The sequence below is a fragment of the Nycticebus coucang genome, chromosome 2, assembly GCF_027406575.1.
Source record: "Nycticebus coucang isolate mNycCou1 chromosome 2, mNycCou1.pri, whole genome shotgun sequence".
NCBI lineage: Eukaryota > Metazoa > Chordata > Mammalia > Primates > Lorisidae > Nycticebus > Nycticebus coucang.
The window spans coordinates 8274369-8553759 of record NC_069781.1 but is presented as its reverse complement, the minus strand read 5'-3'; the positions used below and the strand labels follow the sequence as shown (position 1 = coordinate 8553759).

The 279391-nt window shown below is 48.6% G+C and overlaps 9 protein-coding genes and 2 pseudogenes across 40 annotated transcripts; 5 read left to right on the top strand and 6 right to left on the bottom strand.

The window, feature by feature from the left end:
• The first annotated feature begins 14915 nt into the window (after positions 1-14915).
• On the top strand, positions 14916-35743 carry TBC1D13 (TBC1 domain family member 13). 2 transcript variants are annotated; one of them, XM_053560446.1, is made up of 12 exons: positions 14916-15044; positions 15980-16053; positions 18413-18453; positions 19051-19112; positions 19264-19363; positions 20874-20956; positions 24240-24399; positions 27524-27734; positions 28244-28407; positions 30620-30780; positions 30998-31055; positions 32772-35742. In XM_053560446.1, exons 1-12 carry the CDS (start codon positions 15022-15024, stop codon positions 32835-32837), a joined length of 1203 nt encoding a protein of 400 aa, XP_053416421.1. In that variant the 5' UTR covers positions 14916-15021; the 3' UTR covers positions 32838-35742. The 2 variants fall into 2 exon arrangements, with proteins under 2 accessions (XP_053416421.1, XP_053416431.1); XM_053560456.1 differs by lacking the exon at positions 18413-18453 and having other exon boundaries at positions 14971-15044; positions 32772-35743.
• An 8207-nt stretch (positions 35744-43950) lies between these two features.
• ENDOG (endonuclease G) lies at positions 43951-47577 on the top strand. Its single transcript, XM_053560519.1, has 3 exons — positions 43951-44653; positions 45674-45783; positions 47229-47577. The coding sequence occupies exons 1-3, from the start codon at positions 44147-44149 to the stop codon at positions 47509-47511; spliced, it is 900 nt and encodes a 299-aa protein (XP_053416494.1). The 5' UTR covers positions 43951-44146; the 3' UTR covers positions 47512-47577.
• SPOUT1 (SPOUT domain containing methyltransferase 1) lies at positions 46979-58541 on the bottom strand. 8 transcript variants are annotated; one of them, XM_053560248.1, is made up of 15 exons: positions 58152-58541; positions 57503-57548; positions 57135-57257; positions 53985-54033; positions 53819-53901; positions 53186-53345; positions 52576-52665; positions 52416-52465; positions 52064-52194; positions 49933-50005; positions 49718-49816; positions 48749-48851; positions 48448-48595; positions 47949-48022; positions 46979-47735 (listed from the first exon to the last, which is right to left on the bottom strand). In XM_053560248.1, exons 1-15 carry the CDS (start codon positions 58185-58187, stop codon positions 47567-47569), a joined length of 1434 nt encoding a protein of 477 aa, XP_053416223.1. In that variant the 5' UTR covers positions 58188-58541; the 3' UTR covers positions 46979-47566. The 8 variants fall into 8 exon arrangements, with proteins under 8 accessions (XP_053416223.1, XP_053416202.1, XP_053416232.1 ...); XM_053560227.1 differs by lacking the exon at positions 58152-58541 and adding an exon at positions 57972-58144 and having other exon boundaries at positions 57503-57637; XM_053560257.1 differs by lacking the exons at positions 47949-48022; positions 58152-58541 and adding an exon at positions 57972-58144 and having other exon boundaries at positions 57503-57637.
• Positions 58542-58938: 397 nt separating this feature from the next.
• On the bottom strand, positions 58939-59039 carry LOC128580091 (uncharacterized; annotated as a pseudogene).
• Positions 59040-66453: 7414 nt separating this feature from the next.
• Positions 66454-116054, bottom strand: KYAT1 (kynurenine aminotransferase 1). 8 transcript variants are annotated; one of them, XM_053560334.1, is made up of 15 exons: positions 115934-116008; positions 113678-113839; positions 88902-89034; positions 82954-83012; positions 76664-76811; positions 70153-70302; positions 69989-70075; positions 69618-69746; positions 69067-69187; positions 68691-68767; positions 68478-68567; positions 68180-68366; positions 68020-68099; positions 67029-67115; positions 66454-66935 (listed from the first exon to the last, which is right to left on the bottom strand). In XM_053560334.1, the coding sequence occupies exons 3-15, from the start codon at positions 89010-89012 to the stop codon at positions 66870-66872; spliced, it is 1392 nt and encodes a 463-aa protein (XP_053416309.1). In that variant the 5' UTR covers positions 89013-89034; positions 113678-113839; positions 115934-116008; the 3' UTR covers positions 66454-66869. The 8 variants fall into 8 exon arrangements, with proteins under 8 accessions (XP_053416309.1, XP_053416319.1, XP_053416287.1 ...); XM_053560344.1 differs by having other exon boundaries at positions 66454-66813; XM_053560312.1 differs by having other exon boundaries at positions 66454-67115.
• Positions 116055-116154: 100 nt separating this feature from the next.
• Positions 116155-156884, top strand: LRRC8A (leucine rich repeat containing 8 VRAC subunit A). 6 transcript variants are annotated; one of them, XM_053560135.1, is made up of 5 exons: positions 116155-116290; positions 119778-119883; positions 139914-139968; positions 145469-147633; positions 154975-156884. In XM_053560135.1, exons 4-5 carry the CDS (start codon positions 145477-145479, stop codon positions 155248-155250), a joined length of 2433 nt encoding a protein of 810 aa, XP_053416110.1. In that variant the 5' UTR covers positions 116155-116290; positions 119778-119883; positions 139914-139968; positions 145469-145476; the 3' UTR covers positions 155251-156884. The 6 variants fall into 6 exon arrangements, with proteins under 6 accessions (XP_053416110.1, XP_053416100.1, XP_053416128.1 ...); XM_053560125.1 differs by lacking the exon at positions 139914-139968; XM_053560162.1 differs by lacking the exon at positions 119778-119883 and having other exon boundaries at positions 116184-116290.
• A 1915-nt stretch (positions 156885-158799) lies between these two features.
• On the top strand, positions 158800-175287 carry PHYHD1 (phytanoyl-CoA dioxygenase domain containing 1). Of its 5 annotated transcripts, none has more exons than XR_008374152.1 (13): positions 158800-159089; positions 159381-159488; positions 163611-163683; positions 164393-164551; positions 169103-169178; positions 169340-169407; positions 171575-171630; positions 171715-171777; positions 172641-172662; positions 173604-173732; positions 173840-173956; positions 174651-174777; positions 174887-174908. XR_008374152.1 is itself a non-coding variant. In XM_053560484.1 (13 exons), the coding sequence occupies exons 2-13, from the start codon at positions 159421-159423 to the stop codon at positions 174930-174932; spliced, it is 978 nt and encodes a 325-aa protein (XP_053416459.1). In that variant the 5' UTR covers positions 158854-159089; positions 159381-159420; the 3' UTR covers positions 174933-175287. The 5 variants fall into 5 exon arrangements, 4 of the variants coding, with proteins under 4 accessions (XP_053416480.1, XP_053416459.1, XP_053416453.1 ...); XM_053560484.1 differs by having other exon boundaries at positions 158854-159089; positions 169340-169387; positions 171575-171624; positions 174887-175287; XM_053560478.1 differs by having other exon boundaries at positions 158864-159089; positions 169340-169387; positions 174887-175287.
• LOC128564725 (serine-threonine kinase receptor-associated protein-like) lies at positions 161138-162843 on the bottom strand (annotated as a pseudogene).
• Positions 175288-180070: 4783 nt separating the features above from the next.
• DOLK (dolichol kinase) lies at positions 180071-182150 on the bottom strand. Its single transcript, XM_053560215.1, has one exon. It carries the CDS (start codon positions 181848-181850, stop codon positions 180234-180236), a length of 1617 nt encoding a protein of 538 aa, XP_053416190.1. The 5' UTR covers positions 181851-182150; the 3' UTR covers positions 180071-180233.
• Positions 182151-182230: 80 nt separating this feature from the next.
• On the top strand, positions 182231-256135 carry NUP188 (nucleoporin 188). 4 transcript variants are annotated; one of them, XM_053560107.1, is made up of 44 exons: positions 182231-182292; positions 194779-194833; positions 197865-197938; positions 201063-201147; positions 202491-202571; positions 203175-203219; positions 203954-204046; positions 204620-204739; positions 212986-213197; positions 214292-214406; positions 215942-216142; positions 221647-221736; positions 225293-225358; positions 226373-226492; positions 228165-228291; positions 231266-231418; positions 232421-232547; positions 233689-233776; positions 233873-233949; positions 234674-234788; positions 237413-237533; positions 237645-237711; positions 238542-238670; positions 238980-239113; positions 240783-240889; positions 242804-243010; positions 243132-243301; positions 245100-245169; positions 245556-245623; positions 246057-246252; positions 248521-248598; positions 248831-248916; positions 249105-249250; positions 249518-249699; positions 250388-250588; positions 250744-250836; positions 251658-251816; positions 252156-252293; positions 254215-254289; positions 254365-254607; positions 254749-254880; positions 255077-255150; positions 255278-255407; positions 255528-256135. In XM_053560107.1, the coding sequence occupies exons 1-44, from the start codon at positions 182261-182263 to the stop codon at positions 255702-255704; spliced, it is 5259 nt and encodes a 1752-aa protein (XP_053416082.1). In that variant the 5' UTR covers positions 182231-182260; the 3' UTR covers positions 255705-256135. The 4 variants fall into 4 exon arrangements, 3 of the variants coding, with proteins under 3 accessions (XP_053416082.1, XP_053416077.1, XP_053416069.1); XM_053560102.1 differs by having other exon boundaries at positions 250385-250588; XM_053560094.1 differs by having other exon boundaries at positions 250385-250588; positions 254215-254607.
• A 1134-nt stretch (positions 256136-257269) lies between these two features.
• On the bottom strand, positions 257270-276206 carry SH3GLB2 (SH3 domain containing GRB2 like, endophilin B2). Of its 5 annotated transcripts, XM_053560398.1 has the most exons (12): positions 275953-276206; positions 271682-271823; positions 269819-269947; positions 263988-264121; positions 263628-263720; positions 261346-261408; positions 259799-259822; positions 259318-259407; positions 258928-259028; positions 258639-258653; positions 258275-258515; positions 257270-257961 (listed from the first exon to the last, which is right to left on the bottom strand). In XM_053560398.1, the coding sequence occupies exons 1-12, from the start codon at positions 276013-276015 to the stop codon at positions 257854-257856; spliced, it is 1203 nt and encodes a 400-aa protein (XP_053416373.1). In that variant the 5' UTR covers positions 276016-276206; the 3' UTR covers positions 257270-257853. The 5 variants fall into 5 exon arrangements, with proteins under 5 accessions (XP_053416373.1, XP_053416384.1, XP_053416395.1 ...); XM_053560409.1 differs by lacking the exon at positions 258639-258653; XM_053560420.1 differs by lacking the exon at positions 259799-259822.
• Between the last annotated feature and the right edge of the window lie 3185 nt (positions 276207-279391).

Sequence of the window (279391 nt, the reverse complement as noted above, 5' to 3'; positions counted from 1 at the left end):
TATATAGGATAAATAGAAAACAGAAAATAGTGACTCAGGCTGGTAATCTTATGTGTTTGGGAGACAGAGGCAGGAGGCTCGCTTGAGGCCAGGAGATCATGACTAGCCTAAACAAGAGTAACATGCTGTTTCTACATAAAATTTAAAAAGTAGGCTTGGCGCAGTGGCTCAGTCCTATAATCCTAGCACTCTAGGAGGTTAAGGTGGAAAGATTACTTGAGCTCAGAAGATGGAGACCAGATTAAGCAACAGTGAGACTCTGTCTCTAGCAAAAATAGAAAAATTAGGGCGGCGCCCATGGCTCAGTGAGTAGGGCACCAGCCCCATATACCCAAGGTGGCAGGTTCGAACCTGACCCCAGCCAGACTGCAACAACAACAACAACAAAAATAGCCAGGTGTTGTGGCAGGCACCTGTAGTCCCAGCTACTCAGGAAGCTGAGGCAAGAGAATCGCCTAAGCCCAAGAGCTGGAGGTTGCTGTGAACTATGATGCCATAGCACTCTACCTAGGGTGACAAAGTGAGACTCTGTCTCAAAAAAAAGAATGAAAAATTAGGGCAGCGCCTCTGGCTCAGTCGGTAAGGCGCTGGCCCCATATACCGAGGGTGGCGCATTCAAACCCGGCCCCGGCTGAACTGCAACCAAAAAATAGCCGGGCGTTGTGGCGGGTGCCTGTAGTCCCAGCTACTCGGGAGGCTGAGGCAAGAGAATCGCTTAAGCCCAGGAGTTGGAGGTTGCTGTGAGCTGTATGATGCCATGACACTCTACCAAGGGCCATAAAGTGAAACTCTGTCTCTACAAAAAAAAAAAAGAAAGAAAGAAAGAAAATTTAGTTGGGTGTGTTGGTGCATACCTGTAGTCCTAGCTACTAAGGAGGCTGAGGCAAAAGAATTGCTTGAGCCCAGGACTTTGTGGTTGCTGTGAGCTAAGCGGAGGCAATGGCACTCTAGCCTAAGCAATGGAGTGAGTCTCTGTCTCAACAAAAAGAAAAAAAAGGGCTGGACATGGTGGTTCATACCTGTAATCCTGGCACTTGGGAGGCCAAGGCAGGTGGATTGCCTAAGCTCACAAGTTCAAGACCAGCCTGAGCCAGAGCAAGACCTCGTCTCTAACAAAACTAGCCAGACATTTTGGGGGTGCCTATAGTCTTAACTACTTGGGAGGCTGAGGCAAGAGAATTGCTTAAGCCCAAGAGTTTGAGGTTACTGTAAGCTACAATGTCATCGCACTCTACCTAGAGAGACGGAGTGAGACTCTGTCTCAAAAACAACAACAAAAAAACAGGGCGGCGCCTCAGGGTCAGTGGGTAGGACGCCGGCCCCATATACCAAAGGTGGTGGGTTCGAACCTGGTCTCTGCCAAACTGCAACAAAAATTAGCTGGGTGTTGTGGCCAGTGCCTGTAGTCCCAGCTACTCGGGAGGCTGAGGCAAGAGAATCGCCTAAGCCCAAGAGCTGGAGGTTGCTGTGTGCTGTGATGCCACAGCCCTCTACTGAGGGTGTCAAAATGAGACTGTCGCTGAGAAAAAAAAAACACTTAGCTGGACATGGTGTTGATCTTGTATCCAAAGAAAGGGAAGGGAAGGGAGGAGAGAAGAGGAGAGGAGAGGAGGGGAGGGGAGGGGAGCGGAGGGGAGGAGAGGAGAGGAAAACCAGTGAGCTGACTTGGTGCCTGTAGCTCAGCAGCTAGAGCACCACTCACATACACTGGGGCTGGTGGGTTCAAACCTGGCCCAGACCTGCCAAACAGCAATCACGACTACAACAAAAAAATAGCCGGGGGTTGGGGTGGGCAAGAGAATCACTTAAGCCCAATAGTTTGAGGGGCTGTGAGCTGTGAAGACACATCACAGAGGACAACAAAGTGAGACTCCGTCTCAAAAAAAAAGAAAAAATAGAAAAACTAGCTGGGTGACTCAGCGCCCATAGCACAGTGGTCAAGGGTGGCAGGTTCAAACCCAGCCTGGGCCAGCTAAACAACAATGACAACTGTAACAAAAAATAGCCGTGCATTGTGGCAGGCATCTGTAGTCCCACCTACTTGGGAGGCTGAGGCAAGAGAATCGCTTAAGCCCAAGAGTTGGAGGTTACTGTGAGCTGTGACGCCACAGCACTCTACCAAGGGCGATATAGTGAGATTCTGTCTCAAAAAAAAAAAAGAAAGAAAGAAAGAAAAACTAGTTGGGCATAGTGGCAGGCACCTATAGTCCCAGCTACTGGAGAGGCTATAGCAAGAAGATCCCTTGAGACCAGGTGATTGAGGCTGCTGTGAGCTATGATGACAACATGGCACTCTATCAAGGGCAACAGAGTGAGACTCTGTCTCAAAAATAAGATAAGATGAGATATTGTACCCTCAATGAATCCCCAACAATAAAAAAAAGAAAAGAAAATTTGCACAAAGTAAAAAAAAAGATAAGATGAGATAAGATAAAATAAGATAAAATGAATGTCAGGCACGGTGGCTCATGCCTGTAATCGTAGCACTCTGGGAGGTTGAGGCAGGTGGATTGCTTGAGCTCACATGTTCAAGACCAGCCAGAGCCAGAGTGAGACCCTGTCTCAAAAAAAAAAGAAAGAAAGAAAGAAAATAAAAGAAATAGCCAGGCACAGGCACCTGTAGTTCCAGCTACTTGGGAAGCTGAGACCGAGAGTTTGAAGTTGCTGTGAGCTTTGATGCCACAGCACTCTAGCAAGAGTGACAAAGTGAGACTCTGTCTCTAAAAATTTTTTTTTCAAATTTAAAAATAAGGGCGGCACCTATGGCTCAGTGAGTAGGGTGCCAGTGCCATATGCCCAGGGTGGTGGGTTTGAACCTGGCTCCCGCCAAATTGCAACAAAAAATAACCGGGCGTTGGGCAGTGCCTATGGTTCAAGGAGTAGGGAGCCGGTCCCACATACAAGAGGTGGTGGGTTCAGACCCTGCCCTGGCCAAAAACTGCAACAACAACAGAAAAAAAAAACACTCGCATAAAATAGCCAGGTTGGGCGGCGCCTGTGGCTCAGTCGGTGGGGCGCCGGCCCCATACCGAGGGTGACAGGTTCAGGCCCGCCCCAGCCAAACTGCAACCAAAAAATAGCCGGGCATTGTGGCAGGAGCCTGTAGTCCCAGCTGCTCAGGAGGCTGAGGCAGGAGAATTGCTTGGGCCCAGGAGTTGGAGGTTGCTGTGAGCTGTGTGAGGCCACGGCACTCTACCGAGGGCGGTAAGTGAGACTCGGTCTCTACAAAAATAATTAAAAAAAAAAAAAAGCCAGGTGTTGTGGCGGTGCCTGTAGTCCTAGCTACTTAGGAGGCTGAGGCAAGAGAATCGCCTAAGTCCAAGAGCTGGATGTTACTGTGAGCTGTGACGGTACTGCGCTCTACTGAAGGCGACAAAGTAAGACTGTCTCTAAAAAAAAAAAATTCAATAAATAAATACATCCAACTTGGAAAAACGTTTTTGTTTACAGATGATATAATATTAATCTAGAAAACCCTAAATAATTCTTAAAAACCTGTTAGAACTGGGCGGTGCCTGTGGCTCAGTGAGTAGGGCACCGGTCCCATATGCCGAGGGTGATGGGTTCGAACCCAGCCCCAGCTAAACTGCAACAACAACAAAAAAGTAATTGTAGTTTGCATAATAAAAAGTCCTAAGAGTATTTAAAAAAACAAACAAACCTGTTAGAACTAATAAATGAATTCAACAAAGTTGCAGGATAAAAAATCAATACACAGGGGCGGCACCTGTGGCTCAGTGGGTAGGGCTCTGGCCCCGTAAACTGAGGGTGGCAGGTTTGAACCTGCCCCCAGGCAAACTGCAACAAAAACAATAACAACAAAAAATCAATACACAGAAATTAGGTGCATGTCTATACATTTGTGATAAACTATCTGAAAGAGAAAAAATTTTAAATTTCATTTACAATAGCATCAAAAAGAATAAAATACTTAAGAATAAATTTAACCAAGAAAATGAAATACTTGTACACTAAAAATAATAATATATTGCTGAATGAAATTAAAGAAGGCATCAGGGGCCTGGTGCAGTGGCTCACGCCTGTAATCCCAGCACTGTGGGAGGCTGAGGAGAGAGAATTGCTTGAGCTCAGGAGTTTGAGACTTACCTGAACGAGAGTGAAACTCCGACTCTTGAAAAAATGAAAACCCCAGGTTCAAACCCAGCCCTGGCCAAAAAATGCAAAAAAAAAAAAAAAGAAGAAGGAAAAAGAAAAACCCAGCTGGGAGCCGCAGCAAGCACCTGTAATCCCAGCGGCTTCTGAGGCTGAGGTAGCGGGATGCCCACAGCCTGAGTCTGAGGTTGCACTGAGCTATGACGCCATTGCACTTTGCTCAGGGCATAGGGTGGGACTCTGTCTCAGCAACAACAAAAAAAGAAGGTGCCGGGCAAGGTGGCTCTCACCTGTAGTCCTAGCACTCTGGGAGGCCAACGTGGGTGGATTGCCACGAGTTTGAGACCAGCCCGAGCCTCAGTGAGACCTCGTCTTTAAAAGTAGCCACGCATTGTGGCAGGTGCCTGTAGTCCCAGCTACTTGGGAGGCTGAGGCAAAGAGAATCACTTGAGCCCAAGAGTTTTTGATTGCTGTGAGCTGTGACACTATGGCACTCCACCAAGTGTGACAAACTGAGACTCTGTCTCAAGAAAAATAATAATAGGCTTGGCGCCCCTAGCACAGTGGTTACGGCACCAGCAACATACACCGAGGGTGGTGGGTTTGATCCCGGCCTGGGCCTGCTAACCAATGACAACCGCAACAAAAAATAGCCGGGCACTGTGGCCAGTGCCTGTCTTCCCAGCTACTTGGGAGGCTGAGGCAAGAGAATCACTTAAGCCCAGGAGTTGGAGGTTGCTGTGAGCTATATGATGCCATGGCACTCTACCGAGGGTGATAAAGTGAGACTCTGTCTCTAAGAAATAGCCAGGCCCTGTCATAGAACTTTGAGGTTGCTGTGAGCTGTGATGCTATGGCACTCTACCAAGGGCGACATAGTGGAAAAAAAAAAAGGGCGACTTAGTGAGACTCTGTCTCAAATAATAATAATAATGATGATAATATGTAAGTAAATAAGCAAATAAAGAGATCAGGTGTGGTGGCTCACTCCTATAATCCCAGCAATTTGGGAGGCTAATGCAAGAGGATTGATTGAGGCCAGGAGTTTGAGATCAGCCTTAGCAATATAATGAGAACTTTCTCTACAATAAATAAAAAATTAGGCATGTGGGGTGAAGTACATCTGTTTTCCCAGCTACCTGGGAGGCTGAGGCAGGAGGATAGCTTGAGCCCAGGATTTTCAGGTTGCAGTGAGCTATTTTTTTTTTGTAGAGACAGAGTCTCATTGTACCGCCCTTGGGTAGAGTGCCGTGGCGTCACACGGCTCACAGCAACCTCTAACTCTTGGGCTTACGCGATTCTCCTGCCTCAGCCTCCTGAGCAGCTGGAACTACAGGCGCCCGCCACAACGCCTGGCTATTTTTCTTTTGTTGCAGTTTGGCTGGGGCTGAGTTTGAACCCGCCACCCTCGGCATATGGGGCCAGCGCCCTACTCACTGAGCCACAGGCGCTGCCCTGCAGTGAGCTATTTTAAGGTTGCACTGAGCCTGGGCAACAGAATGCGATGTTGTCTCCACTAGAAGCTGCATGTGTGTTGGAGAGAATGTAAAACGATGTGGCTGCTGTGGAAGATAGTATGGCCCTTCCTCAGAAAGCTAAACATAGAATTTACCATATGACTCAACATTTCCACTCCTAGGCATTGAAAGCAGGACAGATACTTGTATATGGATGTTCATTACAGCACTATTAACACTAAAACTTGAAAACAGCCCTGGAAAGCTGGGCAAGGTGGTTAACACCTGTAATCCTAGCACCCTGGGAGGCTGAGGCAGGTGGATTGCCTGAGCTCACGGTTCAAGACCAGCCTGAGCAAGAGTGAGACCCCATCTCTAAAAATAGAACCAGGTGTTGTGGCAGGCGCCTTGTAATCCCAGACACTCAGGAGGCTGAGACAAGAGAATAGCTTGAGCCCAAGAGTTTGAGGTTGCCGTGAGTTGTGACACCATGGCACTCTACCAAGGGCAACAAAGTAAGACTCTGTCTCAAGAAAAAAACAAAACAAACAAACAAAAACACAACACAACCATCAAAAGATGAATGGATAAAAGCTGGGCTCTGTCGGCTCATGCCTGTAATCCTAGCACTCTGGGAGGCTGGGGCGGGTTGATTGCCTGAGCTCACAGGTTCGAGACCAGCCTGAGCAAGAGTGAGACCTCACCTCTAAAAATCACAGGGTGTTGTGGCGGGTGCCTACAATCCCATCTACTTGGGAGGTTGGGGCAAGAGAATACTCTTTTTTTTTTGTAGAGACAGAGTTTCACTTTATGGCCCTTGGTAGAATGCCATGGCATCACACAGCTCACAGCGACCTCCAACTCCTGGGCTTAAGCGACTCTCCTGCCTCAGCCTCCCTAGTAGCTGGGACTACAGGCGCCCGCCACAACACCCGGCCATTTTTTTGTTGCAATTTGGCCGGGGCCGGGTTTGAACCCGCCATGCTACGCATATGGGGCCGGCGCCCTACCGACTGAGCCACAGGTGCCGCCCAAGAGAATACTCTTGAGCCCAAGAGTCTGAGGTTGCTGTGAGCTATGATGCCACCTGCCTCTACCAGGGGTGACAAAGTGAGACTCTGTCTCAAAAACAAAGAAACTAAACCAAAGAACAAACCAGGATGGCACCTGTAGCTCAGTGGGTAGGGCGCCGGCCACATACACCCAGACTGGTGGGTTTGAACCCGTTCCAGGCCAGCTAAAACAACAATAACAACTGTACCAACAACAACAACAACAAAAATAGCTAGGCGTTATGGCTCAGTCAGTAAGGCGCCGGCCCCATATACCAAGGGTGGCAGGTTCAAACCCGACCCCAGCTGAACTGCAACAACAACAAAAAAATAGCCGGGCCTTGTGGGAGGTGCCTGTAGTCCCAGCTACTCGAGAGGCTGAGGCAAGAGAATCGCTTGAGCCCAGGTGTTGGAGGTTGCTGTGAGCTGTGTGATGCCACGACACTCTGGGGCCATAAAGTGAGACTCTGTCTTTACAGGAAAAAAACAAAAAAAACCTAGGGGTTGTGGCAGGTGCCAATAGTCCCAGCTACTTGGGAGGCTGAGGCAAGAGAATCGCCTAAGCCCAGGAATTGGAGGTTTGCTATGAACTGTGACACCCTAGCACTCTACCAAGGGCCATAAAGTGAGACTCTGTCTCTTAAAAAAAAAAACAAAATAGCCAGGCATTGTGGTGTGGTGGGTGCCTTTAGTCCCAGCTACTTGGGAGGCTGAGACAAGAGAATTGCTTAAGGGCGGTGCCTGTGGCTCAAAGGAGTAGGGCACCAGCCCCATATGCTGGAGGTAGCAGGTTCAAACCCAGCCCCGGCCAAAAACTGCAAAAAAATAAAATAAATAGTATTAAAAAAAAGAGAGAGAGAATTGCTTAAGCCCAAGAGTTTGAGGTTGCTGTGAGCTATGACGCAATGGCACTCTACTCAGGGCAACGGCTTGTGACTATGTCTCAAAAAAACAAACAAACAAGAAAAAAAAAAACAGATGAATGGATTAACTAAAGGTTACATGTACATATCATAGAATATTATTCAGTCATAGAAAGGTATTAAATTCTGGGTAGTGCCTGTGGCTCAGTGAGTAGGGTGCTGGCCCCATATACCGAGGATGGCGCGTTCAAACCTGGCCCCAGCCAAACTGCAACAAAAAATAGCTGGGTGTTGTGGTGGGCGCCTGTGGGCCCAGCTACTTGGGAGGCTGAGGCAAGAGAATCACCTAAGCCCAAGAGCTGGAGGTTGCTGTGAGCTGTGATGCCACAGCACTCTACCAAAGGTGGCAAAGTAAAACTCTGTCTCTAAAAAAATAAAAAAGAAAGAAAGAAAGAAAGGAATTAAATTCTTTTACATGTTACAACATGAGTAGATCTTGAAGACATTACCATAAGTAACATAACCAGACACAAAATGGCAGACACTGTATGATTCAACTTGTGTAAAGTAGCGAGGATATGAAAATACATAGAAAGTTTAAAGTGAACTAGACATAAAGCAGGGCTTTAGGGATGAGGAATGGGGGAATTATTACCTAATGGTTACAGAGTTTCTATGTGTGATAATGAAAAATATTGAAAATATTTAGTAGTGATGGTTACATAATATTGTGAATGTAATTAATGTTGTTAAGTTGCACACCTAAAAATAGTAAAAGGACAAATTTTATGTTACATGTATTTTACTAAAATTAAAAATATTAATTGTGGGCTCGGTGCCTATAGCTCAGTGGTTAAGGGCACCAGCCACATGTACCTGGGGTGGGGGGTTTGAACCCGGCCTGGGCCTGCTAGACAACAATGACAACTGCAACGAAAAAAAAAATAGCTGGGTATAGTGGGACACCTGTAGTTCTAGCTACTTGGGAGGCTGAGGCAAGAGAATCGCTTAAGCCCAAGAGTTGGAGGTTGCTGTGAGCTGTGACACCACGGAACTCTACCAGGGTGACATAGTGAGACTCTGTCTCAAAAAAAAAGAAAAAAACAAAATAAACCCCATTGAATATGTAATGTACCAAGACCACTACATTATATGTGTTAAATGGGTGCATTATAAGGTATATGAATTTATCTCAATATAGGTGGTTAAATAAAAGTCAAAGGATGGAAAAGGTATACATTATGTGGTGGTTATCAATTTATTGTCTCTTAGCTCTAAATTAATTCTTCATTGCTTGTTCTGAGAAAATGGATTTGGGTCCTTTACATGTTCTTCCTGTACAAAAGAATTTTTCCTTCTGGTTCTGAGATCTTTGCTAGATGTGTTTCTGCAGGGTACCTGCCTACTACTTTGTTGCCAACAGCCAGAAACTTCTCCCAGCACTCACCTCAGGCATTATTTTTAGAGGGGAGCCTCTGATGAGACACTTCACTATAATCAGCTTTCCTGAAGACCTTAGAAGGCTGATTTCTGACAAGTTCTGTGACATGGCACCATACCTGATTTCCCACACGTTCCAGAGATAGGATTTCCAGAAAGTTGCATGTAATCCCACCTACTGGGGAGGCTGAGGCAAGGGGATCACTTAAGCCCAGGAATTTGAGGTTGCAGTGAGCTATGATGCCATGGCACTCTACTAAGGGTGACAAAGTGAGACTGTCTAAAAAAAAAAAAAAAAGAAAGAAAGAAAAGAACTTTTGCTCTTTGGAAAACGCTAATAAGATCATACAAAAGCAAGCAGTGGATGATAAAGTGAGATTCATCCCTGCCCTCTCGCCCAAAACAAAGAAAAGATATGTAATTTGCAGATATTTTCTCTCAGGAAAGGATGGGTCTCATTTTGTCATGGAGGCTGGAGTAGCAGTGTGATCATAGCTCACTGTAGCCATGAACTCCCAGGCTCAAGCCATCCTCCCATGTCAGCCTTCCAAGTAGCTGGGACTATAGGTGCACGCCACTATCCTTTCCTGTCCCTTTTTTTTTTTTTTTGAGGCATAGTCTTACTATGTCGCCCTCGGTAGGGTGCATGGCAGCACAGCTCCCAGCAACCTCAAACTCTTGGGTTTAAGTGATTCTCTTGCCTTAGCCTCCCAAGTAGCTGGGACCATAGGCGCCAGCCACAATGCCCGGCTATTTTTGTTGTTGTTGTTGCAGTTGTCATTGTTGTTTAGCTGGCCCAGGCTGGGTTCAAACCTGCCAGCCTGGGTATACGTGGCCAGCACCCTACCCACTGAGCTACTGGCGTCACCCATTTTTTTTTTTTTGAGACAGAGTCTCACTTTGTCACCCTCAGTAGAGTGCTGTGGCGTCATAGCCTACAGCAACCTCAAACTCTTGGGCTTAAATGATTCTCTTGCCTCAGCCTCCCAAGTAGCTGGGACTACAGTGCCCGCCACAACGCCCAGCTATTTTTAGAGATGGAGTCTCACTCTGGCTTAGACCAGTCTTTAACTGATGAGCTCAGACAATCCACCTGCCTGGCTTCCCAGAGGGCTAGGTTTACAGGCGTGAGCCACCATGCCTGGCAAAGAGTTTCAGTTTTGCAAGATGAAAAGAGTTCTGGAGATTGGTTGCACAACAAGGTAACAGCCTTAACACTACTGAACCCTGCACTTACAAATGTAATCATTGGTAATAGTAAGTGGTAAATGTTATGCTATGTATATCTTACTCTAATTAAAAATTAAAAAGACTTACATTTAGAAAACATGAAGTTTCTCAGGACTCAATTTAAATAAGAAAGTGAGTAATTCAGGCTGGGTACTGTGGCTTGCCCCTGTAATCCTAGCATTCTGAGAGGCTAAGGGAGTATATTGCTTGAGTTCCCGAGTCTGAGCAAGAGTGAGACCTCGTCTCTACTAAAAATCAGGTGTTTGGTGGGCACCTGTAGTCCCAGCTATTTGGGAGCCTGAGACTTAAGGATGGCTTGAGTTCAGGAGTTTGAGGTTGCTGTGAGCTATACATGTCACTCTGGCCTGGGGCAACAGAGTGAGAGAGACTCTGTCTCAAAAAAAAAACAACAACGAGAAATTCAATAAAAAGTAGGTATAGAGCCTAACATGGTGGGACACCCTGTAGTTGCAGCCCTCCCTGCTGAGTTGGGAGGATTGCTTGAGCCCAGGAGTTCAGTGTTAGAGTGAGCTATCATTGCACCACGGCACTGCATCCTGGGCAGTGAGACTCAGCGCCGTGCAGGGTGAGACTCAGTTTCAAAAAAATTAATTAGTTAATTAATACAATAGAAGAAAGTTAAATTAAATCAAAAAGACTGGCTGTATTGAGTATCGGCAAGGCTGTGGTGTGACAGGAACTTGCACATGCTGTTGTGTGAGAGTGAAAGGATAGAACCACTTTGTAAAATGTTTCGGCATTTGAATTTAAAATTCATCTCCTGATAACTCGAGATTCAGACTAAAGAATTTTAGTGATTAAAACTACCCAGAGAAGAACTTGCAAAAAGAGAGCCCTCCAAGATGGCGAAGTAGAGGAATCTCCCCACCAGCCTCTCCTGGAAATTACAGAAGAAGGCGTGAGCAGCTGCTGCTATCTGAATCTTTCAGCTCAGAAACAACATTGTAAAGGTACAGAGTGGCCTCGTGGTAACACCAGGAAGGGCAGAGGTAAGAAGGGATGGAAGCCAGTACGAGGAGTGGGTGAAGGCAAGTACGTAGTAAAATTCATCCAGGCTGGGCCTGGTGGCTCACGCCCATAATTCTAGCACTCTGGGAGGCCAAGGTAGGTGGATTGCTTGAGCTCAGGAGTTCAAGACCAGCCTGAGCAATATCCTGTCTCTATTAAAAATTTTAAAATTAGGGCGGCGCCTGTGGCTCAGTGAGCAGGGCTCACCCTCATATACCGAGGGTGGCGGGTTCAAACCCGGCCCCGGCCAAACTGCAACAAAAAAATAGCCAGGCGTTGTGGCAGGCGCCTGTAGTCCCAGCTACTTAGGAAACTGAGGCAGGAGAATTGCCTAAGCCCAGGAGTTCGAGGTTACTGTGAGCTGTGTGATGCCACGGCACTCTACCGAGGGCGATAAAAGTGAAACTCTGTCTCTACAAATAAAAAAAATAAAAAAATAAAAAATTAGGGCTTGGAGCCTTTGGCTCAAGTGGCTAAAGCGCCAGCCACATACACCTGAGCTGGGGGGTTCGAATCCAGCCCAGGCCCGCCAAACAATGATGGCTGCAACCAAAAAAAAAAAAAATAGCCAAGTGTTGTGGCAGGCGCCTGTAATCCCAGCTACTTGGGAGGCGGAGGCAGGAGAATTGCTTGAGCCCAGGAGTTGGAGGTTGCTGTGAGCTGTGATGGCACAGCACTCTACCCAGGGTGACAGCTTGAGGCTCTGTCTCAAAAGAAAAAAAAATTAAAAAATTAGGATTGGCGCCTGTGGCTCAAGCAGCTAAGGTGCCAGCCACATACACCTGAGCTGGCAGGTTTGAATCCAGCCCGGGCCCGCCAAACAACAATGATGGCTGCAACAAAAAATAGCTGGGCGTTGTGGCAGGCACTTGTAGTCCCAGCTACTTGGGAGACTGAGGCAGGAGAATCGCTTAAGCCCGGGAGTTGGAGGTTGCTGTGAGCTGTGATGCCACAGCACTCTAACCAGGGCGACAGCTTGAGGCTCTGTCTCAAAAAAACAAAATTAGCTGAGCATGGTGGTGCATGCCTGAGTCCCAGATACTCGGGAGGCTGAGGCAGAAGAATCACTTGAGCCTAGGAGTTTGAGATTGTTGTGAGCTGGGCTTTTGCGTCAGCATTCTAGCCTGGACAACAGAGTGAGACTCTGTTTCAAAAAAAAAGAAAGAAAGAAAGAAAGAAAAAGAAAAAGAAAGGATATATGGCTGGGCGTCCTAACTTAGTGGTTAGGGTGCCAGTCACATGCACTGGGGCTGGTGGGTTTGAACCTGGTCCCGACCTGCTAAACAAAACAAAACAAAACAAAATTTTTTTAATGAATTGTGTTAATACTTGTCAAATTTCACTCTGAAAAGGTTGTACCAATTTAAGTCTTTTTTTTTTTTTGTAGAGACAGAGTTTCACTTTATTGCCCTTGGTAGAGTGCCGTGGCATCACACAGCTCACAGCAACCTCCAACTCCTGGGCTTAGGCGATTCTCCTGCCTCAGCCTCCCTAGTAGCTGGGACTATAGGACCAATTTAACTCTTGAAAACTGAGAGAGGTGGTTGGGAGGCTGAAGCAAGAGAATCGCTTAAGCCCTGTAAGGTTTTGGTGGGACATTTTTATTTCTTCTTTGACATGCCTGCTTATAAGCTTCACTGTCTTAAGTGTGTGCTCCTTCAAGTGCGTGCTGAGATGTTACTGCAGAGAAGCCTTCCTGACTCCATTATTTAAAACTGCAGTAACTCCCCTGCTCCTGCTTGATTCTTCTCTGTAATCTGACACAGTATTCAGTTTACTTATTTATCTTATTTAACATCGATGTCCTCATCCTGAGATGTTAATGCTTCAAGGGACAGATTTTTGTCTGTTTTGTTCACTACTAAATTCTAGTACCTAGAATATGCCTTGCACATCATAGATAATATATTTTATAAATGAAAGAATGCTTGTTTTTTTCCATGTGGATGTGTTTGTCTTCTTGTTGATTTAATGTCTCTTTCTATGCAGTATGTTAGGGATATTAACTCCTTGCATAAAAGATGCAAATACTTTTCCCTGTTTCTATTCATCTTTTGCTTTACCATATAGAGATTTTAACTTTTGGTGGTAATATAAGCTGTCTTATCTTTGGTGGCTTCTGGCCTTTATGTCTTCCTTCTCTAAGATTGTAGAAATTTTTCTCTACAGTTTTCTCACCCCACCCCCACTGTCTCAGAGTCTCATTCTGTCACCCAGGCTGGAGTACAGTGCCATGATCATAGCTCCCTATGAACACCTATGATCAAGTGATCCTCCCACTCATCCTCCCAAGCAGCTGGGACTACAGGTGCAGTGCACCTGCCAGATTTTTCCTTTTCACACCTTTAATCCATTTAGAAGTTTTGCATTAGTGTGGCGCCTGTGGCTTAATCGGTAGGGCGCCGGCCCCATATACCGAAGGTGGCAGGTTCAAACCCGGCCCCGGCTGAACTGCAACCAAAAAGTAGCCGGGCGTTGTGGCGGGTGCCTGTGAACTGCAACCAAAAAGTAGCCGGGCGTTGTGGCGGGTGCCTGTAGTCCCAGCTACTCGGGAGGCTGAGGCAAGAGAATCGCTTAAGCCCAGGAGTTGGAGGTTGCTGTGAGCTGTGATGCCACAGCACTTTACCGAGGGCCATAAAGTGAGACTCTGTCTCTAAAAAAAAAAAAAGAAGTTTTGCATTAGACGTGAGGTAAGGATAGAACTTAATTTTTTCCCACATGATAGCCAACTATATTTTTCTGGAGATATTATTTGGGGTTTTCCTGTCTTCTTAATTAACATTTTAAAGGGCTGGCTTGGTATTCTTTTTATCTAAAAAGTGTTCCTTGCCTGTTGGGCAATTAAGTCAATGTGTCTTCCTTTCTTATATGTCATTCCAGAAAACTTAATCTTTGTATTCTCCAGAAACATTCAGCATAGTGTCCAGCACATAGCAGTTGCAGAACTTTTTTGTATTTAATAGAATAAGTGAATGAAGGAACAAGTATGTGTGTGCCTGCTCTAATAGGCAGATGAAATCTTAGTGGGCAGGCACATGAAAGCTGGAGGGGGAGTAGAGGTTGGTTATACAGTCCAGCATCAAAGTCTTCACTATCTGTGGAAAAATTAAAAGAACAAGGACAATTACACACATATGCATAAGTGTGCAAAGAAAATCATTTTAAGGCTGCCAACTATTTTTTCTTAGAGAGGATTTCTGATATCTTGGCTTTCTTTTTCTATTGTCCTGAAATTATGATAACATTGCAGAAATTGTACTGTTTATGAAATGCAAAAGTCAAGGAAGCACTGATTTGTAGTCCTACTCCTCCATCCGATATTTACTGAGCCACCTGTTCAGTGCTGGGGATGTCGCAGGCCTTGAAGACTAAGCAGCGAACAAGAGAGGCCAGGAAGCCAGCACATTTTAGCAGAGGCGGCCCACATTTGCGAGACAATCACGCAATAGTGAATTGTAGGTGGGATACGTGTAGGGAAGATGACAGGGTCACAGGTATATTGCCTAGATAGAAACACACAATCTGCAATGTCCTGGGCAGGTCCTGGAACTTGGCCGCTGGGGTGCGGGGTTGGGGAGCCACGAACTCCCAACCCCTCTTGCCCTGCCCACCCCGCCCAGCCTAGGCAGCAGGACCGGGTTGTGGTGCGGGTGCGAGGAGAGGAGAGAAGTGGCACGTGACCAAGCGGGGCGGGACAAGCCGGGCCGGGCAGGGCGGAACGAGCAGGCCGGTGTTTGCGTTTCCGGCCGGAGGCTTTTGTCCCGCGCCCCTCGTCCCTGGGGGGCGGTGGCGACGGCGCAGGCTGCGGAGGCACCTGGGGGTCCGGAAGTCAACACCATGTCGAGTCTGCACAAGAGCCGGTAAAGGGCCACCGGGTCTTACCCATTCAGACTACTCCTGCCCGGACGCCCCTTCTGCCCTGCAAAGAGTGGGAGTGCGGGCGCGGCCAGGAATCGGAGGCCCCGGGCAGAGGGACTTGGGCGTTCACTTTCTAATCCCATTTACCTGTGGGGCGGAGGGAGGGGGAGCCAGGGCATCCCTTCTGCCCCCGGTGTCACCCTTTTGTCTCTCTCCTCTTGGACCCCTGGATTCCCCCTTCCCTTACTGTACTCATCCAGACCTCCATGCCCCAGTCCCGTCCCGTCTGCCTCAGTACTCTCCTTTCTCCTACGCCCTTTTCCTCCTAGAAATGCCAGAAAACTTACTTTCTTCAATCTGTCTTTTCCCCAGCTCCTGCAGCATTGGCTAAATTTTGTTCACTCTTCAGTTTTCCTCCAGAATGTGCTTTTCAAAACCTTTTGTACTTGCTTGTGGGCAGGCCCAAAGGTCTTGTAATGGTTATATTTGTGAGCATGGAGAGCTCCGTGCAGATTGCATGGGTCCACTGTCTGTGGATCGAATTACTTCTGTTCCTAGGATGCATTGAGTTCTGCTGTGCCTGTGCTGTGAGCCAGACCTGGCCAGCAGGAAGTGCCCATTAAATGTCAGCTAACTAAATATCAAAATTTGTCTAATTTTATGGTGCTTATTTGAGAAGTTCTAGTACTATCTCGGGTTTCTTCACTGGCATTCTGTGTTTCTGGACTTAGAGCAAGAAGTGATCTATAGGTTTATAGTTTCCCGGATCTGCTTTTGGTGAGGACCTTGAACAAGCTTTGTTGTTTTTATGTCCTAAAGGGGAAGGAGGGACAGGTTGGAGACAGGAGATGTGGGGAAGGAAGGGTGACAGGTTCAGTCACTAAGCCTGTTACCTTAGGGTTTGAGTGCTTCATTTGCCACCTTCTCTCCCTTCTAGGATTGCAGATTTCCAGGATGTCTTGAAGGAGCCCTCAATTGCATTGGAAAAGCTTCGGGAACTCAGTTTTAGTGGTAAGAGGCAACTCTATTTTTAGCATTTCCCTAGAGCAGCCATATGGCTAGGATGGAGGGGAAGGTGCCCAAGGCCACACCTAGTCAGTTCTGGGAGCAGTCTAATGTCTTGAGGCCTTCTCTAGGTTCTGTAGAGGTGAACAGGCAGCGACCACTTTTTAGTTTGGGGAGATTTCCTGGAGTCCTGGCCACAGAACATCTTTAGGCCTTATACAGGAGGCAGGCACCAGGGTTCCAGGAGAAACCTGAGAGGACTGAAAATGGGAGAATGAGAGTGGGCAGGGACTTTATGAGCCTAAGTCAGGCCTTTTCTTATTCCCCAGCTAGCTTCCTGTGTTGTGGAATTCAGTTAGCTGCACGGTGGTTCCTGGATCTCTCCCTGACTTGGGGTCTAAGCTGACTGAAGTTGACAGTAAACGTTGGTTGATGGTAGAATTTCAGCCATGGGACATTGACTTTAAGGAGCTGATACTCAGCACTGTTTGACTTTGCCCTCTCTAACATGGTTAATCATCGGCTTTTTGCTTATGTTTAAAAGTGCTCCCAAGTGGCTCACACTTGTGATCCTACACTCTAGAAGGCTAATGCAGGAAGATCACTTGAGTTCAGGAGTTGGAAACCAACCTGAGCAAGAGTGAGACCCTGTCTCTTCTAAAAACAGAAAAATTAGCTGGGCATTGTGGTGGGTGCCTATAGTCCCAGCTACTTGGGAGGCTGAGGCAGGAGATTCACTTGAACCCAGGAGTTGGAGGTTGCTGTGAGCTAGGCTGACATCATGGCACTCGGGCCTGGGAAACAGTGAGACTCTGTCTCAAAAAACAAAACAAAATACTCCAAAGCATTCCATGTAGCTTCTTGTTACTACCTTTCCCCTGTAACTTTGCCAATAAGTTCTTCCGCTATCACTGTGCAGATTTCTAAGTTGGGGGCATTAGTTCATGTCATAGGGCCAGGGATACTGCTCTAGCTAGGTTACTGATAACGTTGCAGGAGAATTTTAACTTTCTGTTCAGGAGTAGTATGTAGGCCTGGAAGGGGAGGCAGTCTGTGTTAGGTGTTGAGAGTTGGGCTTTAGGCTGGGTGGGGTGGCCCACGCCTGTAATTCTTAGACTCTGGGAAGCTGAGGCAGGAGGATCGCTTGAACCCTAGAGTTTGAGGTTCCAGTGACCTCAGCTGACAGCACTTAAACTCAGGAGTTGGAGGCTGCTGTGAGCTCAGCTGACATCAGGCACTCTAACCTTGGGCAATAGAGCAAGACTCTGTCTCCAAAAAAAAAGAAAGTTTGGGCTTTAGAATCAGACCTGTGTTGAGTCCTTGGTTGCTCTGTCTTTATAGATAAGTTTTCTTTCTTTCTTTTTTTCTTTTTTTAGAGACAGAGTCTCACTTTGTCACTCTTGGTAGAATGCTGTGGCGTCACAGCTCACAGCAACATCCAACTCCTGGGCTTAGCTGATTCTCTTGCCTCAGCCTCCTGAGTAGCTGGGACTACAGGCACCGGCCACAATGCCCGGCTATTTTTTTTTTTTTGCAGTTTGGCTGAGGCTGGGTTTGAACCCGCCACCCTCCATATATGGGGCCAGTGCCCTACCCACTGAACCACAGGCGTCTCCCTATAGATGTTTTCTTATGTACAGGATGAGGACGATGATGTTAATCTTCCCTACTTACTGGGGTAATAGTGAGGATTAAGTGAAATAAAGTCTGTAAAGCACAAACCACTTAGCATTTGTAGGATTCCACAGCTACCTTCTGTGTGCCGTGCCATGTGCTAGGCACTGTGATTAATAGTAGATGTTGTTTTGTCTTTCTGGAGCTTATGCAGTAGTGCAGATAACAGATGTTAAATATATACGCTAATTATATATATCCAGTTGTGTTAGATGCTATGAAGAAGTCACAAAATCATTATTATTTATAACAGGAGACCTGAATTTGATTGGGAAGAGATGATAGTTGGGAAAGGCTGCTCTGAGGAAGAAATATCAAGGATGAGACTATTGAGGAAGTGTTATCCTCAAAAGAACATTCTAGGGCGGTGCCTGTGGCTGAGGCAAGAGAATCACCTAAGCCCAGGAGTTGGAGGTTGCTGTGAGCTGTGTGACACCACAGCACTCTACCAAGGATGATAAAGTGAGACTCTGTCTCTACAAAAAAAAAATTCTAGACAGAAGGGGCTTTGGGCTGGGGTCATGGATAGCAATTACACATAGAATTAGCATTCAGTCTAATAATCTTTCTGTCAGAAAATGATTTTTGGACAAGGACTTCTTTCCTACTCTCTGCCAGCTGGCTCCAAGGTGAAGGGCTGGGGGTTCTGGGATTCTGGCCTGGGCGTGACCTTTGCCTGCTATGTCCACAGGCATCCCCTGTGAGGGCGGACTGCGGTGCCTCTGCTGGAAGGTGGGTGTGTCTAGGGTGGGGCTTCTGTGCTGGGAGTCCCTGGGTTCCTGCATGGGCTGCCCTCACCCCAGCCCCTTCTTCCTATTCTGTACTTTTCCTTGCTTGTCTGAGGAAGCACTTCTGGGAAGTTTTGGGTTTTCTGTTCCTCTTGGTGTCCCCTCCAGGATCTCCTCGGGGATGGGACACTTTCCAATGCTGGTGAAGACCTCTGCTTTCTGGTCTGTACCAGCGGAAGTGATGCTTACTGGGATAAAACAAAGTCTGTGCTTTCTCCAAAGCTATGAGCTAAGGTGGCAGCAGAAACCCAGTGTCCCGATTTGTAGCCCTTCTGAGCACAAGTGTTTTTTTTTTTTTTAATCATTTGGAAGTGTGTATATGAGGAAAGCAGAGAAAAGGGCTGGTTTGGGATAAAGGAAAAGGGAGTTAGCCGGGGAAGAGAGGGGAGGCGAGCCCTGCTCACACAAATGTTCCTGGGTTCCAGCCTTTCTTATCTTCTCTGGGCTTTATGAGATGTTTTTCTTAGCCTGTCAGCCTCTACCTAACTGTCTAAGGTTAGGGTGGGATGATCACCAGAGCTTAGCCTCTCTCCCTCTGCAGATTCTCTTGAACTACCTCCCCCTGGAGAGAGCCTCATGGACCTCCATTCTGGCCAAGCAGAGGTGAGTCCCCATGGAAGGGTGATGGCAGGAGGGCTTCTACGTCAAACAGAGATGGTGGTGCTGAGACCGTGCTGCCTCCTATTGTTACTTCTCTGGTCTCGGCTCCCTGAGCAAGACCTTTGGTAATCACCCCTCTTCCTTCTCTCTGCAGGGAGCTATACTCTCAGTTCCTGAGGGAAATGATCATCCAGCCTGGCATTGCCAAGGCCAACATGGGTGTGTCCAGGGAGGATGTGACCTTTGAGGATCATGTGAGTAAGGGCAGGTAGCAGAAACTGAAGATACAATTTGGGGAGGGGCAGTGCCTTTTGGGCCAAGTCCCCTCTCCCCAGAGGAGAGGTGTGGTCTGGTCACTCTAGACTTCCAGTCCCTTTCTGAGTTTGGTTGCTCAGTCCCTGAAGACAGTTGTCTCGCCACACTTCTCAGGCCCAGTCAGTACAATAAATGGTGGCAAGTGCCCAGGGAGTGCTGTGGGGAGCCCTGCTTCAGATGCTGTAAGGGCAAGGTCTCCTTTTAACCTCAACCCTGTTCCTTGAGGCAGGTCCTGTGGTGATAGCTGAAGAAAGAGCAAGGCAGGAGGGTCGACAAGGTGCCTTTCTGGGGCCTTGAGGAAATCTGTTCTGTCCTCAGACACTGAGCCCCTCCTGTGTGCTTCACACTGCAGGAAGTGAAATGGATTGGCCCTGGGCCTGTCCTCCAGGGATAGACATTGACGACTCAAAGCATTGATAAATGAGAGTCAGAGAAACCTAATGATAGCCAGGCCTGGTGGCTCACACCTGTAATCCTAGCAACTCTGGGAGGCTGAGGTGGGAGAATCACTTGAGCTCAGGAGTTCAAGACAGCCTCAGCAAGAGTAAGACCCCATCTCTACTAAAAATAGAAAAAACAAGCGGCGCCTGTGGCTCAGTGAGTAGGGCGCCAGCCCCATATACTGAGGGTGGTGGGTTTGAATCTGGCCCCAGCCAAACTGTAACAAAAAAATAGCCAGGCATTGTGGTGGGCACCTGTAGTCCCATCTACTCGGAAGGCCAAGGCAAGAGAATTGCCTAAGCTCAAGAGCTGGAGGTTGCTGTGATCTGTGACGCCACAGCACTCTACTGAGGGTGACAAAGTGAGACTCTGTCTCTGAAAAAAAATATATATATATATAGAAAAAATAGAAAAAAACTAGCCAGGCTTAGGGTCGTACCTGTGGCTCAAAGGGGTAAGGCACTGGCCCCATATGCCGGAGGTGGCGGGTTCAAACCCAGCCATGGCCAAAAAAAAAAAACTAGCCAGCCTTAGTGGTGGGCACCTGTAATCCCAACTACTGGGGAAGGTGAGGCAAGAGGATCCCTTGAGCCCAAGAGACTGAGGTTGCTGTGAGCTGTGATGCCATGGCACTCTACCCAGGACTCTGTCTCAAAAAAAGAAAAAGAAAAGAAACCTAATGATATAACATTCATTCATTCAATAAGCACTTAGTTAGATCTATTATACACAGTTCTAGAGCTAAGGCAAGGAACAGAAAGAACAGAGACCTTGCCCAGCAGGGATAGACTCGGAGGAGACTTCTAGCTCCTCTGTTGGCTGTGGAGTTGGAATGGGATTTGGTAGGCTATGAGAAGGCCAAGGCTATCTCCTCTGAGTAGCTTGCAGACTGTCTGCGGGCATGTGGTGGGATAGTTGGGGTGAGGCCACTGCTTAAGCCTCCAGGGTCAAATCAGTCCCTGGGCCCTAGTTGTGTTGTGGACAGAGCTGTTTCTTCTCCCCCCATAGCCCCTCAACCCCAGCCCCGACAGTCGGTGGAACACATACTTCAAGGACAATGAGGTGCTGCTGCAGATCGACAAGGATGTTCGGTAGGCAGGACACCCAGGGGCTGGGGCTGGCCTGCAGGACTTCTGGGGGTTTCTTCAGCTCTGTCCTGTCCCTTTGCAGCCCAGGCTCACAGGGTGTATGTGGATTGTCCCTGTGGGTCCAGGTGCTATTGAGGATGGGCGGGGAGGGAAGTGAGCAGTGGGGACTCTGTGCTTGCACATGCCCAGCTCTCCTAATCTACACTTCAGTTCATTTGTGCCCTGGGTATTCATAGACTCATCTGATCATTCATTAAGCAAGTATTGAGCCCTGGCTGTATGCTAGGCTTAGTGCTAAGCTCAGGGTTAGGCACTGAGTAGATAGACATGGTCTCTTCCCCCATGTATCTTAGAACCTAGAGTGGAAGATGGCAAGACAGACATTCAGCCAGTTAGAACTTAACTGCAATTAGCATTCATGGTAAATGCTCTGATGTAAAGTTTAGGATGTTGAGGGAAGCCTAGCCTGAGAAAGTTGCATGTCAGCTGTGGTTTGAGGAGTCAGAGGCCTCAGGAGAGGAAAAGACTGTTGTGGGTGGGAAGTCTTCTTTGGGAAGGCCTAGAGAGCCCACAGAATTTGGTAATTTGGTATATTCAAAAAGAAATGCATGGCTTGGCCCCTATAGCACAGTGGTTATGGTGCTGGCCACATACACCGAGGCTGGTAGGTTTGAACCCAACCCGGGCCAGCTAAACAACAATGACAATAATAACAAAAAAATAGCCAGGTGTTGTGGTGGGTGCCTGTAATCCCCACTACATGGGAGGCTGAGGCAAGAGAATCTGTTAAGCCCAAGAGTTTGAGGTTGCTGTGAGCTGTGACATCATGGCACTCTACCAAGGGTGACAAAATGAGACTGTCTCAAAAAAAAAAAAAAAAGAAGAAATGCAAAGCCCAGGGTGGAAGGCAGGGGCCGGACCTTGGACTTGATCCTAAGGGCATGGGAGTCAGTCATGCAAAGCTTTTGAGCAAGGGAATGACATGGTCAGTTATGTATGTTTTAAAATTGGAGCTGCACCATGTGGGATTTTCCATGAGGCTGGGAGAGGAGCTAGAAGGAAGGCCTTGTCTGTAGGGTGGTGGAATGGTTAAGTGTGTCAATTACCAGTAGACTGGCTAAGAGCTGGGGTTCCAAGTCCATTTGCCTGGTTTCAGTTCCATATTCACCATTTAGCTGTGTGACCTCAGGCAAGTGATGCAGGCTCTCTGAGCATTATTTTTTGTATCTGTGAAGTGCAAGTAGACAGATCCAACCTTATTATTTCCCTTAAGCTGGATCTGCAGTGTGTGCCTACTTGATCCAGGATATAGGACACTGTATCTGTGAAGTGCAAGTAAGGTGGTTCAGGTTAAGGGCATAGAGTGGGGCCTGGGTTCCCACAGGCATGTGGAAGTGTTGTGCTAGTCTTAGCACTGTGCAAAAGCCCTTAAAATCATCAGCTCTCCAATGGAAAAGGGTCCTGGGAACTTAATCTGTTCCCCTTACAACAGTCTGCCTGAGTCCTTCTGTGGCACTCTCCTTGGTCAGACAGGACAATCTGGCTGGCTGTCCCTCACAATTTGACCCTTCAGCACTCCAAGGGGCAGCTCTCAGGTGCCTAAACCAGTCTGCACCATCCCATGCCAAGTGCACCTTCATTCGGATGTTTCTTAGGAAGTTGCTGAGGGCTGGTATGAGTAAAGGTTTGGGGGTGAGGAAGACCAGAAGGGTATCTGCTCTTTAAGTGAGAGACAGATGGTGAGCCTGGAAACAAATAAGTAGCTGCAATCACCATAAATGCTGTTACAGAAGGAAAAAACTGATGCTCTGAGAGAATAACAGGGGGGCCCTCTTTTTTTTTTTTTTCTTTTTTTTTGAGACAGAGTCTCACTATGTTGCCCTTGGTAGAGTGCTGTGGCATCACAGCTCACAGCAACCTCCAACTCCTGGACTTAAGCGATTCTCTTTCCTGAGCCTCCCAAGAAGCTGGGACTACAGGCGCCCACCACAACACCCTGCTATTTTTGGTTGTAGTTGTCATTGTTGTTTGGCAGGCCCGGGCTGGGTTTGAACCCACCAGCTCCGGTGTATGTGGCTGGTGCCCTAGCTGCTGAGCTACAGATGCTGAGCTGGGGGCCGAGTGGGGCTCTTTTGCATTGAGGGGTCAGGAAAAGCCTTTCTGAGGAGGTAATTCAGAGTAGAATGTGAAAAAGTGGAGGAGGTGGCGAGGAAGGGACCCGAGCTGAGGAATGGCACGAGTGAGTGCCCTGTAGCTTGGTAGGGCACGTGGGGAGGAAGGTCCTCACCCTCACCCCAGGGGTGCTGCTGCTTTGCTTTAGAAGATAGCCCCAAGGGATCCCAGCACTGGGTGGCTCAGCCAGGCTGCAGGAGAAGGAGTGCTCTGTCATGAGGTGTCCTGATAGCCTCATTAAACCACATATTGACCGAGGGGAGTAGGTTCTGCCTCACACTGGTGGTGATTGTAGCATGACCTTCAGTATTTGTAGAGGGCAGGTTGCCATGTGCTACGTCTAAAATGTGCATATCCTGCAATACGTCTATTTTAAAAACTTGGGCTGGGTGCGGTGGCTCGTGCCTGTAATCCTAGTACTCTGCGAGGCTCAGGTTGCAGGATCCCTGGAGCTCAGGAGTCTTCTGGCACCAGGGTGCTGATGAAATAGCCAAAAGTGTCCATGGCTTGGGGCCCGTAGCAGAGTGGTTACGGTACCAGCCACATACACCGAGGCTGGCGGGTTCAAACCCAGCCTGGGCCAGCTAAACAACGACAACTGCAACAAAAAATAGCTGGGTGTTGTGGCGGGTGCCTGTAGTCCCAGCTAGTTGGGAGTCTGAGGCAAGAGAATTGGGCTTAAGCCCAAGAGATGGAGGCTGCTGTGAGCTGTGATGCCACTACACTCTACCAAGAGGGACATAGGGTCACACACATGGTCAAAAAAAAAAAAACAAAAAGGGCGGCACCTGTGGCTCAGTTGGTGAGGTGCTGGCCCCATATACCGAGGGTGGCGGGTTCAACCCAGCCCCGGCCAAACTGCTACAAAAAAATAGCCGGGTGTTGTGGTGGGCGCCCGTAGTCTCAGCTACTTGGGAGGCTGATGCAAGAGAATCGCTTGAGCCCAGGAGTTGGAGGTTGCTGTGAGCTGTGTGATGCCATGGCACTTTACCTAGGGCCATAAAATGAAATTCTGTCTCTACAGAAAAAAATAAAAAAAAACAAAAAACAAACAAAAAAAGAATAGCCAAAAATGTCCCAAGTAACAGGATTTCTTCCTGTTCCCTCTTGACAGGAGGTTGTGCCCCGATATATCCTTCTTTCAGAGGGCCACCGAGTACCCTTGCCTCCTCATCCTGGACCCTCAGAATGAATTTGAGACCCTTCGTAAGCGAGTGGAACAGACGACGCTGAAATCCCAGACGGTGGCCCGGAACCGGAGTGGGGTTACAAATGTGAGCCAACCTGGGGCCCCCAGGGCCTCCTCCTATAGTGTCTCTCTTCTTGCCTCCTGTGGGCCATTGAGCACAGGTGCCATGCCCGTAACTGTCTGCCCTGACAGTTACCCAAAGCATTGGTCCTACCTGGTTTGCCTCTGGGCTTTTTTAATAAGTCTGACCTCAGAGGTTCACTGGCCTCCAGCTGGTGTAATGGCTGCCGGGGGAAGGCCTTGCATCACTGTAAACAAGCCACACTTCTATTCTATGGCAGAGGTGGCTCTGAGAACATCATTTACATGTGGTGAGAAAGTGTGCAGGGGGATGGGGTGGGGTCAGGGCTGACTGGTGCTGGGTTTCAGAGAAGACTTCCCTGAGGAGGTGACATTTGAGCAAGCCTTGAAGGACAGAGAAGAGCACTGGTGGTTGTGAGGCCATGAGCCCTTGCAGCATTCTGAGCAGAACAGTGACAGTTCAGGTCTGCTTTTGTAAAAGATTGGGCACTGTGGGGACATCAGAACGGATATGGAGAGGCTGCCTGGGAGGCAGCTGCAAGAGGTGGTGGGAGCTGTGGGGGCTGGGGTGGCATAATCTGAGAGACTTAGGAGGTAGAATTGCTAGGACTTGTGCTAGACAAGTCTTGCTGGTGTTTGAACCCAAATCCAGCAGATTGCTGTAACTCTGAGAAGCTGCTTGTAGCCAAACAAGTATATTACTTTGTTCATCAATGTACATCTACTGCTTTGGTCCTTGGAGCAGTGGTTTGTTCCCCAAAACTTTTTACTGTCCTCTGTCATGACAAAACCCTTCTCTGTAGCCTCTAACAAGGTAGAAGCAGATACTACCCTGCAAGTGCCCCCTCCCCCCCCCCGGCCACTGGCAGCAGAATGACTTTGATCAAGGCTCTGACAGAGTGTCAGGACAGATACGGCTGATGCTAGGGTTCCATGTGCCTGTGACAGAGTTGTGTCCAGCAGAATTGCCACGAGGTGCAGAGCACTTGTGTAAATAACCACGTGGCTCTCTGTGGACAGCCCTCCAGGGGCAGATTTCCTGGCTAAAGGGCCAGGTGGGGACTATAGCAAATGGGGTCTGAAAGCCAAGCTCCTACACATTTTAACTTTTGGAACTGGACCTGTCATCAGAGAACCCACCAGAAATTTGTGGGGCCGCTGGTTGGGCGGTTTGAGTTAAAGTTGACCGTGTGTGACCCTCGGCAAGCAATACTGGCTTGTGTTCCTGGGCCTTTATTTCCTCTTCTTATAAACTAGGCATGACCATTTCACTTCTGCCTGGCTTTTGAGTTGCCAGAGGGATGAAATGAGGTCATGGTAGAAAGCAGAAAGCACTGGGCACCCTTTGTTTGTTTTTTTTGCAGTTTTTGGTTGGGGCTGGGTTTGAACCCGCCACCTCCGGCATATGGGGCCGGCACCCTACAGCACTGGGCACCCTTAAGAGGTAGCCTGTCCTAGAGGCCTAGACCTCAGGGTTTGAAGTCAGCCTGTTTGGGTTCAATTCCCAGTGCTATTCATTTAATGTGAGACATTTAGTGTGTGGCCTAACATTTCTGAACATCAGTTTTTTCATCTTGAAAATGATATTGAGGCTCAGCATCCATAGCTCAATGATTAGGGTGCTGGCCATGTAACACCAGGGCTGGTGGGTTCGAACTTGGCCTGGGCCTGCTAAACAAACCACCACCACCACCAACAACAACAAAATAGCTGGGCATTGTGGCAGGCGCCTGTAGTCCCAGCTACTGGAGAGGCTGAGGTAAGAGAATCACCTAAACCCAGGAGTTGGAGGTTGCTGTGAGCTATGACATGAAATCACTCTACAGAGGACGACAAAGTGAAACCCTGTCTCAAAAAAAAGGAGGTGGCTCATGTGGCTCAAAGGGGTAGGGCACCGGCCCCCTATGCTGGAGGTGGCAGGTTCAAACCCAGTCCTGGCCAGAAACTGCAAAAAAAAAAAAAAGAAAAGGAAAGAAAATGATGTTGAGGGAATATTCTAGGTGGTTCAGAGGGCTAAGTGGAAGAAGGTTTGTACAACACTGACAAATTGAAAGCTCTTAGGGCTACTGCATATAAACATGTGCATGTGTGTTCGTTTATACACACACACTGCACACAAACCTCTGTAAGTGACCGCCCGAGGGACTGGAACAAACTGGTCAACATAAGGAACTAGGCCTACTGCACTACGGGTGGTGCATGTCTGGTCTATAAAAACTAAATCAACTTAAGGATGTGGTCCGTGTAGGGAGGTGGTCAGCTATAGAGGTTCTACTGTGCTTATCATGGAGAGGAAGTATAATGTCCCCAGGACCTGCGCTGGGCTACCTCCACCTCTGGAGCTTCTGATTGAGTAAATTTAGGGAGCCCAGGCACCTGAATCTCCTCAAAGTTCCAGGGATTTCAGAGTCTCATTCTGTGGCCCTGGGTAGAGTCATAGTTCACAGCAACCTCATTGGATTTTAGAAATCCTTTTGCCTCAGCTTCTCAAGTAGCTAGAACTACAGGCACATGCCATAATACCTGGCTAGTTTTTCTATTTTTAGTAGAGACAGGGTCTCACTTTTGCTCAGGCTGATCTTAAACTCCTGAGCTCGATCTACCTCACAGCCTCCCAAAGTACTAGGATTATATATGTGAGCCACTGCGCCCAGCTAGGTATGTTTTTTCTTAAGTGTATACCTTTGTAACCGCTAGTCTAGATAAGAATGTTTCCCCTGGCTACAGGGGTTCTCAAACTACGGCCCGCCGGCCACATGAGGCAGTGTGATTGTATTTGTTCCCGTTTTGTTTTTTTAATTCAAAATAAGATATGTGCAGTGTGCATAGGAAACCTTATCTAGAAGGTTTCTTCGTGCCCCCTTCCCTGTCCCATTACCTCAGAACTGGCTCTATTCTTTCTTTTATCTCTGTGAATTATATCTTAGTACTATTGTCTTATAGAATGTCCTATATCCTGGATCTGTCTACTTGTTTTCTCATTATGGTAATTGACATATTCCTTTATGTCTTATTATTTCCCTTAAGCTGGAAGTTAAGTTCGGGCTCAGGCTTAATGGTAACTATTTCTAGCTGTCCTTTCTAAGGACTCGTTGTCCTTCCTGATGGGCTCCTCCTCTGCTCCCCAGATGAGTTCCCCACAAAAGAATTCCACATCATCATCCCAGAACAAGTATGAGGTGCTGCCCAACGGCTGTGAGGCCCACTGGGAGGTGGTGGAGCGGATACTGTTCATCTATGCCAAGCTCAACCCTGGCATTGCTTATGTGCAGGGCATGAACGAAATTGTGGGGCCCCTCTACTATACCTTTGCCACTGACCCCAACAGCGAGTGGAAAGGTAAAAAAGCTCTCGGCTACCCCCATCTCTCCTTGCTACCTCTGAGACAAACCCGGCTGGGGTGGTATCAGCTGGCAGCTCACTCCCACTCTGCTCTGTCGGGTGAGGGTTTGGTCTGGGTCACCTCTAAGATCCTTTGTAGCTCTGCCCTTCTAGAATATTGGATGTTTACTGATCTTTTGCTATTTATAACTTAATTTCTGATAGAGGAGATGAAATGAGATGTATGTACAGAAAGCTCACTGACAGTTTTTAAAGAATGATTTAAAAATGTCATCAAGAGAGCATGTAATAAATTGCTACATGAGTGTGCAGTGTTGCCAGAAGATATGAGAACAAAGCGATGATGTCCTTACTCTGGGGTGGAGAGTGGTCACGGACAGAGGAAGGACTGAGCCTGACCACAAGGGAGGGGCAACTTGGAAGGGCCCAGACAGGGCAGGTTTCATGTAGGTGAGAGGTGGGATGGGCCTTCAGTGTGCCGCGTCCGCCCGCCCTGTCTTTCCCAGAGCATGCTGAGGCGGATACCTTTTTCTGCTTTACCAACCTCATGGCTGAGATCCGAGACAACTTCATAAAGAGCCTGGATGACTCCCAGTGTGGCATCACCTACAAGATGGAAAAGGTGTACTCCACCTTGAAGGATAAGGACGTGGAACTCTACCTGAAACTGGTGAGGACCAGACAGTGGAAAAGGGCAGAGGGGCAGAGCAGTTCCTGAGCAGCCCAGGCCCAAGGCCAGGTCTGGCTACAGGGGTTCTCAAACTACGGCCCGCCGGCCACATGAGGCAGTGTGATTGTATTTGTTCCCGTTTTGTTTTTTTAATTCAAAATAAGATATGTGCAGTGTGCATAGGAATTTGTTGATAGTTTTTTTTTTAAACTGTAGTCCAGCCCTCCAACGGTCTGAGGGACAATGAACTGGCCTCCTGTTTAAAAAGTTTTAGGACCAGGTGGTGCCTGTGGCTCAAGGGGTAGGGCACCAGTCCCATATGCCAGAGGTGGCGGGTTCAAACCTAGCCCCGGCCAAAAACCACAAAAAAAAAAAAAAGTTTGAGGACCTCTGGTAGGGGTTCAAAGTGGCAACTGCTGGGCAGTGCCTGTGGCTCAGTGAGTAGGGCGCCAGCCCCATATACTGAGGGTGGTAGGTTCGAACCCGGCCCCAGCCAAACTGCAAAAAAAAAAAAAAATAGTCGGGTGTTGTGGCAGGCTCCCTGTAGTCCCAGCTCCTCGGAAGGCTGAGGTAAGAGAATCATAGCCCAGGAGTGGAGGTTGCTGTGAGCTGTGATGCTACAGCACTCTACTGAGGGCAACACAATGAGACTTTGTTTCTAAAAGAAAAAAGAAAGTGGTCACTGCTACTGATGGTGATGCACCCCACACTGAGGCAGGCCTGGGAGAGAAGGGAAGAGTTGAGAACAGTGCCCATTATTTGCTAGTAACAGTGCAGGGTATTTACTGTATAAATAAAAGAGTTAAGTTTGTTAATAGTCTTCTGAGTAAGACTTTTTTTTTTGAGACAGAGTCTCACTGTGTCACCCTCAATAGAGTGCCATGGTGTCACAGCTCACTGCAACCTCAAACTCTTGGGCTTAAGTGATTCTCTTGCCTCAGCCTCTATAGTAGCTGGACTATAAGTGCCTGCCACAGTGCCCGGCTATTTTTTTTTTGTTGTTGTTTGTTTAGCAGGCCCGGGCTGGGTTTGAACCCACCAGCCCCAGTACATGTGGCTGGCACCCTAACCACGAGCTACAGGCGCTGAGCCCTGAGTAAGATAGTAACTTCAGGCCGGGCGTGGTGGCTCATACTCATAATACTAGCACTGTGGGAAGCCGAGTCAGGTGGATTGCTGTGAGCTCAGAGGTTCGAGACTAGCCTGAGCCAGAGTGAGACCCCTGTCTCTACAAAAAAACGTTGAGCACTGTGGCGGGCACCTGTAGTCCCAACTACTTGGGAGGCTGAGGCAAGAGAATCGATTAAGCTCAAGAGTTGGAGGTTGCTGTGAGCTGTGACACCACAGCACTGTACCAAGGGCCACAAAGTGAGACTCTGTCTCAATAAAAAATAAATAAATAAAAAGGGGGGGAAAAGGAACATTAAAAAAAAGATATTATCTTCATTTTTAAAAGTTAAGATAGGGTGGTGCCTGTGGCTCAAAGGAGTAGGTGCCAGCCCCATATACCAGAGGTGACGGGTTCAAACCCAATCCTGGTCAAAAAAAAGTTAAGATAAATTGGCAGGACATGGTGGCTCTTGCCTATAATCCCAGCACTTTGGGGGGCTGAAGCGGGAGGAACATTTGAGGTCAGGAGTTCATGACCTACCTGGACAACACAGTAAGACCCCATCTCTACAAAAAATAGAAAAATTCGCTGTGGTGGTAGCCTGTACCTGTAGTCCCACCTACTTGGAAGACTGAGGCAGAAGGATCCCTTGAGCCCAGGAGCTTACAGCTGAGTAAGATCCTATCTCTGAAAAATAAAAAATCTGGGTTTGTGGCTTCCCTTGAAAAATTACAAGATCTGGGCGGCACCTGTAGCTCAAAGGATTAGGGTGCCGGCCCCATATACCGGAGGTGATGGGTTCAAACCCAGCCCTGGCCAAAAACTGCAAAAAAAAAAAAAAGAAAAAGAAAAATCGCAAGATTTGAGGACATTGGCTGGTAGCAAAGCATCTATGCTCATTTAATTGAGTAAGGCTCTCTGATAGCCAACCCAGTGCCACCTCCATAAAAGTACCTGGCATTCACACCTGGCCCACTATACCCTAGACATTCGGTCCTGGGCCCTGGTGTTTATCTGCATTTGCTTCTAGTAGGCTGCATGGTGTTATGTGGCAGCCAACCACAAATTGTTGCTCCCTACCCTCTGCCACTGTCTCTCTAGCAAGAGCAGAACATCAAGCCCCAGTTCTTTGCCTTCCGGTGGCTGACACTGCTGCTGTCCCAGGAGTTTTTGCTGCCTGATGTCATCCGGATCTGGGACTCCCTCTTCGCTGATGACAGCCGCTTTGACTTCCTACTTCTCGTCTGCTGTGCCATGCTCATGTGAGTATGTGGCCTTGACCTTGCATTGGTTCACCTGGCCAGTTTTTGGGAGGAACCAGTCCTTGGCTGAGGGGAGATAGAGTCTTAGCCTCTAGAGGGTGGGTAGGAGCCACAGCAAACTTGCTGTGGGAGGGGAGGAACGACCTGAAAGGAGCCTGCAGGGCCCGCACGCACAGTGGTTGAGGGTCCTGGAACTTTTGCTGCTTATTTTTCTCAGCCTGATCCGGGAGCAGCTGCTGGAAGGGGACTTTACCGTAAACATGCGGCTTCTGCAGGTAATGGAGTTGGGAGGGGCAGGCATAGTTTTAGCCAAAGGCAGGTGCTTACCAAGCTCCTACCCCACACGTGCTGCTGTGTGACAGCTGGGTCAGGAACAGTAGAGTATAGCAGAGATGAAGAGTCCAGGCCCCTGATGCAGATGTTTTGGATCTGAGTTTGAATCCTGGCTCTGCCACTGACCTTGAATGTTATGTGACTTTGAACGATGACTCTCTAAACCAAGGGCTGTATGTAGGTTAGTCACAAGTGGGACATAGCAGGCACCGAGAACATGACAATATTTCTTGCTAGTTGCACTCAGATCCCGGAAAGGAGAGCAGAACATAGTGATTAACTTCTTAGGCCAAGGCTGGGTGCGGTGGCTCACACCTGTAATCCCAGCACTTGGGAGGCTGAGGCCGCTGATTGCCTGAGCTCACGGGTTTGAGACCAGCCTGAGCAAGTGCAAGACCTGTCTCTAAAAATAGGCAGGCGGCGGCGCCTGTGGCTCAGTGGGTAGGGTGCCAGCCCCACATACCTGACCCCGGCCAAACTGCAACAAAAAATAGCCAGGGGTTGTGGCAGGTGCCTGTAGTCCCAGCTATTCAGGAGGCTGAGGCAAGAGAATCGCCTAAGCCCAAGAGCTGGAGGTTGCTATGAGCTGTGACGCCATGGCACTGTACTGAGGGCGACAAAGTGAGACTCTTGTCTCTAAAAATAGGCAGGTGTTGTGGTAGGTGCCTGTAGACCCAGCTACTTGGGAGGCTGAGGCAAGAGAATCACTTTAAACCCAAGAGTTTGAGAGTGCGATGAGCTGATGCCATGGCACTCTACTGAGGGTGACAAAATGAAACTACCTCAAAAAAACAATAAAAAAGGAGGCTGGGCGTTGTGGTGGGCTCCTGTAGTCCCAGCTACCTGGGAGGCAGAGGCAGGAGAATCGCTTGAGCCCAGGAGTTGGAGGTTGCTGTGAGCTGTAATGCTATGGCACTTTACCGAGGGTGACAGCTTGAGGCTCTGTCTCAAAAAAAAATAAAATAAAAATAGCTGGGCATTGTGGCAGGCGCCTGTAGTCCCAGTTACTCAGGAGGCTGAGGCAAGAGAACCGCCTAAGCCCAGAGTTGAAGGTTGCTGTGAGCTATGTGACACCCCAGCACTCTACCAAGGGTGATAAAGGTAGACTCTGTCTCTACAAAAATAAATAAATAAATAAAAGAACACAGGCCAGACAGCTTTGGGTTTGCACCTTTGTTCTTCTATGCTCATCATGTGACCCAAGAGCTAAGTGACACCCTGTGGTTCTTAGTCTCTTTTCCAGTAGGGTTGGTTTTCCATAACATTATCAGCTAGCTCTCTGAGACAGGTGTGAGCACAGTGACCCCCTCATAGGGCTGTTGAGGTGACTCAGGCAGCCAACCCTCAGTGCCTGGGCCTGTGCTGGGTGTGAGTGGAGCCTGGGGTTTGATGTCTGTGGGACAAAGATGAGGCAGCAAAAGTCCTGGTCCCTGCCCTGAGGAGAAGGCAGTGGACCTCGGGTAGTACTGTTTGGGTCAGCTAAGTTTCTGGTGCAGTGGGTGCAATGTTAGCTCCTTGCCACATTGGGGCAGCATGCTTGGGATGTTCTGTGTTCCCTGCCCTAGGGCCAGGGTCCAGCATGGTGACAGGCCCCAGTGTGGCAGAGGGGGCAAAGGGTGAGCTGGCTCAGGCATTTTGTTGGCCTTTCCCATACCCAGGATTACCCCATCACAGATGTCTGCCAGATCCTACAGAAAGCCAAGGAGCTCCAAGACTCAAAGTAGCCTGGCAGCCAGAGGCCAAGGTTTGGTTGGGAGAGCAGCCATCGGACCCTGGTGACCTTGCTCTGGGGACATGCAGAAGCCTGTGGGACCCCAGCCCAGGGGGAAGCTGCAGGATCGATCCATTCCAGGCCTTCTCACCCTGGCTCCCTCTGCCCAGGCCGCTCCCACTGGGGGCACACTGTGCCGGGCTCCTTCCCTGCCCACCAAGCCCCAGCTCCCTGCCTGCTCTTCAGCCCTGTGACCTTTGCTCAGGCCACTGAGCAGGGTTGGGCTTGGAATGTTCTCTTTTCTGGGACCAGGGGCCATGTGGAGGCACAGGGAGGTTGGCAGGGGCCCCTTTCTGCCTTGGGTCCTGCCTCTGGGCGCTGGTCAGGGAGGTGCTTGGCAGATGGGCCAGAAACCACTTCTGAGGGTTGGTGCTTAGGCGTCTCTGGGGGAAAGTGACCCTGAGGGCACTAAGCAGCTGCCAGGCCCAGGTCACACCCTCTGTGTGTCTCCTAATAAGCATGTCTGTCTGGTAGTGTTAGTGTGTATGTATACTGGAATTCCCCAGGTGTGTCTGCTTCTGCGTGTGTGTGTGTGTGCGTGTGTGTGTGTCTGTCTGAATCACACTTGGTCTCTGCTTCTCCTCGGCCTCTCTACCTCTGTCTCCCTCCACCTCTGTTGAAGTGGGTGTGTGTACCTTGTCTCCGTTACTCTCCCTCTGCTGCTCTCTCTTGGGGTGCCTTATCCTGAGCCTCTTCCCTTTTCTCCTTCCCTCCACTCCTGTGAACCTGGGAGACAGAATGAGGTGTCTGGCTCAGCAAGGACCCTGGAGGTCAGCCTGGGACTTTGTATTCTGTTCACACCCTACAACCCAAGAATTCCAGGTTACCGGACCGGGAAAAAGTTCTCAATGCCTCACTAGAGGGCCCTGAATGCACTTCCCATAATAGGAATCTTAGAAACCAGAAGCTGCTGAGAATTGATGATGCTTTGAGCCTCTTTCCCCTGCTTTCTGCCTATGGAGGAAGAAGGAAAGCCAGGTTTTTCTGAAAGTACTCCCAAAGGCCCTCTTGTCCCAAAGGAAAAGGACACTAAGGTGATTCCATACCTAGGGTTGGAATCCAAGTGCTTCAAGAGTTGTCATTCCTTTGGCCTTCAGGTCCCAGCACAGACTGGTGAGTCCCACGAAGGGCAGGTGGGACCTGGCACACCCCAGGCCATGTGTAGCTGAGCATCAAAGTCCGGGTCCTGTTGGTGCCAGGAGGGCCATGGCTGTGCCTCTTTGTGTCTCTGCCCCATGGAGCCTGAGGCTGCTGCCACACTTTTCTGGGCACCTGTTGGGCTGTTCGCAGAGTTGGAGCAGGTGGTCCAACTTGCAGGTGTTGACTCTTCCCAGTTCTGGGAGGAGGGCTGCTGACCAGGTTCCCTCCTTCTGTGAGCAGGGCAGGTGGTTTGGGTCTGGAGGCCATCCTCTTCTCAGACTGGCCAGCTGGAGCCAGGCCCCAACAGCCTTCCCGAGTCTGGCAAGCAAGACTTCTCGCTGCCCTCTCAGGCCTGGCTGTGGGTCAGAATCACCTTCCCTCAGGTGGCTTGGATGCTGCTGGGAATTTATACACTTGCCATTCTCCTCCTCCTCCGAACACGGTTTTGGGAGATTTTTTTTTTTTTTTGTGGAGACAGAGTCTCACTTTATGGCCCTCGGTAGAGTGCCGTGGCCTCACACAGCTCACAGCAACCTCCAACTCCTGGGCCTAAGTGATTCTCCTGCCCCAGCCTCCCGAGTAGCTGGGACTACAGGCGCCCGCCACAATGCCCGGCTCTGGTTTTGGGAGATTTTTACTATTTATTGAGATTCCTGGTTATTTATTGCATATTGGCAAGTGCTTTGGGGATGAGAAGTGGGGCTGGGAAGGTAGAAAGGAGCTGGAGACATAGTCCTTTTTTATTTCCCAAGGTCAAAATTGGTATCTTTTTTTCCCTGCCCCTGGACTTTCCTGGTTTTCCAAACAGGAAGATGGTTGGAAGGGCTCTGCTGTCTCTGTATAGGAACTGAGTATAAGGGAGTGAAGAGAGGTGATGTCCTTCCCAGACTCAAGGACCCCTGGGATGAGACCAAGACACACTGCCTCCCACCACCCTTGCCCAGCCTCTACCCAGAACTTGTCAGCTGGTGGTTCAGCCCCATTTTGACCCCTTCACAGCCTGAGGCTTGGGCTACCGTCTGGTACCCAGCAGACACTGCCCAGGACACCTGATGCATTCCCTCTGGCCTATCTCCACCCTCTCCTGGGACCATACTACTTGAATCACTGCATCTGATTTGCCTCTGGCAGCGCTGGATCCAGTGGTCTCTCTTTGACCTTAAGATGAAGGTGGAGAGCTCAGGGACCATGTCTAGGTTAGGCTGAGCTCCCAGTGATTCTGCCTGAGGCAAGGACTTGCCCCTTGGTGAGTTCTCCCCAGATTTTCATGGGAGGTGCCCCTCAGAGCCCCAGTGCCTGAGGCTTCCTGCTTGAGAAGCTGTTCCCAGCTTCGGACACTTACAGATTGAGCTGTAAGAACCCAGCAGGTCTCACTCCAGAGTCAGATTGTTAGTCTGCTTTTGTTTTTTCATCTATTTTGTTCCTTTCTTGAATCAGTGCTGTTGATGACAAGTCTTTAATAAATCATGTATTCTTCTCAAAAAAAATAATAAATAAATCATTTATTCTTTGCAGTGTGCACTAGTGTTCTCATGGGCATTGACCTCATGGAGCAGGGAACAAAGTTTGAGCAGGGATGGAATCAGTCTCTTGGAGTGGTCACAGAAAAAGGTCATGAAAGCTGGGCATGGTGGCTCAACACCTATAATCCTAGCACTCTAGGAGGCCAAGGTGATGAATTGCCTGAGCTCACAGGTTCGAGTTCAGCCTGAGCCAAAACAGCACTCTGCCCAGGGCCACAAAGTGAGACTCCCTCAAAAAAATGAAAGAAAGAAGGCCAGGTGTGGTAGCTCACGAAGGTAATCCCAGCACTTGAGAGGCCGAGGTGGGTGGATTACTTGGGCTCGTGAGTTCCAGACCAACCTGAGCAAGAGAGACCATGGAACAGTGCCTGTGGCTCAGTGGGTAGGGTCCTTACCCCATATACCAATGGTGGAGGGTTCAAAACCAGCCCTGGCCAAACTGCAACAAAAAAATAGCTGGGCCTTGTGGCGGGTGCCTGTAGTGTCAGCTACTTGGGAGGCTGAGGCAAGAGAATCACTTAAGCCCAGGAGTTGGAGGTTGCTGTGAGCCGTATGATGCCATGATACTCTACCGAGGGTGATAAAGTGAGACTCTGTCTCTAAAAAATAGCCAGGCCCTGTCGCAGGTGCCTGTAGTCTCAGCTACGTGGGAGGCTGAGGCAAGAGAATCTCTTGAACCCAAGAGTTTGAGGTTGCTGTGAGCGAAGATGCCATAGCATTCTACCAAGGGTGGCCAAGTGAGACTGCCTCAAAAAAATAAAAAAAGTGCCCAGGCATTGTGGTGGGCGCTTATAGTCCCACCTACTTGGGAGGCTGAGGCAAGAGAATCGCTTAAGCCCAAGAGTTGGAGGTTGCTGTGAGCTGTGATACCATGGCATCTACTCAGGGTGACATCTTGGGACTCAAAAAACCCAAAATACATTACAAAGCTATAGTAATCAAAACAGCATGGTACTATTGGCTCAGTGCCCCATGCTCAGTGGTTGGGGAGTTGGCCACATACACCAGGGCTGGCAGGTTTGAATCCAGTCCAGGCCTCCTAAACAATGACAACTGTAACAAAAAAATAGCCGGGGGCGGTGCCTGTGGCTCAGTGAGTAGGGTGCTGGCCCCATATACCAAGTGTGGTGGGTTCAAACCCAGCCCCTGCCAAACTGCAACAAAAAAATAGCCGGGCGTTGCAGTGGGCACTTGTAGTCCCAGCTACTAGGAAGGCTGAGGCAGGAGAATCGCCTGAGCCCAGGAGTTGGAGGTTGCTGTGAGCTGTGTGATGCCACAGCACTCTACCTAGGACGATAAAGTGAGACTGTGTCTCTACAAAAAAAAAAAAAAAACAGGGCGGCGCCTGTGGCCCAGTCGGTAAGGTGCCGGCCCCATATATCGAGGGTGGCGGGTTCAAACCCGGCCCTGGCTGAACTGCAACCAAAAAATAGCTGGGCGTTGTGGCGGGCGCCTGTAGTCCCAGCTACTCGGGAGGCTGAGGCAAGAGAATCGCTTAAGCCCAGGAGTTGGAGGTTGCTGTGAGCTGTGTGATGCCACGGCACTCTACCCAGGGCCATAAAATGACACTTTGTTTCTACAAAAAAAAAAAAAAAAACAGCCAGGTGATGTGGCAGTTGCCTCTAGTCCCAGCTACTCAGAAGGCTGAGGCTTGCAAGAGGATGGCTTAAGCCCAAGAGTTTGAGGTTGCTGTGAGCTGTGATGCTATGGCACCCTACTGAGGGTGGGCGACATGGTAAGACTGTCTCAAAAAAAAAAAAAAAAAAAAACCAGCATAGTACTGGCATAAAATAGGCACATTTATCAGTGGAACAGCATAGAGACCCTCAAAAATGAACTCATATTTATGGTCAATTGATTTTCTACAAAGGTGCCAAGAACATGGGAGCTAACACTTGTAATCACAGCACTCTTGGAGCTGAGGCAGGAGAATCCCTTTAGGGAAGGAGTTTGAGACCAGACTGAGTAAGAGCAAGACTCTGGCTCTACAAAAATGAGAAAGATTTGGGCGGCGCCTGTGGCTCAGTTGGTAGGTCGCCAACCCCATATACTGAGGTTGGCAGGCCAAACTCAACTGAGGTTGAACCCAGCCAAACTCAACAACAACAACAAAAATAGCTGGGCGTTGTGGTGGACACCTGTACTTTCAGCTACTCAGGAGGCTGAGGCAGGAGAATCGCCTAAGCCCAAGAGCTGAAGGATGCTGTGAGCTGTGATGCTACAGCACTCTACCAAGGCGATAAAGTGAAACTCTTGTCTCAAAAAAAATTAGATTAGCCAGGTGTGAGTGTGTGTGTGTGCCTATAGTCTCAGCTACTCAGGAGGCTGAGGCAGGAGTTTAATGTTGCTGTGAGCTATGATGATGCCATTGCACTCTAGCATAGGTGACAGGGATCCTGTCTCAAAAAATAAAGGGCATTGGGAAAACGATATCTGCTTGCAGGCAAGAAATTGGACCCTCATCTCACACTATGTACAAAAATCAACCATGGATTTTAGACTTAACCATAAACCCTGAAATTAAAAACACCAGAAAAAAAAAAAACAAACCCAGGAGAATAACTTCATGACAGTGGCCTGGGCAATGATCTGTTTGGACTTGACCCCAAAAGCCTATGCAACAAAGGCAAAAATAGACATCAAACTAGCAAAGGAAACAGCTGAGTAAAGAGACAACCTGTGAAATGAAGAATATACAGTCATACACCACATAAGAACCTTTCTGTCAGGCTGGTTGCAGTGGCTCATGCCTGTAATCCTAACACTCTGGGAGGCCAAAGCGGGTGGATCGCCTGAGCTCCGGAGTTTGAAACCAGTCTAAGAGTAAGATCCTGTCTCTAAAAAATAGCTGGACATTGTGGCTGGGCACCTGTAGTCCCAGCTACTGGGGAGGCTGAGGCAAGAGAATTGCTTAAGCCTAAGAGTCTGAGGTTGCTGTGAACTATGACGCCAGGGCACTCTACTGGGGCAACAAAGTGAAACTGTCTTAAAAAAAAAAAAAAGGCAGCACCTGTAGCTCAGTGGGTAGGGTGCTGGCCACATACACCTAGGTTGGCAGGTTCAAACCTGGCCCAGGCTGGCTAAAACAACAATGACAACTGCAACAAAATAACGAGGTGGTGTGGCAGGTGCCTGTAGTCCCAGCTACTTGGGAGGCTGAGGCAAGAGAATTGCTTAAGCCGAAGAGTTGGAGGTTGCTGTGAGCTGTGACGCCACAACACTCTACTCCCCCCCCCAAAAAAAAGGTAAAAGCAAATTAAAAAAAAATTAAAAATAGAAAAAAAGCTTATGTAATAAGAATGTAACAAAAGAAAATGTTTTTGTATTGCTGTGCAATGTGTTTGTATTTTAAGCTAAATGTTATTACAAGACTCAAAAGTTTTAAAAAGTTAATAAATTTATAAAGTAAAAAGGTAATGGTAAGTTATGGTTTATTACCAAAGAGAGGATTTCTTTTTTTTTGGTTTTTGGCCAGGGCTACGTTTGAACCTGCCACCTCTGGCATATGGGACTGGCGCCCTGCTCCTTGAGCCACAGGCGCCACCCCAAAGAGAGGATTTCTTTTTGTGTGTGTGTGTGTGGTTTTTGGCTGGGGCTGGGTTTGAACCCGCCAAATGGGACCAGTGCCCTACTCTTTGAGCCACAGGCGCTGCCCAAGGATTTCTTTTTAATTGTTTTTTTAGACAAATTCTCACTATGTCACTCTCAGTAGAGTGCTCTGGCGTCAAAGCTCACAGCAACCTAAAACTCTCGGGCTTAAGCGATTCTCTTGCCTCAGCCTCCCAAGTAACTGGGACTACAGGCACCCGCCACAACACTTGACTATTTTTTTGTTGCAGTTGTCGTTGTTTGGCAGGCCAGGATCGGGTTCAAACACACCAGCCCTGGTGTATGTGGCCAATGCCTTAGCCATTGAGCTACAGGTGCCAAGCCTAATTTATTTAGTTAGTTATTTTTTGAGACTGAGTCTCATTCTGTTACCCAGGCTAGAGTGCCGTGGTGTCAGCTTAGTTAACAGCAACCTCAAACTCTTGGGTTCAAGCAATTCTCCTGCCTTATCTTCCAGTTAGCTGGGACTATAAGTGCCCAGCATGACACCTGCCTAATTTTTCTGTTTTTAGTAGAGATAGGGGTCTCAATTTTGCTCAGGCTGGTCTTGAACTCCTGAATTCAAGGATTCTTCCCACCTCGGCATCCAGAATGCTAGGATTATAGGTTCAAGCCACTGTTCTGGGCCAGAAAAATATTTTTAAATAAATATAGTCTAGGGTGGCACCTAGACTACAATAATAATAATGATAATAAATAAATATAGTCTAAGTGTACAGGGTTTTTTTGTTTGTTTTTTCTTTTTTTGAGACAGAGTCCCACTATGTTCCCTTGGTAGAGTGCCGTGGCCTCACAAATACCATTGTATTCAGTATAGTAACATGCTCTACAGCTTTTTACAGCTTTGTGGCTTAGGAGTGACAGGCTGTACCATATATCATAGGTGTGCAGTAGGTTATACCACTTAAATTTTTGTAAGTATATTCTATGAGATACCCAACAAAATCGCCTAACATTTTTCAGAATGTATTCCATTATTAAGCAACACATGACTGTATTTGGGAGTCATACATCTGAGAAGGGTTTTTTTTTTTTTGTAGAGACAGAGTTTCACTTTATGGCCCTGGGTAGAGTGCCGTGGCATCACACAGCTCACAGCAACCTCCAACTCCTGGGCTGAAGCGATTCTTCTGTCTCTGCCTCCCAAGTAGCTGGGACTACAGGCGCCCGCCACAACGCACAGCTATTTTTTTTTTGGTTGCAGCTGTCGTTGTTTGGTGGGCCTGGGCTGGATTCAAACCCGCCAGCTCGGGTGTATGTGGCTGGTGCCTTAGCCGCTTGAGCCACAGGTGCCAAGCCTGTATGGACATTGGACATTTCTTAAAAGAAGGTATAAAAATGGCCAATAAATACATGAAAAAAATGCTCAATGGCACAGACTATCAGGAAAGGCAAATTAAAACCAAAATGAAATACTACCCCACCCTCACTCTGATGGCTATTATCAGAAAGACAGAAGATAAGCTCAGTGCCTGTAGCTTAGTGAGTAGGTTGCCAGCCACAAATACTGAGGCTGGTGGGTTCGAGCCTGGCCCAGGCCTGCTAAACAACCATGACAGCTGCAACAAAAGATAGCTGGATATTGTGGCAGGTGCCTGTAGTCCCATCTACTTGGGAGGCTGAGGCAAGAGAGTCGCTTAAGCCCAGGAGTTTGAGGTTGGTGTGAGCTGTGATGCCACAGTACTCTACCGAGGGTGACAGTGAGATTCTGTCTCAAAAAAAAAAAAAGACAAAAGATAACAAGTGTCAAGGGCATGGAGTCTGGGCATGGTGATGTATGTCTGTAGTCCCAGCTAGTTGGAAGGCTGAGGCAGTTCGATCACTTTAAGCCCATGAGTTTGTGGTTGCAGGAAGCTGTGATTCTGCCACTGTATGCTAGCCTGGAAAACAAGAGCTAGACCATCCAGTCTCAAACAATCAAAGTAAATAAAAGATGCGTTGAGGGTGGCACCTGTGGCTCAGTGAGTAGGGTGCCGGCCTCATATTCCGAGGGTAGCCAGTTGGAACCCGCCCCGGCCAAACTGCAAACAAACAAATAAAATAGCTGGACATTGTGGCGGGCGCCTGTAGTCCCACCTGCTTGAGAGTCTGAGGCAAGAGAATCGCGTAAGCCCAAGAGCCGGAGGTTGCTGTGAGCCGTGCGACGCCATAGCACTCTACAGAGGGCGGTACAGTGAGAGTCTGTCTCAACAAGAAAAAAAAAAAAGATGTGTTGAAAAGGGAACACCTTTTTTTTTTTGAGACAGTCTGTCTTTGTCACCCTCAGTAGAATGTCCTGGCATCATAGATCACAGCAATCCCAAACTTACGCTCAAGTGATTCTCTTGCCTCAGCCTCCCAGGTAGCTGGGAAGACAGGTGTTAGCGACCACGCCTGGTTATTTTTACAGACTGGGTATTGCTCTCTTGCTCGGGCTAGTCTTGAACTCCTGAGTTCAAGCAATCCACCCATGTTGTCCTGCCAGAGTGCTAGGATCACAGTTGTGAGCCATCATGACTGGCCTTGGAACACCTTTGTACAGTACAGTCAGTATAGTACACTGACTTTGGGTCTGTAAATTGGTCTGGCCATTATGGAAAACTGTATGGAGGCTCCTCAGAAAACTAAGAACTTCTGGCTCGGTGCCTGTTGCACAGTTGTTATGGCGCCAGCCACATGCACCGAGGCTGGGCAGGTTCAAGCCTGGCCTGGGCCTGCTAAACAATAATGACAACTACAACAAGAAAATAGCTGGACATTGTGGCGGGCACCTTTAGTCTCAGCTGCTCAGGAGGCTGAGGCAAGAGAATCGCTTGAGCCCAAGAGTTTGAGGTTGCTGTGGCTGTGAAGACACAGCACTCTACGGAGGACAACATAATGAGACTCTGTTTCTAGGAAAAAAAAAAGATAAATGATGGCACATCTATATAAGGCGTTTACTATGACGAGCCTACAGTATTGTAAGTTCCTCTGTGTGAGTCAGTGCATGGTGAGTGAATGTGAAGGCATGTGATACTACTATACATTACTGTAGACATTAAAACACTGTACACTGGGCGGCACCTGTGGCTCAAAGGAGTAGGGCACCGTCCCCATATGCCGGAGGTGGTGGGTTCAAGCCCAGCCCTGGCCAAAAACTGAAAAAAAAAAAAAAAAAAAAACACTGTACACTTAGACTATATTTATCTAAAAATATTTTTCTGGCCCAGTACAGTGGCTTGAACTTACAATCCTAGCATTCTGGGAGGCTGAGGTGGGAAGAACCCTTGACTTCAGGAGTTCAAGACCAGCCTGAGTAAAAGTGAGACCCCCCATCTCTACTGAAAACAGAAAAATTAGGCAGGTGTCATGCCGGGCAACTTATAGTCCCAGCTAACTGAGAGATAAGGCAGAAGGATTGCTTGAACCCAGGAGTTTGAGGTTGCTGTGAACTAAGCTGACACCATGGCACTCTAGCCTCGGTAATAGAATGAGACTCTGTCTCAATAAATGAATAAGGCTCGGCACCTGTAGCTCAATGGCTAGAGCGCTGGCCACGTACACCAGGGCTGGTGGGTTTGAACCCGACCCTGGCCTGCCAAACAACAATGACAACTGCAACCAAAAAATAGATGGGTGTTGCAGTGGGTGCCTGTAGTCCCAGCTACTCAGGAGGCTGAGGCAAGAGAATTGCTTAAGCCTGACAGTTTTGAGGTTGCTGTGAGCTGTGACGCCCTGGTACTCTACTCAGGGCGAAATAGTGAGACTCTGTCTCAAAAAGAAAAAAAAAAATTAAGAACTTCCATATGATTAAATAATCCTACTTCTGGGTGTATATATCAAAAGGCTTTGAAATCAATATGTTAAAGTTATCTACATTCCTATGTTCATTGCGGCAAATTGCTGTATGATTAAAAAATATTTTTATGGGGGCGGTGCCTGTGGCTCAGTCGGTAAGGCACCGGCCCCATATACCGAGGGTGGCGGGTACCCGGCCTCTGCTGAACTGCAACCAAAAAATAGCTGGGCGTTGTGGCGGGCGCCTGTAGTCCCAGCTACTCGCGAGGCTGAGGCAAGAGAATCGCTTAAGCCCAGGAGTTGGAAGTTGCTGTGAGCTGTGTGATGCCATGGCACTCTACCGAGGGCCATAAAGTGAGACTCTGTCTCTACAAAAAAAAAAAAAATATATATATATATATATATATATTTTTACGGGCTGAATACTTTTGTACCTAATATGCTAAAAATGTTTTTAACCAGTCCCTATTTCTGAATCTCTTGCTTATTTCATCCTCTAGTGTAAGTAATGCTATAATGAATGTTCGTGTTTGAAGGGCTTGCCTTTTTGATTTCCCCATCTCAGATTTCTATGTGTATGAAACTTTCAAGACTTCATACATTCTGTCAAGCTGCTTTCCGGATTCCTAATGCCAGGTTTCTATTCCAACCAGCAGTGCTGACAGCATCCTTGTCCTCAAGCTGGTGTTAATATAAAAACCTTTGCCAATCTAGTAGGATTGGAGCTTATCTTACTTAGAATGTAAAGAATCGGACGACATGCTGAGGGTCAGACAGATCTTGGGTCTGTCCTTGCTCTGCTAACTATGCGACCTCTCTTAGGGCGGTTTTGAGGATTAAACGAAGTCGTCAAAGCGCTTTAGAGTAGTTTTCCACCATCGGTTGCTCTTTAAGCCGGTGGTCCCTGGGCACAGAGGAGGAGCGTCCCCGACCCCTGCGGCCAATCCAGAGCTGAGGCAGTGCCTCGTCCCTCAGCCCCGCCCCTCAGCTTAAAAGGGCAAAGAAAGGGACCTGGGGACGTGCTGAGGTCGGTCCCGCCTCCTGTGGTTTAGAGCGCCGGGACTTGGGAGGCGTTTGCGACTGTAAGAGAAGGTCGTTCCCGGGGGCCCCTTCTCCGCGGTGGCCCCCGCGGCGCGGCTCCTTAAAGTGTCTCGGGTGCAACAACGCCTGTGGCAGCGCCCTCCGCCAGTGGGGCCGCCTTGGGTCCCGGCGGGGGCCAGCGGTGCTCTCGGCCATGCGTGCCCTGCGGACCGGTCTGAGCCTGGCGCTGGGCGCGGGGCTGGGTGCGGCTGCAGAGGGCTGGCGGCAGCGGCGGGCGGATGTGCAGGCGGCGCCGGGGCTTCTGGGTCGGTTGCCGGTGTTGCCAGTGGTGGCAGCGGCGGAGGTGCCCGCTGTGCCCGGGGGACCGGCGGGCCGCGGCCCGGGCGAGCTGGCCAAGTATGGGCTGCCCGGACTGGCGCAGCTCAAGAGCCGCGAGTCCTACGTGCTGTGCTACGACCCGCGCACCCGCGGCGCTCTCTGGGTGGTCGAGCAGCTGCGGCCCGAGCGGCTCCGTGGTGACGGCGATCGCCGCTCGTGCGACTTCCGCGAGGATGACTCGGTGCACGTCTACCACCGCGCCACCAATGCCGACTATCGCGGCAGCGGCTTCGACCGTGGCCACCTCGCCGCCGCCGCCAACCACCGCTGGAGCCAGAAGGCTGTGGACGACACTTTCTACCTGAGCAACATCGCGCCCCAGGTAGCGCCCGCGCCCCAGTCCGATCGCTGAACGTGGGGCCGGCGTCAGGCCTCCCGGACCTCGGTTGTTCTTCCGCAGAATGGAGGAGCTTCCGAGCGTGCGCTCGAGATCAGGCCCCTCTGATCACGCGGTGCGCCCTGGGCGGGAGGGAGGAGCCCTGGGGACGCAGGCTGTTGAGTCCGATCATGGCTGGCACTCGAACCCTGAGTCCCCGGCCCCTTCCTGAGCTTCAGTTTCTCGGTATACTGAAGAAAGTGCGTGTAAAAGTAATGAGCACTCTTCCTGGCTCATTATTAGCTGCAAGGAGGGAAATGAGCCTCAGAGAGACATCGTTGCCCAGTGTCATACAACAGGAAGAGAATCCAGTCTGGAGGGGCATGAGCCTTCAGCCATGTCTTACCCTGCTTGCCTCAAAGCAGGTAGAAGACACCAGGCACCATCGGGATGTTTGTGCCAGTTACTGTGCACCTGGGTCTAGCCACCCTAAGTCCAGGCCTGTTCCCAGCAGGGCCTGGCATCCGTGATGGAGTCTGAGGTGGGGCTTGGCTGAAACCTGTGGAGTAGCAGCCTCCAACCCTGACTTCCCCAACTTCCCTCCCAGGGGCTCAGTCCTCTACTCATTTTCCTTTGTTCGGGAGCTCAAGGGAGGAGGCAGATTCATAACACTCCCAGCAGGCGCTGCTCCTAGCTCAGCCTAGACTAGGACAGGGTTGGTTGTTGGGAGGTCTGGCCTTCTTGTGAGCGCCTGGGCACCGGGGACTACCTTCAGATTCTCTCTGAAAGGGAGAGGTGTGCTCATTCCTCCTGCTGCTCATTTGAGCTGAGACTGAGACCTGGGGAGTGCAGGAGGGGTGGCCAACACATCAGCCCAGCCCAGGCTCCACCCTCATGCCCTTAAGCCTAAGTTTCCTTGTTCTAGTCCCCCACTAGCGTGCCCACTCCCTCAGAACTCAGGGCAGCCCTATGATAGAACGGGGAAGGTTTCAGTCACAGGCCCACTGAGCCCCACCTGTCCAACAGGTGCCCCACCTCAACCAGAATGCCTGGAACAACTTGGAGAAGTACAGCCGCAGTCTGACCCGCACCTACCAAAACGTCTATGTCTGCACAGGGCCGCTGTTCCTGCCCAGGTGAGGCCGAGACCAGGGTCAGAGGGTGGCAGGGCGTCCCACTTACTGAAGTCCTTTCTTGCCATGCATGCACCGGGCTTGCCCAGACCCGGGTCAGTATCAGGTCACTGCTCTGCTTTCTTGGCAAGTCTGTTTTCCTGCCTTAGCCTCCCCATTCCTTTTGCATAGCCAGAAACCTGTGGGGTATTGCCACCTGGATCATGCCTCCTCTGCCCAGAGGCAGCAGGCCCTCAATCAGGCCTTGCTTCTCCCTCATCAGTTCTCGTCATGCCCACCCAACCCTGGCTTTTGCCCAGATGGAGACCCTGGAGGATGCTGATGCACCAGTTCTGCTTGCTGCACTTTCTTCCCCCACTCTCCCCTGGAGCCAGAGTTTCAACTAAGATCAGCCTGGCCCAGCTCCATATTTGTCCTGTGGCAGCCCTGCCTCCCTGGTGGAAGGGACTGATCTCCTCTGGGAATACTCAGTGATTTTTCTTAAGTCCCACTTAAGATGGGGACTGGGCAGTCAGCAGGCTGGGAGGGAATCCAGGCCCTATCACCTAGCCCCTTGGTGCTGTGGGCAAATGACCTCAATATCCTCCCCTGCAAAATGGAGATAAAACCTGTGACCTCAGGGCAGCACCTGTGCTCAGTGGGTAGAGCACTGGCCCCATATACTGAGGGTGGTGGGTTCGAACCTGGCCCAGGCCGAACTGCAACAACAAAATAGCCAGGTATTGTGGCAGGCACCTGTAGTCCCAGTTACTTGGGAGGCCGAGGCAAGAGAATCGCCTAAGCCCAGGAGCTGGAGGTTGCTGTGAACTGTGACGTCACAGTACTCTACTGAGGGTGATACAGTAAGACTGTCTCAAAAAAAAAAAAAAAAAAAAAAGCCTGTGACCTCACAGTCACTGGGGGCTGAGAGGGATGGCAGATACCACATGCTTAGCCCAGGGCTTCGCCCATGGCAAGGGCTCCGCACAGAATGGCCAGGAGGTTGCTGGAGATGCTAATAAACTCTCACTAGCAAGTGAAACAGGAGACTGCTTGGGGAAGCTTGTCAGCTGCCCCTCCCGTGTCCTGGCACCTTCCAGGTGCTATGTGTCAGGCTCTATGCTGGGTCCTTGTCCACTTGGTGATTACTTCCACAGGAAGGGACAGGTAGTAAACAAGCATCTGCACAGATGAATGTGATTATTTAGAAGTTACTCAGTTCTTTCAGCAACATTTATTGTTATGCATCCTGCCTGACCCACTGTTGGGCATGAGAAAAACCAGAGGAAAGAGTCTCCACCCCAGAAAGAGCTCCCAGCTGCAAGGAGCCAGGGAGGACACAGAATCTCACAGTGAGGGAGTGGCCCTGCCTGCTGACAGAAGCCTAAGATCAGGGAGGACTTCCTGGAGAAGGTGGCTTTGGGTTCAACCTGGCTCTCTTCCCCATGTGTGCGTGGGTCTGCCCACAGGACAGAGGCTGATGGGAAATCCTATGTGAAGTACCAGGTGATTGGCAAGAACCATGTGGCAGTGCCCACGCACTTCTTCAAGGTGCTCATCCTGGAGGCAATGGGTGGGCAGATCGAACTCCGCTCCTATGTGATGCCCAATGCGCCTGTGGATGAGACCATCCCGCTGGAACGCTTCCTGGTGCCCATCGAGAGCATTGAGAGGGCCTCCGGGCTGCTCTTCGTGCCAAATATCCTGGCGCGGGGAGGCAGCCTCAAGGCCATCACTGCTGGCAGCAAGTGAGGGTGGCAGCCCAGTGAGACTGTGGCATGTGGGGCTGGGATTGCATTAAAAGTGGTTATTTTTGGAGACAAGTGTTGGTGTATCCATCTTTGGTGACCCACAGGAACTCCTGCTTTTGTTGCTGCTTCACTGCTGCTTTGGACGCAAATGAACTGTCAGGTGGGCTGGGTACCCGCCTGGGTGAGGCCAGGCTGCAGGGCGGCCAGAGAGATGAGGATGGCTTCCTAGGACAAGAATGTGGCAATGGGCTAGGGCCTGGGAGGCTGGCAGGTGCCTGACCACCCAGGATACAGCCCATGTCCACACTGTAGATCTGCCACTTAGTGAGGGGCATAGCCTGTACCTCAGTCTCCTCTTCTGTAAAACGGGGAGGATAGTAATAATGCCCCTTTCCTGGGCAGGGAAGAAGGGTCAGGCATGGGAGCCCAGATTCTTACTGGGGTATGGCTGGCAGGCTCATTGCAGCTGGTCTGGGCAGAGCCTCAGGGACAGGTAGACTGGGGTGGTCCACCTGTTGGGAACATCCCTTTGAGACTGATAGGACAATGGAAGAGTGTGCATAGCAGTGTTCCAAGCTGACCCTGAAAGTGGGGGCACAGGTTCCATGACACCCAGGACCAAGTAGCTACACATGGCTACCAGAGGTGCAAGGGAGGTCCTTGAGAATGTCACAGGGAACCGGGGCAGGGTTGAGTGGGCCACCCAGCCTGGGAGCCCAAGACTGGCATGAACACACAGGACTCCTAACTTGCAGCTGCACTCGTGTCTCGCTGTCCACAGCACAAGACTGCTATAGAAGGAGGCCCAGGGGGTGAGGGGCCCATCTCCAGAGAAGGCAGCCTTAGGTGGGGGTGGGCTCCAGGAAGAAAGCTATGATTCCCCCTACCCCCACCCCTGATCCTGAGGCCCCCAGTGGCAGGGGGCGGGTGGGCTCACCTCTGTGCGGATGGTACGGCTGCCCTGGCCAGGGCAGGTGTTGACATACAGGTCGAAGAGGACACTGGGTTCAGCCACCTCTAGGTTGGGGTCAGCATCCACTCCAGCTTCCAGCCCCTGGAGGCCCCCAAACACCACAAGCACATGCCTAACACCCACAGGAGAAGTTATCAATGATTGTCCACTAGGGCCCACTGACCACAGTCTCTGGCTCTTTTGTCCCCATAGTCAGGACCCAATGTATACAGCTTTTCCCGGCTCCATACCCCCACCCCTGGCTCCTGCCCCAGGTAGGACACACCTGAAGCTGGGAATCTGGGCAGAGGCCACATCAGAGCCTCGCTCTGACGTCCCAATGGTCAGGTCATAGCCATCCTGGAAAGGGGCCTCAGCAAACACAGCACCTGGGTGAAGGGGGCCAAGCCAGCTTAGCAGTCCTGCTCCCCACAAGCCACAGCTTCTTGGCTGTATGCACATGTGGCGGGGGGTATGTAGAAGGACACTCGGGTAAGGGAGCTGCACCCAGGCCCTCCCCTGTTCCTGGAAAGTCAAGGACTGAGCAGGGTAGAGACCAAGCCTGTGCTTAGGGAGAATAAGGCAGAGGTAGGGCAGACACAGGTAAAGGACCTTTGACTTCTCTGGCCTTTTGCCTCATTCCTACCCCCAGGGCAGGCATCTTGACAATCATGATACTTTTCCCAAGAACCCCCGCACCCCCTTTTTTGAGACAGTGCCTCACTCTGTGCCCTGGGTAGATAGAGTGCTGTGATGTCATAGCTCACAGCAACCTCAAACTTTTTTTTTGTGTGGTTTTTGGCTGGGGCTGGGTTTGAACCCGCCACCTGCGGCATATGGGACGACGCCCTACTCCTTGAGCCACAGGCGCCGCCCCGCAACCTCAAACTCTTGAGCTCAAGCAATCCTCTTGCCTCAGCATCCAAGTAGCTGGGACTATAGGCACCTGCCAAAATACCTGGCTATTTTTAGAGATAGGATCTTGCTCTTGGTCAGGCTGGTCTTGAACCATGAGCTCAAGTAATCCACCCACCTCAGCCTTCTAAAGTGCTAGGATTACAGGGGTAAGCCACTGCTCCCATCTCCCCAGAAGTCCTTAACAGCATTCAAGGCCACGCATTCAGAGAGGCCCTAAGAGGGACAGGCGCCTGTGCAAGGACACACAGCAAGTTGATTTTTAGGTCAAGTAAGGCTCTCTGCTGCCTCCCAGACAGAGGAATACACAGATATTCAGAGAAGGAAGCTGTGTCCTTACTGAGGCAGGAGGCCAGTCGGACGGTGTAGCCCCAGTAGAGACCAGCTTTGGTGCGAGGGTCCTGTGATGACACAACCTTGCCACGGTAGGTCTTGCATTCTGGAGGGGAAATGGAGTCTGTAAAGTGGGGTAAAGGGGACAGGAAGTAGACAGAGGAGGCTCTGAGCCTTCAGGATGGCCAGGCCACTCCTGGATCCAAGGAAGTTTCCGGATACCTGGAAGCTGTTTCTGGTTCAGTCGCACAGTCACGCGAAGTCCAGGCTCCAGGTTCTTGTCAATCTTCACCTCCTGAGGAGAAGCCAGAATGGGTGCCATTCCCTTCAAGACCAGCAGGGGTCACCATTCTCACAGAGGCCACCAGCGGAAGAGCTGACCCAGCGGCCCTGCTATGAGAGCATTCATGCAACACAATGATCAACCATGATGGCCTGGGGCCAGTACAGATTGGAAGTGGATAAAATCCCAGGGCTACATTTTGGTGGCTCTGCCACTTAACTAGCTATAGGAGTTTGTGCAAAGCAGTTAACCTCTTTAAGCCTCAAGTTCCTCATCTGGCAAACCAAAAATTGTCCACATATAAGCTGGGCATGGTGACACAGGCCTGTATTCCCAGAACTCAGGAGGCTGAGGCAGCAGGATCCTTTAAACTTATGAGTTCAAAGGCAGCCTGGGCAACACAGCAAGACCCATTTCAAAACAAATGAGCCATAAACAATGGCTGGTAAATGCTTCACATGGGAACTGTGATGAATGATAACTTCATTTACGTTTTGTGCTCATTTTGAATAACTCACCCTTTGCAGGGTAACTTGCTTCCCCTTCTGAGGGTTTCTCATGCTTTTCTCCTTTTGCCTACGTGCCATCTGGTCCATGCTTGTCTTTCTTTTTTTTTTTTTTTTAAGAGACAGAGTCTCACTTTGTCACCCTCGGTAGAGTGCCATGGCGTTACAGCTCACAGCAACCTCCAGTTCTTGGGCTTAGGTGATTCTCTTGCTTCGGCCTCCCAAGTAGCTGGGACTACAGGTGCCCGCCACAACACCTGGCTATTTTTTTGTTGCAGTTTGGCTGGGGCCGGGTTCAAACCCACAGCCCTCGAGATATGGGGCCGGCGCCCTACTCACTGAGCCACAGGCACTGCCTTTTCTTCCTTTTTAAATCAGCTTTCTCAGATTAAGATTTGCCATTTATTTATTACTAGAGACAGGGTCTTGCTCTGCCACCACTCATCAACTCAATGTAGCCTTAATCTTCTAGCCTCAAGGGATCCTCCTCCTAAGTAACTAGAACTGCAAGAGTGGGCCACTACCATGCCCAGCTAATTTTATGGGGCCACTATCATGACCAGCAAGAGATAGGGTCTTGCTTTGTCACCCAGGCTAAAGTGCCATGGTATGATCATGGATCACTGCAACCTTGAACTGCTGGGCTCACGTGATCATCCTATCTCAGCTTCCTGAGTGGCTGGGACTAAAGGAAAACACCACCACACCTGGCTAATTATTTTTTGTAGAGACGAGGATCACTCTTTGCTCAGGCTGGTCTTAAACTCCCATCCTCAAGAGACTCTCCTCCTTCAGCCTCCCCAAATGTTGGGGTTATAGGTGTAAGCCACTGTGCCAGCTCTAAGATTTGCTTTTTTTTTTTTTTGAGACGGAGCCTTAAGCTATCACCTTGGGTAGAGTGGTATGGCATGACAGCTCACAGCAACCTCCAACTCCAACTCCTGGGCTCAAGAGAGTCCCCTTCCTCTGCCTCCTAAGTAGCTGGGACTACAGGCACCTGCCACAATGCCTGGCTATTTTTTGGTTGCAGCTGTCATTGTTGTTTGGTGGGCCCAGGCTGGATTCGAACCCGCCAGCTCAGGTGTATGTGGCTGGCACCTTAGCTGCTTGAGCCACAGGTGCCAAGCCAAGATTTGCTTTTTAAACAAATTCATCCCTGGATTTATCTATTGAGCCCTGTTTGGGGCAGTACTCTGATCTGAACTTACATCAACTGGGGATGTGCAGCCAGGTCTCCTACTCACATGACCCTGTCTGCCCTCTGTCCCGGACCACATTTTCTTTTCTTTTTTTTTTTGTAGAGACAGAGTCTCACTTTATGGCCCTTGGTAGAGTGCCGTGGCCTCACACAGCTCACAGCAACCTCCAACTCCTGGGCTTAAGCGATTCTCCTGCCTCAGCCTCCCGAGCAGCTGGGATTACAGGCACCCGCCACAACGCCCAGCTATTCTTTGGTTGCAGTTTGGCCGGGGCCGGGTTTGAACCCGCCACCCTCGGTATATGGGGCCGGCACCCTACCGACTGAGCCACAGGCGCCGCCCCCGGACCACATTTTCATTCCTACCTTCTTCATGCCACAGTTGACAAAGGAGCCATGGCCCGGCCGGGTGGGTCTGTCCACCACGATGCCCTCCCGGAACTCAGACTCCTCATCCTGACGCATGTGGTGAGGGCTGTCCAGGGGGTTCAAGAGCCCTGTGGGAGGGAGGGCTGGGAAGAGTCTGGAAGGTGCTTAAGCACATGAGGTACAGTGGGGACCATGATTCAGGGTCTGCCACAAAACTGCTGCTTGACATGAGCTACAGGCGGGGCCTCCTGGGTCTGCTTCCTCAGCAGGACAGTGGCTGGTAAGACAGGATGATCTCAGTGTCTGAGGGGTGATCCATGGGAAACAGGGTTGGCCCACTCAGCCTTACCTGCAAACTGTAGATCCTGGTGCTTGGGGAAAAATGCCTTTCTCAGGTACCTAGCAAGAAACATAGACCTCAGGAAGTACCCAGGCAAGGAGAGGTCACCTGCTTCCTGACCTCCACTTTGACATACCCCTCCCTCATGCCCAGGGGATCACCCCCTTACTGTGGACACTCCAGGTACTGCAGGATCCGGGCCAGCTGTACACATGCCTGGCCTTTCTTGCCGACTCCCGTGAATTCCCCCTCCACAGTCCTGGAGAGAGAGATAGGGCTCATGATCCAACTGTGGCCCCTTCAAGAACTCCTCCCATCCAATCCTCCCTCTGTAGTCACCACCCCTGCCTGGCAGCTCTACCCATCAAAGATTACAGTGGGGGGCAGCGCCTGTGGCTCAGTGAGTAGGGCGCCGGCCCCATATGCCGAGGGTGGCGGGTTCAAACCCGGCCCCGGCCAAACTGCAACAAAAAATAGCCGGGCGTTGTGGCAGGCGCCTGTAGTCCCAGCTGCTCGGGAGGCTAAGGCAAGAGAATCGCGTAAGCCCAAGAGTTAGAGGTTGCTGTGAGCCGTGTGACGCCACGGCACTCTACCCGAGGGCGGTACAGTGAGACTCTGTCTCTACAAAAAAAAAAAAAAAAGGATTACAATGGGAACATTTCAGGCAGGGCACTCAAAAAGAGCTGGCAGGCAGACAGGGGGCATAGTGAAGCCATGGCCAATCCTGGTAGTCCCTCCCTTCTCCCTAAGCCCCAGCACTCTATGGGATGGCCCCTCACTTGGCATCCTGGCCCTCTTCATCAAATACCACAATCTCATCCACACAGAAGATGGTGCAGGCTCTGGCAATCTGGCCAGCGAGGTAGGTGCGAAGCTCAGGCGATTGGGCGTTGTCCAGGATGGAGCCCGGCAAGGCCACACTCAGGGTATAAGGCCGCCCTAGGCAGGGGAGGGTGTTCCTGGTCAGACTAAGAGGCAGGGGCCTACCCTCCCTTCCCTTCCTCAGTCCCTAGGTCCCAAGATAAGAGACTATCCAACTGGCAAGAATTTTGACACTGACAAAATAGATTCAACTCCTCTCTCTGGGCCTCAGTCTCCAGAAAGAAAATGGATACTGTAATTTCCAAGGCTCCTTTTCAGGGAAAACCACTGGGCAAGGCCAGGGAGAGGTTAGAAGAAATGGCCTAAGCTCACAAATGGCTCTGGCCCTTTCTGCCTCCATTCTCCAGCTGTCAAATGGGGATAATAACATGAGCTGAGGCTGGGCGCTGTGGGTCATGCCTGTGATCCTAGCATTTTGAGAGGCCAAGGGAGGAGGATCACTTGAGCTGAGAAGTTTAAGATCAGCTTGTGCAAAATAGTAAGACCTCATCTCTACACTAAAAATGGAAAAATTAACCAGAGATGCATACTTATAGTCTTAGCTATGCAGCAGGCTGAGGCAGGTGGATCATTTGTACCCAGGAGTTCAAGGTATGATGATGTCACTGCACTCCTGGGCAACAGAAAAAAGAGGCTGGGTGCAGTAGCTCACACCTGTAATTATAGCACTCTGGGAGGCCAAGGTGGGTGGATTACCTGAGCTCACGATTTCGAGACCAGCCTGAGCCAGAGTGAGATCTCATTTCTAAAAATAGAGATATGACGGCTCAGTGTCTGCAACAAAGTGGTTATGGCAACAGCCCCATACATCAAAGTTGGTGGGTTCGAACCCAGCCTGGCCAGCTAACCAACAATGACAAGTGCAACAAAAAAATAGCCAGGCGCTTCAGCAGGCGCCTGAAGTCCCAGCTACTTGGGAGACTGAGGCAAGAGAATCTCTTGAACCCAAGAGTTTGAGGTTGCTGTGAGCTGCAATGCCATGGCACTCTACTGAGGGTGACAAAGTGAGACTCTGTCTCAAAATATAAATAAATAAATAAATACATAAAAATTAAAAGAGATGTGGCACGCTGTGGCGGGTGCCTGTAGTCCCAGCTACTTGGAAGGCTGAGGTAAAGAGAATTGCTTGAGCCCTGGAGTTTGAGGTTGCTGTGAGCTGTGATGCCATGGCATTTTACCGAGGGCAACAAAATGAGACTCTATCTCAAAAAGAAAAGAAAAAAAAAAAAAAGTAGGCAGGTCTGGAGGTAGTGAGTGATCTCACTTGACTGTTCAGTCAGTTACAGATTGAACTCCTTGTTCCACTCTTTCCCCCTTCTCACTACTGCACTTGACTAGTCTAAAAAAAAAAAATTTCTTTTTGACTGTGAAGTGGGTGATGCAAAAAAAAAAAAAAGTAACATGAGCCAATGTCTAATTTAATGTGTGCATGTTAACCCAATAGCCTAGTAAGTAAATACTACCATTATCCCTACTTTCAAGTGAGAAGCCTTCAGTCCAGAGAAGTCAAATACATGACTTGAGGTCACATGAAAGGTGGGGTAGCTAAGATATGGGTTCAGGCCTTCTGGCTCTAGAGGAACTCCCACATTCTCTTCTTTTTTTTTTTTTTTTTTTGGCTGGGGCTGGATTTGAACCCACCACCTCCGGCATATGGGACCGGCGCCCTACTCACTGAGCCACAGGCGCCACCCAACACATTCTCTTCTTTCTAGGGTTTTCTGGAGGGAGCCACAAGAGGCGCCATCCCTCAATGGCTTTCTGGTCTCTGGCACAGATGATTTGCTGATCACTGTCTCCACTGTTAACATCCTCACAGGTTACCACTAGGCTCTACTAGGCTAAGATGTGGCTCCCACTCCACAGATTTGGTCTCCCAGAAGAAAAAGAGATACATTAAACTAGGCTAGATCCAGATGTACTGACATGGAAGAATATCCATGGTACAATGTTGCATGAGAAAAACCAATTCCAGCAACGCATAGATAAAATAGTCTTGTGGTCATAAAATTGGAAAATTTTTCCCTGTCTCCACTAAAAAAATAGGACAAAACAAAACAAAATAAAACCTAGCTGGGCATATTATTGCAGGTGTCTGTAGTCCCAGCTTTCAAGAGGCTGAGATAAGAGGATCACTTGAGCCCAAAAGTTTGAGGTTGCTGTGGGCCATGATGCCATAGCACTCAATCACAGGGCAACGGACTGAAACTGTCTCAAAAAAAAAAAAAATTAGGGTGGTGCCTGTGGCTCAAAAGAGTAGGGCGCCAGCCCCATATGCTGGAGGTGGCGGGTTCAAACCCAGCCCCAGCCAAAAACTACAAAAAAAAAAAAAAAATTAAATGAGGGCGGCACCCTTAGCTCATGGATAGGTGCTGACCACATACATGGAGGCTGGCGGGTTCAAACCCAACCCCAGGCCAGCTAATACAACAATGACAACTGCAAAAATAAATAAATAAATAAATGAAAATTAAATTAAAGCACAGAGAAAATGCTCAAGAAAAATTAAAAAATCCCACACTGTCTACTGGTGAGGATAATAAAATGAAATTAAAATTTTAAAAATGAAAAAAAAGTAAAGGTGACGCCTGTGGCTCAGTCGGTAAGGTGCCGGCCCCATATACTGAGGGTGGCAGGTTCAAACCCGGCCCCGGCTGAACTGCAACCAAAAAATAGCTGGGTGTTGTGGCGGGCGCCTGTAGTCCCAGCTACTCGGGAGGCTGAGGCAAGAGAATCGCTTAAGCCCAGGAGTTGGAGGTTGCTGTGAGCTGTGTGATGCCACAGCACTCTACCAAGGGCCATAAAGTAAGACTCTGTCTCTACAAAAAAAAAAAGAAAAAGAAAAAGTAAAAAAGAAATAGCCAGGTGAAGTAGTTTGTGCCTATATTTTAGTTACTCAGGAAGCTGAGAAAGGTTCCCTTGAGGTTAGGAGTTCAAGACCAGCCTGAGGAACATGGTGAGACACTGTGTCAATTCAAAAAAAAAGAGAAATAGGGCTCGGGGTCTGTAGTCCCAGCTACTTGGGAGGCTGAGGCAAGAGAATCACTTAAGCCCAACAGTTGGAGGTTGCTGTGAGTTGTGATGCCATGGCACTCTACCGAGGGTGACGTAGTGAGACTCTGTCTTAAAAAAAAGAAAAAGAAAAAAGTAAAAAATAACTACCACTAAATCTAGATTATGAGGTTCTAGAGGTAAACATTAAGAGATATGCTTACCCTCCATAGGCTTGAAATCTACTTAAGTAGGGGTTTAGAACTGTTTGCTGGGTCCCTCTCCTAAGCTGGACCTCAGTTTCTCCAACAGGACACGATTGTTTTTTTTTTTTTTTTTTTTTGCAGTTTTTGGCTGGGGCTGGGTTTGAACCCGCCACCTCCAGCATATGGGGCTAGTGCCCTACTCCTTTGAGCCACAGGCGCTGCCCACGATTGATTTTTTGAGACAGAGTCCTACTCTACTGCCTAGGCTAGAGTGCTGTGGCATCAGCCTAGCTCACGGCAACCTCAAATGCCTGGGTCAAGTGGGATCCCTATGCCTCAGCTTTCCTGAGTAGCTGGTACTACAGGTACCTGCTACCACAACTACTGGAAAAATAGACTATTTTTAGTAGAGATGGGGTCTTGCTCTTGCTTGGCTGGTCTTGAACTCCTGAGTTCAAGTGATCTTCCTGACTCAGCTTCATAAAGTGCTAGGATTACAAGCATTAGTGGCCATACCCAACCAGGACAAGATGTTTGGCTCCACTAGTCTCCCCAAGGGCCCTTCCAGGTATGACGTTCTCTGCTCTGGCTGCAGGACAGGTACTGCAAGCCACAACACAGAGGCCTCCCCAGGACTCAGCCTGCTTACCATGGTCATCCCTCTGTGTAGCTGTCTCCTCCTCCTGGCGCTTCGCCTGTTCCTCTTGTGCCCGCTGCCGCTCCAGTTTTTTGGTCAACTTAAGATCCTTCCACTTCTTTTTCTCCTCTTTCTCTGGATAAGAAAACATCCTGATTGATCTAGGGAACAGTTTCCTGGTTTCCTCTCAAGTCAGCTGGAGCTCTAGAGTGCTGCTGGGTAAGCAGTCAGGGGGCAACAAAGGAACATCCCCAGGGTTCCTGGCCTCTTCCTCCTCCCCACCTTGGGTACTGTGGGATCCAGAGGGGATAAAGCTGGTGTCTTTCCTGAGGGCATGGCAGGGTAGGCACATTCTTCCCTCTCTGTCAGCCCTTACTTACTCTGTTGCTTCCATTTTCGCCACTCAATTCTTTGACCATGTTCACCCTGGAATAGGGAGAAGTTTAGGACTGCAAGGTTGAAGGTCACACTTGGGAGGAAGTCCACTTCGTGCTCTCCATGGTAATTCTCCCTTTCTAAATTGAGGCGGTGAGAAAACCAGAGAACCTCCACACACTGCTGCCCCAGGGAGCGGCAGGAAGGGAGGGACTCGCTGTACTCTCAATGCCTGGGTGTAGGCCTGGCACACAGTAAGCACTCAATAAACTGTTGAGTAGTTCCCACGGAACACAAGAGGAAACTGAGGCTCGGGGGACAAGACCTGCCCACAATCGCCCTGGGAGTTAGAAGACAAATTACGAAAGAGCTCAGGATTGAGAGCAGGTAATGTGACTGGTACCAAAGAACCACAGGGGGCTCTGAGCACAGGCTACCTACGCTCCATCTCCAGCTCCCGACCACGGCTCCCACCTCGGGTTCTCAACCGAGCTGAGGTACGCGCGGCAATCAGCTTGCAGCACCTCCGGGTCTTCGGATTGGCGAGACGTAGGGAGCAGAAAGTCCCACCTGGTCCCGCCATGGGCATCTACCTGGCTTGTTCTCATGCCTCCACCCAGGTGCCAGCCTGGGGTCCCTGGTCCCGCCACTTACCGGGCCACAAGGCCGCTTCCTCGTGGGCTCCGCCATGTTGCTCCGCAAACCTTTGGTCACGCCCCTGCTAATCAGATGTGCCTCTTCCGGCCACACCTCCACGAGCTGTCCAATCGGAGAGCCAATCGTGTGGGGGTGTGGCCTAGGCGCCAGGTGGCCGCCGCGTGGGCTCCTTAAATCCGGGGAGCTCTGGCTTAGGGCTAGTCGCAAGTTCCCAGATGAGTAGAATCTCTAGTACTGTCATGGCTCATCCCCCTGGGCTGGGACAGGTGAGAAACTCAGACCTTTGGGTGGTTTCAGGCCCAGAGCTGGAGTGTGATTGGAGCTGGAAATGATCTTGGAGATAATTTAATCAAGTTCAAGTTCTTTTACTAATTCATGTACTCTTTCTCTTTTTTAATTTTTTCTCTCTTTTTTAATTTTAATATTACTTTTTTTTTTTTTTGTAGAGACAGTTTCACTTTATTGCCCTTGGTAGAGTGCCGTGGCGTCACACAGCTCACAGCAACCTCCAACTCCTGGGCTTAGGTGATTCTCCTGCCTCAGCCTCCTGAGTAGCTGGGACTACAGGCGCCCACCACAACGCCCGGCTTTATTATTACTTTTTTTTAGAGAGAGAGAGAGAGAGAGACACACGGAGTCTTGCTCAGGCTGTTCTCAAACTCCTGAGTTCAAGGGATCCACCCACCCTGACCTCCCAGAGTGTCAGGATTATAGTCATCAGCCACCACGCCAACCCTACTCTTTTTCTTTTAATTAACAGACTTTATTTTATTTTAGTATTATCATCTTTTGGGACTGCTTCACAAATTTGGGTGTCATCCTTACGCATGGGCTATGCTAATATTTTCTGTATTGTTCCAGGTTTAGTAGTTGTTCTCAACAGACTGTTTTTAAAGTCTTGTAAGGCAGTTCTAGCTTTAAAAAATATTGAGCATATAGTAGGAAGAATCCCTATGTATCCCTCCTTCTTCTACCTCAGGTCCCTCTCTCTTGCAGGCGGTAGTGTTACATTTGATGAACAATATTGATACATTACTATCAACTAAATCCTTAGTTTAAGTTAGGGTTCACTCCTTCACTTTTGACAAAATATATAGTATCTACCACTAAAGTATCTTACAGAATAGTTTCACTGCCCTAAAATCGCCTATGCTCCACCTAATCATCCCCTCTTCCCCCTCCTAGCCCCTGGCAACCACCGGTCTTTATTGATTCTGTAGTTTGCCCTTTTTTTTTTTTTGAGACAGAGTTTTACTGTGTCATCCTCAGTAGAGTGCAATGGCATCACAACTCACAGCAACCTCAAAGTCTTGGGCTTAAGCAATAGTCTCCTTAAGTCCTGGAACTACAGGTGCCTGCCACAACGCTTGGCTATTTTTCCAGATGAGCTCGAGCTCTTGCTCTTGCTCAGGCTGGTATCGAACCTGTGAGCTCAGGCAATTAACCTGCCTCTGCCTCCCAAGTGCTAGGATTACAGGTCTGAGCCACCACACCTGGCCTCTAGTTTGCCTTTCCTGTAATGTCACATAGCTGAAATCCTATAGTATGTAGCCTTTCCAGATAGGCTTCTTTCATTAAACGATATTATATTAATTTAAGGTTCATCCATGTCCTTTTGTGGCTTGATATTTCAATTTAAAAAAATGTTTTTAATTGGCTCAGCACCCATAGCACTGTGGTTATGGTACCAGCCACCTACACCAATGGTCACGGGTTTGAACCCAGCCTGGGCCAACTAACCAATTGCAACAAAAAAATAGCCAGGAGGGTGGTGCCTGTGGCTCAGTGAGTAGGGCGCCGGCCCCATATACCGAGGGTGGCGGGTTCAAACCTGGCCCAGGCCGAACTGCAACAAAAAAATAGCCAGGCGTTGTGGTGGGCGCCTGTGGTCCCAGCTACTCAGGAGGCTGAGGCAAGAGAATCACCTAGCCCAAGAGCTTGAGGTTGCTGTGAGCTGTGAGGCCATGGTACTCTACCGAGGGCGATAAAGTGAGACTCTGTCTCTACAAAAAAAAAATAAAAATAGCCAGGCATTGTTGTGGTGGACACCTGTAGTCCCAGCTATTTGGGAGGTTGAGGCAAGAGAATCACTTAAGCCCAAGAGTTTGAGTTTGCTGTGAGCTGTATGCCATGGAACTCTACTGAGGGTGACATAGTAAGACTCTGTCTTGAAGAAAAAGAAAATAAAATGTTTTTTTTAGGGTCGGCGCCTGTAGCTCAAATGGCTAAGGTGCCAGCCACATACACAAGAGCTGGGTGAGTTCAAATGCAGCCTAGGTCTGCCAAACAATGACAACTACAACCAAAAAATAGCTGGGCATTGCGGCAGGCACCTGTAGTCCCAGCTACTTCAGAGGCTGAGGCAAGAGAATTGCTTAAGCCCAGAAGTTGGAGGTTGCTGTGAGCTGTGACACTATGGCACTCTACCCAGGGTGACAGCTTGAGGCTCTGTCTCAAAAAAAAAAAAAGGGCGGCGCCTGTGGTTCAAAGGAGTAGGGCACCAGCCCCATATGCTGGAGGTGGCAGGTTCAAACCCAGCCCCGGCCATAAACTGCAAAAAAAAAAAAAGTTTTTTAATCAAAATTTTTTTTTTTTTTTGAGACAGAGTATCACTTTGTGGCCCTTGGTAGAGTGCCATGGAGTCATAGCTCAAAGCAACCTCAAACTCATGGGCTCAAGCAATTCTCTTGTCTCAGCCTCCCAAGTAGCTGGGACTACAGGTGACTGCCACAATGTCTGGCTATTTTTAGAGATGGGGTCTTACTCTTGGTCTTGAACTTGTGAGCTCAGGCAATCCACTCACCTCTGCCTCCCAAGTGTTGGAATTACAAGCGTGAGCCACTGTGCTGCTTTTTTTTTTTTTTCCAGCAGTTTTTGGCCGGGGCTGCGTTCGAACCCGCCACCTCCGGTATATGGGGCTGGAACCCTACTCCTTGAGCCACAGGCACCACCCCTGCTTTTTTTTTTTTTTTTTTTAGACTGGGGTCTTGCACTTACTCAGGCTGGTCTTGAACCTGTGAGGTCAAGCAATCCACCCGCCTTGACCTCCCAGAATGCTAGGATTATAGACGTGAGCCACCATGCTTGGCCTCAAAATTTTTTTATTTTTATTTTTTTAGAGACAAGGATTTCCTTTGTTGCCCAGGCTAGAAGGAAGTGGCACAACCATAATTCACAGCAACCTTGAACTCAAGGCTTGGCTCAGGTGATCTTCCCATCTTAGCCTCCAGAGTATTGGGAATACAGGGGCAAGCCCCCTTGCTCAGCTACATATATATACATATTTTTTGCTATGTTGCTCAAGTTGGTTTCAGACTTGACCTCAAGCGGTTCTCCTGCCTCAGCTTCCCATAGTGCTGGGATTACAGGTGTGAGCCACCACATCTGGCTCTCTTTTCTTTTCTTATCGCTGGATAGTATTTCATTGTATGGATGTGCCACAATTTGTTTATCCATTCACGTTAGAAAGGACATCTTGGTTGCTTCCATTTTTTGGCACTTATAAATAAAGCTGATACAAACATTTATGTGTGGGTTTATGTACAGACATGAGTTTTCAAGTTATAAGGAAGAATCTAGGATTGTTGGATCCTGTGGCAAGACTATGTTTAGTTTTGTAAGACTACGTCCACTGTTCCAAACTGCCTGTGCCATTTTGCTAGCAATGAATGTGATACTCTCTTTGCAAAATAAATACACGTAAGGGTCAATATTCTTGCTCACACAAGATAAAAACTCAATTTAGGGCGGCACCTGTGGCTCAGCGGGTAGGGCGCCGGTCCCATATGCCGGAGGTGGTGGGTTCAAACCCAGCCCCGACCAAATTAAAAAAAAAAAAAAAAAAAAAACAAACAAAAACTCAATTTAATTCAATTGGGGGGATGGGGAAGAGAAGAGAGGGGAGGAGGGAGAAAGATTGGTGTGCTCTCACCTAATGGGCACAATATAAGTGTATATGGCACATGTCCTGGGTGACGGGGATAACTACAACAGTGACCTTACCTAACAAATGTTAACATTGTAACCTAATGGTTTGTATCTTCATATTAATCTGGAAAAAAGTCAATATTCATCCAATCCACAATTTTTATTGAGTGGCATCTATTTGGAGGCAAGAACTCCCAGTACTGGCTTGGTGCCTGTGGCTCAAGCAGCTAAGGCGCCAGCCACATACACCTGAGCTGGCAGGATCGAATCCAGCCTGGGCCCGCCAAGCAACAATGACAGCTGCAACCAAAAAGTAGCCGGGCGTTGTGGTGGGCGCCTGTAGTCCCAGCTACATGGGAGGCGGAGGCAGGAGAATCACTTGAGCCCAGGAGTTGGAGGTTGCTGTGAGCTGTGATGCCATAGCACTCTACCCAGGGCAACAGCTTGAGGCTCTGTCCCAAAAAAAAAAAAAAGAACTCCCAGTTCTAACTGCCAGAAACACAATACCAGGGTAGTAAGCAAAGGCAGACCCTGATCTGGCATTTACAACCCAATAGAAGAGGGATTAAGCAAATAACCACCGAAAGTAAGTATAAATCCACCTTAAACTTTTCATCCTTTTTTTTTGGGGGGGGGGGACACTATGTCATCCTCAGTAGAGTGCCATGGTATCACAGCTCATAGCAACCTCAAACTCCTGGACTCAAGTGATCCTCTTGTCTCAGCCTCCCAAGTAGCTGGGACTATAGGCGCCGCCAAAATGCCCGGCTATTTTTAGAGATGGGGTCTCGCTCTTTCGCTCTTGCTCAGGCTCGTCTTGAACTCCTGCCCTCAAGCAATCCACCCATCTCAGCCTCTCAGAGTGCTGGGATTACAAGTGTGAACCACTGCGCCCAGCCCTCAAGGATGTTTTCATGAACCTGGAAGTTCCTTGAGCCTCATAGTTTCAGGAGTTTTTTTTTTTTTTTTTTTTTTGTAGAGACAGAGTCTCACTGTACCGCCCTCGGGTAGAGTGCCGTGGCGTCACACGGCTCACAGCAACCTCTTAACTCTTGGGCTTACGCGATTCTCTTGCCTCAGCCTCCCGAGCTGCTGGGACTACAGGCGCCCGCCACAACGCCCGGCCATTTTTTGGTTGCAGTTTGGCCGGGGCTGGGCCTGAACCCGCCACCCTCGGCATATGGGGCCGGCGCCCTACTCACTGAGCCACAGGCGCCGCCCGTTTCAGGAGTTTTTTGTTTGTTGTTTTTTGAGACATACCCTCACTTTTTTGCTTGGGCTAGAATGTGGTGATGTCACTATAGCTCACTGCAACCTCAAATTCCTGGCCTCTAGCAATCCTCCTGCCTCGGCCTTCTAAAGTGCTAGGATTACAGGTGTCAGCCCACCATGCCCAGCCCAGTTTCAGCATTTTTATATAGAGTTCTTTAAACAAAAATGCATCAGAGACCATTGTTTTGGACTGAACTGCTGCACTAGACACCAATAAACCAGACCAAACTAGGACAGTGGCTCAGCACTCATACACAGTGGTTACGGTGCCGGCCACATACACCAGGGCTGGCAGGTTCAAACCCGGCCTAGGCCTTCTAAACAACAATGACAACTACAACAATGAAATAGCCAGGGGTTGTGGCGGGAGCCTGTAGTCCCAGCTACTTGGGAAGCTGAGGCAAGAGAATGGCTCAAGCCCAAGAGTTGGAGCTGTGACCAAGGGCAACATAGTGAGACTCTGTCCAAAAAAAAAAAAGAAAATAGGACAGAGTCAGTCATCTGTGCGAAATGCCATGAAATCAAACTGAACGTTTTTTTGAGACAGTCTCACTATGTCGTCCTTGGTAGAGTGCTGTGGCATCACAGCTCACAGCAACCCTAAACCCTTGGGTTTAAGCGATTCTCTTGCCTCCGCCTCCCAAGTTGGTGGGGCTACAGGTGCCTGCCACAACACCTGGCTATTTTTTGTTGCAGTTGTCATTGTTGTTTAGGTGGCCCAGGCTGAGTTCCAACCTGCCAGCCTTGATATATGTGGCTGGCGCTGTAACCACTGTGCTACGGGCACAGAGCCAACTTTTTCTTTTTAGACAGAGTCTCACTTTGTCACCATCGGTAGAGTGCCATGGTGTCATAGCTCTCTGCAAGCTCAAACTTGGGCTCAAGCAATTCTCTTGCTTCAGCCTCCCAAGTAGCTGGGACTACAGGCACCTGCCACAACACCTGGCTATTTTTAGAGACAGGGTCTTGATCTGGCTGATTTCAGATCCCTGGGCTCAGGCAATCCACCCACCTTGGCTTTCCAAGTGCTAGGATTACAGGTGTGAGCCACCACACCCAGTCAATCAAACTGAACTTTGAAGAAATGGGCCAGTTTTCCAAAAAACAAAACTAAACAAGAGCAAAACCAAAAAAACTCCCAAAGATTAATAGCAACCAATCAGAAGGAGCTAGGAGCCTAATTTACTAGAAGCAGATGATAAAGAAGTCCCCCTCATTTGGGGCCTAAAGGGAAAGTAATTTGAAATGACCAAGCCACCTTTCTCTCTTCTGCTTTCTTTGGCCCTTTTCTGCTTATACAGCCAACCCCCACTGCTGAGCAATTTGGAGCACACCTTCTATTCTATGGAATGGGATGCTACCTAGCTCCAGACTCGCTAACATAAGCTAATTAGACCTTTAAATCTGTTATAATATTTTAAAATAGGTTTCATTTAATAGGTATGACTAATTAATGAGTTCAAAATTTAATCCCTCTCCCTTCCCTGTAGGCAGAAGTGGAGTCAGGGACGGGTTAGAAGTTCTAACCTTGGCTCGGCGCTCGTAGCTCAAGCAGTTAGGGTGCCAGCCACATATACTGGAGCTGGCGGGTTTGAATTCAGCCCGGGCCTGGCAAACAACGACAACTACAACCAAAAAATAGCTGGGTGTTGTGACAGGCACCTGTAGTCCCAGCTACTTGGGAGGCTGAGGCAAGAGAATCGCTTAGGCCCAAGAGTTTGGGGTTGCTGTGAGCTGTGACGCTACAGCACTCTATCCAGGGTGACAGCTTGAGACTCCGTCTCAAAAAAAAAGAAGAAGTTCTAACCTTGTAATCTCAACTTCCAAAGGGACATCTTATGAATAACGAAAACTCCTATTTCTCAGAAATGCTATGAGGTTTAGGATTTTTTTCTGTATCGAAAATCAGGGACAAAGACCAGATATATATATATTTTTTTTTTTTTTGTGGTTTTTGGCCGGGGCTGGGTTTGAACCCGCCACCTCCGGCATATGGGACCGGTGCCCTACTCCTTGAGCCACAGGCGCTGCCCAGACCAGATATGTTTTTTATTATACCATATGTTCCCAACAGCTCTCCCAATTACACACGTGATATGAGCATGTGCTTTTTACAAAAGGAACTTTAAGACACATCTCCTGAGACCACCTCATAAATGAGTGCAGGAGCTATCTTTGCTTTCCTATGGGGGCTAGTTGGATGGCCTAAGGCACATCATCCTACCTCCAACATGGTCTTCTAACTTGAGAAATGGAGATCAATCCTATCTCAGAGGGTTAAGGAGATGATGGGCATCTGAGAAGGCTGCTCCTTCTCCTCCTGCCTAATCATGCAAGTCCCTGGTGCTCTTGGCCCGCATGGGGCTGTTCTTCCTGCCCTGTGGGCATATCTGTGTGTTCCTCGTCGGAACTCTCCTCTACACACATACACACACCTGTGATCAACCCAGCCACCACACCTAGTGTCAATAATTGATAGTTATGGTCAAACTGACAGAAGGTGAGGAAGGGTGTTAGGGCACGCCCCAGGTCCCTGCCCTTCTCTGGGCCTTTTTTTTTTTTTTTTGAGATGGAGTCTCACTATGTTGCTCTTGGTAGAGTGCTATGACGTCACAGCTCACAGCAACTTCCAACTCTTGGGCTTGGCGGTTCTCTTGCCTCAGCCTCCCAAGTAGCTGGGATGGGCCTTGCTTTTTTTTTTGAGACAGAGTCTCACTGTTGCCCTTGGTAGAGTGCCGTGGTGTCACAGCTCACAGCAACCTCCAACTCCTGGGCTTAAGCAATTCTCCTGCCTCAGCCTCCCCAGTAGCTGGGACTACAGGCGCCCGCCACAACGCCCGGCTATTTTTGTTGCAGTTGCCACTGCTGTTTCAGCTGGCCGGGGCCGGGTTTGAACCTGCCACCCTCAGTACATGGGGCCGGCGCCCTACCCACTGAGCCACGTGTGCTGCCATGGGCCTTGCTTTTATTACACAAAAAAAGTTTGTACGAAGTGGAAGGGGAGCCTGAGGTTCTTTGAGGCTCCTCCCATCCCAACCAAGTCCAGACTGGCTATTGGCACCAGAGTGTGAAGCAAAGAGAAGCTGTCAGTAAGTGTTTAAGTAACTTAAAATTTTATTATGGGTAGAAATGAGTGGCTTGAGGAATCAAGACTAAACGCAACTTCCCAAGGTCAAGATTAGATAGGACAGGCAGAGGTTACGCCTGAGCCTTAGCTAGGGCATGCAAGGCTGGCAACATGAGGCTGGACACACTGAGGGACTCTGCCCTGTCAGTCCAGCCACACTGGGAAGACCAGAAGCAACCCAAGGCCCTGTGACTTGACCCACAGAGGGGCAGGAAGAGGTCAGGTCAGGCCTCCTTCACCTTGGGGACAGGAGTATCGGCACTGTGGGGAGGGGACACCTGACTTCCCATTCTGTCACAGAGAAGGAATCTCCTGGCACCATCTTCCCCTGACCTAGAAAGAGACAAGAGTGTGTAGGGACTAGAAGGGTCAGGGCCCAGGAGGTGGCATCAGGGCTTGAGTTCAGCCTTCCACTTCTGCAGCTTCTCGTCCATGGCCTGGAGCGTGGATTCATCCTGCACAAGCAAAGATTGGTCCTACCCTCTCCTACACTCCCCAAGGCCTTGGGAGCTTGGGGAGGTCTTTCCTCCCCCAGCTCCACCCTTTACCTTCACAAAACAGAAGCGGATATAGTGGTCAAAGAGCTTCCGATGAGGTTCGCTGTAGAAGATGGACACAGGGATGGACGCCAAGCCCTGGGGAGGAGGATGGCCATGTCTCAACATGGCCTCAGTTCAGGGGGACATAGAGAGCCTCAGGGTGGGAACAAAGGGAAGTTAACTCTAGCACCTCAAAGTGCTGTGCCAAGGTCAGAGGAGAAGAATTGACAATGTCGTTCCTCCTGTGTACAGAGGGGATGGAGGCTGAAAGCAACAAGCCTTAAGTTATGAATCTGAGGCCGGATGCAGGGGCTCACTCCTGCAATCCTGGCAATCTGGGAGGACGAGGCAGGAGGATTGCATGAGCTTAGGAGTTCAAGACCAGCCTGAGCAAGAGTGAGGCCCTGTCTCTATTAAAATAGAAAAAGTAGGGCGCTGGCCCCATATGCTGGAGGTGGGGGATTCAAACCCAACCCCGGACAAAAACTGCAAAAAGAAAAGAAAAAGAAAAAGGCTAAGGCAAGAAGATCTCTTGAGCCCAAAAGTTTGAGTTTGCTGTGAGCTATGATGAAATGGCACTCTACTCGGGGTGACAGAGTCTCTGTCTTAAAAAAACAAAAAGAGTCATGAATCTCAGCTAGAAGGACAAGCTTAGTGATAATGGCCAAGTCATCACTGTACAGACAGGAATACCAAGTCCCAGGGAGGCAGGAAATCCTGCCTATCTCCGTGGCATTTTTTCTTGCTTTCTTTTTTTTTTTTGCAGTTTTTGGCCTGGGCTGGGTTTGAACCCGCCACCTCCAGCATACGGGGGCCGGCGCCCCACTCCTTTGAGCCACAGGCACCACCCTCCGTGGCATTTTTGTGCAAATCAGAAGCAGGTACAAGCCTGCAGATTTCTTGGCAGAGGATGGGCTGGATTGTGGCCCATCAGCCCCTTGGCTGGGCACCCTGGAACAGCCCACAACCTGTGAAACCACATACAGCTGGCCCAGCCCACCTTATTCTTGATCATCCACTTGACAAAGCGGCTGTCGTAGGGCTCATCTGCAGTGCCAGGCAAGTCAGGCATCCTTCTCTCTGGGGGACAGAGGTCATGCTGAGCCCTAGGTGGCCTCCCACCTCCCAGACACTGCCCCAGACCAGCCGGTCCCACTCACTGAAGTCCGAGATGTCTGTGATGAGGAAGTAGCTGCCCTGGGGGATTATGGGCTTCAGGCCCACTGACTGCAGGCTGCGGATCATGTTGTCACGCCTGCGCTGCATGGCCTGCGGGAGCTCCACAAAGTAGCTATTGGGTTGGCCGAAGTGCACCTGCTCCCGCTCAAAGCTCCAGGCTACTGCAGCCTAGGCAGGGCAGATGGACGGAGAGATCAGGTGTCCCCTGATGCTTCAGCCTGGGCTCCTTTGTTGTAGATCCCCTCCCCCACCACTGTTGGGTCTCCTGCCCCTCCTCACCTGGCCCTGTGTGGGGCAGTGGAAGATAGAGTTCTGGTGTACAGTCCACAAGTGCTTCATGATGGTATCTGGACCCAGGACCCAACCCACCTGGACCAGGAACACAGGTAGGAGATGAGGCCCTTCCAGGCCTGGCCAAACCCTTTCTCAATTCCCAGGCTCACCTGCTGTGGATCTTAGGGAGGGGGTTACACTTCACCCTCATCAACTCACCTTCCAGCCAGTGGCGCTAAAGGTCTTGCCAGCACTGCCAATGGTCAGGGTCCGTTCCCACATGCCAGGGAGGCTGGCTGCCCAAGGCCAAAGAGAGCAGCCACTGAGATGGGGGGATAGCCTGTGCCCCACGGGCATTCGCAGGCCCAACATTCTGGACTCCTCTATATACTAAGTTCTCTGCAGGACTTGTTTCATCTCACCCCCTCAACAATCTGGGGCAGATGCTACTGTGATCCTCTGCACTCAGGGAGAAAAAGGCCACAGGACCTGTGAGACTCCCGACCTTTGGGTCCTACACATCAGGCCTGTGCTGACTCTCAAAGCAGGTCAAGCCCCTGCCACAAAGGGGAAGGCCCAGGCTGGCCTGGCTCACCGATGCTGACGTGCTCATGGCCGTCATAAACCACCCACTGGTAGACCTCATCACTGATGCACACCACGCCGTGCTGCTGGCACAGGCTGGCCACCAGCTCCAGCTCCTCCCTGGAGAACACCTATGGGGACCAAAGGAGGGTACAGACCTGCAGCCAGGACAGTCCCCAAACATGTAGCCCTGTTTGGAGAGATTAATGGTTCCATGCCGTCCCACTGATCCCTGCAGCACGGACCCAGGAGGCCGGTTCTTTCATGATCCTGTTTTACTGCTGAGGAAACAGTGCTAGAGGCTAAGCATCTGTGTGAAGGTCACTGGGAAGCGATGGAGGCACCCAGCCTACTCTCCCACCCCAGCCCTCATGCCTTCCCTGCTTATTCCTGCTGCTATCCCTGGGGCTCGGCTTCTGTAGCCTTGGTCCGCAGAGCTCATCATGTGTGGTCCTCCCACTTCACAGATAAAGAAACTGAGGCCCCACAGCAGCAAATCAGGGGTAGTGTGGGGAATGTGAACCCAGTCTGGAGGGGTCTCTGGAAAGGTCTCTCAGGTACCTTTCCCAGGGGGTTGTTGGGTGTGTTGAGGACCAGGGCTTTGGTGCGAGGGCTGAATTTGCTGGCCAGCTCTGTGGGGTCCAGCTTCCAGTTGCTGCTGGAATCCAGTTCCCCATCCTGGATGGGACTCTGCAAGAGTAGGTGGCAGCAGGTAGCAATACTTGCCCACCTGACACTCAGCTCCTCCCCCAGGCAGAATCTGTCCTCACCTCCTCTCCTCTGGTCTGTGCATACACAGACCTCTCCTCCACTCTCCCAGCTCAGAGGAACTGTCCTCTTTCGCTTCTTTCCCCCTTTCCTACCTCCCAGGGTCCAAGTCAGCCCACACCTGGGGATCCTCTACCCACCCATACCCCACCTAACTTGCTTACCGGCTTCAGGGACACAAATACAGGGTGACCCCCTGCCATCAACGTCATGGGCTCATAACAGTCAAAAGCGGGTTCAATGATGATGACCTGACATAAGAGTCAGATTAGCTGGGGTCAGCACAGCCCTGACCTCACCCCCACCCAACCCAAGTCTGGCCACTCACCTCATCACCGTCATCCACCAGGGCCTGGAAGGATGTGAACAGGGACCCATAGGCTCCCACAGTCACCAGCACGTTCTTGTGTGGGTCCACTTCCTGGCCCAGCAGCTTCCCAAAGAAACTTGCCAGGATCTCTTTCAGTGGTGGGTAACCCTGCAGGACAGCAGGAATTAGTCACCAGGTCCAGCCTAGGCCCACTCTCATGCCCATCCTCCCGCCAGCTTTGAAAGAGACTTATTATTTAATCCCTACCATTTGATAGGTAGAAAAAATAAAGACCCAGAGAAAGGAAATAACTTGTCTCGGATCACACATAGTTGATGGGTAGCAATAGGACTTTACTTTGCAGCTCTGGAGGTACCCCACTTTGATTTTTTTTTTTTAAGAGATTGAGGCTTTTTTTGAGACACAGTCTCGAGCTGTCGCCCTGAGTAGAGTGCCATAGCATCACAGCTCACAGCAACCTCCAACTCTTGGGCCCAAGCAATTCCCTTGCCTCAGCCTACCAAGCAGCTGGGACCACAGGCACCAGACACAACGCTCAGCTATTTTTTTTTTTTGCCATTATTGTTTCAGCTGGTCTGGGCTGGGCTCGAACTCACCAGCCTTGGTGCGTGTAGCCAGCGCCATACCCACTGAGCTATGGGTGCCACATTGATTTTTTTTTTTTTGGAGACAGAGTCTCAAGCTATCACCCTGGGTAGAGTGCCGTGGAGTCATAGCTCATAGCAACCTCAAACTCATGGGCTTAAGTGATTCTCTTGCCTCAGCTTCCCAAGTAGATGGGACTACAGGTGCCTACCACAATGCCCAGCTATTTTGTTGTTGTTGTTGCCATTGTTGTTTTAGATGGCCCTGGCCAGGTTCGAACCCACAGCCTCGGTGTATAACGCCAGCACCCTACCCACTGAGCTATGGGTGCCACCCTGTTTTTTTTGTTTTTTTTTTGTAGAGACAGAGTCTCACTTTATGGCCCTCGGTAGAGTGCCGTGGCCTCACACAGCTCACAGCAACCTCCAACTCCTGGGCTTAAGCGATTCTCTTGCCTCAGCCTCCCGAGTAGCTGGGACTACAGGCACCCGCCACAATGCCCGGCTATTTTTTGGTTGCAGTTTGGCCGGGGCCGGGTTTGAACCTGCCACCCTCGGTATATGGGGCCAGCGCCTTACCGACTGAGCCATAGGCGCCGCCCCACCCTGTTTTTTTTTTTTGAGACAGAATCTCACTACGTATGTGGCTGGTGCATAACCACCGTGCTACAGGTGCCGAGCCCTGAATTTTTGTAGTTGTTGTTATTGTTGTTTTAGACAGTGTCTCAAGCTGTTGCTCTGGGTAGAGTGCTGTGGCATCATAGCTCATAGCAACCTCCAACTCTTGGGCTCAAGCAATCCTCTTGCCTCAGTTCTATTTTTAGTAGAGATGGGATCTCACTCTTGCTCAGGCTGGTCTCGAACTCATGAGCTCAGGCAATCCACCCACCTCAGCCTCCCAGAGTGCTAGGATTATAGGCGTGAGCCACCGCACCTGGTACCCCACTTTGAGAGGACCCTTGGATCCATAAGCTTATTTGCTGAGGATACTTATAAAATACTCAAGGCTAAGCCAAGTGAACGATACCTTGTCTAGAAGACAAAAATGAAAATTTTCTGTACATCAAAAGGTGTCATGAGCAAAGACAAAAGCATTGCAACATAAGATACACTCCCGAATGCAAAAACGAACAAAGCAGCAAGACAAAAATAACATACCCAAATGCAGAAATGAACAAAAATGCTGTTGCATACAGAAATAGTAACCAAAGCAAAGCAAATAAAAGCAACATTGGGGGGTGGCGCCTGTGGCTCAGTGGGTGGGGTGCAACCCCATATACCAAGGGTGGTGGGTTCGAACCCCGCCGAACTGCAACAACAAAAAAAACGGGGCATTGTGGCGGGTGCCTATAAATCCCGCTACTCGGGAGGCTGAGGCAAGAGAAGCCTAAGCCCAAGAATTGGAGGTTGCCGTGAGCTGTGACTCCATGGCACTCTACCAAGGGTGACAGAGTGAGACTCTGTCTCTAGAAAAAAAAAAAGAAAGAAAGAAAGAAAAAGCAACATTGAAATGCTACTATAATATTATAAGAATATGTTAGGCTGGGCTTGGTGGCTCATGCCTGTAATCCTAGCACTCTGGGAGGCTGAGGTAAGTGGATTGTTTGAGCTCACAAGTTTGAGACCAGCCTGAGCAAGAGTGAGACCACGTCTCTAAAAATAGCCACGTGTTGTGGTGGGCACCTGTAGTCTCAGCAACTAGGGAGGCTGAGGCATAGAATTGTTTAACTAAAGAGTCTAAGGTTGTAGTAAGGTACGGCACCACTGCACTCTGCAGAGGGTGACAAGGTAAAACTCAGTCTCCAAAAAACAAACAAACAAACAAACTATACACACACACACACATAGATACATATATATATATATATATATATATATGTGTATATGTCACCCTCTAAAAATAGCCAGGTGTTGTGGTGGGCGACTGTAATCTCAGCTACTTAGGAGGCTGAGGCAAGACAATTGCTTAACCCCAAAAGTTTGAGGTTACTGTGACTTGTGACACCACGGCATTCTACCCAGGGCAACATAGTGAGACTCTGTCTCAAAAAAAAAAAAAAAAGTTAGTCTGGGTTTAGTGGTTTATGCCTGTATTCACAACACTTTGGGAGGCCAAGGTGGGAGGATCACTTGAGGCCAGGAGTTCAAGATCAGCTTGGGCAACACAGTGAGATCCCATTTCTAAAACAAACATTTAGCCAGGCATAGTGGTATGTGCTTGTAGCCCAGCCACTCAGGAGGCTGAGGCAAGAAGATGGCTTGAGCCCAATAATTCGAGGTTACAGTGAGCTATCATGGTGCCACTGCACTCCAGCCTGGACCTTGTCTCAAAAAAAAAAAAAAAAAAAAAAAAAATATATATATATATATATATAGAGAGAGAGAGAGAGAGAGAGAGAGAGAGAGAGAGAGAACATGTGCTATTTTATTTTATTTTTTTTGAGACAGAGTCTCAAGCTGTCGCCCTGGGTAGAGTGTCGGGGTGTCACAGCTCACAGCAACTTCAAACTCTTGGGCTTAAGTGATTCTCTAGCCTCAGCCTCCCAAGTAGCTGGGACTACAGGTGCCCACCACAACACCCAGCCACCCAGCTAGTTTTTGGTTGTAGTTGTCATTGTTGTTTGGCGTGCCTGGGCTGGATTCAAACCTGCCAGTTCCAGTGTATGTGGCTGGCCGCCCTAGCTGCTGAGCTACAGGCACCGAGCCTGATTCGGAAGTTTTACTTTGAAGAATTTATCTTAGAGAAATCCACCTGTATACAAAGCTGAATATCCACAGAAGGATATTCACTATAGCATTATTTGTGATAATGAGATATCTGATATGATACTAGTGTCTATTAGCATAAAGCTGGTTAAATCAACAATGGCACCTGTAGGTGAAGGAGTGCAGGGGACTTCCCTTTAACACATGGCTCCCTGGCATAATGATTTCTTTCTTTTTTTTTGAGAGAGAGTCTCGCTATGTCGCCCTTGGTAGAGTGCAGTGGTGTCACAGCTCACAGCAACCTCAAACACTTGGGGTTAAGCGATTCTCTTGCCTCAGCCTCCCAAGTAGCTGGGACCACAGGCACCCACCACAACAGTCGGCTATTTTTTTATTAATTTTTTGGTTGTAGTTGTCAGTTTTTTGCAGGCCCAGGCTGGATTCGAACCCACCAGCTCCAGTGTATGTGGCTGGCAGCCTAGCCGCTGAGCTACAGGTGCTGAGCCCATTATGAGTATTTTGAATAAAAGGTCTTCAAAGATCAACGGATGGAAACAGAATTTTCCTCTAGCTACATAAAAGACCCATAGACCCAACAAAAAAAGTGTTATTTAGGGTGGTGCCTGTGGCCCAGTGAGTAGGGCGCTGGCCCCATATACCGAGGGTGGCAGGTTCAAACCCAGCCCCGGCCAAACTGCAACAAAAAATAGCCGCGCGTTGTGGCAGGTGCCTGTAGTCCCAGGTACTTGGGAGGCTGAGGCAAGAGACTCACCTAAGCCTAAGACTTGGAGGTTGCTGTGAACTGTGACGCCACGGCACTCTACCCAGGGTGACAAAGTGAGACTCTGTCTCTAAAAAAAAAAAAAAAAAAGGTATTTATTTATTTATTTTTGAGACAGAGTCTCCTACGTGGCTCTCAGTAGGGTGCCATGGCATCACAGCTCACAGCAACCTCCACCTCTTGGGCTTAAGTGATTCTCTTGCTTCTGCCTCCCAAGTAGCTGGGACTACAGGTGCTCACCACAACACCAGGCTATATTTTTGTTGTAGTTGACATTGTTGTTTAACAGGCCCTGGCCAGGTTCGAACCCACCAGCCTCGGTGTATGTGGCCAGCGCCCTAGTCACTGAGCTACAGGAACTGAGCGTATTTTTAATTTTTTTGAGACAGTCTCACTCTGTCACCCTGGGTAGAGTCCCGTGTCATCTTTACTCACAGCAACCTCAAACTTTTGGGCTTAAACCGTGCTCTTGCCTCACCCTCCTGGGTAGTTGGAACTATAGGCTACTACTATAATGCCCAGCTAGTTTTTGTATTTCTTTTTAGTAGAGACAGGGTCTCGTTCTTGCTCAGGCTGGTCTTGAACTCCTGAGCTCAGGCAATCCACCTGAACTTGGCCTTCCAGAGTGTTAGTATTACATGCCTGAGCTGCTAAGCCCGGCCCTTATATGCCACTTCTACTATTAGTTTACTTTTCTGAGTTGAGTTTTCAGCGAACCTTCAGAGAGTGAAGGAAAAGCTTTCCCTGGGTCCTTATATAGGCAACAGAATACTATGTAGCTATTAAAAAGAACGAGGCTGTTCCAACATGGAAATATACATGCAATATTCTTTTTAACAAAATAAGATATAGGGGCGGTGCCTGTGGCTCAATGGGTAGGGCGCCAGCCCCATATACTGAGGGTGGAGGGTTCCAACCCGGCCCCAGCAAAACTGCAACAAAAAAATTGCCGGGCGTTGTGTTGGGCATCTGTAGTCCTGGCTACTTGGGAGGCTGAAGCAAGAGAATTGCCTAAGCTCAGGAGTTGGAGGTTGCTATAAGCTATGATGCCACAGGACTCTATTGAGGGCAATAAAGTGAGACTGTCTCTACAAAAAAAAAAAAAAATAATAAGATATACGACATGAGGTGGTGCCTGTGGCTCAAGGAGTAGGGTGCCGGACCCATATGCCGGAGGTGGCGGGTTCAAACCCAGCCCCGGCCAAAAACCAAAAAAAAAAAAAAAAAAAAAAAAAAGATATACGACATGTATAGCATGAGTCCATTTGTGTTAAAACATGCGTACATTTTTACAGACATTTTTTTTTCTTTTTGAGACAGAGTCTCACTATGTTGCCCTGGATAGAGTGCTATGGCATCACAGCTCACAGCAACCTTCAACTCTTGGGCTTAATAGATTCTCCTGCTTCAGCCTTCCAAGTAGCTGGGACTACAGGCGCCTGCCACAATGCCCGGCTATTTTTTGTTGCAGTTGTCATTGTTGTTTAGCTGGCCTGGGCTGGGTTCAAACCTGTCAGCCTCAGTGCATGTGGCTGGTGCTGTAAACACTGTACTACAGGCACCAAGCCTGTTTTAACTTTTTAAAAATGCATGTAAAGGCTCAGGGGCCTTAGCATAGTGGTTACAGTGCCAGCCACATACACTGAGGCTGGCAGGTTTGAACTTGGCCTAGGCCAGCTAAACAATGACAACTGCCAACAAGAAAATAGCCAGCGTTGTGGCCGTCATCTATAATCCCAGCTACTTGGGAGGCTGAGGCAAGACAATCACTTAAGCCCAAGAGTTGGAGGCCCCTGTGAGCTGTGATATCATAGCACTCTACTGAGGGCGACATAGTGAGATGCTATCTCAAAAAATTAAAATAAAATAAAATAATAAATAAAAAGTTAAAACAGTTAAAAAGTCTACAACACTCTTCAACAAAGTAGCAAGATGCGGGCAGTGATTATCTCTGGATAGTGAATTGGAAAGGACTTCCCCCCAGGCCATTCTGGTACCTGCCAAAGTTTAAGAACCAGAATTCACACTGGAAGCTTGGTAAATATTTATTATATGGCCCTTTACAGGAAGTTTGAATTTAAAGTGTAATCCAAGCAGCAGCTTGTCTTTCAGGGCTTGGTTTAACTGTTACCTCTTCCAGTAAGTTTTTCCCAGTCTCCCCAGATTTCATCCCCTCTTACCTGGTCCCACTATACCCCCTCTTCCTCCATCACCACGCTTATCAACTGCCTTTGTCATGACCAGTTTCTCAGCTGCTTTCCCCACTGAATAATGAGACACAGATCCTGGGACAGAGTAGACACTCAGCAAATGTTGAACTACAGCTTGACTGAATTCCTGGGGCTTTGCCCAGGACACTGACACCCATGGGGGCTTAATGTCTAAAAAGGCCTGGCCTTCATCTCCCAGGGCGTCTAGGAGAGGCAAGGAGACTCACAAATGGCTTGGTGTACTGGTTGAGCATGAAGTCCCCGCTGACAGCACGCCGAAAGGCTTCCAAAGCGAAGTCTGGGGGTGCGAAGTCAGGGAATCCCTGCCCCAAGTTCACAACGCCAGGCTCACTGGAGAGTTTGACAAATTCCACCCTAGGGGACAAATGGAGAGTCAGCACCAGCCCACCCCTCCATCCTGATCTTGACTTCTGCCTCTTTCCAGGGCAGGCTGAGCATGTGCAAAGCCAGTTCTAGGAAAACTGGGCAACCAGCATGTGCCTTGGCCTCAAGACCCACACGAGGGTGCAAGCAGTCCCCTGCTTTGGGATCAGGCAGGCCAGGTACCGCGCCCACCTTGCGAGGCAGCCCAGGTTTTGAACTTCCATGCCCAGCTGATTTCTCTATTTCTTTTTTTTTGAGACAGAGCCTCAAGCTGTCACCCTGGGTAGAGTGCCGCAGCATTACCGTTTACAGTAACCTCCAACTCCTGGGCTTAAGCGATTCTCTTGCCTCAGTCTCCCAAGTAGCTGGGACCTATTTTTTGGTTGCAGCCGTCATTGTTGTTTGGTGGGCCCGGGCTGGATTTAAACCCGTCAGCTCAGGTGTATGTGGCTGGCACCTTAGCCATTTGAGCCACAGGCGCCAAGCCTATTTATTAATTATTATATTATTATTTTCTGAGACGGAGCCTCAAGCTGTTGCCCTGGGTAGAGTGCCGTGGCATCACTGCTCACAGCAACCTCCAAATCCTGGGCTCAAGCAATTCTCTTGCCTCAGCTTCCCAAGTAGCTGGGACTACAGGCGCCAGCCAAAACGCCCAGTTTTTTTATTTTTTATTTTTGGTTGTAGTGGTCATTGTTTGGTAGGCCTAGGCTGGATTAGAACCTGCCAGTTCTGGTGTATGCAGCTGGTGCCTTAGCCACTTGAGCTACAGGTGCCGAGCCACATTATTATTTTTTTTTTAGAGACGGTCTCACTTTATTCCCTGTGGTGTCACGGCTCACAGAAAGCTCCAACTCTTGGGCTTGGGAGATTCTCTTGCCTCAGCCCCCCAGTAGCTGGGACTGCAGGCGCCTCCCACAATGCCCGGCTATTTTTTTGTTGCAGTTTGGCCGGGGCCGTGTTTGAACCTGCCACCCTCGGTATATGGGGCCGGCACCCTGCTCACTGAGTCACAGGCGCCTCCTCCTTTTACTCTTTTTTTTTGTGGTTTTTGGCCGGGGCTAGGTTTGAACCTGCCACCTCCGGCATATGGGACCGGTGCCCTACTCCTTGAGCCACAGGCGCCACCCCCTTTTACTCTTTTTTGATCAACACAATTTGAGTGTGCTGAAGAAGTTCAACCATAGGTTGATTAAAAAAGGTTGAAAAGCGGGCAGCACCTGTGGCTCAAGGAGTAGGGCGCTGGTCCCATATGCCAGAGGTGGTGGGTTCAAACCCAGCCCTGGCCAAAAAAAATAAATAAATAAAAAAGGTTGAAAAGGGCGGCACCTGTGGCTCAAAGGGGTAGAGCGCCGGTCCCATATGCTAGAGGTGGCGGGTTCAAACCCAACCCTGGCCAAAAACCACAAAAAAAACAAAGTTGAAAAACATTGCTCTAGATCAGGTCTCCAGGATCCTAATCCCAGGCCACCACCCTGAGGTCTGTAGGAGCTAGGGCCCTGTTTTGCGGACTCTCTTGGCATCCCTGCCTGTGCCATGCAGTCCTTCCAGGCCACCTCCTGCTCTGTGCTGCCTTTGCAGATTTAGCCTCCCCTGGCCTCAGTGGGAGGGGAGGCCACAGTAATAAGAGAGGGGAGTGGGTTTGGGAGTCTGACAGCCCCCAACTCTGTTGAGTCTGTGAATCACGAAAAAAACCTTCCTGCATTTCTCAGCCTGCCTACCAGTTTTTTCTTCCAATTTAGAGCTCCTAAAATCCTTGGACTCTCTGGAGCACCTTTTGCATGCTAATAAAATGACGGGTGGCCAACCTGAGCAAGACCAAGATCTCTTCTCTTAAAATAGTGAGACATTTTGGCAGGTGCCTGTAGTCTCAGCTACTTGAGAGGCTGAGGCAAAAGAATCACTTGAGCCCAAGAGTTGGAGATTGTTGTGAGCTATGACGCCATAGCACTCTACTAACGGTGATAAAAAGAGACTCTGACTCAAAAAAAAAAAAAAAAGAAAGATTAGTGGGAGGCAGGGGTATAGATAGAGGAAGGAGGGCCTAGACAGAGTCAGGATGGGTGGGGCTGGTTGCCATGGGGACCACCATGCGATTAGAGGGTTAAACTATCAGTCTCTAGAATTCCACTGAGGGGACAGGGGCTTCAGGTCAAGCCAGTAGACCACTGGCCAATGATTTAATCTATTGTGTCTATGTAATGAAGCTTCCATAAGAACCAAAGGACTGAGTCTAAGGGGCTTCTGGAGAGGAGATCACCCAGAGAGTCCTGGAGGAAGCTTCCCCACAGCTCGCCCTGTACATCTGTTTGTCTGGCTATTCATCTGTATTTTTTGTAGTGACCTTTACGATAAATGGGTAAAGGTAAGTAGGTGCTTTCCTGAGTTCTTTAAGCTACTCTAGCAAATGAATTCAGGGAGGAGTGGGAGCCTGTAGCACAAGTGGGTAGGGTGCCAGCCACATGCACTGGGGCTGGTGAGTTTGAATTCGGCTCAGGCCTGCTAAACAAAAAAAAAAATAGGCTGGGCGTTGTGGCAGGCACCTGTAGTCCCAGCTACTAGGGAGGCTGAGGCAAGAGAATCGCTTGAGCCTAAGAGTTTTAGGTTGCTGTGAGCTATGACATTACAGTGTTCTACAGAGGGCGACAAAGTGAGACTCCGTCTCAATTAAAAAAAAAAAAATTAAAAGACTTCATGGGGGGCGGCGCCTGTGGCTCAGTCAGTAAGGCACTGGCCCTATATACCGAGGGTGGCGGGTTCAAACCCAGCCCCGGCCAAACTGCAACAAAAAAATAGCCGGGCGTTGTGGCGGGCGCCTGTAGTCCCAGCTACTCGGGAGGCTGAGGCAAAAGAATCACTTAAGCCCAGGAGTTGGAGGTTGCTGTGAGTTGTGTGAGGCCACGGCACTCTACCGAGGGCCATAAAGTGAGACTCTGTCTCTAAAAAAAGAAAAAAAAAAGAGTTCATGGGAATCCTGACTTACAGCATAACCTGGGCTTGTGACTGGCATCAGAAGTAGGGGTGGTCTTTGTGGGACCGAACACTCAGTTTGTGGGATTTGATGTTGTCTCTAGGTAGACAGTGCCGGAATTAAAATAGAGGACACTTAGCTAGTGGCCACTAGAGATATGCTTTTGGTATATGAGGGAAAAAAACTCCACACCTGGGATTCCAGAAAGGTTCTGTGTTGTGCGAGTAGAGCCTGATAGAGCTGGACTTCACCTTAACTGCACAGTAGGTCACATGGCCACCTGGCCTACCTCACAAGAGGACCAGAACCTTTTGAGGCCCAATCCAGAGCACAGCCAGTGGGCCTGGTTTCCCAGGCTTCCCTGATTCAAACACTGGAGCAACCAAGAAGGAAATGGAGGTTCAAGATCTTTGTGAAAGGCTGAGTGCAATGACTAACACCTATAATCCTAATACACCGGGAGGCCAAGGCAGGTGGATTGCTCAAGCTCAGGAGTTCGAGACCAGTCTGAGCAAGGGTGAAATTCCATCTCTATTAAAAATACAAAAACTAGGGTGGCGCCTGTGGCTCAGTGAGTAGGGCGCTGGCCATATGCCGAGGGTGGCGGGTTCGAACCCAGCCCCGGCCAAACTGCAACAAAAAAATAGCCGGGCGTTGTGGCGGGTGCCTGTAGTCCCAGCTGCTTGGGAGGCTGAGGCAAGAGAATCGCGTAAGCCCAAGAGTTAGAGGTTGCTGTGAGCCGTGTGACGCCATGGCACTCTACCGAGGGCGGTACAAATACAAAAACTAGGCCGGGCGTGGTGGCTCACACCTGTAGTCACAGCGCTGTGGGAGGCCGAGGTGGGTGGATTGTCTGAGCTCAGAGGTTCAAGGCCAGTATGAGCAGCAGAGAGCCAGAGTAAGACCTCGTCTCTACTAACAACATCAAAAACAGCCAGACGTTGTGGTGGGCGTCTGTAATCCCAGCTACTGGGGAGACAATGGGAAAGAGCACCGCCAGAGAAGAAGAAAATGAACAAAAAAGAAAGAGCACTTCAAACGAAGAATGAACAAGCAAGCTGAAATTAAAAATAAAAATACAAAATACAAAAACTAGCTGAGTGTTGTGGTGGGCACCTGTAGTCCCTGCTACTGGGGAGGCTAAAGTAAGAGCCTTAGGAGTTTGAGGTTGGTGTGAGCTAGGATGATGCCATGGCACTCTACCCAGGGCGACAGAGTAAGGCTGTCTCAAACAAACAAACAAAAAGATAAGAGAAAGAAAAAAAGGTCCCCCACCTCCTTTTTTTTGTAAAAATAAAAGGCAATAGGCTGGGCAAAATAGATCACGTCTGTAATCCCAGCACTCTGGGAGGCTGAGGCAGGTGGATTTCTTGAGCTCACAAGTTCGAGACCAGCCTGAGCAAAAGCGAGACCCTGTCTCTACTAAAAAATGTAAAAACAGGCACGAGGATTGCTTGAGCCTGAGTTTGAGGTTGCTGTGAGCTATGACACCATGGCACTCTACCCAGGGCAATAGCTTGAGACTGTCTCAAAATAAATAAATAAATAAATAAATAGCAAAAAAAAATTTTTTTTGCAGTTTTTTTTTTTTTTTTTTTTGGCCAGGGCTGGGTTTGAACCTGCCACCTTCAGCATATGGGGCCGGTGCCCTACTCCTCTGAGCCACAGGCGCCGCCCCTTTTTTTTTTTTTTTAATATTAGAGACAGAGTCTCACTTTGTTGCTCTTGGTAAAGTACTGTGGCATCACAGCTCACAGAAACCTTGAGCTCTTGCGTTTCGGCTCCCGCCACAACACTCGGCTATTTTTGTTGTTGTTGTTGTTGCAGTTTGGTTGGGGCTGGGTTCAAACCTGCCACCCTGGTATATGGGGAAAGTGCCCTACTTACTGAGCCACAGGCACGGCCCAATTTTTTTTTTTGAGACAGAGCCTCAAGCTGTCGCCCTGGGTAGAGTGCTGTGGCATCACAGCTCACAGCAACCTCCAACTCCTGGGCTCAAGCGAGTCTCCTGCATCCATCTCCCAAGTAGCTGGGATTACAGGTGCTCGCCACAACACCCAGTTATTTTTTGGTTGCAGCCGTCATTGTTGTTTGGCAGGCCTGGGCTATGTTTGAACCTGCCAGCTCAGGTGTATGTGGCTGGCACCTAAGTCGCTTGAGCCACAGGCGCCGAGCCTTTTGTTTCTGTTTTTGTTTTTTGTTTGAGACTGTCCTCTACTCTGTTGCCCCTGAGTAGAGTGCTGTGGCATCATAGCTGGCACTAACTTCAAACTCTTGGGCTCAAGTGATTCTCTTGACTCAGACTCCCAGGTAGCTGGGACTGCAGGTGCCCACCACAATTCTAGGCTATTTTTAGAGACGGCATCTTGCTCTGGCTCAGGCTGGTCTCAAACTCCTGAGCTGAAGCAATCTACTCGCCTCAGCCTTCCAGAGTGCTAGGATTACAGGTGTGAGCCATTGCACCTGGCCTAATACTATTTTTTTTGTTTGTTTGTTTGTTTGTTTTTGTAGAGACAGAGTCTCGCTGTACTGCCCTCGGGTAGAGTGCCGTGGCATCACACAGCTCACAGCAACCTCTAACTCTTGGGCTTATGCGATTCTCTTGCCTGAGCCTCCCTAGCAGCTGGGACTACAGGCACCCGCCACAACGCCCGGCTATTTTTCTGTTGCAGTTTGGCCGGGGCTGGGTTTGAACCCGCCACCCTAGGCATATGGGGCCGGCGCCCTACTCACTGAGCCACAGGCGCCGCCCACTTTGTGATCCTACTTGTCCAAGCTTATTTTACTGCATACCAAGTTGGAAATGAAATAATCCCTGCAAAGCTTTTGGCCTGGTGTCTGGTAAATGGCTATTGCTACTAGACAGCAGTCCATCTTACCCTCTCCAAGACCCTTCAGGTAGGTGTCATAACATCCACTTTGCATTTGGGGAGCTGAGGCTCAGAGCATGTATGTCACTGTGCCAGTGCCACAGCCAAGCAAGATAAAGTGGAGATTTGGATGCAAGCCTGCTGCCTTGGGTCTTGCCTCTCCTGGACTGTGGCTGCAAACATTGCAGTCCCCACTGTGACCATCCAGGGTATCCCCGAGTTACTAAACCCAGGGGTAGCCAACACATGCCTGAGAAGATACCCACACACCTCCCCAGCCTGGCTGACTCACCAGGGATTGTGGTCGATCCCATTGAGTCTTCGGGCCTGCAGCTGTTTGGCCATGGTGAGCTGGTGACAAGCAAATAGGTCAGAGTTAGAATGTATCTAGGTTCAGCAGTCTGGGTCCACACAGAGCGAGAAAGAGCACAGCCCCACCCCCACCCACTTCCAGGTAGGAGGCGGAGATCAGAATGTCCAGAAGGCAGGGCAGGATTCAGCCTGCCTCCACTGCCTACTCCCCCAGCCCCCAGGCCTGGCTTCTTCCTTCTCCAGCCACTCCAGTCTCAACTTCCCCACCTGCAGGCACCTCCTCAGCCTTGGCTCCACCCGTCCTGAGACAGAGCCACAACTTAGTAAAATCTGACCCAAGAAGAGCCGGGGCTTGAGGAGGAGGAGCAGGAGGTAAGGGACAGGATAATGGCAACAGTGACGCAGCAGTTTCTGTTGACAAAGTTCTTGCTAAACTCTTCCATCTAATCCTCAGAATGATCTGGATGGGCCCATCTTATGGAAGAGAAAACAGAGGGTGGAGTCAGGGGAGTGATGTGTTCAAGGTCACACAGCAAATACACTCAGACTCAGGCCTGTTTGACCAAGGCCATGCTCTTAAGTCTGGGGAGGGGGACACTTCAGTTCTGGGAGGGTTTCAGGGGTCCTCCTTCCCAGCCTGCCCCTCCCCTTCCTGAGTCTCTTCCAGGCCAGTTCCCCCCTCACCAACAGGTGTACAGAACCTGGCTAGGCCACAGAGCTTAAGCCCTAAGCCTGCCTGGGCTGGGTGACATTGAACAGGTAACTCAACTCCTCCTGGCCTTGGTCTCCCATTAAGACAATGGGAGCATGGGCTGTGTGGTTCCTGAGTGACTTTTCATTCCTGTGGGTTTGCCAGTCCCAGATGGGTGGTGAAGCCAGGTCTCCAGCATTTGTCTCAGCCCCCCGCTGCAGCACCTCCACTAGGGGGACCAATGACCATCTCCAGCAAACACATTCGGACACTGAAGCTAAAGAGGCTCAGGACCTGCCCAAGATCAGAGGAGAAGCTGGCCAGGACCCTTGGGTGGCTGCCAAAGCAGGTCTCAACCCCAGGCCCCTGCATGGAGGCCCTAATACCACCACACTATTTGAGTAAGGGCCAGGCCAGGTTTTTCCAAATCCTGGGAATCCTGCCAACGTGAGTGATTTGTAGGATACAGCATGGGGCCTGGCACCCATGGTACTTTGCCAGGAGGATAAGCAGCTATGACAGCCATGTCCCTTCACTGAATCAACAGCACACATCAGCGGGCCTAGCACAGTTTAAAACAATGCTGATCCTGGGGTGGCGCCTGTGGCTCAAAGGAGTAGGGTGCAGACCCCATATGCCAGAGGTGGTGGGTTCAAACCCAGCCCCGGCCAAAAAGTGCAAAAAAATAAATAAATAAATAAAACAATGCTGATCCTCACCAGGGAAAATTAGGTTATCACCAAAATGTTCATGGTGATTATCTTTGATTGGGTAACAGATTTTTTTTTGTTTTTTACCTTATAATTTTCTTATTATCCAAATGTTCTAAAACAAATGTTTTATTTTTATGATTAAAAATATGGGAGGCCTGGGAGGCTGAGCTGGGTGGATTGCTTGAACTCAGGAGTTCAAGACCAGCCTGAGCAAGAGTGAGAACCCATCTCTACTAAAAATAAAAAATCTAGTTGGGTGTTGTGGCAGGCACCTGTAGTTCCAGCTATTTGGGAGGCAGAAGCAAAAGGATCACTTGAGCTCAAAAGTGTCAGGTTTCTATGAGCTATGAGGCCATGGCACTCTACCCAGGGTGACAGAGTGAGATTGTTTCAAAACAAAGAAACAAACAAACAAAAAAAAACTGTGGTAGGCCAGGTGCAGTAGCTCATGCCTAAATCCTAGAATTTGGGAGGTCTAGGTGGGAGATCCCTTGAGGCCAGGGGTTTGAGACCAGCCTAGATAACACAGTGATATCCCATGTCTACAAAAAATACAATACTAGCTGGACATGGTAGTGTAGGCCTTTAGTCCTAGCTACTCAGGAGCCAGAGCTAGAAGGATCACTTTAGCCCAGAGTTTTGAAGTTGCTGTAAGATATGCATTATCGGGTGGCGCCTGTGGCTCAAGGAGTAGGGTGCCAGTCCCATATGCCGGAGGTGGCAGGTTCAAACCCAGCCTCGGCCAAAAACCACACACACAAAAAAAAAGAGAGATATGCATTATCATGCCACTGTACTTTGTACACACAGGATCACTCCTGCTATGATAGAAGGACACCCTGTCTTAAAAAGAAAATGTGGGGGGCGGCGCCTGTGGCTCAGTGAGTAGGGCGCCGGCCCCATATACTGAGGGTGGCAGGTTCAAACCCAGCCCTGGTCAAACTGCAACAAAAAAAATAGCTGGGCGCCTGTAGTCCCAGCTGCTCAGGAGGCTGAGGCAAGAGAATCGTGTAAGCCCAAGAGTTAGAGGTTGCTGTGAGCCGTGTGACGCCATGGCACTCTACCAGAGGGCGGTACAGTGAGACTGTCTCTACAAAAAAAAAAAGAAAAGAAAATGTGGGGGAGGCCAGGCACACTGGCTCATGCCTGTAATCCTAGCATTCTGAAAGGCTGAGGCAGGTGGATGGCCAGAGCTCAGGAGTTCAAAGTCAGCTTGAGCAAGAGCAAGACCCCATCTCCCTACTCAGGAGGCTGAGACAAGAGGATCGCAGGATTGCTTGAGCCCAAGAGGTTGAGGTTTCTGTGAGCTACAATGATACCATGGCACTCTACTCAGGCACTCTACAACAGAGTGAGACTGTCTCAAAAAAAAAAAGGGGGCGGGGGAAAAAAAGGGTGGGGAGAGACAATCACATTTTAGAAGACTATTTGTTGATGTAATATATTGATATCAATAAAATAGGCTACAAAGTAGCACGTAGACTCTGATTCTTTTGTAAATGAAATACCAGCTGGGTGAAGTGGCTCAGGCCTGTAATCCCAGCACTCAGGAAGGCTGAGGCAGGTGGATTGTTTGAATTCAGGAGTTTGAGACCAACCTGAGCAGAGTGAGACCCTGTCTCTACTAAAAATAGAAAAACTAGCTGGGTGTTGTGTTGGGTGCCTGTAGTCCCAGCTACTGAAGAGGGTGAGGCAAAAGGATTGCTGTGAGCTAAGATGATGCCGTGGCACTCTACCTCTACCAGGGCAACAAAGTGAGACTCTGTCTCAAAAAAAAAAAAAGAAAATAGGGCTGCACCTGTGGCTCAGTGAGCAGGGCACCGGCCCCATATACCGAGGGTGGCGGGTTCAAACCCAGCCCCGGACAAACTGCAACAAAAAATAGCCGGGCGTTGTGGCAGGCGCCTGTAGTCCCAGCTACTCGGGAGGCTGAGGCAGGAGAATCGCCTAAGCCCAGGAGTTGGAGGTTGCTGTGAGCTGTGACGCCACGGCACTCTACCAAGGGCCATAAAGTGAAACTCTGTCTCTACAAAAAAAAAAAAAAAAAGAAAATAGGAGGCACCTGTGGCTCAGTGGGTAGGGTGCCGGCCCCATATACTGAGGGTGGAGCGTTCGAACCTGGCCCAAGGCCAAACTGTAACAAAAAAATAGCCAGGTGTTGTGTAAGGGACCTGTAGTCCTATCTGCTTGGGAGGCTAAGGCAAGAGAATCGCCTAAGCCCAGGAGTTAGAGGTTGCTGTGAGCTGTGACACCACACACTCTACCGAGGGCGATAAAATGAGATTATCTCTTAAAAAAAAAAAAAAGGAAAGAAAGAAAATACTGTAAAGCCCATTTGTATATATATATATGTGTGTTTTCTATGACCATTATGAATAGAAGAAAAAGCTTGGGAAAAACTTTTTTTAAAGCAATTATGGACATCTAATTAATTAATTTTTGAGACAGAGTCTCACTATGTCGCCCTTGGTAGAGTGCTGTGGCATCACAGCTCAAAGCAACCTCTAAGTCTTGGGCTTAAGTGATTCTCTTGCCTCAGCCTCCCAAGTAGCTGGGACTACAGGCACCTGCCACAATGCCTGGCTGGTTTTTTGTTGCAGTTGTCATTGTTGTTTAGCAGGCCCAGGCTGGGTTCAAACCCACCAGCCCTGGTGTATTTGGCTGGTGCCCTAAACACTGAGCTACAGGTGCTGAGCCAAGGGAAAAACTTTTTTTTTTTTTTTTGTAGAGACAGAGTCTCACTGTACCGCCCTCGGGTAGAGTGCCGTGGCGTCACACGGCTCACAGAAACCTCTAACTCTTGGGCTTACGCGATTCTCTTGCCTCAGCCTCCCGAGCAGCTGGGACCACAGGCGCCCGCCACAAAGCCCCGCTATTTTTTGGTTGCAGTTTGGCCGGGGCTGGGCTTGAACCCGCCACCCTCGGCATATGGGGCCTGCGCCCTACTCACTGAGCCACAGGCGCCGCCCCCAAGGGAAAAACTTTTATCGAAATGTTAAGAAAGGTTCTCTCTGAGTGTTGGAATCCCAGTCAGTGTGCTCTTTCTTTTTTTTGTTGCAGTTGTCTATTGCTGCTTAGCTGGCCCAGGTTGGGTTTGAACCCGCCACCCTCAGTGTATGTGGCTGGCACCATAACCACTGTGCTACAGGTGCTGAGCCTTGATTTTCTTTTTGTGCATGTGCTTTTCTAAGTTTCTATATTTTTTCTATGGTGAGCATATCTATTCAATTGATTCTAATAAGTGCATTTTCTTACATTACACCATCTCTCTGAATTCAAATGTGTCTTATAATCTATAGCATGAGTTTAGATGGCATTTGTCCCTTTTCTAGTCCACAAAATAGCAATGCATTTTACAGATGATGGCATAATGAATTCAACAATATATAGAATGGAATTATTTTTGAATTGGCAATACATTATATATTTTTTAAAAAGTCAAAAGCTAGGGACAGGGGTGTATGCTTATAGTCCCAGCTACTAGGCAGGCTAAGGTGGGAGGATTGCTGGAGATCAGGAGTTCGAGGTCAGCCTGGGCAACACAGTGAGATGCTATTAAAAAAATAAAGTGGGGCGGTGCCTGTGGCTCAAAGGAGTAGGGCTCCAGCCTCATATGCCAGAGGTGACGGGTTCAAACCCAGCCCTGGCCAAAACTGCAAATAAATAAATAAAGCATAGGCTTGGCGCCTGTAGTTCAAGTGGCTAGGGCACCAGTCACATACACCAGAGCTGGCGGGTTCGAATCCAGCCTGGGCCTGCCAAACAATGACAACTACAACCAAAAAATAGCCAGGCGTTGTAGTGGGCGCCTGTAGTCCCAGCTGCTTGGGAGACTGAGGCAAGAGAATCGCTTAAGCCCAGGAGTTGAAGGTTGCTGTGAGCTGTGATGCCACATCACTCTACCCAGGGTGACACCTTGAGGCCCTGTCTCAAAAAAAATAAAAATAAAAATAAAGTATAGCTAAGTCAGGACAGTGGAGGCAGGGGTGTTGGGGGCTAGAAATTGGAGTGAGGAGAGCTTAGGAAGGGTTAGTGTATGGGAAGGGTTAGAGGGGGCAGGGGCACAGATTGAGAAAGGGAGAAAAACAGAGGAAGTGAATGGAGTTGAATGGGTTTAGGAGGGAGACAGAAATAATGGGGGCACCCAGGAATGTGGGATGCTCAAAGAATCAACCTTCAAGTATGTCACATAGTGCTTAGATAAATGGGAAACAGTGCCTTTTCTTGGGCTTATGCATAACAAGCTCATTCAGTTAACATTTATTGAGTACCCACTGTATATGAGGTGCTAGGCTGGGCACCAGGGTAATGGGGAGGCAACAGCATCCCAGCAGCACCCAATCAGCCCATTTAGATGCAAAATTACAAATTCTAGACTAGAGAAGCAGAGGTAAGGAAGAGAGCCACATCCAGCCTGCAGTCAGAGAGGGCTATCTGAAAGAGGAAGCTTATGCACAGCTAGCTTTGAAGCCAGGGCCAAACAGGGACCATGCAGGTGGCAGAGCAGGGGGTTAGAACACTTACAGTCTGGTGCAAGCACCGAGTGAGCGAGGGTCCAGCCTTCCTGCCCTGGAGGGCCCCCACCAGATGTACGCATATGGCGGCTGCATTCCTAAACATGCCTCCCAGAGCCATGGGGCACTGCTGACTTCTCCTCCTGGGGTAAGAGGAGGAGGGAAGAGAGAGCCCTGGCCATAAAAACACCTCCAAGCTCAGGACTTGAGTCTCACACAACAGCTCTATCAATAACAACAACAACATGGTGATTGGGTGCTGGGAACATGTCAACTGCCTTCTTGTAGGATTATCCCACTCAGTCCTCACGAGGACTTTGTCACTCACACATAACACATACCCCAGCAAGCAGAATGACCCTTTCAAATTACAAATTGCCTCTAAAAAAAAAAAAAAAAAAGATCCAGGTGAGGATTATGGATAGCCTCTAATCTTAGGTAGCATCAGCCTGACATCATGTTTAGACTTTGGAAACACATACCACCTGCAAATTATTCCTACAGTGTGAACCTGAATTAGATCACAGTGAGTTACTAAAATACAGGGACAGAAGAACGAGCGATGCCACAGAGATGTAATCAACAAATTTAACTTGATGGAAACTGTACAGCATAATGACCCTTTTCCTTCAGCAAGTAAATTGTAAGAAATAAGAAAAGGCTGGTGTACTGTAGATTAAAAGAGATTTAGGGTGCATGGGTGGTTCAGTGGTAGAACTCTCGCCTTCTTGGGTGGCCCAGGTTCGTTTCCGGCCCATGCAGCCTGATGCCCCCTTAGGGCTGGGAGCTGTAGCTCACGCCTGTAATCCTAGCACTCTGGGAGGCTGAGGCAGGTGGACTGCTTGAGCTCACAAGTTTAAGACCAGCCTGAGCAAGAGTGAGAACCCCTAAAAAAATAGCCAGGTGTTGTAGCAGGTTCCTGTAGTCCCACCTACTCAGGAGGCTGAGGCAAGAGTCACTTGAGCCTAAGACTTTGAGGTTACTTTGAGCAATCATGCCACAGCACTCTACCAAGGTCAACAAAGTGAGACTGTGTTTCTTTCAAAAAAGAGTTTTAGCAGAGAAATCAAAAAAGTCAATGCCTATAAAAGAAGGAAAAAGTTGAAGAAATCACAGTGCACATTTCAAAGCTCATTACAAAACCACAGGAACCAAGAAAGTGTAGTACTGGTTTAAAGATAGATCTATAAATCAATAGAAGGGACAGTCAAGAAATAAACTTTCACATTTATGGTCAATTGCTATTTGACAGGGTGCCAAGAAGATTAAATAGGGGAAAGAATAGCCTTTTCTATTTTATATGTAGATGTCCAGATGTCCCAGCACCCAAATGATACTGGGACATCTGGACATCTATGTATAAAAGAACAAATTTGGGCTCTCTCCCCTCCTCTCTCTTCTCTCTCTGTCTCTCTCAGTCTCTCCTCTCTTCCCCTCTTCTTTTCCTCTCTCTTTTTTCTCCTCTCTCTCTCTCCTTTTCTCTCCTCCTTGGTGCTGCTCTGCAGCATCCCTTCCTCCCCAATAAAACCCTTTCGTACAAAAAAAAAAAAAAAGAACAAATTTGGGACAGGCATGGTGGCAGACACCTGTAGTCCCAGCTACTTGGGAGTATGAGCAAAAACAATAAAACTCCTAGAAAAAAACATAGGAGTAAATCCCGAGACCCTGAGTTTCTCAGACATAACACCAAAAGCACAAGCAATAAAAGAAAATATAAATTGGACTTGATCAAAATGAAGAACTTTTGTACTTCAAAGGATATCCAGTATGAAAGTGAAAAGAGGCTGGGCACGGTGGCTCACTAGTATTCTGGGAGGCCAAGGTGGTTGGATTGCCTGAGCTCACAGGTTTGAGACCAGCCTGAGCAAGAGTGGACCCCCGTCTTTAAAAATAGCCAGGCACGGGTGGCGCCTGTGGCTCAAAGGAGTAGGGCGCCGGCCCCATATACCAGAGGTGGTGAGTTCAAACCCAGCCCCGGCCAAAAACTGCCAAAAAATAGCCAAGCATTGTGACGGGTGCCTGTAGTCCCAGCTACTCGGGAGGCTGAGGCAAGAGAATCGCTTAAGCCCAAGAGTTTGAGGTTGCTGTGAGCTGTAACGCCACGTCACACTACCCAGGGCCAAATAGTGAGATGGGAGAAAATATTTGCAAATCCTAAGTCTGAATTTCTCTATAGAAGACACATAAGTGGCCAATAAGCACATGAAAAGATGCTTTATTAGGGCTGCACCTGTGGCTCAGTGAGTAGGGTGCCAGCCTCATATACCAAGGGTGGCGGGTTTGAACCTGGCCAAACTGCAACAAAAAAATAGCTGGGTGTTGTGGTGGGTGCCTGTGGGAGGCTGAGGCAAGAGAATTGCCTAAACCCAGGAGCTAGAGGTTGCTGTGAGCTGTGACACCATGGCTCTGTACTGAGGGCAACCAAGTGAGACTCTGTTTCTAACAAAAAAAAAAAAAAGAAAGAAAAGATGCTCATTAAGGAGATGTCATGATAGGGCAATGTCACGATAGGATACTGTTCCACACCAACTAGGATGGCCATAACAAATAAGATGGATAGGCCAGGCACAGTGGCTCACACCTGTAATCCCAGCACTTTGGGAGGCTGAGGCGGGTAATCACCTGAGCTCACAAGTTCAAGACCAGCCTGAACCAGAGTGAGACCCTGTCTCTAAAAATGGCCAAGCATTGTGGCTCCAGCTACTGGGGAGGCTGAGGCAAGAGGATCACTTGAGCCCATGACTTTGAGGTTGTTATGAGCTATGATGAAGCCACTGCACTCTACCCAGGGTGACAGAGTGAGACTCTGTCTGAAAACAAACAAACAAAAAAAAAGCTTTCATATGATTGTTTTTTCTTTTTTTTTTGGTAGAGACAGAGTTTCACTTTATGGCCCTCGGTAGAGTGCCGTGGCGTCACACAGCTCACAGCAACCTCCAACTCCTGGGCTTAAGCGATTCTCTTGCCTCAGCCTCCCGAGTAGCTGGGACTACAGGCGCCCGCCACAACGCCCGGCTATTTTTTGGTTGCAGTTTGGCCGGGGCTGGGTTTGAACCCGCCACCCTCAGTATATGGGGCCGGCGCTCTGCTCACTGAGCCACAGGCGCCGCCCTCATATGATTGTTAATAGCAGCATTACTTATAATGGCCAAAAGTGGAAAAAAACAATTTTTTTTCTTGCAAAAACTCAAATTTCTACCAACTAGTGAGCGAATAAACGGAATGCGGTAAATCCACGCAATGGAAAAGAAAGGTAGAAAAAGCTGATCTGTGCTGCAACATGAGCGAAGCTAAGTGAGAGAAGCCAGTCGCCGGAGACCACAAAGGATATGGTTCCTTTACACAAAGCAGTCAAGTCTATAGAGACGGAGTAGATCGTGATTGCCTGGGGCTGGGAGCAGAGGCGGGGGTAGGGAATGACAGCTAATGCATTTGACATCTCTTTCTGGGGTGATGAAATGTTCTAAAGTTAGATTGTGGTGATGGCTGCACAACTCCTAGAATAAAAACCGCTGGGCAACACACTTAAGGTGGCTGAATGTATATTACATGGCATGTGCGTTCCATCTTGATAAAGCTGTTTATAAAGCTTTGTCTCCACAGTTAAAAAAAAAAAGGGGGGTGGCAGTGTCTTTATGGTGGAATGGTTTTGTGCCTCCCTGTCTACTATAGCTCATCCTTGACACTGAGGTCCTGCCAAGGCCTGAGGCACACCGAGGCAGGCCTGTCCTGGAGAAATAGGCTTTGCTGAAACTTCCTGGAAACTGTACCACAGTCTGAGACTTCCAACCTCCCTGCCTCTGCTCTCTCCCCATGGGGCCAACCTGCATGGCTGGCTGAGAACCTGAAAGACCACCTGAGGACCTGCATGGCCAGTTGAAGACCTGCATGACTAGCTGAGGGCCTGCACAGCTGGCTGAGGGCCTGTGTGGCCAGCTGGGAGCCTGTATACATGACTGGCTGAAGACCTGTGTGACTAGCTGAGGGTCTGTACAGCTGGCTGAAGAGCTGCGTGGCTGGCTGAGGGCCTGCATGGCCAGCTGATGGCTCTCCCAACCTTCTGTTTGCTTCTCCCATGTGTTTTCTCCAAGTCTCTTGTATGCCCAGCCCCATCTTGGCATCTGCTTCTCAGAGGCTGTGTTAACTCAGCCTTGAAGATGTGCACGTCTGGGGGTGAGGAGGGGCTGTTCTAGATTAAAAGAGACTAAAAAGGGCGGCGCCTGTGGCTCAGTGGGTAAGGGCGCTGGCCCCATATACCCAGGGTGGCGGGTTAAAACCTGGCCTCAGGCCAAACTGCAACCACAAAATAGCCGTGGGTTGTGGCAGGCGCCTGTAGTCCCAACTACTCAGGAGGCTGAGGCAGGAGTATTGCCTAAACCCAGGAGATGGAGGTTGCTGTGAGCTGTGATGCCAAGGCACTCTACCGAGGGGGATAAAATGAGACTCTGTCTTTACCAAAAAAAAAAAAGGGGAGAGAGACTAAGAAGCCACAATGAGCAAATGCAATATGTGATCCTCACCTGGACCTTGGATCAGTGAGGACAAGGACAACAAAAGTTCACAAGAGATATCTGTGGGACACCTGGGGAAGTCTGATTGACCTGCACATCAGACGACACAACTGAATCCAAGATTAATCCCTTTTGCAGAGGGGTGAAGTGCCGGGGCATGGCATTCTTAGGAAGCACGTGTTGAATAGATTTAGGGGTGAAGGGTCACAAGGCAACTGGCTTTTGAGGGATTCAGTAAAGAGGACATCTATATAAAATGGCAGAGTGAAGAAGAGAGAGACTTTAGCAAATGTGGCAAAATGTTAACTTGGGGCGAGCTGGGTGGCAGGCTGTGTGTGGCCACTGTACAGTTCTTTTAATTTTTCTGTACATGTGAATTACATATGACTTTTTCAGAATAGGGAGTTAAGAGGAAAAGGAGGCACAACAATCAACACGGTTTGAAGACAATCCATGCAATGTGAGGACCTTGCCTGTGATTCCAATCAGAGAAACCACTGTAGGTGGTGCTGCCCTCACACCCTGGGGGTCTGCTTTAGAGAAGCCAGGACACAAAGCCACTTATTTTCAGTCTCTTAAGGGAGGGTTTGGAAAGTCTGATAATTGATTAAGCAAACGCGGTTATGGGAGGGGGAAGGACAGGGAAGAACGAGCTGAACAGGTCCTTGACCAAAGGATGAAAGCCAGAGATAGAGATAGGGACAGCACACACTGGGGTTTGTGCGTGCAGGAGAAACCTCACCTCTGCCGTGAGGAACCAGAAAAGAAGAGGATGCTTCGCAAACACCCACAGCCACCATCTAAGCAGATAGGTTTCCCAGGTAACAGCCTTCTGGCCTCCTGGGACCCTGCCCTGTTGCCTGGCAGGTCAGTGCCCACTTAGACTGGCACATGTAAGAAGAGCCGGACAGAGCACAGAACCTTTAGCCACTGTGTCTCAAAGGTGGTTTGTTAGGGGCTGTGGGCCCTGGGCCAGAGTGCCAGAGCCCAGCTCCACTCCAAGCCATAAATATTGAGACATGTGGTGTGTGGGCTTCACTACACTCCTCAAATGTTAGGGGCCAGTCTAAGGCAACTGTGAATACACACTGGGTGTTGCAGCTTATGAAGGAATTGTTAATTTTTTTAGGTGTGATAATTGTATGGGGGATTGCTCTTTTATCGTAGTCCTTATCTTTTAGAGATATGTTCTAAAATACTTATGATATAATATCTAGGATTTGCTTCAAAATAATACAAAATAATCCAGACGGAGAAAGTGGGGCATTAGATGGGGTATAGTTGACAGAAGATGGGCCCGGAATCGAGGCTTAGGGGGTTCATTGTAGTTGACGTTTTACTTTTGTTAATGTTTGAAATGTTTCATGCCCTTGAGGTAGAAGTCTGAGCCACAGTATGGGAGGAGCCTGGGTCTCTGCTGATTGAAGAACCATCACTTACCTGTGGACTTAGTTTATGAGAGCAGAGAGAGAGATGGAAAGATTGAAGGAGGGAGAGAGAAATCTGGATCTTCTTTAAGCTACTGTTATTTTGGTTTTTCTTTCATTCACAGCAAATCTAGTTTTAACTGATACCCTGTCAATGCTATCAGCCAGCAGCTACCAAGAGCACAGCTGTGATTGAACATGTTGCAGCAAAGGAAAATGCACATGAGAGGAGTGTGTTGGCTCACGCCTATAATTCTAGCACTCTGGGAGGCTGAGGGAGGTGGATTGCCTGAGCTCAGGAGTTTGAGACCAGCCTTAGCAAGAGTGAGACCCATCTCTAAAAAGTCAGGTGATGTGGCAGGCACCTGTAGTCCCAGCTACGTGGGAGGCTGACACACAAGAGGATTTCTTGAACCCAAGAGTTTGAGGTTGCTGTGAGGTATGATGGCATGGCACTCTACCCAGAGCAACAAAGTGAGACTCTGTCTCAAAAAAAGTAAAAGGAAAATGCACACCACAGGGAGCCATGGGTATCTTATAAGAAGGTGCTAGAGGCTGGGCACAGTGGCTCATGCCTGGAATCCTAGCACTGTGGGAGGCCAATGCAGGTGGATTGCTTGAACTCAGGAGTTCAAGACCTGCTTGAGCAAAAGCAAGACCCTATCTCTACTAAAAATAGGAAAACTGAGGCAAGAGGATCTCTTGAACCTGAGTTTGATGGTGCTGTGAGATATGATGCCACAGCACTTTGCCCAAGGCGACAGCTTGAGACTCTGTCTCAAAAAAAAAAAAAAAAGTGCTAGAACTTATCATGGGATTTGGATTTTGGTTGGGTGATTTGTGGTAGGGTCCGAGGAAGCAAATCAGACTGGTGCTTTTTCTTTTCCTTTTTTTTTTTTTTTGGACACAGTCTCACTTTGTCACCCTGGGTAGAGTGCCCATAGCATCATAGCTCACAGCAATCTCAAACTCTTGGGCTCAAGTGATACTCTTGTATCCCTGAGTAGCTGGGACTACAGGCACCCACCAGAACACTCAGCTATTTTTAGAGACAGGGTCTTGCTCTTGCTCAGGCAAGCTCAGGCAATCCACCCCACCTTGGCCTCCCAGAGTGCTAGGATTACAGGCATGAGCCACTGCGCCTGGCCCTGGGATGGTGCTTTCTGAAGCAGCATGGATGATCTCAAAGCTGGAAAGCTCAATACATTGTATTTATAGGGAGAGCAAACTGGAGCCCTAATTTGTAAAGCATCAGCCATCACTCATATGAGCCAGAGAGGGAGTAACTGGCTTCAACAATGTTCATGTTTGTCTGTATGCAGACAAGATTATGATGTGGTCTTGTTTTTGTTTTGATTTAACATGGTCCCAGAGTGGCGTGGCCTGAGTTGATGTTCTGGTTTTTTTTTTTTTTTTTGTAGAGACAGAGTCTCACTTTATGGCCCTCAGTAGAGTGCCGTAGCCTTACACAGCTCACAGCAACCTCCAACTCCTGGGCCCAAGCGATTCTCTTGCCTCAGCCTCCCAAGTAGCTGGGACTACAGGCGCCCACCACAATGCCCGGCCATTTTTTGGTTGCAGTTTGGCCGGGGCCGGGTTTGAACCCGCCACCCTCGGTACATGGGGCTGGCGCCTTACCGACTGAGCCACAGGCGCCGCCCCTGAGTTGATGTTCTACAAAATTGTTCTCATTTAATAGGACACCAGGTCCTATCTGTGTGTGCCAGGCCAGCTCCTAGATGTCAGAGGCTACTTTTTCTCCTTCTGAATGCTCCTAGTAAGAATAAAATCCAAAGCCTTTACTACTTTCCATAAGCCTCTGTTAGATCAGTTTAAGGCTACCTGTCTTACTTCATTTCCACCCATACTCACCATTCCTGTCTACCTGTTAGTTGTTTCCCTATATCCACTCTCCCTCTTCTATAGCAGGGTCAGAAAACATTTTCTGTAAAGGTCTAGTAAATGTCTGTAATTTCCAGGACTTAAAATCTCTGTCACAACTTCTCAATGTTGCTATTGTAGTGCAAAAGCAGCTTTAAGCAATAATTAAAATAATCAGAGTGGCTGCATTCCAATGACTCTATATTTACAAAGCGGGGGCAGGCTGGATTTGCTCACTCCTGTTCTGTAGTAAGAGATTCTGTAGTAAGAGATTCCTCGATTTGGTCAGATTTCCCGGAATAAAGACTATATTTTCCCAGAATAAAGACTCCGCTCCCTTTGCATAGCTATGGGCATGTGACTAAGCTCTGGCAAGTGGAACACAATCAGAATTGGCAAGAGGCCAGCCCCACCCTCAGTCTTTTTCCTATTTCCTTGGTGGAATCAGGCATTAGAAGGGAGTGACCTTGGACCTTGTGAATAAGGCTAATATCAGGAGACGGTGGAAGCCCAAGATGGGAGTCTAGATCTTTGGCAGGTTGTATTTCCCAGAAATAGAGGTATTACTATATCCTATGAGCGATTCTTACAGTGTGACTCTGACACCCCTCCCGTTGAGAGGTGGCATCTATGTCCCCTCCCCATGAGCCTAGGGGAACTTTGTGTCTGCCTTAACTAATAGAGTATGCCAACAGTGATGGTGTGTGGCTTCCACGGCTAGTTTAAAAAAAACAAACCTTTCATATCCACCTTGGTCTCTTAGGAAGTTCACTCTTGGAACTCAGCTACCTTGGCATAAGAAAGCACATGCAGTCTATAGAAACACACCCCAGCCCAAATCCTCTGCTGAACTCCCAGCTGACAGCACCAAATTTCCAGCCACACTGAGTGAGCTGTCCTGGAAATGGATTTTGCAGCCCCTGGGCAGGCTGCTGCCGTGCACAGCAGAGGTGAACTGTCTCTGCCAAGCCCTGCCAAAATTGCAGATCTGTGAGCAAAATGGATGATCCTTATTCTTGTAAGCGTGAAGCGTTGGGGTGTTTATTTTTATTTTTTTCTTTTTTTTTGTAGAGACAGAGTCTCACTTTATGGCCCTCGGTAGAGTGCTGTGGCCTCACACAGCTCACAGCAACCTCCAACTCCTGGGCTTAAGCGATTCTCTTGCCTCAGCCTCCCGAGTAGCTGGGACTACAGGCGCCCGCCACAACGCCCGGCTATTTTTTTTGTTGCAGTTTGGCCAGGACCGGGTTTGAACCCGCCACCCTCGGTATCTGGGGCCGGCGCTTTACTGACTGAGCCACAGGCACCCCAACGTTGGGGTGTTTATTATGCAGTGATATGTTGTGAATTGGAATCCTCGATGTCATAATCAGAGCCACCTACCTTCTACAAGGTTTAAGCTACCTTTATTTTTTGATCTCTGTTATCTGAACCTGCACCTTCGTCATGTGCTGTCTCAGGGCCTTTATACTTGCTGTTTCCTGTCTGGAATGCTCTTCTCCTACCTGTCTGCTGGGTTCACTCCCTTTCCTTATCAGAAAAGTGTGTCTTGGGCGGTGCCTGTGGCTCAGTGAGTTGGGCGTTGGCCCCATATACCGAGGGTGGCGGGTTGGAACCCTGCCCCTGCCAAACTGCAACAAGAAAATAGCTGGGTGTTGTAGTGGGCACCTGTAGTCCCAGCTACTTGGGAGGCTGAAGCAAGAGAATTGCCTAAGCCCAAGAGCTGGAGGTTGCTGTGAGCTGTGACGCCACGGCACTGTGAGGGTGACAAAGTGAGACTCTTGTCTCTAAAGAAACAAAAAAACAGAAAAGCCTGTCTTGGCTGCGCACATGTAGCTCATTGGTTAGGGCGCTAGCCATATACCCTTGGGGCTGGCAGGTTCGAGCCCAGCCGGGGCCCTCCAAACAACAATGACAACTACAACAAAAAAATAGCCAGGTGTTGTGGTGGGCACCTGTAGTCCCAGCTACTTGGGAGTCTGAAGCAAGAAAATTGCTTGAGCCCAGGAGTTGGAGGTTACAGTGAGTTGTGATGCCACAGCAATCTAATGAGGGCAACATAGTGAAACTCTTGTCTCTAAAAAAAAAAAAGAAAAGAAAAGAAAAGCCTGTCTTTTTGGGGGGTTTTGTTTTTTATTTTTGGAGACAGAGTCTGACCCTGTTGTCCTTGGTAGAGTGCTGTATCATCATAGCTCACAGCAAGCTCAAACTCTTGGGCTCAAGCGATTCACTTGCCTCAGCCTCCCAAGTAGCAGGGACTATAGGTGCCTTCCACAATGTCCTGGCTATTTTTAGAGACTAGGTCTCCCTCTTGCTCAGGCTGGTCTTGAACGCCTGAGCTCAAGCAATCCACCCCCCTTGGCTTCCCAGAGTGCTAGAATTACAGGTGCGAGCCACTGCGCCCGGCCAGGAAAGCCTGTCTTGGACACCTCTGATCTGTTATTCCCTCTCACTGTTTTATCTTATCTTTCTTTGTAACATATATCTCTGTCTGACATTATGCCATCTATTTCTTTGTATTCTTTTGTTGTTGTTCATTGCTAGTGTTCTTTACTAGAACACAAGGTACCAGAGCGTAGGGACCTGTCTTTTCTTTTTCTTTTTTTTGTAGAGACAGAGTCTCGCTGTACTGCCCTCAGGTAGAGTGCCGTGGTGTCACATGGCTCACAGCAACCTCTAACTCTTGGGCTTATGAGATTCTCCTGCCTCAGCCTCCCGAGCAGCTGGGACTACAGGCGCCCGCCACAACGCCCAGCTATTTTTTTGTTGTTGTTGCAGTTTGGCCGGGGCTGGGTTTGAACCCGCCACCCTCAGCATATGGGGCCGGCGCCCTACTCACTGAGCCACAGGCGCCGCCTGGGACCTGTCTTTTCCACTGTCCCCAGTGCCTGCTTGGCATGTGGTAAGTACTCAATAAACCTTTGCTAAATGATTCCAGCACCCTCACCTCTCTGTCCCTTTACCACCTCTTCCTCCCTCTTACATAATCATCCCCCCAGGGAGAGTGACTCAAGACCCTATAAGATCCAACATTCTTTTTATAAAAATTATATTATGGGGCAGCACCTGTGGCTCAAAGGAGCAGGGCTCAAAGGAGCAGGGCGCTAGCCCCATATACCAGAAGTGGCGGGTTCGAACCCAGCCCTGGCCAAAAACTGCAAAAAAAAAAAAAAAAAAAAAAAAAAAGATTATGATGCCCCTCCCCCATTTTTCCTTTTTTGAGACAGAGTCTTGTTATATTGCCCAGACTGGTCTTGAACTTCTGCACTCAAGCGATCCTCCTGCTCAGCCTCCTGCGAAGCTGGGACTATAGACGCACACTGCCATGCCCGGCTCAATGTCCCCTTTACTATCCTGAAATAAATTAATTAGGCAATATAAGCTATCGCTTTACTCTCTTCTTCCCTGCATGGTTTCTGAGTTGCATGTAAATCTTATCTGTGTTGTCGTATAGGTAAGATGTTTTTTCCCTTCTGCCTTATTTGAAGATTTTTTCTTTATATTTGATTTTTCTGAAGTTTGAATACGATATTCTTAGGTGTATGTTTTTTCGTTTGTTTTTGCATTTTGGCACTTGTTTGGTGTTCTCTGAGCTTCCTGGAAAACACAAAACCTCAAGTTCGGTGTCTGACATTAACCTGGGGGAGATTCTCAGTCATCATTCCTTCAAATATTTCTCCTGTTCCTTTCTCTCGTCCTTCTTCAGGTAGGGATGTTACATTATGTGAATGTTATGCCTTTTGTAGTTGTCCTGCAGTTTTTGGATATTTTGTTCTTTAATTTTCTTTTCAGTCTTTTTTTTTCCTCTTTGCTTTTTTTTTGGGGGGGGGTGTCTATTTTCAGTTTCCACATACAGAATTCATCTCTTTGAGTTTTAGAAATTTCTACTGACCTACCTTCAAGCTCAGAAATTCTGTCCTCAGCTGTGTGTAGTCTACTAAGCTCATCAAAGACATTCCTCATTTCTGTTACAGTGTTGTTTTATTTTTTGGGGGGGGGCAGCGTCTCACTATGTCCCCTTCAGTAGAGTGCAGTGGCATCACAGCTCATAGCAACCTCCAATACTTGGGCTTAAGCCATTCTCTTGCCTCAGCCTCCCAAGTAGCTGGGACTACAACCACCTACCACAATGCCCAGCTATTTTTTGTTTCTTTTTTTTTTTTTTAGACACAGTTTCACTTTATCGCCCTAAGTACAGTGCCATGGTGTCACAGCTCACAGCGACCTCCAATTCCTGGGCTTAGACAATTCTCTTGCCTCAGCCTCCTGAGTAGCTGGGACTACAGGCACCTGCCACAATGTCCAGTTATTTTTTTGTTACAGTTTGGCTGAGACCGGTTTGAACCCACCACCCTCAGTATGTGGGGCCGGTGCCCTACCCACTGAGCCATAGACACCGCCCACGGCTATTTTTTGGTTGCAGTTGTCATTGTTGTCTGGCAGGCCTGGGCTGAATTCAAACCCTTCAGCTCCTGTGTATGTGGCCAGCGCCCTGGCCGCTGAGCTACAGGTGCCAAGCCTTTTTTTTGTTTGAGACAGAGTCTCACTATGTCAACCTCCATAGAGTGCTGTAGCATCACAGCTCACAGAAACCTCCAACTCTTGAGCTTAAGTGATTCTCTTGCTTCAGCCTCCCAAGTAGCTGGGACGACAGGCGCCCAACACAACACCGGCTATTTTTTGTTGTTGTTGCAGTTGTTACTGTTGTTTAGCTGGCGCAGGTGAGGTTCAAACCTACCAGCGTTGGTGTATGTGGCTGGTGCCAAGTGTTTTTGATCTCTAGCATTAAAAATTTTTTTCTTAGGATTTCCATCTCCCTGCTTACATTGTCCACCTGTTCTTGGAAGTTCTCTACTTTCCCTGTATGGTTAGCATATTAATCACAGTTGTTTTGAAGTAGTTGGTATAGGCCAGGCAGCATGGTGGGTCACACCTGTAATTCTAGCATTTTGGGAGGCTGAGGTGGAAGGATCACTTGAGGTCAGGAGTTTGAGACCAGTCTGAGCAAGAGCAAGACCTCCATCTCTATTAAAAATAGAAAAATTAGACTTGGCACCTGTAGCTCAAGTGGCTAAGGCGCCAGCCACATACACCAGAGCTGGGGGTGTCGAATCCAGCCTGGGCCTGCCAAACAACAACGACAACTACAACCAAAAAATGGCCGGGCGTTGTGGCAGGTGCCTGTAGTCCCAGCTACTTGGGAGGCTGAGGGAAGAGAATCACTTAAGCCCAGGAGTTGGAGGTTGCTGTGAGCTGTGATGCCACAGCATTCTACCAAGGGCAACAGCTTGAGGCTCTATCTCAAAAAGGAAAAGAAAAAAATTAGCTAGGTGTGGTGCATGCCTATAGTCCCAGCTACTTGGGAGGCTGAGGTACAAGGATCACCTGAGCTCAGGAGTTTGCAGTTGCAGTGAGCTATGATGATATTACTGCACTGTTGCTGGGTGACAGAGCAAGACTTTTTCTCAAAAAAGTAAACAAATAAATGAGTTAGTCTAATAATTCCAGTATCTCTGTCACATCTGAGTCTGGTTCTGATGCTGCTCTATGTTTTTATTTTATTTTATTTTATTTTTTGAGACAGAGCCTCAAGCTGTCGCCCTGGGTAGAGTGCTGTGGCATTACAGCTCACAGCAATCTCCAACTCCTAGGCTCAAGCGAGTCTCCTGCCTCCGCCTCCCAAGTAGCTGGGACCATAGGCACCCGTCACAGAGCCCAGCTATTTTTTGGTTGCAGCCGTCATTGTTTGGTGGGCCTGGGCTGGATTCGAACCCGCCAGCTCAGGGGTTATGTGGCTGACACCTTAGCCGCTTGAGCCACAGGCGCTGAGCCTGCTGTATGTTTTTAAACTGTGTTCTGACTTGATATTTTTTGTTGAAAGCTGGACATGATGTCCTGGATAAAAGGAACTGATACATAGGCATTTAGTGAAGTGGTGGAAGGAAGACGTAGGGAAAGGGGACACATTTGCAGTCCTGTGATGAGGTCTCAGTGTTTGGTGAGGCTGTGCTCACAGACTATGACCTTCACCAGCGCTTCTCAGCTCCTCCCCCTTAGATGGGACAGGACAGCTACAGGAGGGTGGAGTTGGGTGTTTCTCTTCCCCCGTGTTTGGCTGGGCACTGATAAAATCCCAGCAAGATAATCCCTGGTAAAATTGTTTCTCACGAGGACAGGCCTTATTAAGAAAAAAGAATATTTTGGCCAACTGCTTTAGTAGAAAAATGGTTACTTTCCTCCTCCTCCTGCTAAAAGGGTGAGAGGATTTATCTCTGATACTCACTGTTGAGAACCTGGTAGGGTTCCTAGACATACAACTCACAAAAGGATGCCCCCTCTATGCCTAGGCCACTCCACCCCCAATCCCTGAGTTTGTGTTTGTTAAGACTTGTATTAATCAGAGTTTGTGTTTGTTAAGACTCGTATTAATTAAAGATCGCTTCTCAGCCTTTTAGCTAAGATCAAGTGCAGAGTTCTCCAAAGAGACAGAACTAACAGGATGCCTAGTTAGGTAGACAGATAGATGAAAGAGGATGTATTAGGAGACTTGGCTCAGGCAATTAGGGAGACTGAGAAGACCCATGACAGACCATCTGCAAGTTGGAGACCCGGGGGTCTTGGCAGTGTGGCTCAGTCCAAGTCTAAAAGCCTCACCACCAGGAAAGCTGACGGTGTAATTCTGTGGAGCTGAAGGCCTAAGAACCCAGGGGTACACTGGTCTATGTTTTGGAGTCCCAAGGCCAGAGAGCCTGGAATTCTATGTCCAAGGGCAGGAGAAGGACAGTGTCCCAGCTCCAGGACAGAGAGAAGAAATCCCTTTCTTTTTTTTTTCTGTTCTCTCCAGCTCCCTAGACAACTAGACGTGCACACTCATGTTGAGGGCAGACTTTGTGCCCTCAGTCCACTGACTCACATGCTGATCTCTCTGGAAACACCATCATGGACATACCCAGAAGTAACACAATGTGCCAGTTCTCGAGGTTCTTCCCTACTCCTGTCAAGCTGAGTAAATTAAATTAACCACCATGGCCAGGTGAGGTGGCTCACACCTGTAGTCCCAGCACTCTGGGAGGCTGAAGCGGGTGGATCCCTTAAGCACAGGAGTTGGAGACCAGCCTGAGCAAGAGTGAAACCCCATCTCTACTAGAAAAATTAGCCAGGTGTTGTGGCACAGGCCCGTAGTCCCAGCTACTCGGGAGGCTGAGGCAAGAGACTTGCTCAAGACCAAGAGTTTGAAGTTGCTGTGAGTTATGACACCATAGCACTCTATCCAAGGTGACAGAGTGAGACTGTCTCAAACAAACTAACAAATAAATAAATAAAAAGAAAAATAAAATAAAACCAACCACCACACTCATCCACACTGTATGCATCACATCAGTCACAGGTCACAGTCACAGGTACTGGTTTCTGGGGAGGCTTCTGCTCTGGGAATTCATGATTCTACCTGACTGTCTGGAAAAAGTAAAATAAATCTCTTCTTTCTATCCGAATTTTGGAGAAATCTTCCTCTAAACCTGAATACTCTAGCCCACACCCTAACAGAAGCCATTGTGGGTTATTAACTGGCCTAATTTCTTTTCTTTCTTTCTTTTTTTTTTTTGTTGTAGAGACAGAGTTTCACTTTATTGCCCTCGGTAGGGTGCCATGGCGTCACACAGCTCACAGCAACCTCCAACTCCTGGGCTTAGGCGATTCTCCTACCTCAGCCTCCCGAGTAGCTGGGACTACAGGCGCCCGCCACAACGCCCGGCTATTTTTTTGTTGCAGTTTGGCCGGGGCTGGGTTTGAACCCGCCACCCTCGGTATATGGGGCCGGCGCCCCACTCACTGAGCCACAGGCGCCGCCCCCTTTTTTTTTTTGAGACGGAGTCTTAAGCTGTTGCCCTGGGTAGAGTGCTGTGGTGTCACAACTCACAGCAACCTCAAACTCTTGGGCTTAAGCGATTCTCTTGTCTCAGCCTCCCAACTAGCTGGGACTACAGGCACCTGCCATAATGCCCGGCTATATTTTTTTGTTGCAGTTGTCATTTGCCGGGAGCCAAAACATCTCACAAGAATACCCCTTGCTATCTTGATTTTACAGGCAAACTGTTCTCAGGAATTCAACCGTAAACAGCAACGGTACTTTCCCCTGGCGTATCTCCTCAAAAATGCACCCCCCGCCTTAGGGTCCTTCTCCTAGTAATTTTCCAGAAACTAGCCCCCTCCCCACCCTGTTAGGAATAGCCCTTAGTTACTTCCTCATTTGTGTGCTTATAAGCCCAGCTGAAAAACAAACTCTTCGGAGCTTGATCAGACTCTTGACTTGCTCTCATTCTTTCGTGTCTCTTGTCCCCTCATTCGACTGACCCCTTTGTTTCCCAGGTCCCCGTTGAATTCCCCGTGGGCCGGAGCAGTCATTGTTGTTTTAGTAGGCCCGGGCATGAACCCATGCTGGTGCTCTACTGACTGAGCTATGGGCGCAGCCTAACTGGCCAAATTGCAATATGGTTGTGTCTCAGGGAATAAGAAGGCCTGAGGAGAGGGAGAGAAATGAGGCGAATGGCCAGTCTATGGAGCGGTCAGAACACACATAGGTCTTAAGTTTGACAGCTTATATGGGCACGGTTTGTTGCTCTCCAGAACAATTATAGTAGTAATATCCAAGATCACAGATCAGAGATCACCATATCAGATGTAGTAATAATAAAGATTGAAAAGAGAATTATCAAAATGTGATAGGGACACAATGTGAGCACATGCTGTTAGAACAATGGGATGGAAAGGTTTGCTTAACCCACGGTTGCCACAAAACTTCAATTTGTAAAAAATGTAATATTAATATCTGTGAAGTGCAATAAAGCAGAGGGCAGGGAAGCAAGGCACCATGAGGGGTCTCAGCAGCTCTAGGAAACTGGACGCTAGAGGGCGCGCTGGGAGCACCTGTCCAACATAAGGGCATCAGGGAAGGTTCTTGGAGGCCGGGACTGAGTCCAGGGGCCAGTGTGACTGGTGGAAAGGCGAGTGCAGGGACCTGGCAGGAAATTGAGCTGGGCTGACTCCACAGCCTGAGAAATCAGTTTGGCGAAAGCTCACCTCCAATTTCTCCGAATTGAAAGTGGTCCCCAGGAGAGGCCTGAGGTAAGTACTCCCTGGTCCCCCGGGGCTAAGAACCTGTGCTTGGGAACAATAAAAGGTAGTGTTACTACCATTCCAGGAAGGACATTCCAATGTGTGCCACTTCTGGGGAGGCAGTCTGCTGCTTCAGCCTCAGAGCACTCAGATAAGGGGACATGAGACCCAACACCAGGACCCAGCCCAGGGGCGGTCATCTTAGGCACCTGTGCCCTCTGTGTTCCAGGGGGACCAACTGCCCTACTGGCCTGGGTCTGAGGTTCCTTGGGATGGGGACCATCCTGGATTGGCCAAATGCACGGTTGGCTGTTCCTGCCCTGCTGATGCCTCCAGGGGAACCCATCCTACTGGGACCTGACACTGCTGCTTCCCGACTGCTTGGAAGTGGTTGCCTGATGGGTTGGTCCTCTCTCTGACACTGTCCTCCATGTCAGACTCTGTGTCTACCAAATCAGTCTTCTCTCCTGAAGTGATAACATCCTAAGTCATGCCTTCCTCATCTCACCAGATAATGGTGATAGGAATACTAACAATACAGTCAGCTCTAATTTGATGGAGCACCCCCTCCGCTAATACATCAATGGATGGAATTAAGCACTGTAAAGCAAGTGTTTCCTCATCCCCATTGTCGACAATGGGGGTGAGGAAACTGATAATAGCGCTAAAACAACCAACACTTATATTGAGCTCCTTTAGGGCCTTATAGCTGCCTATACACCTGGTATGGGACAGAAACTCAGGAGGAAAAGATCCTAGCTTGCAGCCTTTGCTTCTCTCCACTGTCTCAACCTGAGCCCCTCAACCTCCTCTGGACACTGCTAGCTCTCCGGAAAGGTGGTACCTGGTAGGTGTACGGAGAACCTGGCTTCACAGAGAGCAAGAGAGTTGGGTGGCACCTGTGTATCTATGCTGGACAAGGAGATGCTTAGCTAGTCTTGCAGCCTCAAGGCTAGGGCTGGAAAACCCAGGATCAGCTTTAACTGCAAGGACGGGCAGGGGAGGGGTTGGTATGTGTGCCCAGGCAAGTCTGTGGGCACAGGAGTGAGCATTACACCAAGCCTTCCATAGGGCAGGTCTGTTTTGCTACTGCAGAACCCTCAGTGCCCACCCAGCCCAGGCCCCAAGCAGACCCTAGGGAGGAGGGCAGGTGTCAAGAGATGGAGGAGCAGAGCACAGGCTTTGGTGTCCTTGGCTATGTGACCTGAAGCAAGCCACTTTACCACTCTGAATATTCAGTTTATCTATCCATAAAATAAATAATAATTAATGGAAAGGACTTCAGCTAGTGCTGACACACAGCAAATGTCCAATAAATAACAGATGTTACTAGTAGAGTGGGTACCTTTATCAACGCTGACTCGGGTCATAAGATATGGCCCTTGGGGCAATTGCTCCATCAGGTTCAGGAGGCCCAGACTGGGGGCTCACGATACATCAAGAGGCCCATGAAAATATTTTAATTTCTTTTAGAATAAGAAAAAATAATATAATAATAACAACTGTGTAATAATGAATCCAGCCTGGAGGAGACCAGACCAGTTCTTTGTACCAACAGTTATAAAATGTATTTTTTTATGTCTTTTAAGGGAGAAAGTCATAATACAGCTTTGGACATGGACAAATCCGTATGTGGCTGTGACTTCACGTGCATGTGAGTGTCTGCACTTTAACATGAGCACACATCTCTGTTTCTGTGACTGGTAGCATGTGGGTGTAGTGGGAGCAGTTTCCAGGAACTTAAAAGGGAGGGAGAAGCCCGGGGATGGGGGGGTCTGAGCTAAGGGCAGAAGGGGCACAGATGGCCTTGAGGGCTGCTGTCACCCAGCAATACTTCCAGGGGTCTGGAGGGCTTTCCAGCTTGTTTTAGCAGGTAAGCTCGCACAGCCAGCTCAGTCTTGGCTTTGAGCAAATTGATCCTGAGGCTCCCTGCGTTAGGGCAGGAGGGTACTGTGGTCTCACTTCACAAAGGAGGCCCATGGGGAGGACTTCCCAAACTCCTGGTCTAAAACTCTCTCATGATTGGGGCCAAATCAGGGCCCTGATACAAGGCACTGGGGCTCTCACCAGGGACCCATTCAACTCCTTCAGGGACAGTGGAGTAGGCCCTGACGGTAATAACAATGGACTTTCATTTATTGCACACTCTCTGTGCCAGGTCCTACACTCTTGTGTTCATGGTGGGTAGTATAGGGAATAGCACATAATAGGAGTTCAACAAAAATAATTTGCTAAAGCAATGAAATGGTGTGTACCACTATAGGGCAGGCTGCGCATCAGGTGTTGAAAATACAAAAGATGAACAGAGACCAAGCATGGTGGCACACGCCTATAATCCTAGCACTCTGGGAGGCTGAGGCAGATGGATTGCTTGAGCTCAGGAGTTCGAGACCAGCCTGGGCAAGAGCAAGATCCTATCTCTATTAAAAGTAGAAAAATCAGCTGGACATCATGGCCAGCGCCTGTAGTCCCAGGAGCATCCCTTAAGCCCAGCAATTTGAAGTTGCTGTGAACTATGACACCACAGCACTCCAACCAGGGTGACAGAATGCTGATAGAGTGAGACTCTGCCTCAAAAAAAAATTGTCAAAACATTAAAAATTAACTTATGGGCAGCACCTGTAGCTCAATGGGTAGGGCGCCAGCCACATACACCAAAGCTGGTGGGTTTGAACCCAGCCTGGTCCAGCTAAAACAACAATGACAATTGCAACAAAAAATAGCTGGGCATTGTGATGGGTGCCTGTAGTCCCAGCTACTTGGGAGGCTGAGGCAAGAGAATTGCTTAAGACCAAGAGTTTGAGGTTGCTGTGAGCTGTGATGCTACGGCACTCTACCCAGGGCAAGAGCTTGAGACCGTGTCTCAAAAAAACCACAAAAAACTGAGACAGGAGAATTGCGGAAGCCCAAGAGCTGGAGGTTGCTGTGAGTCCTGTGACGTCATGGTACTCTACCAAGGGCGGTAAAGTGAGACTCTGTCTCTACAGAAAAAAAAAAAAAACCCACAAAAAACTCTTATGGTCTGTTACAAATGCATAGGGAGATGAAAAAAATAAAAAACTAACATGTATCTAGTACACTATAATTACAAATTAGAAACATGGAGAATTAAAATATTTTCTTTGTTCATAAAAGTTTATCAAGAGAAGTTTGAGGCTCGGCACCTGTGGCTCAAGCGGCTAAGGTGCCAACCACGTACACCTGAGCTGGCAGGTTCGAATCCAGCCGGGGCCGCCAATCAACAGTGACGGCTGCAACCAAAAAATAGCCAGGCGTTGTGGCGGGCGCCTGTAGTCCAAGCTACTTGGGAAAGTGGAGGCAGGAGAATCGCCTAAGCTTAGGAGTTAGTTGGAGGTTGCTCTGAACTGTGTGACGCCACGGCACTCTACCCAGGGCAATGAAGTGAGACTCTGTCTCTACAATAAAAAAAGAAAAAGGCTCAGTGCCTGTGGCTCAAGCGGCTAAGGCACCAGCCACATACACCTGAGCTGGTGGGTTCGAATCCAGCCGGGGCCGCTAAACAACAATGACGGCTGCAACCAAAAAAATAGCCAGGCGTTGTTGTGGGTGCCTGTAGTCCCAGCTACTTGGGAGGTGGAGGCAGGAGAATCACTTGAGCCCAAGGGTTAGAGGTTGCTGTGAGCTGTGATGCCATAGCACTTTACCCAGGGCAACAGCTTGAGGCTCTGCCAAAAAAAAAAAAGAAAAAAAAAGGCTGGGGTTGTGGCAGGTGCCTGTAGTCCCAGCTACTGGGAGGTTGAGGGAAGAGAATCTCCTAAGCCCAGGAGTTAGAGGTTGCTGTAAGCTGTGTGATGCCACAGCACTCTTCTGAGGGCGATAAAGTGAGACTTTGTCTCTACCAAAAAAAAAAAATAAATAAATAAAATAAACAAATAAAAATGAGGCTGAAAGCATAGTTTCTGGAATCAGACAGAACTTGGAACGAAGCCTTTATTAGCTGGGTGACTTCTGCGAATTACTAAACCTTCCTGAGAATCATTTCCAAAACGAGAATGGTAGTACTTGCCTCATAGGGTTGCAGTGGTAAGTAAATGACTTAGCACGGTACCTGGCAAATAGTCAGTGTTTAACAAATGTCATTATTGTTAGTAGACATGATAATTTAAAAAATTTCAAAATTTAGCCAGGCATGGTGGTTCATGCCTTATAATCCTAACACTTTGGGAGGCTGAGGTGGGTGGATTGCTTGAGCTCAGGAGTTTGAGACCAACCTGAACAAGAGTGAGACCCTATCTCTACTAAAAATAGGAAAATTAGCTGGGCATTGTGGCAGGTGCCTGTAGTTCTAGCCACTCGGGAGGCTGAGGCAAGAGGACCTCTTGAGCCCAAGACTTTGAGGTTACTGTGAGCTATGATGCCACAGCACTCTACCCAGGGAGACTAGAGGGAGATTCTGTCTCAAAACAAATAAAGCAAAATAAACATTTTCAAAATTGGCCAGGTGTTGTATCATAGGTCACTCCTATATTCCTACAGCCCTTTGAGAGGCCAAAGTGGGATGATTGCTTGAGGCCAGTTCAAGACCCCCTGGAAAATATAGCAAGACCCTACCACTATAAAACATGGTTGTTTTTTTGCAGTTTTTGGCCAGGGCTGGGTTTGAACCCACCACCTCCAGTATATGGGGCTGGTGCCCTACTCCTTTGAGCCACAGGCACCGCCCTACAAAACATGTTTTAACAAATTAGCCAGTCATGGTGGCCAGTGCCTGTAGTCCTAGCTACTCATAAGGCTCAGACAGGAGGATCACTTGAGCCTAGGAGTTTGAGGTTGCAGTGAGCTATCATCAGGTCACTGCACTCCAGCCTGAGCAACAGAGTGAGACCCCATCTCTAAAAATTAATTAGAATAAAATTTTAACTGGGCGTGGTGGCTCATGCCTGTAATCCTAGCACTCCGGGAGGCTGAGGTGGGCGGATGGTTGAGTCAGGAGTTGAAGACCAGCCTGAGCAAAAGCAAGACCCTGAGACCCTGTCTGTACTAAAAATAGGAAAACTGAGGCAAGAGGATCACTTGAGCCCCAAAGGTTGAGGTTTCTTTCTTTCTTTCCTCTTCTTCTTCTTCTTCTTCTTCTTTTTTTTTTTTTTTTTGCAGCTTTTTGGCTGGGGCTGGGTTTGAACCTGCCACCTCTGGTATATGGGGCCAGCGCCCTACTCCTTTGAGCCATAGGCATCACCCAAGGTTGAGGTTTCTATGAGCTATGGTGACACCATGGCACTCTATCCAGGAAGACTGAGTGAGACTCAGTCTCAAAAATAAATAAATAGGCAGCTCGGCACCTGTAACTCAAGCGGCTAGGGCGCCAGCTACATGCATCGGAACTGGCAGGTTTGAATCCAGCCTGGGCCTGCCAGACAACAATGACAACTACAATCAAAAAATAGCTGGGCATTGTGACGGGCACATTTAGTCCCAGCTACTTGGGAGGCTGAGGTAAGAGAATCACTTCAGCCCAAGAGTTTGAGGTTGCTGTGAGCTGTGATATCATAGCACTCTACTGAGGGCAGCATAGTGAGACTCTGTCTCAAAACAAAACAAAAATAAATAAATAGATAAATAAAAAATAAAATTTTAAAAAAATCTGTGGGAGAACTGCTGCAATGGAGGCAACCCAGGTGCTTTCGCAGCACCAAGGAGGCCCAACACTGCCAGGCAGGGGACGAGAACCGTACCAGATAACCTTAGGACACCTTCCACAGCAGTTTTCCAAGTACCTCTGATCATAGGCCTCCTGGCTGTCAGCTCCTCCAACACACACCTCCATCAGCCTGGACAATGACTGGCTATGTGCTTGACCACTAGGCAGTGGCTATCCCTTCACCTCCTGAAATGGCTCACTGACCAATAACCTGGCTGCTGTCATCAGCTATCAGCTATGCTGTTGTCATCAGCTATGTCCCTATTCCTCCCACTCCCGCCCAATCCCACTGTGCCTGCTTTGCAGAGAAGCTGTGGTGACACCACAGTCCACAGCCTCCTCAGCCTGGCCTTTGGAGTTAGACTGAATCTAGATGTGGAAGCCTCAGTGCTCCCTCCTCTTCCAAAGGTACAATCCATGTCCTTTGTCTCTGAGCAGACATTGCCCTCCTTTGCTTAAGCTGTCCCCCTTGCCTGGCATGTTCTCCAATCTGAACCTCCTGGCAGAGTCTAGCCCCAGCTCTACCTCTTCCACCCAGATCCCCCTCTGAACTCAGAGAGCATGTATTATGTGCCTGACTGCTCCCCTGCTTTCCATGCTAAAGTCTCTAATCCCCACCACAGCTTATTAGGAAGATATTATCGCCCTGATTCTGCTCAAGACAAGAACCAGCAAAGTTCACTCAGCCTAGAGGGCCCAAGCCAGGACTTAGACCCTGGTTTGCCTGTTTCCAAAATCCAACCTTCTCCCCACAACTCTTTCTCTTAGGAAGTGGGTCCTGCTGCCTCTATCAGCCTCTCCGCCTGCAGGAGACCCACCAGCCCCTGGGTTACAGAAGCTATGACATATGACATATCCAGCTCCATCTTGCATGGAACAAGGTGACTGTGGCTTCCCAGGCTGGCCCCATGTCACTTTATCCAAGTAAATTAGGACAGTTGGTTTTAGTGTTTCTAATCAGGGGCATAGTTGGTATTTGAGGTGAGCTGGTTCATCACTGGGGAGAGCTATCTGGTGTCTTGAAGAATGTTTATCACCCCTGGGCTCCAAATGCCAGGAGACCCTCAATTACTGAGAAAACACAAACCATGGCACCTCTAGGGGGTGGGTGGGCTGGAAAGGACATACCAGGCCCAAGATAAGACTGGTCCGTTACACAAACAACCACAGAAGATCAAAGCTTGGACTTGAATAACATGGTCCTTGCTCCACCACAAACTAGCTATGGGACCGTGAATACACCATAGCACAGCCTCTCGGAGGCTCAGCTTCCTCATCTGTGCAATGGGGATAATAGTAGTTCATGGAAAGTACACTGTGAGTCCTGGCCCACAGTAACTTCTCAGTGATAACATGCTACTCACCTTGACAACCGTAAGGTTTCCCATTAAAAATTAACCAAGCAAGACGAAAAAGTCTCTTGTCAGATAATAAATCCTGATTTTTTTTTTTTTTGTGGTTTTTGGCCAGGGCTAGGTCTGAACCCACCACCTCCGGCATATGGGACCGGCGCCCTACTCCTTGAGCCACAGGCGCCACCCTGATTTTTTTTTTTTTTTAAAAACCTGGAGTCCTGGGCGGCGCCTGTGGCTCAGTGAGCAGGGCGCAGGCCCCATATGCCGAGGGTGGCGGGTTCAAACCCAGTCCTGGCCAAACTGCAACAAAAAAATAGCTGGGTGTTGTGGCGGGCGCCTGTAGTCCCAGCTACTTGGGAGGCTGAGGCAGGAGAATCGCCTAAGCCCAGGAGTTGGAGGTTGCTGTGAGCTGTGTGACGCCACGGCACTCTACCGAGGGCAATAAAGTGAAACTCTGTCTCTACACACACACACACAAAAAAACCTGGAGTCCTCTTAAGACCAATGTTTGGTTAAACCCTGTTGTTGAGTCAAGGGTTTACCCTGAGGGACCGAGGCCTGTCTGAGGATATTTAACAATCACACTGACTCAGTCACAGTCCCCCTTGGCTTTGAAATTGGCAGAAGAGAAATGACTTCTGGAGCCCACACTGAGACAAACAGTAGGTATCCCACCCATTATTGCTCTTGGCACAGGATCCAGATCTAAAACCAAAATCTCATACCCATGGGGAGTTTTACACAAGAAAAAAACGACATCAGACAGGTAGGTAGGTAGATAGCTTGTTGCGAATGCTAGAGGGGGTGACGCTGAGGCCTAGGGTGGGGAAATGACTTACCCAAAGTCAGTCTCGGTGCAGCACAGGAGGCTCCCAGTTGTGAGTCCAAAGTTTACCAGTGTTCAGGGAACTGGCAGTGCCATCCAGAACTGGGTTGTGGACACAGTTAACAGTGACTTCCTCAAAAGTATTAACTTTCATGTGTCCTTTTGTTGCCCCCACCTGGATGATAAAATCAGAGCTCTACTCTTCCAGACTTTGGAGAGGTTAGTTAGATGCGGAGCTGGCAGGAAGTCAAGTCAGCACCTAGTGGAGGCCTTCTCCAGGAGGACAGAAGAGTCCCATAGACACCAGACTGAAGGCTTCTAACCTGCATTTTCTCCAACTATTCCAGTTACTCTCAGCTCCTGAGTGGATCGACTCTGAAGCAGCGTCTGGGGTAGGTACCCATCTCTGCTTGAGTCTTTAGCCCCATCATTTCTCCTTCCAGACATTCCTTTAATCAGCCACAGATTAAGTCACTTCCTTGGAGAAGCTCTTTCTGATTCCTTTCAGTCTAAGCTAGGTGCCCCCCTTTGTTGTGGTCCCAAGGCCCTGGGTTTCTGCCCCCAACACAGAAGCACTGGACTATAAGGATAGGAACTGTGTGCTCTTCCAGATCCTCACCAGACCCTCAACCTCTGACAGCTCGCCCAACATACAGTAGGTCCCCAAAGATTAGAGCTGGTGACCCCAGGAAGCTGAAGGAGACCAAGGAGCTCAACCTGTCCCAGGGAGCAGGGGAGTGAGGCCTCGTGGGAACCTTCTTTGTGTGACTTTCTTAACTTCTCTGTGCCTCATTTATTCATCTGTAAAATGGGGCTAATCTGCAAATAAAGTATGTAACACATGGGAGAACTCAGTGTCCACTATTGTGGTTGTAGTTGTTTACTTTACAGATTGGGTGTCAAGGTTGGAAAGAAAGGCGTGAGCCTTGCACTCTATCCTGGGCTCTGACCTTCAATGTTTGCTTCTTTTCACTCTACCCTTCAGGTTCTCTTCCATCTGTTCTACTTGTTCAGTCAATAAACAGTTACTGGATACCTGTTGTGTGCTAGACCCCAAGCTGGGTGTTGCATGATTGACAACAACAACAACAAAAATCTTCTCAGTAGGGAGTAGGATAAGTGAGATGGTGAACATTAGTGTCAAATTCTCTAGGGCTCAAATTCCAGCTTACCCACTTCCTGACTATGATACTGCTAAGTTGCCTATCTCTCTGAGGTTTTTCTTTTATTAAAAGGGAAAAATAAGATCACATAGCAGGAGAGCTGAAATCAGGCATTGGCTCAAGACAAGACATGTCAAAAATAAGACGCAATCTTATTTTTATTTATTTATCGTTTTGAGAGTTAGGGTCTGGCTCTGTCAACCAGACTGAAATGCAGCGTGATCATAGCTCACTGCAGCCTGCAACTCCTGGACTCAAAAAGGATACTCCGGCCTCAACTTCCCCAGTAGCTGGGACTACAGGTGCCTGCCACCACGCCTGGCTAATTTTTACATTTTTGTTTTTGTACAGCCAGTATCTTCCTGTTGCCTAGGCTGGCGTCAAGCAACCCGAAGTGTCCCAAAGTGCTGGGATTACATTAGTGAGCCACAGTGCTTGGCCCTATTTTTAATAACCAACTTCTGCACACGGTAGTAAATTCTTCCCCCTTGCCCCAGTACCCAGGACCCTACTTCTCCTATCTGAAGCAACCACAGGTAATTTGCGCATCTTATCAGACAGCCGAGGCACACAGCCACAGACACCCACACCCTTCTGCGTCCTTTCACAAAAATGCCCTGACCAATGCTTATTTTTCCGTTCCATTTTTTAAACCGAAGGTATCTTGGAAATCATGCATATTGAACATTTATCGTTTTAACGTCTGCACAGTATTACTTTTACCACGGCTGCCGTCACTATTAACAATCTGGGAACTGCGGGGACCTGGAAACACGGAGTTGTAGAACTGGAGTCCAGGGAACCGGCTCCGACCTCCGCTCTGCTCAGAATTCGCTGTTGCCTCGGGCTTCATCTTCTCCCTCGTACGCTCGCAGGAGGACAGGGGTACAGAGGGGACCAGCCCCAGTGTCCCAGCACGGACCAGTTAGTAGTGAGCACAGGTGACTTCCACCGGCGGCTCGATCATTCGGCACAGCCACTCCGTTATACAAGCAGCACCAAACGCATTGAGCCCTCTGGCACAACCAATCTCCGAACCGTTAGCTGGTCCTCCCAGCCTCAGCACCCGATTTCGTGTCAGCCTCGTTTAAGCACCAACTACTCACCTCCACCTCAGCAGCTTCCCGCCTGGTCCCTAAGCACTCTCTGAAGGTTGCAGTTGTCCCTGTCCCTTTAAGGGGACCAACCCCCGAACTCCCCTACTTCCGCCCTAAAGCAACATGGCGCTGGTGTGGAGGTGAGAGCGGAGCGAAGGTAGGGAGAGAGCTCCCCTCATAAAGATGGCGACGTCCTGACCACAGCGGTCGCGCCCGGCGGTGACGTCACTTCCGGGGCGGAGGAGGCTGAGTGGTGCAGTGAGGGACAAACAAAAGGAGGCACCGGAGGATCGCTGCGGCCGGCGGCGGGACGGAGTGGCCGGGGTCTGGGGCTGCCCGCCGGGCGGCCGGGCGTGGCAAGCCCAGGTGAGTGGGTCGGGTGGAGAAAGGGATGGCGCTGTCACCTTTCAGAAACCCATTCGCACCCCCACCCCCTAGTCAGCTGCCGGATCCCAGGCGCTCCGGCCAGCTGGGGCTCTGCTGGCCAGAGCCGACCCCCTGGGGGGCCTTCTGTGGCCTCTCTGTTCGGCTTACCTTCGGGCTCCCCCATTGCCCACCTCTCTGAGACCCCACCCTCTGCCAGTGCCGCGGCGCGCGAGCCCCCTCCCAGGCACCCCCGAGTTTCCGCCTCGGCTCCCCCATGTCCCCTTGTCATTCCCTGGGTCCTCCAGATCCTCACCCCTCCACACACAGTCTCCCTTTGCTAGAGGTTCCACTTCTGGGTTCTCTCCTTGCCAGTTCTTTTTCGTTTTCAGAGATTCTCCCAGCTGTCTTCTTCTGGGTTTCCGGCCCCCTCGTCTTCCCTTGGACCCCTCTCTGCTCTTGATCCGGCAGGGACAGTGTCCTGACCTGGGGGCAGACTCCTTGGCTAGGCTCTTGGGGCCTGTCTGGGCTGGGGTTTCTGGGAAGACTCATCCGGCGTCTGAAACTCCAGACCCTGCTCCTGTTCTGTGCATCCAGATGGGCCTGAGAGCCAGATCTAGTGGGGTCCGGGCCCGGTCCAGCTATAGGTGAGCTGGCAATCCAGCAAAGTTGGCTTTCAGGATGAAGGAACATAGCTTGGGATCTTTGAGGGATCACGATGATTCCGCTGCTTTTGCTAACAGCTTTTTCCCCTAGTCTAGACTGGAGTGAACCAAGATGGGTCAGTTCTTAGCTGATGCAATTGTTGCCTTTTTTGGAAAGGAGTGATGAGTTGGGGGTGCACTTGGCTGGAGGGGTGGGGTGGCTCCTGGGTGAGCCACACTTCCACTGACTCCTCTTCCCCTGTCTTACCTCAGGAAGCCTTTTGGGGATGAGGTATGGAGGGAGAGCACTTGGCCAGAGAAAGGGAATTTGGGCCTAAATTGTGGAGGAGGGGATTTAGGGGAGCTGAAAGTTCCCAAGGGCCTCTTTCACCTTTTCTGGAGGAGTATTCTTTACCCCTCCAAGCTGTATTCTGCCCTCAGGAGCAGATGCACCTGTAGAAAGACTGTAGAGGGTGGCGCCTGTGGCTCAGTGAGTAGGGCGCCCGCCCCCATATGCTGAGGGTGGTGGGTTCAAACCCAGCCCCGGCTGAGCTGCAACCAAAAAATAGCCGGGCATTGTGGCGCCTATAGTCCCAGCTGCTCGGGAGGCTGAGGCAGGAGAATCACGGAAGCCCAAGAGCTAGAGGTTGCTGTGAGTCCTGTGACATCATGGCACTCTACCAAAGGCAGTAAAGTGAGACTCTGTCTCTACAAAAAAAAAAAAAGAAAGACTGTATAAAGAAGAGGAGATGGGCTGATGGTGATACTCCTGCAGAGGGGCTGGGGCAGTGGGAGTTTGTTTGGAGGGCCTGGACAGTGCTGGTAGCTCAGCCACATTGGTGTTGCCTCTGTGAAGGTCAGGTTTCCTCTGGCTCATGAAGGGAGAAAAGGACAGGTGACTTGTTCTGGAGTGCTGGCTGCTGTGGAGATACTGGGGATGAATAACTGGCCTCTGCCTCTTTGTCTTCCCAGTCTTAGACCTTCTTTGGGGTGAAATCGAACACCCCTCTACCTTCCAGGGACTGTGGGATACAGAGCAGGGAATCAAGGAATGTTTGTGACCACCCCCCAGAACTTGATGAGACGTGTGTTCTTCATCCTTTGTGCACACTAGTAGGAAACAGTTGTGTTTGCAGATTTTGAATGGCTTTTCTTTTTTTTTTTTTTTTTTTTTGGCCGGGGCTGGGTTTGAACCCGCCACCTCTGGCATATGGGACCGGCACCCTACTCCTTGAGCCACAGGCACCGCCCTGAATGGCTTTTCTGAACAGCGGGGGCTCCTGAGGATTTTCCCAGTGGGTCATAACTTGAAGAGGTGGCTGGGCTTTGGGTTGCTCTCTGGCCTGGTCTGCCCCTTGACTGCAAGAATTGGAGGTAGGGAATCAGCCTGGTTCTTGACTTCCTTTCCAGAGAGTAGAGGTGATTCCAGGATTGGCCTAAGACCTCTCAGATGGGATGGATGTGGGGCTCTAGAGCCCAGTATAACATCTTTCCATCCCTCGATTCATTCATTCATTTAGCCATCCTTTAGTAAGAGCTTGGGCCAAGAATGATGCTAGGAAAACGTGGTCCTTGGCCTTCTGAGAGCTGCAGTCTGGGAAGAGAGGCAGACAGGAAAACATATAAGTTCTGATACACTATGGCCAGTGTGATAATAGAAATATTACAGAGGCAGCCCAGAGGAAGGAGGAATTGGCTCTGGGTGAATATGTAGGGTATGGTCAGCTTATGTTTTCTGGAAGAGGAGAGACTAGAAGAGTCAGCGATAGGGAGTCCAGAGGCCCAAGTTCTGGTCTTCGCTCTGCTATGATCAAGTGACTGGACTACCCAGCATCAGTGGGTGCCCCATCCTCAAGGAGGGTGGGGCAAGAGTAGAGGTTGGTTTGGATGGCCTCTGTACCTGTACAGCTGTAGGTGATTTACTGTCCAGTTGTCACCACGCCTGGGCAATTGACCTGTCTCCCTGCAAGAGTGGAGACCACCTTCTGTTTCCTTCTTCCCAGCGTGGTGCCTGGAACTGAAATGGTCTAACAAATAATCATCAGCATAAGTGATTGAAAGGCTCCACAGTCCCTCCTAGATCCCTTCTGGTCTCTCTGTCTGCCCTCCTTCCTGGCTAACTACTATGACTCTTTTGCCCCTTTCCAAAGGCTGTGCCATACTCCCAGCTCCTGGTTGGTTTGGGTGCTCCTTGCTGTCCCTGTTAGAGGTGGTCACACTCACTCTTCACCCCTCCAGCTTGTCTTGTTCAACCTTGTGAACAGTTCTGAGCAAGGTGCTTGGCTGTAGGTGCTAACTGGGTATTTATGACTGGTAGAGGTACTGGGTGAGTTCTGTGTTTTGGTTGGAGTCTGAGCAGAGGCTGGCCCTTGCCCACCCTGCTCACCCCACCATAGCTCATCTTTTGCCACTTCCCACCTCTAGCTCTGGACCTAGCCATGCTGAACCACTTGGCGTTCTCTAGATGCCACAACCTCTTCCCTACAGGCAAATATGTGCTCATCTCTCTGCCTAGAATGCTTTTTTCCAACTCCTGCTCTTCCTCAGGAGCCGACTCAGGCAGCTCCTCCAGGAAGCCTTCCTTGACCATGCCAGTCTGGATCTAATACTCCTCCTGGATTCCCCCCAGCAGAGCCCTGGGCTCTCAAAATTGTAATTGCTGACTTGTCATCTCCTCAGTAGACCAAGTTCTGTGAGGGAGGGATTCTATCTGAATGTCTCTTGTCACCCCAGAGCCCAGACCAGGGCCTGGCACCAAACAGGCTCTCAAAGAACATTGTCAGTACAGCAGGTAACTCTGACGGCCACTCACTCGCCTGCTGACGGCAGCTCTCGCTTCCTCGTAGGGAGGCTGCGTCCATGGAGCGAAAGGAATGCCAGGACCCTGCCCAGACAGACGTGGGCCGGCCTCAGCACCGACAGCCAACGCACAGATAGCAGAGCCATCCTGGGGTAAGGACTGGGCCCCTCTCCCTCCAGCCAGCTGCAGCTCTGGTCAGGTGCCTTCCCAGCCTGGGGAGCAAAGGGCAGCACCTCCATCTCCACAGTCCTTTGCCCTTCTCACTGTAGGTCCAGGGGGTCCAAGACAGAAGTATCAGACAACGGAATCATTTTCTTCCTTCTCCTATGTCACTGGCCAGCTGAGTAATGTCTGCTTGCTGAACTCTTTGAATGCCAATGTTGTTCCATTGCAAACCTCTGTTTTTTCTCCCTTGCTCCAGATCTTATCAGTCTGGGTTGCTAATGTTGCCTTGTGACTACATTTCTCAAAGGAATTTCTATGGAACACCAGTTTCTTTTTGGTCACAATGGTTAAATAATACTGAGAAATAGCTACTTCTTGCTATTCTTGCTGCAGGACTTCTCAGGAGTCTTGAATGTATTGAGGTGAGCATGTTAAGTTGCTGAGAGGCAGCTGGCAGGTCTTACTTCCCCACACTTGTTTGATCACGTAGACATCTTTGGGGACTGGAGTTCCTTGGCCTATCCTTTGGAGAACAGTTCCCAGAGGCATAGAACCAGAGCTCTGAAGTCAGCCCTAGGTTTGACTCTTGGCAGTCCCATGCTTGCTGAGCGACTGTGGGCCAGTCATTATACCTTTCACAGCCTCATATCCTCATCTTTTAACAGGAGATGATATTAGCACCTTCTTCCTTTAGAGCATTTTGAGGAGTAAATATGTTGATGTACAGAAGGAATTTGGCAGAGTACATGTCCCAGAAAGTGGCCCCTAATCACAGCTGATGTGTACAGGCTACAATATAGTTTTCAAAACATGTCTGCATCTTTGATCTCCTTGATCATTTGAGGAAGTTTGGGCAGTGGGCATTATCCCCCATTTTACAGATAGGGAAACTGAGGCTCAGAATGTGGAAGCAACTTGCCCAAACTCATCTAGAAGGAAAGCAGGGACTTGGGGCTTGAACCCAGATCCTGAAATCCTTTGTTCTCAGCCTTGAGATTTCCCTGCCTCCATCTCCCCCTTTCAGTTTTTTGTGAAGGCAGCCCTGAGCCTCCCCACCTGGATTTGAAAAAAAAGAATAAACTTATATTATTATTATGTGGGTAATTACCAACATAATTGCATATTCATTTTATGTTTTTTTTTTTTTTTTTTTTTTGTAGAGACAGAGTCTCACTTTATGGCCCTTGGTAGAGTGCCGTGGCCTCACACAGCTCACAGCAACCTCCAACTCCTGGGCTTAAGCGATTCTCTTGCCTCAGCCTCTGAGCAGCCCGCCACAACGCCCTGCTATTTTTTTTTTTTTTTTTGTAGAGACAGAGTCTCACTTTATGGCCCTCGGTAGAGTGCCGTGGCCTCACATAGCTCACAGCAACCTCCAACTCCTGGGCTTAAGCGATTCTCTTGCCTCAGCCTCCCGAGTAGCTGGGACTACAGGCGCCTGCCACAACGCCCGGCTATTTTTTGGTTGCAGTTTGGCCGGGGCCGGGTCTGAACCCGCCACCCTCGGTATATGGGGCCGGCGCCCTACCGACTGAGCCACAGGCGCCGCCCAACGCCCTGCTATTTTTTGGTTGCAGTTTGGCCGGGGCTGGGTTTGAACCCGCCACCCTCGGTATATGGGGCTGGCGCCTTACCGACTGAGCCATAGGTGCCGCCCCATTTTATGTTTTTTACACTGCTTCTGTTTTTTTTTTGTTGTTGTTGTTCAAGAACTGTTCTTGAGGCTCGGTGCCTGTAGCACAGTGGTTAAGGTGCCAGCCATATATAGCTAGGGTGGCGGGTTTGAACCCAGCCCAGGCCAGCTAAACAATAATGACAACTGCAACAAAAAATAGCCTGGCATTGACAGTTACCTATAGTCTCATCTAGTTGGGTGGCTGAGACAAGAGAATCGCTTAAGCCCAAGAGTTTGAGGTTGCTGTGAGCTGTGATGCCATAGCACTCTACCAAGGGCTACCTAGTGAGACTCTGTCTGGACAAACAAACAAACAAGAAGAACTGTTCTTGAATTTCTTCTGTTTTTAATGTCATTTAGAAAACGAACGTGTTGGCTCGGCACCTGTGGCTCAAGCGGCTAAGGTGCCAGCCACATACACCTGAGCTGGCGGGTTCGAATCCAACCTGGGCCCGCCAAACAATGACGGCTGCAACCAAAATATAGCCAGACTCTGTGGCAGGTGCCTGTAGTCCCAGCTACTTGGGAGGTGGAGGCAGGAGAATCACTTAAACCCAGGCGGAGGTGGAGGCGGAGGCAGGAGAATCACTTGAACCCAGGATTTGGAGGTTGTTCTGAACTGTGGGCACTCTACCCAGGGTGACAGCTTGAGGCTGTGTCTCAAAAAAAAAAAAAGAAAAGAAAACGAAAGTGTCCTCTAGTCCCCCATCTGAATGGGGACAGGTATATTTTTCCACGTCTAATACTACTGTTGCTTATTTTTACAAAAATCAGGTCATGTTTGAGTTGCTGATTCACAGCTTGCTTTTGTTTCATTTAGTGGTGTCCCCTGGACCTTTTTCCAGGCAGGAGGCAGATAGGTCTGCGTGTGGTCCGGGCAGAACTGCCTACCTCGTGTCCTGCTCTCCCTCTACCATGCTGGGAGTCTTGAGCTGTTTGGGCATTGACAGCAGCAGAGGGTGGTGGGAAATGCCTGGTGTGTGATTTTGTTAACTCTCCTGTTTATTGGGACAAGGTCAGCCAACCCTGGCCCTGCCCTGTAGGAATTTCCTGTTGGTTTTAAGGAACTCTGTCTCCTAGAGAGCAGAGGCCTGAGCTGAAGTCTGTTGTGCTGGGCAGCGATGAGCAGAACGCAGCAGGTCCTGCTTATCTAAGATCAGAATTCTTCCTCCTTTCCAGGGATAGCTGGGGCAGCCTGGGTTCTGCCCTCCAGGTTTTGGCTGCTGCTATCTGCCTGAGGGCGGGGCCTTGTTTGGGGCCTGGAGGTACACACAGTTGAGTCAAGTCAAACTCTGAGTCATTGTGTTTGAGCCTGGCCCTTCCTGAACCTTCAGGAACAGGTAGGCCCTGACTCAGTTTACCCTTGCAATACCCAGAGGAGGCTTTCGTCTTGGTCGTTTGGGATGCTGCTTTCAGGTTTTAGCTCTGAGGGTGGGCAGATGAGGAGAACACGGGGGCCCATCCTGCCACCTGGGTCAAAAGATGCTCTTTGGGGGCACAGATGACCTCAGGATGGGTTTTGGCAAAGAAAGATTTTAGGCCTGGCAGCCTTGTTTTGTGGAGCCAGGAGAGTGTTGTTTGGCAGGTTTGAGCTGGGAATGAGATCTTTGCTGGAATTCCTGACGTCTCTCCTCACCTGGTGTTTCTCTCAGGCTCACTGTTCTGGCCCTCTCCCTCTTGCGTGTTTCTTCTTCCCGTTCTTCCCCCGGAGTCTCTTCCTGCTCATGTGAGATGCTTCTGGCAAAGAGCCCCTGGAATAGGCCGCTATGTAGGTGACACTCAGCATCTCCAACTTCTCCCCAGCAGCAGTGCCTTCACATCGCGGGTCATCCTCTGCACCGGGTTCTGAGTGCCAGGTGGCAAGCTGGTCACTGCGTGCCTGTGCTCATCTTAGCCTCGACCTCCGCCTTGCATGTGAGGTTGCCTCACCATTTCACAGACAAGGAGACCAAAACCCAGTGGCACAAGGTCTCTTGACCAAAATTGTAGAGCTTACAGGTGGCAAAGCCAGGACTTAAACCAGTCTGTTGGCTTGGCAGCCTGTGCTCTTTCTACTCTCCTCTCCATTGCTGCTTTTTCTGTAGGTTCTCAGGCTTGAGGGGTGCTTCAGAGCACCTGGGAGCTTGTTTAAAATGCTCTACACCCTGGACCCACAGAGTCTGTCCTGTGGGAAGGGAAGCTCCCTTAGCAGTTGGGAGGCTAGCAGGCTACAGACCATGCTGAGAAACACTGACCAGAGACTTCGGTGTCCACCTCTGGAGAATGAGTCCATCTGCTACCAGAACTCAGGCCCTTGGGGTGCCAGCAGGGCTGAGCTCCCCTCCAGGACTGGGGCCAGACGATTTTTTTTTCTTTTCTTTTTTTTTGCAGTTTTGGCCGGGGGTGGGATTGAACCCACCACCTCCGGCATATGGGACCAGCTCCCTACTCCTTTGAGCCACAGGTGCCTATGTGTGTGGGGGGTGGGGGATGAAAGTGAGGGACTAAATCTTCCTTCTTCAAGGACACATGCGGCTGAGGTTTCTAGAAAGACTTTTACTGCCAGCCACAAATGTTCCCAGCCATCTTTCCTTGATGCGTCTCTACCGCACCTTGAGCCTCACAGCAAGAGCACAAGTTCTTCTACGTGTAAATGTCTCTTGAGGGCTTAAAACCTCAAAATTAAATTGCCTGCTGCAATATAGCCTCAGGCCTAGAGCTTCATTCCACTGGAGTAAAAGTGGCTGTAAAATTCCATGGCTTTCACCTGCCACCTGGACACCCTCAGAGGTGCAGCTGCCAAACCTGCACCCTATGACAGGCAGTGGGATGAATGCACTGGCCAGCAGTGGGGCAAGGCTGCCTGGGAACCCTGGCCCGGCGGGGACACCTTGTACCTCCCAGCTGGTATCTGGCTCATTCTCAACCAGACCCTCAGTCTTTCCCCTCACCTACCTGCGCCTGGCCAGTGCCAGACCCCTGGCATCTCAGCAGAAGATACCTCTGCAGCCTCTCTAGGGTGCTTGTGGGCACATTTCAGAACCTGTCTGTGAGGGCAGTGCTGGTGTTCATACCGGGTTAGTCCCTGTCTCCCAGGTCTCTCTGCCTCAGGGGTGTAGGCCCAGAGCTGGGCTCCCTTCCAAAGTTTCTTTAAAGCGGAACCTAGGAGACCCGAGGCATCTGCGTGTGGCCTGGTGGGCTGCCCTGCGGAGCCTTTGTTTCTGTGTGCCTTTCAGGAAAACAGGTCTTGTCCTAGGAAGCATCTCTAAGGCCCTAGATACCCAGGCAAGCTCACAAAAGCTGTTTGCTCTTGAGGCAGGTTGGCATAGTGGAACATCAGAATTGGGGTGGAACTTTCTAGCTGTGTGGCCTTAGGCAGATTGCTTAACTTCTCTGCACCTCAGACTTCACACTGGTAAAGGTTCTGATAGAATGTACTGTAATAGAAACATTATAGAGTCTTACCTATGCGGTAGACACTGGTTCAGAGGCTTTATGTGGATTACCTCACTCGGTACTCACCACAACCCTATGAGGAATCGACTTGTTAGCCCATTTTACAGATAGTGAGGGACTTTCCCAAGATCACATATCACACTGGTAATATAGGGATCCCATTCCTGGCTTGCATGGGGATTGGGATCTGAGGCCTGGATGTGCTGGGGTTTAGTCAGTGGCTGGCCACTCCAGCACCCGCCTGGTGGGATGAGAGCTGCCCTGAGCCTGAGCCTCCAGCTGACCTGCTACCTCTGTGTGCTTGGCTTAGGGAGCTGGTGGGGGAAGCTCCAGGTAGGTGTCCCTTGCCTGTCCCTTGCCTGTCCACCCTTTACTCTGGAAGGCAGGCCATGCCTTTGTCATCTGGCATGAGGATGAACCTGTTGAAGCCCAGCCCAAGTGAGAGCATTTTGTAACTCACCATTGTCCTCTCCTGCTCTAGCCTGGCCATCTCCCCTCTTCCTTTCCCCAGGAAGTGAGGGCGTGCCCTTCTACACAGGGTGAGTCCCAAGCCAAGCAGCACCCCCAGCCCACAGCCTGACTCACCCCAGCTGGGTGTGGGGCCTGGAGGCCAGTGCCCCACTCTGAGGAGGGTTGGGGCTGTGTGTGCCATATGAGGGGTAAGGCCTCTTCTCCGCCTCCTGGCTCTGGGACTGGAGGAAGCACAAGGCTGAGCAGTTTCACAGGCCCAGAGCCCTCCTGGGACAGGACCTCTTGAGCACGGCCCTTCCCCTGTCCCTGGGACAGTGTTGGAGGGACAGCCTTCCCATCTGTGGTACATAGGGGCGCCAGCCTCCCGCCTCCCCTCCTGCCTGGGAAGTCTTCAGTTTTGGCCCTGTTTGTGCTGCAACAAAAGGCTCTCTGTGCCCTGTTCACGCACAGCACGCCTGCCCGCTGCCGCCCAGGTGAGGGAGCCACGCCAGATCTCTGCAGCCTGGAGTGGGGTCTGGGGCATGCCTGGGTGTTCTCAGCATGTCATTTCTTTGACTCCCTTCCCTGTCTGTAAGAAGCCCATGAGGACACTGACACTGTGGACTGGGGTTGCACAAAAGGACTGGTTATGAGAGCAAATAGTGAACTCTACCCTCTGTCCTTTTTGGGGTCACAAGCCTGGAAGGGTCCCTAGGAGTTTGAGGATCTGTGAGGAGGCCCTGGGGGCCTCTGTGTGGTCTGGCCCCTTCTTAGAGACATTTGAGGTGCAGTTCACACATCAGAGAGGGCAGAGCTGTGTGTGCCGGGTGAGGGATGAGACCTCTCTTCCCCACCAAACTCCAGGAGGGTCTTCTGCAGTGGCAGGTGACTTGGGAATGACAGCCTTACACTATGCAGGTGCTGTATTGGTACATAATGCCTTGTCTTATTTTTAATTCTCATAGTAACCCATTGTACAACTATAGCATTTCCATCTTGCAGTTGAAGAAACAGGGTCTTTGAGGCCCCAAAAGGAAGTGGTAGAGTTGGCATTTGAGTTGCCCAACTCTGGGGTCTGTGCTCTTCCCCACTCTGTGCTCCCATGAAGTGGGAACCATGCCCCACTGAGTGTGTGCTGCAGGGTGGGGCAGGAGGACAGCAGCAACTCCTCGTGATTCTCCGGTAATCCTGAGAAACCACATGGTGAGGAAGGCCTTTTGATTTCTTTTGCAAGTGTCTTTTCTACTTGCAGATATACCATACTTAAATAATAGAAAAATGTAGATAACCTGCTACAGTCTTACCCAGCCTTAGACTTAACTACATATAGTTCTACGTATAGGTTTCCAGATTTTTGTATGTATACAGTAATAAATTTGTTACTCGTATGATTTTTTTTTTTTTTTTTTAATTTGGCCGGGGCTGGGTTTGAACCCGCCACCTCCGGCATATGGGACCGGCGCCCTACCCGCTGAGCCACAGGCGCCGCCCACTCGTATGATTTTTTAAAAGAAGAATGAGATCGTGGCTCGTTGCCCATAGCTCAGTGAGTAGGGTGCCAACCACATACACCAAAGCTGGTGGGGTTGTTTTTTTTGTTTTGTTTTGTTTTTTTGAGTTTTTGGCCAGGGCTGGGTTTGAACTTGCCACCACTGGTATATGGGGTCGGCACCCTACTCCTTTGAGTCACAGGCACCACCTGAAGCTGGCGAGTTTGAGCCCAGCCCTGGCTTGCCAAACAACAATGACAACTGCAACAAAAAAATAGCTGGGCATTGTGGCAGATGCCTGTAGTCCCAGCTACTTGGGAGGCCGAGGCAAGAGAATCTCTTACGCCCCAGAGTTTGAGGTTGCTGTGAGCTGTGATGCCATGGCACTCTACCAAGGGTGACAAAGCGAAACTCTGTCTGAAGAAAAAAAAAAAGAATGAGAGCATACTTTAAAATTTAACATCTTAACTTTTTTTTTTTTTTTTGCAGTTTTTGGCTGGGGCTGGGTCCAAACCCACCACCTCCAGCATATGGGTCCGGCACCCCACTTCTTGAGCCACAGGCGCTACCTCATCTTAACCATTTTTAAGTACAATCATTTAGTGGTATTAAGTATATCCATATTATTATGCAACCATCGGCACCAGCCATCTCCAGAACTCTTTCTATCTTGCAAAACTGAAACTCTTGGGGGGAGGGAAAGGTATAAAAACAACACTGAAACTCTCTGTCCCCATTAAACACTAACTCTATTACCCCCTCTCCCAGCACCTCGTAGTGACCCTTCTACATTTTGTCTCTGTGAATTTGACTACTCTCGGTACCTCATATAAGCAGGATCATATAGTGTTTTTCTTTTATGATTGGCTTTTTCATGGATCATACATTTTATATGCTGCATATGCTGCTCACGACCTTTTTTTTTTTTTTTAAAGAGACTGGGTCTAGGAGGAGGATGGGTGGAGGAAGGGTGATTGGTGGGACCACACCTACAATGCATCTTACAAGGGTACATGTGAAACTTATTAAATGTAGACTATAAATGTCTTAACACAATAACTAAGAAAATGCTAGGAAGGCTATGTTAACCGGTTTGATGAAAATATTTCAAATTGTATATAAAACCAGTGCATGGTGCCCCATGATTGCATTAAGGTACACAGCTAAGATTTAATAAAAAAAAAAAAAAAAAAGACTGGGTCTCTTGGCTGGGCATGGTGGTTCCCACTTGAATCCCAGCACTGTGGGAGGCCAAGGCAGGTGGATTGCTTGAGCTCTGGAGTTCAAGACCAGCCCGAGCAAAGGGAGACCCCTATCTCTACTAAAAATAGAAAAACTAGCCAGGTGTTGTGCAAGTGCCTATAGTCCCAGCTACTCAGGAGGCTGAGGAGTTTGAGGTTGCTGTGAGCTATGATACCACAGCACTCTGCCCAGGGTGACAATGTGAGACTATGTCTCAAACAAAAAAAAAAAAAAAAAAGAGGCTGGGCACTGTGGCTCACGCCTGTAATCCTAGCACTCTGGGAGGCCAAGGCAGGTAGATTGCCTGAGCTCACAGGTTCGAGACTGGCTTGAGAAAGTGCTAGACCCCCTCTCTAAAAAATAGTCGGGCATTGTGGTAGGGGACTCTCCTGAACCAAGAGTTTGTTTTTGTTTTTTGAGACAGAGCCTCAAACTATGGGGGTAGAGTGCCGTGGCATCACAGCTCACAGCAACCTCAAACTCTTGGGCTTAAACGATTCTCTTGCCTCAGCCTCCCAAGTAGCTGGGACTACAGGTGCCCGCCACAACGCCTAGCTATTTTTTGGTTGTAGTTGTCATTGTGATTTGGCAGGCCCAGGCTAGTTTCAAACCCGCCAGCTCTGGTGTATGTGGCTGGTGCTTTAGCTGCTTGAGCTACAGGCACCACCTTGAGCCAAGAGTTTGAGGTTGCTATGAGCTATGACGCTACAGCACTCTACCAAGGGTGACAAAGTGAGGCTCTGTCTCAAAAAAAAAAAAAAAAGAGAGAGAGACTGGGTCTCATTCTTCATTGTCACTCATTCTGGATGTCAGTGGCTTGATCATAGCTCACTGCAGCCTTGAATGCCTGGGCTCAAGTGATCCTCCCATCTCAGCCTCCCAATTTCAGGTGCATAGCACCATGCCTGGCTAATGTTTCACAGGTTTTGTAGAGATAAGGTCTCACCATGTTGCCTAACTGTTCTCAAACTCAAGTGATTCTCCCATCTTGGCTTCCCAAAGTGGTGGGTCTATACAGGTGTGAACCACTGTGTCCAACAACAACTTTTTCTTTTTTTTTTTTTTTGATTAATGTCTTGGGTTTCTTTTGGGTTATCTATAGGTCTATGAGGCAGGTAGCATTATTTTCATTTTTTTGTTGTTGATTTCTTGAATTTTTTGTTTTTGAGTTTTTGTTTCTTGAATTTTTGTTTTGTTTTTGAGATAGAGTCTCACTGGCTAAAGTGCCATGATGACAGCCTAGGTCCCTGCAACTTCAAACTCCTAGGCTCAAGTGATCCTCCTGTCTCAGTCTCCCAAGTAGCTGGGACTATAGGCACCACCTCATGCCCAGGTAATTTTTCTATTTTTGGTAGAGATGGGGTCTCTCTTGCTCAATCTGATCTTGAACTCCTGACTTCAAGCAGTCCTTCCATACCAGCCTCCCAGAGCGCTAGGCTTGTATGTGTGAGCCACCAAGTCCACCTATTCCTGCTTTAAAGTTGCAAAGGCAGAGGCTTGGGCCAAGTAATTTGCCCCATAGTCACAGAATTGTTTCATGCTGGAGCTGGATTTGAACCCATGTCCCCAAGTCCAAAACTCTTGCTCTTTGCACTCACCCAGATTTTCCGCCCTTGGGGGAAGGATGGAGGTTCTCTGGGTTGCTCATTTGACCCCTGAGGGGCAGGGATGCCCCAGCTCTGCTGTAGTAGGAACTTGGTCTTGCATCTCCCACCTGCTCGAGCTTTCTTGTGGGAGGGGCCTGCACTGAACCCTCTTTGGAGTCTTCCTGGGTGGAGGGCAGGTCCAGGCAGTGGGGTTCTCCTTCATTCTGCAGTGTTCTCAGAGGCTGAGGAGTGAGCAGGCTGGAAGGAGAAGCAGCAGCTGCTGCCCTGGTGACCTGATAACTGGTATGGCCGTGGCTAATTGCTGAGAATTTCCAGGTGTGAGGACAAGGAGAAGACTAGCCATGCAGGGTAGAAATGCATGATTGTTTTGGTAAATTTTGGGCGAAGAAGTAATTTTAAGTATGTTGGGCATGGTGGTGGCCACCTGTAATAGGGAGGCTGAAGCAGGAAGATTGCTTGAGCCCCAGAGTTTGAGACTACCTTGGGCAACATAGCAAGACCCTTTCTTAAAAAAAAAAAAAATAGGCCAGGCACTCTGGCTCATGCCTGTGACTCCAGCACTATGGGAGGTTGATGGGGGCAGATCGTTTGAAACTAGGAGTTCAAGACCAGCCTGGCAACATCATGAGGACCCTATCTCTATGAAAAAACTAAAAACTTAGCTGGGCATGGTGGCGTGCACCTGTAGTCCTAGCTACTAAGGGTGGGAGGAGGCTGAGGCAGGAGGATCATGAGCCTAGAAGTTTGAGATTATAGTGAGCTATGATGATACCATTGTACTCCAGCCTGGGTAACAGAATAGCATCTTATCTCCAAAAAAAAAAAATTTAAAAATAAATAAAATTAACAAGAGAAGTAATTTAAGCATATAGAATGTATAAAGCCTAGAACACTCCAGGCACAGTGGCTCACACCTGTAATCCTAACACTTTGGGAGATAGGAGGATCACTTGGGGCCAGAAGTTAAAGATGAGCCCAAGCAGCATAGTGAGACCTAATCTTTACAAAAGACATTAAAAATTACCCAGGTGTGGTGGCACATGCCTGTAATCCAAGTTACTCAGGAGAATGAAGCAGCAGGATCGTTTGAGCCCAGGAGTTTGAGGTTGCAGTGAGGTATGACAATGCCGCTGTACTCAAGCCCAAGCAACAGAATGAGACCATCTCCAGAAAACATGCAAAGACTAGGACAGGAATCTCTGGACAAAAAGTCAGCTTTGTCAGACCTTAATGGTTTGTAGTAATTTCTTTGGATACACATGTACGTGCACACGCACACACACTTGCAGGTACACAGGCATTAAATAAAATATTTCGAGCAAAGTTGAAGCCTCTTACCCAGTCCCATTTTCTTTCCACGCTAAGTGTAATTACTACTATCTTGATTTGGGGACTTCCCACACAGGTTTCGTACCTTCACTGCACTTGGGTATATACATTATAGAAAACCTTATAGACTGTGTTTATCTTTCTACAACTAGTTTCTTTCTTCCCTTTCCCTTTCCATTTTCCCTTTCCTTTCCTTTCCTTTCCTTCTCTCTCTCTCTTTTCCCTTTTTTTTGAGACAGAGTCTCACTTTGTTGCCCTCTGTACAGTACCATGGCATCATACCTCACAGCAACCTCAAACTCTTGGGCTCAAGTGATCCTCTTGCCTCAGCTGCCTGAGTAGCTGGAACTATAGGCACCCACCACAATGCTTGACTATTTTTAGAGACTGAGTCTCACTCTGGCTCAGGTTGATCTCAGTGTCATGAGCTCAAGCAATCCACACGCCTCAGCCTTCCAGAGTGCTGGGATTACAGGTACGAGCCACCGTACTCACCCTTTATAGGTTGTTCATGGATCAACATTTGTTTTTGAGGTTTATCCATATTGATATGTGTAGCTACAGTTAATTAACTTTAATTGATTTAAGGCATTCCATAGGGCCGGACGCAGTGGCTCACACCTGTATTCCAAGCACTCTGGTAGGCCGAGGTGGGTGGATTGTCTGAGCCCACAGGTTCGAGACCAGATGGAGCCAGAGTGAGACCTCGTCTTTAAAAATAGCTGGGTGTTGGGCGGCGCCTGTGGCTCAGTGAGTAGGGCGCCGGCCCCATATGCCGAGGGTGGCGGGTTCAAACCCAGCCCTGGCCAAACTGCAACAAAAAAAAAATAGCCGGGCGCTGTGGCGGGCGCCTGTAGTCCCAGCTACTCGGGAGGCTGAGACAAGAGAATCACGTAAGCCCAAGAGTTAAAGGTTGCTCTGAGCTGTGTGACACCACGGCACTCTACCGAGGGCGGTACAGTGAGACTCTGTCTCTACAAAAAAAAAAAAAAAAAAAATAGCTGGGTGTTGTGGCAGACGCCTGTAGTCCCAGCTACTTGGGAGGCTGAGGCAAGAGAATTGCTTGAGCCCAAGAATTTCTTTTTTTTTTTTTTTTTTTTTTGTAGAGACAGAGTCTCACTTTATGGCCCTCGGTAGAGTGCCATGGCATCACACAGCTCACAGCAACCTCCAACTCCTGGGCTTAAGTGATTCTCCTGCCTCAGCCTCCCGAGTAGCTGGGATTACAGGCGCCCACCACAACGCCCAGCTATTTTTTGGTTGCAGTTCAGCCGGGGCCGGGTCTGAACCCACCACCCTCGGTATATGGGGCCGGCACCTTACCAACTGAGCCACAGGCGCTGCCCGAGCCCAAGAATTTCAAGGGTGACAAAGTGAGACTCTTTGTCTAAAAAAATAAATAAAATAAAATAAAGCATGCCATTGCGTAAATAGAACAATTTATTCTTTCTCTTGTTGAAAATTTAGGCTGTTGTTGATCTTTTGCTGTTACAGATAACTAGTCAGTGAGTGTTTTTATTTTTTTTTCTTTTTAGTGACATTAAAACGACACAAAAAAAAATTAAAAAGTTCACTGTGTTGCTCTTGGCATCATAGCTCACAGCAACTTCAAACTCTTGGACTCAAGAGAGCCTCTTGCCTCAGTCTCCCGAATAGCTGGGACTATGGGCGTCTGCCACAATACCCAGCTAGTTTTAGAGATGGGGTCTGTATCTTGCGGAGGCTGGCCTCAAACTCCTGAGCTCAGGTCCACCTGCCTCAGCCTCCTAGACTGTTAGGATTTCATCATGCCTGGCCTCATGTTTTAACTTTAATGATCAACATACTTATCTGTAAGTGTTTATACATTTTATGGTAAGATATTCTTCCTTGTCTTAATGACATTAAGATAGTTTCTTGGGGGCGGCGCCTGTGGCTCAGTGAGTAGGGCGCCGGCCCCATATGCCAAGGGTGGCGGGTTCGAACCCAGCCCCGGCCAAACTGCAACAAAAAAATAGCCGGGCGTTGTGGCGGGCGCCTGTAGTCCCAGCTGCTCTGGAGGCTGAGGCAAGAGAATCGCGTAAGCCCAGGAGTTGGAGGTTTCTGTGAGCCGTGTGATGCCACGGCGCTCTACCCGAGGGCGGTACAGTGAGACTCTGTCTCTACAAAAAAAAAAAAAGATAGTTTCTTGGATTATTCTCTGAACACTTAATTTTTGCCTTGGGTCTTTAATTCATTGGAATTATTGTTGTGTAAGGAGGGAGATGGGGCTACACCTTTTTTGTGTGAATGCCTGAGAACCCACACTGAGTATGGATGCCTGTTCTTTTCCCTTAACCTGCAAAGCCTACACTCTGTAGTCTAAGTTTATAGAAACTTGGGGAACTGTTTCCAGGTTCTTCAGGTCTTTTGGTCCACCCCTCTATCCCTACATCAACACCAAAATTGCTTTAATTCTTATGGCGTTATAGTAAGTTTTAATATCTGGAAGATGTCTCCTCCTACCTTATTTAATTGTTTTTATGCTAGGTGCTATGGCTCATGCCTGTAAACTCAGCACTTTGGGAGGCTGAGGTGGGAAGATCGCTTGAGGCCAGGAGTTTGAGACCAGCCTGGGCAATGAAGTGAGACCCCATCTCTACAAAAAATAAAAAAATTAGGTGGGCATTGTGGTGTGTACCTGTAATCCCAACTACTTGGGAGGATCATTTGAGCCCAGAAGTTCAAGGCTGCAGTAAGATATAATTATGTTGCATTCTAGCCTGGGCGACAGAGCAAGACCCTGTTTCTTAAGAAAAAAATCTTTATTAATTACCAGAGTAACTTGTTCTTATAATAAAAAACAGAGGTATGTTTGGGAGTGGAAAAGGATTATAAATAGCCCTACTGAGGGGGGGAGAGAGAAAATGAGATTACCTTATGGCTGAGCAATTATTCTACCACAGTTTTGTTATCTACATTTTGCATTTAACATATTTTGAACATTTTCTCATGGCATCAAATGTTTTGCTCTAATGTGCTTTCATTATTGCTCAATATTTCATACTTGTATAATTTAATTAATATTTAATCAATCACCTAAAAAGAGATAACCTAGTTTCCCTCCACTTTTTCTGGCTATAAATAGCATTGTTGATGAACATTCCTGCGACTGTGGAGTAGAGTGCTGTGGCATCACAGATCACAGCAACCTCAGACTCTTGGGTTTAAGAGATTCTCTTGCCAGGTGGCACCTGTGGCTCAGTGAGTAAGGTGCTGGCCCCATATACCGAGGGTGGCAGGTTCAAACCCAGCCCCGGCTGAACTGCAACCAAAAAAATAGCCAGGCGTTGTGGCGGGCGCCTGTAGTCCCAGCTGCTTGGGAGGCTGAGGCAGGAGAATTGCAGAAGCCCGAGAGCTAGAGGTTGCTGTGAGTCCTGTGACATCATGGCACTCTACCGAAGGCGGTAAAGTGAGACTCTGTCTCTACAAAAAAAAAAAAGATTCTCTTGCCTCAGCCTCCCAAGTAGCTGGGACTACAGGTGCCCACCACAATGCCTGGCTATTTTTTTGTTGTTGCAGTTGTCATTGTTGTTTTAGCTGGCCCGGGCCGGGTTTGAACCTGCCAGCCTTGGTGTATATGGCCAGCGCCCTACCCACTGAGCTATGGTCACCGCCCCGTGATTGAATCTTTACCCTAGAGCAGGGGTCCTCAAACTACGGCCCGCGGGCCACATGCGGCAGTGTGATTATATTTGTTCACATTTTGTTTTTTTACTTCAAAATAAGATATGTGCAGTGTGCATAGGAATTTGTTCATAATTTTTTTTTTTTAACTGTAGTCTGGCCCTCCAATGGTCTGAGGGACAGTGAACTGGCCCCTTGTTTAAAAAGTTTGAGGACCCCTGTCCTAGAATCTTCTCCAGAAGACTCAGCCACCTTCCTTTCCACTACTTCTCCTTCCTGGGCTCCGTATAATTCAACAACTTCTACTCTACTTTTCCTATCTGGAGTTCTGCTAGAGGGGCTTGGGATGAGTCTGAAATGGTCCCTGTGGTGCAGAGCTCCCAGCCTTCTCCTCCCTGCCCTCAGTGGCCTCTCGCCCACTCACTCTTGAGCTTCATCTGGGTACAGCCAGGGGCCTCCCACTTCACTGTTAACCCCTGATTTCTAGAGGCCCATTCTCCAGCAGAAACTGATACATCTGTTCTGAAAGGGGAAAAATAGCCAGACTGGAGCCCAGACAGAGGACAGCAGAGCTCACCATCTTTGTTGTCTTTTCTCAGCCACCCTGGTTTCAAACCCTTTAATCTTTTTCTTCTATTCAGGATCCTCTAGGAATTCCCTGTTTCTTGAGGCAGAGACCTGACCTGGCCTGTCTCCCAGTTGCCTCTCAAACCACCCTCTCAAAGCTACAATGGACACTCAACTCGATCTCCGTGCCCGAGAGCTGCTGCTTTCTTTCTTTCTTTTTTTTCTTTTTCTGTAAGGCTATGTTTATTTAACATTCCATACTATTTTTTAATCATCAAGATAATGCATGCTGGTTAAAGTTAGTCTTCATTTTAGATTTCTGCTTCTTATTTTCTCTCTGAGAGAGCCCTTCCTGTGATTCGGGAAGCATCGGGCAAGGGTTTATCATGTGGAATTGTGTTTGTTTATTTTTCTGGATCTCACTTTTTTCCAAAATGGTAATGTGTGAAGAGCTACACCCTTCCACTGGAAGGGCCCTGTTGCATTCCAGTGGCTTCTTTAACTCGCCAGGTGGCCCACCTACTGTGTGCCAGGCTCTACCTAACTATGGCTCTTGGCCTAGTTAGTCTAGGAACCCTCTGGGTGGTTTTCTCTCTTCCATATCCTGCCTTAATTCTCTCTTCCAGGCACTTTTCATTCACACATACTGCTGAGGTCAGGATTTCTCCAGGGTTGTGGGGAGTGGCCAGGTCTGGTTTGCTCTTCACCTCCAGCTCACTCTCATCCCCAGGCCTTTGAACAGCCTTGTGAGGTGGGGCCTCTCCTTAGCCTCATTCCACATGTGGGGGAACTGAGGCTGTGAGAGGTGAAGTCACCAACTCTGGATCACAAGTGGTAGAGCCCAGGCTGGCCCTGCCCAGCCCCCCCCCCCTTTCCGAATACATGTCCTCGTGGCTTGTTGGTTCTGGCTCTCCACCAGTCTGTCCAAGGTCCCATGCACAGGGGATTTGGAAAACCCCATGTCTGTGATTGTCACAATAGTCCTGAGATCTCTGTAAGGCATTTGTCAGCATCCCTGTGTTATGGATGGGGAACTGTCCCAAGGGGTGTCTGTGCAGCATTGGCTCTGGGACCACAGACCTGCTGTCTGACCTTGGGGTAGGCTGCAGGTGAGGGAGAAGGAGGAGTCATGGCTGGGCAGCGGCCTAGGCACCACCCTTTCATATTTTGATCTCCCTTTTACACGATGTGGGGACATCTCTAGCAATTTCTCTGCTCCCTTTCTTAGGGATAAGAAAACTGAGGCCTGGGAGAGGAGCTTGGGATGAGTACACTTTTGTTAGGAGGCAGTGCCAGCTATGGAGGGCTAATTACAGGGAAGGGACAAATATACAGCTACAGGAAACTTCATTCAAAAGGGTACTTTTCATAACTTAGAGAAAGGCCCCTGTCCCCACATCTGCCCCCTCCCCTCCTGGGCTTTTTTGACCACACACAGGTGTACCTCCAGGGTGGCTGTCAAGTGGGATCTGCATCTGAATGACCTGCCTTGGAGGTTCCAGTTGTCTGCCCTCTCCCCCAAGATCTGGGTCTAAAGGCTGCCTCTGTCACTTCTAGGCAGTGTGAAGTTGGACAAGTGTCCTTCTCCCTTCTAAACCGGTTTACCTGGTTATAAAATGGGCACAAGGGCTCGGCGCCCATAGCTCAGTGGTTAGGGTGCCGGCCATATACACCAAGGTCGGTAGGTTCAAACCTGGCCCAGGCCTGCTAAACAAAAACAACAAAAATAATAGCCCGGTGTTGTGGCAGGTGCCTGTAGTCCCAGCTACTAGGGAGGCTGAGGCAAGAGAATTGCTTAAGCCCAAGAGTTTGAGGTTGCTGGGAGCTGTGATGCCGTGGTACTCTACCAAGGGCAACAAAGTGAGACTCTGTCTCAAAAAAAATTAATTAACTAATTAAATTAAATGGGCGTGAGGAAGATTATTCATCCTTAAAAAAGGAAATTAGCCAGACACAGTGGCTCACACCTGCAATCCCAGCACTTGGGAGGCTGAGGCTAGTGTAACCAACCTGAGCAGAGCGAGACCCAACTCTACTAAAAATAGAAAATACTAGCGGGGCGTTGCGGAGGGTGCCTATAGTCCCAGCTACTTGGGAGACTGAGGCAAGAGAATCACTTGAGCCCAAGAGTTTGAGGTTGCTGTGAGCTATGACACCATGGCACTCTACCAAGGGCAACAAAGTGAGACTGTCTCCCACAAAAAAAGAAAAAGAAAAAAAAAAGCTAGGCATGGTGGTACATGCCTATAGTCCCAGCTACTGGGAAGGCTGACGCAGGAGGATCACTTGAGCCTGGGAGTCAGAGGCTTCAGTGAGCTATAATGATGCCACTGCAGCGTGGGAGACCCTATCTCAAACCAAAAAAAAAAAAGAGAGAGAAGGAAATTCTAAGATGCTACAACATGGGTGAACCTTGAGGACATGATACTAAATGAAGTAGGCCTGTTACAAAAAGACAAATACCTGTGATTCCAGTTCCATGAGGTCTCTAGAGTGGTCAGGTTCATAGAGACAGAAAGTAGATGGGGGTTGCCAGAGGGTGGGGCAGGGAGGTCAGTGATTAATGGGTGCAGAGTTTCACTCCCACAAGGTGGAAAGGAGGTGGCGGCGGCTGCACAACGGTGTCAGTGTGGCGTATGGCACTGAACAGCTTGCTTAAACATGGTTAGACTGGCAAATTGTGTTACGTGTATTTTGCCACAATATAAAAATATTGAGAAGAATAGGTATGGGAACAGTGGGCACCTCCTGGCTGCTTTTTTTTTTTTCATAGCAACATTATTTTTATTAGCAAATAAACTAGAAACAACCCAGTTTGCAACAGTGGAATTCGTATCAGTAATGATAGTGAATATACAATACAAATGGTCGTGTATGAAGCAAAATGATTTGGAGTGGAAAAACGAGTCACAGAAGCATATTTACAAAATAATTACCTTTTTTTTTTTTTGAGATAGTTTGTCTTGTTGCCTTTGGTAGAGTGCTATGGCGTCATAGCTCACAGCAACCTCAAACTTTCGGACTCAAGTGATCCTCTTGCCTCAGTGTCCCAAGTAGCTGGGACCACAAGCTCCTGCCACAATGCCTGGCTATTTTTTTTTTTTTGTTGTTGTTGTTGTTAGAAACAGAGTCTCGCTCTTGCTGAGGCTAGCCTGGAACTCCTGAGCTCAAACAATCCACCCACCTCGGACCCCCAGAGTGCTAGGATTACAGGCGTGAGCCACCACACCCAGCCCAAAATAATTCTATTTATTTTTTATTTTTTTTATTTTATTTTATTTTTTTTTTTTTTGTGATTTTTTTGGCCAGGGCTGGGTTTGAACCCGCCACCTCCGGCATATGGGACCGGCGCCCTACTCCTTGAGCCACAGGCGCCACCTTATTTTTTATTTTTTATTGTTGGGGATTCATTGAGGGTACAAAAACCAGGTTACACTGATTGCATTTGTTAGGTAAAGTCCCTCTTGCAATCGTGTTTTGCTCCCAAAAGGTGTGGCACACACCAAGGCCCCACCCCCTCCCTCCTTCCCTCTCTCTGCTCTTCCTTTCCCCACCCCTTCCCTCCTTCCCTCTCTCTGCTCTTCCTTTCCCCACCCTCCCTCCTTCTTTCTCTGCTTACCACCTCCTGGCTTCTTGTGAGGATTCCAGGCTCAGCCCTTGTGGTCTGGGTCTGACAGGAAGCCACTCTTGTGTAGATGTCTGATCATCTGAGTCACCAAGCTCCTGGGTAGGCCCCTGCACTGGGGTTCCCTCCCTGTGGTATTGGGGATCCCCTCTTTGCCCTGGGGCCTCCAGGGCTGGGCAGGAAGCAGGCAGGCCTGAGCCTGGCTGGCTTCAGCTTCCTCCTCCACCCCAACCCACACCCACCTGAAACTGCAGTCTCCCCACCACACCTGGGGCCCATGTCTGCACACATGCACCCACCCCGCCCTGTGCCCTTTGGGCTTCTCTGGAAGGACATCTGAATTTATTGAGCACCTATTATGTGTACTAGACTCCCGTCTTCAGAGAGCATCTGGCCCCGCCAGGGTGATGAGGAAGCTGAGGAAGGATAAAAACACAGCCCCAAAAGACTGCTCACCCGCCCATCCCACTCTGCACTGAGTCTTTCCTAGCAGCCTGCCCAGGCTCCCTCTGCCGAGGTACCTACCTTCCTGGGCAAAGCTATGAGAGAGGGCACCCAGCCCGGGCTGGGGTAAGGCAGGCTGCTCTGGTCACCTGGCCATCTCCTGGTGGGGCCTGGTTATAGGGCAGGTCCTCTTCTCCAGCAGTCCTGGGGATGAAAGCTCTGGATTTGATGCCTGCACTTTCTTTCCTGATCCCCCCAAAGCTCCAGAAGAGAAGCAGCGATGTGTCCAGGGTCACACATCAAAAGCGAGGAGGAAACACAGGTGCAGCTGGGAGTGACCCCTCTGGACAAGTCACCCTCATGGGGGTAGCATGAGCTTGACTCCAGTCCTGGCCCCTCCGAGCTCTGCCTCCCTAAGTCTCCGTGTCCTCTTCCCCACACACTCACACTGGCCCAAGAGAACCTTGAGGTGGGGCATATACCATGGTCACTTTTATCTTCCCCACAGGACCTAGCCAAGGGCTGAACAGAGCCCAGGATGTGCTTCAAGACCCAGAAGAGGGGTAAGAGTCAGACAGACCTGAATGGGATCAATTATTCCCTCCTTGGGCAGGTTGCTTTACCTCTGAGCTGCTGGTCCCATGACCCCTGCAGCAGGGCTATGAAGGCCTCCTGCCCAGCACCAGGAGTCAGGCCCTGGGGCTACAGGGCTGAGATGGCCCCTCCCTATGAGAAGGCACTTTCCGCCCCCCTCGGAAATCAAGGGGAGTGTTGTATCGCAGCCACATCCTGTCTACTCATAAAGTGCCCACACCCCCAAATGACTGCTCCCTGGCCTTAGAAGTCTCGTTCTGACTTCATGCTAGGCTGCTGCAGATGCTCAGGCCTTCTTGTCTTGGCCTCCTCACTTCTGGTCCCCAATCTTTGGACCCCTGTCCTGGATGAGGACTCAGGGGGCCAGGAAGCAAGGGACAGATGGTGTCTCAGTAGAACAGGCTGTGATTCAGCAGTCCCTTACTGAGTGCCAGTCTCTCCCAGGAGTGTGGGTGTTGTGTCTAGCTATCCAGTCATTAAAGGGCCTAGGCTTTCCTGTGGGGCGAGTGCTCACCCTGGCCCTTGAGTCCTGGCCTCACTAGCAGAGCTGACCCCCTGGGCCATCAGCCCAACGTGGGAGATAGTGTCTGCTGGCCCCAGGTGACCCAAACTCTGGGAACCCCAGAGAGCCAGGAAGCTGGACTCCTGGGCCTATTTCTTGGCACCACCTGTGGGGGACCTCAGGCAGGTGGAGAACAGGTCCCACACAGCAGTGAGGACTCAAGCTCAGTGGTGGAGGGACAGGCCTGCTGGGTTTGACCTCAGCTTTACCACTCAGTAGCAGGATGGTGCTGGGCAGGTAACTCCCCTGCCTGAAGCCTTAGCTCCCTCATCTGTGAAATGGGGCTAAAGAGGGCAACCTCCCAGGCATCAGAAATGCTAGGAGAGCCTACACAGAAGAAGTTTGAGGCTGCAGTGACCTCTGATGATACCACTGCACTCCAGCCTGGATGACAAGTGAGACCCTGTCTCAAAAAGAAAAAAAGGGGGGAGGAGCTCAGCGCCTATGGCTCAATGGTTGGGGCGCCGGCCACATACACCAGGTCTGGCAGATTCGAACCCAGCCCGGGCCTGCTAAACAGCAGTGAAAACGACAACAAAAAAGTAGCCAGGGCTCGGCGCCTGTGGCTCAAGCAGCTAAGGCGCCAGCCACGTACACCTGAGCTGGTGGGTTTGAATCCAGCCCAGGCCCGCCAAACAACGACGGCTACAACCAAAAAATAGCCGGGCATTGTGGTGGGCGCCTGTAGTCTCAGCTACTTGGGAGGCAGGAGAATTGCTTGAGCCCAGGAGTTAGAGGTTGCTGTGAGCTGTGCTGCCATGGAATGGGTGAAAGCTTGAGACTCTATCTCAAAAAAAAAAAAAAAATAGCCAGGTGTTGTGGCAGGTGCCTGTAGTCCCAGCTACTTGGGAGGCTGAGGCAAGAGAATCTCTTAAGCCCAACAGTTTGAAGTATCTGTGAGCTGTGACACCATGGTACTCTATGTAGCATGACAGCTTGACACTCTGTCTCAATAAAAAAAAAAAAAAGAAGAAAGCCTACAAGGAAGCTTGCCCAGTGCCTGACACATGTCCAGGCCCTCAGCAACTGCTGTGACCATCCTGACTCTCCTTAGTGCCCCATTTCTACCTGCCTCACCAGACCTGGGTCCTGATCTGCTTTCTTCCTATCCTCCCTGTCTATCCCAGTGCTTCCTAGAAAGACTGAGAATGGGAAACATTTGGCATTTGTAGAGAGGTCTTATATTTGAAGGGTTTGTCACTGTTGTGGCATTAATATTATCAATAATCAGATGGCCCAGTCCCATCATCTCGGTACCCTGTTTCTTTCCCAAGAGAAGCAGACCCATTGGACCTGGGTATTTAAAACTTGGTTTAATGGCTCGACGCCTGTGGCTCAAGCAGCTAAGGTGCCAGCCACATACACCTGAGCTGGCGGGTTCGAATCCAGGCCGGGCCCACCAAAACAACAATGACGGCTGCAACCAAAAAATAGCCGGGCGTTGTGGCAGGTCCCTGTAGTCCTAGCTACTTGGGAGACGGAGGCAGGAGAATCACTTGAGCCTAGGAGTTAGAGGTTGCTGTGAGCTGTGATGCCATGGCACTCTACCCAGGGGGACAGCTTGAGGCTCTGTCTCAAAAAAATAAATAAAACTTGGTTTAAAAATCTAGATTCTGGGGCGGTGCCTGTGGCTCAGAGGGTAGGGCACCAGCCACATATACCGAGGGTGGCGGGTTCAAACCCATCCCTTGGCCAAACTGCAACAAAAAGGTGGCCAGGCATTGTGGCACACCCCTGTGGTCCCAGCTACTCGGGAGGCTGAGGCAGGAGAATCGCCTAGGCCCAGGCGTTGGAGGTTGCTGTGAGCTGTGTGACGCCACAGCACTCTATCAAGGGTCATAAAGTGAGACTCTGTGTGTACAAAAAATTAAATAAATAAATAAATAAAATCTAGATTCTGGGTTAGGAAATTAGGTATAAAATAAAAGCAGTATTTAAAAAAAATACCTAGAGGGTCAGTGCCTGTAACTCAGTGAGTAGGGTGCCAGCCACATACACCAACGTTGGTGGGTTTGAGCCCAGCCCAGGCCTGCTAAGTAGCAATGACAACTGCAACCAGTAAATGGCTGGGAATTGTGCCAGGTGCCTGTAGTCCCAGCTACTTAGGATGCTGAGGCCTGTAACTCAGCGGCTAGGGCGCCAGCCACAGACACCAGAGCTGGCGGGTTCGAATCCGGGGCCTGCCAAACAATGAGAACTAGAACCAAAAAATAGCTGGGCATTATGGCAGGCACCTGAAGTCCCAGCTACTTGGGAGGCTGAGGCAATTTTTGAATCGCTTAAGCCCAACAATTTGAGGTTGCTGTGAGCTGTGACACCATAGCTCTACCAAGGCTTTACCAACATAGTAAAGCTCTGTCTCAAAAAAAAACAAAAAACATAGAAAAGACTGGAAGGCTATTTTTTTTTTTTTTTTTGGTTTTTGGCCGGGGCTAGGTTTGAACCCGCCACCTCTGGCATATGGGACCGGTGCCCTACTCCTTGTGCCACAGGCGCTGCTAAGACTGGAAGGCTATTATTCAGTGAAAAGATGATCATGGGTAACCCTGGTGGTTGTCTTACAGGGGATTTCTTTTTGTTTATTTGGTGACAGAATTTAACTTTGTTGCCCTTGGTAGAGTGCTGTGGCATCATAGCTCACAGCAACCTCCAACTCGGGCTTAAGTGATTCTCTTGTCTCAACTTCCCAAGTAGCTGAGACTATAGGCGCCTGCCACAACGCCCAGCTATTTTTAGAAATGAGGTCTCTCTCTGGCTCAGGCTGGTCTCTAACTCGTGAGCTCAGTTGATCTGCCCACCTTGGCCTCCCAGAATGCTAGGATTACAGGTGCGAGCCACCACACCCAGCTCTAGGGGATTTCCCCACCCCCCATGCTTCTTCTCTTTTTTTTTTTATGAGTCAGAGTCTCAAGCTGTCACCCTCCCAAGTAGCTGGGACTACAGGTGTCTGCCACAATGCCCAGCTGTTGTTTGGTTGTAGTTGTCATTGTTGTTTGGCACGTCTAGGCTGGATTCGAACCTGCCAGCTCCACTGTATGTGGCTGGCGCCCTAGCCTCTGAGCTGCTTTTGTTTTGCTTCCCCCCGCCCTCCCTCCATGTTGAAAGTTCCTTATGCTTTTTTTTTTTTTTTTTTTTGTAGAGGCAGAGTCTCACTTTACTGCCCTCGATAGAGTGCCATGGCGTCACACGGCTCACAGCAACCTCCAGCTCTTGGGCTTACGTGATTCTCTTGCCTCAACCTCCCGAGCAGCTGGGATTATAGGCGCCCGCCACAACGCCCGGCTATTTTCTTATGCTTTTTTATATTTTCCAGATGTTCCCTAGTGAACATCTAGTAGCTTTTTCCTCTCCTTATAGTCTTCCAGACCATTGTAAGAACAACCTGCCTTGGCAGGCTGAGCATGGATGACCAAAGACAAGAGGCCTTCCCACGCTGATCTTGTTGCAGGCCTCCTTTGTGGCACAGGCTGGATTTCCTGAATGTGGCTTCTGATCCAGTGCTTTCCAAACGTGGCTAATCATTACTGTCACCAAAGTCACATGTTAATAAGATTCCCAGGCTCTGCTGGAGACTAGCCAAGTTGGACCCTCCAGGGGAGAGTCCACTGTGGCTGCTGCTGCCCTTGTTCACTCCCCTACATGTACACAACCAGAGGTGACTTCCCAGGAAGGTCTCAGTGTGACCAGGCCCCCTGGGGGTAGAGAGCAGCACGTTCTCTATCCTCTCTCTATTTGGCCCCTTCCCCAGGAGCCTGTCATTAGGCCCACATGTGTGACATTTGGTCTTCTCAGAGAGCTCCTGGAATCCTATATACATGCAACTGTGTGCACACATGACGAATTTTTTTTTTAAACGACAGAGACTCGTTCTGTTGCCCTGGGTAGAGTGCAATGGCATCATCCTCAAACTCTTGGGAGCTGGGACTACAGGCATCCACCATAATGCCTGGCTAGTTTTTCTTTTTTTTTTTTTTTTTTTTTTTTTTTGAGACAGAGTCTTACTTTGTCACCCTCAGTGGAGTGCTATGGCGTCACAGCTCACAGCAACCTCAAATTCTTGGGCTTAAGCGATTCTTTTGCCTCAGCCTCCCAAGTAGCTGGGACTACAGGTGCCCACCATAACGCCTGGCTATTTTTTGGTTGTAGTTGTCGTTGTTGTTTGGCAGGCTCAGGCTGGATTCAAACCTGCCAGCTCCAGTGCCACTGAGCTACAGGCACTGAGCCTAGTTTTTCTATTTTTAGTAGAGCCAGGGTCTCCCTTTTGTTTGGACTGGTCTTGAACTTCTGAGCTCAAGCAATATAGCCACCTTGGCCTCCCAGAGTGCTAGGATTACAGGCATGTGCCACTGTGCCCTGCCATACCTGGAGAACTTTTAAACTTAGTTATTTGTTTCACAAAAGTGAGTCCGTGTTATGCCCCCTTTGCATTTTGCTTTCCTCGTACTTTGCAGACACCCCTTCAGGTCACTGCTGCAGCTTGACAGTGGCCAGTTCCGAATGAACTGGAAATTTCACACAGGCACTTTTCACTCTCGTCATTCAGTGGACAGACTCCAGTTAGGAATCCCCAAATGCTCTTACTGGAATGCAGGGGTGGGGCGGGGCAGAGGGCAGGGAGGCTGTACCAGGGATGTTCGGGGTGCCCTAAGCTCACATGCTCAGTCTTCCCACATGTTAGATGGTAGACTGTGCACCCCACCCGCAGTGTCATTTCCTAGCCAGCGGGTGACTACATGGTTTCTGCAGAAGGGCAGTTGGCTTGTGGAGTGGTCAGGCTTTGACTCCCAGCTGGATTTGAGGTGGAAATGTGGACAATGGTAGAATTCTCATTGTTGTCTTCTGCGGACTCTGGGTCACCTGAGAGCCAGGCCACTCTGTGGTAATCCCCTTCTGTGGGTCCCTTTCAGGTTGAATCATGATTCCGGTGACAGAGCTCCGCTATTTTGCGGACACACAGCCAGCGTACCGGATCCTGAAGCCGTGGTGGGATGTGTTCACCGACTATATCTCCATTGTCATGCTGATGATTGCCGTCTTTGGGGGGACACTGCAGGTCACCCAGGACAAGATGATCTGTCTGCCTTGTAAATGGGTCACCAAGGACTCCTGTAACGACTCATTCCGGGGCTGGGCAGCCCCTGGCCCAGAGCCCACCTACCCCAACTCCACGATCCTGCCAAGCCCTGAGGCAGGCCCAACGGGCATCAAGTATGACCTGGACAGGCACCAGTACAACTATGTGGATGCTGTGTGCTATGAGAACCGGCTGCACTGGTTCGCCAAGTACTTCCCCTACCTGGTGCTTCTGCACACCCTCATCTTCCTAGCCTGCAGCAACTTCTGGTTCAAGTTCCCACGCACCAGCTCAAAGCTGGAGCACTTTGTGTCTATTCTGCTCAAGTGCTTCGACTCGCCTTGGACCACACGGGCCCTGTCGGAAACAGTGGTGGAGGAGAGTGACCCCAAACCCGCCTTCAGCAAGATGAACGGCTCCATGGACAAGAAATCATCGACAGTTAGCGAGGATGTGGAGGCCACGGTGCCCATGCTGCAGCGGACCAAGTCTCGGATCGAGCAGGGCATTGTGGACCGCTCGGAAACAGGCGTTTTGGACAAGAAGGAAGGGGAGCAGGCCAAGGCACTGTTTGAGAAGGTGAAGAAGTTTCGGACCCACGTGGAGGAGGGGGACATTGTGTACCGCCTCTACATGCGGCAGACCATCATCAAAGTGATCAAGTTCATCCTCATCATCTGCTACACTGTCTATTATGTGCACAACATCAAGTTCGACGTGGACTGCACGGTGGACATCGAGAGCCTGACAGGCTACCGCACCTACCGGTGTGCCCACCCTCTGGCCACACTCTTCAAGATCCTAGCATCGTTCTACATCAGCCTGGTCATCTTCTACGGGCTCATCTGCATGTACACTCTCTGGTGGATGCTACGGCGCTCCCTCAAGAAGTACTCGTTCGAGTCAATCCGTGAGGAGAGCAGCTACAGTGACATCCCTGACGTTAAGAACGACTTTGCCTTCATGCTGCACCTCATTGACCAATACGACCCACTGTACTCCAAGCGCTTTGCTGTCTTCCTGTCAGAGGTGAGTGAGAACAAGCTGCGGCAGCTGAACCTCAACAACGAGTGGACGCTGGACAAGCTGCGCCAGCGGCTCACCAAAAACGCACAGGACAAGCTGGAGCTGCACCTGTTCATGCTCAGCGGCATCCCTGACACTGTGTTTGACCTGGTTGAGCTGGAGGTTCTGAAGCTGGAGCTGATCCCCGATGTGACCATCCCACCCAGCATCGCACAGCTCACTGGCCTCAAGGAGCTGTGGCTGTACCATACAGCCGCCAAGATCGAGGCTCCTGCCCTGGCCTTCCTGCGTGAGAACTTGCGGGCGTTGCACATCAAATTCACTGACATCAAGGAGATCCCGCTGTGGATCTATAGCCTGAAGACGCTGGAGGAGCTGCACCTAACAGGCAACCTGAGCGCCGAGAACAACCGCTACATTGTCATCGATGGGCTTCGGGAGCTCAAGCGCCTCAAAGTGCTCCGGCTCAAGAGCAACCTGAGCAAGCTGCCACAGGTGGTCACAGATGTGGGTGTGCACCTCCAGAAGTTGTCCATCAACAACGAGGGCACCAAGCTGATTGTCCTTAACAGCCTCAAGAAAATGGTGAACCTTACTGAGCTGGAGCTGATCCGCTGTGACCTGGAGCGCATCCCCCACTCCATCTTCAGCCTCCACAACCTGCAGGAGATCGACCTCAAGGACAACAACCTCAAGACTATTGAGGAGATCATCAGCTTCCAGCACTTGCACCGCCTCACCTGCCTTAAGCTGTGGTACAACCACATTGCCTACATCCCCATCCAGATCGGCAACCTCACGAACCTGGAGCGCCTCTACCTGAACCGCAACAAGATTGAGAAGATCCCCACCCAGCTCTTCTACTGCCGCAAGCTGCGCTACCTGGACCTCAGCCACAATAACCTGACCTTCCTCCCTGCCGACATCGGCCTCTTGCAGAACCTCCAGAATCTGGCTGTCACGGCCAATCGGGTGAGTGGCCCAGCCACGGCTCAGCATGTGGGCTAGTGGACAACTGGTGGACAACTGGCCATGGCTTGGGTGAGATGCTCAGGGGGCCCAGTGCCCAGGAAAGTTAATACTCCTGGGTGTGGAGTCCTCACTGAGGTTTTCAGAACCACCAGGAGGGAGTTTGTTCAAGATGCAGATTCCCAGGCCCCACCACAGACCTGCCCAATCAGAATCTCTGGGGTTGGGGACCTGTCTTGGCCACAAAATGCTGTAGAGTTCTCCTGCCAGGAGAGATAGTGTGGCTAGAGAGTGCTAGTCACCAAGATGACCTTGAGCTGGGTTCTTCTTCGGCCTGAATGTGCATGGGCAAAAGGTCCAAGGCAATGGTTCTCTCCCAGAGCAGTTGGTAGAAACAGGACTTAGGCCTCAGCCTGTTACAGATGAGATTTGGAGCCAAGGGGCCAGTCTGCAAGCACCAAGAATAGAAACTGTGAGTGGCCAGTGTTGGCAGAGGTGAAACCAGGTGGTGCAGCTCTCAGCATGGCTCTTGCCCCCTCTCCTTTGCACTGGGGGTGGTGAAGGGCAGAGTTGAGCTTACATGGGGCTGACTTATCAGTCTTTCTGGAGAGGAAATTGTGCAGACCATTGCTGCTGGCAGTATGGGAAGCCATGCCCTTGAGACGCCCTCAAAATGCCCTTGAAACTGTAAATGGCCCCTGTGTGCCAATTCCTTGCCCAGCTGGAGAAGCTCCTATCTAAGAGCATCTTGGTGAAGGCAGGTGAGGGTAGGGTACTCCTGTGGCTTTGTGGTTCAGCCTCCACAGAGGAAACTAAGCCTCAACCAGGGTTAGTTGGGGAGACCTCCCTGTCTCTCCTCCCTCGTGCACCCCTCCTGGGGACCTACAGGTCTTCCTAGACCTTACTTTCAGGTGACATTTTTGCAGTGAGAGGGGAGTGATGGAAGCCTGAGGCCAGGGTCCGGGAGACAGAGGAGAGCTGATTCGGCCACCTATTTTAAAAAATGAGACAGGGCTCGGCGCCTGTAGCACAGTGGTTACAGTGCCAGCCATATACACCCAGGCTGGCGGGTTCAAACCCAGCCTGGGTCAGCTAAACAACAATGACAACTGCAACAAAAAATAGGCAGGTGTTGTGGTGGGTGCCTGTAGCCCCAGCTACTTGGGAGGCTGAGGCAAGAGAATCACTTAAGCCCAAGAGTTTGAGGTTGCTGTGAGCTGTGACATCACAGCACTCTACTGAGGGAGACATAGTGAGACTCTGTCTCAAAAAAAATGAAATGAGACAGGATGGCTCGGCACCCGTAGCTCAGAGGTTACGATGCCAGCCATATACACTGGGGCTGACGGGTTCAAACCTGGCCCAGGTCTGCTAAACAACAATGACAACAACAATAACAAAATAATAGCCAAGCGTTGTGGCGGGCACCTTAGTCCCAGCTACTTGGGAGGCTGAGGCAAGAGAATCACTTGAGCCCGAGTTTGAGGTTGCTGTGAGTTGTGATGGCACAGCACTCTACCCAGGGCAACAAAGTGAAGGTCTGTCTCAAAAAAAAAAAAAAAAATATATATATATATATATATTATGAGACAGGGTCTTCCTCTGTTGTCCAGGCTAGGCCTATGGCATCATCATAGCTCCCTGCAGCCTCAAACTCCTGGCCTTCAGCAACCCTCCCATCTTGGCTTCTCAAAGTGCCAGGCCAAGCCATCACATTTGTTCCTGTGACATAGCAGCCCTAAGGCAGCCCCTATTGGTTTATTGAGCCCTTACTCTGTGTCCCTGCTGTGTCGGTCATGACACTGCCATATTCCTCCCCCAAACACTGCTGAGTCCTTGCAGCAGGAGCCATCTGCAGCAGTCTCAGACTAAGAGGAAGGGGGTCCCTAAAATGCCCCATCCAATCCTTCTTGGGTCCAGGACAGGACTCGCCTTCTCTAGCATCACCCATACTGGAGGGTCTGGGCCCTCCAGACCTCTGACAGCTCAGAAGCTATCCACTTCTCCTCCTCAAGGTCTTAATGCCAGGTGGCCTGTCTCCTCTAGATTCGGGACTCTAGCAAGTCCTTGTCTCCCTACCCCACATGATCACATGATGAGATGGGTATACATGATGGGTATACATATACCAGGGCAAGGTTCAAATTTCAGGTTATTTCAGGTCTGGGGCAGGCCCACTGATCAGGAAAATTGGATTCCCCTCGGGGGAAGCCAGGCTTAGAACGTACCAGACAAACCTAACCCCTTCTTTAGTATTGAGGGGGGAGTCCCAGTGCCTCTCCACAGCAGTGTTGGAGCCAGATGGCCTCTAGAGTTTGCTTAGACTTCATAGACAGCTCTGTGATACCTGCTCTCTGCTGTGCTAGGCTTTCCAACTATGGCTGGTGGGGGGAGCCTGCAGCTGGGCTCCCCATCCTGTCCCCCACCCCCACCTCCTCACACCAAGCTTGGCTGTTAGTGTCATGCCTGGTGGCTGAGGTCACCCCTCAGGAAAGGAGCTGGCGGCAGGCTTACTGTCCCAGAGGAAGGAGATTCTCTGGATACCCTGTTTAGCACACTGCTTAATCATGTCCTGTCCCTATTCCCTGGAACACCAGAGGCCTTTATAGGGGAAAAGTTAACTGAGCCAATCCCAGGCAGGTGTCTCCTTTTTTTTTTGGTAGAGACAGTCTCACTTTGTCGCCCTCGGTAGAGTGCCGTGGCATCATACAGCTCACAGCAACCTCCAACTCCTGGGCTCAGGCGATTCTCTTCCGTCAGCCTCCTGAGTAGTTGGGACTACAGGCACCTGCCACAACGCCTGGCTATTTTTTTTTTTTTTTTTGGTGGTTTTTGGCCAGGGCTGGGTTTGAACCCACCACCTCTGGCATATGGGACCGGTGCCCTACTCCTTGAGCCACAGGTGCCATCCCACGCCTGGCTATTTTTTTGTTGCAGTTTGGCTGGGGCCGGGTTTGAACCAGCCACCTTCTTTTTTTTTTTTTTTAATTTGGCCAGGGCTGGGTTTGAACCCGCCACCTCCGGCATGTGGGACCGGCGCCCTACCCGCTGAGCCACAGGCGCCGCCCGCCACCTTCGGCATATGGGGCCGGCACCCTACCCACTGAGCCACAGGTGCTGCCCAGGTGTCTCCTTTTAAGTTAGAGGCTTGAGCCCCTCTCTTTCCTCCCCCTAGTCCTTGATGGCTCCTTGAAGCCACATTGATATGTGGTGATTGGGTGGGGAGGAGTGTGGCTGGCCCAGGCCCCTGGGTGTTGCTTCTCTTGCTAATGAATGTCTTGGCAAGGCAGGTATTTATTTGTTCACTCACTTGTCCAGCTGTGGACGGAAGTGGTAGGGACATGGGGATGAACAAGGCAGTTAGGACACGATGCCACAGAGCTCTGCTGGCATGCAAGATTCTTGGGAACACGAAAGAGTAGCCTGGGGCATAGAGTGAAGCACATTTCACCTGGCCCCTGAAGAACCAGGAGGAGGCAGCCAGGTATTTACAGAACAAACCCTTTTATTAAAAGGGGTGCAGCAGAGAAAGAAGAGGTTTCCTTGCCTCCTTTGGTGCTTAAAAAATCAGAAGGCCACAGTTCTAGTAGGTTCTTTCTGGGAGGAACTAAGAGCTGGTGGCTGAGTGGAAGTGTCCTGGAATATGGGGGTTCCCTGAGGGCAGAGGTCAAGCTATGCCCAGGGCTAGTAGGAGGAGCCTGTCCTCACTTCATTTCAGGTGTCTCTTTGTCTGATCCCCTTGCTGGCCATAAGCTCTGACTGGTAGGATCATGGCTTTTTGTTTGAGGCCTGATGAATAGCAAGTGTTCACCAAACCCTTGCTAACTGTGGATGAGGGAATGAGCTGACCTATGGTTTGGTTCCTCTTGCTGCACAGAGGGGGTAGGTGTGAGGGGCAGGAGAGGTTGAAAGCAATTAGGAGATCATGATTAGTCATCAGGTGAGGGACCAGGGCCTCACCTGGCCAAGGCGGCTAGGGATGGAGCATTGTAGACAGATTGTAAAGAGACTTTGGAGGTAGAATCCACAGGACTTGGGAGTTGGTGGGTGAGGGGTGGTCTGGGTGACTTGGTGTTTCTCATTTGGCCACCTGGGTAGATGGAAGATTGTTGAGACAGATGCTGGAACAGGCACAAGTTTTCAGAGAGGTAAGGATGTGTCCCGTATAGGTGTCTGGGGCCCTACGATATCCCAGGAACGTTTTGGCATTGGCTTGAAACATCATCCTCTCCCCAGGCTCATGGGGAAAGAAGGGTCCTGGACAGGATCACCAGGGAGAGAAGAGAGGGAGAAGGACTGGAGTTACCTCCTGTGTAGACAATGGGGGTGGGGAGGGGACCAGAGCATGAAGGCTCACAGTACACAGGGAATCAGGTGGATGAGAAATGTTGTGATGCTGGTATCTCTGGCCAGTCAAGGAAGGATGGAGGCAGGGGCTGGGTTGTGGTGTGCTGAAGAAAGAAACAGCATCTTTCTGGATGGTTGGTCAGGAAGGCTGGGAGCCAAGGAGCAGCCCCAGAAGGCTCGTGGGAGGACTGTCTGCTCCAACACCCAGGTCCACCAAGGCCATTTCATTGCTGATGGGGGAGCCACTGCAGTGATCCCTGAGGAGACAGGAGATCATAGGGTTGAGTAATGGGAAACTCTTCAAGCCTTCAGTGGGCACATGATACTTCAGCAGAGAAGGACGGGTACAGAGGACATATGTGACCATAGTGGGGAGCTTGTCTTCATGCCATCTGTAGAGAGCACATTGGTTCTAGGCAGTATGTTGTGGGGAGGAACTAAGAGCTGGTGGCTGAGGGGAGGGAGACTTTCAGGGAGGCAGCTCTGGAGCCATACTGGTCTCCTGTGCACCCCAGCTCTGGCATTCATTGGCCGTGCCTTTCCCGCTGTCCTTGAGCACTGTCTGTGTCATCAGAGGAGGCCATGGGGTGGGAGTGGGGCCTTTCTGGGAAGGCAAATAGGTGCAATAAGCTTAGGTCTATAGCTGATACATACAGAAGCGTGGGAAGGAGCTGGTATTCAGGAGGGTCTTCTGTGAGCAGGAGACAGTGCGGGCGGCCCCACTCTGGCCCCGCAGTTTGCTCCTTGTTCCACCAGCAATCTGGATGGTTAGCAGAGTATGGGCTGTTAAACCAGGTTCAGATCTTGGCTCCACCACTTACAGGCTGAATCTGTGGGCAAGTTAGCTTCTTTAGGGCCCCAGATCCTCCATCTGTCAAATGGGAAATGTTCACAGAGTGATTACAGGTAGTTTTGATGCCTTCAACCACTGATAGTAATAATCCCTATGTGCATTATTTTTTTCTTTTACACATACATATCTGTGATAAAGTTTAAAAATTAGGCATAGTACTCGTAACACTTCGGGGTTATTATTATGATTATTATTATTATTTGAACCAGGGTCTCACTTTGCTGCCCTCAGTAGAGTTAGCAGAGTGCTATGGCGTCACAGCTCACAGTAACCTCAAACTCTTGGGCTTAAGTGATTCTCTTGCCTCAGCCTCCCAAGTAGCTGGGACTACAGGTTCCCACCATAACACTTGGCTATTTTTTTGTTGCAGTTGTCATTGTTGTTTAGCTGACCCGGGCTGGGTTCGAACCCGCCAGCCTGGGTGTATGTGGCTGGCGCTGTAACCACTGTGCTACAGGCGCTGAGCCTTTCAGGGCTATTAAGTAAAATAAGGGCTACTCGAACACAAGCACTGTGATACTGCAACAGTTGATCTGATGACCAAGAGAGCTACTAAGTGACAGGTATCAAAGGCAATATGGATATGCTGGACAAAGGAATGGTTCAGATCCTGAGCAGGACAGAGCTGGACACTGTGTGGTATCATCATTCTACTCAGAATGGCACACAATTTAAAACTTATGAATTAGGGGCTGGGCACAATGGCTCATGCCTATAATCCTAGCACTCTGGGAGGCCGAGGCAGGAGGATCACTTGAGCTCAGGAGTTGGAGACCAGCCAAAGAAAACAGCAAGACCCTATAGCTGGGCACCTGTAGTCCCAGCTACTTGGGAGGCTGAGGCAAAAGAATCGCTTAAGCTCAAAAGTTTGACGTTGCTGTGAGCTGTGATGCCCTGGCACTCTACCGAGGGCCACAAAGTCAGATGCTGTCTCAATAAATAAATAAAATAAAAATCTTAAAAAAAAAGGAAAGAAAAACAAGCTGGGCGTTGTGGTAGCTAGCTACTTGGGAAACTAAGGCAAGAGGATCACTTGAGCCCAGGAGTTTGAGGTTGCTGTGAGCTATGATTACGCCATTGCACTCTAACCTGGGAAACAAAGTGAGATCCTTTCTCTAAAAAAACAAAACAAGACGTCTCGGTGCCTATGGCTCAAGCGGCTAAGGCGCCAGCCACATACACCTGAGCTGGCATGTTTGACTCTAGCCCGGGCCCACCAAAGAACAATGACAACTGTAACCAAAAAATAGTGGGTGTTGTGGTGGGCGCCTGTAGTCCCAGCTACTTGGGAGGTGGAGGAAGGAGAATTGCTTGAGCCCAGGAGTTAGAGGTTGCTGTGAGCTGTGATTGATTACATGGCACTCTACCCAGGACGACAGCTTGAGGCTCTGTCTCAAAGAAAAAAACGAAAACAAGAAAAACTTATGAGTTGTTTCTTTCTGGAATTTTCCATAGGGAAAATTATTGTGTTCACATTTGACAAAGTCAGAAGGTACGCTGAATGGCCAGTAGCAAGCCTTCTGCAGTCATGCTTACCCTGTGACTTGACATATGGAGAAACAGGCCCAGGAGGACACACTGACACAGCTGGGATTCTCACCTTATCAGTGAACTCTCTCCAGTTCTCAGAAGGAATTAAGGGGGTAGCATTTTCTCAGCGTGCTAGTCTGCTTTTATAAGTCATTCTTAAGGGTGGTGCCTGTGGCTCAAGGAGTGGGGTGCTGGTCCCATATGCCAGAGGTGGCGGGTTCAAACCTAGCCCTGGCCAAAAACCAAAAAAAAAAAAAAAAATAAGTCATTCTTAAGCTGGGCAGGACCAGTAGCCTGGCCCCTGGTGAGCCCTGGATATGGAGGGGTGGTAGCTTCTCAGGGTGTCAGGTCCTGGGAGCTGGTGCGGATCAAGGCAGGCCTGGCCCACCCTCTCAGAGCCACAAAGTCCATGGACAAATGGAAGAATCGGTGGTCTGAGGAGGGACGTGGCTACCAGGTGACCCAGAAGGTTGAGGAAGGCTTCCTAGAGGAAGAGACTGGAGACCCAAGACTTGACCTACAGGCTGTGCTGGTCCTGGGGATCAGAAATGGGGAAGGAGGGAAGGGAACCCAAAGGCACCCACCTCACTCTTGCCCCTGCTCCTTCCCTCCAGATCGAGGCACTTCCCCCGGAGCTCTTCCAGTGCCGGAAGCTGCGGGCCCTGCACCTGGGCAACAATGTGCTACAGTCGCTGCCCTCGAGGGTAGGCGAGCTGACCAACCTCACACAGATTGAGCTTCGGGGCAACCGGCTAGAGTGCCTGCCTGTGGAGCTGGGCGAGTGCCCGCTGCTCAAACGCAGTGGCCTGGTGGTGGAGGAGGACCTGTTCAACACGCTGCCACCTGAGGTGAAGGAGCGGCTGTGGAGGGCTGACAAGGAGCAGGCCTGAGCATGGCCAGCCCAGAGCAGCCAGCAGTGGGACCCCAGGCCAGGAGGGCCAGGTCCTGCTCCTCCAGAGCTCCTAGACAAGCAGGCCCAAGTCTCGGCCAGGCAGGAGCCTGGGGCCACATGTGAGTCGGGCCAGAGCGAGAAGACGGTATCTGCGGGGCTGGCCCCTTCTCTCCCTCTGAGACTCACACCTCCCAGGGTAGGCACCTGTTGGGGAGACCAGAGACCTCGTTGGGCCCAGAGCATGGTGTGTGAACAATCGGGTCTCTTCTCTGGAGGCCATCTCTGCCCCAAAGGCTGAGCTGCCATTGGAGGTCCTGGGACACCTACTTAGCTCTTGGTATTTATTTTTCTCCACCTCCTGCCTCCTTCCTCCAGGTAACTTATACATTCCCAAGAAAGTTCAGCCCAGATGGGAGGTGTTTGAGGAAGGGTGGTCTGTTTCCCCTTCTTATTTAGCGATGCCGCCAGCATTTAGCGCCCACCCAGAATTGAGCAGAGCAGTCCAGGGCGAACCAGCCCCAGGAGGGTTGTTCCAGTGGTGCTGAGCTGGGCTCTGGCGGCCCATGGGAGAGCAGGTCGCCAAGTGGGAAGGCCAGGCTTAGGTCTCACCTTATCAGTTTTTGTGGCAGATTTTTTTTAAGTCAAAAGAAATGTTTTTCTTTTCTCTTTTTTTTTTTTAAAGGTTTGAAAATTGATGATTTGGGTATAAAAAAGAAAAATACTAAAAAAATTAAAAAGACACTAAAGGCCAGTGAGTTGGGGTCTCAGGGCGGGTTGAGCACAGCAATGAGACATTAGATTGCGTTTCCTTTCCCCGGGGTGCAGGATGCAAGCTGTAGGCTGTCTCCCCAGTCTGCTGTGACCTTGGTCCAGGAGTTCTGTTTGTTCCTCTCTTCTCCTGGGGTTGGAATTTTTCTTTGGGGGGCTTTTTTGGTGTCTTGTTTTCTTCCTCCTCCATGCCTCTTGGCAGGCGTGCGTTTCTGTGGCTGTCAGCCAAAGGGAATGCTCCGAGCTGCCAAGAAAGGAGGAGACTTGGGCTGGCTAATCCCTGGATGAACGGTGCTCATTCTCCCCCGCTCCTTGCACCCACACCCCTCTCCACGCACAGTGTTAAGGAGCCAAGAGGAGCTACCACGCCTGGACTCTGTTTCCCCACCTCATGTGTCACAGGTGGGGTCTAGGGCCACCATAGGCCTCTGCTGCTTATATCAGCCCTGTCACCACCCGGTTCTTCATGAAGAGAGACAACTGGAAGTGGAGTTGGGCACGGGGAAGTCACCGCTGGGAAGGCAGGCTCCCCAGTTTTTGGTTCCAAGCCAGTTTCTATCCCAGACGCCTAACGCACACATAGCCAGTTAGCGCCTGGTGGCAGGAAGCCACCCTGCTTTAGATCAGTCACTTGGGTCCCCACCTTAGAAGGGTCCCTGCCTTAGATCAATCATGTGGACACTAAGGCACATTTTAGCGTCTCTTGTCTCAATTATTATGTTCATCTGTCCGTCTGTTTTTCGCATTGTGTCTTGGATGTAATCCTCAGAAATAATGCACACTAGCCTCTGACAACCACGAAGCAATCCGTTACATGTGGGTCTGAACTTGTAGACTCGGTTCCAATATCAAATAAATCTATAATGAAAAGTAGCCTTTGGAGGTCTCCTTGTCGTGGGGGGCCTGCTGAGTGACCATTTCTCGGGCATCTACAGAATAGTTCACTCTGCTCATCTGTGTCCTGTGAGACTGAGGTCCTGGAGGCAATGACTGGTGGCTATGAGCCAGGCCGCACTTCAGGGGCCAGGGTTAGGGGACAACCAGGAACCTCCCCACAGCCAGCACATTTTCTGCCATCTCAGCCACCTGTGGTTTGGGCCCTAAAGGGTTTGGATGAGCAGGGCTGGGAAAGGAAGCACCGACAGGAGAGCGTCCTGTGCCTAAAGCAGGACGGACACCTTCCCTCCCTTGGCCTCCTTATTCCTGTCTGTATAACGGGCATCTCCACTCTGTGCTCTGTGTTGTCAGAGGTCCTTTGCAACTCCAACAGCAAATCTCAGGGTTCTACAGAGGCAGGGCTGAATCATCATGGCCTGGCTTAACTCTCAGCCCCGCTGGGGCCTACTGAGGTGTGGGTTCAAGGGCAGAGGCTCAGGGAGGTAGACAGAGCTACCTTCAGATCCCAGTTCTGCCATCTGTTTGATGTGAGGCTTCAGTTTTCTCATTTGTAAAATCAGGGTATAGTGGCAGACAGGCAGGATTGTTGCAAGGAATGATGAGTAGGTAGAGTTTGTAGTGGAAGGCCTGACTCCTACCACCCAATACACGCTCTTATATCTCCATCCCAGACCTGGGAGCCTTGTGCGGGGCCAACATTCACACACAAGAATCTGGGTGAAGAAGGAAAGCTGTCAGATCTGACTATGGCCTGACTTGCTGCTTGGTCTTTGGAACAGATCAGAGTCTATCCTTCCTTGGTCCAGAGACACTCTGGCCCCTCCAGGTGCCCTTAGGCCTGAGCCAAGACTTAGCCCTCTTCTTTCCTTGGCTGGGACTTCCTGACAGGGAGGCTGAGCAACTGGACTTCCACCCACATCCAGGACCTTCCTTTGCATTGCTTTGTTCATCCCCTCCTCACTGGTCTGGTATTGTTCCCACCAACCTCCACCACCACCCCACTCTCACCCCTGCCCTGGCCATGGGGCCGCCTAATGCAGGACAGTCGGTCTGGAGCTGGTTAGCTTTTGGAAATAACAACCATGTAGAAACACCACCCACCCACTTCCCAAAGCTGAGCAGAAGGAACAAATAGTGGGAGGCCAAGCCTCTCCTGTTCCCCCCACCCAGGGTGCTCCACTCTGCCTGAAACCACAGTAGTGATCTCTTTTCTCTATAAGAGCAATTTGGAACAACTTGGGGAAGCCCAAAACACTTTTAAAAACAATCTTCATCTGCTCAAATTGCAGATAGGGAAAGTAAGACCCAAACATCTGGGAATTAAACCCCGTCTGCCTCACTGAGCCTCCACTACAAGCCTCTGGTGGGAGTTCCCAGGGGAGTTGCTGGCTCAGTGTGTGTTCCTGGCACATGGCAGGTGTTTGTGTTTGTGGGGCAATTGCATCAGGAGGGTCTAGGGCAGCTGCAGTCACACCCTGCCTTCACTGAGTCTTTCAGTTCTGTCTTCTGCCTGCCCCTGGCCCAGCCTAACCCCTCTGAGCCAGGAGCCTGGGCTGGACTCATCCCTCCCCCTAGGCCCTCCGGAAGCCTGAACAAAACAGCTCCTATTGCGGTGGCCCAGAAAACGACTTGACTTAGGGCCAAACCTCTCAAGGGCTGAGTGTCCCCATGCTCACTCCTGAGACACTCTGTCCCTTTGCTATTCGGAATACACGTCATTTCAGGAAAGACCACTGGCCCTATCAGGTGCTGGGCAGGACAGGCCCCACACGTGAGGTCGTTGTAGGAACAGAAACAAGTCTCTCTCTGCCCCACCTCTCCAGCCCTTCCTCTTCTACTACCCCAGTGCATCGACTCCCAGGACGTAGACCAGGGGTTCTCAAGGGCTGCAGCATTAGGAAGGTAGAGAACCCCTGACCTAGAGGGTTTTAGAACATCAGAGCTGGGAGGGGCCCTGGTGATTGCCCCAGGACCTCTTCTACTCTGGGAATGCAGAGCCACTCAGGGCTGGCCTGGCTTGTGTCCCCCAGCCATACCCTGCATCCCACCCTATCCAGACTGAGCACTACGGAGGGGCAGTTCCAGATAATGGTGCCACCTGAACTGGGACTCAGGTGTCGTCCTGCCAGCTCAGCTATGTGACAGTCTCTGAGCACAACTTCTGGGTGCCTGGTAAGCTGCAGCCAGGAGTGTTCTCTGGAAAGAAAGCCAGAGGGAGTGGTTAAAAACCAGGAAGGAGATAGGTGAGGGCAAATCTGGACTAGTGGAGGGCAGGCAGGGGGCAGGAGGTAGGGTAGAGAGATAAGGCCCTGGTGGGGGGTGGAGCTGGGGTCAACCTGGAGGTCTGGTCTGTTGGGGGTGGGGAGGTTGGGTGGGGGCATTAAGTTTTCTCTGGGTAGGGAGGAGTTAAGTCCTCCCAGGCTCCTGCCAGGCCACTCCTCAACTTCCTCTTCCCTCACCCAGATAATAGCACCCAGAGCCACAAGTGCCCTGAGCTGTCGCCATGGCCGGCCTGAGCCCCTCACAGGTCCAGAAGGTAGGAGCCTGCAGGGTTGGGGCTGAGAGGGTCAGGTAAGAGTGAGGGGTCCTGGTGGACCTCAACCCACCCCCTGTCATTTTACAGAAGAAAATACTAAAACCTAAGCTGGATGCTTGCAGCTCAGTGGTTAGGGCACTGACCACATGCACAGGGACTGATGGGTTTGAAGCTGGCCCTGGCCTGCTAAACAAACAACAAAAATAAAACAGCCCAGGCGCTGTGGCAGTTGCCTGTAGTCCCAGCTATTAGGGAGGGTGAGGCAAGAGAATCACTTGAGCCCAAGAGTTTGAGGTTGCTGTGACACCCTATAGAAGGTGACAAAGTGAGACTCTGTCTCAATAAAAAAAAAAGAAAGAAAGAAAGAAAGAAAAAAACCTGAAGCCTAGAGGTGCAGGTTCCCAACAATAACCCCCAGCTTCTGCACACACAGCCCTGGATATCCAAGTCACAGGACCTGAGGTCGGTGGTGGTGGTGGTGGGGCATGTGTGTGACCAAAATCGGAATAAAGCCTCAGAATCAGCCAGCACTGCCAGGCTTCTGGGAGATGGGGTCAAGAGTGGGTGCAGAGTTCAAAGTCCAAACAGGAAAGGCTAATACATGGAAATTAGACTGACAGGCTTTTTAAAAATCACTTATAAATTTCTATGCTTAGACTGTGAATTTTGGTACACAGCCCTAGAATCCTTCTTTCAATGTCCATCATGACAGCTACCATTTGTCTGGTCTTGCCAAATTTTTCAAAGGAGCTTCTGCTGTTATCCCCACGTGACAGAATGAATGTCAGAGAGAGAAACACACTTGGCAAGTTCTCACAGTGGCCAGATCATTTGTATCTGATCTTTTAAAAAAACTTACAGTCTATCAGAAACATTCCCATGTCAGTAAATATTTTTCTACAATATGATTTTTTATCCTGTTGTGTTCCAGACAGATAAACCGTGCTTGGTTAAACAAATCCCTTGTGCTGGGGGCTTAGGTTATTCCCCAAATATTTGCTCTTAGTGAGCGAGGCTCAGTGGGCACCTGCATGTGCGTCTTTGCTCCCCTATTTCCTAATCTTTTTTTTAAAAGGCATTTTATTTAGACAACTAAAAATGATTAGATGTTCAGAAGCAGTGTACAATGAAAGAGAAATCAAACCCATTACTTTATCATATATTCCCTCTTCTTTATAACTAAAGCAAAAAAAAAAAAAAGGCATTCTGCTTTAATGGAAAAGTCACAAAAATAAGTCAATATATTTTTCTTCTTTATAATAACATAAACAGCCACTAGAAATCTAAATGTAATGAGAGAAATTGGATGTTGGCTTGCACATACTCATTTTAAAAAAGACAACAGGTCATCATACAAGATCCCTGCCTTCATTTGACACTCTTGAGTTTTCACTTCTAGGTAATACTAAGTTAGTTGTTCACACACTAGAGCTAATTCATACGTTCCCCATTATTTATTTTATTTTATTAATTAATTAATTTATTTATTTCTGAGACGGAGTCTCACTGTGACGCTCTCGGTGGAGTGCTAGGGAGTCACAGCTCACAGCAACCTCAAAGTCTTGGGCTTAAGCAACTCTTGCCTCAGGTAGCAAGAGTAGCTGGGACTACAGGCACCCGCCACAAAGCCCGGCTATTTTTTTGTCGCAGTTGTCATTGTTTAGCTAGCCTGGGCCGGGTTCGAACCCGCGAGCCTTGGTGCATGTGACTGGCACCATAACCACAGGTGCCGAGCCATTCATTCCCTACTGTCTACTTCTGTGTTTGCCTTAAGCAGAGAGTAACTCTGGAAGACTGATGCTTTCACTGCTTGAAAGCAGTGAAAGTATAAGTTATATATACTATCTGTGGCTTAGTATATACTATCTCTCTTCAGAGAATCTCTCTGAAGCAATTTCTTCAAACTCTTCTTCCATTGTCTCTGAAAAACCAGTCTTTGGCTTTGCCAGCTCACTACTGTCTTCTTCGGGAAGTGCACATTTCCGAAGGCCATATGTTTTTCCTACTGCAGTTTGCCATAGTCTCAATGTTGCATCTTTAGAACCATTGGCATAGAGCTCTCCACTGGGACTAAATCTCACCAAAGTCTCCTTTGTAGGAGTCTAGTTCTTCTCCACTATTATAATCATACTTATAAAGTTTAAAATCTTCACCCCCTGCAACAAGAAGTTTTTTCTTAGGATGAAGTGATGCAGAATTAATGGTTGCAGGAGGTTCAAAGGATTTAATTGGGTCCAAACTTATTGCACTATGAAAAACAATAGATCATCCATAAGTTATAACCAAAAATCTCTCCCTCAGGAATATATCCCATACTACTAACAGACATAATCAAATTTAGAGATTTCACTTCTGTCATAGTAGCATGATCTCAAAGCTGAACAGTTGTATCATCAGCTGAAAGAATCTGTTTATCCTCACTGCACCATAAAGCCTTTTTAATATCAGAGGTGTGTGCCCACTCATTCAGGTTCTGCTTCAGGTTTGTTCAAGTCATACGCGTGATAGTTTATCTTGTCCCCAGTTAACAAATAATTACTCTCCTGTGTAAAATCCACTGTCTTGACAATGTGTGTATGAGCCAGGGTAACAATTCATCTCCTGAGACAGCATCCTGCACTTTGGCTGTGAGATCTGCAGCTGCTGTAGCTGGGCTACATCATTTGGTGGCATCCTTATTTAGAGTTACACCCCAAACAGCACTTTACAACCCCAAAACGTTCCAATCCGGTCTCCTGTATCTCCCTGGTGTAGCACAGGGTTACCATCTTTGTAAGCACTGACGAAGAAATACCATAAGGTGTGATGCCTCTGAAAGCCAAATCAACCACGGGCCGCATGTGGCCCAAGCAAGTGAGCAGCATCCCCTATTTCCTAATCTTTTTTATTTTTTAGAGACAGAGTCTCACTTTATCGCCCTCAGCAAAGTGCTATGGCATCACAGCTCACAACAACCTCCAACTCCTGGGCTTAGGCAATTCTCTTGCCTTCCAAGTAGCTGGGACTACAGGTGCCTGCCATAACGCCTGGCTACTATTTCCTAATCTTAAGAGAGATGAAGTCTAGGCACTGTGTTTACTGGATCAAGGGTAGGCACAGTTTTCAAGGAAGCAATTTTTACCTTGATACCAGTAGGATTACATTTCTCTTTTGTTTGTTTGGTTTTTTTAGAGACAGAGTCTCACTTTGTCGCCCTCGGTACAGAGTCATGGCGTCATAGCTCATAGCAACCTCCAGCTCTTGGGCTTAGGCGATTCTCTTGCCTCAGCCTCCCGAGTAGCTGGAATTATAGGCACCTGCCACAACGCCCAGCTATTTTTTCGTTTCAGTTTGGTAGGGGCCAGGTTCGAAGTCACCACCTTCGGTATGTGGGGCTGGTCCCCTACTCACTCAGCCACAGGCGCCGCCCAGGATTACATTTTTTTTTTCTTTTTTTTTTTTTTTTTTTGGTTTTTGGCCAGGGCTGGGTTTGAACCCGCCACCTCTGGCATATGGGACCGGCACCCTACCCCTTGAGCCACAGGCGCCACCCTACATTTTTTTTTTTCTTACTTTTTTTTTTTTTTTGTAGAGACAGAGTCTCACTTTGCCACCAGTAGAGTGCCATGACGTCACACAGCTCACAGCAACCTCCAGCTTTTGGGCTTACGCGATTCTCTTACCTCAGCTTCCCTAGCAGCTGGGACTACAGGCACCCGCCACAACGCCCAGCTATTTTTTGGTTGCAGTTTGGCCAGGGCTGAATTTGAACCCGCTACCCTCGGTATATGGGGCCAGCGCCCTACTCACTGAGCCACAGGTGCCACCCCCAGGATTACATTTCTAACATGCCCAGAGACAGGAGAGCCTATGGGTGGTCATGAATGTTTTAATATTCAGAATGTGGAAGCCAGATCCCACTGTAGGGAGCAGTGTCAGGAATTGGAAACTTTTTTTTTTTTTTTGGCCGGGGCTGGGTTTGAACCCACCACCTCCGGTATATGGGACCAGCGCCCTACTCCTTGAGCCACAGGAGCTGCCCCAGTGTCAGGAATTGGAAACTAGACAGTGCATGGGTAGAAGCAAGAGGTGGCTTCCAATGTCCCTGTTAAAGCTAAGACTTCATAATGTTCTGTAAGCCAACATGAAGCCATTCATTCTTTCCTTATCTCTCTCAGGAGGCTCAGAACAAGAGGACTAGAGGCAAATCAGAATAAGCCACTTGCTGTGACCCACCCCTCTGCACTTAGGGTAAAGCCCAGCTCCCCACTTGGTCCAGCCCCACACCTCCTGCCTCTTCTACCCCTCCCTCGCCCTGTGCTCCATCTGTTCCTAATTCCTCATGTTCCTCCCAAGTTCCAGGGCTTCACATACCTTGTTCCCTGTGTCTGGAATGCTCTTCCCTTATCCTGCTGGTCATCTGCTCTTTAAATGTCACCTCACTTCCTTTCCTTCCCATCTGGTTTATATTGGCCACTCTGCCTCCAGCACTCTCAGTCCCCCTCTCACCCTGCACTCTTGCAGTTGGTGTTGGTACCTTTACTCCTGTGATGATTAGTGTAATGCTGGTCTCTTTTGCTGGACTGTGAGGTGCAGGACCACCTGGGCCATGGCTGACTTGGTCTGAGCCATCCCTCCAGCTCCTCGAACCATGTTCCCCTGCACAATAGATGCTTGGTCAATATTAGTTGGATAGATGAATGAGGTCATATTTCCTGTGACCTGGGCCCGCTGGAGGGAAAGGGTGGGGACAGCACCCCTGCTCTTTCTTCCTTCACCCAAGCAGCCAATATGGACTGCTACTCACTGGGTGCCAGACACCATGCCCAGGGTGGGGGACAGATTATTCGACAAGATACTTGGTTTCTCCTTCACACCGCTTGGGTCTGGGTGAGGGGTCAAATGTGGGTGATAAGGAGCATGGAAGATGGGGAAGCCTGAGTCTCCATCCTGCCTGCAGTTCCAGCAGGATGGATTCCTGGTGCTGGAAGGATTCTTGTCTGAGGATGAGTGTGTGGCCATGCAGCAGAGGATTGGTGAGATAGCGGCTGAGATGGATGTCCCTCTTCACTGTCGCACAGAATTTTCCACCCAGGAAGAGGAGCAGCTTCAAGCCCAGGTAGGCACCCAGGGCAGATAGGATTGGGATCTGGTCTGTGATGGAGGGCTCAGTCCCGGGCCTGAGAAGCAACCTGGAAGGAAGGACCCCAAGGTCAGGCACATCTTCCTTTCGTTCCTCACTATGAATTTATAATATAGGTTTTATTGTCCTATTGGACAGGAAAACAAGGCTCAGAGCTCTTTTCCCAAACCACATGGTTAGTAATTGATAGTCAAGATTTGAACCCAGATCTGTTTGATATCAAGTCCATGGTGTTCCCCACTCTGCTGTACTTCTTCAGTAGTTGTGGCAGGCACTGGGAATGGCTGTGGTGCTTCTGAGGGGTCACCTGTGCACCTGTTAGCCCCCAGTGAGAATAAGGACTCTCGTTACTTTTCCCAGTGACCTAAGAGGTCACGTAATAGGATGCAATACAGTTTCAGATGGGTAAGTTGAGACTGGGGGGTCTGCTGTACAGTTCTCTTAACCCTTCATAGTCTGAGTTTAAGAATCTGTCTTTCCAGGGCGGCGCCTGTGGCTCAGTCGGTAAGGCGCCGGCCCCATATACTGAGGGTGGCGGGTTCAAACCCAGCCCCGGCCAAACTGCAACCAAAAAATAACCAGGCGTTGTGGCAGGCGCCTGTAGTCCTAGCTACTCGGGAGGCTGAGGCAGGAGAATCGCCTAAGCCCAGGAGTTGGAGGTTGCTGTAAGCTGTGTGAGGCCACAGCACTCTACCGAGGGCCGTAAAGTGAGACTCTGTCTCTACAAAAAAAAAAAAAAAAAAAAAAAAAGACTTTGTCTTTCCAGTAGCTTCTCTTAGAGAGAAAAAAAAGCCTGTTTTTGCCCTGGCTCAGCCCCCAAGGGGCTCAGGCACACTCATGCTGGGGACCGCCTGCCATCTAGTGGGAATATTGGAAATTACAGCAACCAGAAATCTTGCATTCCAGGGCGAAGCCTGTGGCTCAGTCGGTAAGGCGCCGGCCCTATATACTGAGGGTGGCGGGTTCAAACCCGGCCCCGGCCAAACTGCAACCAAAAAATAGCCAGGCGTTGTGGTGGGCGCCTGTAGTCCCAGCTACTCGGGAGGCTGAGGCAAGAGAATCGCCTAAGCCCAGGAGTTGGAGATTGCTGTGAGCTGTGTGAGGCTGCTGCACTCTACAGAGGGCCATAAAGTGAGACTCTGTCTCTACAAAAAAAAAAGAAAGAAAGAAATCTTGCATTCTAGGGAATGCGCAGAATAGCATCTCAAGCAGGAAAAAGGGTTACAGGATGACAGTTTCTGGCAAACATCTGGTCTTGTTTGATGCATGCTTGCTTTCCAGATGAGGAAAGCAGAGATGGGTCCTGCTTCCAAGGACAGTCAGGTCACCCCAGGGTTCCAAGGATTGAGGAGAGCTGAATCTTGTGCCCTTTAAGCTCCCTTCAGTGGGTGTGGGATAGGAAAAATGGGAGAATAAAGTGTCTGTGGCTCTGTTTGTGTGTATGTTTTTTTTTTTTTTTTGAGACAGAGTCTCACTCTGTTGCCCTGGGTAGAGTGCTGTGACATCATAGCTCACAGCAACCTCAAGCTCTTAGGCTTGAGCAATCCTCTTGCTTCAGCCTCCCAAGTAGCTGGTACTACAGGTGCCCGCCACAATGCCTGGCTAGTTTTTCTATTTTTAGTAGAGACAGGGTCTCGCTCTTGCTCAAGCTGGTCTCAAACTCCTGCGCTCACTTCACCTCCCAGAGTGCTAGGATTACAGGTATGAGCCACCATGCCAGCCCTATGTCTCGCCCCAGCACTCAGTTAAAACCCTCAGCATTCACTATGGTTATTGTGGGGAAAAAAGAATGGTGGGTGTCCTGTCTCAGGTTACCTCCACCCTTCGTGGTCTTTGAGTTACTGTACAACTGTGTAAGGCATAGAAAACCAATAATAAAGCATGTGAAACTTGTCCACAGAAGTGGGTGTGAACTGGGTCCCAGGAAATGCAATTATTGCCCTGTGGATAGAGCAGTTTGGTATCCATTTATAAATTCATTTCATCATTCCTTATTATTTATTTATTTTTTTTGTAGAGACAGAGTCTCACTTTATGGCCCTTGGTAGAGTGCCATGGCCTCACACAGCTCACAGCAACCTCCAACTCCTGGGCTTAAGCGATTCTCTTGCCTCTCATCATTCCTTTTTTTTTTTATCAAGTTTTTTTGCAGTTTTTGGCCAGGGCTGGGTTTGAACCTGCCACCTCCGGCATACAGGGCCAGCACCCTAACCCTTTGAGCTACAGGCACTGCCCCTTTTCCTTATTGTTTATATATGTGTGACTTTGGGGATTCCCTTTGAGCCAGTTGTAACATCTTCCTGGTTCCCTCAAGAATTAGCAAGTTAAGTAAAATCTTGGACACACATTAGCCTCATTTTGTTTAATATTACTATTAAAGGTCCTCTCCTGACTTGTTTCCTACACCCTGATCCTGGGATCCTGGTGCAGAGTTGCTAAGAATGTTGAAAACGACTTTTAATTTTCAGTGGAAAGGGTTTGTTGTTGTTGTTTTTGAGACAGAGTATCTCTCACTCTATCACCCTGGCTAGAGTGCCATGGTGTCATAGCTCACAGCAACCTCAAACTCCTGGGCTCAAGCAATCTTGCCTCAGCCTCCTGAGTACTTGGGACTACAGGCACCCGTCACTACACCTGGCTAGTTTGTTTTCTATTTTTAATAGAGATGGGGTCTCGTTTTTGCTCAAGCTGGTTTCCAACTCCTGAGCTCAAGCGATCCACCTGCCTTGACCTCCCAGAGTGCTAGGTTACAGGCGTGAGCCACTGCACCTGGCCTATGATGCTAAGAAATTTACACTTGATCTTAGCCAAAAGGCCGAGAAGTGATTGATGCTAAGAAATTTAAAAACATGGCTCGGTGCCTGTAGCTCAAGCGGCTAAGGTGCCAGCCACATACACCTGAGCTGGCGGGTTCGAATCCAGCCTGGGCCTGCCAAACAACAACGACGGCTGCAACCAAAAAATAGCCGGGCATTGTGGTGGGTGCCTATGGTCCTAGCTACTTGGGAGGCTGAGGCAAGAGAATCACTTGAGCCCAGGAGTTGGAGGTTGCTGTGAGCTGTTATGCCACGGCACTCTATCCAGGTGAGGCTCTGTCTCCCAAAAAAAAAAAAAAAGAAATTTAAAAACATGATTATAAAGAAAACAGAAAAAGATTAGCAATGGCTTATTCCTTGAGCATTTAGCCAGGCCGTTGCTAGGCGTTTTATATATAGCAGCAGTAGTAATAGTAGTAATAATAGTAATAGCAAATTTGTGGTACTTAGCATATTATAAAAATAGTTCTTAGTGTTTTGTGTATACCAACTTGTAACACTTACAACACCCTGTGAGATAGGTACCATTAGTAGCATCTCTAGTTTATGAAGAAATTAAGCCCAGGGGGGCGGCACCTGTGGCTCATTGGAGTAGGGCACCGGCCCCATATGCCAGAGGTGACGGGTTCAAACCCAGCCCCGGCCAAAAAAACTGTAAAAAGAAGAAAAAGAAAGAAATTAAGCCCAGAGAAGTTCAGTTACACAGTCATAGCCACACAGCCAGGAAGTGGCTGGGATTTAAACCCAAGCATGTGAGCTCCAAAGTCTTTGCCCTCAAATGCTATAAGATTTGGCCTCTGGCTCGGCGCCTATAGCACAGTGGTTATGGCTCCAGCCACATGCACCCAGGCTGGCGGGTTTGAACCTGGCAGTGGCCAGCTAAGCAACAATGACAACTACAACAACAACAACAAAAAAAAAACAGCCGGGCGTTGTGGCGGGCACCTGTAGTCCCAGCTACTTGGGAGGCTGAGGCAAGAGAATCATATAAGCCCAAGAGTTGGAGGTTGCTGTGAGCTGTGATGCCACAGCACTCTACTGAGGCAGTGACATAGTGAGTCTCTGATTCAAAAAAAAAAATTTTTTTTTGGCCTCTGACAGAAGCCTCCAATAACTCAGGGAGGTCAGTTCTATTATTATTCCCCTTTTACTGCTGAGGAAATCAAAACTTTAAGAGGTAAAAGGGGGCAGCGCCTGTGGCTCAATGAGCAGGGCACCGGCCCCATATACCGAGGGTGGAAGGTTCAAACCCGGCCCCGGCCAAACTGCAACAAAAAAAATAGCCAGGTGTTGTGGCAGGCACCTGTTGTCCCAGCTACTCGGGAGGCTGAGGCAAGAGAATCGCCTAAACCCAGGAGTTGGAGGTTGCTGTAAGCTGTGATATCATAGCACTTTACTGAGGGTGATAAAGTGAGACTGTCTCTAAAAAAAAAAAAAAGAGGTGAAATGTGGGGCTCAAGGCTACCTGGGAGCCAGCCTGTTTGATCCCGCATCTGTGTTCTGAATCACAATATCAAGCAGTTTCCAAGAAAAGCAGCTATGGGCTGTGCTTCCAGGAACTTGGGTTCTGGTTCACTGTGCCTCAAAGGACTATTCTGAGAAGCCTCCTCAGGGCTTTGTGGCCTGTGGAGGAGGGAAGGAACTCTCTCCTCCTTGGCAGGCCCAGCCCCCAAGAGGCTCTGTTATTCCTTCTGTTGGCCCCTTTCCACAGGGCCGCACAGACTATTTCTTGAGCAGTGGCGACAAGATTCGATTCTTCTTTGAGAAAGGCGTTTTTGACAAGAAAGGTTTGGAGCTGGGGCCAGCTGGATGTGGGAGGAGCTCTGGGGGTAAGGAGGCTGGGCTGGACTTAAGTGTTTACCCCACTCCAGGGCTGGGAGGGTGCTGAGCCAGCTGTCCATGGCAGGCTGGACTCTAGTTCTGCCTTTACTGATTCTTTGTGCCACAGGAAATTTCCTGGTCCCTCCAGAGAAATCCATCAACAAAATTGGCCATGGTGAGCAGGGGCCTGGGAAGGTACGAGAAAGAAAATGGGAAAACTGAGGTCTGAAGCATTTAAGGGCCTTAATCAAAGCCCATAGTAAGTTAGAGGTCAGGCAAATGGCATTTCTAGCTGCAGGCTTCCCCTCTGGTCTTTGGCTTGCTAATTGCACGACACTGGGCAGAGGAGGTCCACATGAACCCCCACAGATGGGCAAATACAGCCTCCTCTTCTCTACACCTGGTGTGGGGATGACTCAGACCCCAGGCCCAGGCACTGGGGAGCTTCTGGATCCAGTGCTTCCTGCAGCCTCCTGAGGGGATACCCGACATGCTGCTACCCCTCCAGTGGGGTAGAAACTGAACCATATGAAGAAACTCATTTTTTTTTTCAGGATCATTCATACATTATAATTTGTTTTGTAGATTGCTTTATTTTTATTCTTTTGAGACAAAGCCTCACTATGTCACCCTGGGTAGAGTGCCATGGCATCATAATAGCTCACAGCAACCTCAAATTCTTGGGCTTAAGAGATCCTGCTGCCTCAGCCTCCCGAGTATCTGGGAGTATAAGCACCTGCCATGATGCCTGGCTAGTTTTTCTATTTTTAGTAGAGATGGGTCTCACTCTTGCTTAGACTGGTCTTGAAATCCTGAGCTCGGGCGGCGCCTGTGGCTCAGTCAGTAAGGCGCCGGCCCCATATGCCGAGGGTGGCGGGTTCAAACCCGGCCCCAGCCAAACTGCAACCAAAAAATAGCCGGGCGTTGTGGCGGGCGCCTGTATTCCCAGCTACTCGGGAGGCTGAGGCAGGAGAATCGCCTAAGCCCAGGAGTTGGAGGTTGCTGTGAGCTGTGTGAGGCCACGGCACTCTACCCGAGGGCCATAAAGTGAGACTCTGTCTCTACAAAAAAAAAAAAAAAAAAGAAATCCTGAGCTCACCAATCTACCTACTTTGGCCTCCCAGAGTACTAGGATTACAGGTGTGAGCCACAATGTCTGAATGTAGATTACTTATTTTTTTTTATTTATTTATTTTTTTTGTAGAGACAGAGTGTCACTGTACCGCCCTCGGGTAGAGTGCCGTGGCGTCACACGGCTCACAGCAACCTCTAACTCTTGGGCTTACGCGATTCTCTTGCCTCAGCCTCCCGAGCAGCTGGGACTACAGGTGCCCGCCATAACGCCCGGCTATTTTTTTTGTTGTTGCAGTTTGGCCGGGGCTGGGTTTGAACCCGCCACCCTCGGGATATGGGCCCCTACTCACTGAGCCACAGGCGCCGCCCAGATTACTTATTTTTAAACTTGAAGTTAAATTGTGGTAGCTTTGAAAACAAGTTGTGGTAAAATACACATAATGTAAAATTTACCATTGTGACTATTTTCACCTATGTAGTTCAGCAGCATTAAATACATTCTTCCCTCTGTTTTTGTAATAGCAATAGTAATAGAAAGTAGTGACAAGAAGCTACTGCCTGGTGCCAGGCCCTGGGCTACTGTGCATATTTTTTAACCCATCGTGTCCTACTACAGCCCTGGGAGGCTGTTATTCTTTTTTTTTTTTTTTTTGTAGAGACAGAGTCTCACTTTATGGCCCTCGGTGGAGTGCCGTGGCCTCACACAGCTCACAGCAACCTCCAACTCCTGGGCTTAAGCGATTCTCTTGCCTCAGCCTCCCGAGCAGCTGGGACTACAGGCACCTGCCACAATGCCCGGCTATTTTTTGGTTGCAGTTTGGCCAGGGCCAGGCTTGAACCCGCCACCCTCGGTATATGGGGCCGGCGCCCCACCGACTGAGCCACAGGCGCCGCCCATGGGAGGCTGTTATTCTAATCCCTGTTTGAGAGAGGAGGAAACTAAGGCTTAGAGCAGAGAAATGGTTACCTGAGGTCACATAGAGTAAGTGACTGTACCAAGATTGCTACCAAAGGCACTTTGGAGCCCTTAGTCCTCTGAGAGGGATGGAAAATCAGGGCTAGTGTGAGCTTCCTAGATGGCCAGAGGTCAAGATTAAGGTACAGGTGGCATGTGGGTGGGGTGAAGGCATCTGTGGGACCCGCTACTTGGTTATAAATAGCATAAGGTTTAGCGCATACAAAATAAGTGAGAATGTCAAAGCGAGGCCTGAGTCTGGGTGCCAAGACCTAGGTGTGGGAGGGACACATGGGGCCTTTGACTGGCCATCAGCCTGCCTCTGTCCTACAGCGCTACATGCTCACGACCCTGTCTTCAGGAGTGTCACACACTCCCCCAAGGTACAGGTGAGCTGAGAAGGGCCTGAGGGCAGGAGAGGGGCCAGATGTGTGTGGGAGCAGGCTAGCAGTGTTATCTCTGCCCTCTTCCAGGCCTTGGCCAAAAGTCTGGGCCTCCAGATGCCCGTGGTGGTACAGAGCATGTACATCTTTAAGGTGAGCTCCCTGTCCTCCCCAGGCCTCAGTTGACTATCTATAAAATGGGCAGACTACTCATTCCAAGCCCTTCCTCACAAAACTGCTGCTGGAATTATGTTCTTGAGAGAACATTGACCCCTCTGGCTAAAGCAGTGGTTCTCAACCTTCCTAATGCTGCCACCCTTTAATACAGTTCCTCATGTTGTGGTAACCCCCAACCATAATATTATTTTTGTTGCTACTTCATAACTGTAATTTTTCTACTGTTATGAATCGTAATGTAAATATCTAATATGCAGGATAGTCTTAGGCAACCCTATGAAAGGGTCGTTCGACCCCCAAAGGGGTCTCGACCCACAGGTCGAGAACTGCTGGGCTAAAGCATCTAACACTTAATTGGCACTTAGTTAAAATTCGTGGGAAGAGGGAAGAGGACCCCCGTGACTCCACCTCCCTTCTTTGGTTATTGAAATGCTCTGCTTCCAGCCTTCAAGGTCCAGCTCAGTGCCACCTCCTCCAAGAAGGCTCCAGCTCCCCTGAGAAAAGAGAAACTCATCTCCCACCCTGGGGCTGAATGGCTCAATCATTGGCCTATGCCCCAGCCTCCTTGTCTAGCCCTCCCTCTGTTTTGTCTTGTGATCGTGGGCATGTGTGTGCTATCTCCTACACAGACTGGGGGCTCCATGTCGGGCAGGGTGATCTTTATGCTTGCTTCCCTCCTGGGCCTGGCACAGAGTAGTTGCTTGGTAGCTGGTGTTGATATAGAATCCTGGGAGGTAAATGTCTATAACCAGGGAAGCAGCATCCTGGGACACCCACAGCAAGCCCGGCTCCTCCCCAGTCTCCCATCCTCACTGGGCTCCTCCTCTTCTCTCTTGCAGCAACCTCACATTGGCGGCGAAGGTGAGCTCAGAGCAGGCTGGGTGGGACATGTGGGACATCAGTGCTTGGCAGGGACCCAGACTTTCTGGAACAACTACCCAATTTCCCAATCTTACTCACTGGGAGAACCATCTGGTTGGTGGCTGGAGACTGCTTGTCCTGGTTAAGAACAGTGGCCTGGCCTGGTGTGTTGGCTCATACCTGTAATCCCAGAACTTTGGGAGGCCAAGGCAGGAGGACTACTTGAGGCCAGGAGTTTGAAACAAGCCTGGGTGACATGTGGAGACACTGTTTGTAGTCCCAGCTGCTCAGAGGCTGAGGCCAGAGGGATGACTTGAGCTCAGCAGCAGTGTTGGTGTCAGCAGTGAGCTATGATGATGTCACTGAACTGCAGCCTGGGCGACAGAGTGAGACCCTATCTCAAAACCAAACCAAAGCATCCCCCACCACACCCCCCAAAAAAACAACCAAATTGTGGCGGGCGCCTGTAGTCCCAGCTACTCGGGAGGCTGAGGCAAAAGAATCGCTTAAGCCCAGGAGTTGGAGGTTGCTGTGAGCTGTGTGATGCCATGGCACTCTACCAAGGGCCATAAAGTGAAACTCTGTCTCTACAAAAAAACCCAAAAAAACAACCAAAACAATGGCTTTAGTTACCTGGCTGGAATGATAAAGAAAAGCAGCTACTTCTCAGCAGCAATTACAGTGTTGGGCCCCATGCTAAGTACTTTTCATGCATCACTTTGGCAACCCATGAGCTAAGTTAATGCTGTGGCCAACTTCAGGAAACTGAAGCTTTGTGGGGTGAAACCTCTTGCCTAGAGTTCCTGAGCCAGGATGTGGCAACTCATGGGCAGGCTGGCCCTGGAGGGCTTGGAGAGGACTGAGGAGTGGGAAATGAGGCCCAGGTGAGGTGGTACCAGGTAAAGGGAGCAGCTCCTCACCCCGAGGCGGGCTTGCCACAGTTTCCCCTCACCAGGATGCCACCTTCCTGTACACGGAGCCACTGGGCCGGGTGCTGGGCATATGGTTTGCGCTGGAGGACGCCACGCTGGAGAACGGCTGTCTCTGGTTCATCCCTGGCTCCCATACCAGTGAGGACCCCTGTCTCTCCCTGCCCACCCAAACTCCCCCCTCCTCCTGCCCCCCAAGGTCCAAGGGACCCAGAGAAAAGGGGGTAAAGCTCTACGTTGGCCTGCAGGTGGTGTGCCCAGAAGGATGGTCCGGGCCCCTGCTGACTCAGCACCTGGTACCAGTTTCCTTGGGTCTGAGCCTGTCCGGGATGCCAGCCTCTTTGTGGCCACGCCTGTTCAGAGAGGTGGGTATGCAGAGGGTAGGGAGGCAGGGGGCCATCTCTGCCCACGGGTCTGCACTTGCTCAGCCACCCAATGTCCAGCTGGCTCTCTCAGGGTTATCTGAGGGTGGTGAAGTTACAGAAAGAGAAGGCCTGGCTGGATGGACACTAGGAGGTCAGGAAGGAATGTGGTTACCAGCACATTCACCCTGATTGGGCTGGTACCCACACCCTGCTATGTACAGGCTGCTTCTTTGGTAAACAGCTGACTAGCTGAGCGTCAGTGTCCTCAGCTGTAAAATGTAGAAATCAGTGAGATGAGGTATATAATATGTTTACATAGAACCCACATGGTGCATCACCAGGGCTCAGCAAATGTTGGCCATGAGTCCCCACTGTTCCTCATGAAAAAGGGAAAACTGAGGTCTGACTCAGCGTCACTGGCATGGTCCCAGAGTACTGGTAGTGTACAAAGGGGAGGCCCTTCCTGAGGCTTGCCAAGACCACAGCAGAGGGAATTCGATGCCACGGAACCCATATCTCAGCAGCATAGCCTCTGGCCTTGGAGAAGGCTGCATACACCTGAGCTTCCCAGGAAGGGAATGGGAATGGAGGGAAGCCATGAACGCCTTGGCTTAGGACTACCCATGTCCCTTCCTGCCCTGGGAAGGGGAAATGTGGGGCTGGTGTCCTCCTGATGTGCTTGGGTCCCGGCCAGGGGCCCTGGTCCTAATCCACGGAGAAGTGGTGCACAAGAGTGAGCAGAACCTCTCTGCCTGGTCGCGCCATGTCTATACGTTCCACCTCATGGACGCTGCTGGCACTGTCTGGAGCCCAGAGAACTGGTAAGTGGTAAGTGGAGGTTGTGCCCCAAATGGTCCCCTGAAGATTCAGGCCCTGGAGCTTAGGAGCAGTGATTTGGCATCTCAAGATCATCTCCTCTGTTTTGTGCAGGCTCCAGCCAACAGCTGAGCTGCCTTTCACCCCGCTGTACACCTAAAAGCCTCTCACAGGGCTCCGGCCCTGTCCACTCCCAAGTGAGGCTTCAGCTGTGAACACCAGCACCTTGCTTGGTCTCTGGGCTACAACAGGGAAGTCCTGTCTCCCATCCTGGGCTCTCCTCCTGCTAGTGTCTACGCCCTCAGCCCTGCAGACAGCAGGCAACAGGGCAGCAGCCTGGGCTGGGTTGGCGGTTTCCCAAGATTTTGTCTTTATCTCCCCACTGCCCCAACACAGTCTCCTCCTCGAGGAGATTTCACACATGAAAGTGTTCTGGTCTCTTTTCACTCCTTTTTTCTCTCTGATTGAACTCAGATTATTACGGTGTAAGATACTGAATAAAAATGACTCCCGAATGCAGCTTCTTGATCGAGCCTTCTTTCCCAAGCAGCCTTGTTCTCCAGAGGGTTGTGCTGAAGATCATCCCAGGCACCTCAGCCCTGCCTGGTGTGGTTTGTAGGATTCTAAAAATGTTAGTGGGAACTCACCACAGACCCTCTGTGCTGAGAGGTGTGCATGCCTTATCTCCTTGAATTCACACATGGTGGAGGGTACTCTTACCATCCACACTTATAGCCAAAGAAGGGTGAAAGAACCTGCCCCGGCCACACAGCCACTCCATGGCCCGGTAGGGTAAGCCTGATCCAGAGCCCTGCTCCTGACCACTACACTGCCTGGTGCCCTCTGCTTGTGGAGGGGAAAGAAGCCCTGGGCTAAGAATGAGAATGCAGCACTCTGGGAGATTGAGGTGGGTAGGTTGCTTGAGCTCAGGAGTTCAAGACCAGCCCGTCTCTACTAAAAATAGAAAAATAGCTGAGTGTTGTGGCACATGCTCGTAGTCCCAGCTACTTAGGAGGGTGAAGTAAGAGAATTGCCAAGCCTAAGAATTTGAAGTTTCTGTGAGCTAGGATACCTTGGCCCTCTACCCAAGGCAACCAAATGAGGGGGAAAAAAAAAGAATGAGAATACATAGTGTCAGGTTCTGGCCCTGGTCTCAGGCCAGCCTTCTCCTCTCTCTGGACCAGTTTCCCCATCTGTACAATAAAGGGGCCCCTTGAGCATGCTTGGCAGGCACCCAGACTTTCTGAAACAATTATCAAATCCAATACTGTTCAGCTGGGGTCTGGCTCAGACGCTGTAAACTGGGGTCCACTATCTGATTCCAGACTATGGATGTGCTTTGTCTGGGGCCTCAGCACCTAAGAAAAAACATTAAAAAAAGGCTTGGTGTTGGGGCGGTGCCTGTGGCTCAGTCGGTAGGGCGCCAGCCCCATACGCTGAGGGTGGCGGGTTCAAACCCAGCCCTGGCTGAACTGCAACCAAAGAATAGCTGGGCGTTGTGGTGGGCGCCTGTAGTCCCAGCTACTCGGGAGGCTGAGGCAAGAGAATCGCTTAAGCCCAGGAGTTGGAGGTTGCTGTGAGCTGTATGATGCCACGGCACTCTACCGAGGGCCATAAAGGGAGACTGTCTCTACAAAAAAAAAAAAAAAAAAGGCTTGGTGCCTGTAGCTCAGCAGCTAGGGTGCCAGCCACATACACAGGAGCTGACAGGTTCGAATCCAGCCCTGGCCTGCCAAACAATGACACCTGCAACCAAAAAATAGCTGAGTGTTGAGGTGGGCACCTGTAGTCCCAGCTACTTGGGAGGCTGAGCAAGATAATTGTTTAAGCCCGAGAGTTGGAGGTTGCTGTGATCTGTGACTCTACGGCACTCTAACGAGGGTGATAAAGTGAGACTCTGTCTCAAAACACAACAACAAAAAAATTAAAAAAAAAATTGCATAGACAAGGTCTCCTTCTGTCTCCCAGGCTAGAGTGCAGTGGCATGATCACAGCTCAGTGTAGCCTCCTGGGTTCAAGAGATCCTCCTGCCTCAGCCTCCTGAGTAGCTGCTACTGTAGGTATAAGCCATCATGCCTCGCTAATTTTTCTTATTTTTTGTAGGAATGAGGTCTCACTCTTGCGCAGGCTAGTCTCAAACATCTGTGCTCTAATGATCCTCCTGCCTTTGTCTCCCAAAGTGCTAAGATTACAGGCCACATGTCTGGCCAAAATAAATGTTTTAAACTTGGGAGATTTCCCATAGCAATCCAGGTTTCTAAGCTTCCTTGTACAAGTGCCCAACCGACAGCCCTAGCCCTATATTCTAGCATGGTAGCTACTGGTTGGAGTTGCCTCAAGAGGCTATGTAGTACCCTGTCCTCATTCATTGTGATACCTGCCTGGCCTTGGCAGCTGTTTTGAGTTTGTGACCCTGATTTAAGAACATCCCCTACTTTTTTTTTTTTTTTTTTGCAGTTTTTGGCTGAGGCCGGGTTTGAACCTGCCACCTCTAGTACATGGGGCTGGCGCCCTACTCCTTGAGCCACAGGCACTGCCCTTTTGAGACAAAATCTCAAGCCATAGCCCTTGGAAGAGTGCTGTATCACCACAGCTCACAGCAACCTCAAACTCTTGGGCTTAAGTGATTGTCTTGCTTCAGCCTCTCAAGTAGCTGGTACTACAGGCACCTGCCACAAAGCCCAGCTATTTTTTTTGTTGCAGTTGTTTAGCTGGTTCAAGCCGGGTTCGAAACTGCCACCCTCGGTGTATATGGCTGGTGCCGTAACCACTGTGCTATGGGCATCAAGCCTATCCCCCTCCTATATACATGGACAATCCAAGGCCCAGAGGATTGAGCCCTTTCCCAAGACCACCTACGGAGTCAGTGGGGCAAAGATGGTGCTTGTTCACCAACATTATGCCATTCCTTTGGCAAGCGGTACAGTGGACTGTAACAGAGGGGACAGGTTTCCGTTGAGCCCCAAAGAATGTCTCAATACTCTTTTCTGAGGGAAAGGACTTGGCAGTGATTCCAACTCCCTACAGCTCCGCTCTTGCTTCTGCCTAAGTGGGACAAATTTCTCACCTCTGGCTGGGCACAGTAAATGTGATCCTAGCACTTTTATTTTTTTTATTTTTTATTGTGTACTAAGATCAGATTTTTGCAGGTTTTTTTTTTTTTTGGCTGGGGCTGGGTTTGAACCCTCCACCTCCGGCATATGGGGCCGCCGGTGCCCTACACCTTTGAGCCACAGGCGCCGCCTTTTTTTTTTAGAGACAGAGTGTTACTTTGTCGTCCTCGGTAGAGTGCTGTGGCATCACAGCTCACAGCAACCTACAGCTCTTGGGCTTAGGCGATTCTCTTGCCTCAGCCTCCTGAGTAGCTGGGACTACAGGCACCTGCCACAACGCCCGGCTATTTTTTTTTGTTGCAGTTTGGCCAGGGCTGGGTTTGAACCCACCACCCTTGGCATATGGGGCCAGCACCCTACTGAGCCACAGGTGCTGCCCGTGATCCTAGCATTTTGGGAGGCCAGGAGTTTGAGATCAGCCTGAGCAAGATCAAGACCCTGTCTCTATAAAAAAAAAGGAAGGTTGGCTGGGTGTGGTGATGAATACCTGTAATCCCACTTATTTGGGAGGCTGAAGCCAGAGGATCACTTGAGCCCAGGAAAGTTTAAGGCTGCAGTGAGCTATGATGAGGCCACTGCACTAGGAGTGCAGAGTCTTGCTCTGTCTCTGCCATAGCCTGGGAGACAGAGCAAGACTATCTCAAAAAAAAAGTTCTCACCTCTTCTTCTTATGCCCTCCCCTAGCAGGCTAGGAGAAAACATTGTTCAGTCTCAGGAACACTGCTGTGCTATCTTCTCAGCAATGGGACATGCTCATCTGTTCAGTAAATGCCTACTGAGGTCCTGGTCTGTGCCAGGCTCTGTGCTAGCCTCAGGGGATGTGGGATGTGGGATGTGGTGGAGTACCAGGCCGACCTAGAGCCTATCTTCCCCAAGAGTAAGACCAGAGCATGGGCCCCCAAGAAGAGCCATTCTGAACTCTTGGGAAACTCATTCAAATTCCTGTGGATCTTTCCTAAACTCTGCCACCACGATAAACACCAGCGTGGATAGGACTAGAATATGAAAGGGTCAAGGGGACCCTCCGACAAGGATCCAGTGCTGTTCAGTCCACCTTCTCCATCAGCACTACTCAGTTAGGCAGCAGAGGCAGGGGTGAGGTTGGCTGGAACAGCCCAGTATCTATGATCCTCTTCCCCAATCCTTCCAAGTGTGTAAAAAGCTGACCCCCATCTCTCCCTTTAGCTTTTCCTGGCTTAAAAGAGAAACTACACGCACTCCACTCTTTCCCTCTTGGGTTCTCTGCCTCCAAGTAAAGCCAAGAAAATAAAGGTCACTCTGGTTCCATGTGTATCTCTTTTTTTTTTTTTTGTAGAGACAGAGTTTCACTTTATGGCCCTCGGTAGAGTGCCGTGGCGTCACACAGCTCACAGCAACCTCCAACTCCTGGGCCTAGGCAGTTCTCCTGCCTCAGCCTCCCGAGTAGCTGGGACTACAGGCGCCCACCACAACGCCCAGCTGGGTTCCATGTATAACTCTTAAAACCTCTTGGTTATTCTGGGTTTTTGCTAAGATGAGGACTGGTCTTGGGTAACAGTGACACTCTCCCTTACTGACTGTTCATCCTGTGCCAGCTCTAGGTTGGACTTCACACACGTCACCCCACTGAACTCTCACAATATCCCATGAAGTACAGGCTGTCATTACTTCTACCTTGCAGACAGAAAACTTGAGGCTCACACTGTTCAAGTGACTCACCTAAGACCACACAGTAAGTCATGTAGCCAAGGATTCAGACTAGTTTGACACCAGAAACTAAATCATTAACTATTATGCTTGACTGCCTTTAGTGTCCACTATGGCCCCCTCTGAGACTGCAAGGTGAGAGAGAGGGGTCTACAGCAAACTTAAATTGAGGTATACTATGTTTTTTTTTTTTTTTTGTAGAGACAGAGTTTCACTGTACCGCCCTGGGGTAGAGTGCCGTGGCGTCACACGGCTCACAGCAACCTCTAACTCTTGGGCTTACGCGATTCTCTTACCTCAGCCTCCCGAGCAGCTGGGACTACAGGCGCCCGCCACAACGCCCGGCTATTTTTTTGTTACAGTTTGGCCGGGGCTGGGTTTGAACCCGCCACCCTCGGCATATGGGGCCGGCACCCTACTCACTGAGCCACAGACGCCGCCCGAGGTGTACTATATTTTGAGCCTTTTTTCCTTTTTAAATATCAACAAAACTAGAACCAGAAGAGCTTTGTTTTTTTATTTTAAGTACAAATCAACTGAAAAATCAAATCTGTTTTTCATCTCTTGGTTCTTCATGCCGAAGTCGCTGGCTGCTGTGGAGACCATTCATCCTCCCCATGTCCCAGGTCCCTGCTTTCTCTATCACCGCTGCTGTTCAACACCTAAGCCATCAGCAATATCAGGAGGTAGAGAGGCAAAAGGAGATTGTCTATCTGTGTAGTATATGCTTCTAGGAGGGACACAGTGCTGATGGACCCCAAAATCCAAGTGTAACTGTAGTTTAGGTCTACTCCACTGTCAAAGATTAAGATTAAAGCTACAGAAATGATCTGAGCAAATATAGAAGTCATAGTCCCCTCAAAAGTCTTTTTGGTTCCAGGCCAGCGAATCTCCCCCATGGTGCTGCCAAAGATGGAGGCCACAGTATCACCCACACCTACAGCCAGGACACCGGCATAGGGGACTAAGGCCCTGGCTCCCCCGAAGCTACCCTTCTGTGTGCAGGGTCTAGGGACCAGCCAAACAGGAAGAGACATGCCCAGGAGCAGGTAGATGTGTGTCAGAATGAGTGGTCCGCTGTCTCGTTCATCCAGGAAGAGGGACAGGAGGCTCCGCAGAGTGTGACCCAGGGGCTTGATGCGGAAGTAGCGCACATACTCCAGGAAGATGAAGACTGCTAGACATACAGTGGCAGCCACATATAGCAGTGGCCGGTCAAAGATGATACCTGGGATGTAGGTGGCTACAACAATGAAGTGGAAATACTTTCGGGCTATGGTGGGGGCCTGGTGTTTCTTGGACTCAGATGACCGCTTGGCATTCTGGTAGAGCACCACCAGGCAGGCCAAGGTGGCCAGTAGAGACCAATAGGCTAGGAGGTAGATGCGGGTGTCTGTCTGGAAGAGGAATTGTAGAAGCCAAAGCAGGGGGTTCCTGCGGATGAGCCGGTGCAGCCAGGGTAAGACCACACCAAGGCCGAGCACACAGGTCATGAGGTGGAAGAAGATGGAGGAGGCCCAAGTCCCTGAGTCCATGAAGACAAAGAGAGTGCTGAAGAAGATGCCCATGAGCACCATCCCTACCACCACCACCAGCAGGAAGAAGTCCACTGGGTCTCCCTGGCTTTCCACCACTGTCAGAGAGCGTTTAATGAGCTGGTTGAGGACAAAACTAATGCCACCCAATACTAGCAGTGCCTCTCCAGGGGTGAAGCAGCGAGGCAGCAGGTACAGCAGGATCATGTTGAGATAAACAAAGATTAGCAGGACTTCTAGGACCTCAATCACTTCGCCCACACTCAAGGAGTGTTTCATGATATAAATGATAACACCTCCGGCCAAACCCGAGATAATGCAAGTGTTAGTTGGCACCGGACGAGTTATGCCCAGCGCCAAAACTGACGAGAAGAGGGCCACTGCCATGCCAGTGGCTGCCACCACAATGCCAAAACGCTCGAAGAACTGATTTCCCGCAGCTTGGCAGCGCTCCTTCATAACTAGTCCAAGCAGAGGCATGACCATAGAGGCGGGCAGTAGACCACTGTTTGCGGACATTCTGAACTGGAAGACGGCGCTTCCCTGCTGTAGCAGCCTGTCCCACTTGTACTGGACGTAGAAGGCCTGTACCGCGAGGGCCACGGCACACCACGAGTATCGGTCCCACACAGCTGCGTGGATGCTCAGCACCACTGCAAACACCACTGCCGCCTCCGCCAGCACCGACCGACTCAGCGGAGGCGCGGTCGGGGTGGGGGTCGGGGGTCGGCACTCTCGAGTCATGTCTCTAAACTTGGGGCTCCGAGATGGGGTGACCTGGGAGGCCTCGGACTTTGGGCCCCTCAGTACCACCAAGCTGAGGGCGGCACGTTCACCCAGTCAGCAACCTTCTCCCTCCGTTCTTCAGTTGCAAGAATGGAGCTCCACTGCAGGTCACTCTCTGGCCAGGGAGATGGCGCCCGGCTACCCTCCACAACCTCCAACCTATGGCGTAGACGTCGCCACTCGCCGCTGTCCTCACAGTCTCAGCTACCCGCGCCGCCGCCGGATCCTCACCTCCTCCGGCACCGCCATCTTGACACCGCCCCAGGCTACCGTCACGTGACTGAAAGGTCCCGCCCACCCCGGTCCGGAGAGGAGGTGTCACGTGGGCGCGGCGTCTGGGGGCGGGTCTGGGGCGCGCGCGCGCGAAGATGGCGGCGGTCGCCGGCGGGCTGTGTGTGAGGTGAGGTGCGGGCCGAATGGACCTGGTGGCTGTGAGGCGCGGGGTTGAAGCCGAGCGGACGCAGGGCGGGAGTTGGAAGCGAGAAATGGTGCCAGTGGTTGGGCGAACCTCGGCTGTGTGGATGGGCGCCGAGACGGGAGGCGGTTACGTCCAAACGGTCCTCGCGCGCGGGGATCCGAAGAGATTTCTCCAGGAGGGGGCCGGCTGCTCACCCCTTCCCTCCGCTCTGGGCCTCCAGTCTCCTTACCCAAATCCCTTTTCCCTTCCTCGTTGGCGCCCCACCCGCGCTTCCTCGTCCGGCGGTGACGCGCCCTCGAGGCGCGACGCGGCGCTTGACGGTCTCGGGGGATCCCTGTCCTACGTCCCCGCTGCAGGTTGGGGTGCTCCTCGCCTGCTTTCCCGGTCGTCCCCATTTGCTCCCGTTAGGAACTGTTTCGTGTCGCGACGAGCCACCTTGCAGTTTCTGCCCTCCTTCGCCGCGCCTCTGTTCATTTTTTTTAAATGCATCGAATGCGTCATCGATATCCTCCAAGAGATTCCAGGGTTTAGGGACGAGAAGATGAACGATTAAAAATGAGAGGTACAGTTTTCACTTACAGAGCGCTTCCTGTGCCTTTTCGCCGTGTGTTCTTACAACTCCGTGGGGTGCTTTCCGTTTTACGGATGACTCAGTCCAACCCAGAGTTAGGCAAGTAATAAAGTGAGGATTCGAACCGAAGTCTGGGCGACACCTCCATCTTCCACACTGCAAGCAGCTCTTCATCCTTGCCACCGCCCTCCCTCCTAAAATTAAACATCCCTGTCACTTGTTTCTTGTACCGGCAGTGTTTCTCCCACTTTCTTTGTATGTCGTTCACCGCTGTATTGCGACACCCAGCAGAGCATGTGATGGGTTCTCGGTAAACATTTGTTATATGTATTGTCCATCCTCCTCTCAGCTAGAAGCGAGTCTTCTTTGGAATGTCCACTGGACAAGGTTTGAACTTGGTGAGGATCAGTATGCTTTTTCCGCTGCTGCCATTTCTTGCTGGTCCTTAACTTCTGGCAGAGTTGTCATTAGTGTGCCTTCATTTTCTTAGGGCTATTTTATAACAACTATTAATGAACTTCTAGTGTCCATTAGACACTAGCAGTTGTGGCGCTTGGGTAAAATTTAGTTCCTGCGGATAGAGAGTCTATTCTTTAATGAAAGATAGCAAGAGAAGGAATGTGTTGGTTGGTTAACCATACTTTGATCATGCTGGAGAACCTACCAGACTCATCCCTGAAGATGGAATTTCCACTGGCATTAGGATTCCAAGGCGCTGCTTTGCTCATGGTCTGTGTTGGGAGAGTGATGTGTGTCATATTGCTGGAAGACATGTTCCATAGTGGTTGGGATTATACTGAGCAGCAGCCTTGTGTTTGAAATGCTTAGAGCTCTAGATTAAGAGACAACTTAAGTTCTATTCCTGGTGCCTGCTGATTCCAGGTTGCCTTATTTTGAGCCTCTGTTCTCCAAATGAGAATCCTTTTCAGAGGGATATCGAGATTGTTGTGAAGTGTGTGTTCTTGAAGGAAGCTCATTTTGATGTTAGTATGTATGAGTTAGCACTAGTCAGAAATGGAATATTACTCTCAAATCATTAAGTTTTGGGATGGTCGGGCGGCGCCTGTGGCTCAGTCGGTAAGGCGCCGGCCCCATATACCGAGGGTGGCGGGTTCAAGCCCAGCCCCGGCCAAACTGCAACCAAAAAATAGCCGGGCGTTGTGGCGGGCGCCTGTAGTCCCAGCTGCTCGGGAGGCTGAGGCAAGAGAATCGCTTAAGCCCAGGAGTTGGAGATTGCTGTGAGCTGTGTGAGGCCACGGCACTCTACCGAGGGCCATAAAGTGAGACTCTGTCTCTACAAAAAAAAAAAAGTTTTGGGATGGTCATTCAGGGTTTGGCAGAAAGTTTGAATATTGGTATTTGGGGTAGGTATCTTGTATTTTTCAATTAATGTGTTTGTAGCTGTGTTGTGTAGGTATGCTAAAAATATAGTTCTGCAGTTTGAAAGCTTTTGCTGCTAAGCTTAAATCTCAATTTACACAAGAGAGGTATACCTAATTTGTGAATTCAGAGCATCCATGGGTAATGGCTGCTTTTATTTATTATTTCTATGTGGAATATAACAGTTTTTCAGAACTACTCATTAGAGTAGCTTGGCTGTGTCTCAGCTAGCACTCTTCTCTCTCTCTCTTTTTTCTTTCTTTTTGTTCTTTTCTTTCTGATGAAGTCTCCCTCTGTAGACTAGGTTAGAGGGCAATAGTATGATCATAGCTCACTGCAGTCTTGAATGCTTGGTTCATGCTTGGTTGAAGCAATCCTTTCACCTGGGCTTCCAGAGTAGCTAGGACTACAGGTGCACACCACCATGCTTGGCTAATTTTTGTAGAGATGGGGTCTTGCTGTTTGCCCGGGCTGGTTTTGAACTCCTGGCCTCAAGTAATCCCTCCATCTGGGACTCCCAAAGTGCGGGGATGAAAGACGTGAGCCACTTTGCCAAACCATGTATCAGGACTTACTTGTAGAAACAACTATTAATGAACTTCCAGTAGCTTTTAGCCAAAGGTTTCCAACCAGATGAATCTCTCTGAGGAAGATAATTTCTAGTGTCCATTAACTACAGCTCTTTTTGAAATGGAGTTCCGTGTTGTCTTCTGGAATGTTAGACTGGAAGTTAAAACATTACCTTTGAGGCAAGTTATTTAATTTATGTTTCTTAGTTTTCAAATACTTAAGCTCAAATTTCTTTATTAATTGTGCAAATGAGAGAAACTGTAGCACATATTTAGTTTCTTGAAAATATATATAGAAGCTGTTTCCCTGAGGCTTTATTTATTTTTATTCTATTTGTTTTTTTTTTTTTTTTTTTTAGAGACAGAGTCTTACTTTTGTCACCCTTGGTAGAGTGCCGTGACGTCACAGCTTACAGCAACCTCCGGCTCTTGGGCTTAGGTGATTCTCTTACTTCAGCCTCCCAAGTAGCTGAGACTACAGGTGTCCGCCATAATGCCCGGCTATTTTGTTGTTGTTGCAGTTTGGCTGGGGCCAGGTTCAAACCCGCCACCCTTGGTATATGGGGCCGGTGCCCTACTCAGCCACCGGCGCCACCCTCCCTAGGGCTTTAGATTGGACATACCATCATTCCAGTCATATTGGTGCATTTTTTGAGAATCACCTCAAATCTTCAGGTCACAGTTTTTCTCTTTCACTGGATGGTTCTCAGTGATCTCTCTCTGTTCTCTTTCTGTTCTGTATGGTTATATTCTTTTGTAGTCTCTAATTGTTAGAATCTTGCCCTTTAGTTCGTGTTCTCTTTCTTTTCTTTCTTTTTTTGAGACAGATTGTCACTGTCACTCTGGGTAGAGTGCATGGCATCATAGCTCATAGCAACCTCCAACTCTCCTGGGTTTGAGCATTCCTTGATTGATTGATTGATTGAGACTCTGTCACCCTGGGTAGAATGCCATGGCATCATCCTGGCTCACAGCAACTCAAACTCTTGGGATTCTCTTGCCTCAGCCTCCTGAGTATCTGGGACTACAGGCTCTGGCTACAAAGCTTGGCTAGTTTTTTCCATTTTTAGTAGAAAAGGTTCTCTTGCTGAGGCTGGTCTCAGACTCCTGAGTTCAGGCAGTCCACCCATCTTGGCCTCTCAGAGTGCGAGGATTATAGGTGTGAGTCACTGAGGGGGGCTTTTTTTAGTACTTTCTTTTTGTCAATTGGGTCTTTTTTTTTTTGAGACAGAGTCTCACTATGTCACCCTCCGTAGAGTGCCGTAGCATCACAGCTTACAGAAACCTCTTGCTTAAGCAATTCTCTTGCCTCAGCCTCCCAGGTAGCTGGGACTATAGGCGTTTGCCACAATGCCCGGCTATTTTTTGTTGCAGTTGTTATTGTTGTTCTAGCTGTCCCAGGCTGGGTTCAACCCACCAGCCTCGGTGTATGTGGCTGGTGCCATAACCACTGTGCTTTGGGCGCCAAGCCTTGCCAATTGTGTCTTTAACGTCCTTTGTCAGACCTGACACTAAGCTTATGAGCATCGTGAAGATCTTAGATTTATTTGTATGCTTGTTTCTAGATCAGTAAATGTGTAGTAATTGAAGATCCAAAACACATTTTTACAAGGATTCCCTTTTATTCCTTCCTTCTCTTCACACTTCTGTATATATTACTTTTTTTTTTCTGAATTTTCTTCTCTTTTTTTTTTTTTTTTTTTTTGAGGCAGTTTCATTTTGTCACCCTTGGTAGAGCGCTGTGATGTCATCGCTTGCAGTAACCTCAAACTCTTGGGTTCAAGCGATTCTCTTTATTTTTCTTTTCTTTTCTTTTTTTTTTTTTTATTAAATCATAGCTGTGTACATTAATGTATTTATGGGGTACAATGTGCTGGTTTTATATACAATTTGAAATACATTAAACTGGTTAACATAGCATTCACTGCACTTTCTTGTTTTTTTTTTTTTTTTGTAGAGACAGTCTCACTTTATGGCCCTCGGTAGAGTGCCATGGCATCACACAGCTCACAGCAACCTCCAACTCCTGGGCTTAAGAGATTCTCTTGCCTCAGCCTCCTGAGTAGCTGAGACTACAGGTGCCCGCCACAACGCCCAGCTATTTTTTGGTTGCAATTCAGCCGGGGCCGGTTTTGAACCTGCCACCCTCGGTATATGGGGCTGGCGCCATACGGACTGAGCCACAGGTGCCGCCCTCACTGCACTTTCTTAATTATTGTGTTAAGACATTAATATTCTGGCTCCGCGCCTGGAGCTCAATCGGCTAAGGCGCCAGCCACATACACCTGAGCTGGTGGGTTTGAATCCAGCCCGGGCCCACCAAACAACAATGATGGCTGCAACCAAAAAATAGCTGGCGTTGTGGCAGGTGCCTGTAGTCCCAGCTACATGGGAGGCGGAGACAGGAGACTCACTTGAGCCCAGGAGTCGGAGGTTGCTGTGAACTGTGATGCCATGGCACTCTACCCAGGGCAACAGCTTGAGGCTCTGTCTCACAAAAAAAAAAAAGACATTAATATTCTATACTTAGTAGATTTGACATGTATCCTTGTAAAATGCACCATAGGTGTGGTCCGACCCATTACCCTCCCTCCACCCATTCTCCCTCCTGTCCTCCTCTCCCTGTCCTCTTTGTCCTTCATATTTGGGCTGTAGTTGGGTTATAGCTTTCTTTTTTTTTTTTTTTTTTTTTTTTGTGGTTTTTGGCCAGGGCTGGGTTTGAACCCATCACCTCTGGCATATGGGACCGGCGCCTACTCCTTGAGCCACAGGCGCCGCCCGGGTTATAGCTTTCATATGGAAGTGTGGGTGCTTATATATTGGTTTCATAGTAGAGCTGAGTACATTGGCTACTTTTTCTTCCATTCTTGAGATACTTTGCTAAGAAAAATATGTTTCAGCTCCATCTATGTAAACATAAAAGGGGTAAAGTCTCCATCTTTTTTTTTTTTTTAGAGACAGAGTCTCACTGTACCACCCTTGGGTAGAGTGCCGTGGCGTCACACGGCTCACAGCAACCTCTAACTCTTGGGCTTACGCGATTCTCTCGCCTCAGCCTCCCAAGCAGCTGGGACTACAGGCGCCCACCACAACACTCAGCTATTTTTTTGTTGCGGTTTGGCCGGGGACTGGGTTTGAACCCACCACCCTCAGCATATGGAGCCAGCACCCTACTCACTGAGCCACAGGCGCCGCTCAGTCTCCATCTTTTTTAAAGGCTGCATAATATTCCATGGTGTACATATACCACAATTTATTAATCCATTTGTGGGTCAATGGGCACTTGGTCTTCTTCCACAACTTGGGCTGCAGTAAACATTCTGGTGTGAATATCTTTGTTATAAAGTGATCAAGCGATTTTCTTGCCTCAGCCTCCCAAGTATCTGGGACTACAGGTGCTCACCACAATGCCTGGCTATTTTTAGAGACAACATCTCCCTCTGGCTCAGGCTGGTCTCAGACCTGCCTCAGGTAATCCACCTACCTCCGTCTCCCAGAGTGCGAGGATGACAGGCCTGAGCCACCTTCACCCAGCTGTTTTTTCTGAATTTTCTGTTCCAGTTAGATTATAGGTCTAAAAGGCACTCATTCTAAGATGGGTACAGTGGCTCACACCTGTAATCCCAGCATTTTGGGAGGCTGTGGCAGGTGGATTACCTGACCTCACGGGTTCAAGACCACCCTAAGCAAGAGTAAGACCCCCTTCTCTAAAAAATAACTGGGCGTTGTGACGGGTGCTTGCAGTCCCAGCTGCTTGGGAGGCTGAGGGAAGAGAATCACTTGAGCCCAGGAGTCTGAGGTTGCTGGGAGCTATAATGCCATGGCACTCTACTGACGACAACAAAGTGAGACTCTGTCTCAAAAAACAATAAATAAAAGGCACTCATTCTCCTTTGATATTTGTTCATTTAGCATGTACTTTTTGAGCTCCTCTTCTGTGCCAGCCAGTGTGTTAATGGTCTGCCATTGCAGAACAGAAAGGTTTACCTCAGTGGACATCTTTGCTTACTTGCAGGATGAATTCCTGTGTGCAACTTTAAGCTAGTGTAATTTTTGTTGTTGTTGTTGTTTTTGATACAGTGTCTCATGCTGTCCCCCTGGGTAGAGTGCTATGATGTCATAGCTCACAGCAACTTCCACCTCCAGCTCAAGCAATCCTCTTGCCTCAGTTTTTCTAGTTTTAGTAGACAAGGGGTCTCACTTTTTGCTCAGGCTGGTCTCAAACCCATGAGCTCAAGTGATCCACCCGGCTCAGCCTCCCAGAGTGCTAGGATTACAGGTGTGAGCCACCACGCCCAGCTGAGATAGTATAATGTGATGGTTAAACTCTGGAGTCAGTGCGGATCTGAGTTCAAACTCTGGCTCATAATACATTCTCTTTGTGAACTCAGGCAAGTTATTTAACCACTCTGACGTTCAGTTTCTTGATAAGATAAAGAGGATAACAACCATTTCTGTCTCCTAAGTAAGCTATTAATATTCAGTGAGACAAATTGTTAAACTATAGAGCACAGTGCCTGATATAGTACAGCTGTTCAATTAATATCGGCTGTTTTTATTATCAAAATTTTATGGTGGCCTCTGTAGCTCAGTGTGAGTAGGGTGCCAGCCCCATATACCAAGGGTGGCAGGTTCAAACCCGGCCCCGGCCAAACTGCAACGAAAAAATAGCTGGGCGTTGTGGTGAGTGCCTGTAGTCCCAGCTACTTGTAGGAGAATTGCCTGAGCCCAGGAACTGGAGGTTGCTGTGAGCTGTGTGATGCCACGGCACTCTACTGAGGGTGATAAAGTGAGGTAAAGTCTACAAAAAAAAAAAAAAAAAAAATTTATTTTCAGCTCAGCTCCTGTAGCTCAAGCTGCTAAGGCACCAGCTATATACATCAGAGCTTGTGGGTTCGAATCCAGCCCAGGCCTGCCAAACAACAATGACAACTACAACCAAAAAATAGCTGGGCGTTGTGGTGGGCGCCTATAGTCCCAGCTACTTGGGAGGCTGAGGCAAGAGAATCGCTTAAGCCCAGGATTTGGAAGTTGCTGTGAGCTGTGATGCCATGGCATTCTACCCAGGGCGATAGCTTAAGGCTCTGTCTCAAAAAAAAAAAAAAAAAAAACAAACTTATTTTCGAGGAACATTGTTTTTGGTACCTTATAACAAAAAGACTACGTTTTTGTTATGTTTGTTTTTATTTTCCTCTCAGCTTTATTAAGGAATAATCGACAAATAAAAATTGTATATACTTACCCACATACAACATGATGCCTTGGTATGTGCATACGTTGTGAAATGATTGAATCAAACTTATCTTGTCAATGGAAATTAACTTATCTTGTCAATGAGAATTTTATTATATTATTTTTTTTTTTTAGAGACAGAGTCTTATTTTGTTGCCCTCGGTATAGTGCCATGGCGTCACAGCTCACAGCAACCTCCAGCTCTTGAGCTTACGCGATTCTCTTGCCTCAGCCTCCCGAGTATGACTACAAGCGCCCACCAGAATGCCTGGCTATTTCCTTGTTGCAGTTTACCGGGGCCGGTTCCCTACTCAATGAGCCACAGGCACTGCCCCTAGAGAATTTTAAATTCTAAACAAATTTTTGTTTTTTCTTTTCTTTTTTTGTCATCCTGGGTAGAGTGCAGCCTCAAAGTCTTGGGCTCAAGTGATTCTCTTGCCTCAGTTCCCAAGTAGCTGGGACTACAGGTGCCCACCACAATGCCTGACTATTTTTTTGTTAGAGTTGTCATTGTTTAAGCAGGCCTGAGCCACCATGCCTGGGTAATCTCTATCTTTTTAATAATTCTTCAGAGAATTTCTTTCTTTCTGTTTTTTTTTTTAGAGACAGAGTCTCACTTTGTCACCCTCAATGGAGTGCATGGTGTCACAGCTCATAGCAACCTCCAGCTCTTGGGCTTAGGCAATTCTCTTGCCTCAGCCTCCTGAGTAGCTGGGACCATAGGTGCCTGCCACAACGCCTAGCTATTTTTTTGTTGCAGTTTGGCCAGGGCTGGGTTCGATTGCCCAGGCGTGGTGGCTCAGGCCTATAATCCTAGAACTTGGGAGGAGACTGCCTGAGCTCACAGGTTCAAGACCATCTTAAGTAAGAGCAAGACCTCATCTCTAAAAATAGCTGGGCTTTGTGGCAGGTGCCTGTAGTCCCTGGGAGGCTGAGGCAAGAGAATCTCTTGAGCCCAAGAGTTTGAGGCTGCTGTGAGCTATGTGCCACAGCACTCTACTGCGGGCAACAAAATGAGACTCTCAAAAAAAAAAAAAGAGATTATATTTTGTGAGAGCTTAAATCACCACTTGAAATAACTGCTTAGAAAGCCTATCTGCAGAGAGAAGATGAAAAGATCCTAATAAAATATACTATACTCAACATTTAACAAAACGAATGCAAGCTGTTAACTACAAGGAAAAATTGAAAAATGTTTTCCCTATTGATAGTAACACTAAGTACTAGCTTTATTTAAAATTTGTCTTTTAGGATTGGCGTCCGTAGCACAGTGGTTATGGCATCAGCCACATACACCAAGGCTAGCAGGTTTGAGCCTAGCCTGGGCCAGCTGAACAATGACAACTGCAACAGAAAATGGCCGGGCGTTGTGGCAGGTGCTTGTAGTCCCAGCTACTTGGGAGGCTGAGCCACCCTCGGTATATGCGGCTGGTGCCCTACTCACTGAGTCACAAGCACTGCCCAATTTATTTTTCTTTTTCTTTTTTGAGACAGTGTCTCGAGCTGTTGCCCTGGGTAGAGTGCTGTGGCATCACAGCTCACGGCAACCTCAAACTCTTCGGTTTAAGTGATTCTCTTGCCTCAGCCTCCCAAGTAGCTGGACTACAGGCACCTGCCACAATGCCCTGCTATTTCTTGTTGTAGTTGTCATTGTTGTTTGGCAGGCCAAGTATGTGGCTGGTGCCCTAGGACCTGAGCTATGGTCACTGAGCCTCTTGATGCTGAGCTACGGTCACTGAGCCTCTTGAGACAATTTTTTACTGGTTATATATGTGTGTATATATATGTGTGTGTGTGTCTATACATATATATATATATATATTTTTGAGACAGAGTCTCACTTTGTCACCCTCAATAGAGTGTTGTGGCTTCATAGCTCACGTAACCTCAAACTCTTGGGTTGAAGTGATTCTCTTGCCTCAGCCTCCCAAGTACAGGTGACCGCCACAACACCTGGCTATTTTTAGAGATGGGGGTCTCACTCTTGCCCATGGTGGTCTTGAACCTGTGCACTCAAGGATAATCCACTTGCCTTGGCTTCCCAGAGTGCTAGGATTACAGGCGTGAGCCACTGCACCCAGCCTTACTGGTTATGTTTTGAGATGTAATTCTAGACTTAAAAAAAACCCAGCAGAATGTTTTGTGAAAACCTAAAGGCATGGATTAGGAGAAGGAACTGGGGTAATGCACTCAGTGGGAGTATTTGAAGACTACTAGTTTCAGGACTGTATCTAATATGTGTATTTTTATCTTGTATCTAGTTCTATATGTGGCACATACCCTGTTTCCCCGAAAATAGGACAGTGTCTTATTTTAAGGTGTGCTCCCAAAGATGCACTAGGTCTTATTTTCAGGGGACGTCTTATCTTTCCTGTAAGTAGGTCTTATTTTCGGGGAAACGGGGTAGTAGGAATTAATAAATGAATGAACCTAGTTCTATTCATAATAACTTTTGTTTTTTGTTTTTTTTTAGAGACAGAGTCTCACTAGGTCGCCCTCAGTAGAGTACCGTGGCGTCACAATTCACATTAACCTCCAGCTCTTGGACTCAGGCGATTCTCTTGCTTCATCCTCCCAAGTAGCTGGAGCTACAGGCGTCCACCACAATACCCGGCTATTTTTTGTTGTTGTTGCAGTTTGGCTGGGGCCGGATTCGAACCCACCACCCTCGGTATATGGGGCCAGTGCCCTACTCACTGAGCCACAGGTGCTGCCCTCATCTAAATCTTAATAGTCATTATGGGGTGGCACCTCTGTCTCTAAAAATAAAAATACTTAGATGAGAATGTGAATTCTGCCTTGCAGAAAATTCTCTGGAGGTGACAAGGGCTATGAAATATATATAGTCCTTTTGTAGATTCTTCTTTATTGGTCACTACATTGTAATGAGAAGAGACAGACAGAAATTGAGCCTTGGCTTAGCACCTGTAGCTCAAGTGGTTAGGGCACCAACCAAATGCACTGGAACTGGCAGGTTCGAATTCAGCCCAGGCCCGCCAAACAACAAGGACAACCATAACCAAAAAATAGCTGGTTGTTGTGGCGCGGGCATCTGTAGTCTGAGTTACTTGGGAGGCTGAGGCAAGAGGATCTCTTAAGCCCAAGAGTTTGAGGTTGCTGTGAGCTGTGACACCATGGCACTCCACCCAGGGCGACAGCTTGAGACTCTGTCTCAAAAGAAAAGAAGAAGAAGAAGAAGAAGAAGAAATTGAGCCTGATCATATATCTTTTTTCTTCTTTCTTTTTTTTTTTTTGTGACAGAGTCTCACTATGTTGCCCTCAGTAGAGTGCCATGGTGTTACAGCTCACAGCAACCTCAAACTCTTGGGCTTAAGCGATTCTCTTGTCTCAGACTCTCAAGTAGCTGGGACTACAGGCGCCTCCCACAACGCCTGGCTATTTTTTTTATTGCACTTACAGTTTTTGTGTAGCAGGCCTGGGCTGGGTTTGAATCTACCAGCCTGGGTGTATGTGGCCTGCACTCTAACCACTGAACTACGGGCGTCAATCCTAATTTTTCCTATTTTTAGTAGAGATGGGGTCTTACTCTTGCTCAGGCTGGTTTCAAACTCCTGACCTTAAGCAATCCACTTGCCTCAGTCTCCCAGAGTGTTGGGATTACAGGTGTGTGCTGAGTCATATATCTTCTTATCATACAAGATAAACTATACTTGATTATATGTTTAATTTTAAAATATATATTTTGTCATACTTTTTTTTTGAGACAGAACCTCAAGCTGTCGCTCTGGGTGGAGTGCTGTGGCATCACAGCTCACAGCAACCTCCAACTCCTGGGCTTAAGCAATTCTCCTGCCTCTGCCTCCCAAGTAGCTGGGACTGTAGTGCCCTCCACAATGCTAGGCTATTTTTGGTTGTAGCCGTCATTGTTGCTTGGCAGGCCCAGGCTGGATTCAAACCTGTCAGCTCAGGTGTATGTGACTGGCGCCATAGGTGCTGAGACTATTTTTTGTGACAGTCTCAATATGTTACCCTTGGAAGAGTGCCGTGGCGTCACAGCTCACAGCAACCTCAAACTCTTAGGCTTAAGTGATTCTCTAGCCTCAGCGTCCCAAGTAGCTTGGACTACAGGTGCCCGCCACAATGCCAGGGTATTTTTTTGTTGTAGTTGTTGTTGTTTAGTAGGCCCAGGCTGGGTTCTAACCCACCAGCCCGGTGTATGTGGCTGGGACCCTAACCACTGAGCTACAGGTGCTGAGTCAGTTTTTATTTTAAACATCAAACTTATAAGAACAATATAACAATTACTTTCCAAATTTTTAATAAATTATTGAAATTTTGAGTTTTCTACTGGTCATCTTGGTTCACCCCTGTACTCCTAGCACTGTGGAAGTCCAAGGCAGTTAGACTGCTTGAGCTCATGAGTTTGAGACCACCCTGAGCAAGAGCAACACCTTGTCTCTACTAGAAATAGAAAAACTAGCTGGGTATCTGTAGTGCCAGTGACTCAGGAATCTGAGGTAAGAGGATCGCTTGAACTCAGGAGTTTGAGGTTGCTGTGAGCTGTTATGCTACCCAGGATGACACAGTGAGACTATCTCAGAAAATAAAATAACACCTTGAGTTTTCTTAAGAGCTTCATTGTAAATTGAGTTATTTTTTTGTGTTTAGTGAGTGGATAAAACAGCTATCCTGATAGCTTAATCAAGTTTGTATAATCTAAAAGAACAAAATTCCCTCTGCTCTCTAATTTTACAGGAGCAGTAGAGAACTGTGGACAATTCTGCTTGGAAGGTCAGCTCTGAGAGAGCTGGTAAGTGTTGGTGTTCTTGGGTGGGTTCTCTGGGTTGCGTAGCTTTTGTCACCAAAAAACCTGCCTTCTCCTTGATGTAGAAAGTAGACACTTTTTTTTTTTTTAACAGAGTCTCACTTTGTTGCCCTCAGTAGAGTGCTATGACGTCATAGCTCACAGCAATCTCAAACTCTTGGGCTCAAAGCGATTCTCTTCACTCAGCCTCCCTGGTAGCTGAGACTACAGGCACCCGCCACAGCACTCAGCTATTTTTTTTTTTTTTTGTAGAGACAGAGTCTCACTTTATGGCCCTCGGTAGAGTGCCGTGGCATCACACAGTTCACAGCAACCTCCAACTCCTGGGCTTAAGCGATTCTCTTGCCTCAGCCTCCCAAGTAGCTGGGACTACAGGCGCCCGCCACAACGCCCGGCTATTTTTTTGGTTGCAGTTTGGCCGGGGCCGGGTTTGAACCCGCCACCCTCCGTATATGGGGCTAGCGCCCTACTCACTGAGCCACAGGCGCCGCCCCGAGCACTCAGCTATTTTTTAGAGGTGAGGTCTTGCTCTTGCTCAGGCTGGCCTTGAACTCCTGAGCTCAAGCAATCCACCCGCCTGGGCCTCCCAGAGTGCTAGAATTACAGGTGGGTAAACACATTTTTAAAATCCTGAACTTTATAAATATTCTCAACTTATCTCTTCTGAAATGACAATATATTACTGACTAGCTGCTGAAATATTCTAAATCTACCTTTGTACCTTGTTAATTCCTTTTTTTTTTTTTATTGTTGGGGATTCGTTGAGGGTACAATAAGCCAGGTTACACTGATTGCAATTGTTAGGTAAAGTCCTCTTGCAATCATGTCTTGCCCCCAAAAGGTGTGGCACAAACCAAGGCCCCGCCCGCCTCCCTCCTTCCCTCTCTCTGCTGTTAATGCCTTTTCTGAAAAGCTACCAGTGCTGATTGGTTGCTGAGAATAGGGAGACCAATCCCATTCTGCTACCTTAGCCTAAGAAAGTCTCAGTTAGGCATTTTTTTTCATTCTTGCCTTTTTTTCCTTTTCCATTTAGCTACCTCCTTTAGGTCATAGACGCAGTGGTTTCTAGGCTACATCCAAGTATGTAATTAATAACAGACATTTCTCCATGTTGATCTTTGGGTATGCTGACCCTGTGAGGATAAAGTGTTAAGATGACATTCAAGTGTTACTAATTTTGTTTTGTTTGTTGTTGTTGTTTGAGAAAGAGTTTTACTATGTTGCTCAAGGCTAGTGTGCCTTAGAGTCAGCCTAGCTCACAGCAACCTGAGACTCCTGGGTTCGAGTGATCCTCCTACCTCAGCCTCCTGAACTTCTAGTACCTGCCACAACACCAAGCTCATGTTTCTTTTTTCTTTTTTTTTTTTTTTCAGTTGAGACAGTCTTGTTTTGTCACCCTCGGTAGAGTGCTGGGGCATCACAGTTCACAGCAACCGCAAACTCTTGGGCTTAAGTGATTCTCTTGCCTCAGCCTCCCTTCTAGCTGAGACTATAGGCATTGGCTACAATGCCTGGCTATTTTTTGTTTGTTTAGCAGGCCGGGGCTGAGTTCGAACCCACCACTAGCCCTGGAGCATGTGACCAGTGCCTTAATCACTGAGCTATGGGCGCCCCTCATTTTTTTTTTTTTTTTTTTTTTATAGAGACAGAGTCTCACTGTACCGCCCTCCGGTAGGGTGCCGTGGCGTCACACGGCTCACAGCAACCTCTAACTCTTGGGCTTACGCGATTCTCTTGCCTCAGCCTCCCAAGCATCTGGGTCTACAGGCGCCCGCCACAACGCCCGGCTATTTTTTTGTTGCAGTTTGGCCGGGACTGGGTTTGAACCCACCACCCTCGGCATATGGGGCCGGCGCCCTACTCACTGAGTCACAGGCGCCGCCCAAGCGCCCCTCATTTTTCTATATTTAGTAGAGATAGGGTATACCCTTGCTTAGGCTGGTCTCCAACTCTTGAGCTTAAGTGATCTTCCTGCCTCAGCCTCCCAGAGTGCTAGGATTATAGGCATGAGGTACCATACCAGGCCTTAATCTTGTTATTATTGTAACATAATGAATGTTAGACCTTTTAGAGTCTTAACATTTTTGGTTTGCCTTATCTGATAATTCCACTTCTAGGAATGTATCTTACGAGAGAAAAAGCTTTGCACTTGAAGCTCTTCCCCACAGCATTATTTACATTATTAAAAAATTAAATTCATGGCCTGGTGTCTGTTGCTCAGTAGTTAGGGTGCTGGCCACATACACCAGGGCTTATGGGTTCGAACCTGGCTGGGGACTGCTAAACAAACAACAACAACAAAATAAATAGCCGGTCGTTGTGGTGGGTCCCTATAGTCCCAGCTATGAGGGAGGGCCAGGCAAGAGGATCACTTGAGCCCAAGGGTTTGAGGTTGCTGTGAGCTATGATGCCGTGGTACTGTACGGAGGGCAACAAAGTGAGACTCGGTCTCAAAAAAGAAAAAAAAAAATTAAATTCAGTGTTAGTGTCTAACATTAAAGGAATGATAAATTATGATATAGCCCCTTGATAAAATTTGTCAAGATTTTCATAATAAGGTTAAGCAAAGAAAAGGAGGTTATAGGATTCTGTATTTATAATGATTGCAACTGTGGGGAAAGATACATATTAAAAATACTCAAAGGAGGGCGGTGCCTGTGGCTCAGTGAGTAGGGCAACGGCCCCATATGCCGAGGGTGGCGGGTTTGGACCCAGCCCCGGCCAAACTGCAACAGAAAAATAGCCGGGCGTTGTGGCGCGCGCCTGTAGTCCCAGCTGCTCGGGAGGCTGAGGCAAGAGAATCACGTAAGCCCAAGAGTTAGAGGTTGCTGTGAGCCGTGTGACGCCACGGCACTCTACCCGAGGGCAGTACAGTGAGAATCTGTCTCTACAAAAAAGAGAAAACAGACAAACAAACAATAAAAAAAAAAAATACTCAAAGGAATATATGATCCTCAGTGTAATTCTGTCATCTGATTAAAATTGCATTTGTATAATTGCCCTTGTTTTTTTCCAGAACCAGATTGAGGCAGAACTGAATAAACATTGGCAGCGGTTGTTAGAGGGGCTTTCTTACTACAGACCTCCCAGGTATGGCTATTTCATGCATCTGGCTAGAGTAAGTAATTCCCCTGTGGAAGTGGGCATAGACGAAACCATTCTCACATATATTTTTTATGATAGTGCTAGGTTAGGTAAATCATAGAGAATATAGTTTAGTTACCAGTGTGAAAGAATAAGGTACTTTTTCTCCATCTATTGAAAGAAAGAGAAATTCCTTATAGAAATACAATATTGTAGAATGAGATTATATAACTCTGTGTGTGGGGATGAAGATTTATTAAATATTCAGTGAGTATTTCTAATATTTGTTCAGGGTCCACTGTGTTTGTATGAACACTAAATGTTGAGATACAGCAGTGAATAGTAACATTAGCAGCTAACACTTTCGTTGTGTTTGCTGTGCACCAATTGTTATTCTAAGCACTTGACTTAAGTTATTTATTCCTCACAGTAGCCCATTGGGTGAAGATACTGGTTTTCTTAGTGGGCAGTGACAAACAACAATAATAAATATAAAATAGTTGAAAAAAAAGAAAATACAGCTTGTAGGGCTAGACTTATTTATCTTAATTCTCAGTCCAGATCTTATTCTATTGTATATCATAATCCCAAGTCATCCTTATTTCTCTTATACTTCCATACATCTATTAAATCCATTATGTTCTGGGCAGAGCCTGTGGCTCAGTCTGTAGGGCACCGGCCCCATATACCGAGGGTGGCGGGTTCAAACCCAGCCCCGGCCAAACTGCAACAAAAAAATAGCCGGGCGTTGTGGCGGGTGCCTGTAGTCCCAGCTACTCAGGAGGCTGAGGCAGGAGAATCGCCTAAGCCCAGGAGTTGGAGGTTGCTGTGAGCTGTGTGACGCCACGGCACTCTACCGAGGGCCATAAAGTGAAACTCTGTCTCTACAAAAAAAAAAAAATTTTCCATCTTCATTCTCCTTTTTAATGATAAATTTTTTGTTTTAGTTGTTTCTGTACTAACCCTACCTTTTCCCCGTAATTATTTTGAAGTAATTCTCAGACGTCTTATTATTTTATCTATAAATACTTCACTAAGTATCTAAAGATATATGGACTTTAAAAAAGAAGATAATCACTATGTTAACACATTTAGGTACTCTTATCATTGTTTCCATTTTACAGATGGGGAAACTGATGCTCAAAGAGGTTAAGTAACTTGCCCAAGGTCACACAGCTAGTAAGTGGTAGAACCAGGATTCAAACCTGGCAGTCTTACTCCAGTGTCTGTGTTCTTAATCATCATTCTGTGTTGACTTTTTCATAACTTACTGTTTATCCTTCCAGGGGTAGAGAACCTGCGGCCACAGGTTCCCTACCCCTAAAACTAGCCTTTATGTTATGAATTTTCTGTGAAATCTGAGAGTCTCTATTTAAAAAATCCAACCGCAACATCATGATGTAGGTCACAGAATGGACATTTGTGGCATTTAAAGAGAAAAATTCCCTTTGTAGTAGCATGGGATTTAAAGTCTTGACAGATTTTTTCTTAAAAAAAACAACAAACAAATAAATTCTGTACTTTATTGGAATTTAATTAGTTTTTTTCTTTAGTATCCTCTTTCTGTTTCAGGATCCAATCCAGAGTACCACACTGCATTTAGTTGTCATATCTCTATGTTCTTCTCTTACCTGTAACAGTATCTCAGTCTTTCCTTGAGTTTTTTGACCTTGAGTAGTTTTGAGGAGACCTGGTCAAGTATTTTGTTCAATAACCTCAATTCGAATTTGTCCTATGTTTTTCTTATTGTTAAACTGGGTTTGTGGGGTTGGGGAAGAATATACAGAAGAGAGAGGTACCATTCTTATATCATATGGAGGTACATGTTATCCACATGAAATCACTGTAATACTAATCTTGATCACTTGGTTAAGGTAGCTTTTGCCAAGCTTCCCCTTTGTAAAGATTTTTTTTCCCCCTTTCCTTAATCTGTCCTTTGGAAGTAAGTACTAAGTGTGTAGCCCATTCTCCTTGTGTGGTGGTAATGGAATTAAATTCCCATTTCTTAGAGGCAGAGGTAGCATCTATGAATATTATTTGGAATCCTTATGTAAGGAAGATTCCCCCCTTCCCATTTATTTATTTATTTAATCATTCATTCATTTATTTAGTATGGACTTGTACATTTATCTTATACTTTGTTTATACTATATTTCAGCTTTGGCCACTGGAATTACTTTCAGGTTGACATCTGTGTCCTTTTGACATGTCCCCATCCTTTTGTTTTCTAAGCACTATCTTCTACTTTATCTTGTATTTTCCCTGTCCCCAGCTCTAGAATTAGTCAATTCTCCAAGAAGTCCTGGTAGTTTTTCTTAGAGAATGGTATTAGAAACCCAGATCTGGGTGCTGGCTGTGCTTATTGCTACTGGAGTGTTGTAATTTCTAGGACTTCTCAGTGGACAGAGCTGGATAATAATATGTATCAATACGAAAAACAGACCTGGTTTAAATCTTACCTCACCTTTTTATTAGCTGTGAGATTTTTGGTAAGTTATTTACTCTTTCTAAGTGTTGGTAATTCTATTTGTAGAATAATAATATTAATATTTGCCTTTCAGAGTAGTTTAAGGATCAAACATAATTAATGAGGCCAGGCTCAGTGGCTCATGCCTGTAATCCTAGCACTCTGGGAGGTTGAGGCAGGTGGATTGCCTGAGCTCAGGAGTTAAAGACCACCCTGAGCAAGAGCAAGACTCCCATCTCTAAAAAAAATAGCCAGGCATTGCAGCGGGCACCTGTAGTCCCAGCTACTCAGGAGGCTGAGGCAAGAGGATCACTTGAGACCAAGAGTTTGAGGTTGCTGTGAGCTATGACGCCATAGCACTCTGCTGAGGGCGACAAAGTGAGACTCTCTCTAAAAAATAATAATCATTAATGAATTTACAAATAATACTGTTATAACTGTAGTTTATAACAGACATATACTATTTTTTATTACATAGGCATGACCAGTTCTTTGTTACAAAGTCTGTAGAGGTGAACTTGTATGTGTGTGTGTGTATTTTGTAGGCATATAAAGGCATGTAAGAAAAAATAGTCTGTAGTAAAAATTTTCTTTGAATATTTTTATTTTGTACCCATAGAAAGTTATTGAGAATGAGGAAATGATTCACTATTCTTTTTATAGCCCAACTTCAGCTGAAAAAGTGAAAGCTAATAAAGATGTAGCTTCTCCACTGAAGGAACTGGGTTTAAGAATCAGCAAATTTTTGGTGAGTAAAAAATTAGGACTGGTTCAGTTTATTACTTGTAGTATGGATGTGCATAGTTTTATGATTAGCAATAGTGAAAATTCGGTTGATTGAAGTTTCAGGAATTAAATTGCACATGCTGTGTTTCAGAAATACCCAAGTATAGCTCTTTTTCCTAAAAGTTACAAAGCAAAGTTGCGTGGTCACTTATCATAGAGTTTACTTCAGCATGCACGTTCTTTAAGCTAAGTTTGTATTTAGATATATAGCTGTTTCCTTTTAATTTTGGAAGTTCAGATCATGCCTACTGCTGTGCTAATGTGCTTGATAAATAAGCGCAGTTCTGTCCAGGCATGGTACTTTATTCCTGTAATCCTAGCATTCTGGGAGGCTAAGGCGAAAGGATCCCTTAATCTCAGGAGTTTGTGATCAGCCTCAGCAAGAGGGAGACCCCATCTCTACTGAAAATAAAAAAATTAGCTGGGTGTTATGGTAGGCACGTGTAGTCCTGGCTACTCAGGAGACTGAGGCAGGAGGATGTGTTTTTTTTTGTGGTTTTTGGCCAGGGCTGGGTTTGAACCCGCCACCTACGGCATATGGGACTGGCGCCCTACTCCTTGAGCCACAGGCGCTGCCCAGGAGGATGTTTTGAACCCAAGAGTTTGAGGCCCTGGCACTCAGTCTGGGTAACAGAGTGAGACTCTGTCTCAAGGGAAAAAAAAAAGCACAGTTCTTTCTGGCATGTAAATTTAATTGTCATGCAAATTGCATGTAAGTGAGTAGCCCTTTTTTTTCTCCTTTTGGGATCAAAATTGCTATGTTGTATGAAATCTTTAAAAAGGATTTTTGTGGGCGGCGCCTGTGGCTCAGTGAGCAGGGCGCCGGCCCCATATACCTAGGGTGGCGGGTTCAAACCCGGCCCGGCCAAACTGCAACAAAAAAATAGCCGGGCGTTGTGGCGGGCGCCTGTAGTCCCAGCTGCTCGGGAGGCTGAGGCAAGAGAATCACGTAAGCCCAAGAGTTAGAGGTTGCTGTGAGCCGTGTGACGCCACGGCACTCTACCCGAGGGTGGTACAGTGAGACTCTGTCTCTACAAAAAAACAAAAACAAAAACACTTATAAAAAAAAAAAAAGGATTTTTGTTATTCAAATCCTGTGTTCATTCCAGTGGACAACTTTAGAATGCTTTGTTTTCTGGGTGGCGCCTGTGGCTTGAAAGAGTAGGGTGCTGGCCCCATATACTGGAGGTGGCGGGTTCAAACCCGGGCCTGGCCAAAAACTGCAAAAAAAAAAAAAGCTTTGTGTCCTACATATGATATATGAGCTCAGATGGCTGTTCCTAACTTAAGACCTTTGTATTTCAGGGTCTTGATGAAGAACAGAGCGTGCAGTTACTCCAGTGTTACCTTCAAGAGGATTACAGGGGTACTCGGGACTCCCTGAAGGTTTGTTATTCTTTCCAGATCCTTTCTGCTGCCTTTGTCCTTTTTTATTGTCGGTTTTAGGTAATGTAGGGTTTGGCACAGTTCTTATCAAAGAGGTAGGTGATCAGATTCAATCATTCTCAGGAAAGACTTTCTAAAGGCTTAAAAAAGAACATATACTTCAGCTGAGATCTGTCCTCATATTTGAACAGTGAAGAAATCAAGATTGACATGTTAATCGTAGAATATCAAGGCTGAGAAGGATTTGAGAGAATGTCCAGCCTGCCCAGCTCCTCATTTCATATAAGAGGAAATGTGAGGCCAAAGGGAAAGAGGGAATTGAGCACAGGTTTGGGTAAACTTAGGTGAAAAATAAGGTGAGAAACATTTATAGGAACAAACATGCAGTTATGTATAATCTTTTTTTTTTTTTTTGGTGGTTTTTGGCCGGGGCTGGGTTTGAACCCGCCACCTCTGGCATATGGGACCGGCGCCCTACTCCTTGAGCCACAGGCGTCGCCCAGTTATGTATAATCTTAGGATGGGGTGAAGGTGTATATCTTTTCCTTTGTTAATTGAGTTTGACCTATTAGATGGCTTCTTGACTACCCTGTTTTTCTTCAGACAGTACTACAAGATGAGAGACAGAGCCAGGCCTTAATCCTGAAGGTCAGTAAGTAGTCACCATTTCTATTCGTTGATATAAAATTGGGTGACAGCTTCTTGATCTTATTTTTGTGAGCATTGCTGGATTTTAACTCTTCTGTAGGGTAAGCATTGAGGTGTTAATGAAGAAGCTTATTAACTCCTTTGTAAAACAAGAGGCTTTTATCCACTAGACCAAGCTGAAAAGTTATTCCCAAAGAGATTCTTCAGCTACTTGTGGTGAGAACTACTTTTTCTCTAGGTCTAAATCCAACAGGGTTAATTTCTATTTCTTTATTCCTCAGCCCTGCTCCACCAGCCTCTCATTTAGGATCTCATTTCAAAATGGAATTTCACTGTGACTTCTGAAGACATTTCCTATTTGATATTTAGTGAGAATGAAGTATAGTAGTTACAAGCAATTAGGACCTGTATTGGTGTTTGCTTTTGTGTGCTTGGCCTGATCATTTATAGCATTGTGTTTTGCTTGAATGTTCTGAGAAACTCATACTAGAAAACATTTTTGGAAATTTATTTATATTATTAATAATTCTGTTAATCCTGTATGCCTTAACTTATATCCTGATTTATAAGGTCTTTTGCTTTCTTTTGGGCTAATTTAATATATTTGCATTTCTATATTGCTTATTTACATAAATTGAATTTTTTCATTCACATCTTCATGTGATCTGATTTAAAATTGAGTATTTTTGGTACAGAAATGAGCAACTGATTTTGAATCTTTGGATTTTTCTCAGATTGCAGATTATTACTATGAAGAAAGAACATGTATTCTACGTTGTGTCTTACACCTTCTCACTTATTTCCAAGATGAAAGACACCCTTATAGAGTAAGCTTGTTTAGTTGTCTTGGTTCTCTTCACCTTGTATCATACAACCTTTTAAATAATTTTATTCATACTTGGGCGGCGCCTGTGGCTCAGTGAGTAGGGCACCAGCCCCATATACTGAAGGTGGTGAGTTCGAACCTGGCCCTGGCCAAACTGCAACAAAAAAATAGCCGGGCGTTGTGGCGGGTGCCTGTAGTCCCAGCTACTTGGGAGGCTGAGGCAGGAGAATCGCCTAAGTTCAAGAGCTGGAGGTTGTTGTGAGCTGTGACGTCACAGCACTCTACCAAGGGCGATAAAGTGAGACTCTGTCTCTAAAAAAAAGTAATAATTTTAGCCGGGCGTTGTGGCGGGCGCCTGTAGTCCCAGCTGCTCGGGAAGCTGAGGCAGGAGAATTGCGGAAGCCCAGGAGCTGGAGGTTGCTGTGAGTCCTGTGATGTCATGGCATTCTACCGAGGGCGATAAAGTGAAACTCTGTCTCTACAAAAAAAAAAAAAAGTAGTAATTTTATTCATGCTAATTCAAATAGTTACCTTTTATTCTAGGTGTAAGTTACTCTGTTTTGATTTTTTTAAGGTTGAATATGCAGACTGTGTTGACAAATTGGAGAAGGAACTAGTTTCAAATTATAGGCAGCAGTTTGAAGAGCTTTATAAAACTGAAGCACCAACGTGGGAGACACATGGAAACCTCATGGTATGTGGTTATTGTGCTCTCCTATAACTGTTAGGACAATGGTATACCTTTGCTTATACCTTTGTTCTGAGTTAAATTATTTATTAATTTAACACATGTATAAATTATCATTCTTCAGAAAAACTTAAACATGCCATATAAATGAAAACATTGATAACTTTAATCAGTGGTACTTAATTCTGACTTTTTCCCTTGACTTTATCCTGTCACTTTACTTTCACTTCTTACCTAAAATAATCTGAGTGGTTAATGGAACTCTAAACCTAAGATTTCATCATCTTTATTACCATTTTCTATTAAGTGTGTGATAATAGTCTAATTATTTTATCCTAAAACCAAAACGAATTTGCATTTATAGCATGAGCTTTTTTCTAGTGTGACGGTCAATGTGTTAATCACTGCATTAGGTTGGACATGGTGGCTCATGCCTGTAATCCTAGCACTCTGGGAGGCTGAGACGAGTTTGAGACCAGTCTGAGCTAGAGTGAGATCTCATCTCCAAAAATAACCAGGCATTGTGGCGGGTGTCTGTAATCCCAGCTACTCAGGAGGCTGAGGCAAGAGAATTGCTTGAGCCCAAGAATCTGAGGTTGCTATGAGTTATGATGCCATGGCACTCTTATCAAGGGCAACAAAGTGAGACTTTGTCCTAAAAAAAAAAAAAGAAAGAAACAATCACTGCATTAAACTTTTTTGTCTGTAGCTTTTGCTCCATTTTATTTCATTTTATTTTTTAGACTATTACAGGGGTACAAATGTACTTACATTGCGTTAGTGCAGTTTGAGTCAAAGTTATAAGTATGCCCATTACAGTTGTTTGTACTCTGAAACATTATTGGGGGTCTGAGCATCCTGTAACTTTGACAATGTGTTCTTTCACAATTTTAGCGTCACTGAATGGCTTCCCTTTTCCCAAGTGTATAAGCTACTTTGTAAGTTGCTTCACTGGCATTACATCCAGGTCTTATTGCTACTTGAAAGAATTGCGTTTTGCTTTTTTTCATCTTTTGATTTCTGCAGTACACCATTCATGTCTCTCCCTCTAATTTAAAATATCTGTGGACCTTATGAGTGTTACAATGCTGATGAGCATTGAATTTCTTTTTTTTTTTTTTTTAGAGACAGAGTCTCACTCTGTCACCCTTGGTAGAGTGCTGTGGTGTCACAGCTCACAGCAACCTCCAACTCCTGGGCTTAGGCGATTCTCTTGCCTCAGCCTCCTGAGTAGCTGGGACTATAGGCACTTGCCACAATGCCTGGCACTTGCCACAACGCCTAGTTTTTGTTGCAGTTCGACTGGGGCCAGGTTCGAACCCACCACCCTCGGTATATGGGGCCGGCACCCACTCACTGAGCCACAGGCACCACCAAGCATTGAATTTCTTTAATGTTGATATTGTAGCATCACAAAGCAAGCAAATCATATTATCTTTAGCAGAAACAAGATAATATTAAAATTACCAGTCCTCATTACAAAATCAGCATTCTCTTGGTCTTTGACATGGGCTGTTCAGCAGGCAGAATTAAAAAAATACTGTTCACCTGTGCAGCTGTTCACAAATTCTACTTCAAATAGAAGTACAAAGCACCATTGTGAAAAGCTGATAATGGACTGGTGTACTCATCCCCCATAAACTCTTGCCAACCAGCCTCATGCAGTAGTGGCGCCAGTCAGGCAGGAGAATTTAGAACTAAATTATGAGTGTAGCAGCCGTCAATTTAGTCCTTATGGCTTAATAATGTTCTAATTGTGCTGGTCAATCTGGGAGGATTATTTTGTTGAAGCTTATTTTATTCTTTGGTATTTTAAATATGTTCATTTTAAAAATAGAATAAAAATATCAACAAAAATGTATTGATAAAAATAAAAGGATTTGTTCTGTAAAATTTGGGTTGAGTTAAAAGGCCAAACTTAAGGACCTAGAAGTACACAGGTTCCCCATCCCTTGGTCTGGGACTACAGGTGTGTACCACCATGCCTTACCTGTTGCCCAGGCTGACCTTAAACACCTGCCCTTGAGTGGTTCTCCCACTTTTGCCTTATTTTTTTCTTAATTCTTTTTTTTTTTTTTTTTAATTTGGCCGGGGCTGGGTTTGAACCCGCCACCTCCGGCATATGGGACCGGCGCCCTACCCGCTGAGCCACAGGCGCTGCCCAACCTTATTTTTTTCTTTTGTTACATCTTTATTACATAAGCTTTTTTCTATTTTTCTCTTTTTTTTTTTTTTTTTTTTTTTGTTTTTTGGCTGGGGCTGGGTTTGAACCTGCCACCTCTGGCATATGGGACCGGCACCCTACTCCTGGAGCCACAGGAGCCGCCCATCTTTTTTCTATTTTTAATTTTTTTTTTTTTTTGTAGAGACAGAGTCTCACTTTATGGCCTTTGGTAGAGTGCTGTGGCATCACACAGCTCACAGCAACCTCCAACTCCTGGGCCTAAGCGATTCTCTTGCCTCAGCCTCCCGAGTAGCTGGGACTACAGGCGCCCGCCACAACGCCCAGCTATTTTTTGGTTGCAGTTCAGCCGGGGCCGGGTTTGAACCCGCCACCCTTGGTATATGGGGCCGGTGCCTTACCGACTGAGCCACAGGCGCCACCCTATTTTTAATTTTTTTTTTTTTTTTTTTTTTGTAGAGACAGAGTCTCACTTTATCACCCTCGATAGAGTGCCATGGCATCACACAGCTCACAGCAACCTCCAACTCCTGGGCTTAAGCGATTCTCTTGCCTCAGCCTCCCGAGTAGCTGGGACTACAGGCGCCCACCACAGCGCCCAGCTATTTTTTGGTTTGCAGTTCAGCCGGGGCCGGGTTTGAACCCGCCACCCTCGGTATATGGGGCCGGCTCCCTACGGACTGAGCCACAGGCACCGCCCTCTATTTTTAAATTTTTTAAATTTATGGCAGCGCCTGTGGCTCAAGGAGTAGGGCGCTGGTCCCATATGCCGGAGGTGGTGGGTTCAAACCCAGCCCTGGCCAAAAATCACAAAAAAAAAAAAAAAAAAACACTCTAAATTTTTTAAATTTAATTTCCTTTTACCTTTTTTTGTTTTTTGAGACAGAGTCTCACTTTGTTGCCCTAGCAAGTGCCATGGTGTCACCACTCACAGCAACCTCAAACTGTTGGGCTTAAGCGATTCTCTTGCTTCAGCCTCCCAAGTAGCTGGGACTACAGGTGCCCACCACAATGCCTGGCTGTTTTTAGAGAAGAAATCTCGCTCTGGCTTAGGCCCACCTTTGCCTTTTTATTTTAGAGTTAGGCAAACTAATTTAAAATTCATATGAATAATAAGAAAGAATAGCCAGGATACTTTTGAAAGAAAAATTAGTCTTACTAGATAATACAGCTATAATAGGCTTGGTGCCTGTGGCTCAAGTGGCTAAGGTGCCAGCCATGTACACTTAAGCTGGCGGTTCTAATCCAGTCTGGGCCTGGCAAACAACAATGATGGCTGCAACATAAAATAGCCAGGCATTGTGGTGGGGCCTGTAGTCCCAGCTACTTGGGAGGTGGAGGCAGGAGAATCACTTGAGCCCAGAAGTTGGAGGTTGCTGTGAGCTGTGATGCCATAGCACTCTACCCAGGACGACAGCTTGAGGCACTGTCTCAAAAAAGAAAATACAACTATAATAATTTAAAGCATGGAATTGGCTCATGAATAGACTGTTGAATAGTGCATAATAGAAAGTCTAGATACAGATCCAAATACTTGTGGGGAATTATTATATGATGAAAGTGCATTTCAAATCAGTGGGAAAACATTGGATTATTTAATAAATGATGTTGGAACTACTGAGAAGCGATCTGGAGGAAAAATTAAGCTATATCTCTACCTCATGCTTTTAACCTAAAGAAAATTATTGGATCAATGATTTGAATTACAGAAGAGGCTGGATATGGTGGCTCACACCATAGTCCCAGCACTTTGGCAGGCCCAAGGGGGTGGAAATGCTTGAGGCCAAGTTATAGGTACGGTAAGCTGTGATCTTACACTAAACTACAGCCTGGGCTACAGAGCAAGACTTTGTTTCTATCTCAATCAATCAATAAATAAATAAAAATGAAAAAAAATTTTTTAAACTACAAAAAGAACAATTATAAAAGTAGTAGAAGAAAACATGAAAGATACAGGTTTTTTGTGTGAGTGTGGAAGGCTTTTTTGAGGTAACTCAGAAGTCATGAAAGAAACTAATAAATCTAGCAATAAAAAATCAAAAACTATTGTAAGATAACCCTCCACACTATAAGTAAAGTCAGAAGACAAATGCCCTTTAAAATAGAAAGAACTCTTTTGACGCAATAGATAAAAAGACCAAAAACCCAAGAGAGAAATAGGCAAAAACAATGAATGGATTCTCATGAGAGCATTCTTGTTCAAGGGATGGGATAATGGGTACTCACATTTGGCTGCATGAGTATAAATTGGTATACTTTAAAAAGAAATTGGTATACTTTTGAATGGTGAGCATAATGATAATATCTAAAAATTGAAAAACTGCCTATTTCTTGGCCCAGCAGTTCTTCTTTAAGAGTCTGTCTCATAGGCTGGGCGCCGTGGCTCACACCTGTAATCCCAGCATTCTGGAGGCCAAGGCGGGTAGATCACCTGAGCTTATAGGTTTGTGACCAACCTGAGCCAGAACAAGACTTCACCTCTAAAAATAATCAGGTGTTGTGGGCGCCTGTAGTCCCAACTACTCGGGAGGCTGAGGCAAGAGAATCGCTTGAGCCCAAGAGTTTGAGGTTGCTGTGAGCTCTGATCCCATGGCACTCTACTGAGGGCAACATAGTAAGACTGTCTCAAAAAAAAAAGTCTGTCTTATAAACAGATCAGTTTATAAGTGATAAAGTCTGTCTTTCACACTATTTCAAAGTCTGTCTTTCATGCTGATCTGAAATGACTTATTTAAATGGTAAATTTGTATCATTTTCCCCTTTTGAGGTATAATTTACATCCAGTAAAATTCACTGATTTTATTTTTCAGAAGCTCTGTTCTGGAAATAAATAATTCACTCATTTTAAGTGTACAGTTTGATGAGTTTTGGTGGTTGCAAACAATTATTTGCAAAAATCACATACATGGTCAATATAGAGAAAATTTCTGTCTCTGTAGAATGTCTAATTAATCTGTGGCGTCTCGCCCCCAGCAACCACTAATTTGCTTTCTCTAAAGTTGTGTTTAATTATGGGTTTTTTATTGTGGTTAAATATATATAACAAGCGGTGCCCAAAGCTCAGTGGGTAGGGCGCCGGCCACATACACTGAGGCTGGCAGGTTCGAGCCCAGCCCTGGCCAACTAAACAACTGCACCTCCCCCCAAAAAAATATATATGTATGTATGTGTGTGTGTATATATGTATAGGCATATATATATGTGTGTGTGTGTATGTATATATACGTAACAAAATTTACCTTATTGACCTTTTTGTTTTTCCTTTATAAGACAAGGTCTTCTCTGTTACCCTGGGTAGAGTGCCATGGGCATCTACGTGGCATAGCTTAGAGCAACCTCAAATTCTTGCTTGGCCTTGAGTAGTCCTCTTGCCTCAGCTGGGACTATAGGCCTGGAGCAGCTGGGACTGTAGGCCTGCTTACTACCTCCAGCTAGTTCTATTTTTTGTAGTGATGGGGTCTTGCTCTTGCTCAGGCTGGTCTTGAACTCCTGAGCTCAAGCAATCCACCTGCCTCGGCCTTTCAGACTACTAGGATTATAGGCCTAAGCCAGTAAGCCTGGCCTATTTTAATCATTTTTAATTAACTGTCACTATAGTTTTAGCTTTTTTTTTTTCTTTTGAGACATAGTCTTACTCTGTTGCCCTGGGAAGAATGCTGTAGTATCATAGCTCACAGCATCCTCAAACTCCTGGGCTCACATGATACTCATGCCTCAGTTTCCTGAGTAGCTGGGACTGTAGGTATTTGCCACAGTGCCCGGCTATCTTTTTTTTTTTTTTTTCTTGAGACAGAGTCTCATTATGTCACCCTTGGTAGAGTGCCATGGCGTCACAGCTCACAGCAACCTCAAACTCTTGGACTTAAGCAATTCTGTCGCCTTAGTTTCCCAAGTAGCTGGGACTACAGGCACCCACCACAATGCCCGACTGTTTTTTTGTTGTTGTTGATGTTGTCATTGTTTAGCAGGCCTGGGCTGGGTTCGAACCTGCCAGTTTCAGTGTATATGGCTGGTGCCTTAGCCGCCGAGCTACAAGCGCTGAGCCTTTAAAAAAAAAAAAAGAAAAAAGATGGGTCTCAGGCGTCACCTGTGGCTCAGTGAGAGGGCACCGGCCCCATATACCAAGGGTGGCGGGTTGGAACCTGGCCCCAGCCAAACTGCAACAAAAAAATAGGCGGGCATTGTGGTGGACGCCTGTAGTCCCAGCTACTCGGGAGGCTGAGACAAGGGAATCACCTAAGCCAGTGGTTCTTAACCTGTGGGTCGTGACCCCTTTGTAACAGTGAAAATACATCCTGCATATCAGATATTTATATTATGATTCATAACAGTAGCAAAATTACAGTTATGAAGTAGCAACGAAAATAATTTTATGGTTGGGGGTCACCACAACATGAGGAACTGTATTAAAGGGTCGCGGCATTAGGAGGCATGAGGAAGGTTGAGAACCACTGGCAAGAGCTGGAAGTTGCTGTGACCTGTGACGCCACGGCACTCTTCCCAAGGGCGACAGAGTGAGACTCTATCTCTAAAAATAAAAAACAAACAAAAAAAAAAAGACAGGTCTCGGGTGGCGCCTGTGTCTCAAAAGGGTAGGGCGCCAGCCCCATATGCCAGAGGTGGCAGGTTCAAACCCAGACCCAACCAAAAACTGCAAAAAAAAAAAAAAAAGACAGGTCTCGTTCTTTCTCAAGCTGGTCTCAAACTCCTAAGCTCAGGCATTTGACCTTCTTTGGCTTCCCAAAGTGCTAGGATTATAGCCATGAGCCACTGTTAATTTCCAAACATAGGCTGTTTTTCTTAGCTATCTTATTATTGTCAGTTTAAAATTTCATGTTCTTCCTATGTGAACAGCATTCTGTGTCGTGTTAGTCTTGTAAATGTACCGTCTCATGGTTTATGGCCTACCATATGATCTTTCTTGATGAATATACCGTATATACTTGGAAAAAAAGTGTGTTTGGCAGTAGTCGAGTGTGGTATTCTGTAAATATCAATCAGGTCAAGATTGTTCAGATTTTCTTTGCTGATTTTTTGTCTAGTTTATTTATTTAAAATATTTTATTTATTTATTTTTTTTTTTTTAGAGACAGAGTCTCACTTGGTCACCCTCAGTAGAGTGCTGTGGCATCTTGGGTTCAAGTGATCCTCTTGCCTCAGCTTCCCAAGTAGCTGGGATTACAGCCGTGAGCCACCATGCCCAGCTTTGTCTAGTTGTTATATCAGTTGTATAACATGATTTTATTAGCAAAAGATTGGTGATAAGCTAAATGCCCATCCAAGTAGGCTAGTTAAAATAAATTGTAGCATATGCAATATTCAAAATAATGAGAGGACTGATGGAATAATTTACGGCATATTCATGTAATGGATTACTCTTCAGTTATAAAAAGGGATGGGAAGTAAGGAAATTTTTAATATATTGTTATAGAATATAATCTTTAACATTGTAAAGTGAAAAAAAGGAGGTGCTGATGATTTTATAATATGGTATTTGGCTTAGAGATAGCAGATAGAATGAATGAGTTAATATGTATGGCATATTGCTGAAAAGAGATAAGAAAAATCTTTTTTTAGAGACAGAGTCTCACTTTGTCACCCTCAGTAGAGTGCCGTAGTGTCTCAGCTCACAGCAACTTCCAGCTTTTGGGGTTAGGTGATTCTCTTGCCTCAGCCTCCCGAGTAGCTGGGACTACAGGTGCCCGCCACAATGTCCGGCTGTTTTTTTGTTGCAGTTTGGCCTGGGCCAGGTTTGAACCCACCATCCTCAGTACATGGGGCTGGTGCCCTACCCACTGAGCCACAGGCATCGCCCAAGAAAAATCTTGTAATATGAGTTGCTTTTGGGGAGAAATTTTGATGACTGGAATAGGAATTATAGGGACGGAGTCTTTTTACTCTGTTCTTAGACTTTTTGAATTTTCTATCCTGTGCATGCTTTATTGAATGAAAATAATTTTATTGCTTCTCAGCCTTCTAAGATGAAGTGTAAAAACAACTTAAAACTATTTAAATATGGTTTTTAATGTCACTTTATTCCTCTCCCGTTTTTTCTTCACTGGTTGTACAGACTGAGCGCCAGGTGTCTCGCTGGTTTGTTCAGTGCCTTCGGGAACAGTCCATGCTGCTAGAAATTATTTTCCTTTATTATGCATACTTTGAGATGGTACCCAGTGACCTGCTGATATTAACCAAGATGTTTAAAGAGCAAGGATTTGGTAGTAGGCAGACCAATAGGCACTTGGTGGATGAGACCATGGATCCTTTTGTAGACCGAATTGGGTAAGTCTGAATGAATTAAAGGTCATAGAACTTGTATATTGTTTACAGCGTTGAGAGTATAGTGGTTCTGTAAATTGGTGATGGGATAGGGGTGCTTTTCATTTAATGGATGGGGAAATAGGTGGGCATACTGCCATGTTATGGTTTATGTAAGGAATATAAAAACTGGTGGTGCCTATGGCTCAAAGGAGAAATATAAAAACTGGGGTTGAGAGGGACATGGTCTTCTCTCAAAATAAATATTGCATTCTGCTTTTAAATTTTTATTTATTTATTTATTTTTTTAGAGACAGAGTCTCACTTTGTCACCCTCAATAGAGTGTCATGACGTCACAGCTCACAGAAACCTCCAGCTCTCCAGCTCTTCAGCTCTTGGGCTTAGGCGATTCTCTTGCCTGAGCCTCCTGAGTAGCTGGGACTACAGGCGCCCGCCACAACGCCCACCTATTTTTTGTTGCAGTTTGACCGGGGCCAGGTTTGAACATGCCACCCTTAGTATATGGGGCCAGCGCCCAACTCACGGAGCCACAGGCACTGCCCTGCATTCTGCTTTTTTATTTATAGTCTTTATCTAAGGGTTCATCCATTCAGTAGAAATTTGTTGAGCAACTATTGTAGGCTAGGCACTATGCAAATGCTAAGAAGACAGTGGTAAAAAGACATATGTGCTGTTTGTTTTCTTTGAGGTTGTAGTCTATAGATTTTGACTTTATCGTTTTTTTTTCTGTAATTATGGGCACGGATATATCCACATTTGGGGGCCGTTTCCTCTGTGAGCAAAGATACATGTTTGAGAAATGAGGCAGATCACTTGGGTCATATAAAATTGGTGGCTATAGAAACCTTTAGTACTAGACCTACACTGCCCAATGTGGTAAGTACAAGCTACATATGACTATGAAGTACTTGGAATGTGGCTAGTCAAATTGAGATGTGCTGGAAGTATAAGATACATATTAGTTTAGAAGCCTTACCGTGAACAAAGAATGTTTAGTAACTTATTAATAATTTTTTTGATATTGAAGTTTCTTAAATCTCAGCCTCCAGTGAGTTTTAGGACATATGTGACACTGTGGTAACATTTTTCTTTCCAGCTACTTTAGTGCTCTCATCCTGGTGGAAGGCATGGATATTGATTCCTTACATAAGTGTGCTTTGGATGACAGGAGAGAACTGCACCAGTTTGCCCAGGATGGGCTTATCTGTCAGGTAAATTTGGAAAAGCATCTTATTTTTTTTTTAGATTGTTGATAGTTGTGTTTTTAACTATTGAACTATTGTACTGCATAAAATTTTCAGTCTTATATAATTCTACAATGCTCAGTGGAGGTTCTACGTTCTTAAACAGATTATTGGGGCTGGAAGAAGTGTCCTATTTGTTAGTCATCTGTCCAGAGATAAAATTGAATCTGTGAGAGTAATTCACTCACGGAGATGATACAAAGACAAACAAGGCCCTTGGGTAAAACCTTGGGGGTTGTCTGCTCTTATGGGGCCTGTGAAAGAAGAGGATGGGGAGAAATATTGACATGGTATGGTTAGAAAGATAGAAAATGAGGAGAGATTAGCCGGGCATTGTAATTAGGGCACCAGTGGTCCCATCTACTTGGGAGGCTGAGGCAAGAGAATCACTTAAGCCCAAGAGTTTGAGGTTGCTGTGAGCTTTGATGCCACAGCACTCTATGACATAGTGAGACTCTGTCTCAAAAGCAAAAAAAAAAGAAAGAAAGAAAAAGAAAATGAGAGAAGAGCTGAGGGTGGCAGCTGAAAGCTAAGGAGTTAAAGCTGCGATGTTCCGCATCGAGGGCCTCGCGCTGAAGCTGGATCTGGAGGAGATGAAAAGGAAGATGCGTGAGGACGTGATTTCTTTTTTTTTTTTTTGTAGAGACAGAGTCTCACTTTATGGCCCTCAGTAGAGTGCCATGGCCTCACACAGCTCACAGCAACCTCCAACTCCTGGGCTTAAGCGATTCTCTTGCCTCAGCCTCCCGAGTAGCTGGGACTACAGGCGCCCGCCACAACGCCCGGCTATTTTTTGGTTGCAGTTTGGCCGGGGCCAGGTTTGAACCCACCACCCTTGGTATATGGGGCCAGCGCCTTACCAACTGAGCCACAGGCGCTGCCCGAGGACGTGATTTCTTCCATACAGAACTTCCTCATCTATGTGGCCTTGCTGCGAGTTACTCCTTTTACCTTAAAGAAATTGGACAGCATATGAAGATTGGATATCACATGTGAATGTGTGATATGAAGAACCTGGTTACAGTTTCTACTCCTGTTTGCAAATGAATAGGCCCAGAAAGGTGTGAGAGACTTTGATTGAGGGGACGTAAAAATTCTGCTTGTTAAGAACAAGTTTGACTCTGGTAACTGATCTTCATAGCTAAAATATAAAACTATATGGGAATTATAAAAAAAAAAGAAAAAGAAAATGAGAGATTGCTTAGAAATCAGTAGAAAAATTGTGGGTAAAATGAAGAATAATTGAGGTAGCTAGGAGTTTGATAAAAGTATAATATCAGGGCGGTGCCTGTGGCTCAAGGAGTAGGGCGCCGGTCCCATATGCCGGAGGTGGTGGGTTCAGGCCCAGCCCCGGCCAAAAAAAAAAAAAAAGTATACTATCAGAATGGGAGAGTGAGGTCACTCTGTATGATTGAGGGCTCACTGAGCAGTACAAAGAATCTGGTTGAGGAATCTTGACCCTTTCTGTTTGGTGACACAGATGTGTTTTCTCCTCTGATTAGGATATGGATCATTTGATGTTGACTTTTGGGGACATTCCACATCATGCCCCAGTGCTTTTGGCCTGGGCTCTCCTCCGTCACACCCTGAACCCAGAAGAGACAAGCAGTGTAGTCCGGAAGATAGGTGGCACAGCCATTCAGCTGAACGTATTTCAGTACTTGACCAGACTGCTCCGATCACTTGCCAGTGGGGGAAATGATGTGAGTCTTTTTTGTGTGTGTGTGTGTGTTTTTTTTTTTTTTTTTTTTTTTTGGCCGGGGCTGGGTTTGAACCCACCACCTCCGGCATATGGGACCAGCACCCTACTCCTTGAGCCATAGGCGCCACCCAATGTGAGTCTTAAGAATACTGGTGGTTGGGGCGGCGCCTATGACTCAGTCGGTAAGGCACCGGCCCCATATACCGAGGGTGGTGGGTTCAAACCCGGCCCCGGCCAAACTGCAACCAAAAAATAGCCGGGCGTTGTGGAGGGTGCCTGTAGTCCCAGCTACTCGGGAGGCTGAGGCAGGAGAATCGCCTAAGCCCTGGAGTTGGAGGTTGCGGTAAGCTGTGTGATGCCACGGCACTCTACCGAGGGCCATAAAGTGAGACTCTGTCTCTACAAAAAAAAAAAAAGAATATTGGTGGTTGAACATGAGAATGGGCAAAGAGCAGGTAGAAGCATGATGATAGTGTAATAATTGTAATGGTGAAGTAGATTATGTTGTAACTAACTTTTTTGAGCATTTGCTTGCCCAGACACTGTGCTCAGCACTTTATGAACATACCTTATTTAATACTTTGTGTTAAACACTTCTTTGTGTTAAAGATTATCATCCTGTTTTAGAAATTGAGACTCAGGTAGATATAATTTGTCCAAAGTAACAACAGTAGCGTGTAAGTGGTAGATAAATAGTTTGAACTCATTATGTCTGATTCTTTGCCAGTAAAGTTTATCTTCTGAAACTTTCTTTGGCCATTTTGACTTGAGAAATCTTTTTGAGGGGATTTATTCAACTGTAGCACAGTGAATTAGAAATTGTCTCAGTGGGTAGGGTGCCAGCCATGTACACCAAGGCAGGCGGGTTCGAACCCAGCTCTGGCCTGGCTAAATAACAATGACAACTGCAACAAAAAAATAGCGGGGCATTGTGATGGGCACCTACAGTCCCAGCTACTTAGGAGGCTGAGGCAAGGGGATCACTTAAGCCCAATAGTTAGAGGTTGCTGTGAGCTGTGACGCCATGGCACTCTACCAAGGACAGCAAAGTAAGACTCTGGCCCCCCTGCCAAAAAAAAAAAAAAATGAAAGAAATTCTCTTGAGTCTTAGGGTTTAATTTCGGTGGCATGGTTTAGTCAGCTTATTTTGACAAACTAAAATTAAACTTCAGATTCAATTGTGTTCTTTTATATTTACTCAGTGGAATTAAAAACTTATGTCCACACAAAAAACCTGTACACAGATGTTTAGGAATTCTTTCTTTCTTTTTTTTTTTTTTTTTTTTTTGCAGTTTTTGGCCAGGGCTGGGTTTGAACCCGCCACCTCCTGCATATGGGGCCAGCGCTCTACCGCTTTGAGCCACAGGTGCTGCCCAGTACACAGATGTTTATAGCAACTTTATTCCTAATTGCCAGAACTTGGAAGCAGCTAAGATGTCCTTCAGGGGAGGTATAAGCAAACTGTGGTACATCTACACTATGGCATATTTACTACTGAAAAGAAATGAGCTATCTTCTCATTTCTTTCTGTTGGATCTGTGGGAAAAAAATTTAAAAAGAAAAGAAATGAGCTATCAAATTATGAAAAAGATGGCTGGGCATGGTGGCTCACACCTATAATCCTAGCACTCTAAGAGTCTGAGGTGCGTGGATTGCTTGAGCTCAAGAGTTTGAGACCAGCCTGAGCAAGAATGAGACCCCATCTCTATTAAAAATAGAAAAATTGGGGCGTACTCGGGAGGCTGAGGCAAGAGAATCGCTTAAGCCCAGGAGTTGGAGGTTGCTGTGAGCTGTGTGAGGCCACGGCACTCTACCAAGGGCCATAAAGTGAGACTCTGTCTCTACCAAAAAAAAAAAAAAAAAAAAAAAATTGGGGCGGCGCCTGTGGCTCAGTGAGCAGGGCGCCGGCCCCATATGCCGAGGGTGGTGAGTTCAAACCCAGCCCCGGCCAAACTGCAACAAAAAAATAGCAGGCGTTGTCCCCGGTACTCGGGAGGCTGAGGCAGGAGAATCGCCTAAGCCCAGGAGTTGGAGGTTGCTGTGAGCTGTGTGAGGCCACGGCACTCTACCGAGGGCAATAAAGTGAAACTCTGTCTCTACAAAAAAAAAAAAAAAATAGAAAAATTGGGGGGCGGCGCCTGTGGCTCAGTGAGTAGGGTGCTGGCCCCATATCCTGAGGGTGGAGGGTTCAAACCTAGCCACGGCCAAACTGCAACAAAAACATAGCCGGGTGTGGCGGGCGCCTGTAGTCCCAGCTGCTTGGGAGGCTGAGGCAAGAGAATCGCGTAAGCCCAAGAGTTAGAGGTTGCTGTGAGCCGTGTGACCTCATGGCACTCTACCTGAGGGTGGTACAGTGAGACTCTGTCTCTAAAAAAAAAAAAAAATATTCTTCTTAGTAAAGTATCTCAAGAATGGAAGGAAAAGTACCCAATGTACTCAGCCCTACTATGAAACTAATTTAGGGTTTTCACATGAAAGCTATAACCCAGTTACAACCTAAGAATAGGGGGAAGGGGGAAAGGGAGGGGAGGGAGGGGGGAGGTGGGTAGAGGGAAGGGCTTTGGTGGGATTACACCAGCGGTGTATCTTACAAGGGTATATGTGAAACTTGGTAAACGGTCTGTGAAGCTAGTGAATGATGCCCCATGATTATATCAATGTACACAGCTATGATTTAATAAAATAAATAAAATAGAAGAAAAACAACAACAACTTAGCCGGGTGTTGTGGCGGGCACCTGTAGTCCCTGCTACTTGGGAGGCTGAGGCAAGAGAATCGCTTAAGCCCAGGAGTTGGAGGTTGCTGTGAGCTATGTGATGCCATGGCACTCTACCTAGGGCCATAAAGTGAAACTCTGTCTCTACAAAAAAAAAAAATAATAATAAATAAATAGAACAGTTGGGGCGGCGCTTGTGGCTCAGTGGGGTAGGGCGCTGGCCCCATATACCGAGGGTGGCTGGTTCAAACTGGGCCCCAGCCAAACTGCAACAAAAAGCCCGGCATTGTGGCAGGTGCCTGTAGTCCCAGCTACTCGGGACATTGTGGCAAGAGGATCATCTAAGCCCAGGAGGTGGAAGTTGGTGTGAGCTGTGATGCCATGGCATTCTACTGAGGGCGATAAGGTGAAAAATAATAAAAAATAATAAAATAAAATAAATAGAAAAATTGGCTTGGTGCCTGTGGCTCAAGCGGCTAAGGGGCCAGCATCATACACCTGAGCTGGCGGGTTCAAATCCAGCCCCAGGCCCGCCAAACAATGATGGCTGCAACCAGAAAATAGCCAGGTGTTGTGGCAGGTGCTGTGGTCCCAGCTACTTGGGAGGCGGAAGCAGAAGACTCGCTTGAGCCCAGGAGTTGGAGGTTGCTGTGAACTATGATGCCATGGCACTCTACCCAGGGCGACAGCTTGAGGCTCTGTCTCAAACAAAAAAAAAAAAAAGAAAGAGAGAAAAATTAACCAGGCATTGTGGCAGATGCTGTGGGCCTAGCTACTCAGGAAGCTGAGGCCTGAGGATTGCTTGAGCATGAGAGCTTGCTCAAGCTATGATGATGCCGCAGTACTCAACCCCAGGGCGACAGAATGAGACTCTGTCTCCAAAAATATATAAAATCATGAAAAAACATGGAGGAAACTTAAATGCATATTACTAAGTGAAACAAGCCAATTTGCGAAAGCCTTTGTATATGATTCCAACTATAGGATATTGTGGGAAAGGCAAAATTATGGAGACAGTAAAGAAATCAGTGGTTGTCAGGAGTTAGGAGAGAGAAGAATAGGTAGAGAAATTACTCTGCATGATTCTATAATGGATATATGTCATTATATAATACTTGTCCAAACCCATAGATTGTACAACACTAAAAGTGAACCCTAATGTAAACTATGAATTTTGGAGGATAGTTGATAACTTCAGTGTGGGTTCATTAGTTTTTTTTTTGTTTGTTTTTGTTTTTTAAGAGACAAGAGTCTCTAGGGCGGTGCCTGTGGCTCAGTGAGGAGGGCGCCGGCCCCATATGCCGAGGGTGGCAGGTTCAAACCCAGCCCCGGCCAAACTGCAACAACAAAATAGCCAGGCGTTGTGGTGGGCGCCTGTAGTCCCAGCTGCTCGGGAGGCTGAGGCAAGAGAATCACGGAAGCCCAAGAGTTAGAGGTTGCTGTGAGCCGTGTGACGCCACGGCACTCTACCCGAGGGTGGTACAGTGAGACTCTGTCTCTACAAAAAAAAAAAAAGAGAGACAAGAGTCTCACTTGGTCGCCCTCAGTAGAGTGCTGTAGTGTCACACCTCATAGCAACCTCTAGCTCTTAGACTTAGGTGATTCTCTTGCCTCAGCCTCCCGTGTAGCTGGGACCACAGGCACCCGCCACAACACCCAGCTTTTTTTTTTTTGGCCGGGGCTGGGTTCGAACCCGCCACCCTTGGTACTTGGGGCCGGTGGCCCATTCCTTGAGCCACTGGTGCCGCCAATTCATTAGGTTTTAACAGTGCTGCCACTCTGGTGAGAGATTTGAGAATGGGAGAGGGTTTTTATTTTTTTTGAGACAGAGTCTCTGTTGCCCTCGGTAGAGTGCAGTGGTGTCAGAGCTCACAGCAACTTCCAACTCTTGGGCTTAAGCTATTCTCTTGCCTCAGCCTCCCAAGTATCTGGGGCTACAGACACCCACTGCAATGCCTGGCTATTTTTATTTATTTATTTATTTTCAGTTTTTGGCCTGGGCTGGGTTTGAACCCACCATCTCCGGCATATGGGGCCTGCGCCCTACCCCTTTGAGCCACAGGCGCCGAACCCGCCTGGCTATTTTTAGAGGGGGGCTGTCTCACTCTTGCTTAGGCTGGTCTTGAACCTATGAGCTCAGGGCATTCCACCCACCTTGGCCTCCCAGAGTGCTAGGATTACAGGCGTGAGCCACTATGCCCGGCTGGGGGAGGCTATTTTATGTGTGGAGACAAGGGGTATATTGGAAATAATTGTACTTTTCAGCTCAATTTTTCTGTGAACCTAAAACCGCTCTAAAAAATCAAGTCTATTAAAAAGAAAAAAAAAGGAACTTTTTGCCACAAGGCTCTAGTTATTAGCACTGATTAGTTTATCTTGGTGGCCAGTCCAGGTTTTGTATCAATTTGTAAAAGGCGAAAGATTTATGCGATCTGAAGAGAAACCAGAGTATTGTTGTATCAATTTGTATCAGTACATATTGACTCTATTCTTTTTCTAGGCTGGATAGGGTTTACTTCTGCCCCACATAAACTTTGATCATTTTGAAAATAGTTCCATTTGTTTTTTTATTCTTGGGTATATTTGTAGTTTCTGCTGCTTCTTTTGCCCTTTGTCTTCTTGATCTTATAATAAGGAAAAATATTTGTTCGCAAGAACTCTATATACCTTTTTTTCATTATTATAATGTCCTGGTATTGCAAAGATTATATTAATGCAATAGGATTACACTGAATCTAAGGAAGAGTTGTGTCATTGAGAATTATTCACTGACTCCTTTGCCATTCCAGTGTACCACCAGCACCGCATGCATGTGTATCTATGGACTCCTCTCTTTCGTTCTCACCTCACTGGAGCTCCACACACTGGGCAATCAGCAGGTTAGTGTCAAGCTTTTGTGAAGCTGTCTAGTTTGTTTCAACTTTGTATTCGAGTCCCTAAAATACCTCCATCTGATCTGATATTGTTACCTCATGCGTTAATTGTCTTCTTTTGTTCATTTTCATTTACCATTATACAAATGATGCACATTAATTGTAGGAAAATCGGACAATGCTGATAAAAAGAAAAAAGTATTATCACACAGGGTAATTTCTTAACATTTTGTTGCGTTCCCTTCAGTTCTTGTATACATACATATGTATTTATTCTTTTCTAAAAATGGAACCACAACATATATATTGTTTTGTGTCCACATTTTTTCACTCTGTAGAACATCTGTTCCGGACATCTGTTGGTGCTAATAAGTGGGTTCGAAGGTAGCTGGGACTACAGGTACCCACCACAATGCCCGGCTATTTTTTAGAGATGTGTTCTCACTCTTGTTGAGGCTGGGCTTGAACCTGAGCTCAGGTGTGAACCACCGCACCTGGCCAACAGTTTTTTGTTTTGAGACTGAGTCTCATTCTATTGCTCAGGCTAGGGGGCTGTGGCGTCACCCTAGCTCACAACAACTTCAAACTCCCAAGTAGTTGGGACTACAGACATGTACCACCATGCCTGACTAATTTTTCTGTTTTTAGTAGAGACAGATTTTTTGCTCAAGTGGTCTTGAACTTCTGAGCTCAACGAATCCTCCCGCCTCAGCCTCCCAGAGTGCTAGGATCATAGGCATGAGCCACCATGCCTGGCCTTGGAACATTTTTCAAAATGAAACATTTCTGCTTACATCAAAGAACACAGAATTATGTAATGAACCCTCATGATCCCATTACCAGCTTCCAACAGTTATCAACTCATGACTAATCTTAATTTTATTTTGTCCTTTGTTTCCTCGATTATTTTGAATTAAATACTAGACATCTCATTTAATCTATGACTGTTTCAATAAAACTTAAATTCACAACCATTATGAAGCCAAAAAACCCTAGGGCAGGGGTCCTCAAACTGCGGCCCGTGGGCCACATGAGGCGGCGTGGTTGTATTTGTTCCCGTTTTGTTTTTTTACTTCAAAATAAGATATGTGCAGCATGCATAGGAATTTGTTCATAGTTTTTTTTTTTAAACTATAGTCCGGCCCTCCATCAGTCTGAGGGACAGTGAACTGGCCCCCTGTTTAAAAAGTTTGAGGACGGAGGGCGGTGCCTATGGCTCAAGGAGTAGGGCGCCGGTCCCATATGCCGGAGGTGGCAGGTTCAAACCTAGCCCCCGCCAAAAACCAAAAAAAAAAAAGTTTGAGGATGCCTGCCCTAGTGTCTTCAGATATCAAGTCAGGGTTCAAATTTTCAATTGTCTTATAAATGTTATAAATTTGCCATAGGTTTGCTTGTTTAGATTAGGATCTGAATAAGATCCACATATTATAATAGGTTGATAAGTTTTTCAAGTTTCATTTTTTTTTTGCAGTTTTTGGCCAGGGCTGGGTTTGAACCCACCACCTCTGGCATTTGGGGCCAGTGCCCTACTCCTTTGAGCCAAGGTGCTGCCCTCAAGTTTCTTTTAGTCTATAACTATCCATTATGGTAGCCACATGCCACATGTGCCTATTTAAATTTAAATTAACTAAAATAAAAACATCTCAAGAGCTTGGCAACTGTAGCTTAGAGGCTAGGGCGCCAGCCACATACACTGGAGCTGGTGGGTTTGAATCCAGCCCGGGCCTGCCAAACAACAATGACAACTCCAACCAAAAAATAGCTAGGTGTTGTGGCGGGCACCTGTAGTTCCAGCTACTTAGAAGGCTGAGGCAAGAGAATTGCTTAAGTCTAAGAGTTTGAGGTTGCTGTGAGCTGTGATGCCATAGTACTCTACCCAGGGCCACATAAAAAAGAAATCTCAAGCTAGGTGCAGTGGCTCACACCTGTAATCTTAGCACTCTGGGAGGCTGAGGTGGAGGGGTTGCTTGAGCTCAGGAGTTTGAGACCAGCCTGAAAAAGAGCAAGATCCTATCTCTATTAAAAGTAGAAAAATTAGCTGGACATCTTGGTTGGTGCCTGAGTCCTAGGTATTCAGAAGGCTGAGGCAAGAGGATTGCTTGAGCCCAGGAGTTTGAGATTGCTATGAACTATGATGCCACCATGGCACTCTACCTAGCATGGTGGAGTAGGACTCTGTCTTAAAGAAAAAAAAAAAGGCGACACCCGTATCTCACTGGGTAGGGCACTGGCCACATACATGAGGCTGATGAGTTCGAACCCAGCCTGGGCCAGCTGAACAATGACAACTGCAACAAAAAAATAGCTGGGGTTATGACAGGTGTCTATAATCCCAGCTATTTGGGAGGCTGAGGCAAAAGACTAATCTTAACCCGAGTTTGAGGTTGCTGTGAGCTATGACCCCACGGCACTCTACTGAGGGAGACATAGTGACATTCTTATCTCGAGGGGAAAAAAAAAATCAAAATCTCAGTTCCTCAATTGTTCTTGCCACATTTCTTTTCTTTCTTTTTTTTTTCTTTTATTTTATTATTTTTTTTATTAAATCATAACTATACGTTGATACGATCATGGAGTATCATACATTCGCTTCATAGACCATTTGACACATTTTCATCACAATGATTAACATAGCCTTCTTGGCATTATCTCAGTTACTGTGCCAAAACATTTACATTCTACATTTACCAAGTTTCGCAAATACCCCTGTAAGATGCACCACAGGTATGATCCCACTGATCCCCCTCCCTCTACCCACCCCCCCCTCCCCTCCCTTCCCACTTCCCCCAAGTGGTTGTAACTGGGGGAAGGTTAGGTTACAACTGGGTTATAACTGTTAGGTTGTAACTGGGTTATAGCTTTCATGTGAGAGCCCCAAATTAGTTTCATAGTAGGACTGAGTACATTGGGTACTTTTTCTTCCATTCTTGAGATACTTTACTAAGAAGAATATGTTCCAGCTCCATCCATGTAAACATGAAAGAGGTAAAGTCTCCATCTTTCTTTAAGGCTGCATAATATTCCTTTTTTTTTGTTCAGAGAGTGTCTTACTCTATCATGCAGGTTGTAGTGCACTGATAAATTCCTAGCTCACTGTGGCCTCAGATTTCTGGGTTCAAGTGATCCTCTTGCCTCACCCTCTCCTCAAGTAATCTTCCTTCCTCAACCTTCCAGAGTGCTAGAGTTACAGGTGTGAGCCATTGTGCCTGGCCTATTGTGTTAATTTTTAATAATTACTGACTTGAGGCTTGGTGCCCATAGCTCAGTGTTTAGGGCACTGGCCACATATGCCAGGGCTGGTGGGTTCAAATCTGGCCCCATCCTGCTAACCAACAACAACTATAACAAAAAAAATGGCAGGGCATTGTGGCGGGTGCCGGTAGTCCAGCTACTTGGGAGGCTGAGGCAAGAGAACCACTAGAGCCCGAGTTTGAGGTTGCTGCAAGCTGTGATGCCATGGCGCACTATACTGAGGACACCATAGTGAGACTGTCTCAAAAAAAAAAAAAAAAAAAGACTGGTTCAACTGGGGAAAATGAACCATTTTCTCCCTCCACAACAGGATGTAATTGACACAGCATGTGAAGTCCTGGCAGACCCTTCTCTTCCAGAACTGTTCTGGGGAACAGTAAGTATGTTAGAGGAAGTCAATGTGTGACATTCTCTTGGAGCAAAAGAATTTATCAAACACTTGCATTGTGATAGGATTTGTATATTTTCTCATTTAATCTTTATAAATATCTGTGAAATAGATACTGTTATGGTCACCATTGTTTATATGATGACAAACAGTGCTTAGAGATGTGAAGTGATTTACTTATTAAGGTCACACAACTAGAGGGAGGTAGCCAATACCTAGTTTTATCTTACTTGAGTCTATAGTCCAAACCATTAACTAGTGGTGTTATCTGTCCTACCCACCAAGTTGGTTTCTTTTTTTTTATTTGTTTCTTCCCCCAAACCTCCAACTCTTTTTTTCATATTGGCAGTCTCTTAGGCACCAGAGTTCCTGCAGCTCTTGAAAGTATTAGTAGGGGATTTTAAGTGTATCTTATGAGTTGTCAGCACATTGTGATTGTTTCAAGTGAGAATTTGGCTTTGAAGAGAACATTTTTTCACCGGTAATTGGTGTTAGCATTGGCAATAGCCTCAAACCTCAAGGTCCAGGTGGTAAGTCTGTTTTCTCTTGTATTATAGTCCTACTGATGTGCCTGTGTATCTTACCCTCTTTTTCCTGAGATCCTGTCTAATCTTACAAAACTATAGTGTTCCTGGGAGAAGCAGTGTCTAAATTTAACATTTGTTGCTTGTTTATAGTGACTAAGTGCTAAAATTTTATTGGGTAGTTTATACGTTAGTAGAAACATTTAATACAAAGGTGAACAATGCTGTCTTCCTTTAGAAAGGATGGCTAGGAGGAGGTCACTGGATAGAACGGTCTAGTCATCTCTTTTTGGATCTTGAAATCAGTTGTTTAATAACCTTTTTCAGTGGAAATATGAAAGTCTTAAATTATCAGGGAAGGATGATGTCTGTCTATTGGGCAGAATTAACTCTAAATTTTCTTACAATTGGTGGGCAATTTGAAGATAGGTTAATTTGTGGATAATATGAATCAGTGACCTCTGTCCTCCCACCATAGGAGCCAACCTCTGGTCTTGGAATAATTCTGGACAGTGTATGTGGAATGTTTCCTCACCTGCTTTCCCCACTCCTGCAATTACTCCGAGCCCTTGTATCAGGGAAATCTACTGCCAAAAAGGTAAGTTGTTTAGTCAGATACCTGAGGAGAACAGGAGAATTTTATTTAACTTTATTACAAAAAAATTTTTTTGAGACAGAGTCTAACTTTGTCGCCCCTTGGTAGAGTGCCGTGGTGTCGTAACTCACAGCAACCTCAAACTCTTGGGCTCAAGCAATCATCTTGCCTTAGCCTCCCAAGTAGCTGGCACTACAGGCGCCTGCCACAATACCCAGCTGTTTTTAGAAACAGGGTCTTGCTATTGCTCAGGCTAGTGTTGAACTCGTGAGCTCAAGCTATGTACCTGCCTTGGCCTCCCAAAGTGCTAGGATTACAGGTGTGAGCAGTTGCACCCAGCCAGAGCAGGATATATTTTTGCACTCTTCATTAGGAATCCTGTTTGCTTTCCATGTTGTAGTTCAACTTCTTTGACACGAGTTAGTCTCAAGTTGAATGAGAGTTGCCAAAGATAGCACCCTAAGTCTGTAAAATTAAATAAAAATCTTTTTATTAAGTATCTTTTATAGATACTGTAGGAGTAAGACTGAGTATAAAACTCCTTAATATCTAGATGGAAGAAGCCAGGTGCGGTGGCTCACACCTATAATCCTAGCACTTTGGGAGGCTGAGGCAGGTGGATTACTTGAGCTCAGGGGTTTGAGACCAGCAAAAGCAAGACCCCATCTCGGCTGAAAATAGAAAAACTAGCCAGGCACTGTGGGCATCTGTAGTCCCAGCTACTGAGGAGGCTGAGGCAAGAGGATCTCTTGAGCCCAAGAGTTTGTTGTTTTTTTTTTTGAGACAGAGCCTCAAGCTGTGGCCCTGGGTGCCATGGCGTCACAGCTCACACAACCTCCAACTCCTGGGCTTAAGCGAGTCTCCTGCCTCTGCCTCCCAAGTAGCTGGGACTACAGGCACCCACCACAAAGCCCGGCTATTTTTTTTTTTTGGTTGCAGCCATCATTGTTGTTTGGCAGGCCCTGGGCTGGATTCGAACCCGCCAGATCAGGTGTATGTGGCTGGCGCCTTAGCCGCTTGAGCCACAGGTGCTGAACCGAGCCCAAGAGTTTTGAGTTTGCTGCGAGCTATGGTGCCATGGCACAGCACTCTACCAAGGGCAATGTAGTAAGACTCTGTCTCAAAAAAATCTAGTTGAAAGAGAATTGTATGTATAAGAAATAAATGGCTGGCTTTGCGCCTGTAGCTCAAGCGGCTAAGGCACCAGCCACATACACCAGAGCTGGCGGGTTCGAATCCAGCCTGGGCCTGCCAGACAACGACAATTATAACCAAAAAATAGCCATGCTTTGCAGTGAGCGCCTGTAGTCCCAGCTACTTGGGAGGCTGAGGCAAGAGAATCGCTACCCAGGGTGATAGCTTGAGGCTCTGTCTCAAAATAAGAAAAAAGAAAAAAAGAAAGAAATGGCTAATAAGTAGGTAGTACATAGTTAAATGTCATTTGAGCAGTAAAGACCATAGAGACAGCTGTCTCTTTGGAGTGAGGGGTACTTGAGTTAAGTATTAAAGGATAGTGGAGATTTTGCAAGGAGAGCAGAAGGCAAGGCCAAGAAGAATGAGAGTGGTGGGCCTGTATGGAGTTAGGGTCTGGCTAAAAGACCAGAAGAGCAGGTGGGGGACCGCCTTGCATGTCTTAGAGGTGAATGTGTGATGGTTCCTTTCTGTGTGTTGCCAGGTATATAGTTTCTTGGATAAGATGTCTTTCTACAATGAACTTTATAAGCACAAGCCCCATGACGTGATCTCCCATGAAGATGGAACTCTTTGGCGGAGACAAACACCCAAACTCCTTTACCCTCTTGGTAAGAAAGAGATCCTTGCCCCTTTCACACAAGCCAGTATTTAGACCTCATTATTGCTATTTTTATTCTTCCCTGTGAAGTGCTTTTAAAGCAGTTTCCTCTCCGACCATGTGTGTTCATTCATTCATAAGTAATGCAAGTGAGTTTCTCTTATTTTTAATTAACCTTTTTACATCATTAGATTGTTTGATTTCAAAAATAATGCATGTTCATTGTAACAAGGTAAATAATGCAGAGATATATTTGAAAGTTACTCTCTCATTCCTGTCTCCATCAGATAATCAGTGTTAAGAATAACAAAATGTGAGGGCGGCGCCTGTGGCTCAGTGAGTAGGGCGCCGGCCCCATATGCCGAGGGTGACGGGTTCAAACCCAGCCCCGGCCAAACTGCAACAAAAAATAGCCGGGTGTTGTGGTGGGCGCCTGTAGTCCCAGCTGCTTGGGAGGCTGAGGCAAGAGAATCGTGTAAGCCTGAGAGTTAGAGGTTGCTGTGAGCCGTGTGACGCCACGGCACTCTACCCAAGGGTGGTACAGTGAGACTCTGTCTCTACAAAAAAAAAAAAAAAGAATAACAAAATGTGGTATATACATAAAATGGAATATTATTTAGCCTTTAAAACGAAAGGAAATTCTGCTGGGTGCAGTGGCTCACACCTGTCATCCTAGTACTCTGGGAGGTCGAGGCGGGTGGATTGCCTGAGCTCATAGGTTCAAGACCAGCCTGAGCCAGAATGAGACCTCATCTCTAAAAACAGCCAGGTATTGTGGCGGGTGCCTATAGTCCCAGCTATTTGGGAGGCTGAGGCAAGAGAATAGTTGAGCCCAAGAGTTTGGGGTTGCTGTGAGCTATGATGCTACAGTACTCTTCGGAGGATGACAAAGTGAGACTGTCTCAAAAAATGAAAAAAAAAAAAGGAAATTCTGATGCATGCTACAACATAGAAGAACATTAAAAATATTATACATACCTGAAATAAGCTAGTTACAAAATTACAAATACTGTTATGATTCTAATCATATAAGGTAGGTAGAGTAACCCAATTCAGAGTCAGACAATAGAGTAGTAGTTGCCAAGGACTAGGGGTTGGAGAGAAGAGGGGAATTACTGATTAATGGGTGCAGAGTTTTAGTGATTGACGGTGGTGATGTACAACAGTGTGAATGTACTTAATGCCACTGAACTGTACACTTGATCAAAATGTTAAATTTTATGGTGTGTATATTTTACTACAACTTCTTTTTTTTTTAATTGAGACAGACTCTCACTTTGTCACCCTTGGTAGAGTGCTGGAGCATCATAGCTCACAGCAACCTCAAACTCTTGGGCTCAAGCGATTCTCTTGCCTTAGCCTCCCTAGTATCTGGGACTATAGGCGCCCACCACAATGCACGGATATTTTTTTGTTGTAGTTGTTTAGCAGGCCTGGGCTGGGTTTGAACCCACCAGCTCTGGAGCATGGCCACTATGGGCACCCCTTACCACACCTTCTTTAAAAAATTAAAAAATGTTTGATTAGATTGTGACAAATTAAGTTGTAGAGAAAGGTTTTAATGAGTTTTTTGTTTTTTTTTTTTTTTTTACTTACAATGAGTTTGTGAGGTTAACCAGTTATTACTTATAAGCTCATGTATATCCCAGGTTCTTTTTTTTTTTTTTGAGACAGAGTATTAAGCTGTCGCCCTGGGTAGAGTGTCATGGTGTCATAGCTCACGGCAACTTCAAACTCTTGGCTTAAGTGATTCTCTTGCCTTAACCTCCCAGGTAACTAGGACTATAGGCACCCACCACAATGCCTGACCTTTTTCCTTTTTTTTTTTTCTTTTTTTGGGTGTAGTTGTCATTGTTGTTCAGCAGGCCTAGGCTGGGTTCAAACCTGCCAGCTCTGGTGTGTATGGCTGGTGTTCTAGCCACTTGAGCTACAGGCACTGAACCATATCCGAGGTTCTTTTTTTTTTAATTTGAGACAGAGTCTCATTCTGTTGCCCTCAGTAGAGTCCTGTGGCATCACAGCTCACAGCAACCTCCAGCTTTTGGGCTTAGGCGATTCTCTTGCCTCAGCCTCCTGAGTAGCTAGGACTACAGGTGCCCGCCCCAAAGCCCAGCTATGTTTTTTGTTGTTGCAGTTTGGCTAGGGCCAGGTTTGAACCTCCCACCCTTGGTATATGGGGCCGGCGCCCTACCCACTGAGTCACAGATACCACCCCCATATCCCAGGTTCTTAGGAGCAAAATAAAGGGGGAACAGCCTTACTGTTGTAGTCCTGGCATCACCACCAATTCACCCAATGATGTAGTCACCAACAGTCCCATAAAGGTAGACTTCTGTAGTCATCAGTTGAATAGAAAACCACTCTCAAAGGCTGGGCATGGTGGCTCACACCTGTAATTCTAGCACTCTGGGAGGCTAAGGTGGGTGGATCGCCTGAGTTTATGAGTTTGAGACCAACCTAGGCCAGAGGGAGTCCCCGTCTCTAAAAACAGCTGGACGTTGTGGTGGGTGCCTGTTGTCCCAGCTATTCGGGAGGCTGAATCAAGAGAATCACTTGAGCCCAAGAGTTTAAGTTTGCTGTGAGCTATGATGTCACGGCATAGCACTCTACCAAGGGCAACATAGTGAAACTATGTCTAAAAAGAAAAAAGAAAGAAAGAAAGAAAACCGGGCGGCGCCTGTGGCTCAAGGGGTAGGGCGCCAGTCCCATATGCCGGAGGTGGTGGGTTCAAACCAGCCCCGGCCAAAAACCAAAAAAAAAGAAAGAAAGAAAACCACTCTCTGTACTTATCTGATTTTCAGACAGGTGGGAAGAGTCATTTCTTCAGATGAGGGGAGTTTTGTTTTTTGGGGGGGTTTTTTTAATGGAAAAAAATGTAGGAACATTAGCTACCAAAATGTGTTTAAATATTGGTGTCTGGTAGAGGAGTTACCTCTTCCTATTTGTCCTTAGATGTTAGACTGTTGCTCTTCCTCCCTCCTTAGGGGGTCAGACCAACCTTCGCATACCTCAAGGCACTGTGGGCCAAGTGATGCTGGATGACAGGGCTTACCTGGTACGCTGGGAATACTCCTATAGCAGCTGGACCCTCTTTACCTGTGAGATTGAAATGCTGCTTCATGTTGTTTCAACTGCAGGTAAGGTCAGCTTTGGGTGGGGGATGATGGACATCTTGGAGGATTTGGAGGAATTTCAAGATAAAATTCAGAACCATCAAGATAGTCATTTGTCTGATTTGTTTACCTGGGTCTCAGGGACTATTCTATGATTTATTTTTATTTATTTATTTATTTATTTTTTTGAGACAGAGCCTCAAGCTGTTGCCCTGGTAGAGTGCCATGGCGTCACAGCTCATAGCAACCTCAAACTCTTGGGCTCAAGCAGTTCTCTTGCCTCAGCCTCCCAAGTAGCTGGGACTACAGGCGCCTGCCACAAGGCCTGGCTATTTTTTGGTTGTAATTGTCATTTGGCAGGCCTGGGCTGGATTCGAACCCGCCAGCTCTGGTGTATGTGGCTGGCACCTTAGCTGCTTGAACCATAGGCGCTGAGCCGATTTTTTTTTTTTTTTAAGAGAAGGTCTTACTATGTTATCCTGGGTAGAGTACAGTGGTGTCATAGCTCACTACAATCTCAACCACCTAGGACTATAGGCATCTGCCACCGTTTGTGGCTAATTTTTCTTTCCTTTTTTTCAGACAAGAGTCTCATTATGTTGCCCTTAGTAGAGTGCTGTGACGTCACAGCTCATAGCAACCTCCTACTCTTGGGCTTAAGCGATTGTCTTGCCTCAGCCTCCGAGTAGTTGGGACTACAGGCGCCTGCCACAGTGCCCGGCTATTTTTTGTTGCAGTTGTCGTAGCTGGCCCGGGCCAGGTTTGAACCTGCCATCCTCCGTGTATGTGGCTGTTGCTATAGCTACTGTGCTATGGGCGCCGAGCCTAATTTTTCTATTTTGTAGAGAAAGGATCTTGTGATTTTCCTCAGGCTGGTTTCAAACTCCAAAGCCCCAGTGATCCTCCCACTTGATCCCCACAATGTGCTAGGATTACAGATGTGCACCACTGTGCCTGGCCATTGGTTCATGATCTTAAAGGAGTTATTTGCCATGAGGTCACAGTTTATTTCTTCTTTCTTCTCAGATGTGATTCAGCATTGCCAGCGAGTCAAACCCATCATTGATCTGGTCCATAAGGTCATCAGTACAGACCTGTCGATAGCAGACTGTCTTCTGCCTATCACATCCCGCATCTACATGCTGCTGCAGCGGTGAGTCTCTTGTGGCTGACTCTCCGCTGCCTGGCAGAGCTCTCTGCAGTTGTTCTCTTGGTTTTCAGAAGGTGGCCACATGCCCACCAGATTAAAGTCCACGCACATTCTTCTATGGGAAGCCCTGATGTGGGTTTGTCCCCAGCTTAGGGCTGTGCTATGTTTTTTTTTTTTTTTTTTGAGACAGGGTCTCACTTTATCACCCTGGTAGAGTACTGTGATGTCACAGCTTACAGCAACCTCAGACTCTGAGCTTAAGTGATTTTTTTGCCTCAGCCTCCCAAGTAGCTGGGACTACAGGCGCCCACCACAATGCCCAGCTATTTTTTAATTTTTTAGACAGAGCCTCAAGCTGTCACCCTGGGTAGAATGCTGTGGCATCACAGCTCACAGCAACTTCCAACTCCTGGGCTCAAGCAATTCTTGAGCCCAAGTAGCCTCTGCCTCCCAAGCAGCTGGGACTTCAGGCGCCTGCCACAATACCCAGCTATTTTTGGGTTGCAGCCGTCGTTGTTTGGCAGGCCGGGGCTGGATTCGAACCCGCCAGCTCAGGAGTATGTGGCTGGTGCCTTAGCCACTTGAGCCATAGGTGCTGAGACTGTCCCCAGTTATTTTTTGTTACAGATGTCATTGTTGTTTAGATGGCCTGGGCTGGGTTGGAACCCGCTACCCTCATGTGGCTGGTGCCGTAACTACTGTGGTATGGGTGCTGAGCCAGGCTTTCCTGTTTTTGCTTTTATTTTGTTTTCTTGAGACAAAGCCTCAAGCTGTTGCCCTCGGTAGAATGCCGTGGCATCACAGCTCACAGCTACTTCTAACTCCTGGGCTCAAGAGATTCTCCTGCCTTCGCCTCCCAAGTAGCTGGGACTATAGGCGCCTGCCACAACACCCGGCTATTTTTCAGTTGCAGCTGTCATTGGTGTTTGGCGGGCCCGGGCTGGATTCGAACCTGCCAGCTCAGGTGTATGTGGCTGGTGCCTTAGCCAGTTGAGCCACATGCGCTACTGAGCCAGGCTTTCATGTTTTTATCTCTCTCTCCTGAGAGGAAGGACCAAGAAGGGTTTTAACAATTTGTGATGGAACCAATTGTATGTACTTTATTTTTCATTTTATTGAGTATAGTGCACTGTTCTCTAACCAGGTTAACAACAGTGATCTCCCCCCCTGTGGATGTCATTGCTTCTTGTGTCAACTGTTTGACTGTTTTGGCCGCCAGGAATCCAGCAAAGGTGAGACATCATCACATCTTTCCAACATACAAAAAAGGCAGCACTTGACATATACCTGAAGATAATGTGGACGTTTAATCTTCTTTTTCCTCTTAGGTCTGGACTGATCTTCGTCACACAGGTTTCTTACCATTTGTGGCACATCCTGTTTCCAACATGAGTCAGATGATTAGGTGAGCCAGGGCCTAGGGTGGGTAGAGCATATTTTCTGGAGAGAATCATATGTGTTTCAGGTCTAGCCTCGCTTTACGGGTTTTAAGGAAGCTTGCCTATCCACTTACTCTGTGTATAGTCCTTATCCGTTCAGCCCTCTGGCCAGAAATAGAGTGAGTGAGGACAGGCTAAAGGAGATGGTGGGGTATGGAGTCCATAGCTGCTCTCCTTTCATGGCAGCCCTGGTGGCTTGTAGTCTTTAAAGCCTGAGAGTGAGAGAGCAAGAAAAGATTTCTCATCCAGCTGCTTCCAATTTAGGTACATGGGAGTTTGCTCTCTAGCCCAGAGAATACAGAGGTGTCTGATCCAGAGACTTTTCCTATTCTTAAATCACAGTAACTCTGTACTTTTATCTTTTTGAATGGGTGCTTGAGCTTGCTCATTGGACCACTTGGCAATACACAGGCCCCATCTTATTACCTGACTATTCCCTCTTGTTTTCTCTTGCTGATAAGACAAAATTGTTTTCTGATGTTTATTTGATTTTTCACTTTGAATTTCTTGATGTTGTACATCAATAAAACATGATCTTAATGTTTCTTCTGGGTATAAAATTGCCTGGATTTGATTAATGCTCTTGCTGAGCTTTCCTATTTTATTATCACATCATCCAGACTATGATTTGTTTCTTGAAATCTGAAATTTCCTCATTTTTTTTCCCTTTGTCTCTCTGTCTTTTCCCAGTGCGGAGGGCATGAATGCTGGAGGATATGGAAACCTTTTGATGAATAGTGAACAGCCTCAGGGCGAGTATGGGGTCACTGTTGCCTTTCTACGTTTGATCACAACCCTTGTCAAGGTATACTCTGATCAGATGGTTCTGAAATAGTATCCCTATCCCCTGCTGCTGTAGTCATTTTGTCTGCAGGCAGAACAGTTGTTTTGAAGTTATGGTGCCTACAGTTTCTATACATTGAGTACCTACTATGTGCCAGTATGTTCTATAGTGGGAGCTTACTTATGTGAATTCATTTAATACTCAGGAAGCTTATGAGTTAGAGCTGAAGAGGCCATATAGGTAATGCAATGGCCATCGAGCTATTTTCATGGTAACACAGGGTAATAGGTACATTGTTTATCATTTCCCAGTATATGTATGTGTGTGTATTTACTCCTAAATCAAAATTTCACAGTGTACCATTTACTGTTACTACACAGGATGCCCTGTGACATTTTCTGTTTAGTCTCCTATCACTTTGTTTTTTTGTTTTGTTTTGTTTTGTTTTGTTTTATAATTTTTTTGAGACAGAGTCTCTTTTGCCTGGGAAGAGTGTTGTGGCGTCATCATAGCTCATAGCAACCTCAAATTCTTGGGCTCGGATCATCCTCTTGCCTCAGCCTCCTGAGTAGCTGGGACTATTTTTAGTTGAGACAGTGTCTTGCTCTTGCTCAGGCTGGTCTCAAAGTCCTGAGTTCAAACAATCCACCCACCTCGACCTCTCAGAGTGCTAAGATTATAGGCATGAGCCACTACGCCTGGCCTCTACCACCTGTTTTTAAAAGAGAATTGTGACCATAAGCTGATCTCTTAATCCATTAATGGATCATAACTCAGTTTGAAAAATACTTCATATGAGTGAAGAGTGTAGATTTTGGAGTCAGATAAAATTCAGTTTATGGTGGCACCTGTGGCTCAAAGGAGTAGGGCGCCAAGCCCTATATGCCAGAGGTGGCGGGTTGAAGCCCAGCCCCGGCAAAAAACTGCAAAAAAAAATAAATAAAGGCTCGGCGCCTGTGGCTCAAGTGGCTAAGGTTCCAGCCACATACACCTGAGCTGGTGGGTTCGAATCTAGTCTAGGCCTGCCAAACAACGATGGCTGCAACAAAAAAATAGCTGGGTGTTGTGGCCGGCGCCTGTAGTCCCAGCTACTTGGGAGGCGGAGGCAGGAGAATCGCTTGAGCCCAGGAGTTGAAGGTTGCTGTGAGCTGTGATGCCACGGCACTCTACCCAGGGCGACAGCTTGAGGCTCTGTCTCAAAAAGAAAAGAAAAATTAGCCAGGCATTGTGGCAGATGCTGTGGTCCCAGCTACTCAGGAATCTGAGGCATGAGGATTGCTTGAGCATGAGAGGTTGCTCAAGCTATGATGATGCCAGGGCGGGTTGAGGCTCTGTCTCAACAAAAAAATTCAGTTTATATTTTAGGTTGAGCACTTAACTAGCTGGCAGGTACAAAATTTCTCAGGATCTCTACAAAATAAGAGTGATATGTGGTGCCTGCCTTGTCAGGTTGAGAGTCTTGTGTCAAAAGAACTTGGTCCATTTCCTGCTTGTAGGTATCAATGATTGCTTTAAAAGATAGAAGCAGTGTATACAGAGGTAGGGACATAAATTTAGATATTTATATGCAAATGAAGAGTCCTCATTTTTAAGATAAGAAAACTGAAGTTAGCGGCGTCTGTGGCTCAGTGAGTAGGGCGCCGGCCCCATATGCTGAGGGTGGCGGGTTCAAACCCAGCCCCGGCCAAACTGCAACAAAAAAATAGCCGGGTGTTGTGGCGGGCGCCTGTAGTCCCAGCTGCTTGGGAGGCTAAGGCAAGAGAATCGCGTAAGCCCAAGAGTTAGAGGTTGCTGTGAGCCGTGTGACGTCATGGCACTCTACCTGAGGGTGGTACAGTGAGACTTTGTCTCTACAAAAAAAAAAAAAAAAGAAGACTAAAGTTAACAAGTACTATCAGGCCAAAATTTTAGGGCATCAGCTCTCCTTTCTCATATTTCAGTGATGGGGTTGAGGTTAGAGATGGCTGGTGACCATGACAGAGAAGCTGGCATTCTTCATCACTGATAATCAAATAGCCTTTATATTTAAGGTATCTCCCTTCTGGGGCGGCACCTGTGACTCAGTAAGTAGGGTGCCAGCCCCATATCCTGAGGGTGGCAGGTTCAAACCCGGCCCTGGCCAAACTGCACCAAAAAAATAGCTGGGCATTGTGATGGGCACCTGTAGTCCCAGCTACTCAGGAGGCTGAGGCAAGAGAATTGCCTAAGCCCAAGAACTGGAGGTTGCTGTGAGCCTTTGACACCACAGCACTCTACTGAGGGTGACAAAGTGAGACTCTGTCTCTAAAAAAAAAAAAAAGGGCAGCACCTGTGGCTCAGTGGGTAGGGTGTGGGCCCCATATACCGAGGATGGTGGGATAAAGTGAGACTCTGTCTCTAAAAAAAAAAAGTATCTTTCTTCTGTCAGATTTAGCCTTCATCACTTCTTCCTGTTGATGCCTTTTGTGACATTCTCATGTCTCTTTTTAGTTACTTTTTTATTCTAAAGAAACCCACAACTTGGGCTTATGTTTTGGTTTTTCACTGATAGCCAAAGCTTGCCCAGAATTCCTTTGGACCTATCTGTGGGTTTTGAAGTTAATTCTCCAGTAACTAGATGACTTTTCCTTAAGTGTCAGAAGCCCTGACAGTATAGTTTCTTTTAGGGGCAGCTTGGTAGTACCCAGAGCCAAGGACTTGTGCCCTGTGTAATGTTCGTGCTAAAGGAGATGCTTCCCAGCTACCACAAGTGGCGCTACAACTCTCACGGTGTGAGGGAACAGATAGGTAAGGACAGCATGGGCAGGGAAGACCTGGGAATTTCTAGGTCTTTCCCTTTCTTGGGATTAGGGATATCACACAAGGCCACATTATTCCTTTGTCTTTTTTGGAGTCCAGGTTGCCTGATCCTGGAGCTTATTCACGCTATACTGAACCTGTGCCACGACACAGACCTGCACAGCAGGTAATGAGGGGGGCAATTGTTAGAGCTCAGTGCTCACCAAGGGAGATATGGACTTTTGCTATGCAAAGCCCTCTCATTTCTTGCAGAGAACTCACCTTGGTTGAGCTGAGAGCTCTGTAACCTTGAGATTGTGAGTTGCTGTCCACTGACCTATTTATCATTGCTCCCTGTGGAGAGAGAAGAGAAATAAAATGGAAACGAGATTTTTTTTTGTGTGTGTGTGTGTGCATGTGTGTGTTTGTGTTTGCTTACATATTAATCATTTTTTACGGTCTTTCCAAAAATTATGCACATTCTTTGGAAAATATTCAGTGCAAAATGTCCTTCATATATCTACTTCCCTTAGGTGATGTTAACATTAACGTGTTCTGAGCAGTGCCTGTGGCTCAAAGGAGTAGGGCACCAGTTCCATATGCCAGAGGTGATGGGTTCAAACCCAGCCCCGGCCAGAAACAAACAAACAAACAAAACATTAACGTGTTCTAGGTTTTTTCCTCTGCCTGTACTAATTGCTCTGTAACTTTTGTCCATGCCATTGCATACAAATCTGTTTTGTTTTACTGGTTCTGTGTATTCCATTATATGGACTAATCATAATTCATTTCATTAACTGTATCTATTAATTGGTATACATTTAAATTGCTTCTCAGTGTTATTTAGGATCAAGTCTATTTCAGGAAAATGATCAGAGTATCTTCAGCTTGCAGAAAGTTGATCTGTATCACCAATAGCCAGTTTGTTAAGTTTGCCACCCTAGCCTAGCTGGATAGTGCCTTTTTCTTCCAATGAAAGGCAGCTCCCTAGTAACTCTGAACATCTATGTCTTCCAGCCACACTCCCAGCCTACAGTCTCTCTGCATCTGCAGTCTGGCCTACACAGAAGCAGGACAGACAGTTATTAATATCATGGGCATTGGCGTGGACACCATTGACATGGTGATGGCTGCTCAACCCCGAAGGTAGGGCTCCTTCACCTGCCCTCTGTCTTATGGTGCCTGTGTGTTCTAAGAACACTAGTTGACATTAACTTGCAGTAGGTTTTTTTAGACAACCTGTTCTTCTTAGGACCCAGCTATTATCTAACCTAAATAGACTGGCACATAGCAGAGGGAGTTGATTACTCCTCCTCTCTCCTAGTTTGGACTGGGGCGTCTAACAGAAGCTGTTGAACTCTGGGATTATTGTTGGTATCTAATTTGTGGGAGCACGTATGTTACAAGTGAAGTCATGTTGTCTCAATCAACTTTGGTTTCCATTTGGCATCCTAGTTATGGGGCAGAGGGCCAGGGCCAGCTGCTGATCAAGACAGTGAAACTGGCATTCTCCGTCACCAACAATGTTATTCGGCTGAAACCCCCTTCTAATGTGGTGTCCCCCCTGGAACAGGCTCTCACACAACATGGTATGTATTTCTCTCCAATCAGTTGCAACATTTCTGCCCATAAATACGTATTTTAGGCCATGTTTTTGGATATCAACAGTATTTTCTGATTAACTTTTTGAGGAAATTGGGAATGATTATCAGCTCCTTTCCTGGTTTTGGAAATAAAAGGACTGGATCATACTTTATTTCTGCCTCCTGTTGATGATAGAAAAGTAGTTAAGAACACAGGTTTGAAATCAGACAGCCTTGGCTGGGTGTGGTGGCTCATGCCTGTAATCCTAGCACCCTAGGAGGCCGAGGCAGATGGATTGCCCTGAGCTCAAAGGTTCGAGACCAGCCTGAGCCAGAGTGAGACCCTGTCTCTACAACGAAAAGCTGGATGTTGTGGCAGGTGCTTGTAATCTCAGCTACTTGGGAGGCTAAGACAAGAAAATCGTTCCAGCCCAAAAGTTGGAGGTTGCTGTGAGCTATGATACTATGGCACTCTACTGAGGGCCACAAAGTGAGACTCTATAAATAATTAATTAATTAATTAAAAATTTAAAAAAACTTCAAACTAAGCTAATTGACAGTAAAATTCAAAAAAAAATTAAAAATGAAATCAGACAGCTTTGGTTCAAATTTTGGCTGTAACCTCTGTGACCTTGGGCACATTGTTAAACAATTATCCCTTGGATTTCTCATCTGTAAAATGGGGATAATAGTACAGGTTGAGAATTTCTTATCTGAAATGCTTGGGACCAGCTGCATTTCAGATTTCAGGGTTTTTTTGATTTGGGAGTATTTGAATTATACTTGCTGGCTTAGCATCCCTAGTCCCCAAATCCCAAATCCAAAAAGCTCCAGTGAACATTTCCTTTAAGCTGTAGCTTTAGATTTTGGATTTTTGGATTAGGTATGCTTAGCCTATAGTATCTAGTTTTTAAGATTACCATGAAGATTAGACAAATGACTACATTTAAAATATATAGAGATGTTCTTGGTACTTATTAAATATTGGTTATTACACTGTGACCTTTAATTATTCAATCTCTTTGTGATGCAGCTTCCTCATATTCAAGTCGGTATTTGGATATGTCTAAGACCCTGTTGAGCTATATAATTTGGAGATTTTTATGGTTTTTTACATTTCATTGCAATGCCTTTTTCTAACCTATTAAAGTACCTATTTTCTTCAAAATATATCTGTGCTACTAATGAACTGGGTTGAACTGTTCACCCCTAAATTCTGGCTATTCCTTTGCCCCTTAAAAAAAGAGAAGGATGGGCGGCGCCTGTGGCTCAGTGAGCAGGGCGCCGGCCCCATATGCCGAGGGTGGCGGGTTCAAACCCAGCCCCGGCCAAACTGCAACAACAAAAAAAAATAGCCGGGCGTTGTGGCGGGCGCCTGTAGTCCCAGCTACTCGGGAGGCTGAGGCAAGAGAATCACTTAAGCCCAGGAGTTGGAGGTTGCTGTGAGCTGTGTGACGCCACGGCACTCTACCGAGGGCAATAAAGTGAAACTCTGTCTCTACAGAAAAAAAAAAAAAAAAAGAGAAGGATGCGGCCACCTGTGTTTGCTCTAGCCCTCCAAGTACTTGAGGACAAATTCCCTCACATATACGTGGTAGCCTTTTAGAACCATATCTTCTCTAAGAACTTTAGTGAGGTACACTTGATGTCTAAACTATTTCTTGTGCTTCTTCAGGTGCTCATGGGAACAATCTCATTGCTGTTCTAGCCAAGTACATCTACCACAAACATGACCCTGCTTTGCCACGTCTTGCCATTCAGCTGCTGAAACGTCTGGCCACGGTAGGATCCCACTATCCAATTATAGCCCCAGGAAACTGACACTTCCTGCTGGAGACCAATCTCCAGATCATCTCCCAAAAGAAATACCTAACTAACTTGGACTTCTCTTGACTTTAAAGTAATACAGCCATCCATACACATAGATACACATATACAGGTGTATTTATATGAGGTGTTTTTTTCTCCTGAGTACAAAAAATATATATGCTCATTATAAAATGTTTGTTTAAATTTTACAGATAGATGTAACATAGGAAGTTAAGGAGGCTTGTGATCCCCTTGTTCCAAGAATCCCTACGGGCAGGGATTGCATTGCTCTAGATTTCTTTATATTTGTATTTATGTGTTAAATTTGTTTGGTGCCTTGGTCAGATGGATTCGTTAAGTACATACTTTTGGGCGGCTCCTGTGGCTCAGTGAGTAGGGCGCCGGCCCCATATACTGAGGGTGGTGGGTTCAAACCCGGCCCCGGCAGAAGTGCAACAAAAAAATAGCCGGGCATTGTGGCAGGCACCTGTAGTCCCAGCTACTCCAGAGGCTGAGGCTGAAGAGAATCACCTAAGCCCAGGAACTGGAGATTGCTATGAGCTGTGACACTACGGCACTCTACCGAAGGTGATAAAGTGAGACTCTTATCTCTACAAAAAAAAAAAAAAAGAAGAAGTATGTACTTTTGTCCTTTACAAAAGTAGAATTCCATTACACGTACTGTTTGTGACTGGCTTATTGTTGTGTAGTTGTCCTACATGAGCACACTTTGACCGCTTCATTCTCTCTAGCATTGTATATCATACCCTGGGATGGATACACCTGGCTTATTGGGCTATTTACTATCTCACTGTTTTAAACAGTGCTGCAGTGACTATTATTATCCTGAGAACCTTGTAACTGTTTGTTTATATTAATAATTCCTAAAAATTAAATAGGTATAAATAAACATTTTAATTTTTAGTAGATATTTCCAAATTGCCCTCTATGAAAGATTTTAACAGTTTATACTCTTCTTCTTTGTTTTTGGAGAGACAGAATCTCACTTTATTGCCCTTGGCAGTGCTGTGACGTCACAGCTCACAGCAACTGCCAACTCCTGGGCATAGGCAGTTCTCTTGCCTCAGCCTCTCAAGTAGCTGGGACTACAGGCGCCCGCCACAATGCCCAGCTATTTTTTTGTTGTTGTTGCAATTTGGCCAGGGCCAAGTTTGACCCTGCCACCCTTGGTATATGGGTGACCCTACTCACTGAGCCACAGGTACTGCCCAGTTTATACTTTTCTAACACCAAGTCTTACATTCTTGCTATGGTGGCTTTATTAGTTCTTTAACCTTTGTCATCTAATAAGGCTAAAAAATGCTATGGTGGTATAATGGCTCACACCTATAATCCTAGCACTCCAGGAGGCTGAGGTGGGTGGGTTACTTGAGCTCAGGAGTTAAAGACCAGGCTGAATAAGAGCGAGACCCCTGTCTCTACTAAAAAAAAAAAAATGGAAAAATTAGCCAGGCATTGTTGTACGCACCTGTAGTCCCAGTTTCCTGGGGAGGCTGAGGCAAGAGAATTGTTCAAGCCTAAGAGTTTGAGGTTACTGTGAGTAACCATGGTACTCTACCCAGGGCAACAAAGTGAGACTCTATCTCAGAAGAAAAAAATTGCTATCTTGTTTTTTACTTTATATTTATTTAACCGTAAGTGAGAGAGGTTGAGTATCTTTTTGTGTTGATTACTATTTCTCTCCTGTTAATTTTTTGGCATACCATGCTAGTGTTTGTTGTGATGTCATTTTTGATCCAGAGCTTTATGTCTGGATGTTTCCCTTTCTGCCAATTTTTGGGGAATTCTCCAGAGCCCTTCTGCAGGAGCCTACTGAGGTTTTTCTAGAAACACAGCTCTAAGCCTGCACGTCCTCATCTCCACCAGGTGGCCCCAATGTCTGTGTACGCTTGTTTGGGCAATGATGCAGCAGCCATTCGTGATGCCTTCCTAATCCGACTGCAGAGCAAGATTGAGGACATGCGTATCAAAGTCATGATTCTAGAATTCCTCACGGTTGCAGTAGAGACCCAGCCAGGCCTTATTGAACTGTTCCTGAATCTGGAGGTGAAGGATGGCAGTGATGGCTCTAAGGTGAGCCTGCATTTGGCATGAAGCTGGGAGGTGGCTTCCTAGAATGTGATACGGAGCTCTGCAGGTGTGGCTCCCAGCAATGGCTGGGAGATTGAACTCTCACTAATCCCCCTTCCTACAGGAATTCAGCCTTGGGGTGTGGAGCTGTCTCCAAGCAGTGCTAGAGCTCATTGATTCCCAGCAGCAAGATCGGTACTGGTGCCCACCTCTGCTGCATCGTGCAGCCATTGCCTTTCTGCATGCCTTGTGGCAAGACCGTCGGGACAGTGCCATGCTGGTCCTCCGAACCAAGTGAGTAGCTCTGCAAGTAGTCTTACTGTCCTTGTCAGTATAATGGGGGTAATGATAGTTATTATCTCAGAGATTTGTTGTGACAGTTCACTTGGACTGAGCATAAAACATGCTAAGTGCCGGGCGGCGTCTGTGGCTCAGTCGGTAAGGCGCCGGCCCCATATACCGAGGGTGGCGGGTTCAAACCCGGCCCCGGCCAAACTGCAACCAAAAAATAGCTGGGCGTTGTGGCGGGCGCCTGTAGTCCCAGCTACTCGGGAGGCTGAGGCAAGAGAATCGCTTAAGCCCAGGAGTTGGAGGTTGCTGTGAGCTGTGTGAGGCCACGGCACTCTACCAAGGGCCATAAAGTGAGACTCTGTCTCTACAAAAAAAAAAAAAAAACATGCTAAGTGCCTCCTCAGTACATGGGAGTTTTACACTTATTCTCTCTTTTTTTTTTATGCGAAAGTTTTTTATTGGCGAGGAAGGGATGCTGCAGAGCAGCACCAAGGAGGAGAGAAAAGAAGAGAGGGGAGAAAAGAGAGAGAGAGGAAGGGGGGAGGGAGAGGGAGAGAGAGAGAGAGCCACTGATTTTCTTTTTAATGCTGTCAGTAGCAATTAAGGATCTGTAAGGTTAAGCATCTTTAAGGTTCAGATAAATTTGTGTTCCTGCCTTCTGCTAATTCCATCAAAACCCAGTATTTTTTTTTTTTTTTTTTTTTTCAAAATCCAGTTCTTAAGAAATAGCAAATTCAAATGAAACTGGCTTGCTTAAACCATTGGACCAATGGAACAAACACTATTCTCTAGGACACTCTTGACACAAAAGAAGGAACATTAAAAGACAGAATATTGGCTCAGTGCCTGTAGCTCAGTGGCTAGGGCGCCAGCCACACACCAGAGCTGGCGGGTTCGAACCCAGCCTGGGCCTGCCAAACAACAATGAAAACTACAACTAAAAAATAGCCAGGAGTTGTGGCGGGCTCCTGTAGTCCCAGCTATTTGGGAGGCTGAGGCAAGAAAATCACTTAAGCCCAAGAGTTTGAGGTTGCTGTGAGTTGTGATGCCATAGCACTCTTCCGAGGGCAACATAGTGACACTCTGTCTCAAAAATAAAAAATAAATAAAAAGGCAGAATTTGGAATTATGGGGCAGCACCCTTAGCTCAGTGGGTAGGGCGCCAGCCATATACACCAAGGTTGATGGGTTCGAACCAAGCCCAGGCCAGCTAAAACAACAGACAACTGCAACTAAAAAAGAAAAAAAAAAAGAACTTGGAATTCTGCTGTCTTATTTCCTTCTCTACCCTCTTCTTTGTGAGTTGTTTGGAAATGTATAGTGGAAGGAATCATTAAGAGTTTTTATTGTCGGTGGTGCCTGTAGGTCAGCGGTGGCTAGAGCACTGGCCACATATTCCGAGGCTGGCGGTTTAGAACCTGGCCTAGGCCAGCTAAAACAACAATGACAACTGCAACAAAAATAATAGCTGGGCGTTGTGGCGGGTGCCTGTAGTCCCAGCTACTTGAGAGGCTGAGGCAAGAGTATCGCTTAAGCCAAGAGTTTGAGGTTGCTGTGAGCTATAACGCCATAGTACTCTACCCAGGGCGACAGCTTGAGATTGTCTAAAAAAAAAAAAAAAATGTATTGTCTTTCATAAGAGGAAAATCCAGTTTTATCAATGAAACTATATTTATGTAGGATCAATTGCCGTATGAGATACATGTTAGGATTGGGATTAGTAAAATATGGGGAGCTGGAGAGAAGAGAAAAGGACTATGGGAGAGAAAAGTGTGATTTCCAATGTGTATTTTCTTTCTAGACCCAAGTTTTGGGAGCACTTAACCAGTCCACTGTTTGGAACCCTTTCTCCTCCCTCAGAAACATCTGAGGTAAGCTGTGGGACAGCAGCTACAGTCGCTGGAAAGGCTAGGCTGTGAGAATGGGGGTGTAGAAAGTAATACCTCTCCTAATTAAACAACAGAATGTTTTCTTCATTGGAAATTTCTATCTTAGAGCAGTGCCTGCTTTCTCTCCCTTCGGTGTTTTGCTTTGGGAAGGACAATGGCTTGCCCTGCTATTGTTAATGGCTCTGTGGTCCGGTCTACTCACTTGTTGACACTGTGGATCTAACACTCTGCTTTTGCAAGTCAGGTGGCCATTCACAATCCACAGGGAGTGTACATGCATGTTCTCCAAGAATTGAGCCCTGCCCTGCTCACTTTGGGGGGAGATACTCATCCATGTGATCAGAGTCTGTTCTGTTTCCTCTTCACAGCCCAGTATCCTGGAAACCTGTGCCCTAATCATGAAGATAATTTGCTTGGAGATATACTATGTTGTTAAGTGAGTCCTTTCCCCTTTTGAGATTTTAATTGAACTTGGGAGGAGAGGGAGATCACATGGTGGCCTAACCACGGGGTGCATGGCAGTATGAGCCATGGCAGAAGACAGAGCTGGTTTGGAACCATTTATGGAGGGCCCATGAGCTATGTCCCTGTTCAATCCATTGATGGCATTTATGATTGTCAGAAAGTTATTATGAAGCAAACTCCATGTGACCGGGATTTTATGGAGGAGGAATCCTGGAAAGGCCTCAGCCTAACCCATTATGTTGAGCAAGAAGTATGAGCCCCACACTTTGGAAGTGATCCTGGAGCCGTCTGCCTTTAAACCCATGTGAGGTTGTTTTCTCTGCCTCAACAAGGGTCTGTGCCCATCACATTCCCATTTGCTTTCAAAACTTAACTGTGGGTTTTGTTTTTTCTTGACACCATAGGGGTTCATTAGACCAGTCATTAAAAGATACACTCAAGAAATTTTCCAGTGAGAAACGCTTTGCCTACTGGTCAGGGTATGTCAAGTCATTGGCAGTTCATACAGCTGAAACAGAGGGCAGCAGCTGTACCTCCTTGTTAGAGTATCAGATGCTGGTCTCCGCCTGGAGGATGCTTCTCATCATTGCCACCAGTCACGTAAGAACCTCCTATGGCAGGTGTTCACTCTAATGTCTAAGCAATGATCCATTGAGATACTTAGCAGATAACAGCTCCTTGGGATGACAAACGAACCAGGGTGGATTTATTTCTGAGAACAGAAATAAACACAGTAGATTGTGTGTGAAGAGATTGGGGGCAAATGTAGGGTATTGGAGGGTATTGGATCCACGGGACTTCTAAGAAGAGTACAGAGAAATGATAGGAAATCCCTTCAGACATTGGTAAAGCTTCCTGTAGCTTTCCTCTTGGCCTCATTAGGTCTAAGGTGCTCCCTTCCTGCTTGTACCTCCTGTGCAGATGTATAATTGCCTTCTTGTGCTGTGTTCCCTATAGGTACTAGGTAAATCCTTGATATTAGTTAGCAGGTAGCTGTGACAACTGCAGCAGCACCTTGTCTAAAGAGCAGTTTATTTTTATTGGTTCTCTCTTTTTTTTTTTTTTTTGTAGAGACAGAGTTTCACTTTATGGCCCTCGGTAGAGTGCCGTGGCCTCACACAGCTCACAGCAACCTCCAACTCCTGGGCTTAAGCGATTCTCTTGCCTCAGCCTCCCGAGCAGCTGGGACTACAGGCGCCCGCCACAACGCCCGGCTATTTTTTGGTTGCAGTTTGGCCGGGGCCGCGTTTGAACCCGCCACCCTTGGTATATGGGGCCGGCGCCTTACCAACTGACCTATGGGTGCCGCCCTTTTATTGGTTCTCAAAACTTTATTTCCTAGTCTTGGAAAAGAACAGTAACCATTATCTTTGTACTGTATGCTACTGAGAGTTGGTTTTCTGGTTTTTGCTTTTTTTTTTTCTTCTGAGAGTTGGTTTTGAGAGAGAGAGAGAGTTAACATTTGGGAAGAGTTTGCATTGTTTGTGGCATTTTTTTGTGGTTTGATGTCATCGTGCTATATCATAAGGACTTGGTAGTGAACTATTTTTCTCTAGGGAATCCAGATGAATATCTTGACTTCATTAACAACTTTAGCTTGATAAATGCCTCCTTATTCCAGACATCTCTTACATCTTCTGAGAGATTTTTTCCCTGGTATTAGACTGCCCACATGCTTGGAGCTTTGACCCTAGAAAGAGTGAGTGTGTGAACATTCTTGCCATGGCACAAGTGACTGTGGATCCCTACGACTCCAAACACACTGAAAGGCTCAGCCATCTTTGGGCGTGGTTGAGTCCCCATGGTATTACCTCTGTGTTACCTGCCTTTTAGGCCCTGGTCAGGAGGCAGTTTTTGAGTTGTATCTCTGAAAATCCCACCACTCTCTTTCCTTTACGAGATGTAATCTGGCCAACTCTAGAATGTTGTGCATTCAGTCATTCAGTTAATAGATATCAGTGGAATGCTTACCATGTGCCAGGCATCAGGACACAGCAGAGAGTAAGACAGATAAGATCTTTGATCTCACAGAGGGTGATCCAGGAGGGAGATAATTTGTAAACAAATTCACCAGTAAAAAAAATATGGCTTCAGACTTGGTGCCCATAGCATAGTGGTTATGGCACCAGCCACATACACTGAAGCTGGTGGGTTCGAACCCAGCCCAGCCCAGCTAAGCAATAATAACTGCAACAGAGAAATAGCTGGGCGTTGTGGGTGCCTCTGGTCCCAGCTCCTTGGGAGGCTGAGGCAAGAGAATCACTTAAGCCCACGAGTTTGAGGATGCTGTGAGCTGTGATGCCATGCACTCTACTGAGGACAACATAGTGAGACTCTGTCTCAAAATATGGTTTCAGATAGTCGTAACTGGCTATGAAGGAGACAGGATGCTATAGTAGTGAATGTCTGAGGCAGTAGTGAGGGAGGCCCACTCTAAGGAGGTAATGTACCCCCAGAGGCCTGAGTGTGTTAAGAAGCCTTCCAGGTGGAGCACCTGTGGGGGAGAGGTCTAAGCATGGGGGCTTGTGAATGCCAAGGTACAGAAATGGGAAGGAGTGGCTTGTGTCCAAGGAGGCAGGATTCAAGTAGGGCAGGGCTGGACTGGAGTGAGCATGGTGGGAGTGGTTCCAAAATCAGCTGGGCATGGACCTCTAGGTCATGTTGAAGAGTTTGGTTTGCATTTCCCGAGCGCTGAGAGACCTTTAAAGGGCTCTAAGCACAGGAAGAATGGAGTCACTCAAACCCCATTTTAAATCAGGGCCATAGTGACTTAGCAGTGGCTACTTGCCTGACAGAGGACACCACATTTTTTGGCTTCTAACTTTTGGGAAATGTTCCTGGATGAAACCTTTTTCTTTCCCTTTGCAGGCAGATACAATGCACCTGACTGATTCTACAGTGCGTCACCAGCTCTTTCTTGATGTGCTTGATGGGACCAAAGCGTTAGTAAGTGTGTCTGGGAGGCTTCTCATTCCTCTCAGGGAGAAGGTCTCCAGAGTTACATAGCAGAGCTTATGAGTCTGCAGCCAGCCACTTGGTGGTCAGGTCAGAGGGCTCATGTGCACATGGGGGGCCCTGAGGCTGTGGTGAACTCGCTGCTGGGGCAGAAAAGCGAGCAGCCAGGAGGTGTCCTGCGGATGGAGGGTGAGTCTTCTCACTGTGTGCTGTCTCCCCTCAGCTCCTAGTTCCGGCCTCGGTGAACTGCCTCCGCCTTGGCTCCATGATGTGCACTCTGCTGCTCATCCTCCTGCGGCAGTGGAAGAGGTGAGTGCTGTGCCAGGAGAGATGGGCAAGGCCAAAGCCTCCTGGGCAATGCCTGCCCACTCCCCTTACCGACCTTTTGCCTTCTCAAAGAGGAGGGTCTGAACTGGACTGGCTTTCCCTCATAGGGAATGGGTGTGGCATGGTAGACATTTTGGGTTATCCCTCCTCTACTCCTATATTCTTTTTAGAGAGTTAGGTTCTGTGGATGAAATCCTCGGACCCTTGACGGAGATCTTGGAAGGAGTGCTGCAGGCAGACCAGCAACTCATGGAAAAGACCAAGGCCAAAGTGTTCTCAGCATTCATCACAGTGTTGCAGATGAAGGAGATGAAAGGTGAGGGACGGGGCAATGGGGAGCAGCAGTAGCAGTCTGCCCGTCCCTGCTGACAGGCAGCCTGGGCAGGCCTTCCAACAGCTCAGGGCCATACATTTCTCTTGTGACTTTTGAATTTTCATTCTTGGAATTTTATCTCAAGAAAACTCTTTGTCTTTCCCACCTGGCTTTCCTCCCCTCCTACTGGACACTCTCTTCCTTAGCACAGGAACCAGAGAAAGTTGGCCTGGTGAACATGACCATGTCCCTTCCCTGTCTGCTCTGCAGTAAGTGACATACCTCAGTACTCCCAACTGGTGCTGAACGTCTGTGAGACTCTCCAAGAAGAGGTGATTGCACTCTTTGACCAAACTCGCCACAGTCTGACATCAGGCAATGCCACGGAGGACAAGGATAGCATGGAGACCGATGACTGCTCTCGGCCCCGGCAGAAGGACCAGCGTGATGGGGTAAGGGAGTGCCCTAGTAAGCTCTTTGCCCTTCCCACTGCCTGCCAGTTCTGCCTGCCTGACCCTGTGGTGTCTAGTGAGCAAGACATATGTGTAGTTGCTGTACTTCTACTAGAGTTCATAGCCTGGGAGGAGAGTTAATAGATCAGACACTGCAGAGAAGCAGAGGAGTCCTATTGTGACAAGCACTGCAGGAGAGATGTGCAGGGAGAACTTACAGCCTAATTGGTGACTTGGAGACTCTGCCTTTTTGGAGATGATGTGGATGGGTAGAGGCAGGCAAAAGAGAGAGGCTGAAGAAAGACCATTTAGGACTCAGCTGAGGAGTGCAGCAAGAGGTGGTCAGGTCCCTCTGACTCCTAGTGGTGGAATTGAGTGGAACATGGAGACTGAGGACAGGAGGTGGCACTGACAAACCATGTGGGAAAAGGGGGAGGGAGGAGGCAGAGGTAGCACCCAGACATTTAGGGGGCTGTGCGTTAAGGTGTGTGGAGTTGTTCCTGAGAGCTGGACCTAAGAGAGGAGCAGTTTGGGGAGAGAGGGCAGTTCTGTCCCAGTCAAGGTCACATGGAGATGTGGCCAAGCAGGTTTTGGGCATCCAGGCCTGTGGCTGGCTGTCATCCTCCTCTTCCTTCCCCTGGACTGCTTCCTGCCTCTTCTACTCATTTTTGCCCCTGGACTCCAGCAGGTGTGTGTCCTGGGCTTGCACCTGGCCAAGGAGCTGTGTGAGGTGGATGAGGATGGTGACTCATGGCTGCAGGTGACCCGCAGGCTTCCCATCCTGCCCACTCTGCTCACCACCCTGGAGGTGAGCCTTCGCATGAAGCAGAACCTGCACTTCACTGAGGCTTCTCTGCACTTGCTCCTCACTCTGGCTCGCACCCAGCAGGTAGGAGGCCACCAAGGCAGGAGGAGAGGGCCTCCTGCTTGTGCTGTGTGGATTCCAAGACTCCCAGGGTTCATGCCTGGCCCAAGAACCCTGTCTGCCCTAGTTGCGGTGGGGCAGGAACAGGCTCCATTTTATTTCATGTCCTTCCCTCCCAGGGAGCCACGGCAGTGGCTGGAGCTGGCATCACCCAGAGCATTTGTTTGCCCCTCCTGAGCGTGTATCAGCTCAGCACCAACGGCTCAGTACAGGTGAGTGCTAGGAGTTTGCCAGGAGGCCCAGTCTGGCCAACCCTTAGTGCCCTTCAGGGCCCTTCTCACCTTGCCCTGGAGGTTGTTCTCTTCTTCATGGCTTGCTTAATGCACTGATGGTTAGGAACCTCCCTCACCCCTAGCCTGATCTCTAGCAAGAGAAACTTGTCACTAAAAGGTGCCACCTAATCTCTGTGCACCACCTTTGGCAGATGGGATGGATTCTTCCTGCTATGGGTGTAAGGAGAACCAAACCAGACTGAGAACACATCCTGAAATTGGGCCTGTAGCAAGGGCAGCTGTCCTTTCCTCTTTCCATCTGAAAGGCAGGGTGTCATTGTGATACCACCTCATCCCATGGGACTGGGATAAGGGAAGTAGGTGTTAGCAAGGCTTGATGGAGTCTCAGAACGCTGCCCTCTGTGTACCTTGCTTCTAGTTTAACAGATATCTCCTAATCCCAAAAGATTCAGCTGAAACTCTTACTCTGGTGAGAATTGTTAAGTATTTGGTCATCTAGTCCAGCCAACCTTTAGAGGAAGCATGTAAAGGCGAGAGGAAGGCAGTGATACATACAGGTTCACACAGCTAGTCAGTGGCAGACCTGAGTCTGGAACCCAGGATTTTCAATTTCTGCCTCGTGCTCTTTCCTCGCATCTGTTGGCCTTGGCTCCTTTCTGGTCCCACTGGCTGTGCCACCCTAGTAGGTTTTCTCCTCCTAGTAACCAGTTGCCTTAGCTGCTGTGCTGCAGGGAGGCCCTTCCCTGTTGACTGGGTTTCTGTGGCACCGTGCCCTGAGCTCATCTGTTGTTTGTCTTTAGACACCTAGTACCTCTCGGAAGTCCATGGATGCCCCCTCTTGGCCAGGTGTCTACCGCCTGTCTATGTCCTTGATGGAGCAGCTGCTCAAAACTCTGCGGTACAACTTCCTGACTGAGGCCCTAGACTTTGTGGGTGTCCACCAGGAGCGGACCCTACAGGTGAGGTCCCACCAGCATCACAAAAGTAAGGGCTTTGGGGTAAAAAAGGTCTAGGCCATTCAGAGGGCAGGTGGGTATGGGCCATGGCAGTGGAGGCATGTTGATGCCCTTCTTTCTGAGTTGCACTAAGGACTCTGGCTCACTGGCCAGCCAGCATCTGCTCAGGAACAGTCTCAGGTCAGCTCAGACAGAAACTTGGTTGTCCCACTAAGACACCTGTTGTGCTGCCATCTTAGTGATTGTGGACCCAGGACCTGTCCTCTCCACAGGAGGACAGGCATGGGTGTGTTAGGTCCTTGGGCCATCCTCATCCTTCCCTACTGTTCCCTCTCCTACCAGTGCCTCAATGCAGTGAGGACAGTGCAGAGCCTGGCCTGCCTGGAGGAGGCAGACCACACCGTGGGCTTCATTCTGCAACTCTCCAACTTTATGAAGGAGTGGCGCTTCCACCTGCCTCAGCTCATGCGTGATGTCCAGGTGGGAGCTTCAGATACTTCAGATACTGTGTCTTGAAGGGTCTAGGGAAGTGCTTGGGGACAGGGAGGCCGCGGGCACTCACTAGGATACTTTCAGTGAATTGCAGGCTACTTTGGAACATGAGCCTTTTGCTTAGGGAACACAGGGTTTGGTTTCATGTTGCTTAGTCTGACTAAATATTTTTCTCTATTATGGAGGGCAGCCATGTAGTTTAAGAAGTTGGGCTGGGGCTCAGCGCTGTAGCTCAGTGGCTAGGGCACCCGCCACATAACACCAGAGCTGGCAGGTTCAAATCCAGCCTGGGCCTGCCAAACAACAGTGACAACTACAACCAAAAAATAGCCAGGTGTTATGGCAGACGCCTATAGTCCCAGCTACTTGGGAGGCTGAGGCAAAAGAATTGCTTAAGCCCAGGAGTTTAAGGTTGCTGTGAGCTGTGATGCCACGGCACTCCACCCAGGACAATAGCTTGAGACTCTGTCTCAAAAATAAAGAAAAACTGAGGCAAGAGGCTCTCTTGAGCCCAAGATTTGGGGGGTTGCTGTGAGCTGTGATGCCATTATCACTCTACCGAGGCAACGTAGTAAGACTCTTGTCTTGGGGGGGGAGGGGGCAAATAATAATAAAATAAAAGCGGCTGGGTGTGGTGGCTCACACCTGCGTTGCCAGTGCTTTGGGAGGCTGAGGCAGGTGGATTGCCTGAGCTCACAGGTTTGAGACCAGCCCGAGCAAGAGTGAAACCTGTCTCTTAAAAAAAAAACAATAATCGGGCGGCACCTGTGGCTCAGTCGGTAAGGTGCTGGCTCCATATACCAAGGGTGGCGGGTTCAAACCCGGCCCTGGCCAAACTGCAACAAAAAAATAGCCGGGTGTTGTGGTGGGCACCTGTAGTCCCAGCTACTTGGGAGGCTGAGACAAGAGAATTGCTTACGCCCAAGAGTTGGAGGTTGCTGTGAGCTATGTGATGCCATGGCACTCTACCTAGGGCCATAAAGTGAAACTCTGTTTCTACAAAAAAAAAAAATAAATAAATAATAGCCAGGTATTATGGTGGGTACCTATAGTCCTAGCTACTTGGGAGGCTGAGGCAAGAGGATCGCTTAAGCCAAGAGTTTGAGGTTGCTGTGAGCTATAATGCCACGGCACTCTACCAGGGGCAACAAAGTAAGATTCTGTCTCAAAAAAAAAAAAAAAGATGGATGGACCTTATTCAAATCCCTTAAGGACAGAGCTAGAGTTGAGAATCATAAGGAGAAGGGTGTCAGGAAATAACATAGGCCCTGGAGCCAGACAGGCCTCTGTCATTTGCTGATTTTGTGACCTTGGTCGAGTCTTCACCTTGGCTTCACCCTTTTTTTCCCTCCCTTTTTGTTTTGTACAGATGGGGTCTTACTATGTTCAGCCCAGGCTGGTCTTGAACTCCTAGGCTCAAGCAATCCTCCTGCCTTGGCCTCTCAAAGTGCTGGGATTATAGGCAGGAGCTATTGTACCTGGCCTTACCTCTATTTTCTAAGCTTGTATTCTTCCCCTGTAAGATGGGAATCAGTCACATCGCCATCTTTTTTTGCAGTTTTGGCCAGGGCTGGGCTCAAACCTGCTACCCCCATATATGGGGCCAGCACCCTATTCCTTGAGCCACAGGCGCCACCAAATTCTTTACTTACCTAGAACCTTACAATGTACCTGGGCATTTAGCTAGGTCCTAGGGAAACAGTGCAGGCCTGAGCACTGCGGACCCTGAGCTTGCAGTCCTGCATGCTTAATGGCTGTAAGCAGAGTATGGAAAAGAGAGTAGTAGTAGGTAAGAGAAGACTATCGTGAGAAAGCATGTTGGTATTGTATAGATACTTGTTGGGTCAGTCTGGTCAGATGATGGGAGCTACCAAGAGAATCTTCTTCCTCCCTCCTGTGTCTGTCCCAGGTCAACTTGGGTTACTTGTGCCAGGCCTGCACCTCCCTCCTGCACAGCCGCAAGATGCTGCAGCACTACTTACAGGTAACTGAGCCTGAGTGCCCTGGAGTGCCTCACTCTGGCTGCCCTGGGCTCCACCTTCATTTCCTGACTCCCCAGAACAAAAATGGAGATGGCCTCCCCTCAGCTGTCACCCCCCGAGTCCAGCGACCACCCACCGCTCCTATAGCTACACCTGCTGCCCCGGTCTGCTCCTCCTCCAAGCAGCCCACTGCTGACACAGAGGCCTCAGAGCAGCGGGCCTTGTATACAGTCCAGTATGGCCTTCTCAAGATCCTGAGTAGGACCCTGGCAGCCCTGCGCCACTTCACCCCAGATGTCTGCCAGATCCTGCTGGATCAGGTACTAGGTGTCACTATGTGGTGGCTCTGCCACCTTCCTGGAGCCTTGAATGCTATGTTGTACTCTGATCCCCTCTGCTCTGCACTGAGAACTGCCTGGTGTCTTAGCTGGGTCCTAGGTCAGTCTTATCTTGCTTCGTAGTCCCTGGATCTTGCTGAATACAACTTCCTGTTTGCCTTGAGCTTTACCACCCCTACCTTTGACTCTGAAGTAGCCCCCTCCTTTGGGACCCTTCTGGCCACAGTGAATGTGGCCCTCAACATGCTTGGAGAGGTAAGTTGGGTACTGCCAGACTCTGCCCTGAACCCACTGTTCCTTCAGTCTGCCACCACCTAGCTAACTTTGGGCATATGACCTTCCTAGGGATAGAACCTACCTAAAGACTAAATGAGGTAGTGTGGAGGAAACTCTCAGCAAGTGAGAGCTGTTACTGTCAGCTTATTTTTTGCTGCTTGTTCTCTTCCTCCAGCTGGACAAGAAAAAGGAGTCCCTCACCCAGGCTGTGGGGCTCAGCACACAGGCAGAAGGGACAAGAACATTGAAGTGAGACCTCCTGGAATCTAACAAAGGGCTGGGGCAGGCATGGGTCCACTGTTCTCTTAAATGGCTTTCCTTATACTTGTCAGACTGGCTGTGTGCAACAGTGCCAAAAGCCTGCCCTTCTTCCCAGGTCCCTCCTGATGTTTACCATGGAAAACTGCTTCTACCTGCTCATCTCCCAGGCAATGCGGTACCTTAGGGATCCAGCTGTACACCCCCGGGACAAACAGCGGATGAAGCAGGAGCTCAGCTCAGAATTGGTATGGATGGATACAGAGGCCTATGATTAGAGGGGCTCTAATCTGGCCAGCTCCTGAGGGGTGGGGTGGTGATCCAGAAGCATTAGGCCTCACTGAGCTGCTTTTTTTTTTTTTTTGTAGAGCACACTGCTCTCCAGCCTCTCACGGTACTTCCGCCGGGGAGCACCCAGTTCTCCTGCTGCTGGCGTCCTCCCCCCATCACAGGCCAAGTCCACTTCTCTCTCCAAAGCCAGCCCTGAGAGCCAGGAGCCTCTTATCCAACTAGTGCAGGCCTTTGTCCGTCATGTGCAAAGATAGGGCAGGGGCTGACTGCCCACCTACCACTCTTCAGCCCTGGATTCGTGGGAGTGCCTTGGCTGCTGGGGCCTGTCTGCAACAGAAAGCAGATCCAGTCCACCCTCTCCCCAGAGTGGTCATGACTCCAGCCACCTACCTGCTGACACTATTTTTATAATAGATGAACATGTCAACAGCAGGGGCAGGGAGCCAAGAGCCTCTTGTGCTCAGGCTGTCACATTCAAAATGCCCCAAAGAATTGAATTCCTTTCCTTTGAGCATTCCCCACAGCACTTGGCTAGCTCAGGGAGAGGCAGGAGCTGGTATATGGCAGTCCAGGAGAGAGACTCTATGCAGGGGGTTAAAAATCTGTTTTCCATGATCTGTTCTGGCAGATGTTTTGGTAATACTGTGGTCTATTTATACAAATATTAAAAAATGCTGTTTATAGACATCTGTGTCACATGTAATTTTAAAGCCTGGAAATGACAAGCCACCTCAGAACCGTGAAGAGTTGTCTCCCAGGTGGTGATTTGGGGAAGGCAGGATGTCTATGGATGGTTGACCCATCACCACCTCTGTTAATGTCCTCAGGCAGATGGGTGTGCTGGGTGGATGTTGTCACATGTTCCTTTCATTGTCTGTCCATGAACTCCAATTTGCCCGGTTGGCTGCGCTCAGCTCAGGTATAGCTTTTCTTGAAGCTCTGTACCTTCCTCATCCCCCTCTTCAGAAGCCCAACCAACCCATTAGCCTCCTTAGCACTTTTAAATCAGAGTACTAGGCCACACTCTAAGGGCCATCTAGCGGTTTCTAGAATTAGGCTGACCTGGGCTTAAGGCTCTGCATAGCCACTTGCCAGTTGTGGTACCTTGAGGTAGTGCCTGTCTTGCTCATCTTTCCTCATCTGTAAAACATGGATGCCAAGGACAGTGTGAGAACACAGGCATGTGGGGCTCCATGTCAGATCAGCAGGCAAGTGCTGAAAGCTACCAATTACTTAAACTATCAGGTGGGTTCTGCAGTTCACTCTACAATCCACCAACGTTTAGGAATGTTTTTCTTAGGAATAAAATGTTTTTCTTTTCTTTTTGTGTGTGTGTGTGACAGAGTTTCACCATGTAGCCCTCAGTAGAGTGCCAATGGCATCACAGCAACCTCAAACTCTTGGGTTTAAGAGATTCTTTTGCCTCAGCCTCCCAAGTAGCTGGGACTACAGACACCTGCCACAATGCCCGGCTATTTTCTTGTTACAGTTGTCATTGCTGTTTGGCTTGACTGGGCTGGGCTCAAACCCTCCAGCCTCAGTGCATGTGGCTGGCACCATAACCACTGTGCTATGGGCACTGAGCCAGGTATGAAGTGTTTCTTGTGCAGCTTTATGTCAGCCCCTTCCGCATCAGGGAAGGCTACAGGTCCTACCTTGGAGCTGGCCTTTTCACCTTCACTAGTGCATCTTATGGGGCCAGCTGCAGGGCACCCAGCTTATTCTGTAGGTCACCCCACCCAGAAAGAGTGGAGCAAAACCAAGTCTTCCCTTCCCTTTCCCACCTGCAGGGCTGGCCCCTGACAGGAGCCCAGGAAACTTGCACACAGGAGGGTTTATTATTTGTCATTGGCTAGAGAGCAAGCAGACAGGCAGGAGTAGAAACACCAGTTAAAAAGTGAGTGTGAAGAGGTGAAGGCTGCAGCCACCAGGCTTGGTTGAGCCCCCTGTGAGGGGGATGGGGCAAGGTAGCACCAGAAGATGCTCTCCCCTCCCTCTAGAGCCCTGCCTATTTCACCTTTTCCCCTGTGCTGCTTTTGGCAACTCAGAGCAGGGGCTCTCTTGCCAAGGATACCCCAGGACTTCCTAGGCCTGTCTGTGGCTGCCCCCACCCTGGATTAGGTGCCACGTGCAGCTGCTGCACGCAGCCCCCCTCCTTAGCAGGAGCCAGAAGGGCTGGGGTGCTCAGGAGGTGCAGGCAGGGTTGGGAGCTCCAGAACCACGGGTCAGAAGCAGGATGGGGTGGGGCGGGGACATTCAGCCTCTTGGGCTCCCTCACAGCTGACTGGGGCATGGGCAGAGTTCAGTGAAGTAGTCTCCCCACCCTGAGCAGCTGTATTGCCAACAAACAAGGTAAGTGTATCTGCCTAGGCCAGAAAAGGCAGGGGCCAAGAGGTGGCCTGTCTAGCTAAGCAGTTCCAAGTAGGTGACAGGGACCTTGCCCTTCTTGTTGCCTCTCTCACCGATGAGCCAGTCGGGGTCCATGCCAGGTAGGCTGTAGACAGTGATGAGCTGCAGAAGGATGGCAGAGAGGGAAGGTCATGTCCCAACTAGGAAGCGGTGGCTCCAAGAGTGAGTGGGGACAGATCTGCCACCTCCCAGTGATGAGGGCATCTGCACCTTCAGTGGCAGGTGTTTACCACCTTGCCTGCACTGCTGAGACCCAGTGGAGTAAGGATTACTTCCTCAGAGCTAGATGCCCCTCATAAAGCCGTTGGCCTCACCATACCTACTGCTCACCCTCCAGGCCCTGTGTACCCCGTCCTGGTTCCCTGGCAGCACCTCACCTAGCCTGCGCCTGCCCCCTCTGTGGTACCAGGCCTACCTCATCAGCCAGCAGGGCCAGCTCACTGCTGTCAGCAGCCTCATAATCATAGAGCACCCGGGCCTTGCGAGTCCCACTGGCAGGGGGTGCCACGTCCTCCAGGCAGAGCGCAGCCTCCCCTGGAGGAGCCAGGCTGGCCACAGAAGCCACCACAGGCATAGTGGCCGCAGTGGTGGTAGGTGAGGTGCTGCTCAGGGGTGGGGAGCCAGGCTCTGTGGTGCCCACGAAGGTGCCTGGGAATCTGGAGAGAAGGGAACACCTCAGCAAGCGGGAGTCAATACCCATGAGGGAGTCCTCCAGGCCCCACCAGTTACCCCAAAGGCAAGGGTCCATCCCCAGCCCCAGAGATGTCTTCACTACTCACATGGCGCCCTGGGAGCTGGCAGCACAAAGGGAAGAGCAAAGCAAGAGTGAGATGGTCTTGTCCCCAAGCTCCACACCCCAGGCATTCTCTAGAAATGGCTCTCAAAGCCCCAGCGGACTTGGCAGTCACCAAGTCCAGCCACCTCACCCTCATGCAGATTGAGGTGCCCAGCCCAGAGTGGGTTCCCAGCATAGCCCTCCAGTCAGGCTCTGTGTGTTGGGGAGAAAGCCCTTGCTGACTGGGCCTGGGGGTGGGGGCACCCAGCACCACCACCACCCCCCACACACACCTGCCCAGCTGCTTCTGTAAGTCCAGCATATGGCGGTAGCACTGCGCATAGTATGTCGTCTGAGACTTGACAAACTCATGCAGGCAGCGAAGGTGGTTCACCTGTGGGGATCAGGCCAGTGCTGAGTTCAACTTCCTGCCCCCGAGGTGAGCAGAATCTCAAGGGACAAAAAAATTCCATCTGTACCCTAGTCCTTTGCTGGATCCTGGCCCAGCACTCCAGTGTGTTCTGTCCCAGCCACCTGCCCCACTGGGGGATAGAGATACCCTACCCTGTGACACTTGATCTGTGAAGGCCCCTCTGGTAGTGCTAGGAGCCACCCTCAGAGATGCAAGGCCAGCAGGTTCACTCCTGCTTATGGATGGGTTTATTGGGGGCAGGAGGACTCACGTGAGTGCTACTGATTCCCTCAAGCAGGAGACGGGTCACTTCTGCCTGCCGGTCAAATTCTGTCTGGGCCACTCGGAGCTCCTGCTCAGCCTGGGCAGGGCAGGGCAGATGTGAGTGCCCACATCACCTACCCAGGTTCCCTCCCCCCAGCCTTCCCCTGTACCCTGAGGAGCAGCCTGTTACTCCCCTGGGGATGCAGAGAGACATCTGGGTCTACCTGACTCTACACCTGGAGGCCTGACCTCTGCAGAAGCTAGAACCCACTCAGAACCCCTATGGGCAGCCGCAGTGACAGACCTTCCCTCCACCACCCATCAGGAAAATCTACCTAGCAAATGCCTCCCAAAGGCTACTCCCCTCAGAGGGCAAGTAGTCACCCTCTTTCCCCAATAGTAGCCCCAGTGGATGTGGGGCAGAGCCTACAATAACAGGTATGTCTGGATCTGGGCCCCATGCCTGCTTCCCCCGAGACTCAACTCACCTTGTCCACCTCATCATTCCAGAGCTGCAGAGACCACCACAGGATTGGTCAGCAGGGGAGGGGAGGTGGGCACCAGTCAGCAGGGAAGGGGAGGACAGCCAGACCCGAGCCCATGCCCACCCCAGCTCCCAGAGGCCCTAGTCTGCCCACACTGCCCCACTACTACCCTCCTAGCTCAACCAGGAGCTGAGGCTAGGGCAAGGCCCAGTGTGAGAGCAGGGTGCCACATGCAGGGAGAGGACAGCCAGCTGGGAAGTCCTGCCTGGTTTCTCTAACAGTGTCAGCCCCTGTCCAAGTGGGGTCTCAAGAGAGCCCAAGTGTTCCCCACACCACCCCGACTCTTGGCTAAGGCTAGTGGGCTAGGAGGAAGGATGGTATGACCCTGGGCCAGTCAGTGAACCTTTCTGTCCTCCGGCAGAGAAAGGCAGCCTCGTGCCTGAGTCACACCAGGGCTCAGTGGCAAAAGAAAAAAACAGGGCAGTCTCCACCCTCCAAGATGTTTCTCCTTCCATGCAGCCCAGCGAGGAGGGCAGGAAGAGTCATCCAAGATCTAAAAAGAAAGTCCCCCCTCTCCTGCTATGACTTAGGAGGCCCAATGCTCCTGCCCACGCCTGGAGAGCCAACCTAAGACAATAACCTGGAATATGGAATGTGAACACAGGCCATCCCATGTGGACAGCCCACGTGAACCCCAGTGCTGCTTGGAAGTCCACAGCCAGGAGCAGTCTGCACCTCTGCAGCACTGGAAGCCCAGCGGCGGGCTGAGAGCACATTGGGTTGGTGCCATCGAGGGACAGTCACCCAGCCGTGGAACCACACCAGTAACAGCAGCATGCTCACGATGGGCCAGGGCCCAAGGGTCTATGTGTGAGGGCCCTGCCTTCAGAGCCATGGGAGGGGCACAAAAGGCGCAGCTTTGGTTTCAACAGGCATGTTGAAATGAGAGGGATGTGACTGGCCTAGTTCCCACTAAACAGTAAATACCAAACATCTCTATGAAGCTGTAAAAACAACAGACACCAAGACACATGAAGCCTTCTTGACCCATCCTCTCCCCACTGCCCGGGCTTGGCACAGCTGTAGCTCTGACCTCCCAGGCCATCTCCTTTGCCTCTCAACACCTAGCAGATGTCTTTGCCACTTGTCTCTAGGATCCTGTGAACTCAGGAAGGCCAGACCTTCCCCTGCCCTCAAGGGCTGCCCAGGGCATAGTATTCGCAGGTAGGGAAGTGGTTGGGGTAGGCACATCAGGACTCCCAGGGCTCCTGGAGAGGGGAACAGTAGCTGTCCTAAGTCCACCATGCTTCTCAGAGCAGCCACCAGAGCCATCACTGCCAGCATTTTATGGGGAGAAGTAAGTGCCACCACATGGTCAGGGGGAGGGAGGCCAGGCCAGTGGAGAGGTGAGGCTGCAAGGCTCTCCCTCCTCTCAGGCTAGCTGGCGAGGTGTACAATACCCCTGCCTTACCACCAGCTCCAGCTCCAGCGTGCTCAGTGCCAGTGGTGCAGGGGAAAGGGAATGCAGCCCAAGGTGGGGGGGCGCTTACCGAGGAGGCGCTGGCCGAGAGAATGTAATTACGAGGTCTAGTCTCCTGAAAGTCAGGCACCGTCTGGCGGGGAACAGAGTTCATGGGGGAAGGGGTCACCCTGGGCCAGAGCCAGGGCCAGGGCCAGGGCCAGAAGCCAGAAGACTGCCCAGAGTCTCCCACAAGGAGGTATCAGGAGGCCCCAGCCCCAGGGACAGGAGGACACAGACAAATACAACACAAAGCCCCTTCTCCCAACTCCAGCTGCCTGGAAAAGAGGGGGGCCTAGGGACTCCAAGTCCAGACAAAGACCAAGTGGGTGGAGGGGGGCATGGAAGCAGATGCTACAAGGAGAGGGCCAATGGTTGTTGTCATAGTCCTTGCCTCTGGGCAAGCCACAGGCTGGGCCCCACCCTGCTCCGGGACCATGGCCCCCTCCTCCCTGGCCCAGTCACATTCAGATGCCCCACTTAGCCCCGGAGTCCCCCAAAGCCCATTCTGTCCCCACCACAGCTTTCTCCATCCCAGAACCTCTGCACACCACATCTCTCACTCCTGCATCAAGGGCCAGGCCCCTCCCCCACAACAAGGGTAGACAGATGGATGCATGGACAGACAGAGTGACAGGCTTTTAACATTTGCAAAAAGCTGATTCACAGGCTCCAATGCCTGGCATCCCCCCTAAACCAGAGACTCCCATGGTTGAAGCTCTGGTGAGGAGACCAGCTGCTTGCAAAATGCCCCAAGGACGTGGGTGGCCACAGCACTGTGGGCCCACGGACAAGATGGGCAAACCAGAAGCAGCACAGCACATGGGACAGGTATACTCACATCTCCCTCACACTGAGCCAAGTTACCCAAAGCAGAACAGAAAGGAACAAAAACAAAGAGTTAGTGAGTCCACAGTGCAGGTGGGAAGAGGCCCCCCAGGCCCTGGCAAGGCTAGGTGGACAGGGGAATGAATGCACACAGCCCTCCCTCTGGCAGGAGTCCTGAGGGGGTGTATGTGTGTCTGGGGGACAGACTGAGGGGCTTGAGTCCTCTGGGATGCTGTTCCTGATACTGCAGGTCCTAGCTCTGGAGGGTATGGCTTGGCCTACCTCAAAGGCATGAGGGTGTTGGGCCCAGCAAGTGAGGAAGAGGCTACACCACTGCAGTGGCTAAAGAAAGGCTCCTCTTGCCTGGCTGTTGGAGGAAGAGTTTGTTCCAGCTGAGTTACTCCAGAGAGGCTGTCTAGCCCGAGTTGATAGGGGAGACTGTCCCATCTAGATGACTTAGAAAAGGTCATGCCAAAAGCCACAGTTCACCATAGGTAACCCTGAGACTGGACCAGCTGAGCCCTATCCTCTGATCTAGACCCCACACAGCTGGATGAGCTGAGCTATTGCCCAAAGCTCTTGCCAGGGAAGTTCAGGCCCGGTTGTGGCCCCACAGCCACACTGTAGGAGGGGAATGCAAGGAAGATTTGAGGCCAGGGCTGTCATCGGCATTTAGGAGCTGGACAGAAGCCTGGGCAGGCATGGGTGGCAGTCTTTCTAGCATGCCCCAGGCCTGGGAATTCCTTCTGTAGGGTGTGAGGTGGCCTTTAGGCTCCTATACCCTATACTATGTGAGTGCACCCTGGCATGCCAGAAGTAAGTTTGCCCTCGGGCCCAGCTCCCCTGATCCTGGACTAGCCCTAATCAAATTGTCCCTTGCTGTGTCCCATTGGCCCAGCCAGGCTGAATAGGGCTCAGTGAGCTGGGAGAAAAAGGTGAGCTGGAACAGCCCAGTCCCCATCTAGTCTCTTTGGGCTGCTTTAGACTCACCCCTGAGCAGGGGGCGCAGTCTAGCTCTGAGGCTCTCTATATCATGGTGGCTGTGCCTGAGCACACGGGCACCCTGGGCCCAGCATTCAAGCAGCAGGTGGGGACGTTAGTAAGGGGGAGCCATGGCTGGGCAGAGCCAGGGACAGAGCAGAGCATCTGGGAGGGGAGGGCAGGGCAGGGGCATGCGAGAACTCCAGCTGGCTGTCTTGGGGGGTGGAGGGGGATGTGGCACCTGTACCGAGGTGGGGGTGCTGCTGGTGCATCTACCCCATAAATGTCTGCTCTGGGACCCAGAATTCTGGGGTCACCAGGGTTCCCTTTGGGATAGAGGCAGAGAAGCGTGACCTAAGAGGCTAGCCCAGCCCAGTGCCCTCAGCCAAGCCTCTCCAGCCAGGGAGAGGGAGTGAGGTCATGCTGAACACCAGGTCTCTTTCCATCCCCTGTCCCTTGGTTCCCAGCAGAGCCTGGGGCCAAGAGGCCAGCAGGGACACCTACCGTGGCTTTGGCTTCTGCAGCCTTGGCCCTCTTCAGCCGTGCTTTGCAGGCATCCAAGTCCAGACGCCGGTTCTGGAGGAGCCGCCTCTCCTTCTGTAGAGCAGGGCAACAGTGAGACTCTGGGCAGCCCTGGGAGTCCCTTAGCTATGGCAAGAATGGCTCATGGGGCTGTTTGGTCAAAACAGGGAAACTGAGGCCCAGAGATGGGAGGTTACTCCAGGTCATTAGTCCACAGGAACCACCTCTGTAAAGGCCCCAGGAGCTCCGGGTCCTCAGCAGGGGAAGAAAGCCTGTGCTGGAAGGATATGAGGAGGAGGTTGCCATGGTTACCAGGAGGCAGAATGGTCCCAGGTCCCTCACCGATATTGTCTTCCAGTCCCCTTCCAGGAAGTTACGCAGGGGAGTGAGGAAGTTGACAGAGGCCATGTGGATAAAATCCCTCTCTGCAGCTCCCAGACGCTTTTCAGCTTCTGACACCTTGATCAGTGTCTTCCCTGAGAAAACAGAGTTGAAGGGTGAAGAGGATCAGGCTCAGGCTGCTCTGATCCACAGGCAGTAGGGGAAAACCGAACAGAAGACACGCCAAGAAGGAAAGAGCAGGGTGTTCAGTGCAGGATGATGTGTCTAGCAAAAAGTGAAAGCAACCTACATAGCCATCAACTAGGGACTGAAAAAAAATTAGTGAGACAGCCAAACTATGAAATGCCATGTAGCCATAAAGAAAGGGGTGAGGGGCGTGCCAGGCACCTGTATCTCAGTGGTTAGAACACTGGCCTTGTGCACCAGGGGTGGCAGGTTTGAACCTGGCCTAGGCCTGCCTAACAAAAAAAAAAAAAAAAAAGACTGGGGGTTAGGCAAGGCCTGGTGGCTCACAGCTATAATCCCAGCACTTTGGGAGACTAAGGCAGGAGGATCTGTTAAGGCCAGCAGTTCAAGACCAGTTTGCACAACATTGCAAGACCCCCATCTCTACAAAAAATGTTAGCTGGAGGGCGGCACCTGTGGCTCAGTGAGTAGGGCGCCGGCCCCATATGCCGAGGGTGGCGGGTTCAAACCCAGCCCCAGCCAAACTGCAACAAAAAAATAGCCAGGCGTTGTGGCGGGCACCTGTAGTCCCAGCTACTCCGGAGGCTGAGGCAGGAGAATCGCCTAAGCCCAGGAGTTGGAGGTTGCTGTGAGCCGTGTAACGCCACGGCACTCTACCGAGGGCAATAAAGTGAAACTCTGTCTCTACAAAAAAAAAAAAAAAAAAATGTTAGCTGGATATCTTGGCAGGTACCTGTAGCCCAAGCTACTGGGCAGACTGAGGCAGGAGGACTGCCTGAGTCCAGGAATTCAAGGATGGCCTGGGCAACAGAACAAGACCCTGTCTCTGAAAAAAATCAATTAAAAAAAAACTAGGGCAGAGGATTGAACTTCCAGAATGACAGAGAAGCAGCTCAACAAATCTTATGCCAGACAAAACTGTCAGAAACATCCCTTCCTAGACTCTGGAAATCAACCAAAGGCAAACAAAGCAAAAAGTGACTGGATTGGTAGAATAATGAAAGTGGTGTTTTAGCTTGGAGATGCACCCCATCTCCTCACATTCTGTACTTCTGTAGCTCTACCAGGGCTGGACAATCTGTGAGGCTGACAGTTCTGCTCTTAAGGGGAGCTGGCTTGATTTGGAGCCAAAGCACAAAAAAACCCAAGGGGACAGTGTTGAAAACAATAGTTTCAGGTGGCGCCTGTGGCTCAAAGGGGTAGGGCGCTAGCCCCATATGCTGGAGGTGGTGGGTTCAACCCCAGCCCTGGCCAAAAACTGCAAAAAAAAAAAAAAAAAGAAAGAAAAAGAAAACAATAGTTTCAATAGCAAAGAATAGGGAAAAACCAATATTGCAGCTAACCTGAAGTTGGAATATTGGTCAGAACAAGGAACACAACTGCCAGAAATCTAACAGGTGATCCAGGAAACAGTGAAAGCAGGCCTTGGTAAACTCCTAGGCACCTCTGGTGGTCTGGAAAGCTGTCCCTGTGTGTAGCATGCTCAGGACAGACTGGACAGAAACAGAACCCAGCTATATGCTCAATCTGGGCCAAGCAGGAAACTTTGTACTCTCTAAGAGTTAAAGCTGGGACAGACATAGAAGCTGCCTGAACTTGGAATGTGCTCCCCAATTCACAGAACAAATTTACTTACAACCTCTGACTAATCACTGGCTGATCACTAACATATATATGTTCACTCAGGGGCAACCTCTACATTGCTAAGTTTAAGCTAAACTTAAAAATAAAAGGAGTAGGCTCAGCACCTGTGGCTCAAGCAGCTAAGGCACCAGCCACATACACCTGAGCTGGCGGGTTCGAACCCAGCCCAGGCCCGCCAAACAAAAATGACGACTGCAACCAAAAAATATAGCCAGGCGTTGTGGCGGGCGCCTGTGGTCCCAGCTATTTGGGAGGTGGAGGCAGGAGAATCACTTGAGCCCAGGAGTTTGGAGGTTGCTGTGAACTGTGATGCCACAGCACTCTACGCAGGGCAACAGCTTGAGGCTCTGTCTCAAAAACAATAAAAAATAAAAAAATAATAAAACGGGGTGGTGCCTGTGGCTCAAGGGGTAGGGCACCAGCCCCATATACTGGAGGTGGTGAGTTCAAACCCAGCCCCAGCCAAAAATAAATAAATAAATAAAAGGAGTATTTAAAAGGGAAGAAGGGGAAGAAGAGACATCAATAGCTGCACACTCAGAGGACACAGGCTCTAAACAATTAGCTCAGGCAAGTCTCTAACAAACAACAATAACCACCCCTCAGGGACCAGAATATGGAGAACTGCAGGCACCTATAGCTCAGTGGGTAAGGTGCTGGCCTCATACACAGAGGCTGGCGGGTTTGAACCCGGCCCGGGCCAGCTAAATAACAATGACAACTGCAACAACAAAAAAAATAGCTGGTATTGTGGCGGGCGCCTGTAGTGCCAGCTACTAGGGAGGCTGAGGCAAGAGAATTGCTTGAGCCCAAGAGCTTGAGGTTGCTGTGAGCTGTAACACCATGGCACTCTACCCAGGGCGACACAGTGAGACTCTGTCTCAAAAAAAAAAAAAAAAAGATACAGAGAGCTTAGCCGGGCGTTGTGGCGGGCGCCTGTAGTCCCAGCTACTCGGGAGGCTGAGGCCAGAGAATCGCTTGAGCCCAGGAGTTGGAGGTTGCTGTGAGCTGTGTGAGGCCACGGCACTGTACCGAGGGCCATAAAGTGAGACTCTGTCTCTACAAGAAAAAAAAAAAAACAAGATATAGAGAGCTGTGCTGCTATAATATACTACATGAAATGTTTAGATTTCAATAAAAAAATTATGAGATATACAAAGAAGTAGGAAAGTGTGGCTCATACACAAGAAAAAAGCAATAGACACTGTCTCGGAAGAGACTGAGATGTTACACTTAGCAAATAAAGAACTTCTTTTTTTTTTTTAATCGTCTAGGCAAGTCCTTTGCCCATTTTTATTTATTTATTTATTTGCAGTGGTTTGGTTTTTTTTTTTTTTTGGCCAGGGCTGGGTTTGAACCCACCACCTCTGGCATATGGGACCAGCGCCCTACTCCTTGAGCCACAGGCATCACCCGGTTTTTTTTTTTGGCTGGGGATGGGTTTGAACTTGCCACCTCCGGTATATGGAGCTGGTACCCTACTCACTGAGCCACAGGCGCTGCCCCAAAGAACTTCTTTTTTTATTTATTTCGAGACAGAATCTCAAGCTGTTGCCCTGGATAAAGTGCCATGGCATCACAGCTCACAGCAACCCTAAACACTTGGGCTTAAGCAATCCTCTCGCCTCAGCCTCCCAAGTAGCTGGGACTACAGGCGCCTGCCACAACGCCTGGCTATTTTTTTTTATTTTGGTTATAGTTGCCATTGTTGTTTGGCAGGCCCAGGCTGGATTAGGACCCGCTAGCTCCAGTGTATGTGGCTGGTGCCCTAGCCACTTGAGCTACAGGCACCGAACCTTGACAAAGAACTTCTAAGCAGCTATTACAAGTATTTTCAAATAAACTAATAGAAACTATGATGAAAGAACAAAAAAAAAAAAAAGAACTAAAAGTATGATGACAATGACTCATCAAATAAAGAGATAAAAATTATTAAAACCAAATGAACATTCTGTAGTTGAACAATAACTGAAATGAAAAATTCACTGGAAGGGTTCAACAGAGATTTGAACAGGCAGAAGGAAAAATTAGCAACCCTGAAGACAAATCCATAGAGATTAACAAGCCAGGCACAGTGGTTCATGCCTATAATCCTAGCACTCTGAGGCGGGTGGATTATTTGAGCTCAAGACCCCATCTCTCCTAAAAATACAAAACTAGCTGGGCGTTGTGGTGGGTGTCTGTTGTCCCAGCTACTTGGGAGGCTGAGGCAAGAGAACTACATTTTATGATATATACGTTGTACTTCAATAAATCGCCTAAGCCCAAGAGCTTAAGCCTGAGAGTTTGAGGTTGCTGTGAGCTGTGACACCATAGCACTCTACCAAGGGCAACAGAGTGAGACTCTGTCTCTAAAAAAAAATAAAAATAAAAAACAAGATTAAGGGCGGCGCCTGTGGCTCAGTGAGTAGGGCGCCAGCCCCATATGCCGAGGGTGGCGGGTTCAAACCCAGCCCCGGCCAAACTGCAACCAAAAAATAGCCGGGCGTTGTGGCAGGCGCCTGTAGTCCCAGCTGCTCAGGAGGCTGAGGCAAGAGAATCGCGTAAGCCCAAGGGTTAAGAGGTTGCTGTGAGCCGTGTGACGCCACGGCACTACCCGAGGGCGGTACAGTGAGACTCTGTCTCTACAAAAAAAAAAAAAAAAAAAAACAAGATTAAGATGACTCTTGTAAGTGCTACAGTGAACAGGTATATTATGCCAAGTTAAAAAGTCAAGTTGCAGAACAGTACACATAGTATAATCCCATCAAAACTGGGTAAGGGAAGATTCCATTTTCACTATCGTTTTCTGCATTGATTGAGGTTTTTACATTTAGAATGGATTCAGACATTATTTCCATATACATATTTTTTGAGACAGAGTCTTACTTTGTCACCTGGGCTACAGTGCAGTGGCATCAGCCTAGTTCACTGCAACCTTAAACTCCTGGGTTCAAGTGATCCTCCTCCCAGAGCCTCCCCAGGAGCTGGGACTACAGGAGCCAAACATAACACCAGGCTAATTTTTCTGTTTTGTTTTTGTTTTTTAAGAGACAGTCTGGGGGCGGTGCCTGTGGCTCAGTCGGTGGGGCGCCGGCCCCATATACCGAGGGTGGCGGGTTCGGGCCCGGCCCAGGCCAAACTGCAACCAAAAAATAGCTAAGCGTTGTGGTGGGCGCCTGTAGTCCCAGCTACTCGGGAGGCTGAGGCAGGAGAATCGCTTGGGCCCAGGAGTTGGAGGTTGCTGTCAGCTGTGTGAGGCCACGGCACTCTACCGAGGGCCATGAAGTGAAACTCTGTCTCTAAAAAAAAAGAGACAGAGTCTGACTCTGTCGCCCTCGATAGACTGCCGTGGCGTCACAGTTCACAGCAACCTCCAGCTCTTGGGCTTAGGCGATTCTCTTGCCTCAACCTCCTGAGTAGCTGGGACTGCAGGGACCCACCACAACGCCCGGCTATTTTTTTGTTGCAGTTTGGCTGGGGCCGAGTTCAAACCCACCACCCTCGGTACATGGGGCCAGCACCCTACCCACTGAACCATAGGCATCACCCTTTGCTTTTTTTTTTGAGGCAGTCTCACTTTGTTGCCCTCAGTAGAGTGCCATGGTGTCACAGCTCACAGCAACCTCCAGCTCTTGGGCTTAGGCAATTCTCTTGCCTCAGCCTCCTGAATAGCTGGGACTACAGGCGCCCACCACAACGCCCGGCTATTTTCTGTTGCAGTTTGGCTGGGGCCAGGTTCGAACCTGCCACCCTTCGTATATGGGGCTGGTGCCCTATTCACTGAGCCACAATTTTTCTGTTTTCATTAGAGACAGAATCTCGCTCTGGCTCCGGCTGATCTAGAACTCCTAAGTTCAAGCCATCCACCCAGTATGGCCTCCCAGAGTGCTAGGATTATAGGTATGAGCCACTGAGTCTGGCCTATTTATTTACTAAAAATAAATAAATAAAGGAAGAGAAAAAAAATCAGAGACCAAGAGACTGTGACCCCCCAGTCTTGGGCTATGAGGCCTGCTCACCGTAAGGAGTGGTGGGCCCCAGCTCACTGGCTGCCTCCGCCATGTACTGAGCCAGCAGCTCCCCGTTGGTGACCCGCGAGGGGACCTTCCTATCCAGCTTCTCATACAGGAACTCCTCCACTCGGGCACCTGTCAGGAGACAGCAGCCAAAGCCACAGGGCTCTGCAGTCCAAGCCCAATGATGACAGCCATGGTGACAGACACAGACCAGGCCCTGCCCACAGAAGCATCCAGCCTAATAACTTCCAGAATAATCTCTTGTTATGCCCACCTCAGCCCTGTGAGACTGGCACTATTAACCCCTCATTTCACAGAGGAGGAGGCTAAGACTCAGAGACAGGAAGCATCTGACGGAAACACACAGTTGGCAGGGATGGAGCTGAAATCAAAGCCCATCCACTTCCCCTACATTAATACGAAAGTCTGACAATTAAGTTTGCAAACTCATCCTAGAAAAAGTGCTACATACCTCATTGCTAAATATCACTATGGTCACCTTCAAAGTACTCCCCCTGGGAAGCTATGCGCCAATGCCAGCACCTAGTCCATCCACCCTTCAAAGCAATTTTGGAACTCTTTTTGGAATGGCCACCAGAGATGTCATCATATTACCCTTCATATCCTGAATGTCATCACAATGTTTTCAACATTTCCTGTATCTTCAGGTAAAGAAAAAAGCCACCAGAGGCCAGATCAGACAAGTAGGGAGTTAAACCAATACAGTTATTTGACAGCTGGCTAAAAACTCCCCCCGAGACAGCGCCATGTGAGCTCTTCGCTTTTGTTCATTGGTAAGCTCCTTCAGGGCCATTTTTGCTCACACGTTTCTCATACCAAGATTTTTAGTTAAGATTTCGTGTTTCTCTATCAACATACTTGGTCTGCTATGCTGCTCACACTCAACTGACAATTCTGACACACAATTTGACAAATTTTTGCAATTTTTTTTTTTATTGTTGGAGATTCATTGAGGGTACAATAAGGCAGGTTACACTGATTGCAATTGTTAGGTAAAGTCCCTCTTGCAATCATGTCTTGCTATTTTTGCAATGTTTTTATCAGTTCTGCTCATTCCTGGCCACTTCTTCGTCAATGACACTTTCTTTCTCCTTAGAAAATGGTTTAATCCCATAAACATGACTAACATGTCCCTAATTTTACTTCGACTCTTGCCAAGTTTAATAAGAAATTTAATGTTTGTTTGTTGCTCTATAAAGTTCTGACATTCTCACCAGAGCACACAAAAACACACAACAACAATGCACGCCACTCAGCAAGATAATGCCACAAGCTGACACAAACACAGCTGTGAAATACTAATATACCAAGGTTATGAACTCTTATGGAGTTGTTTGTACAGTGCTACCAATGTACGTGCACGGTGGCAAATTCATGAACTTAACTGTCACACCTCATGATTTACAGAATACAATATATATTTGAACTATCCCCTGGTCCTTATTCCCAAAAGCTCTCTGGTGGCTAGACTACAAGCCACTCTTCTTCTCCTGCAGGTCCTCCTACAGTTAGTGTCCACCTTTTATAGGCCCACAATGTGATCTTGGGCCAGCCCTATTCCATCTCTGTGCCTCAATGACCTCCTGAAAATGACCAGGTTTTGTTTTGCCTGCCTCTGCTTTAGTTTCCAGGCAGTTCTTCAACTCCTCTGTGCAAAATTTAGCATTTCTACTCAGGGCCCAACACTGAGTTCCATTTTCTTCTGAGACTCCTTCCCCCAATGGCCTTGAGCTCCAAGAGTCTAAATGAAACCTGCTTACAGCCCTGTCCCACCTGCATGGCCTCAGCAGGGCCAGGGCCGGGCTTCTTGCCAGCTGTTTCCCCGCCCCAGCCCTGGCCACTCACTGGGGTTGGGCTGCAGTAGCACCTCCGTCTGCCTCAGTATCTTCTCCGTCCAGTTCTTGGTGCTGTCTGCTCGGGCCAGAAGGTTTTCAAAGTGGGCATCAAGCTCGGTCTTCTCAGCCTGGCCGAATTTCTCCTCTGTGAACTGTGGGGAGAGGACCAAGGAAAGGTGGGGATGGAAGCCTCCCTTCCCTGCTGAAACCCAATCCCTGCAGAAGAGGCTCCGTGACCTCCCAGGGCTTTGACACCACAGCCCCGGCCTAGGCCTCAGTTGGTCCTTTGTGAAGTGAGACAGGGTCTGGGATTGAAGCTCCTCCTGAAAACCCAGTGAGAATTGCAGACTGTCCCCTAGAAAATGCACATTCGTACACAGTCTGGCACAGGACTCAGAAGAATCAGAGCCCTTAGGAGGACATCTCTAGGGTCCTTTGAGCCTGACTCTGAAGGAGAAGACTTGGTAGAAAGTACTCAGGGAAGCACTGAGGCACAAAGCAAGGTCTGGGTTATCAGAGGGCTTATGGGCAGTGGGAGCCATGAGGCGGGCAGTTGGGGTTGTGAGCCAGGGGGAAGAGCTCAGGTTCCAGAATCGAAGGGTCTTGATTCAAGTCTTAGTTCTATCACTGCCAAGCTGTGTGACCTTGGGCGAGGGCCTTTGCCTCTTTGAGCATCAGTTTCCTGAGCTGAAACATAAATCACAAGCTGAGGATGAAATAGGGATGGTGTGGGCTAGACATAAAGGCCAGGTCTGATACAGAACTCGTGTCCCACATAAGGTGCTGCTCAGAGTTGATGGGAGCAGAGATGCCTGAGAAGGAAGAGGAGGGAGGACAGCCAAATGGTTTGCCTCTGGCTTGCAGGTGTGGTAGAGGGGACCAGTGGCTGAACATACCCGAGGCCTAGCATATCACATGCTGCCAGAGCTGGCAGAAGATAGGGGGGCCACCTAGGAACAACCAGAGACTGGCCCAAGTCCTAGCCCCTCTCTTCTAGAAAAGCCTTAGAAGAAACACCCCCATTTTCCAAACAGGGACACCCAGGTCTTCTCCAGCCAGGGGAAAGAACTTGCCCAAGGTCACAGCCAAGCAGCAAAAGAGTGAAGCTCTGAGGTTGTAAGACAAGGACCAACAATAGATATTGCTGACTAACCCTGTCCTCAGGGCTTTACACTCATGACCTTACCACTCAAGATGCCCATTTCATAGATACTGCCACTGAGGCTGAGCCAAGGGCAGAACTAGGCTGGAGTCAGGGTCAGCATGATCCAGGGGGCTGGAGGCCCCTTCCAGAGCTGCTTGGTAGTAATGAAACACCCAGAGGCTGTAGACGCCCCAGCTGCAGGAGCTAGGGAGTGGGAGGCTGCCTCTAGCCAACAGGCAGCTCAGCATCCATCAATTATGTAGCAGGGCTTGTGTTTCTCCCTGCAGGGGTGGGGGAGCCAGGGCTGTTCCTGGCCTCCTCCTCCCTCCCCAATGCTGGCTGGCTCTGCCTCCTCTTCCTCATCACATTCTCCAATCTGGAGGCTTCCAGGGCAGGTCTCAGGCTTGTCCCTCTCCCTGCACCACATCCCTGTGGCTATGACTCTATCACACAGTGGGAGCCCAGCCCTGAACAGGCCTTGCCTCATCCAGTCCTTTGAGGGGGGTTAGTGTTTACTATGTTTTCAAGATGAGGAAACAAAGAAGAAGAAAGGCAAAGTCACCTCTCTGGGCCTCCGTCCTCCCCTGGAGAATGTAGGTAATAAGATCTATTTCACAGGATATTTGGCCAGCACACAGCATGGAGCAGGCATTATCACTGTCCTCATTAACAGTAACACAGCCCCATGCTCCTCCTCAGTTCTCAAGCTGCCCCTAAGTAGCAGATGTCACCCTAAATGTGCACCTCAGCATCGTCCCTCCTCACCAAGGCTGACAGCAGCACTGCCCACTCTGCCACCTGGCCATCTGTCCCTCATGCCCCACATCCACACAGGCTTGAAGTTCTACCAGGCTTTCTGGAGTACTAGCCATCGATCCCTATCCACTGCGGCCTGCCTGGCTTGAGGATGAAGGTGCCACTGCCTCTCTGGCTTTTACAATTATTATTCTACTACAGCTATCAACACCACTGCAATTACTACTAATAGTGTTAGGACTATCACTCCCACCCCTTCTGGTATCTTGTCCAAATATGACTGAGGTTTTCCTGCCCGGGTGCCCTCATCCTGGCTGTTCCTGCCACCTAGACCAACGTCACAAGTCCCTCCTTACCTTCAGGCACAGTTAAGGGGCCCTCCATGCAGGAGGCATCCCAAAATCATCCAAACAAAAGAGATCCTGCCCTCTGGAGTCTCATCTGAAAGCCAAGGCCTGCTTCCCTGCCAGATGGGGCAGGGTGAGGCTCTTAAAATTGCCCCTAACACATGCAGAGGTTGGGAACTTACCCAGAAAGTCCTGGTGCATGGTGAGGTGGCACAGGTATTGATAACAAAGAACACCGCCCCCCATCCCTCCTGGTGGACTCCCACCCTAGGGCAGCCTGGCCTCAGGCAGGTCTCCTCTGTGGCCTTTCCTACCAGGTCACATTTCAGGCCCCTCCTTCCTCTGGCCTGCCACCCTACCCAAATCCTGCCAAGGGGAAGGGGCTAGGTGCTTGAGTCTGAGGTTGCTCCCTGCAAGACAACAGCAGCCGGGGGGTGGGCGTGCAGAGTAGAGAAAGCCTCTATTTATAAAACTCCCAACCGAGCTCCCTCCTCCATCCTGGAGGCTGATGAGGCTTGGGTGCTGGCTCCCACTCTGGTATGAGTGACCCTGCGGGCCTAGCCCCCACCAGGCAGAGCAATGTCTCCCTCCCCCCAAGCCCCAGCCTTCCCATACCCAGGCTCTATGGATGCTGGCCAGGTCAGCGGGGCAAGGCCCCAGAGGTAGCAAGAAACTGGCAGATCAGGTTCTTCCCAGATGTGGGAGATAGAGTGGTTGCCATACCAACACACAGCACCTCCCAGATGGACTGGAGCCAAGGAAGGGCCTCCGGGGTCCTGGCATCCCGTATAGTGCAGGGGCTGCCCACCAGGCTTGGAACATACAGCAGCAAATTCTCACTGGGATGCGAATCCCCAACAGGACACAGTGCTTTCTAATAAACACGGGCACATGGGCTTCAGAGAGACTGGCTGGGGCAGGGTGCCGCCGCGGTGGAGTAGGGACTGTACTCAGCAGAGCCAACAACAAGATAGACAAGGACAACATAACAGAACCTGTTCCCAGAGCACTGAGAAGGGCCAGCCCTGGGTCTGCAGAATCTCCCTGAATCCCTCAACCCACCCTTGAAGAAGACAGTTACACCTGATTTACAGGAGAGGCGGAGGCTCAGAGAGCAGTGACTTGCCCAAGGTCACAGGCTACACAGGTGCACTGTTAACCACATTAACACCAATAATGAGCTTGTATTCAGTGAGCAGGTACGTGCAGAGTGTACCTCACAACCATCGTGGGAGGGAATGATGCTAATCCCATTTTTCAGATTGAGAAACTGAGGCCCAGCAAGGTGAAGCCCCTCCTACCAAGGTCACAAGGGGATAAGTTCCCATACCTGACTCTTAAGTCTTCACCATCACATTAAGCTGCCTCAGTTTCTCTTCCTGCCTCCAAATGGCTAGGACTTGTTCCAATCTCAGCATCACTGGCCTGGACAGCTTCCCAAGGAGGGCACTCGGCCAGACCTCACCCCTCTTCCCATCCTCCAAGCCCAGGGAATAAGAGGAAACAGACCTCCCATGGAGCCAAAAGGAAATAATTCCAGACTTCCCGCCTGACTATCCAGGCGGGTAAAATGGACCTGAGTACCACCTGCCCATCGCACAGGCAAAGAGACTGAGGGTCGCTGGAGAAGGGGTTGTGGCGGATGCATGAGTCCCTGGGCCTGGGACCCAGGCCGCCAAATGTCCCTCCAGAAGCCAGAATGGTGGACAGGGCAGGGAGGTAGGAACCATCTGGTGCCCTCTTCTCTCCTCAGCTGGGCAGGCGCCAGAGCAACGGGTAACCCAGCCAGTCCAAATGGTGAGCACTGGTACCTCGTCCCAGGCGACAGGGCCAAGGCCCAGCTCGGCCCACAGTTCTGGGCCGCACTGAGCTCTTTCTCTCTGGACAGCGCTTTAGCAGCAGAGGCTCCGGACGCTGAAGAGGGTGGCAGCAGCTCGGGAAGGGCTTTCCCGCGCCCCCAGGTTTCTGCCGCAGGGTGCTCCCCACCCGCTACACATCCGGGCCCCAGGCGCGCGGCGCGACGCCAGGCCTCACCTGCACCGCCCGGGTGAAGAAGATGCCTGCGTCCGAAGCCAGCTTCTTCATGTTGAAGTCCATGGCGCGCCCGCACGGCCGCCGGTCCCTGCCCAAGCGCAGCCGGCAGCCCCAGGACCGGCAGCCGCCGCCTGCCCACACCCCGCCCACCTGCTGCCGGGCGCCGGCGCTCTGCTCCCCGGCTGCCGCCCCGCCAGCCCCAGCGCGCAGAGCCGGGCGCAGCGGAGCTGGCGGGGCGGGGCGGGGCGGGGCAGGGCGAGGCGGGGCGAGCCGGGAGCGGAACTCTGCGTGGGGGCGGAGCCAGCGGCCGTGGGCGGGCCCGAGGGTGCTCGCTGCTGCCCCCTGTGCCCGGAACCGTGGCCGGGCCTCTCTTTTTTTCCTTTTACTGTAATTATCATTAAAACTGGAAACAGGCGGCGCCTGTGGCTCATATGCTGGAGGTGGCGGGTTCAAACCCAGCCCCGGCCAAAAACCACAAAAAAAAAAAAAAACTGGAAACAGACAATCCCTAGCTCAGTGGTTAGGGCGCCAGCCACATACACCGAGGCTGGGGGGTTCAAACCCGGCCTGGGCCTGCTAAACAACAATGACAACTGCAAAAATAACAACGAAAATAGCCGGGCGCTGGGCGGCGCCTGTGGCTCAGTCGGTAAGGCGCCGGCCCCATATACCAAGGGTGGCGGGTTCAAACCCGGCCCCAGCCAAACTGCAACCAAAAAATAGCCGGGTGTTGTGGCGGGCGCCCGTAGTCCCTGCTACTCGGGAGGCTGAGGCAAGAGAATCAATTAAGCCGGAGAGTTGTGAGCTGTGATGCCACAGCACTCTACCCAGGGCGACATAGTGAGACTGTTTCAAAAAAAAAAAAAAGGCGGCGCCTGTGGCTCAGTGAGTAGGGCACCGGTCAGATATGCGGAGGCTGGTGGCTCAAACGCCGGCCCGGCCAAACTGCAACAAAAAAATAGCCTGGCGTTGTGGCGGGCGTCTGTAATTCCCAGCTACTCTGGAGGCTGAGGTGAGAGAATCGCCTAAGCCCAGGAGCTGGAAGTTGCTGTGAGCTGTGACGTCACAGCACTCTACTGTGGGCTATAAAATGAAACTCTGTCGCTACAAAAAAAAAAACAAGGGTGGGGCGGCGCCTGTGGCTCAGTGGGTAGGGCGCCAGCCCCATGTACCGAGGGTGGCGGGTTCAAACCCGCCCCCGCCAAACTGCAACCAAAAAATAGCCGGGCGTTGTGGTGGGCGCCTGTAGTCCCAGCTACTCGGGAGGCTGAGGCAAGAGAATTGCTTTAAGCCCAGGAATTGGAGGTTGCTGTGAGCTGTGTGAGGCCACAGCACTCTACCGAGGGCCATAAAGTGAGACTCTGTCTCTACAAAAAAAAAAAAAAAAAAAAAAAAAAACCAAAGGTGGTGCCTGTGGCTCAAAGGGGTAGGGCGCCGGCTCCATATGCCGGAGTTGGTGGGTTCAAATCCGGCCCCGGCCAAAAACTGCAAAAATAAAAAAAATAAAAAAATAAAAAACTGGAAACACCTTCACTCCTATAGATTATTTCAGGTACACACCATAATTACATATTATTTACCATTGTGTTAATGCCTTTTAAATTTTTTATTTATTGGGGCGGTGCCTGTGGCTCAGTGAGTAGGACACCGGCCCCATATGCCGAGGGTGGCAGGTTCAAACTCAGCCCCTGCCAAACTGCAACAGAAAAATAGTCAGGCGTTGTGGTGCGCGCCTGTACTCCCAGCTGCTCGGGAGGCTGAAGCGAGAGAATCACATAAGCCCAAGAGTTAGAGGTTGCTGTGAGCCGTGTGAGGCCACGGCACTCTACCCAAGGGCAGTACAGTGAGACTCTGTCTGTACAAAAAAAAAAAAAAAATTATTTATTTATTTAAAAATTTTTTTTTGTAGAGACAGAGTCTCACTTTATGGCCCTCGGTAGAGCGCCGTGGCCTCACACAGCTCACAGCAACCTCCAACTCCTGGGCTTAAGCGATTCTCTCGCCTCAGCCTCCCGAGTAGCTGGGACTACAGGCACCCGCCACAATGCCCGGCTATTTTTTGGTTGCAGTTTGGCCGGGGCCGGGTTTGAACCCGCCACCCTTGGTATATGGGGCCGGTGCCTTACCAACTGAGCCACAGGTGCCGCCCTATTTAAAAATTTTTTTTTTTTTTTTTTTGTAGAGACAGAGTCTCACGGTACCACCCTCGGTAGAGTGCCGTGGCGTCACACGGCTCACAGCAACCTCTAACTCTTGGGCTTACGCGATTCTCCTGCCTCAGCCTCCCGAGCAGCTGGGACTACAGGCGCCCGCCACAACGCCCGGCTATTTTTCTGTTGCAGTTTGGCCGGGGCCGGGTTTGAACCCGCCACCCTCGGTATATGGGGCTGGCGCCCTACTCACTGAGCCACAGGCGTCGCCCCCTATTTAAAAATTTTTATATGTGGTGGCACCTGTAGCTCAAGCAGCTAAGGCGCCAGCCACATACACCAGAGCTGGCGAGTTCCAATCCAGCCTGGGTGGACAAACAACAATGACAACTACAACCAAAAAATAGCTGGGCATTATGGTGGGCACCTGTAGTCCCAGCTACTTTCGAGGCTGATCAAGAGAATCGCTTAAGCCCAAGAGTTGGAGGTTGCTGTGAGCTATGACGCGACAGCACTTTACCCAGGGTGACAGCTTGAGGCTCTGTCTCAAAAAAATATTTTTGAGACAGAGTCTCACTCTATCACCCAGGCTAGAGTGCTGTGGCAGGCATCATCATGGGTCACTGCAACTTCATACTCCTGGGCTCAAACAACCCTCTTTCCTCATCCTCCAGAGCTGGGACTACAAGCATGGACTACCACAACTAGCTAATTTTTCTATTTTTTTGTAGAGATCAGGTCTTTGTCTTGCTCAGGCTTGTCTCCAACTCCCGAGCTCAAGTGATCCTCCCACCTCGTCCTCCCAGAGTGGTAGGATTACAGGTGTGAGCCACCAAGACCTGCCCGCAGGTGGCATTTTGAAAGCTCCTAGGTGATTTAATGTCAGAACCACTGACCAGTTCAGAACCATTGGTGATTTATGATGTATATGGAGGCTTCATCGACTGTCTCATCATTCTCACACCTGGAATCCATCAACTTTATGCTTCTCTCTGTATTTCTGTGTTTCTTTCCTGTTTTTTTAGAAACAGTCTCACTATGTCACCCTCAGTAGAGTACTGTGGCATCACAGTGCACAGCAACCTCCAATTCCTGGGCTTAGGCAATTTTCTTGCCTCAGCCTCCAAAGTAGCTAAGACTACAGGCGTCCGCCACAATGCCCGGTTATTTTTTGTTGCAGTTTGGCTGGGGTTGGGTTTGAACCCACCACACTTGGTATGTGGGGCCAGTGCCCTACCCACTGAGCCACAGGTGCTGCCCTGTATTTCTGTGTTTCTATTATGTGTTTC

Excerpts from the sequence above, each read along its gene's own strand:
- PHYHD1 (XM_053560478.1), top strand. The coding sequence starts at position 159,421 with ATGGCCGGCCTGAGCCCCTCACAGGTCCAGAAGGTAGGAGCCTGCAGG. Across the intron at positions 164,552-169,102 it reads AGGAGCAGCTTCAAGCCCAG|GGCCGCACAGACTATTTCTT; the intron begins GTAGGCACCCAG and ends CCCTTTCCACAG. Across the intron at positions 172,663-173,603 it reads ACCTCACATTGGCGGCGAAG|TTTCCCCTCACCAGGATGCC; the intron begins GTGAGCTCAGAG and ends GGCTTGCCACAG.
- ENDOG (XM_053560519.1), top strand. The coding sequence starts at position 44,147 with ATGCGTGCCCTGCGGACCGGTCTGAGCCTGGCGCTGGGCGCGGGGCTG. Across the intron at positions 44,654-45,673 it reads TGAGCAACATCGCGCCCCAG|GTGCCCCACCTCAACCAGAA; the intron begins GTAGCGCCCGCG and ends CCTGTCCAACAG. Across the intron at positions 45,784-47,228 it reads GGGCCGCTGTTCCTGCCCAG|GACAGAGGCTGATGGGAAAT; the intron begins GTGAGGCCGAGA and ends GTCTGCCCACAG.
- SH3GLB2 (XM_053560398.1), bottom strand. The coding sequence starts at position 276,015 with ATGGACTTCAACATGAAGAAGCTGGCTTCGGACGCAGGCATCTTCTTC. Across the intron at positions 271,824-275,952 it reads TCTTCACCCGGGCGGTGCAG|TTCACAGAGGAGAAATTCGG; the intron begins GTGAGGCCTGGC and ends CTCTCCCCACAG. Across the intron at positions 263,721-263,987 it reads GGGACTGGAAGACAATATCG|AAGGAGAGGCGGCTCCTCCA; the intron begins GTGAGGGACCTG and ends CCTGCTCTACAG.
- TBC1D13 (XM_053560446.1), top strand. The coding sequence starts at position 15,022 with ATGTCGAGTCTGCACAAGAGCCG. Across the intron at positions 20,957-24,239 it reads CAGATCGACAAGGATGTTCG|GAGGTTGTGCCCCGATATAT; the intron begins GTAGGCAGGACA and ends CCCTCTTGACAG. Across the intron at positions 31,056-32,771 it reads TAAACATGCGGCTTCTGCAG|GATTACCCCATCACAGATGT; the intron begins GTAATGGAGTTG and ends TCCCATACCCAG.
- LRRC8A (XM_053560125.1), top strand. The coding sequence starts at position 145,477 with ATGATTCCGGTGACAGAGCTCCGCTATTTTGCGGACACACAGCCAGCG. Across the intron at positions 147,634-154,974 it reads TGGCTGTCACGGCCAATCGG|ATCGAGGCACTTCCCCCGGA; the intron begins GTGAGTGGCCCA and ends CCTTCCCTCCAG.
- NUP188 (XM_053560094.1), top strand. The coding sequence starts at position 182,261 with ATGGCGGCGGTCGCCGGCGGGCTGTGTGTGAG. Across the intron at positions 216,143-221,646 it reads TTGCCAGTGGGGGAAATGAT|TGTACCACCAGCACCGCATG; the intron begins GTGAGTCTTTTT and ends TTGCCATTCCAG. Across the intron at positions 250,837-251,657 it reads GCACCAACGGCTCAGTACAG|ACACCTAGTACCTCTCGGAA; the intron begins GTGAGTGCTAGG and ends GTTTGTCTTTAG.
- KYAT1 (XM_053560312.1), bottom strand. The coding sequence starts at position 89,012 with ATGGCTCTGGGAGGCATGTTTAGGAATGCAGCCGCCATATGCGTACAT. Across the intron at positions 83,013-88,901 it reads CTCGGTGCTTGCACCAGACT|CTCACCATGGCCAAACAGCT; the intron begins GTAAGTGTTCTA and ends GCTTGTCACCAG. Across the intron at positions 68,768-69,066 it reads CCATGAGCACGTCAGCATCG|CCAGCCTCCCTGGCATGTGG; the intron begins GTGAGCCAGGCC and ends GGCCTTGGGCAG.
- SPOUT1 (XM_053560227.1), bottom strand. The coding sequence starts at position 58,086 with ATGCCCATGGCGGGACCAGGTGGGACTTTCTGCTCCCTACGTCTCGCC. Across the intron at positions 52,466-52,575 it reads CAGTACCTGGAGTGTCCACA|GTACCTGAGAAAGGCATTTT; the intron begins GTAAGGGGGTGA and ends GTTTCTTGCTAG. Across the intron at positions 52,195-52,415 it reads CCAGGATCTACAGTTTGCAG|GGCTCTTGAACCCCCTGGAC; the intron begins GTAAGGCTGAGT and ends TCCCTCCCACAG.
- DOLK (XM_053560215.1), bottom strand. The coding sequence starts at position 181,850 with ATGACTCGAGAGTGCCGACCCCCGACCCCCACCCCGACCGCGCCTCCG.